The sequence below is a fragment of the Sabethes cyaneus genome, chromosome 3 (assembly GCF_943734655.1).
Source record: "Sabethes cyaneus chromosome 3, idSabCyanKW18_F2, whole genome shotgun sequence".
Lineage (NCBI taxonomy): Eukaryota > Metazoa > Arthropoda > Insecta > Diptera > Culicidae > Sabethes > Sabethes cyaneus.
Window position 1 is genome coordinate 10561370 of NC_071355.1, and position 288358 is coordinate 10849727.

At 40.6% G+C, this 288358-nt stretch overlaps 4 protein-coding genes across 7 annotated transcripts; 2 read left to right on the forward strand and 2 right to left on the reverse strand.

Annotated features, from left to right (window-relative positions):
* Positions 1–7172: 7172 nt before the first annotated feature.
* On the reverse strand, positions 7173–192949 carry LOC128744432 (uncharacterized). 3 transcript variants are annotated; one of them, XM_053841450.1, is made up of 15 exons: positions 192544–192949; positions 191322–191900; positions 142354–143720; positions 142197–142290; positions 103427–103646; positions 103184–103338; positions 102995–103116; positions 102508–102919; positions 102305–102432; positions 86359–86571; positions 86138–86288; positions 85976–86054; positions 11194–11780; positions 10971–11133; positions 7173–10903 (listed from the first exon to the last, which is right to left on the reverse strand). In XM_053841450.1, exons 3-15 carry the CDS (start codon positions 143712–143714, stop codon positions 8715–8717), a joined length of 5874 nt encoding a protein of 1957 aa, XP_053697425.1. In that variant the 5' UTR covers positions 143715–143720; positions 191322–191900; positions 192544–192949; the 3' UTR covers positions 7173–8714. The 3 variants fall into 3 exon arrangements, with proteins under 3 accessions (XP_053697425.1, XP_053697424.1, XP_053697426.1); XM_053841449.1 differs by having other exon boundaries at positions 102508–102922; XM_053841451.1 differs by lacking the exons at positions 142197–142290; positions 142354–143720; positions 191322–191900; positions 192544–192949 and adding an exon at positions 132071–132226 and having other exon boundaries at positions 102508–102922.
* A 7548-nt stretch (positions 192950–200497) lies between these two features.
* Positions 200498–230263, reverse strand: LOC128741853 (E3 ubiquitin-protein ligase MYLIP-A). The gene is made up of 4 exons (XM_053837953.1): positions 229543–230263; positions 201958–202745; positions 201332–201889; positions 200498–201260 (listed from the first exon to the last, which is right to left on the reverse strand). Exons 1-4 carry the CDS (start codon positions 229627–229629, stop codon positions 201158–201160), a joined length of 1536 nt encoding a protein of 511 aa, XP_053693928.1. The 5' UTR covers positions 229630–230263; the 3' UTR covers positions 200498–201157.
* A 28921-nt stretch (positions 230264–259184) lies between these two features.
* LOC128743716 (uncharacterized) lies at positions 259185–266036 on the forward strand. The gene is made up of 3 exons (XM_053840343.1): positions 259185–259421; positions 265009–265344; positions 265446–266036. Exons 1-3 carry the CDS (start codon positions 259404–259406, stop codon positions 265578–265580), a joined length of 489 nt encoding a protein of 162 aa, XP_053696318.1. The 5' UTR covers positions 259185–259403; the 3' UTR covers positions 265581–266036.
* Positions 266037–274274: 8238 nt separating this feature from the next.
* LOC128742797 (peroxisomal ATPase PEX6) lies at positions 274275–277292 on the forward strand. Of its 2 annotated transcripts, none has more exons than XM_053839255.1 (4): positions 274275–274379; positions 274434–276502; positions 276565–276866; positions 276937–277292. In XM_053839255.1, exons 2-4 carry the CDS (start codon positions 274440–274442, stop codon positions 277080–277082), a joined length of 2511 nt encoding a protein of 836 aa, XP_053695230.1. In that variant the 5' UTR covers positions 274275–274379; positions 274434–274439; the 3' UTR covers positions 277083–277292. The 2 variants fall into 2 exon arrangements, with proteins under 2 accessions (XP_053695230.1, XP_053695231.1); XM_053839256.1 differs by having other exon boundaries at positions 274347–274374.
* The last annotated feature ends 11066 nt before the right edge of the window (positions 277293–288358 follow it).

Sequence of the window (288358 nt, forward strand, 5' to 3'; positions counted from 1 at the left end):
AGGCATGGCACTATCAATTTTTTTTTGTATTGCCTCAGCCAAGAAAAATCTGTGAAATGGATAGGAAAACAGAGGTAGTTAACTGCAATATTGCTGAGCAAAGTTTTGCTGTGTCTTTTCCATTTATAGTAAAACATAAGGTTGCTATTCCACTGATAGCCAAACGAACGGACGTGCAGATTTCGTTCGAATCGGACTTCCGACCGCGCTTCGAAACGGACTTTCCATGGCTTACCCTGTCCAATGTCGATCACTAAATATAATAACCATAGTAACGTTATTGTAGAAATAAACAATCAAAATGTCCTCCAGTAGTGCAGGAACATCCGGGCAGAAATAAAACTTGCTATGGTAGGAGAAAGCTTTCCAAGCCGTCCGGATTTGTAATTTCGTTTCGATCTCACGACACTCTAGCTAGAGCGTAAAAATAACTGTAAATAGTCCGACCCATCTAAAAAACCTTTTTCGATTGAAAATTCACTGAATTAAAGTCGATTTTTACGCGAATTTCGAAATTTACGCGGTTTTTTTTATGCAAACTTCGGAATTTACTAGGAACGTCCCCTTCGCGTAAAAAGCGACTTGAGTGTACAACATTTTCCCATTCTAATTGAGCCGCCATTGAGAAACGGCTCTTGCGATAGGCAGTCTCGACTTTTCTTTAGGTTTTTTCAAACTGATGTTCGCCGACTCATTTAGAATGCATGCAATAGGTCGCGTTAATTTACCACTGCTCGTTAATTTACCATCGATAATTGGTTAAACGAGAAAGTTAGGAGATGATTACATTCAATATTCTACTATTTACTCTTTCATAGATTTTCATAGATACGCTAATTTCGGTTACTATCCGGTTGTTCTTCAGTGTCTGTTACCATAAAGCCAAATTAAAGCGTATCGATTGGTGACAAAAATATGTTGCCATAAAATTAATAATTAGAAGGATCATTCTCAACACAGCCGTGATAAAAATCCCACAATATAAGCGTAACGTTCTGTAACGTCAAGCTGACGTAAAGCTTACGCACACTGAAACGTAGTACACGTTTCCGGTCGAAATAAAGCATATATGCAAGGCGCTTCTATCTAAAGCTTCTTTTAGTTCATAGCAGTGTCTATAGAAGAACGCTCAGGCAGCAAGCTGACTACAGATTTTACGGTAAGCTCAAGTTTTAAGTGAAAATAGGCATCGTATGTATAACTTGGAATCTACGATAGGTTACAATCACTATAAATCGCGACGTGCGTAAGGGAAACCACTTCACTGCATAACCTACACCAAATTGTATGGGAGAGCTAACCTCGAAGCCGTCATCCATAAGGCTACAGAGCAAAGCACTTGCCAGCACGCAGAACTCGTGCATCGAAACTATAAGATCTAAGGCACAGAAGGGTCTTCCAAACGAAGTAGGTAATTTCTGATTGTTGTATTGGACAATTTCTGACGAATACGTTACGCAGGGCCCTTTTTATTTGCACGTGCTAAGTCTTCGTCAACGCCGCGGATCTGAGGCAGTGATCGCAATAGGATCGTCTTTCCGTACGTCTACGTGGGACTCGTAGATATTGCTGCAGGTTTCTGCAATTCGCAAGCTGAAGGTGAAGTAGTGTTTCCGTCGCGCGTGAACCGTGTATTCTAAGAGCATCGTGGTGGCGACGATGCGACGAATGATTGAATGATCCACGTGATAAATGTGTCCGTTGTTTTACGCTCTCAGTAGAGCACCAGTGTAAACGCCGTCGAAGAGGCGTACTCGAATTTTTAGCGCGCTCGAAGAAGCGCGATCGATCATACCGCGCTCGAAGAAGCGCGATCCATGTAAACGCACTCGAGGAAGCGCGATCCGTGAAACGCGCTCGAAAGAAGCGCGATCGAAAGCATAAAGCGACGTCATTGATGTGTGACGTCAACACATCGCTCCGGAAGGGGAATCAACCTTGGACGCTGGAAGATGCAAGGTAAGCCTTAAACCTCATTGATTCGTTGGTAGTAAAGATTCAAATAGTTTTGGTCGACTTTCGCCCTATTCTATTGACCAAAAGATAGCTAGCCGGTGGAACTGATATTGAAACGAGCAGGGGGAGACTCGACCAAGATTCGATTACCATTAGTTGGGTAATTTGATTCAGATTAAAGTTATATAGAGATAAGAAATAAAACCGTAACATGTCCACACTGGAACTATTGGCACAGAAGCTACAAATAGTGGAACCACAGTGGAACTATTGTCACTTAAAAAATATCTTTCGAATAATGGTTGTTGCTTGAGAAATGAGAAAAAATAATGTGCTCTAAACTAAATGAGATAAGCCCCATTCGATTCGGAGGACTTTTTTTATACAAAATTATTAGGTTTTTAACTTTTGTTTTTGCAAAGTTTTGCTTTAGTGTAAAAGTGTGAAACTGTGAAAAAGATAAGTGTGAAAAACATTAGAAATAGGGGAAAATGTGTAAAATGGGACACTTGATAAACCACCCGATGATAAACAGGAAAGGGGTCGGCACCATGCGATTCTCCGTAAAATTTTACTTAGGATCACGTATATTTTATCAGCCTGCAGGTCGTATCGTGATTGCATCCGTTTTTTCTCTCATTTTTGCCCATAGTTCACTGGTTTGGGAATATTTTAGTTATTGGTTTATATTTATTTGAGGAGGCCTTGCTCCTCCCCCCGAAATATTTTGGCTTACATTTAAAAAAAATTTCAATGCAGAATAACAACACACCAAGCTAAAACTGAAGCACAAGTATATTTTTGATGAGTGCGCCACATCGTTTTGTATCTCTCATAGTATTTGAAAATTTTCAAGCTATGTAGCTCTTCGTTACTCGGAGCATTCGGCATGGACAAAGGCGACCAAATAAGGGCATGGGATGGAGACTTGGTACCTGGAACTGCAAATCGCTAAATTTTGTTGGTGGCGACAGGGTGCTGCACGACCAGTTAGAACCCCGAAATTTCGGCATCGTGGCACTGCAGGAGATCTGTCGCAAAGGCCAGAAGGCGTGGAGGATCCGTGGCGGCAAAGCCCAATTTTTCCAGAGCGGCGGAGTGACTAACGAACTGGGAACGGGCTTCGTAGTGTTGGGCAAATTGTAGGATCGCGTAATGGACTGGAAAGCGATCAATGAGAGGATGTGCGCGTTGAGGATAAAAGGCCGTTTCTTTAATCATCATCATAAACGTATATTGGCCACATGAAGGTAGACCCGACGATGAGAAGGAAGCGTTTTATGCCCAGCTGGAGGCAACGTACGACAACTGCTTACGACAGGACATTAAGATCGCCATCGTCATGCATAGACCGGTGATCGGGCCCCCGACACGAACGACAATGGCCAGTGATGCATCAACTTTGCAGCTTCCCGAGATTTGGTGATCAGAAGCACTTTCTTTTCCCACAAAGATATCCACAAAGCCACCTGGAGATTACCTGACCAACGACCTTCGAACCAAATTGACCATATTCTCATCGAGAACCGGTTTTTCTCGAACATCACCAACGTACGCTCTCTACTGGGTGCGGATATTGACTCGGACATTACCTAGTAGCAGTACACTTGCGCTCAAAACTATCGACGGTTTATACCTCGCGACAAAGCCGCCCTCCTCGGTTAAACATTCGGCAGCTAAACAACCCGCCAGTTCCCGAAAACTACGCGCGCGTACTGGACGAAACTCTGCCTTCTTCTGTGGAGCTAGATGCTTTGACCCTCGAAAACGGATGGAGTATGATACGCTCGACCGTCAACGAGGCTAGGAGTGGAAACCTCGAGTGCACGAAATGATTGGTTTGATGAGGAATGCCAACACGCGATAGAGTGGAAAAAAGAGCTTGGAAAAACTGTCTAAGCATATCCACGAGAGAGAATTTGGCCAAGTACTGACGAGCGCGGAATGAGTTGACCACGATCCTGAGAAAGAAAAAGCGCCAGAGGGAGTACAGAGATCGTGAGGATCAGGAACAACAATTCCGGGCTAATGACACGCGCTAGATTTACGAGAAAGTGAACCAAACTCATAAGGGCTACACACCTAAACCTGACATGTGTAGGGACGATGGAGGGGATCTAATCACAAACGAGTGCGAGGTGGTCGACAGGTGGAAGCAGTATTTCGATAAGCACCTCAACGGCGATATAACAATAGGAGACGCAACGGAAGTTAACCTCGGAGTGCCTACAAACGACAACTGTGTGCCTGCTCCCGATCTCGAAGAGATCCGGCAAGAAATTCGTCAGCTGAAGAATAGGACTACCAGTCTGATTAGCGCTTTGTATATCGTCAGCTTTGTGCGGCGTATGCTGCTTGATCGAAGCGTCTTGCGGAGGGAAATGTAGGCTCGATGCGAGAGTGCTAGAAGCTATGCAGTCTTTAAAAATCCTGTAAAACATTCTTCTCAGCAAACTAATTAGCAGAAATCATACTGTACGCAAACTTTTGAAAACCATTAGAAAGTTACTTGTGTTACATGAATACTTCGTTAAATTAATTAATTAATTCGGAAGAAAATTCTGTAACATAAGCATTTATTGCAAATGAATGGTATTCTGCATAACAACTTGGCCTTTCTCCACAGTCGAGTAAACCTCTTAGGTTTGAAACTTCTCTAAGAAAAAATTGCTTGCCCTCCCCACGCAAGTCCTGGCTACGTCACTGATTTGCAGATGCACTGTTTTTTAGATGCAAAGATAGTGAAAATTCTGCTGTTGACAGCTGGGCGCGTGAACGTCTATAGAAAAAAGTGCCTTGCTGGCGGTACGCGCCGGGTTCTTCCGTCATGTCATTGAAAGACATACACCTATACTGTGTATTGCTAACGGATTGGGTTTTCTAACAAGAGCGGACGGTATTCTTCATTTCGCCAACAAAATCAAATTTGCAAAACAACTCGTTCGAAAGATGTCGAACGAAATAAAGATCTGTTCGAAATACAGAATAGGGGTGATATCCTCATCTGTCGACCAATGAAAACGGTCCCGAGGCTCACAATTTTCGTCGCAGCCACTGAAATGACCATCTGTAGCACCTGCTTTCAAAGTCTAAATTTCGGAAACACACCAAGAGACATTCAAATGGAGCCTTTAGTTCTCAGATCGATTATATCTTGATTGACCACCAACTATCTCGTCAAGACTCACGCAAGGAGGCTTGCACTTGATCAACGAATCGCAGACCATCAGGAAGAAAGAGTATAGGATATAAGCGGGTACTATTGAAACCATTGTAAGAGAGCTGATAGGCACAACGCGAAGACAGCGTAGGAGCTGGTTTCATGCAAAGTGCAAGAGATTGACAAATGAGAAGAACCAGGCCAGGAGTCACATGCTTACTGCGGTTACATTTCAGAACAGAGAAAGGTATAGAGAAACTAGAAATACGGGAAAAATAATTCACCGTCTTAAAATTAAAACACGCGAGTACGTGCTCGCCGGCGCAGCGGAGGGATTCGCCAGCAACAACACACGAAGTTTCTACAGAACGGGGAGAGGCAGGAATTTTGCAAGGAGGCAACGGGGAGCACTTCCATAGGCTGTTGAATGGAGGGTTAAACATGGACATCAGCAGAAACAGGATAAGAATTGTGAGCGCTGATCAAGCTGTGGAGCCACCAGCATAGAAACAGCTTTAGAAGGCAGTTGGTGAGCTGAAAAATGGTAAGGCTGCTGGGAAGAACGGCATCCCTAAAGCGGTGAGCGGGGGGCTATACGAAGCAATCCACCATTCATCCATCATTCAGGATCAGCCAGGATGTAGGAGGAACAATAATTGCCGGATGAGTGGTTGGATGGCTTTATTTACCCTATTCTGCCTATAAGGTGCTTTCCCGTACCTTGTTCTATAGACTGAGTCCGTCAGCGAAGGCCTTTGTCGACGAGTAACAACCTGGTTTTCGTGAGTCACTCTACAACCCGGCCTCAGATACTAGACAAGTTCCGGGAGCACAACTTGCACACTCATCATCTGTTTGTGGACTTTAGGACGGCGTACGATTCAGGTGAACGAAACAAGCTGTGGCAGATAATGCTAGAACATGGTTTGCCGAAGAAACTAATTACGCTAAATCATGCGTCAAAATAGCGGGTGAGACCTCAACCGCTTTCGTAACGTTAGATGAACTGAAGCAAGCGGATGCACTCGCTAACCTGCTATTGGACATTGCCTTGGAAGGTGCAATACGAGGAACAAACGTGAAATGGAATGGGACTATCATCACGAAATTTCACATGCTTCTTAGTTGGGTGGATGACGTCGATATCATGGGAATGGTGTTGGTACCGAGGTGAAGCTGGAGGGGAACGATATGAAGTGGAGAAGTTCAAATACTTTGTTACGCTCGTGACATAAGTCAACGATGTAAGCCGCGAAGCGAAACGACGGGGTGGAAGCTGCAAATCGGGCTTTTTACGGATAACGTATCCAGCTGAAGTCTCGTAGTTTGCAAATTTGCACAAAACTAGCGGTCTACTGAACACTAATCCTCCCGGTGGCCCTATACGAACATGAATCATGGACGCTAAAGGAAGGTGATCGACGAGTGTTTGAGGTTGTTGAGTGTAAGATTCTGCGATCAATACTTAAATAGTGGCAAAATGAAGTGTGACGCAGAAGCTGCGGTGAGCTGGACACACAGCCAGAATACCCGACGAAAGACTAGCCCAAATTTCCTTTTATCAGAGAACCAGGAAGAGGTCGTAGAAGCACGGTTAGCTGGCGTTTGAGGGTATTATGGAACGGCAGCCCAAGACCAACAGTACTGGAGGACCATAATTCGTATGAAGGCGTTCTTGATGCCGGTCCATTGCTCTTCGACGGTCTCACCAAGTGGAATCACCTTTTTACTTCGGGATTCTTTAATTGGCGGACATCGTAACGTAACGAAACCCAACTTTCTAATAATTTTTATTCCATTGCTACTAAAATCATTCAGAAATAGTTTTTGAAGGTTAAAAATAAAGCCTTGAAATGTGGTGAAATTATTGGTCCAGTGTAGTACAAAATGCGCTGTTGTTGAACAGCCAATAACTCGCTAATAGAATCAACTAATAAGTAACGAAGAAAGTATGAATCAAATAGGAAACTAAATCGAACAGGCAAAAAAGGAAAACTACGACAAACGTAAAATAAAGCAAAACAACAATACAGCCATATTTTATATAAATGTGCATTTTCTTTCATTTTTACAGATTTCTTACCATACCAACTGCTAGGGATAATATTTAGCATATTCAATGTATTCCTCTAATACTACCAACTATCAAATAGTTCTTCCATACAAACGCACGCACCCCCGTCTCATGCACTGTCCCTTCACACATTGCCGCCCGCATTAACCCCCAACCACAGCACAGCAGCAGTAGCAGAACCATCAGAATAATTACTCTCGCTAGCGAGCGCACTCTAGTATCAATAGCCTATAATAACTAAACTTTTTTTTTCTTCTTCTTGCGGTTCATCACGATTATCACTCTCAGGCGCGCGCGCGGTAAACTAACTATGTAGTAGTTATAATAGTTCTTGTTGTTCTAAAGTGTTTATCTAAACGTAAGTCCAAGCGAAACTAAAAACTAACAGAACCATTATTAAGCATAAATTAGTCCTCTTGAATTCTTCTGCAAGTGTATGTATGTGTGTGTGTGTGTGTGTGTGTGTGAGCTTGTGTCTATTCGAAGTATCTTTTCTTCATATTTTCTTTAATTTTTGTGTTTTTTTTTCAAATTTTTTTTATAGTTTTCTACATCTGTACGTTTGCACATAGGCTTAGGTTTGCTTTTAATTAACAAAAAGGATGATAGTTTACTTCCTTTCATGTTTAAAGCTGATCCAATTTAAAATTAATTGATTTTATTTTAGTTTGCGGGTTTCTAGCAATTATCCCGCCTTTTGATTGGTAGCCATCCATCCGTACGTACATGCTAGAGCTAAGCTAGGTGTAAAAAGTAAACGAGTAGTAAGTGTGTTTGGATATAAACAACTAAAAGAGACTAACAAATCTAGCGTATGTGTGTCGAGCTAAACTAAACTTCTAGCATAGCGATTTTTTCCTTTGAATAGAAGTTGTTTTGTTTTGTTTTGTTTGTTTGTTTGATAAACGATCGTAGGTAATAGGAATAATATTACTTAGAGCAATATAATAAATTTCTGCTTGACTGCCATTCTACTCAGCATCACCCAAAATGTTCCGATTTTGAAGCAGAGCAGCATTAATTGACGCTTATCAACTAATTAAGATGTTTTGTTATTTACCTTTTTTGCTAGCCATTACTATTATAGGGACAAACAAATTTTGAGCCTATTTTATACAACCGAAAGATAGAGCAATTATCTTCGGGGAATATACACACGTTTCACTTCACGGTGAAAACTACGTAAACGAAATTTCTTCCGCTCGAAAGTGTTTTCGGCAATTTTCGAACACTCGCGGATTAAATCAAATCGAAAAGCACATCCTACCCGTTCCGGCATTGTTTCCGAACTTTCTTTTCGATGGAAAAAAAACTTGGCGGCGGTGACGAAAAACAATGACATTACAAAACGATGTCAATGCTTACTTAGTTTAGTTCAACTCGGATGTTTTGAAATTTAAAAAGTACCCGAGCGTTCGCCAAACAAAGTAGTTTTCGTCAGGCGACTTCAAATGAAAACATTTTTAGCCGAACGTTTCAGCAAATTCCCGAACCGGGAAACGGCGTCAGCCGAACGACCGGCCATCATCGGCTGTCTTTGCCAAAACCAGCGGTAACCGTGGCAACGTTGGTTGTTGCGGCCGCTGCCGCTGCCGTCGCATTGCCGTTACTGTTTTGCTTTGCCTGTTTGCCACCACCGGCTGGAGCCGTCGGAATGCTTCCCTCGACAGGGCCAGCAGCAACGCCGGTACCTTTGTTGCTGACGGCAACAACAGCAGCAGCGGCACTCTTTTCGGACTCTACTCCTTTGTTGTCCTTTTGCTCACTATTCTTAGGCCCACTACTATTACTCACATTACTACTACTGTTATTGTTGTTGTTGTTGTTGCTACCGTTATTACCTGAAGAAGCAGTTTGCTGGACCGCCGGTGGCGTTCCCGTGCCAGGACCGGGGGGACTCGCGCCGGATCCGCCACCATTTAGCGGAGATGTTTTACTATCGCCGCCTCCTTCGGGTGTTTCCCCGGGGGTGGCAATGCCCGCCGACGAACCGGTTGAATCGCCGGTTCGTTTGTCTTCCTTGCTGCTCGCACCGTCCGTTTGTGGGGAGGAACCGGTCGTCTTCAGTTCTTCCGCCGTGGTTGCATTTGACGTGGCGATTGGACCTCCAGCAGGGTTTCCGTTACTTTCCGCATCCGGTTTGCCACCTTGGGCCGGGGAAGTTCGGTCATCTGCGGGGTTTAGTTTTAGTTCGGTTGTCTGCGCAGCGGTAGGAGCCTTGATTAGAATGGAACTATCTAACGATTGTTGCTGCGGTTGCTGTGGCTGGGTAGGAGATCCACCAGCTCTTTGCTGCTTGAGGGGAGTCATCGAAGCTGGCACCGGTGCCAAGGAGGTCGACTGTGGTGAATCCTGACGGTGAAGGTGCGGATGGGGATGATGGTTGCTGTTAATACTAGCGATGTTTGTACTATTTACAGATGGGATTGGCGGTCCGACAGGCGAGTGCACAACTGCCGGACGGGGAGGAACTGTAGCTGATGCGGCCCCAACAGCGGAACTGGAGCCCGAATTGGAGCTTGTCGGAGGAGTTGCCGCTGTCGTTCGATTGTTGTTGTTGTTGGCAACCGGTTTGTTGCTCAGCGAAAGCGGACTGCCGGAGTTTACGCCGGACATAGACGGCATCGACACCGAAGGTGACGAATAATACGGGTGCGAGTGAGAATGATGGGGAGGAAGACCAGCGCTGCTACTGATTGGTGGCAGCGAGTGAGCTGCAGAAGCGTTCTGCTGGTGAGATTTGGTCGAAAGGGACAGCGGGGCTGAGTTCATCTGCTGAGAGGCCGATGAGATGGAAGGGGAAGAAGGAACTGCCGATAGATTAAGGGAACCGTGAGCCGGTGGAGGAATGTGACCCAGGCTTAGGTTTTGCGCCGCTGCCAATCCCGAGTGTGACAGATTGAGACTGCTCATGTGGTAGCTGGAACTGATCGAGACTGGTGGTAGATTGTGACTGTGGCTGTAAACGGCCAAACTGGTCGGTATCGATGGATGCCCTCCTAGGCTTGTAGGAGGCGGATGCGTCAGATTCATCGAGGACGATGGCGGCGGTTGTGGCACTTGTGGTAGTCCTAATCCCATTCCCAAGCTCAGCGACGGGTGCAACGGATGGTGGGGCGATGGGAGGCCTTGCATCGACAGCGGCCCTTGAGGTCGCATTGGAAGTCCCAGCGGCGACGGTAATCCTGCTGCCAGACCAATCGGGAAGAACGGCCTCGGAAGGGAATGGTGCATCATGTGCTGCGATGCCGCTATTAATCGTTCCCGTTCCCGTTCTCTTTCCCGCTCCCGGTCTCTCCTTTCTCGTTCCTCCTTCTCGCGCATTTCCCGTTCTCTTTGTTCTTTTTCGCGTTGTTCCTTCTCTCTTCGCTCGCGCTCTTCCTTCTCCCGTTGTTCCTTCTCACGCTGTTCTCGCTCCCGTTGTTCCCTCAGTTCCTTTTCGCGCTCCATCGCCTCGCGTGCTTCGCGTGCCCTTTCTTCTTCCCGTATTCGGGCTCGCCGTTCCTCTTCGAGTTTCATGTGCTCATGAATACTTTGCGCTCCGATTCCCATTCCGGGAATCATACCGGCGTACAGGTTGGGCGGATACGGAAGCGAAGAATACAGCGGATGAGCTGCGGCTGCGGCAGCATGGTTCCGCAGCATCTGGAACCGGGGATCCAAATAGATTGACGGATCATGGTATGCCAGGGCGGCCGGGTTGAAAAGATTGCCTGCAGAGTAGAAAGAAAGCAATTGAAAAGATGTTACTTATTAACGTTGGATTTGCATTATACATACCCGGCGGCATTCCAGGAATGGAACCGAATCCACCGTACGCATCCATCGCAAAAGAACCCGCCGGGTGAGCAATCCGTTCGTCCGGTCTGTATGGTTGGAAACCACTTCGGGCCAGCAGCTCCGATGGGATCGCGCTGGAACCGGGAGGATTCAAACGTTGCATCTGCGAATTCGAGGCTTAAGTTAGATTTCAATTCCGGTTACACATCTGGGTTTCGTTTACCTTTTCCGGCGGTGGTTGCGGCGATGAGCGCTTCTTTGGATCGACCCCTCGTGAGCCATCGCCACTGCGGACACGTCCCTCCGCCGATAGTGAGCCGCCTCCTCGCGCGTCGCTCATATCTCGCACGTCCACCTGCCGACGGTCCATGGAATTTCCCACCGAATTTCCCCGACCATCCGAGTTCGAACGATCGGAGACTCCTCCGCCACCACCACGGTCTCCTCGGCCTCCGCCTCCTCCTCCACCGCCACCACCTGCACCGGTTTCGTCGTCTTTTACGTCTGCCTGTTTGGCTAGATTACAGAGCGCCGCCGCAAACGGACCTCGCCCGCTGCCACTGTTGGCCGCCGCCGACGATCCACTCTGAACGGCGGACGGATTCGGCGACGGTTGAACCACACCAACCGGTGCGCTGTGCGGTATTGATAAAGCTGGATTCGTCACGGAGTTCAGAGGAAGGCAGTTCGAACCGACAATGTGATTCGAGTGCGGCGATACGGAAGACGGATGATGCATCGATAGTTGGGACGAAGGAACTGGCGGCGCAGGACTGCTGACTGGACGCTTCTGCGCTAGTTTGGTTGGTACTGCAAAGGAAAAAATAGATGGAAAATATGGCCCGTTAGTGTGGTGCGGATATCGACCGAAATAGATTTTCTAGCGAACTAAATCCAGCAAATTGTTACGATCTAAATTATGTCATTATAGCAACTTCTAGCCCCGACCAGTCAGTCACCCGCAAAAGAGGAGGACGTCGCATGTAGCATAAATTAGTGCTCGCAAATCGATTTGTCACCCGCCGCTCGGTAACCGTAGGACGAAGTGGGGGCGGACGCAACACAAACAGGGCTTTGTGTTCTCGGGAAAATGGTATTACATGCTAAACACAGTGTAACTGACTCGAGCTAGCGGATGCGGCAGGACAGGGCAACCGGTTTGAGTAGTGCACGGCATACATCATCATTATCCCGATCCTCAGGTTTCAACGGTATTATTCTGATCACGCAAACGAATGTGCGGTTGCCGCCGGATAGGTACTATCGAAGGCCCGTGTTTATCCTGTTTTGTGTCGCATACAAAGGCACCGCCTGTTACTGAACTAAAATGGAAGTCAATTGGCTACGTTAAGACCGACTACAACAAGTGTCCGAGAGAAACAACCATGGACCGAGAGCGGGAAAAATTAATCCGCTGCAGTAATTCGATTTTAATAACATTGGCTTGTTTAGTCAACCGTTTCCGGTGTTACTGCTGTGCGGTCGAAGCGGTGGACTAGGAAGTGGAAAATTGTTAGCTGTTGGAGGCGAAAAAGACCGTTTTTATTTAAACAACTACTGTTCTTGCGATAAGTAAATTAATTGCGTAAAAATAGCTTCAGTTTCAAGTCCATCAGACTAAACAAGACATAACACTTATAAATTTTACAAGAACATGAAAGCCTAGTTTAAACCTAGTTTCAAGCCCAATTTAAAACCAATACATTTCCATTTTTAACTCCAATTTTAAGTTAAGTGATCAATCATTCAGCACTGCAGTTCATTACTGAATTGTTTTGAAGTGTAGAAAACTGTGAAAGACAAACACTGTCAGCAGTTCAGTAGTCATGCTGACAGCTAAAAGAATACTACCAGGGGTAAAAAAATTGTCTGCACTGAATGCGTTTTATATTTGCCTTCATGCAGGGCTGTCAATTTTCTCGATCTGTGTTCATGAGTTGCTTCATTTTGCTCATCTTGTGCATATAGAGGCAGAGCAATCTGCTTCTCACAACGATCAAGTTGCTTTCATTTTCTGTTCAACCGTTTCCTCTCCCTCCGAACGATGCCTGAATACTGTTTTCTCTTACGTCCACTCATCTTGCGCAGAAGAAGCACGACGACAAGCAGAGCTAATATTTTCCTCGCACACTGGAGACACGAGGCTATTCGCTCCGTGTCCCAAAGAGAATTTGCGATACAAAACTCGTCGCGTCGGAGAAGGTAACATCCTACTGAGAGAGGGCAAATCGATTCGCCTTCTGTGCTTTACCAGTAAAACGCCAAGAATTGAGATATTTTGCAGAGCACGACAGAAGTCTGATGAGTTATGATTGAAAAACTCCTGAATCTATTTATATAAGAGGCTTATGTCTGTACCGAAAACCAGGTCTCTGACAGGACGTCATAAGAGGCTTATCGGTAACTAAAAAATAGGTCCCTGGCAGGACGTCATGCATTCTTTAATAATGGGTTGCATTCTCAGTCACCTTACTGGTCGAGTGTTGGACTGCTCGATTGCTCAACTGGTTGACTAGACTACTTGACTTACTACTCGACCCAACTGCTCGACTTAACTGCACGATCGAACTACTCGACTGGACTGTTCAATTCGACTGCTTGACTGAACAGAATGATTCATCTGCTCGATTCAATTGTTCAATTCGACGCTCCATTAAACTTCTTGATTCAACTGCTCGACTGGACTACTCGACTCAAATGCTCAACTCAATTGCTCGACTCGACTAATCGACTTAACCGTTTGACCCGACTGCTCGACTCAAGTGCTCGACTAGACTACTCGATCCAACTGCTCGAGTGAACTACTCGACTTAACTGCTCGACTGGACTACTCGATTCAACTGCTCCACCGGACTGCTTGACTGAACAGCTTGATTTAACTGCTCGACTTGACTGTTCGACTCGATTGCTCGACCCAACTGCCCGACTCTCCTGCTCAATGATAGCAAACGATCAAGAATTTTCCAAGCAACATTTTACTCTAATCAGGCTACATAAATGTTGCAAACAGCCAGAGTTAGAAGATGATTTCGAAAGCAGCGTACTTCGAATGCGTTTTTCTCGAAGTCAGAATTTTGCCACTCGGTTCTGTCTGACCATATGAATCGGTTTGCGGCAGACAATAGACGGTTCAGAACCACTCACACAAAAGAGCCATGTTGCCCGCCTATAGAATCAGCACAGTGAAGAGAATGTTTTTACTCAGTTAAAGAAAATCCAATACGACCATAAGAACTATTTGTTTCAGTTTCCGACTATGACTCTTATGTGCAACATTTTAGTGCTATATTATGCAATATAAGAACTCAAAGAACTATTACAAAGATTAAACATCTTCGCAAACACTGACCAATGGAATGTATCCGCAGTTCTCTAAATGCTGACCAGACATTTATATTTTCCGAATCGTAAGATTTGGTCTCAACTAGTGAAAATTAAAATCCCATGTATTAAACAACGTAGAGCAAACTGTTTCTTACGAAAATGTAAGTAAATTTTCTTAGCAAATACACAGATGGATTAGCCGTAGTCCGTTTCCTGCTGCTTTCCAGTAAAGGAAGCCAAAAAGGCGAAAAAATAAAATGGAAGGAGAAAAAACGAAAAAAAAAACGCGAAAAATGTGACAAAAGCTAGACAAACGGGTCAGAAATGAGGATAAAAACGCAAGAGAGAACTATAAAACTGGTATGAAAAAAGAAGGAAAAAACGAAAGCAAAAACGTGACAGAACAGGTGGGTAAACGGGACATAAAGAGAGAAAAAAAGTGAAAAAAAAAGAAAAATGGAGACGAAAAAGAGGGAAAACAAGGCAAAAATCGAAAAGACAGGACAGAAAAGACAAAGAATGGAAAAGAAAAAAGTCAAATAAAAGAAAAGAAGAAAATCAATAAGAAAACAAAGAAAACGAGAGAAAATGAGGATAAGCTGGACAGAAAAGAAGAGAAAACGGGACAAAAAAGGAGAAAAAAATCGTACAGAAAAAGAGCGGAAACGGCAGAAATATTAACGGGGTAAAACGGAAAACAAAAATAGAACATGACAAAAAAGGAAGAAGAATGGAACAAAGGAAGACGAAAACCGGGACTGAAAAAAGTCAAAACGGGACAGACAAAGAGCGAAAATGGGCTTACAAAAGAGGGAGAATGGAGGAAAAAAAAAGAAAAATGGAACAGAGGAAAATTAGAACTCAGGAAAAACGCAAGAGAGAACAAGTAAATAAAAACTGGCATGAAAAAACGAAAGAAAAAACGTGACAGAACAGATGGGTAAACGGGAGAGGGAAAACAAGGTTAAAATCGAGAAGACGGGACAGAAAAAGATAAAGAATGGAAGAGAAAAGAAGACAAATGAGAGAAAGGAAGAAAACCAGTAAGAAAACTAAGAAAACGAGAAAAAATGAGTTTAAACTGAACAGAAAAGAAGAGAAAACGGGATAAAAAGGAGAGAAAAAACAGAATGAAAAAACAAACAAAAAAATAGCAGAAAAAGACCGAAAACGGAACAGAAAAATTAAAATTATACAGAAAAAAATGAAAACGGAAGACAAACAGGGCAAAACAGAAAACAAAAATAGAACATGACAAAAGAGGAAGAAGAACGGAACAAAGGATGATAAAAACCGGGACTGAAGAAAGTCAAAACGGGACAGACAAAGAGCAAAAACGGGCTTGAAAAAGGAGGAGATTGGAAGAAAAAAGAAGAAAAATATGAGTTTAAATTGGACAGAAAAGAAGAGAAAACGGGATAAAAAAGGAAACAGTATAGAAAAAGAGCAAAAAAATAGCAGAAAATATGGGAGCAGAAAAAGACCGAAAACGGAACAGAATAATTAAAATCATGGAGAAAAAAATGAAAACGGAAGACAAACGGGGTGAAACGGAAAACAAAAATAGACAATATGACAAATATGACAAAAAGAAAATGAACGGAACAAAGGAAGACGAAAACCGGGACTGAAAAAAGTCAAAACGGAACAGACAAAGAGCAAACGGGTTTGAAAAAGGGGAAGAATGGAAGAAAAAGGAAGAAAAATGGAATGGAGGAACTCAGAAAAAACGCAAAAGAAAATGTAAAAAAAACTGGCTTGAAAAAACGAAAGGAAAAACGTGACAGAACAGGTGGGTAAACGGGATATAAAATTAAAAAAGTTAAAAAGAAAAAAAAGAAAAAACAAGGTAAAAATCGAGAAAATAGGACTGAAAAAGATAAAGAATGGAAGAGAAAAGAAGACAAATGAGAAAAAAGAAGTAAACCAGTAAGAAAATTAAGACAACGAGAAAAAAAATCAGGATAAACTGGACTGAAAAGGAGTAAAAACGAGACAAAGAAAAAGAACAAAACGGTATAAAAAAAGAGCAAAAGAATGGCAGAAAATACGGGAATGGAAAGAGAGAAAAAATGGTACCGAAAGATAAAAATAAAGAGAGAAATAATATAGGAGTCAGTCCCGGCGTAGCGGTTAGCATTCACGCCTCTCACTCCGAGGACCCGGGTTCAAATCCCAACCCCGCAGAACTCACGAATGACATAAGCTGTTAAAGTGACTAGAATCTAACAAAAAAAAGATAAATAAGGTGAAACGGAAGACAAACGGGGTAAAATGGAAAAGAAAAAAAGAGAACGAGACAGAAAAGAAGGAAGAACGGAACAGACGAAAAGCGGGAGCAAAATAAAGTCAAACCGCAACAGGAAAAGAGCAAGAACGGGCTTGAAAAAGAAGGAGAAAGGAAGAAAAGAGAAGAAAAACGGAACAGAGGAAAATCAGCAGGGCTCAGGAAAATCGCGAAACACTGGTCAGGTAGCGAAGGGAAAAGGAACAGAGAAAGAGGAAACAGCGGGCTGAAAAAAAAGAAAAACAAAAGAGAAAAAGAGAAAAAGAGGGAAAACGAGTTAAGAAAGGGAATAAGAAATAGAAATCAAGAGAAAAGGAGAGAGAGAATAGACAGAGGAAACGAAGAAAACGTGAAAAAGAGGTCGAAAGGGTAAGGGAATGAAAAATTAGACAAAAAAGGGGAAAATGTGCCGGAAAAAGAAAACAAAAAAAGGAGAAATGAAATGGAGAAAAAAGTAAGAAAGAGGAAAAGGCAAATAACCAGAAGAGAAAAGCCAAAGTAAGCATGACATAAAAGATGAAAAATAAAATGCCATCAGAGAGGGAAAACGGAATAAAATAAAAGATGAATAAAATAGAGATTGGTGCTGCTCAGGGCTGGGCTGGTACCGAATGGTCGAAATGCAAACGGGCGAATAACAAATAGCCGAAATCTAGATGGCCGAATTTCAACAACTTTCACAGAAGGCCGAATCACGAAAGGCCCACCCCCCTTTTGGCTGAGTCTTGAAAGGCTTCACATGAAAAGATGAATTTTCTCGGAATACCTAAATAACTATTCGATAAAAAGATATGAATTCGAAAGCAGTTAACAAATAACTTTAATCGGACAAAAAAAAACATTTCTCGAGCAACATGTCAAAGGTTCAATGCAATGTGTCTCCTCTCTTACGCTTATCCCGCTGATACAAATGCATCCGCTGCATCTGTTTAGGATGAAACGGTTGCTGGGGTTCTTGGCTAGCTAATCTTCAAGAAAAATTGGGTTGAAATGCGTTTATGCCGCCGTGAGAAGCGTAAGAGAGGAGGAGACGCGAAGAAAATCTTACTTTTGCACATTTTAGGCCTTTTGACAGGCCGCTCGTGATTTACTTAATTTTGAGTTTGACAGATATCAAAATGACACCCAAAATAAGAAAAGCAGCGCATGGAACCGTTGCTCGCGCATCGTAAAAATCGGACTTCTTTTCAAAAATCTCTGTAATAAAGACAAATAAAGCTTTTTTTCCTTATTTTGACCCCCCCCCCTGCCACCTAGCAACATATACAATTGCTTTCAATACAAACATAAGCGCAGCCCATCTTACATATTTAGACCTGCTTCCTTGTTAAGGACTACCTCTCGTTTGTCAACTCCCCGGTGCTGATTTCCTCATATCAAAGATGGGGCTGTAACATTGTTCTGTAGTAGCCGGATTCTCGGTCGAAAGGCCAAAAGTTCATCCCCGAGGGTCCGAAGTATTATTTCACCATGACTGGCTAAATACTCCCACCGAAAATAAAAATAACAAACAGAAATTATATTTCACAGAATCGTCTTTTGCGGCAATACTTCACAGTTGGCCCGGCCGATTCCACATTTGTGGAATATCCCAGATATTCATTCCTGTTAATACTGACAAGAAGATAATTTGAAATATTTTTTTGATCGGAAATAATTGAAATTATTATCATGAGTCCATTATTGTAAGCAGGGCTTGAAAAGGGAGCGCAAGTTGAATGTGACTGCGTGAATGCGTGCGTTTTTCGCATTCAACTTGCACTTTTTGGACAATCATTTGACTGTTTTTTGAATCCAGTCGATCTGCCGCCTGCGCTGCTGCCGTTTTATAATTCATGTGGCTTCTCAAGCGAAACCAACAGTCGTTCTCCCGCTTGTTCGGTTGTATTGGACGGAGTCCGACCGACTTCTTCCATGCACATGTAGTGGTTGTTTTTTTTTTGCAGTATTGAATCATACGATTGCGCGGCTGCTTTTCGTTAGCGTGGTGACTGCCAGTCATTTGACTGTTTTGCAGTCATTCGCTGCTCTAAACGGTAAATGCAACTTGATCGAAATGAAAATGTTAAAAAAGTTTAGAATGCATTCGTTCTACTATTCAGTAGGAGGTATGACTGAGCAAGCTGCTAGTTGCGTTATGCATAGCGTTCGTATTCCACCTATAGTCTTACAGTCTATTATATCTGGTAAAAAATATGGGAATTATAAGTCGACCAACAATTGAGTATATTTTACGTTTTGTAAACTTATCCACGGTGCCTAATTCTGCGCACTTTCTTGTCCATGTTCCTAATTCTGCGCATGTTTGCTCCTAATTCTGCGCACCCAAAAAATGAAAATAAATACTCCTGCCATGCTGTTTATGTCTTTATACGCTAAAAGCACACCAAAAAATCCGGCATTAGCCATTACCATAATCAAATTCATGATCCGGCCTTTTTATGCTGTCCGGGTGGCAAAGGAATATTGTTATCATTTTGATTGCCTCATTTTAAATATTTTATTCTCGATAACGTGAAGGGCGAATTGATTCGGGTTTTCTGCATACTGAACATTACACTGTAAACTAATACTAAAAATTGTGTTTTCATGTAGAAACCACTTCCCCACTCTCTGGCAGCCCCATGAGGTTGGACATTAAAAAAATAGACAAGACATGGTTTCATGAATTGGCGCTCGTAGGTTCGGACCCCGAGACACAGCACAGGATGCCAATCAATGCAAGTTAAAGATTCTACTTGAACTTCCATGCCTCTATACTTCAGCCATTTGGGTGAAGTTGCGTATTCTTTCGCGATTTCTTCGTAGAATACATTACTGCGCAGAATTTGGAGCAAGAATAAAAAATCTGCGCATTATTGCATCGAATTTTTCTAAGCAAAGTAATGCATGCAATTACTCTTTTTGTCTAAAACATGACTAAAACTAATTATTCTTTCTAATTATGCTGGGTAATTTGATCATTGCAAAGAATTTAGATCATAAATTTGTTAATTTTCTAGAAGGACAATCTTAGCGTTGGTGCTAACGACGATGTTTTCTGTCATATAAAATACTTTCAGTTTTACGTTAAATTATTTCGCTCTCAAATATTAGGGCCCGTTTGTGAATAATGGCGTAATATTCAACAGACATTTATAAAAAAATAACGCAATGATCATAGTTATGCACAATGTTAAAAAATACTTATATAAAGAAAAATGCGCAGAATTAGGAGCGGTCACGGTACCTATTTGATTTTATCTGTTGAAGCGCCATTTTTTATTTATTTTTCTCCTAAATGTGAAATTAAATTTAGCCGGGTTAATTTTTCAATTGTATTTGAATGTTATCATAATTTTGCTCCACTTTCATCGCAGGTTTATCGTCGTCGTGTTATTTCAGGCAGTCGTCTCCATTCAACTCTATCTTGAGCTACTCTTCGCCAATTATCCAGTCGTTTCAAAAGTCGCAAATCACTTTCGATCTGGTCGAGCCATCTGGTACATTGAGCTCCTCCAGAGATCTCTGGTGCCGGTGGGGCTGTTGAAGTGAGCTATTTTCGTCGCATTGACGTCGGCATTCTCGACGACGTGTCCAACCCAGCTTTTACTAAATGAACGATGGGAATCTACCCAAGTAGTACCTGTAGCCTTCATACGCCTCTGCCACTCTCTGTTTTTAGTTTGTACTCCGCCAAATATTGTGCGTATGTGAGCTGCGTCGCAGCTTCAAGTTGCATAAAGAACCATAAAGGCTTTTGTACAAGTTTCGTACGGCGGCGAATGCGCCTTGATCGAAGCGTTTTGGGAGGGCAAAGTAGGTCCGATTTCCCGCTTGAATGCGTTATTGAGTTCCTTACTACTATTTCCTCTACAAAGGAAAATATCCAATTCCAGGATCTTGAAGGAAAAGGGGTTACTAGGTAACACGAAGTGCAGTTTGGAATAACATGACATATGGACATAAAACTATCTTTTATAATTAATTTTTCGCTATAAAGCGAACCCTCTTCAAACCGATTTAAAATCCGGCAACATTCCCTCAAATTACGCATCCTTTACCGTTTTCCTTCAACAAAAATAAAAAATACTCCCGTCGTACTCACTCACTCAATAAAACCGGCCCTGGAATGCATTTTTCATTCGCCATAACCTCCTACAAATGGCCCGTTACAAACAAAAACACGTTCCGTTCCGAATGGTGCTATATTTATCTCCCCTTATTTTCGCAGCCATCGTTGTTGTGTGTTGTGTCATCCGAGGAAGCTTCTGTCTCGTCGGAAGAAGGCGGTGATGATGCCGCTGTCTGCCCAGCCACCGGTATTCCTCCATGTGCGTAAAGAAACAAGTACTATACATTCTGGTCGAAAAGTTTGTCATTCATACAGAAGAAAGCTGCTACCCGCAGCTCCGTTCAAATTGGATCGTTACACAGTGTGTCGTGGTGGCCGTGGTGGTGCCGTAATCGTTTCGTGTGTCTCAATTCATTTAACCGTAGTCAAAACAATTAATTTCTCTCTAATACTTGTCACTTACTCCCAAGGATGGTGGTTTCGACGAAGGATTGGATGGGTGCGTGGATGGGGAAGAGAACCCGCTACCAGCTGGTATAGGAGCGAGCTAGCCAGCCGCTCTACAGTCTACATAGAAGGGGGAAGGAGGGGTGTGAATGACGACAAAAGAATGTGACTCTGGAATGACGAAAATTTCTAAGCTCAGTTAGTGAGAAAATGTTAGTCGAAGAATTTCAAACATTTTCGGGCAACGAAAAGGAACGCTTTGAGAAGCTTGGCTTTGCCTTGCCGGCCTGGCCCCCACCCGCCCTAGTTGGGAAAGTGTCTGCCAGTCACCCAGCCAGCCAGCCACCCAGCCAGCCAGACCTGAAACCGTAAGAAAGGAGTTTCAGGATGAACTATGCTAAGCTGGTGAAGAAATAGTAAGGTGTTTGGTTGGAATGTGTTTTTGTTAGCTACACTGTCTGGTAGTTGGAACATTCCAACATGCTATTTGCAACCGATCTAGATATTTCTATGAAACGTCAACGAATTATTAATAATAATAATACTTTGCTTCACTTTGCTGGTGGCAACTGTTTTCACATGGCAGCTAAAACGGTTATTAACAGCCCACTACAAATTACATTGTATACAGCTTCCAATTATCGCTGTGATCAAACAAATCTGTATAGAAACAGTAAATGAAACCACCAACGCTGTTGCGGCATTCGAGCTTGATCCGGTGAGCGGATTACTGCAAAATGTGGCCATTTCCGTCGGCTAGAAAATGAGATGAAAATCGGCTTTATTCAATTGCTCGTTCGTCGGGTGCGTGACTCAAACTCGGGGGGAAGAGAAGGCAAGTGGCCGGCAACAGGACCGGTGGGGCGGTGACGATACAGAAGCTGTGCTGTGCTGCGCTGCGAATACGCAATCGGGTAAATTTTCCTCTCAACCATTTAAAAACGTATCAATCAGCAGCAACCATTGATCCGTGCTAATGGGGCGGAAAATGATATACAGCTTGAATGCGAAATCAACGTCTGCTAATTAATTAATCAGTGCGATAATAACAGCAACAGGAGCGTAGAACCGTGCAAAATTGCCTACGCGACACGCTTGTTCACAGATAGGTGTGAAGTGTTATTTCTGTCTGACTATGTAAATAGAAAATACATTCAGCTAACTGGCTGGTGGCAATATCACGACACAACACAACACGACACGACACGAGTGATATTTTTAAAACCACAACGCGTTGCTAATTCGTCTTCAATCATTCATAAGCTTCAGTAGTACTCAAAAGAGCCCATTATACTTAGATTTTATTACTTTGTTTATTTTCTAATAGTGCGTTGTTTTTCCTGCTCCGTTCAAGTTGTTTTAATTATATTTAAAAAAACATAGGAAGAAGCGAAGACAACCCCACAAATTTTATTTCTCATTCCCAGAATATCCATTTCACACCAAAAAACTGCCTCAATCTAGTCCCCTTGTTTTTTTTTGCTCTCTGAGTTTATATTTTCCACTGCATTAATCCTCCGGATACGATGCCAATAATAGGTTCAGAGCACCACAGCTGAACCCAATTATCCCCGGTGGTGGCGTGCCACCCATATTATTACCCAAAACGCAACCGAAAGACGGCCGGCGCGTAGTAAAGCGATACGGGTTCAAATCCCGTCAGGCGTCAGCCCGCCAGCTAACGGGCCAGAAACAAGGCAAGAAGAACCGCCTTCGGATCGAACACGGTTGACTGGCGCGCGATCTCACCCCGAACGGGCGGAGCGCGCACTAAAAGTAAGTGAGGGCGCTAAAAGATGAATGTGCGAGGCCAAATGTGACAAATTACTGCATGAGCACGCACATGCTGCTGCTGCTGCTGCCGCCGCCTATGCCTGCCGGCGTCCATTCGTTCTTGGCGTTGCACACAGTGGTCCCAAATCGCGTAAAACGCGACCATTACACACTTAAATATAGAATGTAATCTCGGTAAAGCAAATCACCGAACTACGTAAAATCATGTGTATTTTACCGTGATATCGGTAAAGATTTCTAGTTTTACCGTAATTTTGAATATCTCTATATTGAGATTATGGAAACGAAACGTGTTTATCGACATCTGTTAAACTACAAAACTCCGACCTCAGTAGAAGGAAGTGCCGTTCTCGGTACTCCAGGAACATTTTACTAAGAAACAATTAAAAAGAGCAACCTGTTTTACCAAGGTCCTGGGAAACAAAATTTTCCAAATTATCGTCATGTTTTCCGAGATATTCATGGTAAATAATTGATTATTATACTGTAACATTAAGCACATTCTTGCAGATTTCCAGTTTTGATTGTTGTCCGATCTAAAATCCCTATGAGCGGATTAAGGTGTACACACGATGCAGTTTTAGGCAATTTTCAAACTAAGCTCAGATGTAGCTTGTAATGGGTAATTTTATTTAACATATTTCTGATGAACAAAATAAATTTTTCTGCAAAAAGTTGGCCAAAGTACGGCAAATTCTTTGAAAGTTTTTCCGAAATTTTCGTTAAAATTTGACAATTGACTTTTCGGAGATTCGGTAGTTTCAGAATTCTTTTTTTATCAAAGGTGGAGGAGCGTCCGGTGAGGAAGAATGGTAGACTGGACGATATGGCGAACTTCGATGTGGGGCCAAAAATATATTGCGTAGTTCAATTACTGAGTGGGACTCTAACGCACACTCTCTCGGTTTGCGCCCAAGTGTTTTGACAATTAAACTATCAATACACGAGACCCTATATTAGACAATCTCACATCTAGTTTCGATCATTCCAGTCAACAAAATCGAGATTTTCGGTAAAGTGTGACACTTATTAGATTTGCTAGATCTCGGTCATTTGATGTTTTACCGATATTACTGCTGAGAGCTCAGCTGTTGAAATCTCGGTAATTTGGTTTACCGTTTATTGACAAAATATGGCGCATCTTTCTGCACTATTGTGGTGATTGTGAATTCACCTATTAGGAAGACGCAAACATGTTTTCTTCTAAAGAATTGCAGAACACACTAAAATGAACAACTCTGCTGAATATAGTAACTGTCTATCTCTTACTAGATAGAGATCAGCATGATGTTTGCCCCGTAACTGTCCTGTACTCTAACAGCCGGCCGTGAAGTCTGTCGCTAAAGAAGGGTCAAGTTTTAGAAAGACGTTTAAGCACAAGGCTTTGGCTATCCCTTACTGGTTGCGATATTCCGCTCAATAACTTTGCACATAATTTTTTTTATTGCTTTTAAATGTTCAAATGTCACATAGTTTTGTGAATAAAATAGATAGAATCATCAGAAGATCAGTTGCTATGATTGAGTATATACCCTACTAGCACAGTTGTTGCAAACCAGTTGTGATAACCGATTTACGACTAATTTTAGTCATAAATAAGTTTCTGCAACGTTAAGTGCAAAAAATGTGCTGCTTGGGTATAAAAAACCAAACAGGATTGGTACGTGAGAAAGCCGGCAATGTTTTGGCTATCACTTTTATTGGTGGAGAACTTTGACTTTCTTATGTTTCGCCTTTTTTTTGACTACTTTCTTTGTTCTGTAGTTTAAACCCTTAGTATAATTTCTAATATATTGCTTGTTTTTGTACTCATTGACGAATAAATCTGGTGTACCGCAAGGCACTAACTCGCGACCTCTTTTGTTCATTTTGTTCTTTAGCGACGTTACTTCTGTGCTTGAAAGAGGCTGCAGACCAGTGTATAGTAACGATTCTAAAATCTAAATATACACCGTTTGTTGCATTGAGGATTGTCACCGTCTACAATTTCTTTTGGATACGTTTGTGGGTTGATGCAAAATGAATAACTTGACTGTCAGCGTAACTGATTTTAAAGACCCGCACTGCCGAAAAGAACTGTATTGTGGCTCAGTTTGTCCCTTCCTCGAAAATGCGCGCCTAATGTGAACTTTGCATAATCTTCATTGGAAGCTTCGAATTGCACGAGGAGGTGGATACGATTGGTGCAGGCTAGTTTGCATTGACACAACCTGGAAAGTTTCCCACCGTATCCCGATCGCTGCCATTTGCCTGGTCTAGATACCTAAAAACGCCGCAGCAAAATTAGCCAGGCTTTGTTTGTGGCGAATCTGTTATACGGCGAAGTTGATTCGCAGTAAATACTTTCGTTAGTGAATTTCCGCGCAGGACTTTGTGACCATCTTCACAGGTAATTCTGCTGATTCGGCCTAGTAAATTGTTGGGTATAAGTTGTCCTTACCCGCTACAGCTCGTCTGGATTCAACTAAAGGGATAACACCTATTAATCAGTAAGCCTAGGAAAAAGCATGTACCTGAATAGAAGTGGTTCCTGCGTACACACTAGAATCTCTTTTTACGTCCTTTCATTTTAAGTGATTTCGTTTTCGTTCACTTTTTTACGTCCGAAATTTGAACTAACGTCCTCTCGTTTGACGTCCAAAATTTAAATTGCCGGTGCTCATTTCTTTTTAAGGAGACAAGCGAGCAAAATTTTTGAAAAATCAAATTTTTTTACTTCAGGTTTTGATTCTGCAGTCTTTTTCGTTTATTTTGATACTAATTTTGTGATGATCCGACCACGGGAAGTGACTGAAAAACGATCGAACACTTAAGCATTCCACTGCGGCGTGGAACAACCTCGCTGGAATAAAACGCCGCTCCTGTAAAAACACGATTTTCAAGCTTTATGTACCTTTCTCTCAGAAACTACACACCGTATTGAATTTTTTTTTTGTTTTATTGGTAGAAGCTTGGCAAAGACTTTTATAACTTTTGAGCGTTGTAAACTAATCACAGCTTGAGAAAAAGGAAAAAGAATATTTTTCGAAACTGTAGTCCTTTTACAATTGACGAAGGGACGGTAGAAGAAAGTAATGAAATTTTTAGAGTGAGGAGAAAGAGCGGAATGGTGAGAGCTAGTATTGCTTTTCATTTCGCGGTTGTAAACTGACTGGTGCCAAATATAGGTGCCGGTCTTACCCCCTGTTGATTTCCATTTTCTCACACGCGCGTTTTAGTTCTAACGAACACGCCGGCATGAGTATCTCCTACGGACTCTCGCTCTTATTTTTTCATGCACTGCAACAAGTTTTTGCGAGTGTGTATTTAGCTCGATTTGCAACATTGCCGATTTCATCCGCCTAGTTTTAGGCGCCGTCTATTATACGCAATGCATGTAATATCCCTTAATTTAAAAAAAACACATTGGCAGAAAACTGAAATTTAAATTCGATCTATAGCAATCGGACGTTCATATGTACGGCATAAAATGAAAGATGGGGTGCATATCCCAATCTTCCCTGCCTTTTACCACAGGACAGAAGTGGAAGCAGAAATCAGACGAACGCATACCAATGCACACGAAAGCATGTGAAAGCTGCTATGCGATTGGCAGCGAGCGTTCTGCTTATATTGCTGTTATTCGCTTCTATGAGAAAACCTTCCCAAAGAAAAATAAAAACAAAAAAAACTCTGTTACTAGTTTTGATCGCCGAATCGTTCGGACTTACACTTCTGTTCTGTGCTTTTACGTACTAGTGTCTACCATATCGCGTATTCGCAAATATACAAATAAAAAATTATTCAAGGATTTAAGGGTCATTAAAAATCATTCACAAAATAAGCATTTTAAGATTTGTTTGACTTGTCAACTTAAAAAGATTTTGCTTAAACTTATACGAAATGCGGTAATTTAACGGTGTAAAATACTCGCACGCCGATGCACGCCACCGCCGCCGAATAAAAATGATTCCTGCGCCGCCGCCGCCGATAATCTGACCGGCGCGGCGCAACCTCTAGAATTAGCATCCTCTCTCTTTACGTTCAAAATTTGAATTAATGTCCTCATTTTATTACGATCGATTTTTTTACGTCCCCTCAATAGTGGACGTAGAACGAGATTTGAGTGTAAACAAGTTAACTAGGTCGAATTACGCCTGTCTAAGATATATTCTTAGAAAACATTAATTGCAAAGAGGGTTATTTTTCGATAGAATTGTTTGTAGCTCTCTAGGTGAAAGAGATAGAGGATTACAGTATTTGACAAAGTGACTTATTTTAGTGTGTACTACAACTTTTCTGAAGACACTATACCTCTTTGGACGCATTTAAATAAACAAAAAATTGTGTCAATCCTAAAAAAGCACCAAAATCATTTTATAATTTTTCAGGGGCAGTGTCTTTAGAGAAGTTACTAGGGTGGCCGTGAAACCACCTTTAGGTGAACACGTTTTTCCAAAGACAAATTTCTTCAGAAAAGTTGTAACATACTTTTCAAATAATTTTCTTTGGTGTTACTTCGGAGATCTCTTGACGGAAATTTGACACTTTGTGGATAAAATATAGTACTTTATTATGAAAGTTGTTTAATTTGCCCAAAGATGCTCGAAAATTAAAAAAAAATTGAATGAAGCAAATCTTTTTTTATATTTCATATCTCATTAAATATGCGTCCAAGCAACAAACAGTTTTTAGAAAAAATGCGTGTTTTAACACACTGTATAATTTTATAGAACAAGTAAAAGAAATGAAAAATTGTGGGCAAAGTTATTACTATTTGTTTATTGTATTCATCTAACAAATTATCTTAATGCATAAAAATATCACAGTAAAGTTATTGCAATCCTCGTATAGCAAATAATTCAAATCTAGTAATTCTACGTGAGAAAATGCCTGGACTTTCCCGAAACTTGAATATGTCTTCAACAGAAGCGCAAGTACGTATCATCGTATCGTATTATGTCGCCGTAATAATCGTAAGAGAGGGACGCCAAAGAGAGTCTCTCAATGTTTCTAAGGTTCTTTTGAAAAACTACGCGACATATATCTTTTTAAAGTTTTTCCATAAGCTTCAGATCATAGCGACTCGGACAATGTTCTGTTAGATGTACTTCGAAAGTTCCAGGATTTGGCAAGTCATTGAAATGTTTGGAGCGATAAACCGTTTCGACTGCCTAGCATCGAAGGTGTTATTCCAATTTGATTTCAGTTTCGCACATTCCCATGCTTTTAGCTCCATTTTTACCTTCTCTTAAATGGTATGATAGTTCGAAAACAGACACTGAGGAAGCCTGCAAGTCGTAGGCGAAATACGTATCTGTCGTGAATAAAATCTACATAGTAGAATTAAATTGGATAAGTTTTCTTCTTTTTTAATTTTAGGTATGATAGTAGTTTTATTGCCATTAATGTTGAGGCCATGCCTATCACACCATGATGAAATAAAATTTAGAGCAATTTGCATTCGGTCAGTGATGATAGAATCTAATGATGTTCGACGAACAATTACACTCAAGTCGCTTTTTACGCGAAGGATACGTCCCGCATAAATCAAAACCGCGTAAATTCCGAAAATCGCGTAAAAATCCGCGTAAATTCCGAAAACCGCGTATATTCCGAAAACCGCGTAAATTCCGAAAATCGCGTAAAAAACCGCGTAAATTCCGAAATTCGCGTAAAAATAGTCGCGTAAAAAGCGACTTCAGTGTATTACTATATCATCTGCGAAACCAATTATGTATTTTGAAGCCTAGGGCTGTGAACATTTGAAGGTCAGCAACTATTATAGACCACAGTAAAGGTGATACAGTAATGTTCCGATTTTGTCAGCCTATAAATTTTGTTTAACGTTTGTGCTTTTAAACGTGATTTATAAAACTTTTCAGCCTGCTTGAAACGATTCTAGTTCTCTGTGGAGAGTTTTTGAATAAAATGATGCCTTCTTGCAAGTAACTCGGGGTCAAAATTAGGGTATTTTTATAGTAAAAGTTCTATAGTTCCTTAACAAGCAATATTCAGCAATGTTGTGTATTTTTACTATTTGTACAACATTGTAAGGAAGGAAAAAGTCATACAACAACTACGAAAACTGTTAAAATAGAAAAACTGATTTTAACGATTTTTCATTTATGAGAAATAGGATTGTTCCTACTGTCTTCAGCAAAATTTCTCGTAATAATATGCTGTAAAACTTTGCAGAACACATAAATGTGTTATATTGAAACTGAAGAAAAATAAATTTTTTATTGCACTTTTAGGGGGATTAATCAAAATTTGAATTCCGCTGGACGATAGAACTTTTAATTTTAGCAAACTCTTCCGAAGGTTCGATAAACCTAAAACCAATTTTTCCCGCTCAAAGCTAATGCGCACCAAAAAAGGTTCTGGACCAGTGTCCTGTGCCCGGTTCATTGAGCTTTCGGTTGACCAATTGAGGGTTAAATTTTAATTTTTAGTAAAAGTTTTCGATATTGCAAGGTCCTAAGTCTTGAATTTTGAAAAAAGTTTCGATTTTGTCAGTTTCCCCATTTTGTCAGCCCAAAATTCAACATGGGGCTGACAAAATCGGAACATTACTTTATTACATCTTCTTGTGGGCTTCCAAGATTTGCTGATATCTCTTTTTGATAACATTTCACTAATTCAGTGCATAATGGATATATCGAAATCACGTTATGCGTCAATTACTTTTTTATTTTTATTTTTAGTGAGTTTCAAGTTAGTTTTAACCATTGGGTCGCAGCCGTAATCACTGAATTATGAGATGAATTACCAAATGCGCCTTCTATGTCAAGGAAGCCAACTAGTGAAATTTCTTTCGCTTCAAAACATTTTCCTAGTTTTCTTACAACAGTTTGTACTGCTGAAGATTTGCCTTCTTGATATGCGAATGGATATTTGCTCGAACGATATTTGGCTAAATCTGATGACTTTATATATGCTCATCAATTATTTGTTCCATTGTTTTCAACAAAACAGACGATAAGCTTATCGACCTGGAAGATTTTCGGGAAAAACCACGTGACCCGTACTTGTCGCCATGCTGCTGGTATGTGGCATAGTATTAGATATAACACTCGGCTCCAACAGAATCAGTCTTAAGTTGACACAATGACACGTTTCAAATGAGGCACCAACATCTGATCATTGCTTCATACATTTTGATCATTTGGGTGTCTCCTTGAATGTTGCAACTTTTCACAATTCAAGATTATCACAACAACTTTAATCGCAGAAGGTTTTGAGATAGCTTGATACTGTCAAAATCGAAGGAATATCAGATTAATAACACTCAAAATTTGAACGGCGCATACTGTAATAGTCCAGAAATCGTTTTAGGTAACTAGGCATTCGCTCGAAGACAACTGAGGCTATTTAGTGGACCGTGAAGAGCTTCTCTCCATACAAATCTCCTGGGGCAGATGGAATATACCATATTCTACTACATAATTATACGCGTTTTTGCGATTTGAGACCACTGTGCGCTGATCGGGATGAACAACGAAAAAAACGAACGCCGTTGATGGGATCATAAACGCTCTCCCGCATGAATGTGTGCGACTCATAACAGTTGTGACAAGCTGCTAAATGTTTGGTCGCGTTTCTATTAATATTTTTCCGTGTCGGACAAGCTGTTTTCAGTGTCGCATTACATACGGATACAGCCCCGGTTGAGAGTTGAGAAAATTGCTTCGTTCGAACTTCGAACCGAACTGAACCGAACCATCACAGACGGTCGCCGGCCGAAAACGAAAAGACTGTGTTTAGGTAAACAAAAACCCAAGAAGATGAACAACATTGAAAGATGAGAAAGCGTTGGAAAATGATCTCAGCTGTCATGTGTGCGTCGTCGACGGCGCAGACGGCGGGTAGGTAGGTTTTGGCTCCGCTCGTTTATGATCTGTTTTATTCCTCTACTTATCCTGGCTGGTGTCTGCGCTTGGGTCGGTGTTTTCTCTTATGTTATAATAAATTCTTTTGTTGGAGGTTTTTTCCTACATTGAGGATTAAAAATAGGTTCACTTTCGTGTCTAATTGAGACAAAACTGCGGTACGCTTGGGTGTTTTTTTTTTAAATGAAGCAGATGACAATCGGCGTTTCGTTTCGGGTGGTCCTACTTTTGTTGTCGAAAACTAATTGCGGAGCAAATCGGTGATTTGTTCTTTCTGAATTAAGGAACTATAATCATTTATGAACTCGTGTTAGATTAAAAAATAATTATGTACCGAATGCTAATCCTGTCGGAAAAAACTTGAAATAACATTTGAAATGGTTCTTACACCATTTTTGGCGATATTTTGTCTGAGTCACTCAATCGAATCTTGATGTTATATAAAGGCCGCAGTGTGGCATGTTGCACCATCTTGTTGAAACGAAGGTCATCAATTTAATCAAATTTTAGAAAGGAAAAGTTTGATTAATGTAAAGCGTTGTAAGCATTGGAAAGATAACCAACAGCTAAAATAAAGTAGAAATAAAGCACACAAGAAAATGCAAAGGAATAAAACATGTTGCCATTTATTCATTTTCTGAGAAAAATCCCAAGCGTCTGATCATCGGCAGAAAACCCTGAAGTGGCAAAAAGCCAAAGGCAGCGATTTGTTCTGTTCAAACGGATCCTGGTCGAATTATGCTTTCGCTTGCGTAACTTCTGCAACCATGAACCATAACATTTATTAAAAGGAGTGTTGTTGTCTTTTCTAGAGCACAGCGTGAGATTGATTGCTTTTTCCGGTCCGCCTTGGCAAACTGTCACCATTCAAAGTCGACTAAACGGTGGTACAATGACAATGACGTTGCATTACTCCGGAGTTAAGGCTGGTATAGGAATGTTATTCGATTCGATCGAAATCAATTCTAGAGGAGCCCGCGAAAAGCGGGCAATGGGCACTGTAGGGTTAATTAAGATTCTGTTGAAGCAACTGTTCTATCGACTGAAGCGATTTGCTTACATTCTGCAGTACTCCAAAGCAGGAAAATAGCGAGAAGAGACAAAAATCTAAGCTCAGGAGGTCAAAACAAGAATGAAAACTGTTTCTTAATTTTAATTTGGGCAAGGCCATTTATTAGACTTGTGTCTCATTCAGAAGAATCGCATCAAATGAAAGGTATTTCAAAAAGGTTTATTTTTACATTGGTAAGGATATTGGTTCGAAAAGAAATTTTGATTATTTGTGACTTCGGCGGAGTTGGGTTGAAGTTGAAGTAAAAAATCTGTAAAATAGCAAGTTTTACCCATATTCAAATCCGGAAAATCAATTTTGCATGAAAACATGACGTTATGGTCTATTATTTTTCCTGAATTCAGTACACGAAAATCTGTTAGAATCAGTAGAAAAATCCTATGCAGTTTTTTAATGTAGACTTGTGAATTAGTAGTATCCAAGATCGGTAATAATAGTGACAGATTTTTTAATTCCTTTCCTAAATTATTACTACTAGTTTGTGAAAGTTGCAGCTGTCGTACACTCAGTTTGATTTTCATTCAACTGAACTTTCTAACTGCTGTAAAAAGGGATCAAAGAAAACCCAAGAAACTTCTCAACAAAAAAGCTGCTACAGCAGTGCAGTGGAGCGGAGTCGTTTTACAAAAGCTTAAAACTTCATCCTTTGTGACCCAATTTGAAGGCCACAAAGTTAGCAGCAGCGGCAACAGCAGCAGCATTGGCTGGCAACGAATGTAAATGAAGTGGAAACTGCTACCGGTAATAGAGGATATTTCAGACGAAAAATGAAACAAGAAAATTGCACTCCGTTGTCATTTTTCCACCCCTACTAGAGATTTACCTTGACAGCTCGCTGAGTGTAGTTGAATCGCGCAGCAATAGACTATTTTCACGTGATTACACTAATCATGGATACTAACCTAACGAGAGTCGATAATTGTACGCTATTAAAGCCAGCATAATCAGCACGTCGACTTCATTTCGCCGTGGGGTACATATGAAAGGGGGATGAAGGACGTGAAAAATTGCATAAAAAGCAAGCCAAACAAACTTGGCCAATCTCGGGCTGGAAGGTGGCGAAGAAAAGTAAAAGAACGTGTCTAATATCTCGCAAGTATCGCAATAAATTGTATACACGCAACTAAAACAACCAACCAACAGCCAGGCTTAATTCACGCGCGATAAACAAATACATGCATGGCGGCACTTTGGCTGCACGGCGGTCGTTCAGTTGAGGGTTTTATGATGCGATGGAAGAATCACCATGTGGCAAATGTGATTCGCTATATATATTTCCCCGCCAGCACAGCTCGTGGCAGTAGTTAGACCGGTTCACGACCAATTGACGTTTGAATGGGGCGAACAGAATTACTCTGCGATGTGTTCTGAAGCTCGCTGAACCCAAAATTTAATCGTCAATTCTGAACACTCAATTATTACGCCCCGAAAGAAAAAAAAACAGAGGAAATAAATGCGCTGTACAGCGCCGCTTCAGTTGTACTAAATGGATTATGGAGAGAAAATAACCTGCACGGAAAAAACGGTGCGCTTCAGTCGTACAAATTTTGTCAGCATTTTGAACTTTTTTCTGTAGCGAAGCTAAAGTTTTGTGTGCACCAGCAGTTTGGTCGCAGGAAATAAATTCCGGATATTTACCAAAACATTAGCACAGCACAGTAATCGTCCGTTTGAATCAACAAACTGGTGGAGGCCTGAGCCCCCCCCCCTTTGGGGGGAGGGCTTTTATGCAGTGGGAACGAAGGGGAAGGGGGAGGGGGTGTTGGGGAGATCAGCTGACGAAAATAGCCGGCAATAAAGAAAAACCATTCCTTTTAGTGCACACCATTTATCTCGGTATGGCTCTCCGTCGGTTGGTTCATTGAATAAATCATTGCTCAGGTCACCGTTAATACTGGAGGAGGGTGGGGTGAGATCTGTTATGTTTGTAGGGGGGAGGAACAGAAAAGTGTTGTAAATTTTCAAAATTGGAGAAACCTCAGTAAGAATACTTATTAGATTTTTTTTTTACCAAAAACACCCTTTAAACGGCATTGGAAGCCAAAGGGTCAAACGGTTTCGTTTATGCACTCGTATACTTAACATCAGAGGTTGCCAACTTTTTATTGCCCCTGACACGCCATACTCGATGTTTATTTACACTCAATCAAGTTTCTTCCATCCGAACTAACAACATTGAAGGGAGCGGCAAGTGCTTCTATCGGGCACGGATTATTTTACGACTTCCATGGAAAACAAATATTCAGTGGACGACTGGCGTGGCAATAATACAAAGCAGAATATTGGAGCAGCAGACTAGCAGCAGCAGCAGCAACAGCACTGACATAAAACTGCTCACTGGCCGTAATCGGATAATTGGACTAAATCTAAGCACTCAAATTAACATATTTGGACTTGTTATTCCGGTCATGGTAAAAATTCATTAAAACGGTTAATTATCATCATTTGGGTTAGGTGTTTACCGATTTTGTAAAATATTGATTTTTACGACACCAAAATCAGGTCTTCGAAACGTTTGATTGGCTGATTCGTTCATTCTTCTTAATAATGCATGACATTTATGCTTGTTTCAATAGTGCATCCATAATTTTTTTTGTATTCCCGTATGTCAATATCCCCCCAACGACCAGTATTACTCCGCTTCGCGGTACACAAGGTTTGTATAAAATTGGAACACTTTTAAATGTCGGTAGTACTTTTTTGCCATGAAATTGGTCGTATAAGAAAAATAGCATGGGCCCAGCTTGCTTCCCTACGTTACTTTTACAGAAAATGCACAGAAAGTTGCCGATACACAATGCTTACTTTACAACAATATTGCAAACAACAAAAGAAAATTAGTTCATGGGAACTTATATATTATTCGGTCGGTGGAAATTCAGACCGAACCAAGTGACAAAATTATGATTTCAAAAAAAAAAACGAACTCAAAATTTGCTCCACAATGTTGCTTGTAACTTTTAGTCGTTCGAAATTGTCTCATATATCATAGTTTAGGAAATTCTTGATCGTTTGTTGTCATTAACTTATTTTTTAGATTTTGTGATTTGGTGCGGTTCGGCCTAATACCGCCCATTTGTGACGAAAACTTGTTCTTTTTCGCAAAATCTAAGAACAGTATTTCTTTATTTGGCGGTTGGCGCTTATGGTTTTCCCTGCTGAATTAAAGTGATCCCAAAAATTCCAAAAAACAAAAATGAGCCTCTGTTTGATACCAAACAATATGCAGAGTATTAGGAAGCTTGGTGCAAATATTTCAGAGGATAATCAAACCCAAAGCGTTACAGAGTTATTAAACATTTTAAGTTTTCGGTTCTGATTGTTTCAAGTCAGCTCTAGTACAAAAAGCATGCCAGCTAGCTCAATTCTCTTGCCTTCATTCGAAAGTTGGCAAAATTTTGTACTGATAACGGGTCTTAAGCTTCTTACTTCGTAAAATTTAGTAACTTTTTCGAAGTAAAAATCCTTGAAATAAGTGTTTCTTGAGGCGTTTTCATCTAATTTCTCCTAGAAGAGCGTGATAAAGTTGATTGCCTTTACCTACTAATTTAAAGCTGTGGTACCGTCCTATAATTCATTCTTTGGCCTGAAACGACTATTTTTCTTTCAGTTTCGTTCCAATTTAATTTTAAACGTATCATGTTGAATGTTGAATTAGTGTCTGAAAACTGCACGAATTCCTACATCACGCATAGCACACTAGATCACTGCGTGCGACAGACACATTTGACACGTATGAAAAACCACAACAGTAACAACAATATTTATCACAAATTAAGGGTTCGTCTCCACTTTTGCTTGCGTTGCAAAATCCTACAAACCTCAAATCGCTTTCGCTTATCCGCAGGCAGCAGTTCTTCAACCTGTAGTGTGGAAAACATGCAATTTTTCCAGGTTCAGCACGCTCCACACCTTCCTGTGTGACGTGGGGCATTTCCCACAATCCGCAAAATTTCATGGTCAATCACTGACGCCACTTGCAGCTGATGCTACTTTCCTCGAAGTCCCGTTGAAGCCATCGTTCCTTCTCGGAAGTGACGGTGCGTTGTCGTGAAAGTTACTGAATTAAAATCATGGTGCAACAAAGCCAACACTTCTGGATGTGTGTTTACACACTTGCATTGGGTAGTCGACGGGTCGAAAATCTACCACCTCCTGCTAGGCTGTCGTTGCTTAACAATTAGCGACGCCAACCATAGCAAAGGTGAATGTCCGCGAGTTCTTCCGGAGAATACATTTTGATGCTGTTATTTTCCATAAGCGTCGGATCGTGTCCGTCGCACACGGTGATCCAGTGTGCTATGCGTGATGTATGAATTCGTGCAGTTTTCAGATACTAATTTAACACCTAAAACGGTACGTTTAAAATTACATTGCAATGAAACTACAAGAGACAGGCCGGCTCACGCCAAAGGATGAGTTGTAGAACAAACGGTTCCAGACCTTTAAATTAGTAGATAAAGGCAGTCAACTTTATCACGCTCTTTTAGGAGAAATTTGATGAAAACGCCTTCAGAAACACCTATTTCAAAGCTCTTTGCTTCTGAAAAGTTACTAAATTTCTTGAAGTAACTTGTTTAAGGACAATTTTCAGCACAAAATTTTTTCAGTTTCCGATCGTTCTCCACCAAACTTGGCACGCATGTACCCTGTCATTAGGGAATTAGCACTGGTGGGTTGCCAAAAAGGGTTGGTGGTTCCTAACAAGAGGAAGGCTAAAAACTACAAGGTATACAACCCTAAGGGTTGTACGAAAGGGTGACGTAGGACTATATCAGATCATTAGATCAAAGACTAATGTGCAACTGCATTTCTGGCATTTGTATGATTATAAGAATCTGTGAGTTCCATTGTTTGAGTGAATGTTTAATAGAGAAGAGTGAAATATTCAGATTCAATTCTTCATTGAATGCAATGGTGGCTTCGAAAATACGTGGACGGGGATGCATAAGTACAACACCTGCAACCATTGCATTGAGATATAGATTTCTTTAAAAAATCGCTTGTGTGCATCATAAATGTTGAAATAGTAATAAATGACCAGCCCACAGATTATTATATTCAATATTAATATGCGTAGCCTGACATTCTTCAATAATCTTGCTTCAACTCGCTTGTGGCCTTTAAAAGGGCCATTGGTTACAAATAACATTAAAGCCAAAGCACGTTCATCGCAAATATGATGTGCCATTCGAATGTCCTTGTCTATAGACATGAATGGCAATAGACACGTAAATTACCGGTGTCGATTCACTGTCTTTTGCTCCGAGAAGGTTTTACTAGTTTATTTTCACAGCTTACCGCTTTTTACATAGCAGAAAATATAGCACATACGCAAAAATTTCTGTTTTATTTGTATGAGAGTCCTTATCTTCCTTCCACAGGGGTGGGGGGGTTTAAATCATCATAAATTCATACTTTCAAAAACCCCCACATGCAAAATTTGGTTCCATTTGCTTGATTAGTTCTCGAGTTATGAGAAAGTTTGTATTTCATGTGTATGGGATCCCCCCTTCTTGAAGAAGGCAAAGGTCAAAATTCACCATGAAGAAAATTCCTGTCCCCAAAAACACCCACATGCCAAATTTGGTTCCTTTTGCTTGATTAGTTCTCAAGTTATGCATAAATTTGTATATTATTTGTATGGGAGCCACCCCTCCTAAAGAGAGGAGGAATCTCAATTCATCATAGAAAAAATTCTTGCCTTCTGAAACCCCCACATACCAAATTTGGTTCCATTTACCTGATCAGTTCTAGAGTTATGATGAAATTTGTATTTCAGTTCTATGGAAGCCCCCCCTCTAAGGGGGGTAAGTAAGGGGTCTCAGTACACCATACAAAAAATCCTACCTTTTAAAACTCCCACATTCCAAGTTTGGTTCAATTTGCTTGATCAGTTCTCGAGTTTTGAGGAAATTTGTTTCATTTGTATAGAGCCCCCCCCTCTTAAGGCCTTCTTAAAATTGTTCTCTTACACCCTTCATAAAATTGCTGATCATTTTAGCTATCCAACGACATATAAATTGTTTAGTTTCGCTCTGTAGTTTAGTAGTTATTAGCATTTGAAATCTTTCATTCAAACGTTACACTTCTATTTTCGATTTCACAAAGTGCTACCCAGTCCCAGTATAGTAAACAAAGACGTAGTCCCACGTCAAAAAAAACTAAATGAGGGTCTCTTATACGGGGGGAGGAAGGTTCAAATAGATAAAGCGGCGCGTTTCCCTTGTATTTGGAACGATAACAGTGGTACAAGTGGCTAGACGACCAAAGGGGATTACTGAAAAAGGGATAGGATGGCCGTTGACAAGGGGGAGGGTTATAGATGTACAAAAAGGTTTGATTCGCTTTATAGGGATTGCCGAAAAGCAGCCAGATTTACAAGCGGCTGGGGGGGGGGGCAACGGGGGGAGGGCGAGCTGACAAAGGAAGTAGACACATTGAAATGAAGAAAAAGGGTTTTATTTCTTGCATTATGAGACTTTTCATTACAATTACAGATGTATAAGCGCTGAGAGATAAAGGAGCCCCGAGTAAGATCGGGTACTCAGCTAGTACGCAATAGAAACACGAAAAAGCGAATGTTTTCAATGTTTTGCCAGGTAAAACAAAATTTGAATTTTGAGCACAATATTTTTACTAAAAAACTCATTTCATTAAAGTCTGTTCATCAATTCAAAAGTTATGAATTTTTAAGGATAGGTCTCGGTGGCAAAAATGTCACCATTTTTAGATTAAATTCGGAAGTTTTATTGATGTTTCAAAAGATAATATTTTTATTGCCGTTGGACTACGTTTTACCGCAGGGTGTCACAAGCTTACAAAAACGAGTCTCGATTTTGGCACCATAGACGTCACGCACTCGTTGCCAATTTCGAAATCCTTCGGTATATTTTCCCTTGAAATTCTCTCCAGAAAGGGTCACCTTAGGAGTCAAATAAAAAATTACGCGTCTAATTATTTGCGCGTTTGAAAAAATTAGAGCATTTTTTTCTCTAATACATTTTTAGTGGAATTGCTGACATTATCACTGCGACCAGCATTTCAGTCTATTATGAATTTTCTCGAATTTTTATCTATTCTGTACTGTATTTCGTCCTTTGCAGTATCGCTATTTAGCAAGCGGTTTACTTATTATTCGCGCTTGAGCCTCAACGTTTTTACCCTTTTTCTTTTATGTTTTTACTACTTTTCAATATATGAATCTCGCGCTCCAAGGGTCGGGTCAGGAGGTGCAAAATCTAGTTAAAATTTGCCCTAGGATGAAACATTTTATTGTCCACCTCGAGCCAGCACCATCCCCTAGCATCAATGATAGTTTTACTGTGCTCTTATGGCGGTTTTCATGACCAATTTTGTTCCTAAATGCCATCATTAGAGTGTAATAAACCCCAAATTGTTACTTGGGTCGGTAAGAGTTCGGCCCAAAGGGAAGGTGTCGAGGGGTTTAAGCCCATACTAAAGTCACAACCGACTGGTCACCTGATTCTACAAAGATTCGAACCTACGATCACCTACGATTATGGAAGCAGACAAGGTAGCCTTGTAGCTACCGGACCCGCCATGCAACGACATAAGGCTGTTCGTATGAATAAAAGAGTTGCTTTATTTCTGCCCTAGGATTTACACGGGAAAGCAAAGTAAACTGTTTCATACGGGCTATAATATGTACTCCTATGTCAAAAAATATTCATCTAAGATTTTGAGTATGGTAATGCTCTGCGAACTGTAAGAAATTGATGTTAGGTTTTTTTAAACTCATCACCCGTGAGTTGCCCGCGATTCATCTAGTTCAGTTAAAATTGCACAAAGAACGATCAGAATTACGGAAATTATAAAGAGTCATTGGAGAATCTATGTTTCATCTTACAACTTTTCTTACAACAAATCGGTAAAGTTTTGCGTTTTGCAGACCAATCTCGAGAAAGTTGTTTTTTATGAAAAGAAAATACAGAAGTTAGTGTTAAAAAACACTATTTTAGAAACCCGCTGTTGAGTGCTTTTCGATAATTTTTTGGAATCCGCTAACGTTCTCGTATTCCTAGGGTGATTTGGTACAGTTTTCTTTGTTAGATTGAAACAAATCATCAAAGCTGATCAACCTTGGTTCAAAAAAAAAAACAACACTACAAGAAACCAGTTCCAACCGCTCGTTTTAAACCGCTTACTACAGGTTGTTAAACACACCCTTTTGAAAGGGTATTTATTTTACAACTGCTAACTAACGAGAGCGTCTCAATCGGGGCGGCAGCAATTATTTTAATGATCGGAAATCCGTTTTTTACGACAAATTAGTCGTTAGTCACTTACACTACATCATAAGCCGTTAAACCTTTCAACAGAAAAAAAATTTTTTTTTTTTCAATTTTATAATCCGCAATTCTTACCAGGAACCGGAATCGGTGTGTGTATGTTGGTCAATCCTCGGGGTAACCATTCCATCTTACTGACAACGCTGCGCTGCTGCTATCCACCAGTAAATAATCCCAAAAAAGTGTTCCGCAAAAACTTCCGACAAAAATTTAGCCTCAAATTGTTACTTTTTCTTCCACTCAAGTATTTCCCAACTGGCTATCATGTTTCATTCCTTAAGCCAGTCACAGATCAGCACCATTTTGATTTTTCGGCAGCTCACAAATCTTACACACGCTTTTGCTGACGTTGGGAAAAATGCACCTTTTTTCGACGGTTTTCTCTTCTCTCTTTCACTTCACGCCTATAGTATTGCTTGCTTTTTCCGTGCCGCGCGTACAGGGTATTAAAAATCATTCACTCTCTAATGAAACCGCGAGCACAGATTCACGGAAAAACCACGACACGACACATACGCATTTTCACTCCTATTAGGGGTTTTTCCACACTTCGACCCCGCGTCAACCCCCCAGCAGTTGGTGGTCGTGATGGAGTGTATGAGAGCGCGCGCGGGATGACAAATTCACTTCCACAAAGTCGCTCGTTTCACCGATGGTGTATTTAGGGGGTGAGAAAAGAGGGGCGGCTCAGTTCAGGCGTATCTTTCCAGGCTAAGTGGTTGTTGAAGCAGCACAAAAGCGATTTTCACCGGAGTGAATAATTCAGTTGACTTGCTCCCAGTTGATACTCTCACCGCAGCGGGCGGGTGGCAAGTGAGTATTCTTTTCCAACTCGACACTTGAGAATACATACACACACACGTACACATACATATGCACACGAAACTGATGCTTATGTTGTTCTTTGGCCAGAGTGTGAAGACTATTGAAAATCACTGGATCATAAACTCTGAACCTGCGAACTCGATAGCTTTTCACTCCCACTGTGGGGTGGCAATCTTGAGGCCGCCCGAACGTCGCTCGAACGGAATGCACACACGGTAGGGTTGGGTGGAAGTAAATTATTTTCCTGTCGATTTGTTACAAACTTGATTAAAATCTTTTTGTCACGATAGAATTGATTCTTTGGCAGTAGGTCAATGAGAATCCTTCAAGAACTGCATCGGCGAGTAAGTGTTGTTTGATTAACGGTCGATGGTACACACCTAGTAGTTCAGAAAGCGGAAAAATCGTGATCGAGCATTCGAAGCATATTTTTTCGCTATTATTTCTTTCAAGAGGCAACGTTGACTCTCGTTATCCTTGTTTGTACAATCCACTTGTACCGCGGAACCCCTTCTTCCACATAAGGAAGGATATACAAAACCTCAGAACGCACTCGAAACGCACTAACACAAACAGCAAGCACTACCACCTGGTGAGAGTGCAACAGAGTCCCTCTCCTTATCCTTGATGGTGCAAACTCTCGCACACATCCAAGTAGGGACACGCACACGCTTCACCGTCACTGGTGAGAGGAAGAGAACGGCCAAAGATCACTGGATGCGCTGAGTAGCGGCACTAGAACGACTGATTCGGATTCCTCGTCAGTGTGAGAGTGAGACGCACGTCGACGTCCCTGCACTAATGCAGGCCAGCACCACACAGCAACACAGCAGGCAGGCAGGCAGAGACTAGGACCGAGCGTATTTTCCGGGTTTATACTGGTGCACGTTCCTTTCACGACAGCTGCCACTGAGACACTGAACCGGAGCGACTTGAGAAGCCGCCGCGTGCTCTGTCGAAGTTCTTGCGGGCCCCGAAACGAGTGTGTTGCTACTCTGCTGCTGTAGTAGGTATATGCTGCCGCTGCTCTACAACTGTCCCATTAACTATAGCATGACAAGCGCGCACACACATCGCTGCTGCTTGCCTGCCTGCCTGCCTGCCATGACACCAACAGGCTAGGCTAGGAAACGTGGTCGAAGCCGAAACGTCGCACACGGCAGGAGGCGAACCCCACACCAGGCAGCGCCAGCGAGCGAGCAAGCGAGGCGGAGCGGAGCGATGGAAATTGTTGGACCTTCTGCGGATTGCGCCAGATGTGATCCGGGATGGCCTGGGGTGGTTCTTATAAATTTGGAAAATTACATTGTTTAAGAATATGTGTTTACCCTTTCTTTTTAATATTAAAAAAAAAACATTCTTTGAAATAGGACAGACACACTTGAAAAAGCAACAATTCGGTACTTTTTTGAGTGCTGAATTGCTAAGAAAAATTATTTACACTTGCCTTGAAAAACTTTTCGGTCTACTAAACTTGGTTTCTGACGAAACGAGGTAAAACAAAAGGAGACTGGATCGAAAAGAAGGGAGGACGGAAATAAAAACAAAAAAAAATTAAGAGAACATAAGGAAAAACGGTCAGGAAAACGAGAAACAAAATGAGAATAAACTGAAAAGAAGAAACAGAACAAAAAAAACGGGCTAGAGGAGAAAATATGGGAGCAGATAAACTGCAAAACGAGAACAGAAAAGAAGAAAATGGAGAAAAAAAAGAAAACGGAAGGCAAATGAGCTAAAGTAAAAAACAAAACGTGACATAAAAGAAGGAAAATCAGAACATAATAAAAGGAAGGACGGAACAGGTGAAAGCAAAATAAAAACAGAACTGGAAAAAAGCAAAAATGAACCTGAAAATGAAGGAAAACAAAAAAATAGACAGAAAAGTGAAAAACAAGATGAAAACCGAGACTGGAAAGGGCACCAGGAAAATGGGAAACGAGGGCAAACGGGATATTAAAGAAGTAAGATGGGGCGAACTGGGAATGGGAAATGTATTGGAAAATGGGACGGAAAAAGAAGAAAAGAAAAACAGGAAAAACGTACCAAAGGAAAAGGCGAAAAATGGCAGCAAAAACAGAATAAGCGTGGCAGAAAAGAAGAAAATGGGGTATCCAAAAAAGGAAAAGCGGCCCAGACGAAAACGAAAAATAAAAAAAGGAGAAGGGAAGAGAAAATACGGAAAACGGGAAAGAAAATTTCAAAAACTGAGTGAAAGTCAAGAGGAAAACCCATACTGAAAAATGGGACACGGTATAATGAAAAATCGAACAATGAAATTAAAAAACAAGATACAAAACAAGAAAAATAAAAAAAAGAAAAACGGAAGCTAAAAGAATGGCACGAGAGAATAAAAACGACACAAAAAGTGTAAAAAACGAAATTTGTCAATTCGAACTTCAAGTAAAGCCTCGTGTCTAATTTCGTGTCCATGGCCAAATTCAAGTCTCCAAATCAAGTCAAGTCCAATGTCCGATTTTAAGTGGGATTGGGATGTCAGATTTTAGCCTAATTTCAAGTCTAATTTAATTCTAATTTTAAGTCAAATTTGAACACTGATTCCAAGTTTAACTTCTAGCAATGTTTGAATTCCAATTTCAAGCCTAATTGAAAATGTTATTCCAAGTTTAATTTCAAATTCAATATGTGTCCAATTGAACCCAAATTTAAGTCCAAGGCGGGTACCCCACCTTTCCTGTCTGAGCACGGTAGTTTGAAATCTGCTTTCAAATTTTCGAATGAAGCCTGCAAGTAGCAGGCGAAATACGTATCTGTCGTGAGTAAAATTAATAGTGGAACTCAATCGTGAGAAAGTTTTTCTTTAATTTCGGCCTTCGTATTCCACTAAGTCGTTCAAAAAACAGTTCAATCCATCCTGAGACATGATTTTTGAACTTTCTAATCGTGAAACTTTTAGCTTTAAAAGACTATGAATTGAAAAACAAGAAAACCATATCTTGAAAGTTTTGAAAGGGCTGGAGCATAGTTTTTCTTAAAAATTTTCCACCGCAGAAGAAAATTCAGTGAAATTTTCTTCCACATATTTTTCCAGAATTGCTGAAAAAATTTGCTTACATTTTCATGCAAAAAAAAAAATTGTTCCAAAATACTTGGTTCAAGAGTTTTTTAAATAGCGTTTTCGTTTACAAATATTAATTATTTTTTTGCAAAGTGGAGGAGCGTTTGGTGAGAAGAATGGTAAACTGGATGAAACTGGGATATTTCGATATGAGGTTAAAACATATTGGGTCGTTCAATGGTAGATGGGAATCTAACACACACTCTCTCAGTTGGTACCCGAGTATTTTGGCAATTGAACTAGAGCCGCACCCTTCTAATGAATGACTATTCATTTGTAGAAGAACCGAAAGCGCAGTACCATTCGAGGGATTGTTGCAGGTCCATGTTTGCATTTTCAGTGAACAGTTAATAAATTGAATAAACCTCGCAGTAAAGTATTATTCTGCCGCAAAATACGATCACTAGGCCTGTCGCAGTGCCTCTTTCAACCCAATGCCAATGCATTACATAAAGTAATTGATATTTTTTATGTATTTCTATTTTAATTTTTTTTAAAGAATCATCATTTACGAACTGCGTAGAACTTGTACCTTTAGAGAAATTTTTCTTGTTTTATTAAACCTGCTATTTTTGTTCTGGTCACTTAATTTTAGATGACAGATTCGTCACATTTTTTTTGCCTTTTGGTGACCACTACTACAGTCACTTAGATGACGAAGCCACCTTAAAAATTTAGGTGAGGTGACTGTGAGAATAGGGCCCGAAATTAACTGGAGCCAAGCCAATTCTCAATTTCCAATTGCCAAAAACGAATCGACCCCAACGGATTAACTGGATAAAAACTAAAACTAGCAAATTAAGGCAAAAAATACCGAAACACAAGCAATACAGTCATTTTTTTGTATCGTATTTATAAACTGTTGCTTCATTTTTGAATCATTTTGTATTGCATGTCATTTTTGAATTGTTTTTGCATTATATTACATTAGTATCGTATTTATGTGCTTTCGAAATCATTGTTTGTATCATTTTGATTCTGTTCCTAAGGAATAGAACAATCTTTATAATTATAATTGACTACTATTTTAGCTTGGTTCGATCAGTAGATTTACCAGCTTGGGTAAAGAGGAATGGTACACACACTTTATAAGCGTTGTTTCAATGACCCTCCTAGCTCCTAATTATCCGATCTTTCCTTTTCACGTCTTGTCCCACTCTGTTTAGATACTGTAAACACTTTTGTTTCATTAGTGTCTTCTACCGTCCCCTCTGTCATTTGTAAAAATCACCGTTATAAAAAATCATTTTGGTATTATGCACCATTTTGTTCTCATTTTTGTTATAAAATTACACCGTTTTTCATCTGTGTTCAAGTGATTCAATGACATGCTTCAAAATGGCGCTCTTATAATATGAAACACTGAGTGACATACAGCCGTTAAAATCGACTGAACACATTTCTGTGCCATTAGGGTGTTATTTTTGTATCATTTCCGATAACGCTTTTCGCTTCCGAGTCAGCTGTTCTGCGTTCTTGTATCTTTTTGGGTTCCTTCTGCTGTCTTTTTGAGGTCCCAGTTAGCTTCAAAGTACGAGCCAGTCCGTCGTATGTTCGATTCACGATTATGTATTATATCATAATATGTACATAATACATCTTTTTGTATCATTTTCGATATTATGGTGCCATTTTAGAATGGTTGTTTATCATGTTATATTAGTAGCACATTTATGTAATTTTCTAGTCATTCAGTCATTATTCGTATCATCTTGTTGCCATTTCTAGATCATTTTTGTTATAAAATCGCGATGTTTTATACATGTTTTCAAGTGATACAATGGCATGCCCAAAAATAGCACCGTTATAGCTTTTTTTTTTGTTTATAGGAGGGAGACTAGACCACTGCGACCAGCATTTAGATCTATTGTGGTATGCTCCATCCTTAATCTATGTGCACTGTCTGACATACCACCAGTAATCCGAGCAGTTGTCAGTACTCAGTATGCACAGTTGTCCCAATTAAGCACAGCACTTCTTATGAAGTTGACTACCTTGCTGGAACTTTCAGTCCAAATATTCAAAGGCTCCAATGTTCCTTTACCGAGGACTCTTAATCTGCGTTGTATTAACGCACCACACTCGCACAGTTGATGTTTCAGTGTCGTATCCGAAAAAGCGGCATGAATCTTCACTGAGAATGCCCATCTTCGTAAGATGATATTTACTCGGGCAGTGTCCTGTAAGCAATCCTGTAATTATGCTTAGTTCTTTTTTATTTAAGCTAAACATCTCCAGGCTTTTCTTACCACTAGGTATAATAAACATCTTTGACTGCCGCAATCCAGTTGCGGCAAGCCAGTTTTCTTTTATAGTGATGTTTTCCCACTCTTTGAATTCCATTTTCAGGGCACTTGGTGAGACCCCGCAAAATGGTTCTGGACCAATAGTGTTAGTGGATGAACCTTGTCTTGCTAATGTATCAGCTTCTCGTTTCCTTCAACCCCGCAGTGTCCTGGAACCCAGTACAAATTTATTTGGTTCATTTCAGCCAGCTGTCGAAGAGAACGGGTACATTCCCATACTAATTTGGAACGACATGTGGGTGAACTTAGAGCGTTCAGTGCTGCCTGACTATCTGAGAATCTGTATGCAGATATTTGCATACCTATATTGCCTACGTAGACAGATGCATGAGCACTCTAAAATCGCATATATTTCCGCTTGGAACACTGTCGGCCAGTGACCCATAGCTATGAATCTGTTTATTCCTGGTCCAGTAATACCGGTTCCAGTACACCGGTCCATTTTTGAACCGTCGGTATAGAAAATTACTGAGTCTGGACGCACAGGAGGGCCGCCGTGTTTCCAGGTTGAGCGTTCGGGCAAGATGATTTTATAAGGAATTTCGAAGTTTGGCGTCGTGCTCATCCAGTCTTGTATTTCAAGGATATATTTCCTCTTACGGGTGAACGGAACTATAATTGTCTTTGAGGGATTTATGTTTAGCCCCTCTTTATTACACCATGCCAGTGTGTGATTTAATGGTGATTGCATTCTATTTGAAATGACATCGTAGTATTTTTCTCTCACGAGAATCGCAATGTCATCAGCGAATCCCACTACCCCAAAGCCTTTTTCGGTAAATGTTTTCAATAAATCGTACACAACTAGTGACCACAATAGAGGAGAAAGAACTCTACCTTGAGGACAGCGTTTTGTTGTTTTCATCGATTGAGTTGCATTCCCAAGCAAGGAAGTAATTTCACGATTTACTTGCATTGCCTTTATCCATTTTGTTCCCATGCCCAATCCCATGTTTCCTCATAGCTTCTTGCATTGATCTATGAGAAGCGTTGTCAAAGGCTCCCTCTATATCAAGGAAGGCTACCAGTGAGATTTCTTTTGTATCTATAGAATTCTCAAGCTTGCCAGTTAACATGTTTAATGCATCTACTGTAGATTTATTGCTCTGAAATGTGAATTGAAATTTACTCAATGGAGCTTTCTCTAAATATATTGGTTTAATGTAATAGTCGACAATTTAAGAAGAATTTATATTTATTTAAGAATATGGAAGTCAGACTGATTGGCCTAAACGCCTTCGGAAGTGTTTTATCACGCTTTCCACCTTTCGGTATGAATATTACCCTTGTTTGTCTCCAAGCGGTTGGTACATGATTTAATATAAAACTGGCCCTAAAAATTTCTTTCAATAATGGGATAGTTAACTGCTTGCTCTTCTGCAGCATTACTGGCAATATCCCATCAGTACGAGGTGCTTTGAACGGTTTGAAGGAGCCGATTGCCCATTCTATTTTGGACTCAGTAAAAATGGCCTTGGCTATTTCATGAGCTTCTGGTTCAGCTTTCTTCGTTCCTGGCCCTGACTCGTCTGGATTTAGCATCTGATTGTTGTTGATGGCAAAAGATCCTGGGAAGTGTTTTTCCATCATTAGGCTCAATGTTATAGCTTGAAATACCAGACTTTTCAACCATTAAAATAGATTGGACACTTTTTTGCCTCCATTTTGGCGTAATTTCTGTATCAGTTCCTTATCGTTTTTCGCATTTGACTTCTTTTTTTTTGGTATTTTTATATCGCTTTAGTGCTATTGTTGTACCGTTTAGATTTGTTCATAGTTTTGACAGATACGTATTTCGTCTCCAATTTGCTTCATCAAGTTCGCACACAACAGCAGTTATGCTCCTTATAAAAAGTGCATAACTGCTTGTTGTAAATATTTTTCTGGATAGTTGTGAATTGTGGAATCATTTCTACATTTTCATATTTATGTTTTAAAGTGTGTTCTGCTATGATAGGTTCAAGAGTTATAAATTTTTGAGATAAGTGATGTTCGGGAATATGGGAAAAATTCCAATGAAGTTTTCTGGAATTTGTTTGTTTGCCCTTCGAAGGATTAGAGGGAACATAGTTTGAAACTTTTAGTTGTCTATGAACCATTGAAATCAGAAAGAAAATTTCTTTAATGAGATGTGTTCAACCGAGTAGCGCTGAAAAGTGTTCGCAGAAATGGTTTGTCCAAGATTTAAAGCCACATAAATTCTGATACGTATCATTGTTGGATCTTACCATAACCCCTACAATTTTATAGCGGCTTATCTTCAACATAATAATCCTTGCATTGGAACCTTTTCCCAAGAAAAAAAAAAAACTCTTTCTCTCTCAGCTCAACCCTATCGGTTGTCATTCTGTTAGCTGGAAACCGAAACCGCTGCCTAACAAGAACATTATGACTATCATCATCGTCATCGGGATTGTCACACGAACAAGCACCGACTGACATGGCAGCAGCCGTTTTCCAATCTGCTGCTTGCTACGACGAGCCAGCCAGCGGTGATGGTGCGGTGGCCGGATTGCACATCTTCTTCCATATAGTAGTATCCCGATTGGGCCCAACATTCCAACATTTGGGCGGAAAGCATATCGCTCCCGCCAGCTATATCATGGACGGAGAGCTACGTCATGTGACGTTTGTGGCTTCATTCAGTTTGCGGTGGCACTTATGGGGGAAACATGCGACGACGACGACGACGACGACGTCAATAGATAAAGTAGCGTGCAGTACCATCATCATCGTTCGCTCCTGTCGTTGGCACAGTCTGCTTTTTGCGCGTTGTCAGCCAAAGTCTCGCAATATTTGTATGCTTGCAGTGCCACATACGACAGCGCAGAAAAACATTTTCCACTAAAAGTCGGATGTGGTCGGAAAAGTCGGCACGTTTTTAAAGGGGTCACCATACAATGTTTGCTTGGCCGTCTGAACTAATTTAATAATTTTTTAAGATCTTTCTCCCAGATTAAAGTTTTTATGAAATTAAAAAATTTAATGTTTTCAAAGAAAATTCGAAAAACATGTTTGGGGTAGCCCCTCGGCGGATCGCATGCTTAATACCATGGCATGGGAATAAACTGAACAACCACAATTTAGTAGCAACAAATCCATATGACACGTCTTAACGCGGTCGAAACATCCAACAATGTAAGTAAGTTAGTTGGGTGATCGACTTGAAACAGGGTGAACTGGACTGGAAGCAGCACAGAAGGAAGACCCCGGGGTGGTGTCGAACCGAAAAAGCACCTACACCAGCAGCGCGACATTGTAGCGCATTATTTCTATTTTCAACCGGTCATGGCTTGATCCACAGCATGAGGGAAATAGTCTAAAATGTACCCCCACAAGCAGCACTGTTGAAAAAATAAATTAAATTTACGAAATAACTTGTTGGATAAGTATCGTTGAACAAAAATGTATCGAATTTAGTTTTATTTCCCCTTTCCTAGTCATACCATTTAACCACATCGTAAGCATTGCACCCGGCAGAGGGAACCGTACAACCGTACACTGCAAAGTCAGCGGAAAGGAAACAATTTAATAAACTCGTGTTTTGGGTAGATTGGAATATTTCCATTCGTGCCGCATTTCGTATACTGGTTGTGCGTGTGGCATCCCAAATAACTTATCTTGCTAATTCACCTTAAATGAATATTTGCTTCCCTTCTCGTTTTGTCCCGCAGCAGCGCTCACTTCACCCACCCCCCTACTCTTTCGCTGAACTGGACGGAAGTCGATATATAACGTAGAAGTTCGTCAAAACGAGCTGCTTTCGGGTTTTCCAACCGAGTTTCCCAACTGCACTACAACATGCATGAATGTATAAATACAGAGCCGCCACACATAGAAGCGGATGGAAAGCCACTTGAAATGCGCGCACACAGACACTCACACACAGAAGTACACACACGAATTCTCTTTACCGGAAAACGACTACCATCATCATCGGGGCACAGCATCCTCCTCGTTCGAGGTCCATCGCCGTTGCCATCGTGTCCTCGTGCCAGAGAAACAGCATCTTGTGTACGCAGTTTCATGTAGAACAGAGGAACAGAGGAGCAGAGGACAGCGGGCCGAGGGGGACTTGCAAAACGAGACATTTATAGGGGTTAAGTGCATCCGTCTCGCTTACACCAGCAGCTGTAGCTCGCGTAGTCCGCTTCGGGCCTGTGTTCTGTTCCGCTCGGATCAACTTCATCATCATCCGGTATCAGTCGGCAATCGACTTACAAGTGTTTGATGTAGTTCCTCTTTTTCCGCTTCTTTTCACGCTCGTGCCGTGCGTCTCAACCCATTTCCGCCCGCATCATCCACTCACTCGCAACCGTGTAGTCCGGAAAGCCACAGTCCGCTGCCACCGCACTACACCGCAGAAGTGTAATCAGAGCGCACAAGGATGGAATGAAGTGAATAGAAGCGGAAAAAGGTTATGTGCTTTAGAGTTTTGCACTCAGGCGGAAGCGGGCGCGAGCATCGGGCCAAATGGGTTGCACATGAAAGAACGCTTGCGACTAGGTTCATGCTTGGTTGGCAGATTGAATCGATATATCGGGTTGGGTTGGTGGCGCAACTCTGCCAATTTCGTATGAAAATACTAGCGGTCGGTCGAGAATCCCGCTAGCTGCTGCTGTGTGCATTGTGCAATTGTGAAATTTTCGGTTTGCGTGTGATTAGCGATTTTCGATTCCAATTTAGGTTCGGAAATTCCGGTTAATTATTTGTCAAGTGTTGCAACCTGACTGACTGACTGCGTTTTGTTGCGAGCTACTACTGTTTGACTTGTAATATGAATTTTGCAATTCAATGAGCGAAACTGCTGATCGAGGGGTTTACCAAAACTGTGAGCTGAAAGGGTGCATTTGCATAGGAAACTGCAACGAGTGTGGAGGGTTTTTAATAACAATAACGGGGCAATGTTTTCGGATTAAACGTGGTCGCAATCAAGTATGTCTAAGTTATTTGAACAAACTGATTTACGTCGAATTCATTATGCATATTAGTATATGCTGCTTCGGATCACCACAAAAGGAGATGAAGCGAGCAGAGCATCCAAAAAACGGGAGCTTTGTAACAGTTTAATCCGTAAAATTGCAACAAACCATGCAAAAACGGAGACATCTGGCTTGGAAACGGATATATCGGGTTTATCTTTACCGAAACTATCTGTTTTCCTACAGGTAAATACAGAATACCAGGTGTCTCCATTGAATTAAAAATGTTAACATTTTAAAAATTTTATCTCAAAATATTATTTAATTTTTTGATATTTCACGTAAACAAAATCTCAGAGCTCTAGGAAAAATATGACACATGTGTGGTTTTTGGCGAAAGTTGGTAAACTACGGTGGGCCGGCCACGTCGCAAAGATGCCGAACAACTGTGCAGTGGAATTCGTTCTCTTCAAGAACCCCACCTGCCGGCACCACGAACAGAGGGGCCCCTACATGTTAGCTGGCTCGACTAGGTTGAAGCCGACACTCACCGAATTGGCTGCGAGTAGCCCAGGACCGCGTACAGCAGAGAGAAATTCTTGATACGGCAAGAGAAACCCCGGCTTTTTGCTGGTAGGAGAAAAAGAATAACTGGATTTTTGGCCCTCAAACCAGGAAAACCCGTAACAAAAAATATTTCCTTGAAAATTGTAACATCCTCAAATTAATAATGTGTGCATGTAGCACACATATTTTTCTAGATGTGTATTGCGATAAAAATATACAGGAACGTAGAAGTAGATATGGGTTGCGCAGAATTAGGTGCATCCGCGATACCAAAATAAAAATTAGACTTCGAACCAATATTATTCTTGGAAAGCTCATCATAACTTTTAATCAAAAAAAAACATTATCTAATAGGAACAATTGGAAGAAATTGATAAATTTTGGGACCATCCTGGCTCATGGCGTTAAATAGCAAATACGGGTCTAAAATATTCTAAAAAGGAATAAGCACATTTTTTTCCAAAACACTTTTTCCCAGAGATTACTGAAGACATAAATTGGGTCTTACTGCCAGATGAAAAAACAAAACCGAAAGAATCAAGATGTAGTTCTTCAATCATAAGTCCATAAACTAATTAAAAGTTATTTAAAAGTTAAAAATCCTGAATTCCTTCATCGGGATCTGTACGATAATTTTGGAAGATCCTCAATCTTGATTTCAATTTCTCAAGAAACGTGGAACAATAATGCCAATTCCGGCAAGTTTGTCAATTATTCACAAAATTCCACATGTCTTCATTTAGATTTCAGCAAGGCAATTGACCGTGCTGACGTTCTATTATTGAAAAATTCAAAATTCAGAGGCAAGTAACCCCTTAAATGTACTGAATCTTTTCTAAAAAAGTGTATAAAAAAGTCAATTCACGTAAAAGTACCCTCAGGAGTTCTCCAAGGCTGCCGTCTAGGCCCTCTTTTGTTTATTTAGTTTGAGAATGGCTATTTGTTTGATTAGTTCTCGAGTTATGAAGAAATTTGTAATTCATTTGTATGGGCCCCCTCTTAAAGGGCCGGGGTCTCATAATTCCCCTCCTAAAGAGGGGAATTGTCTCAATTCACCATAGAAAAAAAATTCCTGCAAAAACACCCACATGTCAAATGTGGTTCCATTTGCTTGATTAGTTCTCGAGTTTATTTATTTATTTACTATTTAATGGGGCTTTCAACTGTTGGTTGGTTCGCCCCAAAGTTCTCGAGTTAAGCAGAAATTTGTGTATCATTTGTATGGAAGCCCCCCCCCCTCTCAGTGGGGGGAGGGGTCTCTAACCATAATAAGAACCTTCAATAGCCCCAAAAATTCTACATGCAAATTTTCACGCCGATTGGTTCAGTAGTTTTCGATTCTATAAGGAACATCCCGACAGACAGACAGGCAGAAATCCATTTTTATAGGTATAGATTGAGTATTGATTGGTATTATGATATTACGCAATACAAAGAGGATACGAGTCAAAACACGCTATAAAATCACAATAAAACTGTTAATACATAAAATTCATCGTGGTTCTTTATATTACCACGATAAAACTAGTTGGCTGCACCAATTCTCTTATAAACTTACCATAAGTGCGGGGTAGCAATACATTATGGCGCACCAATTAAAATTGATCTGATTACGGTGTCAAACCGCAATATATCTGTCAGTTCTATAGAGCTTTTAAAACCGTATCACCCTGACCAAACAGATCTATTGCTGCTATTATGAAGAATTTTAGAGCTTAACACCAAAATCATTGTTTTATGCTAGGCCATATTGCCATATTCTAGTACTTTGTTTTAGTTCGTAAACAAAAATTCATCAAAGCAGAGTGTGTTTGCAGAAAGAAAATTACTATCAATTGGTTTTCCTGTCACAGAAAGCAACTAAAATGATTTTGCCAGAAATTTGGATTGACTAATTGAATATTTTTTGTTTTTACTGGCACTGACTTTTTCGCGGTCAAACGTAAACTCTTTTTTAATTAAAGCAGAGGAGCGTTTGGTGCGAAAAATGTTAGACTGAATACTGGGAAGTTTTCGATCTGCGGCTAAAAATATATTGGGTGTAGTTCGTGGCACTGGGACTCCAACCCAGAATTTCTCGATTAGTACTCGAGTGCTTTACGCATTTAAACTATACCACACCCGTGTATTAATTAGTCTCAGATCTAGTTTTTGTCCTACCAGTCCAAGCATTCCATCTTTCGCACACATACGCTCCCCCGGTGACGGATATTATTTGTAATATGACTGCCCTATGCTTCTACACGAGAAGATAGACTGTTATCGACTGCATTGTGTGGGAGCTAACAGTCTGGTGCCTACCGTCGTCGAGGCACAACGGTGTTAAACCACATCGGGTGTGTTTTTTTGTTTTTACTGGTACTGACTTTTTCGCGGTCAAACGCTCCTCTGCTTCAACTGAATATATTTATTTTATTAAAACCATCAGTTTGCAAAAATTGCAAAATTTCAATGACGTGTTGAATATATTCACCTATCATATCAATACGCACGATAAAATTTATTGCGCAAATGCTGCAAACCAACGGAGATTGCTCAAAATTTATTAATTATTCAATGGGATACTTTATTATGGTCGCTATCAACCAAATCGATCAGAATGATCTGACAGTGAAACTTGAACTTTTCTACTCACGGTTATAACGGGTGGCAACTAAAATTTTGGAAGGCCCTTATGCTCAACAACAAACGAGCTCAGAGAGAAATGAGAATATGTATATGCTAGCTCTCTCTCTCCTCTTTTTGTTAGTATTTTTGGTTTTGTTTATGCTTACCCAGTTTTGCTAAAAATGGCGTCGAAACAAGAAGTATTTCGGGAGCGCGTTGTACACTTCTACGAACTGCAACAGAAATCTCGGCAACAAGTATACGGTACAACATTTAAAAAGCGAATATGTTGCGGCTTCGACTGTTTACCATATCATAAGATGCCCAACAACTATTCTGAAGCAAGGTGGTGGAATATCGGTGATTTGGCTATCAATTGAGATGCACCAGACGAATGTTTGAAGAAAATTTTGATCCCGTTTCTACAATACGACAATACGTGTTTTGGCCGGATAGAGCATCATCGCATTACGCCAAAAAAAATTCGATCCCATTTTTACCCAAGAACCACGTCCTGAAAAATCTGTCTCAGTGCGCCCAATCGAAGATTTCTTGGGGATTTTGAGTTCCTTGGTGTACAAAAATAACTGGAGAGCCACGAATTGCAAACAGTTGATTGGTAGAATCAAGAGATGCATTCGCAAAGTTGACATGAAGGCCGTACAACGCTCCTGTTTCGACGCCAAACGAAAATTTTGCCGAACAGCCGATTACGGACCGTTTTCAAATGTACACTAATTTTTTTTCAACAATGGATAATGTATCTTGAATTTCGGTAAATCAGATCCTCGTCATGTATCGTTTTTTTTGACAGCTTGAGAAAAAAAATCCAAAATTTTAGTTGCCACCCGTTATTTTCAAGTTGACAAAGCTGATTTAGTTTTTTACAACAAAAAGCAAAAAGCTTTATAAATTATGGCGGTGGCTGTCAAGCAGTGAAAGCTTAATTGATTTTATTGCTGCTTTCAGCAGGTCGTGATACGACTACTTAAACTTGTAACCTGATTCTTAAAGAGGTTAGAAAAACCTTGCGAAGAGTGGGCCACTTGGCCGGAAGGCAGTTTTATAGCGGTCATCAGGAAGTTCTGGTGAAGCTCATAGTTTTATTAGCGGTTTTATGAAATTGGTCATGAAAACCACTAGAGGAACGTAAAAAATCTTAGAATTGTTACTTGGCTAATGACGTACAGCCATACCGCGTTCCACAGGGCTTGCAGAAAGGATTGGGTTCGAATTCGGCTATCGATTGGCATTACTTCCTTCTACCCTACTACAGTTGTGTCGTCTGATTTTGGGAAGTTGAGAAATCGTACAGAAAATCACTTAAAAGATTGCAGTTAATTTTTCAAAAGCGAAAAAATCGAAGCGCACGTTTGTCTGCCAATTGTCAATTGTATTGACAATTGATCGAAAAACAACCTGCTTTTTTTCTAATGTTGTTCTTTTCCGCTATGTTTGTTCCTGTTTCTTAAGCTGCAACAAATAATCGCTTTACAGTTTTTTTGTGTTTTACCCTTTCTACAAAGCTCTCTCTACTATACTCAGTCTTTCTTCAAAGCTAGTAGGTACTATTTCTAGTTATAGCTGTCCCTGGCGAGGGTTGCGATTCCTCCTCTGAGCAGTTTACACACCGAAGTCGTTGCGAATTCTAAAACTTGCGGCTACAGAGCCTCTCAAAATAGGACATGGCATGACATTTGTGAAAAGTTTATTAGCGCACAATTAAAAATAAATAGTTTTCCTAACAGGAGTCTATGCATAGAAGATTTTTCGGTCGATCGATTATTGAAAATCGTCGTCGTCGTCGTCAGAAGTCGTAGAGCTACTAACGCTCAAAACCTGAATAACTTTACATGACGCTCGCATTTTTAGATTTTTTTTTGATGACATTCTACCTTCCCGTAAGACGTAAAAAAAACCTTTGGACTTAAACGTCTTTGATATTTGACTTTACTTTAACAACAGACTTCGTAACCAGCTGTTTGATAGAGTCGAGATTCCAAAATACGACGACTGGCTTAATAGAGCAGCATCGTATCTCTAAGTTATCTGGGCGAAGTCTTACTTAAAAACCCGAATTAATCCACCTAGCGGCGTGACCTAGCCTTTCTACTGCCACAATAATCATTATTTAATTTCTCAGGAACTTAATTGTAGATGTATAGATGTTATATTAGACTATATTTTTAAATATCCGTTACGTATTCCTCAAAATCCTTATTTGCCAGTAAAATTCACAACGTATTGTGTAGAATAATTATATTTTCTTTCCTTGGGTGCGTAAATACATGTAAGCGTCATTTATGTTACTTGATGAACACCTTATTTAGTTTTATAATATTTATAGAAAAATAATGTAAACACAAGAGATAATTTTTACAGACTTGAATGAATATGTATAGAAAATTAGAAATTAACCCTCTAACGGGTCTACAGACGGCCTTAACTTTCGGGCTTCAGAGCCACATACGAAACTTGTTTTGAATTGACAATATGAAGTATTTGTTCATAGCAGATTTTTTGATATTTTGATATTAATACCATGCATTCAAAAGTTAGCATCTTTGAAAAACAAGAGTTCAGAAAAATTATTATTACATTTCGCTTTTGAAGAAAAAGGATATCTACAACAAAATGATTGATCTCAAAATTTTACTATTGGTTTGCTTGGCTTCAATTTTGCAATATATCTGAATTAGAAAAAAATTACTGAATAGAGCATTAGATATGAAAACGAGAAATGGAACTATTTCTTAGCTAGCGCTCCTTCAGATAATTATTTTTGCATGAAAATCAAAACTTAAGCTTCTTTTGAATGTACTTTCATGAAAAGATAGTCATTAGCCTGATCGCATCGTTTTTACAATGTTAGAGGGTTAGGAAAACAAGATGAGGTCGAAAAATAGTGCCAAAGCTGCGCCATAAACATGCTTGAGAATGGGAAATACGATCGATATGATTCCCAGTGCTTGTCTTTTTTTGATTTATTTATTAAAACATGATACATGACATAAGACATCTGTACTTTAAAATATCACTAACGAAAACAAATCTTACAAAATTTCTACCGTGCAACGTTTACTTCCTATTTTTCATATAACATTTCTAAGCTCTAGTATCTATTGATTGAAAAGAGCATCTATTGATGCTCAGAATTTGTTTGGAGTTTGTACAAATTTATTTGGAAAAATCAACTCACTAGTATTTTTGATTCTATACACCACTATACCTACATGCTTAAATAAACTGCTTTTCTTCGCTTTTTGCTTTTCTTGTACAATTGTGAGTAACAGCAAGTGAAGAAAATGACAATTGAAATCTGAAATCAAAGAAAAGAAAAAACTTTTCGATTGAATCCCACTATTTAATATTTATTTGCAACAGATACGTAGCTCACCTACGACGTGCAGGCTTCATCAGTGTCTTATTTCAAAGCGTATACGTATCTGTCGCGAATAAATATTAAATAGTGGAATTTAGTCGGTAAAAGTTTTTTCTTTTCTTTAATTTCATAGTTCGTATTCAACTAAGAGGCTTCAAAAACTTTAGACAATTGACATGTTTCTCACTTTTCTTGAATTTCATTGCAAATTTTAAAATTGCAAATTGTCATCACATACATACATACATACATACATACATACATACATACACACATACATACATACATACATACATACATACATACATACATACATACATACATACACACACACATACACACATACATCACACACATCTCATACATTGAATACAATCAACATTTGATTGATATGTTTTGATTTCACACGTTTTGCCTTTCTACTATATAAATATATAGTATAAAGGTATAGAAATCACTTGGAAAACCGGAAATGGAAAGAAGGTCCTGCGAGCCGAATGTCATATACCATTCGACTCAGTTTTGAAAACTGAGCATTTTCTGTGTGTGTGTGTATGTATGTGTGTGTGTGTGTGTGTGTGTGTGTGTGTGTGTGTGTGTGTGTGTGTGTGTGTGTGTGTGTGTATGTGTGTGTGTGTGTGTGTATGTGACGCTTTTAATCTCACTCACTTTTCTCGGAGATGGCTGGACCGATTTTAATGTTTTTAGTGTCAAATGAAAGGTCTAGGTGTCCCATTGGTCGCTATTGAATTTCATACTGATCGGACTTTTAGTTCAAAAGTTATGTATAAAAATACGAAAAATATGGGACTTCATTATCTCATAGGTCCCTTAACCGATTTGAACAAAGTTGATTGCATATGAAAGAGGAGCCTTGCAAACCCTTAACTTCAAAATTTCATGATGATTGGACTTGTAGTTTGAAAGTTACATAAAGAAATGTGAAAAAATAGTATTTAAAACATATTTTTGTAACATATAAGCATTAATTCAATGAAAAACATCACACATTTTATTATTATTTGAAAATTACTGCTGAGATCTATCAAACAAAACCGAGTTATTGAAAATCGGACGGTTCATTCAAAAGTTATTTAAACTTTAACATTTAAGCACCGTATATTAAACCGTTAAAACGTGTGAAATCAAAACAAATGTTGATAGTATTCAATGTGTGTGATATATGAGTGTATGTATGTATGTGTGTATGTATGTATGTACGTATGTATGTATGTATGTATGTGTGTATGTATGTATGTATGTATGTATGTCTGTATGTATGTATGTATGTATGTATGTATGTATGTATGTATGTATGTATGTGTGTGTATGTGGTGACAATTCGCAATTTTTAAATTTGCATTTAAATTCAAGAAAAGTAAGAAACATGTCAATTGTCTGAAGTTTTTGAAGCCTCTTAGTGGAATACGAACTTTGAAATTAAAGAAAAGAAAAAACTTTTACCGACTAAATTCCACTATTTAATATTTATTCGCGACAGATACGTATACGCTTTGAAATAAGACACTGATGAAGCCTGCACGTCGTAGGCGAACTACGTATCTGTTGCAAATAAATATTAAATAGTGGGATTCAATCGAAAAGTTTTTTCTTTTCTTTGATTTCAGATTTCAATTGTCATTTTGTTCACTTGCTGTTACACACAATAGTACAAGAAAAGCAAAAAGCGAAGAAAAGAAGTTAAATTAAGCATGTAGGTATAGTGGTATATAGGATTAAAAATACTAGTGAGTTGATTTGTCCAAATAAATTTATACAAATTTCAAACAAACTTTGCGCATTAATAGATGCTCTTTTCAATCCATAGATACTAGAGCTTAGAAATGTTATATGAAAAATAGGAAGTAAACGTTGCACGGTAGTAATTTTGTAAGATTTGTTTCCGTTAGTGACATTTTAAAGGACAGATGTCTTATGTCATGTATCATGTTTTATCATGTTTAAATAAATCAAAAATGACAAGCACTGGAGATCATATCGATCATATTTCCCATTCTCAAGCATGTTTGTGACGCAGCTTTTGCACTATTTTTCGACTTCATCTTGTTTTCCCAACCCTCTAACATTGTAAAAACGATGCGATCAAGCTAATGATTATCTTTGCATGAAAGTACATTCAAAAGAAGCTTAAGTTTTGATTTTCATGCAAAAATAATTATCTGAATGAGCGCCAGCTAAGAAAAAGTTCAATTTCTCTTTTTCATATCTAATGCATTTCTAATCTAATGCATATCTATTCAGTTATTTTTTCTAATTCAGATATATTGCAAAATTGAAGCGAAGCAAACTAATAGTAAAATTTTTAGATTAATCATTTTGTTGTCGATATCCTTTTTCTTCAAAAGCGAAGTATAATAATAATTTTTCTGAACTCTTGTTTTTCAAAGATGCTAGCTTTTGAACGCATGGTATTAATATCAAAATATCAAAAAATCTGCTGTGAACACATATTTTATATAGTCAATTCAAAACAAGTTTCATATGTGGCTCTGAAGCCCGAAAGTTAACGCCGACCGATTATAAAACTAAATAAGGTGTTACAAGTATTTACGCACCCAAGGAAAGAAAATTTAATTATTCTACGCAATACGTTGGGAATTTTACTGGCAAATAAGGATTTTGAGGAATACGGAACGGATATTTAAAAATATAGTCAAGTTAATTATAAATAGATGTTCCTGAGAAATTAAATAATGATTATTGTGGCAGTAGAAAGGCTAGGTCACGCCGCTAGGTGGATTAATTCGGGTTTTAACGGTTTAATATACGGTGCTTAAGTGTTAAAGTTTGAATAACTTTTGAATGAACCGACCGATTTTAAATAACTCGGTTTCGTTTGATAGATCTCAGCAGTAATTTTCAAATAATCATAAAATGTGTGATGTTTTTCATTAAATTAATGCTTATATGTTACATAAATATGTTTTAAATACTATTTTTTCACATTTCTTTATGTAACTTTCAAACCACAATTCCAATCGTCATGAAATTTGGAAGTTAAGGGTTTGCAAGGCTCCTCTTTCATATGCAATCAATTTTGTTCAAATCGGTTAAGAGACCTATGAGATAGTGAAGTCCCATATTTTTCGTATTTTTATACATAACTTTTGAACTAAAAGTCCGATCAGTATGAAATTCAATAGCGACCAATGGGACACCTAGACCTTTCATTTGACACTAAGAGCATTAAAATCGGTCCAGCCATCTCCGAGAAAAGTGAGTGAGATTAAAAGCGTCACATACACACACACACACATACACACACACACACACACACACACACACATACATACACACACACAGAAAATGCTCAGTTTTTGAAACTGAGTCGAATGGTATATAACATTCGGCCCGCAGGACCTTCTTTCCATTTCCGGTTTTCCAAGTGATTTCTATACCTTTATACTATATATTTATATAGTAGAAAGGCAAAAATGTTTATTTTACGGTTTTTGATACAAGTTTGTTTGTACATAAATGCCCTGGGATCTGTCGGCTCATTTTGTACGATAATTTTGAACATATTTGAAAAATGTAAAATCAAACTTCTCACCTTCGTGCTGAATTTTGTATTGACTCGAACGAGCACAATGAAGTTTTTTGTTTAGGGACAAATTATAGTAAGCTTTCTTAGTTTCTTACCTGTAGAAGCAAGACATTGAAAGGTAGTAAAAATGTTGGAAATATCCACACACAAGTACCGATAATAGGCATTGCACTTACTCGGTAGCGGTATTGTAAAAGAACAAACAAGTGCGGAATACAGAAAAACACCTGGATAATATCACATTAGCTTTTTGCTATAATCGCTATCGGGTGAGCGATATGCTTATTAAATTTTATGCGTGCTTGTGTGTAATGAGCTTTATCCTTCCTTCATAGCTTCAGTACTATCCCATATTATAACCGTCCCTGGTGAGGACTCATTGCGTTCCTCTGACCAGTACACTTAACTGTAAGAGGGACACTTTTGCACTGTCATGAAGTTCCATCGGGTAATGTAGAATTCGAGAAGAAAGAAAGGAGGGGTAAATGAGGGGTCTGAGAATAAACACATTGAAATTTTGGCGCATTAGAAAAAATCTATAACGCTAGGTTTGGCATTCCAATGGGATCAGCCATATCACCTTTAAGAACTGACATTGTTTTGAAATGTTTCCTTCGGTAAATTTAATGAATTTTAATGATTTCCACCAGAATGTATGACTGCTTCTGAAATCGTAAGGAGTAAAATACAAGTATTTGCATAAAAGAAACCATCTAAAACCAGTACAATTGTGATGAAAGTGGTGTACCCCAAAGTAGATTACATTCGTAAAAAAGAGTACGAACCAGAGTTAGAGAGGGTACTCCCTCACGATATATTATGTAAGTGTTCAGTTCAGGAATGTTTTTCTGCCACAGCAAATATCGGATGCAGAACAAAGCCGGAAAATCCCATTTTCTGCGACCACCTCCTCCCCAACAAATGACGGAATGCTGCCCGAAATTTACCTTGGCAGTCGCTACCGAATCGTGAAAGACGAAAAAATAGTAAAACATATCAACCGTATCGGATCGATGCCAAACGATGGAGGAACCTGTGGACTTTGATACGGTCTTTTACCGTGCCGCGCCATGCCAGCCCCACACCGACTTTCTTCCGCAGCGGCCGGCGGTGCAACACGACGAAACGAGAAGATTGCCGCTGGGTTCGGAATTAATATGAAGCGATCTAGCCTGCGGTTGACTTTCTCCAACGGTCTTCCTATCACACGTTGGCATCGCTCATCTGCTGGCGTGGCACACTTCGGCAACAGGACGACCACCGACCAGGCTCTCCATGCTGTAGGTGTCAAGTGGGTTCGTTACAGTCAAGTCGATTTCCTAAGTGAGCATGTCACCGAAGGCAGATACATCTACAGAATGAACATCATCGATAAACGAACCGTGTACCGTGCGCTGCTGGTAGGACCAAACCCTGGCGAAGAGAAGGATGCAGAAAAAAAAGAAAACCGACTTCGAAGGGATTTATCAAATAGCATTTTAAGTTGGTGCTATAAAAAGCTGAAAGGAGATTGCCAGCCCCAACCCCACAGTTTGACTTCGTGTACGTGTGCGTGTGTATGTATGAAAGTATGTTGTTAAAAGCTCTTTTTGCCCCCCGGGAAAGGCATGAAAAGAAATATGTTTTCTCTGTACATATTTGTACAGTTTTCCACTTTTTCACTCTTTTGGCTCGGCCAAGAGGGCACACAACCACCGCACATATCCGGATGCTGGAGCTCAAAGTTGTATCAACAAAAGTGTCGGATTTTTCGCTTGTTCGTTCCCATCAGGTACCTACTAAATGTTTCTTTGTTCGAGAATATTGGATACATTTTATATTGCCACAAACACCCCGGTTGCCCCACAATGCATGCCCTCATAGTGGTCGGTTCGGTTGAATTGTTTGAGTACATATGCATAACCCGAGAGAGAGAGAAAGCAAACGAGGACACATATTACGAGTGCACAGCACAGTTTGCCAGTTCCGGTTTTGTAGATGTAGTGCAGCGTAGGATGACGAGCACCCTGGGGCCAATGGCGCATCGGCTTGGCAGGGACAAAAAAAAGAAAAACACGAAACGAACCGAGACCGAAAAGGATATTAACAGCGACTAGCACCGGTGTATAGAGCCGTGTTGTTGTTACTCTTGATGACGTTAGTCCACCTCCCATTTACCGCTCAGCCCACAGCATTACGTCCTGTATCAGCAAAGCAAAGCAAGAGCAAGGAAGGAGTCTTGCTGGGTGATTGTGTACCAACTGCTGTGGAGTGCACACTTCCCAAACTGTAGCCAGAGCCTGTAGCGGAGAAAGTTGAGAAGTGCGCGAACAAGCAGCAATGGATACACAGCGATGTCAAAGTAATCAGGATGAAAATAGCAGCAGTTGGATTGGGTTCCACAGTCAAAACATTTATTTAATTTTAGCTGGCACAGATTCACGTTGTGGCCTATTTGTATTTCGTTCAACTTCTCGAACAACTTATCGAATTAAAAGGAAAAGTTTTTTCATCCACCTCCTGCTTACGGCCCTGCATCCCGTGTTGGGCTGATCCGAATTTGCACCCGCGGGACATGTAAGGCACGGTGACAAAAGTTTTTACCATTTGGTACGGTTTGTGGTCTTTTTTATTGTCTTGAAGCGTCGTTTCTTTTTTTTTTTTGGCTAATGCAAAAACTCGCTCTGATCCTCTCGAAGAATGGGAGCACTCGCTTGGGAAAACTACAATCGAACGCAACCGGCAGGCAGCAGCGTATGTGCGCTGATTGTGTGGTGTGACAAGGAAATCAGCGTGTGTTGCTGTGCGCTAAACTTTCCCGAACAGGGTTGTGTCCTTCATAATTTTTGTAGAGCGCTTTGTTAGAGGAAAGAAAACCGTAGAGTAGATCCTGTCAGCCTGTACCATCCTGATTGTCTGATGGATGAAACCGGCTATGGTGGTCCAAAAAGAAAGAAAACAGGACAGGGAAAAAAAATGGACGGGATTGGAAAATGTGGTAGGCGTTGAAGCTTTCCACCCACCCATCCCGTGGGCAGCGAAAGAAGGGGCAGTGAAAACATAAATCGACCCGAAACAACCCGACTCGGCGAGAGTTTGTCGTCGACTTGGTAAAGACAAATTGTGTGAGTGTGAGTTTGAGTAGAGAGAGAGCGAGATAGAGACAAAGAGAGAGAAGGAGTGAGAGGGCTAAACACAAACAGAAGGACGAAAAATGATTGTACAAAGCGCACTAAGAGCCGAGGAGTGTAAAATATTTGGAATTTATCCGATTGCATAACACGTTTAAGTGAGAATGAAGAGAAAATTAGCAGCAATCAGATAAAATGAGCTTGGGAATAGATTGAAAAAGGAGGGTGAACTTTGTCGAATTGTTTGCTGTCAGCTAATGCTTTATGGTTGTCGTTGGCAATGTAGCAGTTGCTATTTGTGTTATTGATGTTGCCACTTTATCGGGATTAGAACGGGAGAAATTTGTACACTTTGAAAACGTAGCGCACCCCCACCCCTCACCCCACCGACCGACCGATCGGACGGACGGACGGACTGTGGCGTGGCAGCAGGATGGGAAATATTTTCCACATGTAAATCTGTTGCTGCATTGGGGGATTTGGCGTGCTGATTGGCTTTATTGAATATGTAAATGAAACTGGCACACTGGGTGGCTGGTGGTTCGCAGTTTGTCGCATGACTTGGCGGCCAGCGAAGTGGAGAAATTTTCAGCACCGGTGAACTTGCCCTCTAAATGGATTGTTTTCTTTTTTGCCGAAGAACGATTTTGTAATTTGTTCTCGCCTGTCACGGTTAATTGCTGGCAACGATTAGCACAATCTAAGAGGGAATAGTTGTCACTGTGCGGAGGTTAGTAAAGGAACCTCTATGTTTCATATTCAGTATTGAGGAGTTTATTCGTACACTTCAATTCAAAATAGTTATTTTTGCACCCGAGTATTTTTAAAGGGCCTGCAAAAGATCTATGTTTGATACAAAATTTAACAAAATTAACCGTGCCGTCATGGTCGGTTGTTAGTTTTAAGGTATTTTGAAAATTTTCCATTTTTTTGGTTGAAGAGTTATGACCCTGTAAAATACCTAAGCGATCTGCTAGAAAATTGGAAAATTTCACTTGGGATTTACTGGGAAAAAGTCCATAACCCATGCCCGTATGCGAAATTTCATGAAAATCTAAGAACTGTCGGTTCAAATCTGCACGATAATTTTAAGGAATGCTCTCCTCTGTGAGCGATTTTAAGTAAGAGGTGGGAGTGCAACCTGTAAACACATCGTCCGTTTGTAAATTTTAAGGCGGCGTACAATACAGTCAAACGAAATGAGCTGTAGCAGTAGATAATACTTGAACATGGTTTTCCGACGGGTTCAAATCATGGCGGATGATTACGCGAATCAAAGGATAAAAATTGAGTGACACCTCAACCGCCTTCGTGCCGTAGAATGGACAAGCAGAGGGTTGTACAACGGTTGGTTTTGTGGATGCGGTCGATACGATCGGTGATGACCGCAAAGCAGCGCAAGATGCTGACAGAGGCAGGATCGGCGAATGCTTGGAATATCTGAGTGTGAAATTCTGCGATTCTTTTGTACGCCAGAAGCACATTGGATTGATTTTCCATTGCATCATGAATAGACTAACACTTGAACAACGCCTATAAATTGCGTAAATTTTTATAGAGGGAGATTTCTCAAAATTATTGTACAGGTGCACTAGTCCTAAATTAGGTCAACAAATTTTGATCCTATTGCCCAAGTAACAATTCTAAGTTTTATTACGTTCCTCTAGTGGTTTTCATGACCAATTTCATAAAACCGCTTATAAAACTGTGAGCTCCAGCAGAACTTTCTGATGACCGCTATAAAACTGCCTTCTAACAAAGTGGGCAACTCCTCAGAATGTTTTCATAACCTCTATAAGAATCAGGTTATAAGCTCAAGTAGTCGTATCGCGCTCTGCTGAAAGTAGCAATAAAACCGATTAAGCTTTCGCTGCTTGACAGCCACCACTCAGTGGTTCAATCAGCGAAATACGTGATCGTTTGATATAGCGCCGAAACGTGAAGTTTTTCGCATATGGTGCCTTTAGGAACATTTCTTGGTATAACAAGCCCCTTCTTGTGAGAGAAATCTTTGGGTGATTAATTCCCTTAAAAGTGAGATGCGAAATTTATTATCTCGTATATTCGAGATACAGGTTTAGTACTTTCAGCAAAGTTGTAGTAAATATCAAAACAAACAACTTTGTCAAAGACACCATACTTGTATCTCTTCATGGAAATTGTCTATGAAGCGTTATTCGTGGACAGACCCTTCAAACCAGTTTTTAAACCCTGACTTATTCTGGTCAACATTTATGTGTTCATAGTGTTCCAAAAAGTTGTCTATCTTGCTAAAATCAACGTTTTCGTGGAACATTATTTTATCTGCAGTTTCGAAGATTTTGAGCATTTTTGATAAAAAATAGTACTACTTTGAGCTTACATATTTCCCAAGGTGGCAAATGGTGGCAGATCAAACTTAAAAGTACAACAAAAAACCTTTAAAAGCAAGTGTCTGTATCCGTTTATATCCTCAAAAGTTATAGTTGTTTTAAAAATCCATTTCAGTCATGTCTATAGAACAATTAAAATGTACTTCGGATGAAATAAACGCTTTGTGTACAATTTGTTTACGTTGACAATCTCTTTCTAACAAGTTGAGTTACCAGCAATTTTTTCACCTATTTTCGAGTCGAAAATGAATGTAGACTTAAAATTATTTGACGCAATTAATAAGAGAAAAGCTTCCAAATAACTAACTTAAGTCTATTTTGTTCAATACCGTCGATGGTGTCTTTTCAAAAGATCACACTCATAATGGGCTGGTACCGAATGGCCGAAATACAAAATGTCGAATCACGAATGGCTGAAATCCAAATGGCAGAATTTCAACAACAGTCACAGAAGGCCGAATTTTCTCGGAATGACTAAATAACTATTTAATTAGAAAACATGAATTAACAAGTAGTTAACAATTAACCTTACTCAAACCAAAAATAAAATAGACAACCCATCTTTTTGTTGTACTTTTAAGCACGAGTTGTTTGAACTGCTACCATTTGCCACCTTAGGCAATATTTAAGCTCAAAGAAGTACTATTTTTCATCAAAAAAGCTCAAAATCTCCGAAACTGCAGAAAATCACGTATAATAATGTTCTACAAAAACGTTGATTTTAGCAAGATAAACAACTTTTTAGAACACTATGAACACGTAAAAGTTGACCAGAATAAGTCAGGGTTTAAAAACTGTTTTGAAGGGTTTGTCCACGAATAACGCTTCATAGGTAATTTCCATGAAGAGATACAAGTATGGTGTCTTTGACAAAGTAGTTTGCACAAATATTTACTACAACTTTGCCGAAAGTACTAAACCTGTATCTTGAATGTACGAGAAAATAAATTTCGTATCTTACTTTTAAGGGAAATAATCACCCAAAGATTTCTCTCACAGGAAGGGGCTTGTTATACCAAGAAATAGTTCCGAAATGCACTATATGCGAAAAACTTCACGTTTTGGCGCAATATCAAACGATCGCGTATTTCGCTGTTTGGACCACTGTGCTCCGCCGTAATTTAATAAAGCTTTTCGCTCTAGTAAAAGCTAAATCAGTCGCCAGCTTTGTCAACTTGAAAATACAACCGTGAGCAGAAAAGTTAACGTTTTACTGTCAGATCATTCTGATGAATTTGGTTTATAGCAACCATAATAAAATATCCCATAGAATAATTAGTAAAATTTTGAGCAATCATAGTTCGTTTGCAGCATACGCACATTACATTTTATCGTGCATATTAATATAGATATGGCCTAAATTCCGAAATTCGCGTAAAAAAACCGCGTAAATCCCGAAATTCGCGTAAAAAAACCCCGTAAATTCCGAAATTCGCGTAAAAAAACCGCGTAAATTCCAAAATTCGCGTAAAAAACCGCGTAAATTCCAAAATTCGCGTAAAAAAACAAAATTGCGCGTTAAAAAAAACTTTGTGGATTTCAACACTACGCGAAAAAATAGACGTTTTGAGCACATACGCGTAAATTCCGAAAATCGCGTGAAAAAAACCGCGAAAATTCTGAAATTCGCGTAAAAAAACCGCGTAAATTCTGAAATTTGCGTAAAAAACCGCGTAAATTCCGAAATTCGCGTAAAAAAAAATCGCGTAAATTCCAAAATTCGCGTAAAAAAAACCCGTAAATTCCGAAAATCGCGTAAATTCCAAAATTCGCGTAAATTCCAAAATTTGCGTAAAAAACAAAATTTCGCGTAAAAAAACTGTGGATTTCAACACTACGCGAAAAAATAGACGTTTTGAGCACATCCGCGTAAATTCCGAAAATTGCGTAAAAAAACCGCGTAAATTTCGAAATTCGCGTAAAAAAACCGCGTCAATTCCAAAATACGCGTAAAAAAAAAACAAAATTTCGCGTAAAAAAAACTGTGGATTTCAACACTACGCAAAAAAATAGAGGTTTTGAGCACATCCGCGTAAATTCCGAAAATCGCGTAAAAACCGCGTAAATTCCGAAGTTCGCGTAAAAAAAACCGCGTAAATTCCGAAAATCGCGTAAAAAAACGCGTAAATTTCAAAATTCGCGTAAAAAAAACCGCGTAAATTCCAAAATTCGCGTAAAAATAGTCGCATAAAAAACAAACCGCGTAAAAAGCGACTTCAGTGTATTGCTACACCACACTTATGGTAAGTTTATAAGAGACGTGGTGCATCCAACTTGTTTTATGATGGTAATAATTTGTAATAATAATAATTTGTAATTTGTCGGGATTTAGCACCAAACGGTTGTTATCGAACCATTCGTCGAATATCAACAGCTGCTATCAACTTTTGAAAACCGTTTTAAGTTGAGCACTATGTTGACGTCGTTAGAATAAATAAGAAACACCAGTGGACCGAGATAGCTGCCTTGTGGAACTGTGGAAAAAGTACTGAAAGCTGGCGAAAGGTACCCGTCGATAAATACATTAACGAGACGATTCGACAGATACCATTTAAAACACTGGAGAAGCCGCCCTCTAAGTTTGTCCAGTTTTGCGACGGCGGTTTGGTGATTCAACCTGTCAAAAGCAGTGGAGAGTTCTGTCTATAGATGACGTCTGTCTGGAGAACGGTCGTCAAAGTAATCCATTACGTAGGAAGTGAGTGTAAGTAGATTGATAGACGTTGAACTGTTGGACGTTACTGTTGGACGAACGAGGAGATTGGCCCAATCACAACGAGCTCAAAGAGTTCCGATAATGCACATAAAACGGGAATTCATGTGTAGTTGTCTACGTTTCTTTTGTTATTGTTACCCTTTTTATGTACTGGAATCATGTAAGCGAATTTCCAAGTAGATGGCAATACACCTGAGCTGATCGATAAGCTAAATAGACGTCGTATTGGAGTATCCAAGGTATCGATACAGTTCTTTAAAATAAACTAAAATTAAACTTTTGTAATAAACGATGACCGAGAAAATCGGAAAATTTTCGTGGTAGTTGTTAAGGTAAATAGGAGAGCATGAAATTTTAAAATATGCCTAAATGCCATTAATTCATCCTTGACGCTCTGGGTTGTCACTTAACTTCGAGATTCGTACATTTTACGGTATTGACTGCTAATTTCCCGAACGAACGTTTTACATTGAAGCTAATTTTTGGTAAAACGGATACGTCAAATGATCCGTACGTATTTCTCAAAAATTGTTCCGAGCAGATCGTAACAGTTAAAGATGACCGCTGCAGGGCAATGATCGCCTTTTTTTCTACTAGAGGAATCATATTTCAACAAGACGGTGCAACATGCCAAACCACCGCGCATGCCACAATTGATTTGATTTGAAGAAAACATTCTGTGAACACTTAGGGTAAGGAACGAGTTAAGCAGTGTTACCTATTTTAATCAGTTGAACATAAATGATCCGAAAATGCACTTTTTTATTCATATTTTCAAAATCTTTTGTTAGGATCTTCTTCACAGATCACGTAACCATACATTTGATTCACACAAACACAATTTACTGGGTTTCCGACAAGAAATATGATGAATTAAAAATTGTTGTCCAAAAACGTACATTTTTCAGCTGCTCTTCAGCAATCGCCACCTCGCTACTAACGAATTCATCAAATTTTCAGCACTGATTACAACCACTCTGAAAGTCAAGCACTCAATTGTCACATACCATGTTATTCAGTCTCTTTTTTTCTATTATCTAAGGCTTTGTCACTAGCCAAATGTTTTATTATTTTCTAACAAAACTGAAAACAAATTCTGAATTGACGGAACCTGTTCACCACTAGCAGCAGCTGCAGCACAACTGATGAACTATCGTGTTGCCAAGACACTGTTTCGGTTCTGGAAATAAGAATTTAACGTTTGAAATTACCTGAAACCTCCTATGGTGAAAACGTGGTTCAATACTTTCAAGAGAAATGTATGTTCATAATTAATTTTTCTTTATTAAAAACAACACAAAAGACAGCTTTTTCAATAATTTTCGAAGATTTTCTCAGTGATTTAATAAAGCAACGATGTGTTTCAATGTTATTTGCTTTGACAACACTGTTCTGATCGTTTGTACTCGGATCGTTTGTACTGCTATATGTTTACCTCTTTTGTTCTCCCAGCGAGAACAGCGAACAGCGAGTGAGACGTCAAACTCGCAGTTTCCCATAAGAACACCAGAGAATAAAAGAGACGACGAATACCGTTTGCCGAACGGTGCGGTGAGTGTATGCCCCGATAAACAATTTAGACAGATGGCATTTTACGCATCTATGCCGATACGCTATGCCGATTACGCATCAGATTCCGATTAGTAGGTCGCGGATAGGAACGCGAACTTACTGATTAGGGGGAAAAGCTCGAGGGATTTTTTAACGGGACGTAAAAAAATTCAGATGTCAGGATTGCTTAAAATAGCACCTTGCGGGTGAAAATGGGTTCGGTGTGTTCAAAATTAGTTCCGCCGCTCCAACTTTTAAAGCGAAAAATCAAAAGTTTAGCTCAACAATAGTGTCTTTCAATGGTAACAGCTTGAAGAACTAAAGATAGCAAGAAGATTGGTATGCTGATATCCCCCACTTAGTCAACCCATCGCTTGTAATAAGGTAAAACAATCAGTGACCCGCTTAGACTGCTTAAAACTAGTTCTTTACCCTAATTTAGACCCGTGAATTGACTTCCAAGGTGAGACCAATTAATACCGTAATGCTATGTGAAGTCTTGAGCCTATGCCGATAAGCGGTAGACGATTGACGTCTTGGAAGATAACATTCGCCGTTCGTTTTCACTGACATAGGCAGTCTCCATTGTTGCAAAGAGTGATCTGAACCAGCCGAAGTCGCTATTAGTTGGTTATCATATACAAACAAAAATGCTAGAGATGAATTATTAAAATCAAATTCATGGCAACTAACACCATTGATCTGTGTATTATTTCAAATTGAGAGCAAATTCTGCTTTTAAAACGTGCCTTTCTGTTTTTTATTAGACAGACTTGGCAGTCAGCCTTCAGAGCACAGAAAATTAAAACATTAACAGGAACATTTTCTCCCTCTAAGTGTACAGTTTCTGAAAATACGCTCATGGAAAGAAACATCATGCATTGTTTGCGTTGTTTGGTGTTATAAAATATACACAGAATTTTATTGGAATGGCAATAATTAAATCGTAGTTGTAAACTATATAGGAAGTGACACTATTGCCAGCACTAAAGCAACTTAATTTTATATTCAAATATGCAAGTACGTTTTCCGGCATCATTGCTGGCAATTGAATACAGAACTGAATCATTTGCGATGCAGTTGCTGAGAAAATACGTATCAGACTTTGCTAACTATTCATTTCTGGAGCAAAACAGCGATCTGTCGTTGCAAAAAGACCATCTAATGTAAGTGTTCAAATTAAATCAAAGAAAAGCTCATAAAAGCTAGCAAATTCCCATCAGCAAAAGAAAGCAAAACGACATCAGCACTAATTCCTCTACACACCGAATAGTTGAATGTTTCGCATCCGGTGATTCTTTTGCTAGACGTTGCAAATATCTTCGAGTAGCAGTTTTATTGCAACAAGAAATGAAAAAGCTCCTTCGCTGACTTCTACGCCCCGCAGAACAAAATGGTAACATTCCGGCAGTGTATTTCATTTGCGCTGAAGCCACCACGGCACGGGCAGGATGGATGCACCAGAGAAGCACCAAGTTCGACGCAGCCCGCGAAGAGAAAATCGATTTCTCGCGCGAAGCTCATCGTCCTCGCATCCGTGTCGCTATACATTCGCGTTCCACCAGAACCAACCATCATCGCCGGCGGCGGGGTGGACGGTTCCCGACCAAGGGATCTTATGTTCGCAGTACCATCGCACCCGAACGGTACAGATACATGTCTGGGTGTGTGTTTACCTCCGACTGCACCAGATGAGCGTACGATGCGTCCGTACGTTCCGACCGAGAACCATTCTGCCAGCGCCGACACACAAAAGCGCATCTCTTCGTCAGGTCCTGGGGGCAGCGGGAGATGAAGTTGACTGCTTGTTGCAAAAAGAGCAAAAAGCTTATGAAAAGAGCATCACGGGTTGCTATTTCCTGGATCCATGTTCCACCACGCGCCCACACCATACACCGTGCACAGTTTTAGCCGTACCGAGGCCCAATCGCCTTTATAGCGTTAGCACCACCAACAACCACGATTGTGTGAAGTGTATGGAAAAACTTTGGAGCTTATTCGCATCCACATCACATCACACGCGGCGAATTCTCGTTTGGCTGATGCAGCATCCTTCGCCTTTTGTGTCGTGTTGTGTCGGGTTGAACGCAGCTCATCCGTTCATCTATGAAACCGTTTTCCTCAGCACACCAAGCAGCCAGCCAGCCAACCAGCCAGCCACCAGCCCACTCGGTATCGCGCAAAGGATGCGGTAAAAACGTGAAGCGAACGGATGTTGGATAACTTTCCTGACACCGGATGAGATTTTGCCATTTCATTTCATTTGAATTTTCGTCCTTTCACCGTGCCACTCCGGGTCAATGCCGGTCCACCAAGACAGCGCCAAGTTTCGCTTGCGCACGGAGACCAACCAATTCGGTTTCGCCGGGCACGGATCCTGAATGCACAAACAGAATAAAGCTTTGCGCGAAACGACGACGATGATGATGACGACGACGACGACGACGATGGCGATGGTTAGTCGACCAAAATGGATAACGCCAGCGGCCATGTAAATCGGTGGCTCGTGCATTCGTGCGCTTCGGCTCCAATCTACTGGTTGGTTGCCATGTTGAAGTCAACAGCCGATGCACACAGCCCAGCCCGCTGCTCAGCGTGGCCCGTGTGTCCCGGAACTGCATCGCACCGATTCCCGGGCTGTGTTCATATAGCCTGACGATGGAAGGTTCATTAGGTATGCTTACTTGCTCTCTGATGGCTGTCGGCCATCGTCGTTTTTTTTTCATTCGCAAAGGACGAAATCATGACTTTTTGGCCAAAAACTCAACGGTTTCATGATTTATTTATTAGCTGCGTTTTTTCTGCAAAAAAGTAATTACATTTACCGTCGAGTCTAGTTCAAAAACTGGTACAAGAGAGCTTCCATTGAGCGGTTCTAATCGAGTCCTCGAAAATCTTCATCCAAGCGTTTAAGATTCAGACGTGTAAATAGTCTCCAAAGCGAAACTTTACTGGAAAAGAGCAAAACCGACACCACACACAAGCTGCGCTGTGAGTGAATATTTTTCGCCTTTGTTGCTTCTTTCACCACGGGGAAACTCGACAAACAAAAGCGGCATGTAGTGCGAAAAGAAATCTGCAAATCGGTCGGAACGCCTAGTGTCGCTGAGGTATAACTGTTCTCTCTTTCGGATTACCAGAAATTAGAAACGTAATCCTAAGCTAAATTAATTTCAATGGGCTTCACTCTGCTGTTCGAGCTTTGAACGTATTATAATAGATTTCGCCGGCTTAAAACTGTTAGCAAATTGACCGTCGCCGTCGTCGGCGGGGAATAAGAGACGAACCACGAGACGGGCGACGGCGACAGCAGGCAGGATGAAACGGCAAAACTCAATTTTCGCCTAAAGATTTAACAGCACTGATTCGAAAGGAAGCATATTCGGAGAAATAAAACAGAAACGAAAGACGCAAAATAAACTTCCATCGGTTGAAACTTTCCTCTGGTGAAACAAAATTGCACAGAAGAACAAGAAGAAGAAGAAGAAAAGGACAATCCAGTTTTTGTTATCGTGGCAAGTTTGAGGGTAGTAAATAGGCCAAATGGGGTTTCCGACTGTATAGATCAAAAGGACAATATTATTGCTTTCTTGCTGCTACCCATCCATCCATATTCTGTCGTGCCCGTGGGCCCCGGTTCAGAACAACGCTCGCCAGATTGATGTTTTATTTAGGGGCGTGCGTTTCGACTTGAATTGGGCCAAACCGATTGAAAGTTTCCTTTTTATCAGCGTTTGCAGAACTAGGGTTATAATTTTGGGATATTTGATTGTGTTTTACTGCGCGGAAACAGCGAAGATGGAAATCAAGACTAATATTCTGGTGAGTTGTACTCGATCACGGTAGCACCGTAAATACCAAACATACAATGAAGCCATTATTCAGTAAATTTGTAGATAATAATTAGCAGTATAAATGGCCCATAGGATACCAAAAGATCCTCCAAAAGATTTACTAGCCCTTATAGTTGCGCTAATACCCATAAATAACGCATATTTTCGTTACCGAAGTACATATTGGTAATTGGACCACGCTATTTAAAATTGTAGTTCTGTTTGCTAAATAACAATTTTTAACAATAATTAGTCTAATACCACTTTAGGCGCAGCGGAAATACACTTGTTTCTATAGTTGCGCTATCCTGCTTTTTCAATCTTTTTTTTGACATTCTAGTAAGACGCTAAAAAATAACGTCTCTGATTAAATTAACTAATGTTTATTTGAGCGTCGTAGTAGAATACTTAGTTGAAATTGGTTTAGTAATTACCATGCTTCAGAATATTACTTTGTGTACCGCAAGGCAGTCACGTGATATTATTCATATTTTTCTGCTATCTCAATTTTGTCTGCCTTTCACACTTTTCACTACAATCTTTTAAATTACGTAACGCAAACATTTACAAACTGCATGTATGTAACAATTGTACGCACTGGTGTACCTAGACTTGGCCACACTGAAGCACGTGCTCCACGTTCTATAACAAATTTAATGTATAACAAAATAATTTCTCAATATGTAACCGGGAAGTCCGGATTTGTAAATTCAACAGCTCGGTATTGAATAATAAGCGATGAATTAATTCAAATTCAAATAGATTCAAATAGATTCTGCTTCAAGTCTAATTTTAACTTTAGTTCCAAACCCAATTTAAGCTAATTTTCAAGTACGATAGGTATAAATTCATGTCAATTTTCGTACCCAATCACAAATATGTATTAAAAGTGGGTCAAGCCCAATTTGAAGCCAATTTCTAGTCTAATTCAAGTCCAATTTTAAGTCCAATGTCATTTCCCAGTTTAATTTCAAATCAAATTTCGGGTTCAATTTCAAAGTCCAATTCAAGCACGATTTCATGTCCAATAATCCGTTTTGAGTCCAATTCCGAGCCTAATTTAATTCCAATTTTACCTCAGATTTCAAGTGCAATTTAAGTGCAATGTAATGTCCGATTTTAAGTCCAATTTCACGTCAAATTAGATTCATTTTCAACTCCGATTTGAAGTCCAACACCAAGACTAATTTGAAGTGCAATTTCAAACCCAATTTTAAGTACAATTTGAAGTTCAATTGTGGCCCAACTTCAAGCCTAATTTAATGTTCCGTTTTAAAGCAAACACCAAGTCGAATTAAATTCCAATTTCAAGCACAGTTTCAAGTCATATTCAATTTTGGTTTCAGGTCCAATTTTGGATTCAATACCAGGTCTAATTTAATTCCAATTGATGTTCAACTCAAATTCCAATTACAACTTCCAATTTGGGTCCAGTTTGAGGACCAATTTTTAGTTCAATTTGATTCAATTAAAAAAAAGTCAAGTCCGAATTCAAATTCAAATCCAAATCTAATCTAATGTCTAAATTAAAGTTTAATTTTAAGGTTGATTTCAAATCCAATTTAAACTTTACTGGTAGGCCCAGACTGGAACACACATTCAGTCATCCAGTCCAGAATTAGGCACTATTTTGAACATGATGGCTGCACGACAGTTTGGTAGTTTTCTGTCCAAAAATTGCTTTTGAAAGGTCGATGCCCCACCTTCTGTTGTAGGCCTGGACACGCCACCCAGGTAACCAATGCCAATGCCTATAAACATTAACACAAGCAGTAAATCAGCCGCCTATTAGACAAATCTGACAATTTTTACTGCACGTTGCTATTTATTAGGTTTTTAGCTGCCTAACTGCATTAAATTGGCATCTAAAATTTTACTTAAATTCTTCTTGTCGGTAGTCAGCTCTAAATAAGCATTGGCGCGACGTGACTTTAATGCTTATTGGCTTGCATTTGAATAGGTTTCCCAAGAGTTTTCCGTCGCAGAACATTTTATTACTCAAATGGTTAATCCTCTAATGGGAACGGTTCGTCTTTCAATTAAGGATATGAAAAATGTTTCCAGAATCGTTTGCACCACACCACATTAGGTGTCAACTACTTAACAACATGTTGACCATGAAATCAAGAGATCATGCAAACACAAACAATGAGTTTTTTAGAATGAAATAATCGGCTAAAAACATTTTTTTTGTAAACAGTTTACATGCTTTTTTTTAAATATTGGATTCAATATATAAAATCGTTTGATATAAAGTTTGAATATAATTTGATAATAATTTGATTCCATCATTTTAGTCCCAAGTTACATTTCAATTAGCAAATTTACCTTATTTATTTTCTATTGGGTATAATGCTAATTGTTGCACAGCTAAGCGCATGTCTAAAGCTATTTGATGATTTTAAACAAATAAACACCACTCACTAGGTCGATAGCTTAATATAAAATTAGTTCCCATAGTCACATGTGTGGAATTCCTTACAAAAACCGTGTAAAATACGTTTTTTTGCATAACAACTCTGCACCCAACTATTGCACACCATAATAATCTTCAAATCTTATTATTGCACTCCTCACGCCCAATTGTTGCACAGCTTCTGTTTCGACTTTTCCTCATTATTACAATTGCCAAGTTGTTTTTTTTTTGTGTGGACAAAATCACGCACATATACTTCAGGATTACCTTAACATCCATTATTGACCTGGAAACCTCGCAACAAACGGTGATAAACGGTGATACGGAAAACTACGGCTCCCACTGCTTACGTTGATAGTCAAAAAGCTACACCGCAGAGAAGTGAACTGTCAAATGTGGGTTGCAGAAAACAGGGGGGGGGGGTTAGGACGCTGGAATTAAAGCTAAGTGTTGAAGTATTCTGATTATTGGTTGAGGTATATTTGAAAATGTAAGGTACGGGAGAGTATTTTCAGTCCATTAAGCGGTAGCCTGAATAATATTCAAGAATTACGTTGAAACTATATTTATTCGAGACAAGATTTTTATACCAATTGATAGAATAACATTTACTGAATATCGGAGTGAATTTGGTCTTAATGACTTGTTTAAATATCCGGCAGCTTGCTCGTGGCGCTAGTGTACATTAAATCGTTCATTTACACTAGCACCAGAAGCAAATGGTTGTCAGTCAAAAACTGGATGTGTCAACACGTTAGAAGAGTTTCAGGTGCATCTGCCTCGCATATTTGTACTAGTGTGTATAGAGCACCATAGACTGAAATTAAAAACAATATGCTACAAATTGCTAGTGAATGAAAATTGATTTATATTTTCATATCAGAAGGGAATATTTGTGTTCCTCCGTGATAAAAAGAAGTAAAATTGTTCTCTGATACCGTATTCACAGTTATTTAGTTCCTAGAATAAGTAAACGTAATCATAATTGTGTGTTTTCCAAACCATCATCAAGAGCGGATACGCGTTAGCGATTGCTTCTATTATTGCGGCCTAATTACGTGCTAGTGGAAAAACAGTGGTTTTGATGTTTATTGAATAAAATTAAGCAATTACTTACGTTTTTATGAAAATAGTTATAACACATTAAAGCCTATAAGTGCTACATTCGTTTCAGTATTGTTATATAGCGGCTAAGTTTTTATTTGGGAAAGCGCAAAAAAAGTAATGTATGTCGAATTTGGAAATACCCAGCTAGCATTTTGATACGTATATAAAAGCTAAAAATCAGCATTACGTACATATATACATGCTAATAAATCGTATTTGATACGCAAAATTGGCATATCCGTGCTATTTTGGAGGCGATACACGTGATGAGGAATAAACATATGCATTTAATCGATATAAGTAATTATATACGACAATATCCGATTAAGCTCGACCCGCTCCGTACTGCTATACGATGCTGTGCGGAATATCGTATGTATGTCAGATATTATCATTATATACGACTGAAAATCAACGCGGGAGGACTTTTTTAAGCTTTAGTTACGATTCAGAATTTGTTATTTACGATAATTTTCGGTTATGGATGTACGATTTGGAGCTAGCTGGGTACCCTCCGGAACCTAATTTTGTATTTGTTGTATTTTTTGGATAACAAAATAGTGCATAACATAATATGCTGGTGGCAGCTTGGCGCCTGGATGCTCTCTAGAAAACAGTTCCTTGCTGCCGGTACGTGCCGGGAACCTACGGAGTTTCAGAGAACGGATTTCAAGGATGATTTTGGAGCTTTGGGTTAATACCTAAAACGTTACGTAGCGGGTTTTGAAAATTCGAAAAATTACCAAAATGGCGGCAATTTTTCTAGAAGAAAGGTGTTTTTTCATCAAAAATTGCCCATTGAGAGCCATAAAAAATTTAAAAATTTGATGATCAAAGATATCAGAGATATAAAAAAACGGACAATTCAGATAATTTATTTTTACATTCTGGAAATTTTTTTTAACCAAATCGGAACATTAGATTCTGAGATATTGCCAGCTGAAAAAACTTGGTTTCGAGAAAAACGCGTTTAAAGTTTCGAATAACGTTGCACTTTGCTTGAGGTGACTCCACAGTTTTGCCGTAACTTTTCAACGAGATCAGATGGGTATTGAAATATCTTTTTGGCATGACATATCTGAAATTAAAATTCTATTTTTCTGACTTTCCGGAGTAGGGTCCCCCCTTAAGTCAATGTTCAAGTACGATTTGGAGTATAAATTCAAAAAAAATTTTCATTTCCAATCACAAATTCAGTTTTAAGCCCAATTTCAATATCCTATTTTAAAGCCAATTTCTAGTCTAATTTAAGTCCAATTTCAAGCCCAAGTTTATGTCCGATTCCCAGTCTAATTTCAAATCAAATTCGAAGTTAAATTTCAAAGTCCAATTTAGGTCGGATTTCATGTCCAATTTAATGTCCCGTTCTAAGTCAAATTCCGAGTCTAATTTCATGATATCGTCACGATTGGCCATAACTCCGGAAGAAACTTAGCGCTATCGTAAAATGTTTGTTATTAAATGATAATGAATTGGACTTGATATTCCAAGTAACAATTTGGGTTTTATTACACTCTTAAAATGGCATTTAAGACAAAATTGGCCATGGAAACTGCCATAAGAGTACAATAAAACTCACATTACTGCTTGGGATTGGACTCAGATTAGACTTGAAAAGGGAACTGAAATTGAACTTAGTATTGATTTCAAGGCCAAGTTTCCCATACATTTTCTTCGTTATTACTTTACTTCACAGACAGCGACGACAATTAAACACACCATCCGTTTAGTGTGGTTTGCTTTTTCTAAAGAAAGTAACAAAACGCCCCACCCCCGACCCAACAGGCCGAAAATTCTTTACGAGGTTTAAACCTATACCAATTTGAATCCGTGCTTGGAAAGTATGCCACTAGAGCGCAAAACCTCCCCATTCGTTCAACCGATTTTATCGCTTGAACATTAAGCCTAGTTCAATTTGATGTCTTGCAAGTAAACAATTTTGTTAAAGTGTAAAACCACCCCTTTTCGTTGCCCGATTTTGTCTTTGAATATTGAATCAAGTTCAATGTGATATCTTGAAAGTCAAACGCCACTGAAAGTGAGCGGCCGTCCCTTCCTTTTGCCAGATTGCATCCATATACTGCAAATATTTGCTCGGAACTGTTGACTTGTAAAGTAGCGTGTCGAAAGGAACTAGTAAGATGCAGAGAACGTTAGCTAATTGATATTTTAACTGGCTGTCCACATGTTAGTTGTAACACAATAATTATATGTACTTCAAATCAATCGTATCGACAATTTCATGGAAATTTGACGAATGTGAATCACTATTGTAAATGATAACCCAAAATAGTTATTTATTTTTTCGGTTTAACCGAAGGTGTAAGCAAGTTTCTTAAGTAAGCTAACTTTGTCAACTGTATACTAGTTTCAAGTCAGTTACCTAAATTTGACTAGTGCTACAAGTCATGCAAAAATTGTTAAAATGCGGGTCATCGCCAATCATTGGAAGATGTGTAATTTTGACCTGATAGTTTAATTCTTACTGGAACCACAAAATCTAAGAAACTGATAAAATTGATAGACAGAGAACAGATTTAACAAATGTATATAAATGTTTTAGGGCATTTATTACAATACAGTAAACATTTTCAGATTGTATCAATAGGCTGATAAAATCGAGAAAAAACTGATAAAAGCTGACTGATAAAAACTGAAAAAAACTGACATAAGCGACACATGCATATACGGAGTTGCTGGTGTCAACTTTCATTCAACTGGAGCTCAAAATTAAGGAAGCAGACAGGGCAGAACACGTTCGGACGGAACAGAACAGGATTGCATAGCATCAAAACGGCAAGCTAGCTTTTGTGTAATTGTTGATGCGAACAAAAAAAAAACACTGAAAATAATGCACCGTGAAGCTAAGAAAGACAGTAATGTTTGGAAAGTGAAAATGATTCATGTTGATAAGCCGGCCGGATGGTGGTGTAATTATAAACGCACTCGACTGGAAATTGTGAATTGTGGGCTCTTTCTATCCAGTGCCTACATACCTAAAAAATCACCGAATTCGGTAAAATTTTGCCGAAGTCTCAACAGCTTGTGCTTTTTTCAGTGTGTAAGGAAGTCATTTGATTCCTTTATTTTCTAACTCAATTTTGTCTATCTCACAAATCCAAGGGGGTTTTGCTGAAAATTATATCCATGTTCATGAAAACCTATTCATAGTGTCCCGTTTAGTCAAAGAAAATAATCATATTTTGAAACCATTTCATCCCTTTACGCTTCTTGCATTGCAAAACCCATAGCTTTATTTTCCAGAACCGATATGAATTTTCGAGTAATGTTTAAAACAAACTTAAATTTGGTTTTAATCCACTCAGCGGTTAAATTGGATTTTTTTCAGAGAAATTTATTATACTTTTCCACTCATGCTAAATATACATTCCCACAAGCCCCTCACAACGTAAGCTTCATTCACATTTTATTATCGTGTGTTTCGTTCGTTATCGTGTTCCAAGTAAGGCACCATTCTAACCTCCTCTACCTTGGTGTGGTACACCCATCTCAAGATGGTAGTACAACCGACGGATGGGATTTTCTCTGGATTCCAAAACGAAAAAAACTTCTGTGTAACAAAATTTACCATTTTATCGTATGGAATATTTCACCACTCTCGTCAGAGCGATGACGTGCGAAAAGTAGAAAGGATTCTCAATCCGCACACGTCCGCCTCGTCTGTCTCGTCTAGTCTCTAGTCTATTTCCATTCAGAGTACCGTCCGGAAAGGGATCGTTGAAAGTTTGTGTGAGTATGGCATTGCCTAAGGTACAAATTAGAATAGACGCTGACCCAACATACATACGACGCCGCTACACTCCGAGCTGATGCGGTTAAATTGAGTCAAACGGTTCTCTCCATAAGATATGATGTATTCCGTTGAAATGACAAACGTTTGGGAATTTAGAAGGCAAGTTCCTACATGTAGGGTAGACCTACGACGTCATAGCTTCTGATAATCCGATTGCGGTGGCAGTCACATCGTTTAACATCAATTAACTATTGTTTAAGCGGTAAAATTCGAAAACTTAGCCACAAAATAAGGTAAATGCGATACGAAGGAACGACAAATTATACAGTTAATCTTCCCCTAAATAATACCTGTTTAACACATTCTCGTTTGCGTTTACGCCCCGAGGAGCGCTCATTTAATATTCTCGCCTTCGTTTGAAATATTTATTCACCTACAACACTCTCCCCAGACAGCGCGCCCAAGCCCGCAGGGGTAGAGGTATAAAGCTACCTTCCTATAACCAAGTTTTCGAAACCAAAAGAGTGCTGGAAATTACCTTCTGCCACCTCTGAGCTGTGGAGAATCAGTACATATTTTCATTCCGTTAGCTCGCAGGAAAGAAATCTCCAGCGTACAAGTTACAAAAAAAACTTTTTAATACGCTCTTTTGTATAGCCAACAGAAAAGTGTTTCGTATAAACATACAAAGGGAAATTAAAATCATAATACGAGCAAAAACAGTGGAAGCAAAATGTGTTTTTCGTTCAAGCAAACAACCCTCGAGCCTCCCCTTCCGCAGGACAAGAACAAAAAAAAAAGATATACTCGCGTGAACCCCATAATTTTACCAACCACCCAACATCGTTCGTTCCTAGCTTTCCGGATGGGTGGAAAAAGGATCCTTTTTATCGCCTGCTCGCTCTTCCCTGTTTCTCTCTTCGACAAACTCAAACACAGACACTTGTAAATGATAGTCACGCTGGTGTGCAACAGCAGCAGAAGCGGCAACCACTTCGTGTTGTGGTTTTTCTTTCAATTTATGGTAATTTGTATGTTCTAGATAATTTGCGCAAACTCTTCACACGCTCTCGGCGGAGCTCGGTAACAGACACCGCGGGTTGACGTGACGGGCCGCCGCGCAGGAGGGTAGCAGGCAGGCAGTGCCAGTGCCAGCAGCGGTGTGAAGGACTATAACGTCACATAAAATATGTAGCCTGCCTTATGCCAGTGCCAGTGTGCCAGCACAGCACGGCACTGGAAGTGCCCCACTAATACATGCTCGGCGTAAAAGTGAAACGATTTTCTCTTTGTGTCTGTTCCAGGATAATGGTCGCGGTCGATGGGAACTGCAGAGGCAGAGGGACGGACCGACGAGCGGCGAGGTAACAACGCACTGACACAACTTTCTCTTTACATTTTATGAGCGTTTGGGGAAATTTATGGACCGGCACAATGGGGATGAATCTCGACAATTAAGTCATGACTAATGGATGCTGCGTTGTCATTAGGAGGTTTGCTACTACAATGCGTCTACATCGAACAATTCCAGGTGAAAGGAGTAAACGGTAGAATGACTACTTGAGTTCGATTTGAATGAAACTTTCAACATGTCTTCAGTGAAAGAAATCACTCTTTTACACAGGTTAATTGACCATTATGGCCCAAGACTAATTTTTAAAAAGAGACGTTTCTGTTTTCGAATTGAGATTGAAAAAAAGTCATAACTCAAAAGCTATCGATTGCAGCGAAATCGTTTTCAAAAAGAAAACAAAATATTAAATTTAAATTTCATTGTACGAGTTTTTAATTTTCTTTCTACAAATACTGAATAAGGAAATAAGGACAAAAATCCAGGATAGAGCAATCATCCTATAGTACTTCACTCTACTATAGGATCATGTGATGCAATTGGCGGTACAAAGCACCTCGTGCTTTTGTTTTGTTCTTTATAATGAGAACAAGCGATTAATTAATGACGGTTTTATGACGGTATTTTTTACAATCGACGGTGGGAGGGTAAAAAAGAGCAATGAAACAAAGGTGATCATAGTATCCAAACAGAGAGGAACAAGGCCTGAAGAGGAAAGAGCGGAAAATCAAGTAAGGAAGCAACGCTTATTAAATGTGTATCCCCTCCTCTTTACCCAACGTGGTAGTAGATCCTGGATTCCAGTCCACTGTGGTTCAAAGGTCCGCCAATATCTGCCATCCACAGGACCTGGGAGGATTATCCTCTCTTACCTAAATTTTTGCTTTGCCCTTCACGCCTTGTCCCGTTCTGTTTGGATACTATCAACACCTTTGTTTCATCACTTTCTTCTACCGTCCCCTCCCTTGATTGTAAAAAAACTACCTCTACAAAAAATTAATTGCAAATTTCATTCAAATCAGGAAGGGTCACGGAGGATTTTTCATTTTTTTTTTTAGCAAATGTACATGGACTCTTTTGTATTAGTTCTGGACCTTTACCAGCGGGCAATTGGCCCACTGTGCAGTGCCACAGCACTGGGTAAGACAGCCAGAGCTTAATTTTTCACTATATTAGGTGGTGTCACGGTGTGAACAACTCCCGGTCTATCGGACAAGTGTATCAGTAACAGTTCCCCGGATAAAGGAACACAAAAACACCGACCACCGAAAAAGAGTATGAGTTGAGAGAAAGAGAGCGAGCGAGCGAGCGCACGCTCCCTCCCACACGGTCAGTCACAAGGCGCAAGATTATTTCTGCACCTTGGAAGCATCCGTTTCATTTCACCTCCGGCAAAGTGTGGCCCAGTTGATGCTGCTGCTGCTGTTGCTGCTGATTGTGTTGTTCCGTTCCATGCAGCCCCCGCAAGTAAATTGATCCTTTTTCTCCTGGCCGTCGCACGTCCGTGTGCATGTGGCCGCCCGCACCAGATGCGCCAAATAGCAGCCTCCACTGCCTGCCATTATACACAGTCATAAAACGAAGCTGTTGCTGTCATCGACGTTTTTGAGCATGTGGCACCTTCACAACCGCCTCTGTCCTGTCAGGGTTGTCGTGTTTATATTAATTTCGTATGTAATTGCACGAAGCTCTCTCTTCGTTGGTTAATTTTTGGTTTGCGTCATGTGCTGCCGCAGCGATATCTGTCCCGCTTTTTACGAACCGACCGACCGACCGACCGAAGGATTTCTTTTCCCATAAAACGGAGAAAGGTAACTTTTTCAATCAGGATAATAACGATAATGGGTGAAAGATGTTTACACAGCGGAGAAAGCAAAATATCGTTGGTTGATCTTTCAATTTTGCATACGGCAGATTGGAAAATTTTTCAACGAAAGAAGAACACTCTGAATGATTTGTTAGCGAAAATTCAATTGCAGGCGACGGAGAAAAAAAAACTTCAATTGAGCAGGTAAAATAATGAAGCCATTGAATAATTACGATTTACTCGGCCACGACCGTGAACACGCTTTGTTAGCACATTAACCAATATTTGCATTTGCTCTTCGGAATAATATGACCTACTGGCAAATTTTATGGCTCAATTAAAAACAGCACCAATTTGCAACTTCTCACTTGTTCTTTTATACCTGACTTGAAACCTTCACAGGTAATTATCATTTGCCTTATTGTATCACAAAAACGACCTGGATAATAAATCTGCTTCGGTTGTGGTAGGTAATCAACGTCGATGGATTTACGACCCCATTAACAGGCGATCTTTAAGTCGAAATATTGTGTGCCAACCCAAATTAGGTAAATATGATATGGTGGGTACTTACTCGCATCGCGTTTGTCGTTGGTTGCTTGCTTTGGAGAACAGTTCTTTTTATTTGGTATAGGCCGTATTCCTAGCTGAGACTGTAATTAAAAAAGTCAAACAAACAAAAAAACGGTTGAAACAATCACCTGCGGGGACATGGACGGGCACATTGTTTACTTACATTTTTGTTGACTTTATCGGTCCGTTCCCCGCTCGGTAGGCGGGCGACAGATACTTCCGGACTGTCCTCCGGAGGAGGTGGCTGCGCTACCCAGTTGTACTCGCGCTTCTCGATTGCGACACCCCATCGGTCGTACTCCGCCGATTGTTGCCTGCGTTTCGAATTTTTTATCGATTATACTAAATTGGATTAAATAAGTTTTTTTTTTTCATTTAACCCACCTCAGACCTTCGTAGCAATCCAGACAGACCACCGCGTAGTCACCGTTTTCCAGCAGCAGTCCGTCACTTTTTCGATTCGCCACGAAGGGATACTCCCGTATGGGCAACGCGCGAACTCGCTTCCGGTACGTCGTGATCCAGCACAGGTGGCAGCAGTAATCGTGAAAGTTGTATTCGCGACTGTTGGGGGGTACGGTATTTTGAGCTTCATACCTGGTGGAGGAAAGATTTCGATTAATTTGCGATAATCACTTGAATGCGATACTGGAGTTTCGAGTGTTGTTAAATATGGAACGTTGAAAAATAGCTGGCAAAGAAATAGAAGTATCCTTTTCTTTGTCAGAAATAATTCGTTTCATCGCAGGTAAAAGCAAATCACCATGCGTCTCCATTGCACTCTAGCAGATTTGTTTCTATCTCAAAAACAAAAAAATTATAGGTCACTAATTTTTTGATCGGAATTATAGTACAAAATGGGCCCCAGGGTCTCGGAATTTTCATTAAATTTTGCGTACGGGTCTAGTTCATGGCCAATATTTTAATAATTCGAGCGCTCCAGTTTTCCCAGAAAACTCCAAGAGAAATTTTCCGAATTTTTATAGGAGCCTGAACCACTGCGACCAAAAATTTAAGGAACCATGTACATAAGTTGTTATTCCAAACTTCGATTCTACAGATTTTTGCGCTTATTTTGATACTAATTATGTAATGACCCGACCAATTTTTACCATCCAACAGATCTTACAGAAATGTCGGGGATATAGCGTGCGCATGCATGACATCTTTATTGATTTCAAAGCAGCATACGGTACAGTTGATCGAGACCAGCTTTGACAGATAATGCACGCACACAGTTTTCCGGAAAAACTGACGCAATTGATCAGAGCTATATTAGATCGTGTGATGTGTTTCGTGAGCATCTCGGGAACACTCTTGAGTACCTTCGAGACGCAACATAAGGTGACGGCTTATCCTGCAGGCCGTTTAACATCGCTCATGAGGGGCTGATCCGACGAGCGGATATCGAAGCGAGAGGCACGATTTTCAGCAAAGGTAGCCAACTTCTAGACTTCGTAGATTACTTTGATATCATAATCAGGAACTTTGCGACTGCAGCGGAGGCAATTTACACCACACTGAAAGCGGAGTTTATGAGGATTGGGCTAAAAATAAATGCTTCAAAGACCAAATACCGGAAAGGAAGAGGCCAAAGGCGACAAACGCGCCCCTTCCACGGACAATAACTGTCGATAATGACGGACTAGAAGTGACAGATGAGTTCGTGTATTTCGGATTACTGGTGACAGCGGACAACAACAATAGTAAAGAAGGTCCAGCGCCGCATTCAAGCGGGAAATTGGGTCTGACAAAAATTTTATTAAACCGGTAGTTCTTTATAGACTTGAAACCGTGAAGCTGCTCACGGAAGCGAAGAGTGGCGGAGGCGCTCTGCACTGCTTGGATCAATTCCCACCGCAAATCTGACAAAAGTCGGCAGGCTACGGTGGTGGGCGGGACACGTCGTTAAGATGCCGGACGACAATGCGACAATGACAGTTCTCTTCAACAACCGTGCCCCCCTCCCCCCCTACCAAGAACATTCCGTCATCAAAACTTGACCTTTTGTTTTTATACGACAGACTTCGCAGCCAGCCGTTCGCGTACAGAACAATTGCAGGGCCAGTTGCTACGATCCTATTGACTCTAACAGCCTCTCCCTGTCGAGATTCGAACATATGACGACTGACTTATTGGGTCAGCATCATACCTCCAAGGGAGGTTTCTTTAACTATGTAAATACTCAATTGAAAAATAGTAATTTTCTATCCCAAATGAAACTTGACGGGCTTATTGGAAATAATACTAATGAAATCTGCAATCTTTTTGCAAATTTATTTCAATAAGTATGCACAAAATGCACCGAAGAAGACCGCGACAGAAAATATTTCTCATTTATCCCTAAATTTTCTAACGGCATATCAGTCTATCAACTATCAGAACCTGGCCAATTCGAAGCACTCATAGGCCTGAATGCGTTGAAAGGTCCAAGACCTGACGGAATAGTAGCCATATTTTTCATAAACCTGGCCGAAGAACTTACTAAGCCATTACAATAATGCCTATTTAACTATAATGTCTCTGAAATATGGTAAATTCCCGGATATTTGAAAATCAAATCAGATCAGGAACAAAACCGAACATCCTCCGCTATTGTAGAGTTATCTCGTTATTTTTTTCATTCCTAAATTTTTTGAATCAATTGTAAATGAAAAAAGTTATCAGCAAGTAAAACACAAAATTACAAGTCAGCTACTGCCCCAAATATTCTGGAATTTAGATCTTTCACTCGGAATGAAATGGACGACCACGTAGAAGCTATCTACATGGACTTTAGCAAGACATTTGACAGAATATACGTTCCACTATTACTCTTCGAAATAGCAAAAAAGGTTAGTAGAATCCAACGGAACGCCAACAAATTGTTTACTTTCAAAATGTCCTCTGTGACCCTATTTTAAGTCACCTCTGCGCTGGGGTTCCTTAGGGTTCTCACATAGGGCCACTTCTTTTCACGTGAATGATTATTTCCTTCTATTTCCTATATTCTTGCACTCCAAAGTACTTGTATGTGCAGATGACATGAAACTATTTAGGCGACATCCATTTAGTACGTCACGCAATTTTTGACCAAAATCAGTTCCTCCCCCCTTCCCCTTGACACATTTTGTCATACATTCATGACACCCCCCTGAAAAAGTACGTCACGTCACGTTAACCCCCCTAATCTACTTATATATAAAAATGGATTTCTGTCTGTCTGTCTGTCGGGATGTTCCTTATAGAATCGAAAACTACTGAACCAATCGGCGTGAAAACTTGCATGTAGAGTAGAGTGTCCCAAAATAGCACTATGTCCGAAAACCCGGGGGCTCACCCCTCAAATGATAGCTTAGGGTGTCACAGTAAAACTTTTATATGACGTCAACATTGGTTGCCGCGATTTAGGGGTCGCACATTTGAGTTTTATGAAAAAATGGCTTTTTTCAGGAGTTAATTCGGAAAAATATTTTTAGAACCGTTAAAGTAGGTGAAAAAAGGTACTTAACTATTTTTTTCACAATCATTGGGTTCTGATACATTCATAAAAAAGTTATGGTGGCATGCCTGGAGTCATATTTGGTTACAAAAATTTATTGAATTTGGCAAAAATTTAAAATTTTCGAAATTTCATTTAAATAAACGTCAAAACAGGGTATCGAACAGTATCTCAGAGTAACGTACGTATACTGTATAGATGGGAAATTTTATGATGAACAACTTTGCCGAAGAAAGTATGGACGTATCTTCAAATCTCGCTGGGGTATTTACGTTTTTCTGAAGGCGGAACAAAACATATTTTCACAATTTTCAAATTTTAGTAGTTCCACGTGAAAAAGGTAAATGATAAAACTTGAAGTATGTCTTCTAAACGTTACCTACGTGTTGGATACGAAGAAATATGCACCTTCCACAGAGTTTGGCATCATTTAGGCTCAAGAATCACTTTAAAAAAGGGCGTATTTATTTTAATAGGTACTATGTTTGAAAAATCGTATCTCCCGAAACTAGGGTTACTCCAAAATGATGCCTAAGCGTGAGTTGTAGAAAATTGATTTTTCAACCTGAAAAAATAAACACTGAAATTTTTTTTGACGCTTATTGTACTATCAGTAGATGGTAGAATCAGCAAGGTGTATTCATACAAATATTAATTCTAGTAATATTTATTCTAGTTGCTAACATGGTAATATAACGCGGATAACATATGAAAAGGGCACGTTTATAATAAAAATATAAAATTTATTAAACTTTTTTTTTAAATATCTTAAATACGGCTGCATCTAGAAGCTAATTATTATTTTGAACACGTGTTGTCAAGCACATATGAAGTTGTTCTTCAAATTCAAATTACATATATGTATAACGAGAAATATAAGAATAATAATAAGAAATATAATAATAATCTTAGGTTACAAAATATTCATAAGAGTCGTTGTTCTACAAAATCCTTTGATAAATGTTGCACCATTTCAGAAAAAGTCTCAAAATGTATCAAATCACCACTATTTTTCCAAAAAAAAATCGAAGTTACCATTTCCTGTATATTTTAATTTTACATTTTTTCCTGACTTTGGAGCATAGTAATTTTTTTTCAGTGTTTATTTTTTCATGTTTAAAACTCAATTTTCTACAACTCACGCTTAGGCTTCATTTTGGAGCAAACCTAGTTTCAGGAGATACGTTTTTTCAAACATAGTACCTATTAAAATAAATACGCCCTTTTTAGAAGTGATTCTTGAGCCTAAATAGTGCCAAATTTTTTGGAAGGTGCATGTTTCCTCTTATCAAAAACGTAAGTGACGTTTAGAGTAAACAGTTCAAGTTTTTTCATTTACCCCTTTCACTTGAAACTGCTAAAATTTGGAAATTACAGAAATGTGTTTTGTTCCGCCTTCAGAAAACGGTGAATATCTCAGCGAGATTTAAAGATATATCCTTACTTTCTTCGGCAAAGTTGTTCGTCATAAAATTTCCCATCTATACAGTATAGCTACGTTGCTCTAAGACACTGTTCGATACCCTGTTTTGACGTTTATTTAAATGAAATTTCGAAAATTTTAAATTTTTGCCAAATTCAATAAATTTTTGTAACCAAATATGACTCCAGACATGCCACCATAACTTTTTTATGAATGTATTAGATCCCAATGATTGTGAAAAAAATAGTTAGGTACCTTGTTTCATCTATTATAACATTTCTAAAAATATTTTTTTGAATTTACTCCTGAAAAATGCCATTTTTCCATAAAACTCAAATGTGCGACCCCTAAATCGCGGCAACCAATGTTGACGTCATATAAAAGTTTTGTTGTGACACCCTAAGCTATCACTTGAGGGGTGAGCCCCCGGGTTTTCTGACATAGTGCTATTTTGGGACACTCTAATGTAGAGGTTTTTGGGTCAGGAAAGGTTTTAGTGATGGTTAGAGACCCCTCCCCCACTAAGAGGAGGGACTCCCATACAAATGAAATACAAATTTCTGCATAATTCGAGAACTAATCAAGCAAATGGAACAAAATTTGGCATGTGGGTGTTTTTGGTGAAAAGAATTTATTCTATGGTAAATTAAGACTCCTCCCCTCTTTAGAAGGGGAATTATGACTCCTGTCCCCTTTAAGAGAGGGGGCTTCCATAAAAATGAAAAATGGAAACAAATTTAGCATGTGGGTGTTTTTGGAGGCAAGAATATTTTCTATGGTAAATTAGGACCCCTCCCCACTTTAGGAGGGGGGCTCCTATACAAATGAAAAACAAATTTCCTTATAACTCGAGAATTAATCAATCAAATGGAACCAAATTTGACATGTAAGTGGTTTTGGAGGCAAGATTTTTTTCTATGGTGAATTGAGACCCCTCTCTTCTTTAGAAACCGAGTTATGACCCATCTCCCCTTTAAGAGGGTGGGCTTCCATCCAAATGAAATGCCATTTTCCTCTTATCTCGGGAACTAATCAAGCAAATGGAACAAAATTTGACATGTGGGAGTTTTTGGAGGCATGAATTTTGTCTATGATGAATTAGGACCCCTCTGCCTTTTTAGGAGGCGGGCTCCCATACAAATAAAATACAAATTTCCTCATAACTCGAAAAGTAATCAAGCAAATGGAACCAAATTCGGCATGTGGGGGGTTTTGGAGGCAGGAATTTTTTTATGATGGTTTGAGACCCCTCACTCCTGTGGTAGGGGGATAAGGACTCTCATACAAATAAAACAGAATTTTTGCGTAACTTAAAAACTAATCGAACTCGAGAAATTTTAGACTCTTCCATAAAACGTTAGTCATTAACAAGATCACCAAAAACTATCAATAGTAACATTAGATAATTCAGCGCGAGTCGGCCACAGGCCGCGAGTGTTACCGGCAACCTGCCGTCAAAAGCGCCGGCCACTGCGTGGGGCAGCCCCCCATAGAGATCACCTCTATCTAGGTTTAATTATTTTCCTAGATCTACTGACCTCTATTACTTTCCTTCAGTTGGGTCACCCATGCGAAATGGTACTTTCTTCGAAAAGATTTTCCGTGAAATGGTACATCCCGCGTAAGGTTTTTCGCGAAATGGTATTCTGCGAAACTCTATATTCCGCGTTATGGTCAACCGAGAATTGGTGTTGCGCAAAATGATATTCGGTGAAATGGTTTGTAATGATGGCGAATATTTAAATGCTATCCGCTTTATTTTATCAGGCTAAGCAATGGGGGGAGTTGTTTTCTGCTTTACTGTGAGGAAAATTTGCAGAAACTTGCAAAACTCAAGATTGTGACAAAGGTCATCCAAGATTCACGATTTATGTACAACACAGTTTAATTTCTGGCAATACGAAGTTTGTCGGGTCAGCTAGTACTATTATAAACAAGGCAAACAAAATGCTGGCTTTATCAAAACGCTTTAGTCATAATTTCAAAGATCCGTACACAATATAACGATAAACGAAGAGCGCACTGAATCTGTCCAGAAACAATTTCTACCATAAACGCTTCGAAAACTAAACTGAACAGTATTTCCATTACCATCTTATGAAGTGCACGTTGCATGCTCATCCAAATACGAACACTTAAACAACGCTGCGAACAACCAATGCTTTACTTTATCAATGATATTATTTCTCTACGTTTCCAGTCAGCAGATTTGCTTTCTCAATTAAACTTTTATGCGCCGTGTCGTGACCTTAGAACTCGAAAAATATTTATGGAACATTCTCATTGAACAAAAATACGCGGAAAATGGACCAGTCAATTGCGTCTGATGCGTCTTTGTAACCGATATTACAAAGGAATTGACCTCACTATATCCAGAATTCAAACACACCGTTTAGGGGTGGAAGTTAGAATTGATTCCAGAAGTCGAGCCTACGTAAAAGGACAAATCATGGATGGTCTGTGATTTGTTTTTGCTTGAATGATTGGAGGTGGCTTGTTTTGACAAAATTATAACCCCCTTACGGTCCACTTCACTATAATACTACATTTTACATTTTATGTAGTACAAACTGCCCTAGGCAAATCACATTTACGTAATCGATCGTTCTATTATTTTTCCTCCCTCATCGCCATCATCGTTAACAAAATAATCATGGTATTAGAGTGATCCGCACAGACTCTTATTATCGTCCATTTTTATTAACTCCGTGGACAGACTTGGCTCTAACTGCACCACCTTGTGCTGCAAACAGAAACAGAAACGAAAAATGTGTGGACTAAAAGAACGAACAAAAAAACGTTGAAAATTGTGCACAAATACAGTGTACAGAACGCCGATTGTCATTAAGAAAGTTAGCGAAAATGGACGGGGCAGCTGAGAGGTGGTCACCTCCGATAATATTACGAGTAAGGAGATCGACGAAATAAAGCTGACGATGTACAAAACGCTAATTAGACCGCGATGGTCCTCTACGGACTTGAGCCAGTAACTTTGCTTACGGAAGACATAGGGGAACTGGGGGGAAAATGAACACCCTTAGCAATGTCGCCATTTGCTTCCCCAGGAACCAACCAAATGCTGAGCGCACTACATGAATTGAAAGCTGGATTCATATTCCACGTAGTAAAATATAAAGATGTTTGAAAGGACGATTTGTCATGAAAAATTCCTTATTTTCGAAAGTGTCACATTCGAGCCTGATTTTTTTCGTGTGGGTAAAATGAACATGCAGTAAGGGCAAAATGAACATGTCATAGAAAACTAAAGTTAACATGCAGTTTGGATAAATTAAATATTATTTTACCTTATCATTGTTCTACATAAGCTGTAGATATTCAACAAGGCTGCTAAAATTAAAATTGGACTCCGCAAAGTTAACATAATGTATCTTCGCCACGTTCATATAATGCTTGACTTTCAACTCGCTTCATCGGTCATTTTCTGTCATTTTTCGAGAGACTCGATCATTTTTATTGATTGAATTGTAATTAGGTCCTGGCTGCTGATATATGGAAAATAAAACATCATTATACACATTGTTCATTTTGCCCCCATAGTGAAGTGTTCATTTTGCCCCCAAAACACGAATTGTTTTCTAGTGTTTATTATAAACAAACAGTTGATAAAAATACTTGGAATTTTCGACAGATCCGCAGGACAGTGATAAGCAAACAACACTAAATGATACCAACAGTCGAAATTTAATTTGTTTCGCCAAAAAAGCTTATATAATATTAGTGGAAATTACCATCGGCGTCAGATTTCAACAAATATTTTTTACTTTTTTAATTTTTTTCACATTAGAAAACCTATGATCACCACATATTGTCTCAAACAGCTTGAAATACTTCTAGGAGAAGATACCTATTGATCTGGTACAGATTTTAATCGGTTTACTGGGAATTTGGCTACCTGTTCATTTTACCTCCCCTGTTCATTTTACCCACAGTTCCCCTACGTGCACTAGCCGTATTTGAACGAAAGGTGTAGCGGACTATTTTTGGCGGAGTACAAACGGAAAGCGGATAGTGACGGAGGCGTATGAGTCACGAGCTACAGGCACTGCTTGGAGAGATTCCCATCGTACACCTGGCGAAAGTTGGGAGACTACGGTAGGCCGGCCACGTCGCAAGAATGCCAAGGAGCCGCGCAACGAATTGGCGATGAGTAACCCAACACCGAGGACAATGAAGAAGAATTCTTGATACGGCAAGAGCCACCCCGACTCTCGGCTGCTAAACTCAACTCAGGTGAAAGGTTTCAGTACGTGGTATGGCCAACGAGGTTGGCACGTTGAAATTAAACGTTCATCCTATACCGCTTGTATCTGCGAACCCATAAGAAGCAAAAGCAATCAAAACAAACTCTAAAACAGGAAGCACCGGTTCGACCTAGAGTGCGAAAACTGTACGATACGATGCTTGCTGGCTGGGAATTCGAAGTGTTCAATAATGGACTTCAAATCCTTGCCAGGCTTATAGTGTAAAAGAAAGTTTTAGAGTAGCCTGAAACATCCATTTAGGTCGAAAAATTTGGGAAAAAGTATATGGTCTGGAGCAACAGCAAACTATTAGTGGCTGCGGTAAAATAACTATTACAACTGTCGAAACGATGAACAGCGATTTCTACCCATGATTCGCAGTCACAAGGATCCTGTTGTCTACTTGCCCGATTTTGTCCTGTTAGCGTCTACAGGTTGGCAACATTTATTTTCTGCTGGCAATGAGCAATAAAGTACAACCAGAACAGCCCGTTACAATCGATTGAGAAAATTGTTTTTTTTTGTCTCGAATCTTAAAAAGCCAATTTTCCAACAGTCTTGAACAGGAATAGCAGGTTCTCGGTTGAATTTCTACATCTCCATGTTCCTCAATTTTCACTCCCGATGTTGTATATTTGGCGATATACTTCGAACATGATTTAAAAGCATTACTAAGAATTAGGTTAGGCAAGAACGGGTTAAAAAGCGCCAAATAATTACTAATATATTTCCATTTTAAGTACATTGAACAAAAAGTGACATTATGATCATGTGCAGCAGGCCTCCACGTTTGGCTTCGTTGTGCTACAATAACCAGTCGCACAAATTGGCCAATTAATGAATCCAAAAGCCAACACTGGTGAATCACAGTGAAGCATTTCCTTTCAGTCAAGGGCCCTTTATGGGGGTGCTGAAGAATATCAATGAGAGAGCACAAGCTCCTTATCGCCGAAGCAAGTCATATCTCACACGTCATGCACATATTGTGGAACAAATAACATGCTGTAGATTACGAGCGAGCAGCACATATAACAGCATACCACTAGTGCGAAAATAAGATAATATTCGACATAGAACTTGCCGAAGGCCGCAGCGCAGACAGACAGTGAGTAATGTGTTTGTAACCCAATTTCTTGTGTAGCGATAAGAATGATTACACACTTGTTGTGTAAACAACAATTTAACCATTGTCATTATTGGGGGTTTTGGAGCATGTGATTGCAAAGGTTTCCCCCAAAAGCGAAATAAAAAAAATAGCCTGAAAATGTCACTGACCTAAAAAAAAAGCAAAGCCTGGGTGCTAATTTCGTTATCGAAATTTTAACCTTCTGTTTTTATACAACAGAGTTCGCAACCAGCTGTTAGTATACACACGGAAAGAAATTTGATTCCGATGCCATGAATGAAATCATAAAATCATGAAATGTGGGTTCATGTTAAATCATGACTGAACTGCCATATCAGACAGCACAAAATCATGAATAATAGTTCATGATTTGGCGTTGTGTTGTACTGCAAGAAGCTCGTGATATCATGATATTTATTCATGGTGTATTTTCATAAATCATGAGCTAAAAACCGGGAATCATGAGTCATTTTGCTCGTTTTGGAGATCAAATTTCTACCCGTGCAGGACAGTACGGGGTCAGTACTACGATCCTATTGACTCTAACAGCCTCTCCCAGCCGAGATTCGACCATACGACGACTGGCTTATTAGACCAGCGTCTTACCTCGAGGCCAACTGGGAGGTCACTGGGGGTGTCACTGACCGGCTGCATGCTATTTTGCCAGAATACACTACTTGATCGTAAAGTAGAAAGTTCAACGTTGTGCTAAACAACAGACATGAGGCAGACTATACAAAATTAGATTGCGAAAAAAAATACTAGACTAAACAACTTAACGGGGGTCGCAAACAGTGAATGATTATTTTTCTAACCCAATTTTCTTGAGATAAGATTGATTACTCACTTAGTAGGGTGAACAATTAAAATTAGTGTTTTTTTGTGGTTTTGAACAGTTCACGTGATTGCAAAGAAAATCGCATGATGTTTTGACTAGAAGATGTCGTTCATTCGCCATTGTCAGACTTGAAAGCTAACTGTCTAGAGTAACCTCGAAAAAAAACATTGAAACTGTTAATGTGCATGATTCTGTTGCCAAATTTGTCCTAGTTATAATACAACTGCACAATCAAATCAAAATTATTTGTCTGCTTTTGCCACACGTGATTGTAGAGAAATCGCAAAAAAATATGTTTTGACTGGAAGGTGTCGTTCACTTGTTTTTTTTTGGAACCGTTACAGACTGAACGTCATCCTTAATGGTAGACTGTTACCATGCTTTTGGAAAAAAACGGACCTATTGCAGTGAATGATTGTGATGTAAAATTTGATCTTTAACAAAAAATGCATAAATTTTCGATTAAGAAACTTTCTGTGGGAATTTCTGGAGTATTGTTGACGATTTTAAATGAGGGTATGAAATGGGAAAGGCAAACGAGAAAGCCAATATAGCTCTTGCCAGCCCAAGCTCCCACCTAGCGCCTCCACGCGGTCATACCCGGTAATACTCTATTGAGAAGCTAAGCTAGGGGGTGCGATGCTGCGTGGTTCCCAGATGCCAGACCTCAAAACTAAGATTTTGCGCAGACAGCTGAGCCACCCGGCCTTGGTAGCAGGTAAGTCTAATATGTTATTTTAATTATTTGTTTCGTTTAAGCTCATCATGCACCTCCTATTGTACGATTAAAACTTTGGCCTTAACAAGTTCAAATAATACACATGGATATCATGGATATGGAAAAAATTAAATTAATTATTGGATATTAGATGCACTGATGGAAATTCAAATGACGCAATTGTATCTCACGCGACGGATTGCTGGTGAGATTGTTCCATTTTTGCATATATATACTCAATATATACTATATACAGTTTATTATTGAATAAATCTTCTTCATGATCCTTATTTTTTGCCTTACCCTACTAACATGATATACACTGTTTCCCTGTAACATCTATGAAGGTAGTATGGGTTCCCTGCACTTTCAAAAGTAGATGCTACACTAACATTCCTACCCACATCCCCTGCGGTTGTTCGGACGTAGCCAGGTATATAATGCGATTATATAGCCACCTACGATGTGTGCAGCCACATATGCTAATGCTAATGCTCTTCTTGACAATTTTAAATGAATATTAAATTAAACGAAGGCAGCGAAAGAACGACGAAAAGGCAGTAAAAAGACAACATTGTTATTCCATTGACAGCAAATAACCCGACGAATAAATAAAAAAAGCGACGAAGAGTCGAACGAAGAAAAGACAACAAAATGGCGTCGAAAAGACGCCAGCAACAAAGAAGGCTTGTCGCCGGCTTTTGTAAAAAAAATTAAAGGCGAAAAAACAACAAACAAATGAAAACACAATTATAAATACGACAAAGAGATGACAAAAAGACGTTGAATACGAAAAAAGTTAACAATGAGATGATGGAAAGGCAACGAAAGAAATATAATATTATAAGTAGGAAAAAGACAACGAAAACAAGACGAAAAAGTGATGTCAAATATGCGTAAAGCCAATTGAAAAAAGACAAAGATGACAAAAATACGATGAACCGCTAAAAAAACGCCAAAAAAAGAGATCTATCAAAAATATCATAGAAGACAATACAACAAAAATGACAACAAATCATTGAAAAGAGACAAAAGAACGACGTAAAAATAACTAAAAAACGATGAGAAGAGGCCAACAAGGCAACAACAAAAAACACGCTGGAAAACGCAACAAAATTTGCCAGAAATAAACATCGAAAAGGAATAACAGATAAAGAAATGACACCAAAACTGCAACAAAAAAAGACGACAAAGGTGCTAAAAGCCACCGAAGAAGCCGATAAAAATGCGAAAAAGACATTTGAAAAACAGAATCAAAAACGATTTTAACAGAGGGCGAAAATGCACTGAAATACGAACAACGAAAACAAAGAAATGATTAAAGAACAACGAAAACAGAGCAAATAGATGACAAAAGGATGACAAAAATGATGACGCAAAACTTACGAAAAGATGGCGAAAATACGAAAAATTGCTGACGAACCGACGACAGAGCATGATAAAAAGATGACAATAAGATATCGAATATACAACGGAAGAACAACACAGAGGCAATAACAAGACAACTGACAGCAAACAAGAACACAAAAAACCGCAAAGAGGTGACGAAAGAGCAAAGAATAAATGGCGAAACGACGACAAAATACGTTAAAAGATGATACAATGTAGACTGAAAGATGACAAAATGGCAACGGAAAGACTCCAACAAAAAAACGCGGCAAAAACCGCCGAAAAAAATAACAACAAAAAAACATAAATATAGGGGAAAACAGACGAACAGTTGATGAAAATATGATGGAAACACAAGAGATGACACAAAGACGACAAATACGAAAGACAGCAATAAGATGATGAGAAGGCAACGAAAAAACGACAAATACGCAGTAAAAAGCAGGCTTCATTTTCAGTTTTTTGCTCAGTAGATGCTCATTTAACTGAAGCGCCTCGACGAAACAGAATTCGAAAAAGTAGTGTAAAGGGCAATTGTAGAGTTAAGTATTATCTACAATAATGTTGAAGAAAGTATAGTTCTATCTTTTGTACGGCGCTATAGGGCTGCTAACCCGTTGGTAGCAAAAAGAGCGCTCAGTTGGCTACCAACGCAACTAGCAATCGCATAGCGCCGTAAATACAAAAAATAGAACTATATTTTCTTCAACAATAATGTAGATAATAAATAGCTCTACAATTGCCGTATACACTAGTTTTTCGAATTCTGTTTAGTTAAGGTACTGCAGTCAAATGAGCATCTACTGAGCAAAAAACCGAGAATGAAGCCTGGTAAAAAGACGACAAAACATAACGAAAAAGCGATGTCAAATCTGCCTAAAGCCAATAGACGCTTAAAACGACGAACAGATAAAGAAATGACGTCAAAACAGCAACAAAAAAGATAACAAAAATAGAAATAGCCGTCGAAGAATGCGACAAAAATGCCAAAAACAGACATTAAAAAACGATGAACAAAGGATAAAAATACAATGAAATACAATAGATTTTTAGCCATCTCTATGGCAACAAGAACACAAAATTACGACAAAGAGATGACGAAACGAAACGAACAGACTGCAAATAGAAAACAAAAGACAGCGAAGAGGCAACCAAAAGACAGCAAAAAGACGACGAAAAAGTGATGACAAGACGAAATACGACAAAAATTCGATGAAAAGATGCCGAAAATACGCCAAACAAGCGATAAAAGGCAGTAAAAAATTACGAAAAGGCTACGCAAACAAAAAATCTACAAATAACGACAAAAAGAATCATCGACAGCAAACAAAAAAGCCAAAAAATCGCTGAAAGTGAAAGGTAGAATGGAAAACGACTAACAGACGTTAAAAAGCCAATAAAAAACGAAAAACAGACGACAGTAACATACATACACATGGGAAAATAAGATGAAAAATTAAAGACAGAACAAAAAACTAAACGACAAAAAATGAGAGCTGAAAGATGAAAAACAGAGACGAAAGGCAAATCATAAACGATCAAAAACGAAAGTCGATCGCAAATCTATCATGAACCGATCTGATTCAAAAAAGTAACAATTCTTTTAAACTAAAATCGAGAACTATTCCAATTTTTTTCCTCTGTACAGCCATATCACAACTGTTTACAATTGATAAGGAATATTGTTGTATGACCCATATTTGATTTGGTGCTACTCATATATCATGTCACAATTAAGTTGTGATGGGCAATGGTTGACATAGCACACGATCCCCGTTAGGCTCGACTCGCTTTATAAAGCCAGGATCGCTTTGCCAAATTTCAAGGGGCTCTAATAATCCCTTTCCAAATATTGACATCCTTTGATTTATTAATGCTCCCCAGTTGCAGAGTATATGTTCAGCAGTTTCTTTTTCAATTTGGCAAAAACGACATTAACCAGTAGCATTTTTCCCACTTTTATTTAGATGATATCTGCTCGGGCAGTGACCAGTCAACAGACCAGTAATTTTCCGAAGATCTCGTTTACTCAGATCCGAGCTTTTGCTTGTCTGGATGTATCCATGGCGTTCCAATTTGATTCTACCATGGACGTTTCCCATGTTCTTAATTCGGTCCTCAGAGCACAAACCGGGAGTCCACAAAATGGTTCTGAACCAATAAAATATGATGCAGAACCTTTTCAAATCTTTGCAAATCTGTATATCCTGTTTGAACAGATATTCGCTTGAATCACACGATTCTGATCTTTTACCAATTTACAGCAGTCGATCTCAGTCTAACATTTAACCTAGCTGCATGAAAAAAGGCTATTCATGCTGTTTGTATTGAGATTCACGCACTCAACGCAATCAATCAATGCACATGATCTGATAAGAGGTTTGTCGTAATCTGTACAAATCGCGACAAAGTATTTGTCGCTTACAAGTAGTGATGTTAATGAATCTGCATTTGATTTTGCAATTCTGCGCTTGCATTTTTTTACATGGTTTGTTTTTTTTCGATTACTCAACAAGGGATTTAGGGACCATTTACCAAGTGACGAATGTCGGGCCTCTCCAAAATGTATTGAGAAATGAATGAATGGTCCCTAAGTTGCCCCGTTCTTAATAATCGAAAAAAGAAATCGTTTAAAAAAAAGTACTTGAGAGTAGTTTCACCAGCGAATTGGCAAGAGTCTTAGTTTAATTTAAAAATTTATCATAAAAAAGCTCACACAGACAGGGGGCTTCCCATGGGCTTTCCGTGGTTTGTTTGTAAAAGTTACTCCGAAAAGAAAATTAACGTGCATTTTCAATTATTTCCGTTACATAGGATAAGAAGCCAGTCTTCAATAAGGGACGATGCTTCATTCAGAAAGTGTAAATGCGAAAAAGAACAAGAGAATTGTTGAAGTTGGCCCCCAACTCAGCCGATTAAAGATTAAAGAGTCACATTGAGCTAATCTAGGAAATAGCCGTGCGTCTCGGCAGTGACCAGACAGGCATTAAAAACAGAACCGAGACACAACCTGTCCTTTGCCCGGGTCATGTGCAAATATATAAACAAACAAACTGCAAAACATGTCTTCAATGAGAATACGTGTGTACTTACTTCCGCCATTGATTCAACAGCGAGTGATAACAGAACGTGCAAACCAGGGCAGAGCTGTCACTGCGTAACTGTTCCGCATTGGGATGCGATTTGTGCTTCAACAGAAAAGGAAAATATGGTCTAGAACCCTAAAATGGTAAACAAAGTTCCGATTAGTGTCCGAAACAGCAAGACAGTGTTAATAATTGCGCAAAGCCACTGACCTCTCTTTTGGCGTATAATAATCTAGCAAAGCTTAACTCCGAATGTAGGCCACAAACAAAACAGTAGACGGAAGAGCTGCCGGCGTTCGAGCCGGCCGGCGTGGACGGGGGCGTGGTAAGTGCGATCGGTGCCCGGTGCTGTCCACTGGAACCGGTCGGCGATATCGAGTTGGGCGTTGGTGACGGAATGATGTACTTGCGGTGCTCCAGCGGTACCCGGTCGGCGTCCATCGTTTCCCACTGGATGGTTAGATTGTGTACGCAGGACTTGCACGCCAAAACCCGGCCCGGACCCTGGTCGCTGTTGCCTTTGAGGCAGGGAAAATGCATTGCATGCGAATTCATATGTTCGGCACTCGTCGACAGCCATTCCATCGATTGGGGCGGGTAATTTTTCTTACAAATGTAACACCTGCTGGAATGAAACGTAATTCTGTGGTGAAGAAGAATAGCTTCGGCGGAAATTGAAAGATTTTCGGCTACTTACGAAAAAACATGACCGTTTTCAACTGGTCCTTGAGGGTGTAGCGGTGAATTTGGTCTTGAATCTCTTCGGTAGTCTTTCTGGTCCCGCAACGGTCCAGACAGAGCTGAGGCAGATTCATAAGGCTGAAATAAACGTTTCTTTTTTTGATAAAAAAAACTTTGCTGCCGTACAATTGCTGTTTGCACTTACCTTAAATCGAACAACCTCGTTTATCACACTTGACGACATAACACTAGACGTCATTTTCATAGGAGACGGATACCTTTCTTCGACATTACTAACGGTGCCACCTTCGGCTAGATGAGCGTTCTTCTTATTGCACGTTGAACATATTTGCACCATTCCTACAAGCAAATGGTGCAAGAATTAGGTTAAATGCCCGTATCAACACAATGCAATTACCGTCGAGACTACCGGACGGTACATATTTACCTTGTGGACTTATCGGACTAGCATTGGCCGGTGCTTTCATCGTTTTAATGAACGGAAAATAAGGCTCCCGTTCGGCGTTGGGGCAGCAGTAGACGAGCCGTAACTGCGACGATGGCGTATCGAAACCGCAGGTGTAACAGACGAAGGTCGCCGCACGCTCTTGCGTGGTTTGACGCTTTCTTATCTGGTACTTACGCTGATTCTCGGGAACACAGCGAACCTGTGTAAAAGAAAGCAAACATAAAAAATACAACCAATTAGCAAATGTTCATTTTTTGTCGCTAAAAAAAAGTCCGTTGATAACAAATCGACAGCGGAAATCTGAAACTGGCTACAATGGTCGACGGAAGAATCGAGCCTAAACTGGATATCAGGCGCGACGACGACGGCTACCACTGATAAGATAACTTTTTTTGTACAAAGCAATAGATATTGAAACATGAAACAATTCCCGGTTTGCGAAAACGATTATTCCAGTTGCAACGTAGAAGATAATGAGATTATTTATTGTTCTGTTATTGAATTTCCCAAGATTGACAAGTTATGCAATTTACCCGTTGAAGAGCGATAAAGCTTATCTTCTAACTTATCATAACTGAGACCCACAACGACATTTCCAAACTGTAAACATACTCTGATATAATACATTGTTCTAAACTTAATCCACTTTTTTTTAAATGCTTCATAATCTAGCATTTTCAACCGTTCCCCGGGTGGCTTCGGACGGGAGGCACGCGGATCAACATTTTCATTAGCACAATTTAGCAATATAAAGGCAGCAACCAGTTCTCGTGTTTCAGCAATAAATTAGCCCACCCTCAGCTCTCTCGCTTTAGCGCTCTTGAGTCAACTTATTTAAAACATCTACAAACCACCATCATAAGGCGCATTGAAAGAAACGACGGAATTTAAAAATAAAACGTCCCAACCAGTACGAGCGAATGGATTGGACGAAAAAAACAAAACTACCCGGCATTTATGAGACCAGCCTCCACCAGGTCCCGCCGATCCTATTATGTACAGTATAACGGCTTGAATAGACCAGCTTAGCAGAACCGCGGCGGAAGGTAAGAAGTGGGTAGCTGACAGGCAAAAGTTGACATTCAAGTTCAAGTCGATTAACTCTCTAGCTGAACTGAACCGACCACGGATCGGATGATGGTGGTGGCGTTTAATGAAATGTTTTTCTTTTCTTCTTTTACTTTGTTGACGGACTTTGATATGATGTGATATCACGCGAATACTTTGTTGACTTTATTCTCTCTTCTTGGCTTCTGTTCGTCGCCGGTCCGTGTCCGCTAATGTGCCACTCACGGCCGTCAGCAGCGGCACATTTTACGACTTTTGCTGTCAGTGACAGTTGGATTCTCTCTATCTGGATACGGTACCATCTCGCGTATAATGGTGGCAGAGGCGCTACTATACTTTGAAAGGTGCTGGAAAGCGTGACTACATGTTACATACGTCGCTTCGCTTGTGCAAACCGTGTGTGCAAGAGGCGTGAGGGAGAAAGAAACAGAAAAAAAAACAAAACAACAATAATGGCGACAGCTATAACAATAATAAAAATCAGTCGCCGCCAGTTCGCGAAAAAAAATCCGCGTGATGTATCGTCAACGGAACGAGCATATTAAGTTGATTGTGTGTAGATTTTTATGATGCGGTCGGGGGGAGTACGTCAGCGAGCTGGTTGGTAGTAAACATTCCACAGTGAATATTACGACTTAATTTTTGTTGCGTCAGTTGGGTCGGAGGAGTGAACCTATGCTAACGAACTGTTGGGAGAAATGCCTGGTACTTGTGTTCTGCTTCTTTGATTCAGACTGCACAAATATACGAACATTTTTTTGATTGTCGCCTTCGTTATATCACATTATCTCTTTTAATTATCTCTGTATTTTGCTGTCTTTATCGATAATTTTATGTATCTCTCTGCTCAACATTCTCTAGCACTTCCAAAAACTAAAGTTTATCCTGTTTCGTAGGGAATTACCAGACGGGTTTCATGGGCGCTCGCGCAACTGCGGACCAAATTTTTACTATCCGACAGATCTTGCAGAAATGTCGGGAGTACAACGTGCCCACGCATCACATCTTTATTGATTTCAAAGCAGCATACGATACAGTCGATCGAGACTAGCTATGGCAGATAATGCACGAACACGATTTTCCGGACAAACTGACGCGACTGATCAGAGCTACATTGGATGGAGTGATGTGCTTCGTACGCACCTCTGGGACACTCTCGAGTCCCTTCGAGACGTGGCAAGGGTTGAGACAAGGTGACGGTTTATCCTGCATGCTGTTCAACATCGCTCTTGAGGGGGTGATCCCACGAGCGGGCATCGAAACGAGAGACGCGATTTTTACCAAGGGTAGCCAACTTCTAGGCTTTGCAGATGACTTCGATATCATAGCCAGGAACTTTGCGAGGGCGGAGGCAATCTACGCCAGACTGAAAGCGGTGTCTAGGAGAATTGGGCTAAAAATAAATGCGTCGAAGACCAAATACATGCTCAAAGGAACCAAACGCGCGCCTCTCACGGACGGTAACCGTTAACGGCGACGAACTAGAAGTGGTAGAGAAGTTCGTGTATTTAGGATCGCTGGTGACCGCGGACAACAACACTAGTAAGGAGATCCAGCCAGCGGTGTATCCACGCGGGAAATCGGGCCTACTTTGCCCTTCGTAAAACGCTACGATCAAGAAGCGCACGCCACCGCACGAAGCTAACAATGTACAAAACTCTTATTAGACCGGTAGTTCTTTATGGACTTGAAGCCGAGGGACATACGCGCCCTTGCCGTGTTCGAGCGGAAAGTGCTGCGGACGATATTTGGCGGAGTACAAACTGAAAGCGGAGAGTGGCGGAGGCGTATGAATCACGAGCTACAGGCACTGCTTGGGGAGACTCTCATCGAACATCTAGTGAAAGTTAGCAGGCTACGGTGGGCCGGACACGTCGTAAGGATGCCGGACGAGAGTGCGATGAAAATAGTCCTCTTCAACAACCCCACCGGCACCAGGAACAGGGGGGCCCAACGTGCACGATGGCTCGACCAGGTCGAAAGCGATTTGCGACTTCTGAGATGACTAGGAAATTGGCGACGAGTGGCCCAAGACCGAGTTGAATGAAGACGAGTGCTTGAAATAGCACGAGCCACCCCGGCTTTATGCTGCTGAAGAAGAAGAACTTTCCTCAACCATAAAAGCTATTTTATAGGTTGATAGTTATAGTTATAGGTTAATTATTTTGGAATCAAAACATTTTTTTATTCGAATTTCTAAATTTACATGGCGTTTTCGCACAAAAATTCGCGTACAATAGACTGTTTTATTCACACTTCTGATATAACTGTCAGTTTTCTCTCTATCTCACCTTTTCTCTATATCTTTCTTTTTTTCTCTTTCTCCTTGTCGTTTACTGTCTCTCTGGGTCTCATGGTCTTTTTTCTACCGCATTCTTATATTCATACTATGTCTTGGTCTGTCACTTTCTGTTGTCGATGACTTTTTCTGTCTGTTTCTCTCTATGTCTTCTTTTTTTGTCTCTTTTTATCTATGTCTTCCTTCCCCTATCCCCTTGCTGCCTTTTTATGTTTATTTCATGTCTTTGTGTTTGGCCGCCTCTCTTTATATTTTCTTAGCCTTCTCTCTCCACCTTTTCCTGTCTCCTTTTATAGTCTTTTGTTTTTCTGTTGTTATTTTCAATTTTTTTACATCTGTGTGTGTGTGTGTGTGTGTGTGTGTGTGTGGGTTTCTCTCTTTCTCTCTCGTTTGTTTCTGCCTGCCTCTCTCGTCGGTTTCTGTTACATTGCCTATGTCCCTCTCGTCTGTTTCTGTCACTCTCGGTCCTGCTTCTTACTCTCGTCTGTTTCGGTCCCTCTTGTCTATTTCTATCTCTCTCATCGGTTCCTGTTTGTATCTTTCTGTCTCTTTCTGCTTACGTGTGTATATCTCCTTATATATATATATTTTCCTCTTTCTCTACAAACAGTTAAGTCACTTTTTACGATTTTTTAGTGTGAAATGAAGAAGATTTTGGTGGGGTATGAAATGGGGAAGGCAAATGAGGAGCGTCCAATACAGCTCTAGCTGTCCCAAGCCCCTACCTAGCGCCTCCACGTGGCCATACCCGGTTATGCTCTATTGAGTAGCCAAGCTAGGAGGTGCGATACTGTGTGGTTCCCGGCTGCCTGATCTCATAATCGAGGTCTTGGGCAGACGGTGGAGCCACACGATGTGGTTAATAGGTAAGCATAATATAAGTTATTTGAATTATTTTTTTCGTTTTAGCTTATGAAGCATTTACTGCTTTATAGTGAAAACTTTGGCCAATACGAGTGTTAATACTGCACATGGATATTGGATACCAGAAGAAAAATTAAATTAATTATTAGAAACACTTATGGAAACTAAAAGGACGCAACTAGGGCCTTTAATTATCACCGAATTTCAAACAAAACAGAAAATCTTTTTTCTTAGCATACATTGTTTTTTATGCCTCTGAGTTTCGTATGTACAAGTGCACAGTGATTTTCATCATAGTATTCAATATATCGTGAAAATAGAACAGCAGAAAGTGATTTTCAAACCCAGAAGGTGATATTCACTTCAGGAAAAAAACAATTTTAAATGCAGTAAATGAAAAGAAAAATCTTATGTCCAACAGCTGAACGCAATAAATGCTAAATAACAACATAAATTTTTTTTATTGATTTTCACTGCTCAAACGTGAATATCAGTTTGTTACAATATCACAGGGCGCTGATATTCTATATTCTCGTGCATGAAGTTCATGCTTGCTGTATATAGTTATTATGTACGTTTGATCAAAGCAAGCAGATTTTCAATGCAAGGTAGGCTGATAATCCAGAAGTTTGAACGTTATGCTGATGAATATTAACAGCACTGGACGCAACTCTATTCCATTCGAAGGGCTGCTGGTGAGATTGTTCTATTTTTACCCATATATACCACATTTTATAAATAAACTAGAATCGGGAAGAGGGAGGGACCATCAGAGCACTTGTTTGAAGCGGTGGGCCTAGGGAGAGTGAAACATTCAACTTTCTAGGGTTAATCTTGGCCCGATTAACAACACATCGTGGATAATGAGCGGGCTCTTCTCCCCACCTGCTGGAGTCATTCTGCATTAAGACGGTTTATTCAACGATTGACTCAGGTGACTTAGCCCTTGGAAGGAGCTCTCTAAATCCCTGGTACGTGTAAGTGATGGTTGCTTATCGACCAATTCCCTTTTGGCCCTTCATACAAGAGTTGGGAAGCATGACCAATCGTTGAATTTTTTCAACTCTTTTTGACATGATAGGCTCATTGCTATGAACGGATGTTCTGCTAAGGCAGGTGGTAGTATCATATATTCATAAAATGAAGAAGATATTGGTGCGAAAAATGATAAACTGGATGAAACTGGGAAATTTTAATATGAGGCCAGAAATATATTGGGTCGTTCAATGGGACTCCAACCCATACTCTATCGGTTGGTACCCAAGTGTTTTTGCAGTTAAACTACCGCCGCACCCTTATTATGACAAGAGAGGCACAGCAAGCAAAGTGGCAAGACCAGGTGGAGCGAGATCTGGCGAGCACTGGGTACCCGCGGAGCTGGAGACCAGCAGCCATGGACAGAAATAACGGGTGGTAACTAAAATTTTGGAATTTCTTCCAGGCCACTATGCACAACAACAGATGAACTCAGAGAGGAATGAGAGTGTGTATGTGTTAGCTCTCGCTCTCCTCTTTCTGCCAGTATTTTTAGTTTTGTTTATATTTGCTTTAAGTTTAGCTCAAAATGGCGTCAACACAAAAAGCATTTCACGAGCTCGTTTTACACTTCTACGAATTGCACAAAGATCTCGGCAAAAAGGTATGTGGTACAATATTTTAAAAGCGGAAATATTGCGGCTTCCACTATTTACCATAAGATTCTCAACAACATCTCTGGCGATCGTCGTAATGGAGGAAGTACCGTGGAATCACCAGTCTTTCGGCAGCATCTACATTATTTGAAATATAATTGTGAGTGGAGTGATACTGTTCCGCACTAAGAACTATATTTCAACGGCTCAGCATGGTTTCATGCCTGTTCGGTCTGTCTGTACTAATCTCTTAGAATTTACATCAATGTGTATTTTGCAAATGGAAGGCAAGAAACAAGTCGATGTTATTTTTACAGATTTCAAAGCGGCATTTGATCGAATTGACCATACAATACTACTACGAAAACTATCTCGGCTTGGTGCTTCTCAACAAATGGTCAAATGGCTGTACTCATATCTTAGCGGCAGACTATTGCGTGTAAAACTCGGCTCCAGTGTCTCATCGGTGTTTACTAATAAGTCTGGAGTAGCAATATGGGACCTTTGCTTTTATTGTTGTTCTTTAACGACGTCAGTTTCAGCTACACTATTGATGGTATTGAGTTGCGCAAAGTGGACCAAGTTAGTGATCTTGGAGTCTTACTGGACCCAAAACTGACGTTTAACTTACATCGTGAACTAATTATCTTTGAAGCATCTCGGTAGCTTGGATTCATTTTTAAGATTGGACGAAAATTTTGAAGATCCGTATTGGCTAAAATCACTGTATTGCGCCCTAGTTCGCCCGTCGTTGGAGAATTGTAGTTTGGTATGGTTCCCTAAGCAGCTAACTTGGAACATACGGATTGAACGCGTGCAAAGAAGATTTATCCGACTTGATTTACGGCATCGTTCATGGAACCATCCAGATAACTAGCCCCTTATGCAGATAGATGCCGTTTACTGGAACTTGGCACACTAGAACGTAGACGCATTATTTGTAGCCAAAATTATCAACGGCGAAGTTGACTCTCCAACGCTATTAACCATACTCAATTTCCGGGCATCTCAACGGGATTTTTGCAAATGCAGTTTCACCGGACTGCATTCGGTTACAACGAGCCAATTACTGAATGCACTAGAACGTTTTCGAAGGTGGAGGAACAGTTCTATTTCGGTGAACTAACTGTTTGTGCACAAGCTACGTAGTTTTGATTTTATTTAACTTAAGTTTTATTCATGTAGACAAATTCAAGGTCAGATGAATTATCCCAAATAAATTAATAAATAAATAAGACGATAGGCCAATTAAGTTTATGTTTTCGATTGATTCCAAGCACATTTTTCGTTTTAGATCAAAAGAAATCATATCATCATAGTTTTTGGTGTTAATATAGAAAATTTTAACTTGACTCCATTTTGGTCATCGGATGCCATTATGAAGCGAGTTCCAGTTTTACATTTTTAAATGATTTTCCATAAGAAACCAAGAGTGCAAAGAAGTCAGTTTTTGAGTCTTATCTCTCGCATGGAAAGTGTCTCGAGTGTATGTTTTTTCTTCAGTCTCTTTTCGATACTTTTGCTTTTTTGTCCGCCTCTTTCTCTCTTCGTCTCTTATTTTGCTCTTTATTTTCCTTCCTCTCTCTTTTTCAACACTTTCAAATTCTTTTTCAAATATGTAACATATAGAGATTTGCAATATAAATTGACATTTTTTGGAGCTTAATCGAAAGTTACTAATATTGTAAGAACAAGTGAGTGAATGGCAGAATTCATACCCCAGCGGCAGAGTACTACGTGTGAAACTCGGATCCAGTATTTCCTTGATGTATAAATCTGGAGTGCCTCAAGGCAGCAGCATAGGGTCTTCGCTTTTTCTGTTTGTCTTCAAAGATGTTGCGTTACTGCTGGAATCTGGCAGCAAGGTAGTGTACGCTGATGATTTGAAACTATATGCTGCGATTAGTGATGAAGACGATTGTTGGGGGTTGGGATTTGAACCCGGGTTCTCAGCGTGACCGGAATTGACCAAAGATTAACATTTAATTTACACCGTGAGTTGATTATTTCTAAGGCATCTCGACAGCTTGGATTTAACTCTACGATTGGATGAGACTTTAAGGATGTCCATTGTTTAAAATCCTTGTATTGCGCGCTAGTTCGTCCACTGCTGGAGAACTGTTATCTGGTTTAGTTTCCCAAACAGATCACTTGGAATTTACGCGTCAAAGGTGTGCAACGACTGCGATAACTCCCTTGGCGTCCTTCCGAAAACTTGCCCTCTTATGCAAACCGGTGCCGTTTAATTGACCTTGACCTAGACACGCTCGACCACAGACGCAAACTGCATCAGCATAGGCGATATTTGTGGCTAAACTATTCAATGGTGAACGAACCAATCACGGAAGGCATCCGGACTTTTTCGAAAGTGGTAGAACCATTTGAGTTTGGCGGATTATCAATTCATGAATAAACTGTTTTCCTATGCTTATGCTTATGCTTATCAATTCATGAATAAACTGTTTTGAAGGGTAGAAAACTGAGAATCACAAGCACTGACAGCAGTTCAGTAGTCATGTCCATGGGCTGATAATAATCAGATAAAAGAATACTACTAGGGGTAAAACTATGCGCTGAATGCGTATTTCATGCAGGGCTGCCAAGTTTTTCGAGCATTGCGTGTCATTAATATTTTTAATATCAAAAACAGTTTTTATGTTCAAAAAAAAAAATTCTGTTCGCAAAACTGCTATAATTTCGGTCTATCGGAACATAGGGAATGCATTTTCTTGAACATAACTTTTATTTTGAGTATAAAAGCTACATTTGAATCAAGAAATATGGAAAAGTCTTAAATTCGTGGTTCTTTCTTTAAAAATGTCCAATGAAATAGATTGCATGGTGATATTATACCACATGAATTCTAATGTAATAGGTCTTCATTTTCTGTCAATGACATTTTCGAAGGAGCATACTCCACTTGTGATAAATTCCATAGCTCCTTTTTCAACCTTTTTCGTAATACCAGTTACAAAATTACTAACCTAGACAATATTCTGAATCTGCGTCCAACAAGCACGCTTTGTGGTCAAACATTGAGGAGTGCCCCAGGGTTCAATTTCGGGACCAAATTTATTCTTTGTATATAAACGATGTCCCTGAAGTGCTGCATTTTTGCAAAAATCTTATTTTTTCGGACGATATTTAACTGTACTTCGACTGTCTGCCTGGATATAAGGTACGAAATAAAAAATTCCAGAAGAAAAAAATGGATCATTGCTTCGAATAGGATTTGGCTTCAATTAAATAGTATCCCCGTCAGGTCTCGTAGCATGCAAACATGACAGAAAACTGGTACTCGACGGTGATCTTTTATGATCATGAAACTATGATGCTTAACTATGAGGAAGATCAACGAGCGCTTGGTGCCTTTTAGCATACCTTGTACTGGCAATGCTAGAAGTGGTGCATTGCGACAAGTGTATAAACTACGATCCGTATCTGCTACATAGTCATGCGAATATCGGACGGGAGTATTCGACTGAAAATTTGATTATTTGGTACATGGAAAACTTAGGGTGGAGGAACAGTAGATTTCGAAAACACTTTAATTGAAAAACAACGCAACGCAACGCGCTGAACATGTAGAGCGAATGCCTGAACATGTGGAACAAATGAAAAGTAAGTCAAAATTGCTTTCCCTAGATAGTTTGAGACTATGAATTTTTTGTGTAAGCGACATTTTACTTTTTTTCCCCGTTAGAGTTTTTGTCTAGACATGGCCATCCCAAGCCCCTACCCAGCGCCTCCACGTGGCCATACCTGGAACTACTTCGATTTGTATAATTGAGGAGCCAAGCTAGGAGGTGTGGGGTCGTGCGGTTTTCAGTTCCTAATCTTACAACTGTAGTTTTTGGCAACCATTAAACCACACGACTTTGTTTTCAAGTATTATATGATTTAAACTAATATTTTTGGCAAACTAATCTATTTTCAGAGAGCGAAATAAGGCGCTATATTCTTGGTCAATTGCAGCTTGGCTTCTGGCCTAAATGCCATTAGTTCATCCCTGAGGGTCCGGAGTGTCACTTAACCTTTATTAGCAAAGATACTCCCAACGACTGTAAATAAATCATTATCTATGTATATGGGAAGCGTTTGGTACGGGAGGTCCACGCTTTCTACCTTCCCCTTGATTTCAAGGAGTTTAATGGAATTAGGTATTTTTTCTGGTTCCACTTGATTCCTTGGAATTTTCTCTGCGGTACATGCTGCGCAGTTGGCCTGGCCATTGACAAGAAAAATGATTGATTCAAGTAATCGTCATTTTCAAGGATGCCTTCACGAATTGGGTGCGTTAGTGTGAGATTAGATAGATTTTAAATTACTCCTTTTGACGTTTCGATGATCGGTTCTCATCATTGACAGTGTGGCATTATTCTGTCATTAGCATCATTGTTAAATTGGAATCACTCAAATCAAACCCAGCTATCAAATGAGCTAATTGAATGAATAGCGTATTCGGTTTAGCGTCCATAATCAGCATACGCATATCGCGCTACTTGGGCAATAAAATCAACAATGTATTTATATCGCACACAAGAGAAGAAAGAAAAAAAAAACTACTTTGTCATCCTGCAACTCCCGTGGCTAACCAGACGAAGCTATTAAACGAAATGACCCATCAAGTGGCGATCGTGTCAGTTCAGCACCGACAGCGCCGCCGAGTTGCAACCCACAGTGAGAGGAGAGGTCGCGACGTTCTCGCGTGGCACTTGACTCTTGCTAGTGCTGCTGCTGCTGCTGCTGTTGTTGGTCGCTGCGCTGTTCCTGTATTTACACACGATCATCAAATGATGCAATATTATAGCTACCTACTCTCCACTCGCTTGGTTGGCACCCACCCAAGTGCATGGTCCGGTCCGTTTCCTTGAAGCAGCAGCAAGAAGCGGATCTCAATCATCAGCAAACTGATACAACTGAATAAGGCAGAGTTCAGTTAAATTGCTCATGGATGGAACAACAGTAGGATGAGCGTGTGAAGGAGGCCACCACCAGCAGCAGCAGCAGCAGCACTAAAACGACAACGAACGATGACGGCGACGACGACTTTAACTGCCATTCAATTGGTTGAAGCCGCCTTTTTCTCGGGCAGCTGCATTAGTATAACCGACTGCGCCAATCCGGTTATGGGTGGTATCAATTTAAGCGCTAGCCGGCTGTTTCCAGGTTTATTATTACTCCTTTTGCTGCCTCGTTTACCACTGAGCGTGGATTACAAATGGTACTATTAAACGCCACCAACAACAACAGCAACAACAACCGGCTGACTGATGCAGGTTTTTTTTTCTTCCTACCAAGTGACGTCGCAGTGTGCAAGAAGCTTCCCTGCCATTATATTATCACTCAATGGAAACGGAATGCAGCATTCCAATTAAGACCGCGGTGGCGGCGGTTTAGAAGCACGAAGTCAGCCAATTGCTGCCGTTCTCCTCTATGGACTTTTAATAGATAACTCAATGGGAAAGCCCCCGGCGCGACGCGACGCGATGCATCTGGTTTATCAAGAAGAAGGAAACGCGTTCGCTGATAGCGCACGGGACAATTGGACGAAATAAAAAATGATAAGCCAAGGTGGGTCCTTTATGTGTGTGTGTGTCTATGGTTACTTAATTAGTGAGGATTTGAAGCGGAAATAAGCGGAGATGCCGTCGCCTGATTGAAAGGCGTGCTTTCCAATTTCCTGCTAAACGTTGGTGAAGTGGTTGGTACATTGAAAAGCAAGTGGGAAACAGCGATAATGCTGTTAAGCCTCATTTAACAGTAAACTATGCTTTTTAAACGTTGTAATATAAATCATATTGGCTTAATATGGTTTGTAGATATTTTTAGTGATCACATATTATAGTAGAATAATCAAGTGTAGTCTAATGAAGTACAATGAAAGAAGTACACAAAAATTTCATTACAAACAACCTTGGGAAAATTGTCAAAAGAGGAAGTTGTCCCAGCAGAACCAGACCGCCAGATCGGCAGGATCGTACACACAAAAAGATTATGGATGTCTGGTATTATTGTCAACGACTGAAGAAAAGTACCCAACACGCCTATTAAAGTTTAAGCATGGAGGAAAGGTTCCGAGCTAATGACACGTGCAAGTTTTACGAGAAGGTGAATCAAGCTCATAAGAGTTTATTGATTTCAAAGCAGCATATGATACAGTCGATCAAGACTAGCTATGGCACATTATGCACGAACACGGTTTTCCGGATAAGCTGACGCGGCTGATCAGAGCTACATTGGACCGAGTGATGTGTTTTGTGCGCATCTCGGGAACACTCTCTAGTCCCTTTGAGACGCGGTGAGTGTTGAGATAAGATCCTGCATGCTGTTCAACATCGCTCTTGAGGGGGTGATCCGACGAGTATGATTTCCACCAAGGTCCAAGGCTGATGACTTTCGTATCATAGCCAGGAACTTTGCGACTGCAGCGAAGGTAATCTACGCCAGACTGAAAGCGGAATCTAGGAGGATTGGCCTAAAAATAAAAGCGTCGAAGACCTAATACATAAAAGGAAGAGGGTTGATGGCGATGAACTAGATGAGTTCCTGTATTTGGGATCGCTGGTGACCGCGGACAACACTAGTAAGGAGATCCAACGGCGTATTCAAGCGGGAAGCGGCCGAACACGTCGTAAAGAATGCCGGACAACAGTGCGATGAAAACAGTGCTCTTCAACAACCCCACCGGTACCAGACGGAGATCGTCTTGGAGAAAAGTTGACCTAAAAAACGCGCAGTTCTGAGGCGTTTACTGAGTGATTTTGCGTTGGGGTGCGATAATGCAAAAAAGTTCACTATCAAGGTAAAGTCAATGTCAAAGAGGGTTATGTCTTTAAAGACCTTTAAGCCCAAGTCATTGATTTTACCGGTATGTCACCGGAATCGAAATTATTTGAGATTGTTTTTTCTTGTATGGACATTATCACTGCGACCAGCATCTTGATTAATTATGATATCGTGCACCATGCAGGCAAACTTTAGCTGCTGCCTAGAGCCAGGCCGGGTGGAAACTATTTGGTCCGTGTTAAGTCAGATCGAATCAAGTGACAAAAACCTGATTTCGAGAAAAACGAATCCAAAGTTTGCTGCTTCTTTGTAGTTTAAAGCTATCAATCGTTCGAAATCATTTCGTATCTTTGGTTGTTTGCAATATTTATGTAATCTGATTAGAATCTATACCTATAAAGAAGGATTTCTGTCTGTCTGTCCTGTGTTCCTTATAGAATCAAAAACTACTGAACCAATCGGCGTGAAAATTTGCATGCAGAGGTTTTTGGGGCCAGGAAAGGTTTTAGTGATGGTTAGAGACCCCTCCCCCCACTAAGAGGGGGGGCTCCCATACAAATGAAACACAAATTTCTGCATAACTCGAGAACTAATCAAGCAAATAGAACCAAATTTGGCATGTGGGTGTTTTCGGTGACAAGAATTTATTCTAGGGTAATTTGAGACCCCTCCCCTCTTTATAAGGGGAATTATAACTCCTCTCCCCTTTAAGAGGGGGGGTTTCCATACAAATTTCCTCATAACTCGAGAACTAATTAAGCAAATGGAACCAAATTTGGCATGTGAAGGTTTTCGAGGGCAATAAAATTTTCTATGTTGAATTAGGACCCCTCCTCACTTTAAGAGGGGGGGCTCCTGTACAAATGAAATACCAATTTCCTCATAACTCGAGAACTAATCAAGCAAATGGAACCAAATTTGGCATGTGTGTGTTTTTGAAGACAAAATTTTTTCTATGATGAATTGGAACCCCTCCCCACTTTAAGAGGGGAGGGGGCTCCTATACAAACGAAATACAAATTTCCTTATAACTCGAGAGCTAATCCAGCAAATGGAACCAAATTTGGCATGTAGGTGTTTTTGGAGGCAAGAATTTTTTCTATGATGAATAAGAACCTCTCCCCACTTCAGGAGGGGGGGCTCCTATACAAATGAAATACAAATTTCCTCATAACTCGAGAACTAATCAAGCAAATGGAACCAACTTTGGCATGTGAAGGTTTTCGAGGGCAAGAAAATTTTCTACGGTGAATTAGGACCCCTCCCCACTCTAAGAGGGGGGGCTCCTGTACAAATGAAATACAAATTTCCTCATAACTCGAGAACTAATCAAGCGAATTGAACCAAATTTGGCATGTGTGTGTTTTTGGAGACAATTTTTTTTTTCAATGATGAATTGGGACCCCTCCCCACTTTAGGAGGGGGGTCCTATACAAACGAAATACAAATTTCCTCATAACTCGAGAACTAATCCAGCAAATGGAACCAAATTTGGTGTGTAGGTGTTTTTGGAGGCAAGAATTTTTTCTGTGATGAATTAGGACCTCTTCCCACATTAGGAGGGGGGGCTCCAATACAAATGAAATACAAATTTCCCCATAACTCGAGAACTAATCAAGCAAATAGAACAAAATTCGGCATGTGGAGGTTTTTGGAGGCAAAAATATTTTCTACGGTGAATTAGGATCCTTCCACACTTCAAGAGGGGGGGCTTCTACACAAATGAAATACAAATTTCCTCATAATTCGAGAACTAATCAAGCAAATGGAACCATATTTGGCATGTGGGTGTTTTTGGAGGCAACCATTTTTCCCATTATGAATCAGGACTTCTTACCTTTTTAGGAGGGGGGGGGGCTCCCATTCAAACGAAATACAAATTTGCTCATAACTTTAGAACTAATCAAGCAAATGGAACCAAATTTGGCATGTGAGTTTTAGATGGCAGAATTTTTTTTCTGTGGTGTATTACGACCCCTTTCCCTTTTAAGAGGGTGGGCTCCCATACAAATGAAATACAAATTTCCTTATAATTTGAGTACTAATCAAGCAAATGGAACCAAATTTAGCATGTAGGAGATTTTTGAGTCTTGAATTTATTTTATGATAGTTAGAGACCTCTCACCCCTGTGGTAGGGGGATATGGACTCTCATACAAATAAAACAGAAATTTTTGCGAAACTCAAAAACTAATCCAACTCGAGAAATTCGAGACTCTTCCATAAAACATTAATCAATAACAAGACCACAAAAACTATCTATAGTAACACTAGATCATTCAGGACGAGCCGGTCGCGAGTGTTGCCGGTGACCCGCCGTCGGAAGCGCCGCCCACTGGGGGGCTTGCAAAACTCGAGATAGTGACAAAGATCATCCGAGATTCATGATTTATGTACAACACAGGTTAATTTGTGGCAATACGAAGTTTGTCGGGTCAGCTAGTAAGATATAACTTACGAAGTTCTTAATCGTTTGCTGTCGTTAACTTATTTTTTTAAGTTTTTCGACTTGGTCCGGTCTGATTTAACACCGACCATTTATAATTTGCTTATGAACAAGAGGTTTCATTACGCTCCTTGAGCCAGTACATATCTTGCAACTTAACCTGGCAAAAGTCTTCATTATTGGAATTCAATACGAAGGAGGCCATAGAAATTCTTTTTATAAAATAAGACCTAAGAATTGAGAATATTCCAAACCGATTTATCCGTGTTGCTCTGCACCAGGTCCAAACTTGCTTCCCTGGGGTACTCTTATGTTACCAACCGATGACTAAACACACGCTGTTAATTTTAAACGTAGTGTTTTATTACTAAGCCACGAGTCAAACCATTCAATCAAGCTGTCTAAGACTTCAAGCGCATAGTAGCCTTCAAGAAAGTGTGTAATAGACAATTGTATTAAACGCTGCTTTAAGGTCATTAAGGTCATAGGTCAAATCACGGCAATCTGAACCGAGGTACGCTCATTAATTTGCCCAAGAAATCAGTTTTAAGGTGCACTAGAAGAAGGTTTCCCCATTTGTTCCTTAAAACTTGTAATTGTATAAAATTGCGATAAAACTAAAGAGACCCACCTCAAAGAAGATACTCAAGAATATTTCCAATGGTCCCAGTAAAACTTGTAATTCGTGTAATCGTGCCCGACTTTAGTCGTCGTCGCTTGAAACAGTCACCAACTTCAGCTGACGCTTGCTTAAAACGTTCTGTTCAGCAAATGAAAAAAGACGCTTCATGTATGATGCGAAAGTAAGTGAAAGTCAGCTTCATTTATTTGTTTCGACGATGCCGGGTTCTGGTTGCGAATCTCACTCTTATTTATTCATGCACTGCGACGAGTTTTTGCGAGTGTGTATTTAGCTAACAGCTACGGTGGTTGTTCTCGTTTGTCGTTGCAGCCCGAGCTGCTGAAACCGATTACTCACGAGGGCTTGCACTTCCGCCCGTGAGTAGAATCGAGGGCGAAGATGAACAAAAAAAAAGAAAAAGTAATGCAAATCTATATCCCAGCGAGCCCCTAACCCTCACGGGCAGCTGGTTGCTCACGAGTTGTTTGACTCGCGAGTGGGTTATACAGAAAGAAGCTACGAGGCTGTTCGTTCACGAGTGTGTAGGTAGCAGAATGTCTGCACACAGCAACGGCGGTAATGGTTGTCTTACGCTTACGTGAGTGGCGTAAGCATTGAATACTATGCTTCTCATACTCGATTGCGTGAGAGTAGGCATCGTTGGCTTTTTGCTCGACATTACTGCAACATTACTCACGGGCAGCTGGTTGCTCACGAGTTGTTTGATTCGCGAGTGGGCTATGCAGAAAGAAGCTACGAAGCTGTTCGTTCACGAGTGTGCAGGTAGCAGAATGCCTGCACACAGTAATGGCGGTTATGGTTGTCTTACGCTTGCGTAAGACCGGTTCAAATTAACCAAGAGCTCTAAAAGAAGAAGTATCCACAGATATTGCTTTTTTAAAATGAATACAAGAAAAATGAAAATAAAAATGGTTATAGAAGCAAGGAAATCAAGCATCCATTAAAACCGCTTTTATGCTTGTTGATTAACAGATTTGTGGGCGTTTTTTCAAGTTTTCTTCAATTATATTTTGGACTGTTAATCAAATAAGACAAAATTTATTTGAGTAAAATTATTATAAAACCTGATAGACTCCGCAATGCACTAGTAAAACTACTATAAGAAATGAATACAACTAATTTGATATTGGATTGTTACTTGGATGTATTGCTTCATAGAAGAAAAATCTCTAAAAATCATGCATGAAATATTTGTTGAACTGGAAGCAATCTGCAGTATTGCAAAAGTGAGTATCGCATTATTTTTTCATTTCGTTTGTTTCGCTTAATTCAATTCAATTTGTGGAATCTTGTGAAGCTTGTAATCTTAAACCTGCGTAAATCCCAAAATTCGAGTGAAAATCCTATATATAAAAATGGATTTCTGTCTGTCTGTCTGTCGGGATTGGAATTTTTTCTGATGAATTAGGACCCCTTCTCACTTTAAGAGGGGGGGCTTCTACACAAATGAAATACAAATTTCAATTAGCATGGTCAGCACCACTATAAGACGGTTATCAGTAAAGTAGCTGTATATTTTGCCAAAATAGCATTTAAGTAGCATTTAAGGCGACTTAAATGCTTATTGGCCTACATTTGAATAGCATTGGTGATGCTTATTGGTTCCCTGGGATGCTTTCATAGTTACGTAACTGCCAAAATGAATCATCTAAGGTTGAACTCTTCAGAAACTTGCAAAACTTGAGATTGTGACAAAGATCATCCGAGATTCAGGATTTATGTACAACACAAGTTAATTTGTGGCAATACGAAGTTTGTCGGGTCAATTAGTATCACATAAATTCCAAATAATTCGGATAAGTTCCGAAAATCGCGTAAAAAAGTCGGCCGATGGAATTTAAAATTCATTTTAGTTGAGATTGCTTATTCTTTAATCAATACAAAAAAAATAAGCTTAATAATGTATACATTATTCCCAAACTTTGGATGCTCGAATTAAATCGATGTTTGACGTAGTGCTTCCTACGGTAAGGTAGTGTGTCATTCCAAAAAAATCGAGCGTCACGAAAAGTGGTTAGATTTTGCGCGCTAATAGTTCAGCGATTTCCTAATCCATTTTGAAAATATTTCCAATCCAATTTTATCCAATCGATCGGGAAATCTTCTATACATCGACTCTAATAAACTGTTTTTTATTGTGAATTAATAAAAAGAAAAAAGCCAATTTATTATTTTTGACATTTTCAGTATACTGAAGTTGCCTTACTATATTGGACCATTTCTGTTAAATGTGGTTTAAATGGTTCTGTTATCACAACACACAACTTCAACAATGTATTTTAACTCATCTATTTTTCAATTACTTAATTCACTAAGAAAATCGTGCAATATAACATTAGCAGGGGATTTCCCATGGGTATTTCTTGGGTTTGTTTATAGAATTTTGCTTTTTCAATCATTGTCAATTTTTTTTCGGAGATTAGCCCTTCCTTTAAAAGGTTTCTACATTTGCCAGGTCCGCTAGGGATCAAAGCTATCAAGTCAAATTTTGGAAGTATATGAAAACAAATTTAACATTATTTACCTTACAAACAAAAACTGTAAAAATCCAGGAAACACAACCGATTCATGGTATAAAAATTGGTTTTTCACCAATTTTTAGCGAGTCATCCCACAAATCTAATGAGCTGACTCACCCAAACCGTCAGTATAGCAACTTTCTTTCGATTGTCAATCAAATAATTCATTAGTATTACCGGAAAAATCGCATTTTACAACTCGCTAATTAGTTCTCTTAGCATCCAAGGCTCGACGGGTGCTGTTTTAGCAAGCTGTCGTTACTTTTTTCACATTTTCCTCTCAACCACGCGAGGTGGCCTTCTTTCAAGATTACGTTGACTTTTTTAGCTGACTCATCAAATTATTCAACATTTTAAATAGTTTGACTAATAAGTTAAAGTTGGAAAATAAACACAACTTTGATAAATTTTCTATAAATCTTAACCACAAACACTACGTCCCAAGCAACATATAGTTGCAAAAATAACCACCGCCAACCCACTTTCTTTCCACTGTTCCGCATTAATCATTCTTGTTAATTATCGCACAAATCGTGTGAAACCTTATCGCATCACTTCACGTACTAATGATACCTCTCATTAACAGGTAGAACGAAAATATGCCGTCGCTGTTTTAGCGAGCTATCGTCAATTTTCTCACATTTCCCACCAGCCCACGAGTGACTAGCGCTCGTTCTCAACCGGATTGATCTGGTGGTAACGATCGTTATTTTTCCGTACCTACCGCGAATATACACACTACAAACCTTTGTTACTGCAATAATCTTCCGACAGCTCATGATCATTTCTCGACGAGTAAATATTTTGACGTCTTTACGTCACACTCTCTGTCACTGCCGCAGCCGCCTTCAAGGCCAAATTACTTTGCAAACCCTGCTCACTCGGGTTGAGCAAATGTTTCACATTTGGGTGCAATCCAAACTCGAGAAAATAAAACAAAAATTTCTCGTACGATCAAGAGGCGGCTCCGCCCACGCGGTAGAGCTCAGTTCGGTTGACCCATAGAAGCCAAAAAGCCGCGCCTAGTGGCTGTCACAAGTCACGTCCGGTGCGACCTATAAATCTGTCGGCATGTTTTCTGTTTAGAATTCATATTAACGAGCTAAGTCGTCTTTGAGGTGATTACCGTTTTCACTCTGTTTGTTGCCATGCAGTTGTTTGTTTACACTCGACGGAACGAACCGAACCTTTGCCGCTTCGAATCGAATCGAATGCATGTTTGTGCTGTAACTGGTTTTCCTGCAGTGATTTAACCGCTAAATGATTCACACTAGTCGTGTAAAATTTTGGTCAAATGTTTAGCGGAAGGCGCAATCAAGCGATGTGTTGAGACCGTTAATTATCGTCTCAGTGAGAATTTGGTAACTATTGTCGTCATTCGTTGTTGTTGAGATGGCAAATTCGTTTGTGATTGAAACCCACTAATTAACGATTCATACCTGACGGACGAGCGAGTCGAATGGGGAGGCTGCCTAAAAGTTTTTCTTTCTAATGTGCGGTAAATGAAAAAGCCGCTACTGCGCGTTGAGTAATCGATTGTGGGGAGCAATTTTATCGACTGAGGAAAATGATAGATTTTATCACCTGATAGCTTTCATGCGTAACACACGTTAACAACAACAATAAAAAAAGATGAGTTTACATATTTAAGCACGAGAAAGACAAATCATCATCCCACCAATAATGGCGAGTAAAAAGTGCAATAAAACTGGTTACCACCGCTTCTACGCTTAGCTACCAAACCAGAGCCGCTTATCGTTCGGCGTTGTCCGCCGTGAACCGGTTTCTGTGGCGTGTGGTAAAACAAAATCAGAGGAGACGCAGAACTAAAAAAAAAGCGGAACATAGTCTTATTAGGTACAATGTTCTTAACTTTTACGGTAATCCCCAGTCGAGATCCCAGTTCGGCTTGTCGCGTACGACGGCCGCTAATCCGGTTTTTTTTATCTAGCACCTAGTAAACCCCTCGAAAGCCCTTGTTGTCTCGGTACGGTAAGTCCAATGGTTTTTTTTCGGTTGTGCAAAAAAACACAAGCTAAAAGATAACAAACCTAGAGCCGGGCGGTTAGGATTATCGCTTTTACTGTTTATCGTTAGATGAAGTAACTCGACGAATGACGCATTATTTTTGCGATTTAGAAACGCAATTCTAACAGTGAGGTAACTAGCTGTGTTTGATAGACAACCCAAAGGGTTGAGCTTTTATTTTTGGCTAATTAAAAATTACAGGACAAAGGAAAATTTCCTACGCGACTCATTCTATGTTAAGAATGACGCATAAACTCCCTACAACAGCCAACTTATCGCTCATCATCTACTGGCCCGGAAAAAAAGTTTCTGTTTTTATTTGCTCTTCAATGCTTTTGAAGTGTAACACCACAGACAACGAAACTCAACTCAAACCAGTTGAAGGGGTTATGAGGTGATTAGTCATAATTTAAAACATTTTTTTTCTCTCAATAAAACTAGATTAAAATTAATAACTATTTCGAGTTGCATTCGTTGCTGGCCACTCCGTTACCACAACGTAAAATTCAAGTGGACGCAATACGCACTGACTTAAAAGTTGCCTCCAACCGCATCAATCATTGCTGCGTGCGATACTACTTGATAAAATCCTACAATTGGGTGGTTTGTACCAGTTTGTCATATGGTTACGCTCGCATTTGTCCGATAAAGCTTTGCAGACGAAGCTTTGCTCGAATGCAACATTTCCGTTTGCAAATACACCTAGCTGTACCGCAGGGCAGTCACTTGGGACCATTTTTATTTATGTAATTTCTCTACTCTTGAAACTTCCATGCAGATTTATAAAGTTTTGTTTGCTGAAAACATCTTTAGCAGCATTTTAATGCTAGATCTACTTTATCCAGCTTGCTCCTCAAAGCCAGTATTGTCTTCAACTACAGCCATCCCTGGTGAGGCTGACCAGTACATTTAACTATAAGAGCGACTTTTTGAACTTTTTGCTTCTATGGACGTCATATAGAATTCAGCATGAAGGAGGGGTAATGAGTATGAGGGACCTGAGAATAAACCCATGCTAAAGTCACTTGACATCGAATGTCCTGATTCTACTAAGATTCAAACCTACGACCACTTATCAAAGTAGACTCGACAACTTTACGGCTACGGAGCCCCCTTTTTCAGTGTTAAAACACCTTAATGCTTTTTTTGGACTTTAACACTGCGACCAGTTTTTTACTTTATTGTAATATCACCCTGGTGTTTGTAGGTGTTCTGTACCGCTATAGCGTGCAAATTGTGTATTATCCATGCTTTAGTAAATACCGGTGTTTACAACCCTTTGACCGTTCTAGCTTTTTACTAGTTTTCAACCAATCTCGCTCTCCTATAGCCAGGAAGTGCGGAAACTAGTTATAATTTGCCCTTGGATAACAGGCTTCATTCGCATCTCGAACCAGTACCATTCTTATAAATAGCCTCGACTAGCAAGTTAATTATTCGTAAATGTAGAATTTAGTACGGAAAATAGATGTAGAGAGGTCCGAGAATAAACCCATGCAAAATTTAGTACCAAGGAAGGCTGCACAGTGATGCCGAATCGTAAAAACACCATCATCAGCTGTTGCGCAAAAACCCGTAATTTTTCAAGGGTGATGTCAAGGGTATAATTATTGCAATATCTCTTGAATTTTCTATGAAACAAACAGGAAACTACACGGTTTTGTAAAGAGAAAGAATAAACGAAACGAAAAAAGTATGGCGGCTATCTTGGATTTGGTCGCCATATTGGACTCTATTTTATTGAATTTTAATCTCACAATTGGAAAGCTGAAAAAAATTCTTAAGAAACGGCCCCATTTAAACGAGAATTACTCTTCAGCTTTCTTTTAATTATTGTTCGCTATGAAACACGCGCACTAAAAAGCTGAAAGAGAATATCTCATTGGTATTCCTTTGGTTTGTTTATTTGCCAACCAATAATGGCTTGAAAATAAATTCCGGGAATTCAACTTGCAGACTCATTATTTGTTTATAGACTTCAAGGCGGCGTACGATTCAGTTAAACGAAACGAGCTGTGTCAGATTATGCTTGAACATGGTTTTCCAACAATACTGATTAAGATGATACGTGCTATCCTTGATGGTTCAAAATCAAGCGCCAGGATAGCGGGTGAGACATCGGACTCGTTTGTGACGTTAGTTGGTTTGAAGCACGATCAATTCTTGGTGGCATATTAGACGAACGAATATGGTGCAGGCGCATGAATCATGAAATATACCAAGTGTACAAAGATGCGGATATTGTGAAGCGACTAAAATACGGCAGGCTACAATGGACTGGCCATGTGGCAAGAATGCCGGATGAGAGACCAGCGAAAACAATATTTAGCAGAGAACCCGAGAGAGGCCGACGACTTCGAGGCAGACCCCGTACCCGTTGAATGAGCGCTGTTGACGAGGATGCTAGAACATCGGGTGTTAGGGGCGACTGGAGAGTGGCAGCCCAAGACCGAGTAATGTGGAGACGGCTCCTGAATTCGGCATGGATTCGATAAGCGGATTGTCGCCGGAAAAGTAAAGCAAAGTAAGTAATGGCTTGAAAATTGTAGCCGAGAAGAGTACCGATCGAAAAAAAAATCATTTGTCGACGTCATCGGAGAGGAGCTTATTAAGATGAGACCAGAAAAGCTGGCCGTTTGTATGCAACGGCTAATTGTTAGAATTTGGGATACGGACCAGTTACCGGAACCGTTAAATGCCCGATATATAAAAAAGGCGGCAAGTTGAACTGTGAGAACTATCAAGCGATCACCGTTCTCAATGCCGCCCGCCTACAAAGTGCTGTCCCAAATCATTTTCCGTCGACTATTACCAATTGCAAACGGACTTGTGGGAACTTACCAAGCCGACTTCGTCGGAGGTCGTTCTACAACGGATCAAATATTTACATCGCGGCAGATCCTCCAAAAGAGCCGTGAATACAGAATTCTCACGCATCATTTGTTCGTTAACTTCAAAGCCGCATATGATACCATCGACCGGAAAGAGCTATGGAAAATCATGTACGAGAACAGCTACCCCAGCTAAGAAGTACATCCAACACAGTGCTGTGTTCGCATTTCAGGTGGATTATCAAGTTCATTCGAATCACACAGAGGGCTTCGTCAAGGTGATGGTCTCTCATACGTGCTGTTCAACATAGAGCTGAAAGGTGTTATGAACCGAAAGGATATCAACACGCGGGGCACGATCTTCATCAAATCTAGTCAATTTGTCTGCTTTGCCGATGACATGGATATTATCGGCAGAACATTTGTCTACATTGGCTCACTAGTAACGGTGGACCATGATAATAGCCGTGAGATTTGAAGGCGTATTATCACCGGAAGTCGTGCTTACTATGGGCTTCACAAGCAATTGCGGTCGAGCAGACTAAGCCCCGTACAAAGTGTACCCTGTACAAGACACTCATTAGACCGGTTGTTCTCTACAGGCATGACACATGGACAATGCTCGAGGAGGACCTGCGCTCGGAGTTTACGAAAAACGAATGCTAACAACGATCTTCGGCGGCGTACAGGAGAACGGAGTATGGAGGCGGAGGTTGAATCATGAACTCGCACAGCTCAATGGCGAACCCAGTATCCAGAAGGTGGCTAAAGCTGGACGGATACGATGGGCAGGGCATGTTACAAGAATACCGAACAACTGGCCTGCAAAGATGGTGTTTGCCTAAAATCCGGTAGGAACAAGACGACCAAATAAACGCATCAAATAAATGGTCTTGTTACAGTGAACTTATATGCTTAGTTTCATTAGAAAGGAGAAAGTAGATGAAAAGTTTTACTTAAAAATGTTTGTTGACCAGATGTCAATTAATCGAACGTTTCTCAGAGATGACCAAATCGATTCATGCGCTATTAGTCTTGAAAGATTTGATTTTTGATAGAATATTTGGAGCAGCTATTTCTCCCGTCAACACACTTTTCCAACAGCAACGGCTTTAGAAATACCTTGTCTTTTTGCTAGTGTGTCAGTTTCTAGCAGTTGACAACGGTCAATATAAGCTGGCAATTGGTTTGGATTACACCAAGGCAGCAGAGGCCTGATGGCATAACGTATGAATCTAGCTGGTACTGCTTCAATCTGATTGGCCCAAATTTCAATACGGGTACTCCATACTACAGCTGAAGTCTCCAAAATGGAGCGGACAAGTGAAACGTATAACGTGCGCACGTAAAGCGAGTCAATGAATTCTCTAGAAATTCTTATAGGGTATGTTGCTACATCGTCGAAATTGCCTATTCCCGTCCTATCCAACACAAATTATTAAAAATGTCAGCATTTTTATGACACACAATGCAAAACTAGTTATTCCCTAATATTTTAGTTAGTTGTCAATCATACGCGATCAATCAAAGTGAGCTGAGATCTATTTAAATGCTTTTTATCATTAAAGAAGTCCTACCAGCCAAATTTCTAACGTTTTTTTGTGCGACGAAGAAGACAATGCCGACTAATCGTGTTAATTTCCGTCATTCATAAATGAAAATAATTCACGCTAGGCATTGTCGTTATTCTACAGCCAGGAAAACTTACCTGACCTGCAGAAATTTTGTAGAATAACATTTGTCATGCCGTCCTACACAAATACATGCGCGTTAGCTTCGTAAACATTGTTGTGATTTTTAGTTCGGACGATGAAAAATTTTGATGGACGGATTTTAAAACGGTACGACGAATTTTAGAAATAAAGTCAGTTGCGTAATTTCAATAGTATGCTTTAAGGGGGCATAATACTTTTTACGCCATATTTTTTGCCTCATTTCAAATATTTTTTTCTCGATAACGCGAAAAGCGAATCGATTCGGGTTTTTTGCATCCTAAACATTGTACTTTATACTAATATTTACAATTTTGTTTGCATATGTGAACTTCTTCCCCTCTCCCTTACGGCTCCTTGAACATGATCATTCGAAAAAAACATGATTTGCGGTACCATGGATTGGAGCTGGTGGGCTTATCCGAATTGAAAAATTCCAAAACGACATGAAAGTATATTAAATTATCTCGTGTTTGACCCATCCTTTTTTTTAAATTCGAACGCATAACAAAATGGCGGACATTCAAACATAAAAGTAAGGTTTTTAGTCGAAAAAATTGACTTTAAACATTTCTAAAAAATACAAAAATTGTAATATCAAAAAAAGGATGGGTCAAACACTAGATAATTTTGTTGGCTTTGAAACAAAAAAAGAATGATGAGAATTGCTTGAGTCGTTCTTGAGATATTTATGGTACCGACTTTCAAAACCTGGTTTCGAGAAAAACGACGCTGAAGTTTTTATTCACTGTGTAATCGCTCCAGACATGCGCGGTACAAATAGCTGTAACTTTGCCAATTTTTGGAATTCATCGAAATGACTTGAAACACATATGGTCAAAATGTTAATCTTTCGAAATAATCAATAAAAAAAATTTCGATTTTTTTAAATTGAAAAAGTACTATGCCCCCTTAATAGTCGCTTTTCTGTGATTTCCAAGTTCACGGATCGAAAGGTAAGTGTGGTTTAGTCAAATCAACACAAGAACTTTTGGAGTATTCATTAAATCCATCCAACAAATGATGAAAATTAGAATGGCTTTACTTATTACGACGGAAATTAGAAAAAACCCTAATAAAGCCGAGCTTATACACTAATAGTCAGTAAATTGTGCAAGCACCGGTTAGAAAAAGAGTCCAGCAACCGTTGCAGCTCAGTGCAGTTCGTCATAGTTTGTACGGCAAGAAATTGTTTCAGATCGTCAGCATAAACGAGCTTAAAGTCAAACGGGATAATGAAGTAGACGTCATTAAAAATAGTGAGAACAGCAGCGGTCCTAGGTTACTGCCTTGAGGAACACTAGACGGTAGCGGTCAATAAGGTAAGATTACAGCCACTCAGTAAAATGTATTGAAGCACCAAGAAGTTCAGAATTTCAACCAAAAGGATGAAGTGCTTACAGCATTCAAGTCAGTATAAATAGTGTCCACTTGCAAGCCATATTTTGAATGCAATGAGATGTAAACTGAAGCAAGTTTGTGGTTGTAGATCTACCAAGATAGCCATGCTGACCCACGGAGATGTATGATTTAAACTCACGTTGAAGAACATTCCCAATTAGAGTTTCGAATACTTTTGATCCAGTGGAGAGAGAAGTTATTCCTCGATAATTTATTATGTCGTGTTTGTTTCTTTTTTTGAACACAGAAAACATAACCGTTTTTTTTTTTCAATAATCAGGAAATGTTGCTTGAGTCGCACACCCTTTTAGCACAATAGCAGGAATACCGTCTAGATCAGTTGATGTAGACAGTTTCAACTTTTTCACAGCTTTAAGTACATCCTGGTCAGAAAAATTGAGACATTATATTACATGGGACGTTACGAAGGGCATTTTTCACTTGTTTTGGTCTAGCCGAAATCGAGCTGAATACGCTCGAAAAATGTTATTTTGGATTCATCACTAAATGTCGGATTCGAATTACGAAGAGTAGTGATCCCAGATTACCACTCTGTGGAACGCCTGATGGGTTTGCAGAATTTGAGTTTGCCCAACTGGCATAACGGAATAGTGTGTTTAACGGAATCAAAAGCGACTTTTGCGTCCATGTAGATTTCATCTACATGAACTTTGTTGCTCATGTGTAACTTTCCCAGTGCTACGATCCTATTGCCTATAGTGCCGTTTTTTCTCGAACATGCGACGACTGACTTGTTGATCCAGTGTCGTTTCTCGAAACCAACTGTGAGGCTAAAATAATTTCACATTAATCTCAAAAAGACCGTAAGAAAATGATCCCTACCTTTCGAGATTCTTTGCCGCTAGCCAGGGAAGCGAAAAACTGTTTTGTGTTGCTATTTACAACGCGGTTCCTAGCACTTCGAACATGGGTATGGATTTTGGAATATGTATCAATAAACCAACATAGTGCCTTCTGAACTCTCTCTCACACACTTTAACGCAGGCTAAGACATGCCTTGTAAATGAAGATTTATTATCTAATCTCGGTGATAGCATTCCATCTCGAACTCGCTGGAACAATGTATCCACTTTTTTGATAAGCAAATATCAGTGAACTGCCGCCACCGCCATATTCTGCTGGATAACAGTATGGCGCGAATGTGTGACCGCTAAACAGAAGCTAATCACTACTACAGCAGCTTTGTCATGCTTGCTTCAACAGTTATCAAGTATCACACGCCAATCGAATGAATAAACAAATCTTTTCGTTTCCCACTGGAAACTCGTTCGCACGACCGCTGTCATATGTGTACATTCCAAGTGATTAATCAAACATTTGTTTTGAGCTATTCTGTGGAAGCGAAGAAGACAGACAGACAGACAGGGAGAGAGTCAGAAGGCCGAGGACATAGATAACCTGCTACCACATGACCACCCTCTTTGTTTTCACCATTTTTTTCCAGTCAAAATCTGTTATCATTACAGCACACCGGGGAATGATTCAACTGAACTGAACGGAATTAGCGACCTTACCGGACTACAAAGAATTCCGGCATACCACGCCTGATTCCACCTGGCGAATCCTTGCATCATTCCTGACGAAAGTTTTCCGTCCACGTTGCACAACCAATGATCAAAACAGCTGTTTTCGTTGAAGCTACACGTTTCTTGCTCTTTTATAGAAATAAAAATAAACGGACGGATGGGGCGCGATAACCTCGTCGGTTAGGGCCAATAGGTCCTATCAGGGTATCGCATCAAGTCATCAGCATTGGACCGACAAGGCACGGAAACTCACGTTGATAAGGCGCGCATCACTTGTCATGCTGTTGAGAAACATTAAAGCCGAGTTCCACCGAAAGTGTGACTCGTAGCAACGGGTCCAACCCGTGGCAGTATTATCCGGATTGCTTGGAATTCATTATCAAGTTCACCTTCTTCATTTTTCAGCACTGAAACGATCCGAGCAAATATTCCATTATCTAACGCCGTCAGTCCAGGCGTGGGCAAACCGAGACGCAGACAGGTATAATAAAAAAAATCGTATCACTGCACGGCGCAACGAATGATTCGCATGACGGTTTTTTTTGTTGCACAATGATCTAATTTAAGCACAATCGTACGTGTCACACACTCGCGATTGCTGGGCGCGAACAGAACAGCAAAAAAATATTCTCCAGCGACTTCAATCATTCGAAACCAGAAAACGAAACGTGAGTTGCGTCTTTTTTCTTTACTTTTTTTCTGTAACTGACTTCTTCGCCAGATGGAACCAGTTATTTAAATTCGCTGCTAGAATCCGGTTATATGAACCGACCAAAGTACCCACTCATTTGCATCGCACGTCTATGGCGGGCAGAGATAAAAGCTAAAATATGGCTTATTTCATACCAAGGTCATTGTTAAGATCCACTGTTATTGCGATTGACAAACTGTTCTGCGTTGTCTAATTCAGAGATGTCTTTCACACAAACTTTCGGCGCCGTCTGATGATTACACGCGAAAAAACGGTGTCCGTGCGAAATCAACAGCAGTACGTTACTTGTTTTCAACTTTTAGACGTCGTGACTGCGAAATATAATTTGTGCACACACGCGCGACGAAGTTCAAAACAACACTGACGGACGCTGCCGCGAACGAAAGGAGCTTAACTGTTTCTGCGAGCAGTCGGACCCGATTCGACTCGACTCGACTGCCACACATCTGTGGCCTGCCTACCCTACGCAAACATCTACCGCGGATTGCCGGCTGCTTGCTGAACCAATCAGCGCCGTACGATTTCCAACCTTATCGCCCGCGTCAAGTTCACGCTAGCGCTGCCGTCTAAAGCCTGCGGCTGCCAGTGGATCACGCTGACGGCGGAATTCGGATGACTTTGAACGGAACGAATTTTCGCGATTGCTAATTTCGTCAAATTAGTAACCGGTCGATAGTGGGTTGCAAACAAAAACGTTCGAACAAAACTTTGTGTTGTCGTCAATCTATAATTTACGAGCCGAATTGATTAGAAGCGAAAGAACCAGATAATTCCACTGCGCTATTCTTTCCAATTATGAACAACACTGGCCTAGAGGAATGTTGGAAAATTTGAAATCGAACCCAAATTAGTAGCGAAGTTAAGGTCACATTTTACGAACGTGATTGAGTGCCCTTATCAAAAGCACAGACCCTTATCAAATGTTTGTGAATTGCCAGGTTCTTCCTTACGTCGCAGGCAATTCCAGTCTCTACGCATTAAAATCACATTGCGTTGACCATACTTCAGAAGGGGAAATGCCCAAAATACCTCTTACTAACACACTGAATTTCTTGCTTTTATTATTTCGAGAATTTCTATTTCTCAGTAAAGATGACTCCTTTACTGGGTAAGGCAATCGAATCTTCTACTTGAATTTGAAGGAGTGTCGTTTTATTGCGTCAAATTTGATCCGCAAGGTGCTGGAACGTCGTCAGTGCGCCTAATTCAACGCATGGTTCCTAATTGTGCGCACTCCACATTTAGGTTAAACGAACAGATTTAGCAAAATGTGTGCATGAATTTATTAATTTGAAAATGTAATTTTCTTTTCCATCCATTTTTTGCAAAATCAAAATTTAATGTAAAAAAACATCCTTTGACGGTTAATTACCATTATGACTCCGATCATAATACCCTTGTTGACCAGTGTAATAAGAATATTTTCGTTGGTTTCCTATACTGTGCAATAAATTTAACAGAATGGGACCGATAAAAATATCATTATAATGATGATTGCGATAATAACATCTTCAAAATTCTTCAAAATATTATTTTTTTTTTGTAAACTAGCTGTCCCGACAAACTTCGTAAGGCCACAAACTAAACTGTGTTGTACATAAATCCTGAATCTCGGATGACCATTATCACAATCTCGAGTTTTGCAAGTTTCTGAGGAGTTCCCCCCCCCCCCTCTAACCATCATAAGCCCCCCCCCCCTCTAACCATCATAAGAACCTTTCCTGGCCCCAAAAACCCCTACATGCAAATTTTCACGCCGATCGGTTCAGTAGTTTTCGATTCTATAAGGAACATGCGGGCAGACAGACAGAAATCTATTTTTATAGGTATAGATTTGTATGGGAGCCCCCCCTCTTAGTGGGGGGAGGGATCTCTAACCATCATAAGAACTTTCCCTGGCACCACAAACTTCTACATGCAAATTTTCACTCCGATCGGTTCAGTAGTTTTCGATTCTATAAGAAACATAGGGCAGGCAGAAATCCACTTTTATAGGCATAGATTTGTATGGGAGCCTCCCCCCCCCTCTTAGTGGGGGGGAGGGGTTTTTTGCCATCGAGAGAACCTTCCCTGGCCCCAAAAACCCCTAAATGCAAATTTTCACGCCGATCGGTTCAGTAGTTTTCGATTCTATAAGGAACATAGGGACAGACAGACAGAAATCCATTTTTATAGGTATAGATTTTGTCGTGTTGCTTATAGCCTCATAATCCCCGAATGAACGACATAAATCGTCACAAGTCAAGATGTCTCTTCATAATATTAAAAACTAGCTGATCTTACTCGGGGCCCCTCTCTCAGCCACATGTACATCTGTTATTGTAATGAAAATTCTCATCATGCAAGAAGCTAAACACCTTTTCTTCATTTGAATATGTCTGCCCTTTGTTAGCTCCCCTTCCTAGTATCCCCCAGCCACTAATGAATCTTTTCGATAACCCCTACAAATCGACACAAAACCTTTTTTACAGTTTTTGAACCTCCCCCTTGTCAATTGCCATCCTATTTCCCCCCTTCAGAAAACTCCTCTTGTCATCCAGCTGCTTGTACAACTGTTATCGTTCCTAACGCACCTCTTTATCCATCTTCTCCACTTGTAAGAGACCGCCTCCTTATTTTTTGCCCCAGGTTTGATGCAGAACCGTACAGGCGTTCTGGAGTTAGAGCGTAACACACATTCATTCTCACGTTTGTCTTTCCCCTGTAGGCTCCATCGCAGTCAGCCCCGCTTCTGTCATGTACGTAGCTAGTTATGCATCTAATTGCTTTATGAAAATCTCTATAACGAAACCGAAACCAAGCTTTTTTCCATCTCCTCGGTAGAACCTCCCCCCCCCCTCTTTTCTCTAAAACTGTGATCGATTTAAATGCAACCTAACCCTTTTACTTATTTGGACCTCCTCATACCACTTGTTAGGGACTGACAACCCCTGCGCTACCAACACCAAGTCAGCTTCCCCTTCTGTCACGTAGCCACTTATGCAACTTTTTGCTCTCTGAAAATCCTTATAACTGAAGAAAAATAAACCCTTTTTAATATTCCTCCTGGGGGGCCCTTACCACATCCACTCTAACCCTTCCTCCCCACCTTTTTGACTCCCAACCTCTTGCGCAACTGCAATTGGTCTAAATGAAAGAGATACGTAGCCCCTCTTACTTATTTGGCACTCTCCCCCTTGATAAGAACCCCTCCTCCACTTTTTTGTCAGCCCTCCGTACTGATACCCTTATGTCAAGATGATGTATGATGGTTTTGGGTGCTAAATTAGTATGTGAAAACTGCACGAACTCATACATCACTCATAGCACACTATCGCCGCGTGCGACGGACATAGTCTGACGCTTATGGAAAACAATAACGAAACAGACTTCTCGGGTGCCTCTGGGACGTTTCTGAAAACGATTGCATGATTTCAATTCAGGGATGGCTACGAGAATGCACCATCGCTTCCGAGAAGCAAAATTGTTTTTAATGAGGCTTCGTGGGATGCATCATCAGCAAGTGGCATCCATAGCGATTGACCATAAAATTCGTGGAAAATGATCTCAAGACAAGCTAATTGCGGTACAGCCCCATGTCACCCTAGAGGTGTGGAGCGTGTGTGCATCCTTACCACCCTACAAGTTCAAAAGCTGCTGCCTGCGAAGTGGCTTGAGTTTTGCAGAATTAAGCAAGCAAAAGTGGAGACGAACCATAAGTTTATGGAAAACATTGTTGTTTTACATACACTCCCTCCACAATTATGGATCACCCACAATTATGGATCACTTTTGTGTTTCAAGTTAAATAACTCAGCTAAACAAACTGTTTTAAGGTATGAAGCATTTTTGCAACAAAATATACCCTATTAACTAGCTTTTAACACATAAAACATCCTTTAAATCCCGACATTGATGCTTTTCCAATGAGCGTACAAAGTTGTTATCGAGAATCTATCAAAATGTATGCCGTTTTTTCAATCAGCATAAGCAGTACGTTCCTCATTCATAAGGTTGCTATGTGACATAATCATCAATTTTCGAGCAAAAAATGTCTCGTACATAAAGATTAAGCTAAGTTCTTTACGATTCAACGAAATATTGGTGGTTACCAATGATTTTCCTGTAAAAATAAGTAATTTTCAAAGTGATCCATAATAGGGACCAAAACAAGGTAATTTTTCACAATTATGGATCACTTTGATTTCAATGTAATTTTTACAAACTTAAACAGTTTAGCACCTATTACAAACATTTTTTAAGCAGAATCGAAAGCTGCACAGAGCTTAGTTTTTGGAAAATGCTGTTTTTGAATTACGCAGGACAGGAAAGCTACGTAAGGCAGTAAAACGCTATGATGGTACTTATGCAACGATTCATCGCAAAAGTTAAGGGGACATGAACGACTAAAATTATTGAAAAAATCATTATTTTTTATTTCAGATTTTGATTCTGCAGTCTTTTTCGCTTATTTTGATACTAATTTTGTAATGATCCGGCCACGGAAAGTGGCCGAAAAACGATCATACACATAAGCGTTGAACAACTTCAGCGGAATAAAATTCGTTTTGTTCTCTGGCTGCGTTACGTTTACAAACCTTGAAAGTTATAAAAGTCTTTACCAAGCTACTACCCATAAAACAAAAAAAAAGTTTGTTCCAATACGTTGTGTAATTTCTGAGAAAAAGGTACATAAAGTTTGAACATCGTAGTTTTCCAGGAGCGGTGTTTTATTTAGCCGGATCGTTACAAATTTAGTATCAAAATAAGCGGAAAAGACTGTAGAATCAAAATCTGACATTTTATAATGATTATATATAATGATTTTCTCAAAAATTTTAGTCGTTCATGTCCCCTTAAGCAAATGTTAGCTCTCATGCAACAATCTAAAATGTTAATTTTTTCCTTAACTTTTTAGAGAGTTTGAATTTACTGGTTTTTAGAGCTATCGATCGCATACGCGCGATTTTCTTGTTTATTTTTAATTTTTTTGGTTTATTGTCACCTTTCCACTGTTTCATACAGAGTCGCATCATAGCAGCGATTAAATTAATCTCTTGCATCGATTAACTTTTCCGAGATCCACTGTACCTACATCGTTAATAACAATTCGGAGAAAAGAAAACTTCATCCTATACTAGTCTTTTCGGAGCCAACGTAGCTGGTGAGCCTAAGATTCTTTTTCCAGGACAAAAATTCAGTCGTGAAATCGCGGAAAGCATTTCCAAAGGCTGATCGGTAGGTGTCTTCGAAGAAGGACGGCAGGCATCTAAAGACAGACCAAAAGCCACAGAAGGTCTTTCATACGATTTGAAACATATTATTTTTATGTTATTACATGATTTGAATAAAGTTCATTGAGTGAACTCGCTACAAAAAGTCCATTTTTATTTTGATCCATAATATGATGAAAATTGTTTCATAATTGTGACCGCTTCCAAAAGTGATCCATAATTGTGTATTTGATCAGTCATAATATAAGCTTAATTTCCGTGTATAACTTGCACTAAATGGGTTTAATAACTGAATCAACTGAAAGATTACATATTTCTGTAACTAAAAACATTTATAAACTGCTTTTAAACAATAGTATGCGCTACAATTGAATGTTTTAAAATGACACTTCTGCTTAAATGGTCCATAATTGTGGGGGAACTGTACGTGTCAGATTGTATTCATCGCACGCGGTAATCTAGTGTGCTATGCGTGATGTATGCATTCTTGCAGTTTGCAGATACTAATTTAACACACATACACGATACGTTTAAAATGAAATTGCAACGAAACTAACAGAGATAGGCATTTCACGTTAAAGAACGAATTGTAGAACGGTGCCAGAGCTTCAAATTGGTAAATAAAAGCAATCAGTTTTACTACACCTTTTTAGGAAAAACTTGAAAAAAACCTTGAGAAACACTCATTTCAAAACTTTTTGCTTCTAAAAAGTTACTGAATTACATTAAGTAGGAGGTTTAAGAGCACTTTTTTATAGGAAAAGTTCTCAGGTTTCGAATGAATGTAACAGAATTGAGCTAGCTATGATAGTTCTGGTATTAGAGCTAATTTAAAGCAAACAGAACCGAAAACTAAGAATGTTTAATAATTCTGTAACGATGGAAATTTGAGCATATACGTAGAAGGATTTTTTCGTCAAATATGGTCCTCTATCTGCACTAAGCTACGTAACACCCTGTATAAGAGATAGATAGATGTTATAGAAATAATAAAAATATGGATAATTTGGAGACTTAGATAATCTTAGATGAAACATTCCGAAATGACATGAAAATGTATAAGAAAATATCTCATCTTTTTTTTTAAATTCGAACGCATAACGAAGTGGCACACGTTAAAACTTCACGTATTTTTTACGGAAACACTTCAAACTAGTCAAATTTTTTTTTTTTTTGCGGTAAGGAGAAATGCCAAGATGGAGATAGATTTCAAATAACTCTTGTCTGAATCTCAGGCATCAACCTCCCTTGAAAGATCGTTATATGTCGCTTAATTACTAATTACAAAAATCGCGGTTAGTTCCCTTAGCTATAAATTACAATGTAACCTCGGACCTCGGACAGCCACAAGACTGATTGGGAGGTTCTCCTTCGGTGTCTATTTATGCATATGAGAGTAAAAATCTATTATGTTTATGTATATCTAATTTTATCACAGTTTTCTAAAATGTGAAACGAGATGATTTTTCTGTTCCTTCTTTTACATTTAAAATCAGCTTTATCAGCGTGTTATTAAAAATCGTGAAGTGACTATGTGCCCGTATCTAATTATCTAATTATAGTTGCAACTGTCCGATACAAGAGTTGATTTTAATCCCTGCTAGGATGCGACTCGGCGTGAAACTGTGTAAAGGCGACAATAAACCGGAAAAATAAAAAATAAGCATACAAGCAAAACACGCTTGGATAATCAATACATTCCTATGCCCAGAAAAATTAAGGTAAAAATAAACTTTTTAGAGCGTTGCATGAGGATCTTCGCTTAACTTTTCCGAACCATTAACTTTTCTGAGGGTTAACTTTTCCGAGACGCCACTGTAGTTAATGGTGATCTAGCAATCTCAGGTAAGTTTCGTACGATATCGTTGAATTCCGGTAAACATGAAATTTTGCGAAATCGCGCACAACCTAAATTGGAAAATCTTCAAGCTGCCAGTTCACCGTGAGATTTAGTGTGCCACAAGGCTCAATATTAGGCTCTCTGCTCTTTAATATTTTCATTAACGGGCCTTCTCATTCTTATTCTTATGTCATATTGAAGTTTTGATACCAATACACTTTGAATTTCATTTATAAGGTTGATGGCAGCACTCGTGCTATACGTGCCTGGCAAGATTGGAGAGATCATTGTTGAAAATGCACAATTCCATGCCAGGGAAGAATGTGGAGGGACTTGACAATAAGCCCGTACTAAAACCAATTGATATCGAATGGCCCGGTTCCACTAAGTTTTGAACCCATGACCAGTCACTTCTCAAAACAGACTTAGCAATTTTGCAGGTACAGAGTGCTTCTTAGTCTTTATTATTGAGGACGGCTAGGCCGATGATGACAATCTCAAAATGCTGCCAAGTTTGCAAAGCACATTTTTCACAGAGCACAGATTTTGATAATGAAATTGAATGATTTGTAAATGTTGTTCGGATGCAAGTTTTTTTCGCGATGCAAAGCCAATAAAAACTGAGCATTTCATACTTTGACATACTTTGAATCAAGCCTGTCAGAAGGAAATTTCTTCTCCATTTTTTAGAGATTATACAATACGAAGTTTTTATTCTGCAGAATGGTTAGAAACTTGCGATGAAGACGACAAACGTTACCAAATCATCGGCAGTACAATAACTGACTGTTACGGTAGTTGTTGTCGCTTCAACTAAACTCTTGAAAATGCTTAACGAGATAGTCTGGGATTAAAATTGCAATAAGCATACTATTTTATCGAACTCAGTCATCTTGTAACTTAACTTTTAACAGCTAAGTATTCACAGTAATCTAGTACTTTGGGCTAAGTATTCACAGTAATCTAGGTTTTAGGCAACCATTGAACCACACGACTTTATTTTCAAGTGTTCTATTATTTAAACTCATAATTTTGATAATATCCTTGACCAATTGGAGCTTGGATTCTGCTCTAAATGCCATTAGTTCATCCCAGAAGGTCCGGAGTATCACTTAACCTTTATTAGAAAAGATATTCCCAACGACTGTAAATAAATCATTATCTGTATGGAAAGCGTTTGGTACGGGAGGTTCACGCTTTCTTCCTTTCCCTTAACTTCAAGGAATTTAATGAAATTGGATAATATTTCAAGTTCCACTTGATTCCTTGGAATTCTCTCTGCGGTACATGCTCCGTAGTTGGCCTGGCCGTTGAGAAGAAAAATGATTTAAGAAATCGTTATTTTCCAGGATGTCTTCAAGAATTTTCTGCGTTAGTGTGAGATTAAATTGGACTTAGAGGGAATTAATCGAAATCACAGTAAACAGGAGGCGTGCCCAATTGTCGCCCGTATCTGAGGTGTAGAGAGCTCACACAGAAAATGTGTAGAGAAACTCGACCTAGACTTTTCGTTCATTTTCCCAATCTATAAATTGAAAAACTACGTTATGATGACCACGCAAATGGGACATCTTTTATGAAGCGATTAGTATGAAAACCAACAAACGTCATTCTGAATCGGTAAAAAATTTCGTTTTTGGCGCTGAGGCATTACCGGCTAGATTGGGTATGAAATGGGGAAGGCAAATAAGGAGCATCCAATATAGCTCTAGCTATCCCAAGCCCCTACCTAGCGGCCATACCTGGTAATCCTCTATTGAGTAGCCAAGCTAGGAGGTGCGATGCTGGGTGGTTCCCGGTTGCCTGATCTCAAAATCACGGTTTTGGGCGGACGGCGGAGCCCCACGGCCTTGCTAATAGGTAGGCCTAATATATGTTATTTTAATATTTTTTTTCGTTTTAGCTTATGAAGCATCTCCTGCTATATAGTAAAAACTTTGGCCAAAACGAGTTTTAGTACTGCACATGGATACCAGAATGAAAAAATTAAATTAATTATTAGAAGCGCTTATGGAACCTCAATGGACACAACTCTATCCCATATGAAGGACTGCTGGTGAGATTGTTCTATTTTTGCCCATATATACCACATTTCATCTTAATATCATATTATTGATATCATAAATGTGGAAGGCTGGATGATGGAGTGGATTGGCTCTCTTGCAAGCCAACAGCAGATAGTTGGTGCAAATCACGCATGACGTCCATCCTGCCTTTCGCATATTATGCCTAACGTCCGTATGTCTAGTGAGGGACACTTAAGTTTCGTTTTACGTCCACTATTGGGGAGACGTAAAACAAGCGGACGTTAATTCCAATTTTGGATGTAAACCAAGAGGACGTTAATCCCGATTTTGGACGTAAAACGAGAGGATGTTAATTCAAATTTCGAATGTAAAAAGGGGGAGATTCTAGGGTACACCCACCGAAAGGTCAATAGTTTGTAACCTGCGGCAGTCACGTTATACACGCTGCCTCCCAATTCTCAAAATTGATAAAATCAATGTTACCGACATCATGTTGCCCTAAGGCAGCGCAACATACCATTCAGAATAGTACTATTAAGAGTATAGTAAGCCGTAAGAGTAAGAGTAGTAAGAGGGCCGATCTATCCGAAAATTTTTCTGACAATTTTATTTTGGTCCAATTGTGCTGCTAGGCATAAAATGTTTTTCCATCTCCCTTTCTTTACAATCGCTCCCGACCAGAACAATTTATCAGTGCTTTTTGCATAGCCGGCATGGATGTATTAAAAAAAAACGTGTTGTAGGTACCATAAAAATACGAAACCATTTCGAAATCTAGCTGCCCATTATTACATCAAGTCTTTGTGATTGTACAAAGTTCGCACTGCTGTGATTCTATCATTAAACAGCTGCGTGAACGGCTACTGCTTTAAAAAACATCCGCCGCGGCAGACAAGCAAAGCTAGCGAACATCGTTTGATATTTTTGAGTGTATTATGAGTCGGCTTTTTACAACCCGCATTCCCGCCAGAGCCAATGAACTTGTAAGGAGAGGGTACTCGATTAGATTATAACCGAAATGTACAATTCTTGATATAAACAACAATATAAATACAATCAAGTCGTCGTAAAGAGAAATCTCACGGAATATAATATACGAAAATAATATAAACTAAAACGGATAAGGAGTATCAAATTACAGTCTACAGCCCCCCGAACGAATGAACATAGTCACACTTACGTTAAACGTTTGCCACTGGTTGATCAGATACTGGTAGCATGTTTTACAAGCTTGCACCATTCCTTTGGGATCCTTCGGTCGAGACCGGGCAGGCCTAAAATGTAATAAAATTTTATTAGCACAGCTAGCAGGAGATGCAGCGTGCGGTGCTATTTACCTGGCGTGCGTCTCGTCGAAGATAGGAAAGTACGGCTTCTCCTGATCCTTGGTGTCCTTCGCTTTTGCGGTGGAAATCTCCACCAAACTGCCCCTGCGCTGCTCGTCACCACACACGTAGCACACTTCCGTCATCGAATTTTTATCCGGCATCGACAAGTCCAGTATGTCCGTACCGGTACCCGGAACCGGTCCGAGGGCAGAATTTCGCAAATCTAGTGCGCCTTCTGCCTCGTCCAAGCGGTTCAAGGAGGACGATGTGGACGAAGACGATTTGTTATCGACGTTGGTTGTACCGGCAGTGGCAGCAGCAGTAGTGGAAACTGCCGCCGCTAGTGAGTTGGCATAGTTGCCAATTTTCAGCTTGTGGTGGGCGAATGAAGACAATTTCATACCATCAAACCTCCCTGCTAGCACCGGAGAAGCCGTCGCAGGCTGAGCGGCTGTTGGGGGTGCTGACGTAGTTGCTGCCACGGGCGAGGGATTCTCCCGGGACATAGGCCTCGGCGTGACACTCTTTTCGTTTCGACTGGAAGGCCGCGATCCTTGTTGACTGTAGCTTCCGCTACTGTTGATGTGATTTTCGATGTATCTCTTTGTTGGATGGTAAACTTCGGCTTTGCTCTGCGGTGATTCGTTCCGCGAACTGGACCGAATTGGACTATCATGCCTAACTACGACAAACTGCGCGGGTAGACCAGTACCGGCTGCAGCGGGATGGTCCTGTGACCTAGGCCGTGCTAAGCTATTAGGACTTTCGATTCTACCATAAGAGCTCATGTGTTGCGACTGGGGTGTCAGCGAACGGCCCGACCCAACCGTCTGTTCCGGGTTCAGTCCGAGCACTTGGGTGGCATACTCACCCTGGGTGGACATTTCCGCTCCAATGTAGTTCTTGCCATCGGTTCGTTTCAGCCAGTACAATCTCTGCGAAATGGGTTTTCCCTCTCGTTCGTGGTAGTCCCACTGTCGGGCAAACGTGGTGAAGCAGAGATTGCACGAGCGTACCCCTACCTGAGCGGGCGTCCACTGTGGAACACCGTTGGGTGGGATGTGCGTTTCAAGCAACGGAAAGTAAGGTTCATTTGGGCGTTCCGGGTTCGGCCGGACACGGAGATAGAACTGATCGAGGGCACCACGGGCGCCGCAAACGTAGCAAATATTAGAAGGATCATCCGCTGGTGATTGGCGCATGCACTGCTGCAGCTCATGAGGTTGCTGTTGATGGTGGTGGTGCTGCTGCTGCTGGTCGAGTTGAGGCTGAATTTGGTGTAGTTGCTGACTGGCTGGCGGGGGCTCCGGATGCGATGCCAAGGAGCCCCCACGCAATTCGTTCTTGATGTAGGCTTTCGCCTTTTCCATAATAATCTGTTCAGAATCGAGGAGAGAAAACAAAGACAACCATTATAATTATGTTCTTTTGTTGAGAAATGCAAAATCATATTCGCCAATGCAATCAAAGCCAGGGCGCATATGATTGCACATTTCACTCAAACTAGCAGAAATATTACACGTAGCAATAATCAAAACCAATATGGCACAAATTTGCAGCCTCTGGCCTAAGCGTCGAATCGTAAATCTTAGTGACTACGACATCGGTCGAACGACTAGGCAAATATTTGTTTCCCCGTGTGTAGATTTAATCTAAGTGTAAATATTGAGCTCTTTCCGAACGAAGAAACTGGCTGTTGAACATAACAGAAAAAATTATACAACAACGACAAAGCTTAGAAACAGTAACCGGTCGGCGGCGGCGGCGGTGGTGGCGGAGACGGATGAGATGACGCTAGAGCGAGTGCGGCGGCAGTGACAGCTCAGCTATGGATGGCAGACTCTAGACAGCAGCGAAAAGAAAGGAAGGAATAATGCGAACCTTGGCGAGGAAATTGAAATCAAGTCTGTATATACGGGAGCTACGTGCCCCGCGCGACACCCGACAACAGCGAAAGAAGAAGCTAAAAAGCTCTCAGCTTTAATCATGTTTTGTATATATTTTACCGACTCTCTGACTCTGGTGCACTGTGGGTTGGGTAGGTCATGACCAGAAAGGCGGTTTGCGCGATCACGGACAGTACAATTTGCGCGAAAGTTTTTTTCTTCTTTTTTCGCTATCAGTCTATATGATCGAAGGTACACTACGGTAATCGGGCCAGCATCGGTGGACTGAAAAACGGGTAGAGCAAAAAAAATCGAACATAATGTGAAGGATGCTCATTACCGCACAATCATTACGTGACGAGGAAGGACGCTAGGACAAGGGAGGAAAATTTAATGCATAATTTTTCAGCTGCCTGAATCGAGTATGATTGCTTGCTGAAACTTCATCAGCTGACACTTTTTGGGAGCAAAGATTTTTAACTACAATTAAAGCAACATTTTCAAACATGACACACTACACGAATATATTTTCTTATCTAGTCAAGAATTCTGTTAGGAGACAACATTGTCATTTGGCTGTTGATTTCACTCACGCAGTTCTGAATGTTTAAATTTAATATGTAGCAAATAAATTGGACCCGGAATTGATCCTTGAAGTACTTATATAGCCAGCTTTCTTTGTAAATTATGCTACATCATCTTGAGTCGCGTGCCTTTGTAAGTGTTTTATAACAACTTCAATTATGTATATTCAATCATTCATAGATGCAAGATGAGTTGCATCACTTACAAAGTGAACTTATTTGTTATTACAGTCCTAAAATGGAATAAGCAAAGAACCGATTTTCTATGATTTTCCTTGTTAGAAATATCCGTTTTATCGCAGTTAAAAACAAAACACCATGCGCCCTCGTTGCATTAGTAAAAACAATTCTTTTTTCTTTTTCTAGGTCAAACAGCTCGTTGATTAATAGCGTATTATACTCTATGACGAACCCTTTTGTATTGTCATTATCAGAGTATCAGAGAGATCCCAAACGCCCATTCTACCTGACGACATAGGCAGTGTCGCCAACTAAAATACAGGTAGAACGCCAAACATAGCCGGCACGGTTATGCCCGCAGGCGGAGTCGTTCCGGCCCAGCGCGGACTTCACGAACTGACTCTGAGATCTCTCTGCCAAAGGGCGGGATGTCATATTTTAAATATGATGATGATGATGAAAGGAAAAGTGATCTAATTTGTAAAATATTGTATGGTGTAGAATAGAAGTGGACATCTCGATGGTCCTGCTTAACACCGATTGTCTTCAACCGCGCACCCGTCGTCATCAATTTTCCAACACACACAAACACAAATGAACCAGGAGGAACACAAATCTCGGGCCATCAGTGGTTATCAACTTAACAAGGCTCGACTCATGGAAAAAATATCATCTGCAATCCCCCTGGCGTTTATGCACGGCCCCAACGTAGGTCTATAAAGTAAATTGAGCCCGCAGCCCGACCTGAGCGTTCGCGGTACTCGACAGAAGCTTTAAACCATAGAGTCGCACCCGCCTTCCAACCCTCGAGACCCTAAACAGCTTGTGCGAAGTATTTATAACAGGAATCTGTCGTCAAACCCCAGAAGCCGACCGCTGCCAAGTGCCCCGCTGTCCCCGCCGCTTGCATAGATATATATTGCCTGCATAGATAGATATATATTTAATACTGGGTAATAATACGGATCCATCATGTCGACGTTAAAACGTCGAAACGTTTTTTGCCCTTCTGAATTGATAAAATTAACTAAAATTTTGAATATTTTGCTCCTACCAGTCTTCAGCGGTTCACTTTACCTTTATTCGCCCCTTCCCTTATCGAGATGATTTTATACATTCTAGAACACTTCAATCAACATTAGCAGAAATCTTACTTGACCTAAATGGGAACCAAAAGTTCAATCTTTCAATGTTTTATAAATATCTAGGTATCTGGCTAAACATTACTCAGTCGCGTCCGAAATTCCTAAGGCACGGCCAATCAAACTGCGTGTTTCGGTCTCGAGTTTGTGGCAAGTAAACTGCTTATGAGCTCTATACGCGACAGTATACCGTATACATTTCACCCGAGAAGGTGTAGTCAGCTGCCTTAGTCTGGCCATCAAGGGCCTACAGGACACTGAAATTGGTCAATAAAAGATTTTAACTTAAAGAAAACTTTTTTCGATTGAATTCCACTATTAATTTTATTTACGACAGATACGTATTTCACCTACGCTTACAGCTTCATCAGTTTCTGTTTTCGAAAATAAAATTGAATCGAATGGTTTATTATCAAATCTATTTTAATTAAAGCAGAGGAGCGTTTGGTGCAAAAAATGTTAGACTGAATACTGGGAAAGTTTCGATTTGCGACTAAAAATATTGGGTTAGTTTGTGGCAGTGGGACTCCAACCCACAATTTCTCGATTAGTACTTGAGTCTCAAATACCTTATCAATTATTATCAAATACCTAAATTACTTTTCTATGATTTGATTTTAGTCACCGTGCACTTATGTGAATGTATTTAAATTGATTACGATCGGTGAAATATCAAAACTTGGTTGATTACGTTTCGGCCTACTGTCTTTTATTCAGCCATCATCAGGATCAGATACGATTGTTAACAGAAATATGTTTTGTCATTTTGTTTGTTAAAATACACTCAAGTCGCTTTTTACGTGATACGTTCCGCGTAAATTAAAATCGCGTAAAAAAACCAAAAATTTGAGTAAAAAAACTTTGTGGATTTCAACTTTTCATGAAAAAATAGACTAATTGAGCACATTCGCTTAAATTCTGAAATTCGCGTGAAAAAAACCGGGTGAATTCCGAAATTCGCGCAAAAAAAACCGTGTAAATTCCGAAATTCGCGTGAAAATTGTTTTATTTCTGTTAACAATAGTATCTGATGATGGCTGAATAAAAGACAGTAGGCCGAAACGTAATCAACCGAGTATTGATATTTCACCGATCGTGACCAATTTGGATACATTCACAAATTAGTTTTCTAGATTGTCCAGTCTAGAAATGCAGTTGCTATGCGTATGCTCACAAAGAGCCAATAACTTCTGTCTTGTTGGAAAATTAGGGGAGCTTTTGATTCAGTTTCTATTGGCATTTTCGGGAAAACTTCACCGACAAAGATTTTTTTCAATTTTAAACAATCTCCTGTTTAGTTTATTGTCCGAAATCAACATGTATTTCACGCATGGTTTTTCGCCAACGTTTCGAGCCCACTGCAGCCCACTTCCCCAGGGCACATGCTTAATCCTCTTGTTTTTGTAAATTTTACGTTGGCGATTTGACACGTCTTGTAAACTCATTCACGATTAGACAACTTACAGATAACAGCGTGGTTTCCATTACAGGCCTCAAGACAGTCACTTTGCAAAATACCTTAGACACATTATCTACTGGGTATCGGATGCTCTGTAGAGAAAACTGGGATGGTAGGTTTTTCGAGGAAGCGGAAGCCAGCTCAGCTACAGCTTCAGTTAATTCATCTAAGCTCTACTTCACAGCAAAAGTCACCAAAATGATCGTAGCTTTTTTGTTCATGAATATTTTTGCCAAATTATGAAACAGTTTTGTCAGAGTCTGGAATATCACTGGCGTGCCCAGGCTGGGGAACGTGCCCTACCTTCTTTGTAAAATTTTGAGGAAAACAAAATGATTTTTGTAACCTAGAGGTCCACAGTTTTTGATTAATTCGGCAACTATTTTTGCGATTAGTGAATTAATCAATTCCAGTTTCAAGTCCAGTTTGAAACTAAAGTTTCAACTAAAGTTAAGTTAAGTTTAAGTAATTTGCTCTATCTCTAGTTTAAATTCAATTCTAATTTCATGCCAAATTTGAACACCGATTTAAAGTCAAATTTTACCTCAAGTCCAATTCCAAATACAATTTCAAGTGCAATTTAAATCCACTTTAAATTACAATTTCGTTTCCTATTTTTAGTTCAATTTCAAGACTTGAAGTCAAATTTTAACATTGATTTTGAGTCGTACTTTAAGTCTAGGTTCAAATCCAACTTAGAACCAATTGATGTCAAGTTCCATTTGCCTTTTTTATTCTGCTTTCCTCTTTTTTCTGTCCACTGCTTTCTTTTTGTGCCTATTCTTTTCTCTTTTCTGCCCCGTTTTCGCCGTTTCCTGCTGAGTCCTGCTTTACCTTTGTTCCGTTTTCCGTCTTTTGTCATTCGTTTTCCTCATTCTCAGGCCCACTTTTTTCTTATTCTGTTTCGTTTCTGTCACTTTCTGTCCGACTTTTATCTTTACGTCTGTTCTGTTCTTTCTCTTATTTTTTCCTGCTTTTTCTCCTTTCCTATCACGTGTTGTTTTACTTTTTCGTTTAACTCTTTCTGTTTTCCGGTTTAGATTTTTTCTGTCCCATTTTTTCGTTTTCGGTCCCGTTTTTCCACTTTTTCTTCTTTTTATTTTTCCATTTTCCATTTCTTTTCCGGCTTTTTCATCCCTTTATCCTCATCCTCATTTTCTTTCTCGTTTTCTCCATTTTCTCTATGGGTTTCCGTTCTTTACTGTAATTTTTCTTCTTTTCTCTTTCGTTTTTTGATCTTTTCCTCTCCAGTCTCCCGTTTTTTGCTTCGGAAAAACGAAACAAAGGAAAATCAGAACTCTGCGAAAGAACAAAAACGGGACAGTAAAGAGAAGGAAAAGGAACAGATAAAATAGATGAAACAGCGTGCAGAAAAAACATGTCTGAAAACAAGAAAAATCGAATACGATACGGAAAAATGGAACAATGAAACAGGAAACATGGGACAGAAAAAAAAATGGAAAACGAGAGAAGAGCAAAAAACGGAAAGAAAATGAGAGCTAAACAAAAAGAAAATGAGAAAATACATGAGTGTGAAAATGAACAAACGAGAACAGAAAAAGAGGAAACAGGAAAAAACCAGAAATTAAGGCAAGAAATTAAAACGACAGAAAAGAAGAACAGAACATGACAGCAAGAGAGGAAAAGCAGGACATAATAAGGCCATAATAAGGCAAATAATTTTCGAAGTTTTTGTCACCCCCCCCCCCTCCCCCCTTGGAAATTGGCTTGAAAAATGGGGGGGGGGCAAAACAATAATTTGTAGGATGTGAGTAATTTTTTTATATAAACTCAATTGTCTGTGGGCTCTATAGCCTGAAAAACTCGAAAAATGAGTGTACGAGTTGAATTAACGCTTCTAGCACGAAATAAAAATAGAAGTTCAAACAGTGGAATTTCCGAAACTCGACCAAAAAAAATCTCTTTCGTTTTTGTCTTTTTGTTCGTAGATTTTTGCATGAAAAATAACAACGTATTTATTAAAAGCAACGTTTAAACTTTAAGTAAAAATGCCTAAAATTCATTTTTTTTGCTCGATTAAAAAATTCTTTTTGCTTTTTTGCCCATCCTCCTTCAGTGGCCCAACACCGGAGGGACAAAAACTTTTTTAAATATTTGTAATGGCCTAATAAGAAGAACGGAACAGACTAAAAACGAAAAACGAGATACAGAAGGAGGTAAAAAGTGAGAAAAGGCGATAACCGGGACCGAATAAAAAAGTCGGAAAAAAAAGAATAATGGGCCTGAAAAAGAGAAAAAATAGCAGCAAATGGACGAAAAACGGAACAGAGCAAAATCAGGACTGAGGAAAAGGACGAAAAATCATCATCAAGGTGGGTTCGAATCTTAGTCGAATCAAGCCTTTCGATCTCAAGTGACTTTAGCATGGGTTTATTCTCAGGCCTCTCCATTTACCCTTTCTTTATGCTGAATTCTATATTTACCCTCTAAAGCGTCTTGACAGTGCAAATATCCCTCCTATAGTTAGGTGTACTGGTTAGAGGTACGAATGAGTCCTCGCCAAGGACGGCTATAATATGGGATACTATTGGCAGCGAGGAATAAGTGGGTAAAGTAGATCAAACTTTGAAGGAAGGGTAAAGGGTAAATACACACAAGCACGCATAAAATTTAATAAGCATATCGCTCATTCAATAGCGGTCATACAGCAAACACCCGGGCGATATCACAATAGATCAACTATACTGGTCGCAGTGATGAGTCCACACATGGAAAAAACAGAGAAAGAGGAACCAGCAGGCAGAAAAAAGAACAAGGAAATGAAAAAGGGTGAAAAGAGAACTACGAAAGGGACTACGGAGCAGAAAACAAGAGAAACCAAATGAAAAATAGAAAGAGAAAATTTAATCCGATAGAGGAAACAAGAAAAACGGCAAAAAGGGTTCAAACGGGATATAAAAAAAAGAAAGTTGAGACATAAAATGGAAAGAAAAAAAAGAAAAGAAAAAAACAGGAAATATAGACTAAAGAAAAGGTAACACGGAAGAAAAAAAGACGAAAAATGGGATATTGAAAAAGGGAAAACTGAAGACGACAGAGAAAAAGGACCGAAAACGGACAGAACATGACAGAAAAGACGACAAAACGGAGCCTCAAAAAGGGAGGAAGCGAGTAATAGACTAAGGGAAACTAGTTAGAAAAGGACAAAAACTGGAAACGACAAAAAGAGAACATGAAAAAAGAAAAACAAAAAAAAACAAGAGAAAATAGGACTGAATAGAAGAAAAATGGGATAGGAAGCAGATGAACAATGAAACAGGAAACAAGACAGAACAAATGGAAAACGAGACAAAAAGAGGAAAAACGGAAGGAAAGTGATTGCACAATCAAGAAAAAGGTACAGAAAATGTGAAAACAACGAAACAAAGAGGACAAACGGGACTGGAAAAAGGAAAAAAATGCTTCTGCTTACGTTGCCGCTATTCGGAGCGTACTAGGGAAGTACTAGGGTACATAATTATTGACAGCCTATGTGGTATTTAGGCTTTTAAATCGATGAACAATGTATTGATTACTTCGGAAAAATATGGGAACATTTGGTTCGAAAGCCTTAGCAGAAAAACCTCTTCAGATTACCTCGTTTACGAGGTCCGGAAGGCTACCAATCACAATACAAAGTTTGCTAAAATGTTTGCCATGTTACAAACCACCCCATAATCCCCATAATCCAACGCAAAATTATTGTCCTCACTCCAAACCGAATGATTCTAAAATATTTGCCGGCGCAGCCGAATAATTATCACCCACACGTTCAACATATTGATTTCAGCCAAAGTTTACTAACATTCGCCCACTGTACTACCGTAAACCGTAGGTAAGCTCATTAAAAAACATCGCGCTCGCAGTGAGCACACTGTGGATGCCCCGGACGAAACGAAACGAAAGGAAATGAGAACCGTAACAAGCGTAGGTACGCAGTTTTTTTTGCGTACGATCGCTCGACAGACACATAGTCAGACACATTTAATACCGGTGCGGCATTAAATAAAAAAATAAATGTGGGAAGCATTACTACCGGTTGTCATCATTGTTGCACTCTTCAGACTTAATTGTTTCACATTACTATTCAAACGTAGCCACAATGAAAATGATGGGCTAAAAATTTGCTACGATAAATGCATAATTAATCAGCTTATCATAATTATACAGTCCACTCAAATGAGAAAGTGGTTCTTGAGTAGTAGCAGAGTGCATACGGTTTTTAGTAGCTTACATAGCTTGCAAGCAAGTACAAAAACCAGTGGCATTACGTCACACACATATACGTAACGTAACGAACAAGGTGTTGAGCTCATCTGCCAAAACAAGGCAAAAGCAAAACCGGAAGGGCGAATGTCAATTACGGATCCCCGCTGGGTCACAACCCGGAGCACGGTCCTAAAGAAATCCCACCCGTTCCCACGTACCGAACCGACCGCGTGCAAGTTGAAAGCGAACCGACCACACAATTCAAAACCGGGCAAAGTTAAAGAAACACCTCATTCAGTAGTTCTGCAGACCCGCTGTCTCCTTGACCCGCTATGCCCCGACGCGTCGGTCGGTTCCTCTTTACCTACGATTCCTGCAGTGCAGATTGTGGCATAGTTAAGCTTTTTCTGCTATTTGAAGCTCTCCTCTTTTGCAATTATTTTTTATTGCTTTTATTGTACTACTTTTATTATTACAACGGTAGACACGATGAGGCACTGTGCTGTCATTTAGGAAAGTGCGAATTTTATAGCAGGCAAAAAGGAAAATGTATAAGCAACTGTGTTACAGCTGGACAGAGCAAAGAGCAGAGTTGGAGGTAAAAATAATAAACGCAACAAACAAACAAAAAATAAACAAAATCCAATCGTGTCTGCGTGTCTACAATGTTAAACGAGAAGCGACAAGGTAAACTGAAAAATAAAGCGCACTCACGGGTGTCGCTCGTTTTGATTGGGTAGCAAAAATTGTGACTGCGTACAGTTTATATTACTGTTAGCACATTTCTCGCAATTCATCAGAATTTGTTCATTTCGGCGACGGTCGTGAAACAAAACTCGCCAATCAGCCCGTGTAAAGTGCTGCCGCAATCAGAAGCGATTGTCAATCAGCTTCAGCTAGATTATGTCGATGTGAGCGAGCCTGCCCATTGTGGCACTGTGTTGCTAATTAATTCCCAGCTAGAGCAGATTAAGAACAGACACCCTACCATCGATCCGTCCATCGGCGCCAGCTTGGCAAAAGGTGCAACATTCATAACTTCAGCAAACAAAAAAAACAAAACCGAAACGAATGCATGGAGTTGTTACAACAAAGTCACATTGCAGAAAGCGTAAGCGAAATTAGTCGAACATGTGGCATCATAAACCGGTTGGCGAAGACGACGCCGCGTCGGCAGTTTAGTTAGTTGCTACGATTAATGAAGCAATAAATCTGCCTGGGCGTGCGAATTTTCCACCAACCAGTTGGCGGAAAGCGGGCGAAGTCGAACAGTACAACATGCAAGCAAGGGGGTAATCGATTTATGAATTATTTTTTCAGAACGTTTTTTTTGTGCTCGTACGCGTTTGCATTGAAAAACACAAACAGCAGCTTTCAACGTGCGTATGTCAATACATCTCTATTTAGCATAATCATCATAGTCATAGCAGCGTTCGCTGTTTGAAAACATTTTTTACAAAGGAGTAATATTTTTTTAGTAGAGTAATACACAACTCACAACATTAAAAATATTTAAATTAAAACAGCCACTGCTCGATTAAAAGGAAGGGCAAATTTTTACGTTAGTTCGCTGTTCGAAAGTAGTTTTATAATTATTTGTTTCCTGCATTTCGTCATAACCAACCAACAAATCGTGTGTTCCGCAAGGTAGATTATGGGTCCCATATTGTTCGCACTGTCTGCTATCTGCTACGTACATCACCTGAAAATAGTCGGCCTATTGGCATTCAGGTACTATACAGGTCTAATAAACCAGTGTGTCACATGTTCGATTAATGATTGGGACGATATATTTATCGTCAATAGAATTAACCAACTACCGGTTAGCAGGAGGAACCGACCACGATCAATCTCGACGGCGGACGGTAGACGAATTCGAGTACCTCTGGTCATGGATGACGTCGGATAAACATTACAGCAGGGAAATGTATAGCAGGTATTCTTACCAGAAGTCGTGCTTACTAAGGTCTCCACTTCCATATCAAATGTGCCATGTATAAAACGCTGGCGCAACTCTTCGGCGAACCCGGTATCCAGACAGAAAAGTAAAGTACAGCTGGAAGGGTACAATGGGCGGAACCTGTGGTGGGAATGCCGGACAACAACCCCGTAAAAATGGTGCTCAGCTCGAATCTGGCTGGTAACAAACGACAATGGTTTCGCAGCAACGATTTTTGTTTCGTATGATTATAACTGCGACCACCTAGTAATTTTATTTTGTATTCCGCACTTCATTTTTTTGCAGTATCACTATAGAGTGAGCCAATAGCTTATTATCCGTGCTTAAGTGTCGGTGTGTTTATCTTTTTTCATGTTATGCTTTTTACTATTTCTCAATCAACTCGTTTTCTAAAGCCAGGAAGTGCCGAAACTAGTTACAATTTGTCCATGGACAAGAGGCTTAACTACATATTTCGAGCCCATAAAAGCAAAGCAGTTTCTAGTAGAGATGAAATGAACTCAGCCTGAAACCGACGATTTGAGCGAATCACTTGTGTTCATGTTCGTGTTGTTCTCTACATTCTCGGCAATAGTGAATGAAATGAAATGTGAATCATTGATTCATGACAACGACAAACGAAATTACAGTGAACGTAAGCATTGCCTCGAAGTTTTAATCAGTTTCCTTCCGCCAGGTTTCGGTTGATTTTAAAAAGCAGGTAGTTTAAAAAACTAAACTTTGAGATCCAAAATATCAGTCAAGATCAAGAGAATTGACTGGCAAGTTAGTCGAGCAATCATTCAGCACTGCACAAAAGGGTACAAAACTGAGAAAGACAAACACTGTCAGCAGTTCAGTAGTCATGTCCATGGGCTGACAGATAAAAAATACTACCAAGGGTAAAACTGTATGCGCTGAAAGCAGGGCTGTCAATTGTTTCGAGCACTGGTTAGAGTACAGCACAATTATTGTGGGCCTAGTGCTATGTTCCTATTGACTCCAGCAGTCTCTCCCATCAGAGATTCAAACTGGCTGGCTTGCTGGACTAGCCTCTGGAGGTCAACTGGGAGGTACCAGTACCAAGGAGCCAGTACCACTCTTATAACTTATTGTAGTTATCAAGCAAATGAGTAAAACTTCAGATTCGATAAAAGCGTTGCAGTGGCAAAGCACTGGAATCGCCCTGTCAGCCTTGGGCGTCCGTTCACATACCACAACTAAGATGGCAACCCCATCAAAAGGGGTACGTTTGAAATAAGGACATGGATGCTTGATATCTGGAACTGCAGATCGGTGAATTTCGTTGGCGGCGAAAGGGCGCTTTTGGAACAGCTAGAACCCCGAAAGTTCGGTATTATATTACTACAGGAGATCTGCCGGAAGGGCAGGAAGATGTGGAGGATCCGTGGCGGCAAGGGTTCATTTTACCAGAGCAGTGGAGCAATCAACAGGCTGGAAACGGGCTTTGTAGTAATGGATAGAATGCAGGATCTCGTGATGAACTGAAAGATGACCAACGAGAGGATGTGCATGTTTAGAATAAAAGGGCTTTTTACACCTACTACACCACCTTATGATGTGCACTGTCCACACGAAGGTACATCCGACGACGAAAAACATTCTATGCGCAGTTGGAGACAACGTACGACAGTTGTTCACCATGGGGCATCAAGATCGTTATCGGGGATATAAACGCCTAGATCGGAATGCGAGCACGAGGAGGTGGTCAGCTGAAGAATAATATAGCTGCCGGAAAGGATCGATTTCGTCAGAACTCGACAAACATAGCAAGGAACCACTAGCCAGTCATGGCAGATCTACGGGTTTATTCGTAGTTCTACGGATTTAGGAATTTGTTACAAACTTACGAATCAAGTGCTCGTATCGTACAGATTTTCATAAACTTTACAAAAATTGTTGAAAATTTTTTTCAGTTGAAAAATTCTTACGAAGAAAACACAACGAAGAGACGCCATAAAGACGAAGAAATTGCGATTATAAATAAAAAAGTGATGAAAAGATGGCGAAAACACGATAAAAAGTTGACAAAAAGACAACGAAACAGAACAAAAAATTCCAAGACGGCAAAACAGCGATAAAAAGAAAAAAAAATAACAAAAAGAGGTTTTGAAAGCGTCAAAAGGGCGACGAGACATACTTCAAACGAAAATGAAAGAACGATGAAAAGACAGTAAAATGGCAACAATTGTGTTGTCTTGATAAGCAATAGAATAACGAAAAATGGACAAAACAAGGTGATGAATTTACAACAAAAATACGGTGAAACGACGATAAAAGAAGATGAAAAGATGACAAAAACGAAGAAAAGATAGCTAAAACACGACGAAAATACACCAAAACAGCAACAAAAAAGTCGACAAAAACGACCAAAACGACCAAAAGCAATAACAAAAATACGACGAAAAATAAGACGAAAAAAAGACAACTAAAAGATGACAACAAGACGACGAAGAGGCGTCAAAAAACTATACGATGACAAAACGAAACCAAAACAGTGACGACAAGGCAAACAAAAAACACGTCACAAAGACGTTTGAAAGTGTTAAAATAAAAAAAACGTGAAAACGGTAAAATGCTATGAAAAAGCGACAAGAATGCCAGAAGCAGGCTTGAAAAAACGACGAACAGACCAGGAAAATACATTGAAATGATGGCAAAAAGATCATAAACAGAAATAAAGCAGAGAGACTGCAAAGATATGACGTTTAAAACGAGAAAAATACAAAGAAATGGCAAAAAGAAGGCAAAAGATATCGAAAAGACAACAATAAGATGACGATAAATATAATGTAGGAAAGTCGACGAAGAGACAATGAAAGAAAGATAAAACAGGAACAAACAAACAACTTGACAAGAAACAATTAAAAAGCAAAAAGAAAGGCGACAAAACACGCAGCAAAGACGATGAAAAGATAACTTTTTGTAGTCTTCCCAACTAACAGGACGACGATAAAATTGCAAAAGTAAACAAAAAGACAACAAAAAACGGTTAAACTATAACAAAAGACGACGAAAAGATGACAATAAAAAACAAAGAAAAGACGAAAAAGATACCAAAACAGCAACAAAACTAACGACAAAAACGCCATAAAGTCGCCGAAAAAAATAACAAAAACGACGGATGAATAAATAACATGAAAATATGATAAAGCGGACAAAAAGACGCCAAAATAGCGACAAAAAACAAAAAAAAAACGTTTAAAGAGCATCAAAACCACGACAAAACTTGCAAAAAATGATAAAAAAAATAACGAATATGCGACAGAAAGCCGACAATATGACGACGAGAAGAAGCCAAAAGATCAATATAAATAGCAAAAAGCCGTAAAAAACCAACAAAAACAGAAAACCAAACGAAAAACGAAAAAAAAATCAATTGGGAAGGGTCAAAAAGATGACTAATTGCATACTTAGGACCCCGATTTACAGGATTATCACAGTCGAATCTCGCACACGATTTCGCTCAAAGAAAATGAAGTGAAAAAGAAGGGGAAGAAGGAAAAAGAAGTCAAACTCATTAGTAGATCAAACTAAAAGCCACTCTAGTGTCAGATTAACAGTGTAAAGGACAATGAATATAGACAACAAAAAAACGACAAATATAGATAACAAAAGAACGACGAAACGTAAAGAAGTAAAGAAAACAACATATACGTAGCAAAATTAAATGAAATTTTTTTCTTAGCTCATATTTGAGATTCTGCTAAAACGCTCAACAATAACTGTTTAATTTAGTTAATTTTGGTTGCCTTCAAAAGAAACAGGACAGCGAGAAAAGGAGCCAAAAAGATGATGAAACAAGAAATGATGGGAAAAAACGACAAAATGACGATGCCAAAACAGCAAAAAAAAACAACAGTAAAAAACCGTTGAAAAATGTAACGGTAGAAGCAAAAACGGAGTTAGAAAATGATGAACAAACGACGGAAATGTGTCTTAGATGCAGAAAAGGCGATGAGGAGACCATATTAAACGACAGTCAAACAGCGACAAGAATTACGAATGAGTTACAAATGAGCTACAAAAGTTACAAATGAGGACAAAAAGAGGCAACTAAGAGCAACCAAGAACGCAATAAAAGACAATAGAAACTAAGAACACGTTGCTGCAAGTAGACAAAAAGACAATGCAAAGTTGCCAGAAAGGCAGATGTTAAAAGGAGCGAACCACCGAACCGAAAAACCACATGAAAGAAAATAATAGATGAAAGACGGAAAAACGTAGATGAAACGAGAATGATGAAAGATCAATAGCGAAAGTTATTGACTATAAGTGTCCTTAATTAATTTAAGTCAAATGTCAAATGTAGGTATACATGGAATGGTTTAATTGAAAAAAAAATTGTTTTCTTCAAATACAACCAAGGACAATACCGGTAAAACAAATCTTTAAAGAATGATCAAACACTTGGGCGGATTTCACTTCTCTATTAATTTTGAACCGAAAGTATAACGTTGCCACTAGCACCGGCACCTCATTGGATGATAATCTCAAGGATTTGGAAGGAGGAGAAACTACCGGACAAACCGGTATGGTTTGTTCCATCTATAAAATAACAAAAATAAAAAATAACAAATTTCCAGGCAGCGTACGATACAGTCGAGCGCAAACACCTATGGTAGATGGTAATGCACGAGAGCGGTTTTCCGAACAAACTGACGCAACTGATCAAAGCTTTCCAGGAGCGAGTGATGTGCTACGTGCGTGTTTCGGGGGCACTCTCGAGTCCTTTCGAATTATGCAGAGAGTTGCGGCAAGGGGATGGACTGTCCTCTAAGTTATCCAATATCGCTATTGAAGATGTGAATCCGGCTCGCGGGCGTCTTCAGCCAGAGTAGCCAATACCTAGCCTTCGCAGATGACCTTGACATCGTTAATAGAATCCTTGTCACGGCAGAGGCAATCTATATGGCAGACTAAAAACAGAGGCTAGGAGGATTGGCTTGCAAAACAATGCGTCGGAAACCAAATAAGAGACAGGAAGAGGCTCAACAGGAAGAGAAAGCAACGTTTGCCTCCCACGGACAGTGACTAATTATTAACGGTGATAAACTGGAAGTGGTTGATGAGATCATATATTTGGGATCTCTGGTTACAATAATACGAGTAAGGAAATTCAACGACACATTTAAGCTGGAAGTCGAGCCTACTTTTCCCTCCGTAAGACGCTTCGATCAAGGAGCATACGCTGCGGCACAAAGCTGACGATTAAAAAGCGCTAAACAGACCAATTGTACTGTCAAACAATAGTACCCTGCAATGCTGGTTCATTTCTGCGGAGAGTTATAGTCCAGATCTCTGGTAGAAACGAGCATAAAAAAGCACAGTAAAGCAAGTCATTTTGACTATGTCATCTTGACGTACATGTTTTGCCAGGTACTGCATTCATCTTGTATGCTATACTTTTTAACAGCAGGAAGAACGATTAAAAGAATATATCCATTGCTAAGAAAATAGAGAGAAATACTAGCTACCATATAAATGGAAACTTTTTTTTATATTTAACGTTTAATGTAACATCTAATCACAATAAAATTCTATTGTGATCTTTAACTATAATGCCTTTGAAGTGCCATAAAAAGAACTCAAACGGGTTGTGAATTGTAACAGGAAAAATGATTGACTTTAAAGTGGGACAAGCACTCACACACACACACACACACACAGACACCGTACTTTTTACGCAATTTATCATGCTCCCGTGCAATTCTATCTGCCTGTTTGGTCTGTTTATTACTAGCGAGAAGCGACAAACAAAGCTGCTTAGAAAAGAGTTTGTACTTTTAACAAGGGCTAATGCCGTTATTAAGAGCTAGCCAAGTTTCTTCGTCGAACACTTTTGCGGACACTGTGTGTGCCACAGGGTGGAAGGGATGTAAAGGCTACACGGTACGGGGTGGTTTCATACCGTTTTATCTTACGTTGTGAAACGTTCTAACGAGTTGCTTGCAACTTTCGATTAAAAGTTGAATCAACTCTGTTGTTGTTGTTGTTGTTGTTCGAATGTTGATGTTTTCAGGTGCCATAGCTTGTTTTGCAGAAATATAGGTTTATGGAGCTAACAACAACCGCAAGAAATGATGATTGGACTTGTCTGCTAAAGGTTTAGAGTTCATGGCAGAATTTAACCTTTCATTTTGATGATGCAACATTTATATAAAAAAAATCGGTTTTTTTTTTCTTGTTTCGGTCAATCTCTTGTTCTTTCGACCGGGTTCAAACCAGATTTCGATCTTTATGGATCATCGTGTGGCACCAAAATAAACATTCGTGGTCAGCGAATTTGAAACAACGTGTTAATTTAGCAAATTGATTTCGATTCATACGATTTATAATAATAGTGCATCACGACTGCCGGTTTAATGAGTCCATGACCATTGAAAACACACGCTCAAATACACACATACACACACATAGGTACCGCCGGTTAAACAAGTACAAACTGCAGCAAACAACGTTTTACTTCCTGCGTAATGTTTCTATTTACACTATGAAAATGTGTGTCTGTTTCCTTGCCTAGGTCTTTAGCTTAGAGCTTAGACAATCACTGCCGATAGACGTGGACCGGACCGCAGGAGGCAAAAGTCGAGCTCAAATAAAACAATAAAAAAAAATCCGAAAGCCAAACAGCAAATCACTGTCGATTGTACAGCGATAGAGGTTAGAGAGCATGTTTATAACGCGTCGTCGCCTCGCAGTGCAGAGTACGCCCAGTGCGAATATTGTTCCTGATTGTTATTGTTTTTATTGCTTATTTCGAAGGAATTCGAGAGAGGGAGATGCAAAGCGTCTGATGATAACCCTGCGGCTGACCTGCCCGGGAATGGTCCAATCCGTACAGAGGAAAGCACAAGTCAGAGGCCATCAGATCGAAATGGATGATTGCCGCCGTGTGTTCGTTCAAATTTCACTGCATCACACACTGATAGTGGAATATGGACGCCGACACTGGACCGTATACTACTGAAGTGATTCGTTATCGTCTGGCAGAATCTTCCATTCGACGAACTGTTCTGCAGACACTCTGCTTGCTTCTGCACTGATTTAAATTGCTGGTTATCAATTTTATATGACACTCAAAAAGAGCACTTTGTATTCCCCGTAAAAATGTTGTATAACCAGCTCTGCTGCATGCAGTTTGTGCCAATTTCAATTTCGAGTTCATTGTTTTTTTCTCCTATCAAAACCACAAAACCTTGTTCGACGTGTTCTGTGTTGTGACTAGATCATCATGTGAACGCGAAAGTAAACAATGATCGACCGTTGAGTCGATCCGCACCGAGTGCACACGAAGGGAGGAAAACAACGTGTCGAGTCGAGGTTGTGGGCAAACTATTGCCACCGCCGTCGACTGGCCATTTCCAGTTGCCGCAGCCGCAGCCGCAGCGGTAATTTCTGGTCGGATTATGGGCTTCTCTGCAAGGCAGCCGAATGGTAAACACACAACAGAAACGCTAAAAGTAATTGAGGCTTGGAAATGCCAAAAGCGCGTGCAAATGAGATAAGTGGTTAGTTCTAAAGTATAGCATGAAAAAGGAAGCTATCTCTTCCCCTGCCTGTCGTACCTGCCTGCCTTCGTATCTCCACGAAAGTACAAAGGTGTTGAGTTCGTATGTAAAAAAAAACATACACAAACCAACCAGTAAACAGGCAAGAAAAGGTTAATGATCAACGAGAAAGATTTAAAAAACGCACCAGAAGAAAGAAAAGGCCGAGTAGGAAATAATCTTCCTGCTGGCTGGCTGGCGCAAAAGAAGCCATTCTGACAAGAGGTGAGCAAACATAACACAATTATTGCGAAACATGCTGAACCGTCGTCGTCGTCGTTTTGAAGCGCTGAGCGATGATGGCGCTATTTGCCCTGCATGGAATGGGGAAGAAACAGATCTGTGAGTACCTCACCTCTGAGGGCAACGTGTCCAAAAGGGGTAAGCATCAGCTGCACAGCACCACACATCACATGCCTGCTGCAGACTAACCGGTTGTAGGTTGTAGCTGCTGGCTGAAGATGAGAGGAATTCGCGGAACAGCGGAACGGGGATGAAGGCTTTCAAGACGCTTGTGTATCAACGGGGAAGTTAGTTCTCCATCCCAAGAGGGCCAGATTGATGTGTAGGTAACTAAGCTGACGGAATGTCTGCTGTGTTTTATTGTACGAACACATTGTTTCAACTGGCAGCGACAATGTTGGGATTGGGATACTAGTTTTTCGAAACCAATGTGAATTAAATTTTTTTTAAACTCGTTATTTAATGGAGATAGATATTGTTTAGAAATATAACATAGACGTCATTCTGATCAAAAAGTGTTTAACCTTTACGTACCCGATATCAAATTTCAGGATACATGCAGTTACAATTGTTGCTTGAATGACCTCCCCTTTCACGTCTTGTCCCACCCTGGAGGTACTATCAACACCTTTGTTTCATTACTTTCTTTTACAATTTCTTTCGTCTCTTGGAAAGATTATCGTTATAAAAACAACCCGATTTAATCCAACTGGTTGTGAAAGGAACCTTTGTTATACCATGTACGACGATCCATCAAAATCTAGATTTTCCAATCCAAGCTCCGCTGCTCTCGTTGATGGAATGTCTGCTTCGAATATGAAACAAACCAACGATGTTAAAAACAGTAGAGACCGTATTACTGAGCGTTATTTTCGTCACCAATGAATTGGTTTCGAGATGCTCCGTATCTGAGGCAGTCGAACCTCCACTCCAGACTGACTTGTTTCATCCAGAACTTGTTACTAGCTTGCAATGCAACACATATTTTGGAAAACTACTTTAACATCACTGACGATACAAATCTTGTTGAATTGTCGTCGCTCTGCATCAATGCTATTGAAGATGAATATAATTTACACCGATTTTAAGGCAGCTTTCGATCAATTATTGTTGGCTAAAATCAATCGCTTGGGTACTTCGACAAATTTTGTAGGATAGTTAAAATCCTACCAAGTTAATCGCAAAACTAAATGTACAACTTGGTTCATGTCAATCGTACAGCTTTACTAACAGTTCTGGAGTACCGCAGGGAAGTAACCGGGGGCCGTTACTATTATCAATCTTTTTTAATGATATCTGCTTGCTGATACCAAATACTTGTAAACTTGCGTATGTTCTGATGATCTCAAACACTTTACCGTCGTGAAATCAAGTGAAGAATGCAGGGGATTACAATGGCTAGTGTACTAGTAGAATCAACTGGAAATTATACAGAAATGTTGTGTTATATCCAATGTTGCAAATCGAATACACGCAGGCGTAAAGAAACAGCCGTCGGTGCCGTGTGAGGCATTTTGCTACGCACACACTCGCGCACACTCATCCTCACATCGTCTTCCTACATAGCTTATTTCCGAGGCAAAAAACTCGTGGGCATTCAAATACCCGCGAGGCTGGTGGCACACTTGGATACAAATTTTGCATTACTTTTCCTTCTTCTTCTTCATCTTCGCCCTCGATTCTGTTCAAGGGCGGGAACGCGAGCCCTCGCGTGTAATCGGCATCAGCAGATCGGGCTGCAACGACTAACGACGAGCGAAAACCGTAGCTGTTAGATTGACACATACGCGCAAAAACTCATTGCAGTGCATGAAGAAATAAGCGCGGGGGGTTTAAAAGGATGCTTATGCCGGGTTGTTCGTTAGAATAAGTACGCATGTGTGAGAAAATTAGACCACACGAGTGCGGGCTTCGCAACACCGATTACATCCTTCCTTCAGGCGCAAAAAAATCGACTTATGAAATCGGTGGATTTCGCCCCCCTTTGAATTAAAGTGGTGAAAGACCTTGGAGTGTTACTAGACTCGCCGTTCTCTCGTTCAAAATGATCTTCCACTTGAGCACGGGTGGCGTAGTGATTCACACATAGGTAATTTTGAATGCTGTAGTGATTCTCACAGGGTTCATTATAATTTCCATATTGTCCAATATGAGTTTTGCAATGTACGGCCTTCTTGCTGCAAGGCACCACACGGTTCGCAGGTTGCGGATAGCGAACGGCCTCCAGGTATGGAGGGTGCGAATATACTGAATAAGCACCCCCGGGCAAGCAGCTGGAGCTCGTTAGGGCCGGGAGATGCGAAGTGGACTCTACAAGTCTCCCCTAATGGCTTTTTGAAGGCGACTAGCAGCCACCAAAAGCGCCTCTGCCCACCGGTGCGTTTGTTCTCCCGGAGGAACGACCCAAACAGCTTCCATACTTCAGAGGAACGGCTGAGTTTCGAAATGCTCGATGGAAGCCGGTGAGTGACCGTATCTGCCTGTTGAGGATCAAGGGCAAGTTCTTGAACTATAGCTTTATCAGTACATACGCTCCAATGAACGACAACCCCGATGATGTACAGAAATCGTTTTATGAATCCCTTGATAAAACATATGGAGAGTACCCAAAACATGACGTCAAAATCATCATCGGGGATACGAATGCACAGGTCGAAAGGGAAGAGTTTTTCCGCTTCTAAATGTATGTAATGGAGAAAGCGTCAGACACAGAATTCAAATTGAGGAAGATGATCAAGCTGTGGAGTCACCCACGCTAGTTGAAGTTAAAAAGGTGATAAAAGAGCTTAACAACGGAAAGGCTGCTTGGAAGGACGGAATTCCGGCCGAACTTCTGAAAGTGGAGAGTTAGCAGTGATCGAAAAAATCAGGATGGATGGAAGAAGAAATGTCTTCAGACTGGTTTGATGGCCTCATTTGCCCGATATACAAGAAGGGACACCGACTCGATTGTAGTAATTATCGGGACATAAAACTCCTAAATTCCGCCTATAAGGTACTCGCTCCAGTATTCTGTTCAATAGATCCTTTGTCGACGATTATCAGTGTGGTTTTCGAGAAGGAAGATCGACTACGGATCAAATGTTCACCTTGCGCCAAATCCTTGTCAAATTTCGGGAATACAACTTGCGGACTCACCATCTGTTGGTGGATTTTAAGGCAGCGTACGATTAAGTGAAAAGCAATGAATTATGGCAGATAATACCCGAACACGGCTTTCCGACCAAGCTAATAAAACTGTGTTGTACCAAATCAAAATCAAGCGTCAGAATGGCTGGTGATGCATTCGTGACGTTTGACAGATTGAAACAAGGCGGTGACTTCTCTAACCTACTGTTAGGGGAACTGTGGGTAAGACGAACAGGGTGGGTAAGACGGACAGGTGGTTGATTCTACCAGTTAAGCATTAAAATTCGCAAATGTTTTAATGGGTGTCGAATCATTTTGCTATCTCATGATGTCTGAACGTTCCCATCATCATTTGGAACTTTCAAATTTTGGTAAAGTACAGAAAAACTGAAAATAAAAAGTGATTCTGCGTTTGGATGTAACTTTTTTGTCATCGAAATTAAGCTTTCTGAGTGGTTAAATTCTAAAATGTTACCCATAACATGAAGTATTTCGATTTAATACCTTTTCAAGTAACGTCTGCATTGGAAAAATTGGTAATTTTATTTGCATATGAAAAATTGTGAACGCTTTAGAAAAATGTATAATGATGGGGTGAAATGGACAACTGCTAGTGTGGGTAAGATGGTCAGTGAACATATTATAATAAAATTGTTGATTTTACTTCTTAATAATGTTTCACGTATGTAAATGAAAATTTAACCGGCAAACGTGAACTTTAAACAAATTAGCAGCGGCCAGGCATGAAATAGCTTTCGGAATGCTTGTTCATATTGCCGCTGCCAAACAATTTTCGATCGGCTGGCCCTGGTGGGAGGGGGTAGACTGCCCCCTTCACTTTTTGCACCCTACACCACCATATTTTACGTATTTAATTTGTTAAGGGTCAAAAATAACAATATGCTCTCAGTTGGGGCGATTTACAATACCTGTCCATCTTACCCTCACACATTGTCCGTTTCATCCGCAGCACTAAAAAAGTTCACTTTTTCGGACCATTTTTAATATTCAAAATACACATTGAAAAACATTTTTTGTTAAATATTTCACTAGCTGCTTTTGAAAACAATATATTGAACTGAAGTAAACTGTATTTAGGTTTTATAAATTATAAGTCCTCTGTATTATATTAGATATTCTTCTTAACCTGTTCGTTTTACCCACAGTTCCCCTATATATAGCACTGGATGGAGCGATACGAAGAGCAGGCGTGCAAAGGAATGGAACCATCATCACTAAATCGCACATGCTCTAGGCTTTGCGGATAACATCGACATTTGTTGGTGTTGATCGTGGAGCTGATGAAGAGGCATTTGCGCTTTTCAAAAGAGGATCTGCGAACTGCGAGAATCGGACTGATCATAAACACTGCCAAAACGAAGTACTTGGTTGCTTGCAAAGAGCGTGGAAGTCTGAATGATGTTGGATCTGAGGAGAAAATAGATGGGGAACGGAACGAGGTTGTCGACGAATTCACATATCTGGGAGCTCTGGTAACATGCGACAATGATGTCACTCGAGATGTGAAGAGACGTATTGCTGCTGCAAATAGGGCTTTCTACGCACTCCGTAGCCAGCTAAAGTCACGAAGTTTACGGACGCGTTCAAAATTAGCTATGTACAAAACATTAATATTGCCGGTGGCCCTCTACAATCATGAGTCACGGACGTTGAGAGAAGCAGATCGGCGAATACTTGGTGTAGTTCATTGAAAAATTTTGCGGTCAATACTTGGTGGAGAGATGGAAAATGGCGAATGGTGTAGACGCATAAACCACGAGTTGTACGAGGTGTATAAACATAATGACATTGTGAAGCCGATTAAGCGCCGGCGGTTACAGCAGGCTGGACATGTGGTCCGACTGCCAGAAGAAAGGTCAGCGAAAATAGTGTTCAGCAGAGAACCTGGGCGAGGTCGTTAGGTGTGTGCGATCGAGGAAGATGCAGATGCAGGAGGAGTGCTGGGTGACTGGAGACTGGCAGCCCAAAACTGAGAATCCTGGAAATCACTAATACAGTCGGCTAGGACCCGCTAATATGGATTGTCGGCGTTTAAAGTAAAGTAACTAAATAAAGAAGTAAGTAAGCATCAAGTACCGAAAGAGGAATGTAGCTCCAAGTTATTGCTTTGCTTTGTAGTGCAATGTAGCTTTCAGGTATTGAAATCATATATTAATGCTTAGCAGCGCCACCGACGTTCCAGTATCTCAGACACTTGCCGTATGGCGCCGCGCAAAAGCTCTGTGTGACAGGGTAGCAGCAATAAGATGCCAGCGTGGTGATCACGCTAGCAGGTCTTGTAGATTTCTAGGCCACATGATCGACAACCACCTATAGTAGACAATGTCAGCTCGGTTTGGTTACGACCTTAGAGGCGTTCAGGCATAATGCAACGAATGTAGCGTTAACCAAAGTCCGGTCGAACTAGTATTGGACCATAGGTTCGCAGCTGTGGTTCCTCTTACTGCGGATTTCGTAGGAAATTATTAGGCGGGCTTCATGGGGGCTCACGCCACGGCGGACCACATTGTCACCATCCGACATAACTTTCAGAAATTTCATGAGCGCAACGTGCCCACGCATCACATTTTTAGTGATTTCAAAGCAGCATATGATACAGTCGATCGAGACCAGCTATGGCAGATAATGCACGAACACGGTTTTCCGGATAAACTGAAGCGATTGATCAGAGCTCGCAGACACTCTCGAGTCCCTTCGCGACACGCGGCGAGCGTTGAAACAAGGTGACGGCTTATCCTGCAGGCTTTTCGACATCGCACTTGAGAGAGTGATCCGACGAGGGGCACGATTTTCACCAAGGGTAGCCAATTCCTAGGCTTCGCAAATAACTTTGACATTATAGTCAGGAACAGGCAATTTACGCCAGACTGCAAGCGGAGTCTTGCTGGATTATGCTAAAAATAAATGCGTCGATGACCAAATACATGAAAGAAAGTGGCTCAAAGGAAACAAACGCGTGTTTCCCACGGACGGAAATGTATTTGGGATCGCTGGTGACCGCGGATAACAACACTAGTAAGGAGATCCAGGAGATCGGGTCTACTTTGTCCTTCGCTGACAATCTACAAAACCCTTATTAGACCGGTAGTTCCTTATGAACTTAAAGCCGTGACGCTGCTCACGGAGGACATTCGCGCCCTTGCCGTGTCCGAGCGAAACGTACCGCGGACAATATTTGACGGAGTACAAACTGAAAGTGGAGAATGACGGATCCATATGAATCACGAGGCACTGCGGGATGAGATTCCTATCGTACATCTGGCGGAAGTCAATTTATCCCGCATAAAGCTACCATCTACACATTCCTGCCGTATTCCAAAACTGTTTCGGGTTATCAGCATAAAACAACTTCCTTTCGGCGACTAGTGAATAATTTACTTCGCCGAATAATAGCAATAGGAGACCTATGTTTCTACCTTGCGGTACTCGCGAGACATCCACTGCATCCAATTACTTTGAAAGAAATAGGTGGACTGAAAAGCGTGGCAATTTTGCTCCCTGCAAGTTGGCGTAACTGACAGTAAATAACGTAACGTATCCAGTCTTTATTGCTTCTTCAAGAATCAATTTTTACACCAACACGAACCGATGGATCACCACTAAACAAAGCCAGAGGCTAACACTAAGGTTCACCAGTTTAGACCAATTTCAACAACCGGTGGATGAACCCTTGACCCACAAATCAGTTTATACTATATCCACGAGATTACTTCACTGTGTGTTCCGTAATAAATATCTTATATAAATAAACCGTCCAGTTCAAACAGCTGAAGCGGTGCGTGTAAGGGCGCTATCGCCATCATTATTTATATCCATAACATAATGATTCATTAGGAATGTAATGAGTTCTGCCAGGTACAGTAAAGTGTAATCTATTGTAAAAGAAAAAAAAACTGGGCTGACAAAATTGATCGGCGTTAGCTGATTTAGGCTTCAGCTGGAAACATTGCTAATCGAATTAAGGAGCGAACGTCGCCGTGACGCAGAAAGCTGCTAAATCCCGGGCAAAACGCCACCGCCCATCGCGCTCCCGTGATATGCTCACATTCTCCAATAATTCCTTATGGTCTGCCTGATAAGGATCGGCTTGCTTATTTATCAGTCAAATTAAAGCTGCCCGAGGTCGGTCGGCAGTGCGGAGATTATCATGTGTTTGCGTAACGCTTCTTGAGGTTAGTTCAAACTAGCTGCAAATGATACCGGTCGCAAAGATAAAACTGTTGGCGGTCCGTGTTCGGTGGCCTATTTTGCATTGCTGATAATAGCGCACCAGATTTGTTGAAGAAGCAGCAGAGATTACCATTGTTGGCGTCTATCTTTCGGTTTCGGTGTGATGGGGGAGTAGCGGATGGTGGGTGGTTAAGGAAGAGAAGACATAGGAGCAGACACGACACCATTGTCAATCACTTCTAAATTCAAAATGACCCCCCGATTGTCCACTGCCATAACTGTCCTCGAGACTGACCGCTGCCTGCTGGTTGACTGGTCGATTTGAAGTCTCTTCATCAAATTGCGATTAACTCTGTTTGGTTTGGACGCTGCAGGCTGGCTGGTTGGGGGTTGGTCGGTCGGCCGGCCGGCCGGTACAGAGTGTTGTGCCGAGAGGTTGGAATGAATAATTCATGTCGGATTATTACTGATGCGTGTGCCTGTGCTCTGGTGACGACTGTTGCCGGTTCTCGATTGTACTTATACGGTCGGTTGGCCGGCTCGGATGTTAAATAATTCTGCACGTCGCCTCCTCGCATTCCCAGCCGGAGGAACGATGTTTTCCGTCGTCGTTCCCGAGCTTTGCTTTATGACTTTCCGGGTGGTGTTTTTCGTGCTGCTGCCTGGTGTCCTAATCTTTGGATTAGTTCGCCTAAATGCACCGCCAGAGCCTATTGCGTAAACGTTTGTCACAAAAGAGCAAGTTTCTGGCGACTTTTGTGCTTGTTGTAGAATAATTCTTACAAGTATCAGCAACGATAAACTGCAATGTAAAGCATTGTTTACCGCAAGTGATGCAACCTCGCTGTAACCAGTCGATGTACTTTTTCGACTTATGTAAAACAAACAGAAATCTAATCTATATAGGTTGCAAAATCGATAAAATAACGATGCGTTTGTTGGAACGTGTTTCACTTTTCGTTATTCTTCCACTACGGACCTCACTCCATCGTAAAGTAAATATTGTTATGTAGGGTAATTGAGCCAATTTGAATCCGTTGAAACCAAGTTTGGCAAAATTGCATAATATTTTGCTTTGAACTATCAGTTTTGGGAAAAGTTAAAAATAATAAGAACTGATTAAAGAGCAAGTTCAGATGAGACCAACAAAGCATTATACCCATCCTAGTACTGTAGAACTTCCAACACACGCCCACTCCATTGTCTATCAATCAATGGACTATAGTTTATGCGTGTTCGACATTGACATACCGCTTAGTTGACTTCTCAATACACGTGTGTGTTGTTGCACTGACAAGCACGGCTTGATGTGTCTTTCCGAGCACCAATTTGTCTCCTTTGCTGTTGTTATCACCGATATGGTTGCCCCGGTCAGCACAAAAACTGCTGCGTTGCTAGTCATTCGCATAGACGATATAACAAAACCTTGTTTTGTATCATGTTGATGGAATATCCAACTATATCCGACCCTCTATGTGAAAATAATAATCACTCAAACCATGATCCAAATCGTACTGCTGATAGTAGAGTAGAGGGAGGCAAAATTGTTCGCACAATCTGCACCAATTTTTCGCTACGCAGATAAAGCGAACGCTGCTTTTGGAATTGTGATCGTTAATAGAAGGGTTTGTAACTTTGTTGCAGTCTTATTTGACTTCTTCGTTCGAATAAATTAAGTCCGCTATTCATTTCACATTTTTCACTCTCATTCTTTTTTAATTATTACTTTTCCCTCGTTTCTTACCATGTCTATCTTGTGAATTCCTTTAAATCAGTACAAAAGTGGTACAAAAAGTAAATAACCCGTTAACTTCACCGTCCCATACATAATATGATAGTAAATAAAATTTAATTGTCGATATTTCGTTTTCTCCCATTCTCAAAAAAAAACTCTACAGTTCAATGAGTAAACAATCGAATTCCGCAACGAAAAATAAACGTGCGAACTTTCCCGTTACGTTAGAAGTGCTGCATGAACTATTCACTGTCGGAGATCGGTGCCAATTTGTCGATTCCTAAGCGGGGGGCGGCCAACGGCCGGCCAAACTTTGACGACGTTCATGTATTATGAATCTTGTTTTTTTCCTTACTTAAGCGCAATAAAAGATGGTTTATTGACACACCTGTCAGCTGTGACCGTTGGCGTAGCCGCCGCCGCCGCCGCCGCCACCGTCAATTGTGCGAACGATGAAACACACAGAAGTGAAATCGATTAGCGATTTTCAGCTTTTGCTCGACTTTTTTTTTATTAGATCACTCAATTCTGTGTGTGAGCCAGCAAGCAAAACCGGTTATTTTGTAACCAGTTATCTACTAGAAAATTACTATTCACGTCGATTAACATGCAGCGATTATTCGATTATTTATTGTTTATTGTATTGTTTTAATTTTAATTCGGTCGTAGTCGGTAGGCGGTAGAATCATAGGAATGAAACTCTAGATCCAGTTTATCGCTTATAATAGAGCAAGGTTGGGAGGAGCTGAAATTAGAATTCGCGAGGTCATTTCATTGCACACCTGTTTTTTAAGGAGTAGCGAGCTTAGAAACAATGACTACGAGTTCACCGAAGCGAGATTCCATAGCTGCACCGGTTTATGACAAGTTCCATGACCGTTTAAACCGAACAATTGACGGATTTACGGTGTACTAGCTGAACAAAGCTTGGGATGAAGGTTTGCGAAACAACTGGTATTCCACGTGACTTAACCCTACCGACGTCAATGGCATCAGCATGTACTACCAGAATGTCAGAGGACTCCGGGTTCGTTTTTTATTTCTGGGCACGTTACACGCGAAAACAGGGCGCGAAAAAAGCTTTTGACCGAAATCTGACTGAATAACTAGTTCTGTTCATTGTGGAAACTTCAGGTGGGGTCAGGCCGTTTGAGTTCCTCAGCATCTTCAGTTAGAGATGACGGCAGTGTTCAGCGACATTGATTCAACATTACCGGTGACCAACGAACTGTTTGCATTGTTTATCTTCCTTCTGATACTCGAACCTCATGAATTTTACCTCTGATGATTTTAACCAACTTAGTTTGAAGCGAACTTCGAACCAAATCGACCATATTCTCATCGAGGGCCGGTTTTTCTCGAACATCACGTGGTAATCGACTCGGACCCTTGCAGTACATGTGCGCTCAAAACTATCAACGGTTTATACCACGCGGCAAAGCCGCCCTCCTCGGATAAACATTCGGCAGTTAAACAACCCGTCAATTGCCGCGCGTACTGGATGAACCTCTGCCTTCCTCTGCTGAGCTAGATGCTTCGACCCTCGAAAACGGATGAAGTATGATACGCTCGGCCGTCAACGAGGTCGAAACCGCGGTGCTAGGTGTGGAAACCTTGAGTGCACCAAATGATTGGTTTGACGGGAAATCCCAACAATCGATAGAGAGGTAAAATAAGAGCTTGGAAAAACTATCTAAGCATATCCACGAGAAAGAATTTGGCCGGGGACGGGACACGAGGCATACAGACGTTAGGCATATTTACGCAAGGCATAGTACGCTAGGCATACAGACGTCAGGCTTAATGGATATGAGGCATACTGGATGGAAGGCATACTGACAAAAGGCATAATGGACGTGAGGCCGAATGGACGAGAGGCCGAATCGACGAGAGGCCGAATAGACATGAGGCCGAATAGACATTAGACCAACTACAACAATGAGAACCGAAGTGGCTAGTCAGCTTACTAGCCAGATGCTGTAAACGCTTTTAAGATGATTCAGAGCGAACCGGTTCGCTTTCCTAGGACTACTGACCCTAGTTAGTTTTTCCCAGTCCTCGCATCGACGACAAAGCCGATTTCTGTTTTTTATCAAGCTAAAGACACATTAGTGTTCTGCTGGCACAGGATGCGTCACCTGGCTTTGCATTTCATTTCGAAGTTTTATACAGCGTGATAGATCCAATTCAAATTCAACCACTGTACATTTAATGGGTTACCGGTGTTGCATCCCACATCCATAGATTTTGTTTTTGCCAGATTTAACTTTGCTCCCGAAACACGAGAAAATCGCGAGAACAGATCGTTGATTCGGTTTATATTTTCAACACTCATGGTCAGTACGCTTATATCATCGGCATATGCGACAACCAAATCCGACTCACTCACACGCTCCAGCAGGTTCAGTAGAGGCAGCAAAAACAGTGCACTATTTACATCACACGGACAAGTTAAAATTCTTCAAGGTTTTTTTGAAACTTAACGCACATTGAGAAAAATCAAACAAGTGGTACACATTATTAAATTCACAAAAAATAGCATAAACAGGATCATTTCTACCGTAGTCCGTCCGTCTGAAGTTCAGTCTCAAGAACTCTCTGGATCTTAGGAATACAACTGGCACGTTCAGATTGATCTGCTCTAGAAGTGGTGGTGAATCGATGTTTCCGAGCAATAGTTTGGCCACACATAAAGCTCTGACTGAGTTGCGACGACGCTCTAAGGTCTCCATTCCGAATAAACGACAGCGATCCTCATACGGTGGCAGGCGTGTTGGCGATTCATTCCACGCGTGTTGGCGATTCATTCCACGGAAGCAATCTTAAAGCAAATCTCACGAACCGAGATTGGATAGCCTCAATTCTATTTATCCAGCAGCTTGCATAAGGGCTCCATACTACTGATCCTGTTTCCAAAATTGAACGAACGAGTGCGTAATATAGCGATCGCAGACAGTAGGGGTCTCGGAAACTACTGGCGGCTCTTTTAATGAAACCTAAGTTCCTGTTAGCTTTGGCAATGATGCTCGAGTAATGGTCTTTGAATGAAAACTGCGAATCTAGCAAGACTCCAAGATCTTTAACCACTTTGACTGCTTCAAGAAAGTAGCCGCCGATTTTGTAATCCCATCCAATAACCGTTTTCTTGCGTGTGAAGGAATAACACAACATTTCTGTACACTAATTACCAGTTGATTCCAACAACACCAGTCCTCGAACAGCTTCACTAACCGCTGCAACTTCTGACAGTCTTCTGTTGATTTAACTCTGATAAACATCTTCAGATCATCAGTATACAAAAGTTTGCAGGCATGAGGTATAAGCAGGCAAACGTCATTAAAAAATATTGAGAACAGTAGTGGTCCCAGGTTGCTCCCCTGAGGTACTCCGGAATTGTTACAAAAACTGTAGGAGCGAAGCGAACCCAGCTTAATATTTAGTTTGCGATTCACCAGATAGGATTTCAGCCATCCAACGAAATGTGAACAAGCACCCAAGCGATTGATTTTAGCCAACAGTAGTCGGTGATCAACACGATCGAAGGCTGCTTTAAGATCAGTGTATATGGTATCCATTTGGTATCCGTCTTCAATAGCCTTGATACATAGCGATGAGAATTCGACAAGAATTGTATTAATTGACCTGCCTTTGAAGAAACCATGTTGAGCAGGCGAGATGTATATTTTGACTGCAACGAAAAGTACGTCTCCTACTAAAATTTCCAAAAGTTTGGATTTTTCCAATAGATCGCTAAAAACATTTGAGGCGTATTTGCTAATTCAATTGAATTGAAGTGACAAAAGTAAGCTCGGTAAACCGTGTTATGAGTTATGCTTGTCATAAGATATGAAATTTTTTTACCATGTTAGTTTCGCACGTTTCCTAGATGATTTAGGGCGACCCGACCGCAGGCAACGGGGGAGTGTTCGCCGTCGGAAGCGCCGGCCACTGCGGGGGAGCTGCCCCCCCCCCCCGCAGAAATCATATCTATCTAGGTCTATTCGTTTTCCTAGGTCTTCCGACCTCTAGTTAGTTTTCCCTAGTCCTCGCATCGATTTGACTTTTTGGAAATTTTGCCACTAAATAAGCGGTGATCTTTTGACTGAGCATTTATAAATTAGGTTGAAGCGGGGCTAGTTTTCAAATAAATTTGACATAACAATTAATAACATTAGTTAAATCACTATTGTTGTGCGTCTTATTCTTGAGTATTCTTGGGATTCAATAAAACCGAAAGCAAGCCTGGGTGCTACACTCCGTTTCAAAACTTAACCTTAACCGTTTTTATACAACTTCACAGCCATCAGCTAAAAGTTAATAATTGCGTTTCTAATAGTAACATTCACGAAATCAGATGTTTTTATAAAAATAAATGTCGTATGCTATATGGTTTGCTCTTGCTCTGCACATCTTTAGGCCATCGTATCGGTTCTGCCTAGCAGTCATTCGGCCTCGTGTCCATTCGGCCTCGCGTCCATTTGGCCCCGGGTCCATTCGGCCTCGTGTCCATTCGGCCTTGCGCCTATTCGGCCTTGCGTCTATTCGGTCTCGCGTCTATTCGGTCTCGTGTCCATTCGGCCTCGCCTCTATATGCCTTGTATCCGTATGCCTTATATCCATTATGCCTAGCGTACTATGCCTCGCGTCCGTATGCCTAACGTCCGTATGCCTAACGGGGTGTCATTACTTGGCCAAGTAACGAGGAACGCGGAATGAGTTGACCACGACCACTATTCCGGGCTAATGAGACGCGCAAGTTTTACGAGAAAGTGAACCAAACTCGTAAGGGCTACACACCTAAACCTGACATGTGTAGGGACAAGGGAGGGGATCTAATCACAAATGAGCGCGAGGTGGTCGAAAGGTGGAAGCATTTCTTCTATGAGCACCTCAACGGCGACATAGCAGAAGGAGACGCAACGGAAGTTAACTTCAGAGTGCCTACAACCGACAACGACAACAGCGTGCCGGCTCCCGATCCGGCGAGAAATTCGTCAGCTGAAGAATAATAGAGCCACCGGAAAGGACCAACTTCCGGCAGAGTTCTACAAAAATGACCAAGGAACGCTAGTAACGACACTTCATTGGATAATTTGAAGGATTTGGGAGGAGGAGAAACTACCGGATGAGTGCATGGAAGGTGAGGTCTGTCCCATCTACAAAGAAGGCGACCGGCTAGATTGCTGTAATTACCGCGTCATTACGTTGTTGGTCAACGTCGCCTATCAAGGTGCTCTCCCAGATTTTGCTGCGTCGTCTATCCCCAATAGCAAGAGAATTCAAAGGGCAGTATCAAATAGGCTATATGGGGGGCAGTGCCATTGGTCCGACAAATCCTCCAGAAATGTTGAGAGTACAACGTGCCCACGCATCATATTTTCGTGAATTTCAGGGCAGCGTGGGATTCAGTTGAACGCGAACAGCTATGGCAGATAATGCACGAGTACGGGATTTCCGGACAAACTGACGCGGCTGATCAAAGCTACTCTGGTGCGAGTGATGTGCTACGTGCGCGTTTCGGAGACATTCTCGAGTCCATTCGAATCGCGCAGAGGGTTGCGGCAAGGGGATAGACTGTCCTTTATATTATTTAATAGGCCGTATCAATAAAACAGTTTGTTTTGCTTTTCCTGTTTAAATCGTATGGGAGCATTTGCTCTAACTCTTTTATTCATACGGCCTAATATCGCTATTGAAGGTGTGATCCGGCGAGCGGGCATCGAAATGAGAGGAACGATCTTCAGCAAGAGTAGCCAACTCCTAGCCTTCGCAGAGGACCTCGACATCAATACTAGAAACCTTGGGACGTTGGAAGCAATCTACGCCAGACTACGCCAGCGGAGAGTGGCGCTGCTTGAAGAGATTCCCATCGTACACCTGGCGAAAGTTGGGAGACTACGATGGGCCGGCCACGTCGCAAGGATACCGGATGACTGCGCAGTGAAACCCCACCGGCACCAGGAAAAGGAGGCCCCCAACGTGCTAGATGGCTCGAACAGGTTGAAGCCGTCTTGCGTGTCGCAATGAATTGGCGACGAGTAGTCCAGGATCGAGTAAAATGGAAAGGAATTCTTGATACGGCCAGAGCCACCCCGGCTCTCGGCTAGTCAAGTAAGCAAATAGTTTGAAACGTAGTTACTCTGAACAACCACAATCTGGCTCACTCTCCTGCTCCGAACGGAATGGCAATACTGAATGTACTTCGGACACGGTTCCTATTAACAATAACGGTAGTTACTGTCAATTTGAAGTTAACTAAGTACCTAGTGGTGCCAGCCGTCTCAGAAGTCGATAAAGAACTACCGGTCTGAGGGTTTAATACACTATTGTATCTTGATCGTAGCGTTTTACAAAGGGCAAAGCAGACCCGAAAATCCGCTTAAATGCGAAATGCAACAAGGAGCACCTTGCCAATGTAGCTGTTCACGATCTCCACCGATTTCAAAAGCACAAACTCAGTTACCACTTCTAGTTAATTGCCGTCAACGGTTACCCCGTCCGTGGTTTCGTGTTATTGGTTTTGATCATCTGCGCATTTATTTTTTGCCCATTGCTCCTAGACTTCACTTTCAGCCTAGCGTAGATTGCGCCCGGCGTCGCATCGTCATCTGCGAAGCCTAGAAATTGGCTACCTTTGCTAAAGATCGTTCCTCTCGTTTGGATGAACATTCTTCTGTCATCCCAACAAGAACGATGTTAAAAAGCATGCAGCAAAAACCGTCAGCTTGTCTCAACCCTCGCCGCGTCTTAAAGGGACTCGGCAGTGTCCCGGAGAGACGCACGTAACACATCACTCGATCCAATGTAACTCTGGTCAGTCGCGTCAGTTTGTCCGGCAAACCGTGTTCGTGCATTATCTGCCATGATAAAGTCTCGATCGACTCTATCGTATGCTGCCTGAAAGTCAATAAATATGTATGGCTCATGACTCATTAGGCGGCGCACACTTTATTCGTCCTTCGTTTTGGCTATCTTATTCCACCAGGTCTTCATCTGGTTGATGTCGTTGACAACTTTTCCCTTTGCTTTGAGTCTCCTCTTCATGATTGCCCAGTATTTCTCAATAGGGCGGAACCGGGTGCAATTGGGTGAGTTAAGGTCTTTCGGAACAAACTGGACCCTTTTCCCTGCAAACCATTCTTGAACGACTTTGCTGAAATAATGGCTTGCCAAACCTCCATCACGGGATGGTGGTGGGATCGAATAGACGGCAAAATTCGTTTTTGGAGACATTCCTTTTGGTACAGTTTCGACGTCATTGTATTATTTGTCATGAAAACTTTCGTTTTTCTGCCAAAACTGCAAATGCCCTGCCCGATCATAAATTTTCGTGCAAATTTGTCGGCAAAACAAATTTAAATTTGCTTGGAACATAGGTTTCATCGTCCATCAGAAGACACGCATCAAACTTTGTTAGCACCCAGTATAGCTTTCGAGCACGGATTTTGGCCACACTATTCTGTCTTATGGTTCGGCTTAGCTGTTTGCTAGCTCGATACGACTTGATTTCTCCCCGGAGTCAAATTCTCCTCACGGCACTATGGGCAGCACCGAATTTACTTGCCAAATCACGGTCCGACCGATTGGGATTCCTCTTGATGGTCTTCAAAATCCTACCACGCAGTTTCCGGTCGATAGTTCCTCTCCGATGATTAGCTTGAGGCTTCTGAATCGTCGTCAATGTTTCCTTATACCGTTTAAAAACGCACCATACGATATTTCTGGGCAATTTAAGCTGTTTAGTTAGCCTAGATGCAGACCACAATGGATATTCCAAATATCTGTGCACAACTTTTTCCCTTCTTTCGGCTTCGATGTTGTTTGTTTACAAGATACAGTCGTTTTGTGGAATGTCAAAAATACATAGGTGAAGCTAACATAATATCCGACTCGTGGGGTGGGGGGTCTCTGATATAAATGAAACAGATATTTCTGCACAACTCGAGACTTCGAGAGCTAAACAAGAAAATGGATCCAAATTTGGCCGAATGTGTAGAGGCAAGCAATTATAAATGAATTGTTCAATGAATGGTCAAGTTTTCCGTCGGGGTGAAAGAATATTTTAAATTACTTTAAATATAAACTAATTTAAGTATTTAAAAGGTGCATCACAAGAATTTGCACAATTTAAATCCCCTCGCAATCAAACAAACCCACACACACACATGCAAAGCGGAAACAAGTGTCATTGATCTTACACTCCATTTTTCGGAACCATAATTGAAGCACTGAAAATACAATCTATTCGCTATGCAAAAGTTACGCTCGAAAGCGAAATACTACTTAGTTTTGTCCGCATTACACAGCCAGCTCCGCAGAAGGCGGAAGCAGGGAAACTTTTTTTTTCTTCTTTTTATTACTGCTTCGCAATAACCGTCAGAAACTAACTTTTAACAGCTTTTGTCCCGTCTGTGTGCAAAAAGTGACCTATAATCTTCCCAGCGATGACGCCACATAGCGTTGCTAACACGCAGAAAAAAAACGACAATGCTGAACATTAGCGAATCAATTTCCCTACAGTGGAATGCTGCCACCAGAATGGGGTTAAAGTACCGAACCTGAGACTTTTTCTCTTCGTGCCTTCGGCAGCCAAAACCGGCATGATTCATCGGAACTCTTCACGATGGGAACAGGATGATGGGATTAAACTGCGAGCTGCTGCGAAGGCGAGCAAAATCAAAATCGGTCTCACTCTCGAATCTATCTTGCTCGAAAACTACCGGCAATAGTTTCCAGTTTTACGGTTTGTGCAGCTGCTGCCACACCTTTAACTGGATCGATGACGTGGTAGAGCCCTTTCTCCTGGCCCTGTTTCCGCTCGTTTGCCCCGGAAGCCCTGTCGAAGAGCAGTCGGTCTCATATCGTATGGGCAAAATTATTCTGCATCAACCACCAGTCAGTCGACGCCATCGTCTCGCAAATTATGTGGTTAGATTGCACGCGCACGGCAAATTCCATGGCGATAAATATCTGTACACTAACTGTATACACATCTACACAACAACCTTCGCCCTTGCCGCCTTTCATCTACCTTCTTTTTGTGCTGCTACCGACCGCCGGCCGACGCCGATTAGTTCGGTCCGTCACACACATCGCCAACGAGAACTTCCCTTCTGGACCTCCCGAGTGCAGTGCATATTTACGCAGATCGCCAGCTGATAAAGAGTGTGAATCAATTGTGGACCGGTTCCCAGCCGTCCGCTGCCGGTCGGGTCGGATGCTTCCTTCTGTGTCGGGGGTTCGGGGGGCAGAGCAATCGAATCAATTGCATCCCCGCGGGAGGAGACGCTCCACCCGCATGTGTTGTGGCGGGTGTGTTGTTTCGGTGCGTCTTATTATTGTTGTTTTCGGTTAACGATTATCTAAGACAAGATATGTGTAATTGCGGCGTTCGACTATTGAATTCCGGCGGTCGGTGGTGTCGCGGCCGGCCACGATATGTGTGAACAGTCATCGACTGGCCCACTGTACTGGGGATCTATGTGTGAGATGTTTGGACATGCGCGAAATTGCCCTGGAATTTGTAAATTTCTCTTGGGACTTGAGTAAAAAAGTTCTGGCTTGAGTTTTGAATAGGTCCTATCTGCACAGTGGCAGTTAATTTCCCTAGTTAGTCTGCGAGAAAATGACTTTCACGCGGTTTGTATACGTTAGCAGGTAGGAAGGATCTGTTCAAAAATCATGTCAGAATTGCTCAATTTGTCTCAAAAGGCATGGCGGTTCCCAGCTTTGCATACATTCAATATAGGATTCAAGATAGTCAACATTTTATGGTCAGAAATCGTGGTTTCAACAAGATGGCGTGACATGCCATATAGTTGACCTCCAAATTCCTGCAGTAGTAGTCTCTTGTATCACAAGAAACAGCACTAGGTGCGTTTCTCGATATTGAAGAGGCCTTTGATAATGCTTCTCACTTATCAATGGCAAATGCAATGGAAAAAAGATAATTTGATAACTGTACAGTCGAATGGTGCCACAGCGTGCTCAAACATCGGCAAATCACCTCGGATTTGGGAGGGCTGTCAACAACGGTGGCTGCAACCAAAGGTTGCCCACAAGGAAGGGTTCTCTCACCCTTGCTTTGGTCATTGGTAGTTGATGATCTTCTGAAAAGCTTAGAGGATAATGGTTTCGAAGTTGTGAGTTTTGATATCGGATGGGATCGGATAGTTGTGGGATATGCTATCGGATAGGATGCAGATGGCCTTAAATCTTACACTATCTTAGTGTAGTAAAGAAGGTCTGGGCATCATCTCCTCAAAAACAACAATCCCCTTCACTAAGAAGAAGAAACTGAAGTGTCTATACCTTGGTGAAGGGAAATCACTTGAAGCGTCTCAGTTAAATATCTGGGAGCAATTCTAGACTCTAAACTATATTGGAACGCACACTTAGATTCAATAGTTAGCAAGGCAAACACTAACCTATGGTATGTTCTAAAATGGTGGGTTCTAAAACATGGGACCTCAAACCAAAAATAATTTTGTGGATTTACACCGCCATTGTGCGACCTAGGATGGTCTATGCCTCGCTGGTATGGTGGCCACAAACTAAAGAAGTCACTGCTATTAAAATGTTGAACAATCTTCAACAATTAGCATGCAAGGCTATGAGACTGGAGCAATGAAAAGTACACCTTCTAAGGCACTAGAGGCTATCCTCCACTTACTAGTTCTGAATTAACATGTTCAGTTACAGGCTAAGAAGAGCGCTGCAACATTTAAACGATGGAAAAAATGCGCAAAGGAAATAAAACCGGCCACTTGAGTATCCTGAATCTTCTACCTGCTGGTCCAGTTGCGGAAATGAACAGTAATTGGGGGGAACCTAGAACCCGACGGGGGACCTAGCGTTCGCACTGGCTCAATCAAGTTCTATACCGACGGATCAAAAATGGGGATTTATTTATTTATCAGTCGTCAAACACAGTAGACCACATACATACATAATACATTACAATAATAAAATTACAATTATAAACTAGCAATTTGGCAACAGAAATTAAACAAACTAAATCTAGAAAATAAATATTTTAAGCGCTCTTTTGTTCATGTGATTCACACTATAAGTTGTAGCATGACATCATTCTATTTAAAGGACTATTTTTTTGCATAATTTGGTCTTTGATTATTAATATAAAATAAATTCCTTTTTCCAAGCAAACGGGTAGGAGCATAAAAGTTCAAATTGCATAGTATATCTGCGTCATTTACTCTTTGGGCAATGACGTCGTTTACAAAAGCTATCATTGCAAACTCCCTTCGTTTTTTAAGCACATCTAACCTAATTAATCAACATCGTGCTTCGTAAGAGGGTAATGGTAAAGACGTCCATCCAAGTTTCCGTAGTGCAAACAATAAAAACTGCTTTTGAACCGATTGGATACGATTTACATGTATATCCTGATAAGGAGCCCAAATTATGCTACAATATTGTAGATGAGGCCTAACATATGCTTCGCATAATGTTTAGATTGTATAAGGATCATTGAATTGTAAACTAAACCTTTTGATAAATGCTAGCATGTAACTTGCTTTATATATAATGTTGTTATAATGATCAGCAAGAGTTAATTTAGAGTCAAGTATAACACCTTAGTCTCTAACTTGATTGGGTCTTGCCACTACTTTATGATCTATAGTTATTTCCTCTTGATTAGTAACGCGCTTTCTTGTGAATGAGATAGAGTTGCATTTCTTCACATTCAGTTCCAACAAGATTTTTTTACACCAGATGTGAAAGCAGTCGATTTCGCATTGAAATAGTTCAAGATCCGATACTTTACATATTTCTAAAAACAGTTTCATATCGTCTGCGTAAATTAAAACAATAAAACGATTTAAAATACATTCTATATCGTTAACAAACAAAATAAACAGAAGTGGGCCAAGGTGGGAACCTTGTGGTACACCGGATGTAACATTCACTACTGATGATAAGCATCCTTATCATCAAATTTCAAATCAAATTAAGCAAATTTTACTTTTTGTGTTCTTTCAGACAAGTATGATTGAACCCATTTTAATAGTTTATGGTTGAAGCCCATCTTAGATAATTTAAAAAGTAAAAGAGGGATATCAACTCTATCAAATGTCTTACTAAAGTCGGTATATAGTGCTTCAACATAATTTCCAAACGTTTACTTTTAACGCAATGGATACGTTAAAAGTAAACGTTACAAAGTTCAATAAGTTGGAAGTAGTAGATCGCCCTTCAACAAATCCATGTTGCTTGCTAGAAATTAACTTTTTAATTTGTAAGAAAATATTTCGATTAACAATCGATTTAAATAATTTTGGAATGCAAGATAGTATAGCAACTCCTCGATAGTTTTTGATGTCTGATTTTTTATCACTTTTGAAAATTGGAATCAAAAACGATTCTTTCCAAACTAGTGGAAAAGAACAAGATTCTAAAGAAGCATTGAAGAGCCAAAACAATGGTTTGACTATTTCATTTGACGTTGATTTCAAAAATAAAGGAGGAAGTCCAGCCGGGTCAGCTCCTTTTGATGCATCCGCATTATTTAGGGCCAGTAAAATTTCGTTAGGTGATATATTATCAACTCTAACATCGCGTTTAATGCTTCTGGGAGGAATGAGAAGCATTGAAAGTCATGGTCACTGTCGTTATAAGCTGTGTAAATATCTTGGAAGAAATCAGCGAACAAGTTACTGATTTCGTTGGCATTTTTGCCGACTCGATTGTTGAATTGCATTTTTGATGGAAAACTATTTGACTTTTGGTTGTCTTTAACAAAGCTCAAAAATGACCTAGAGTCCGATTTAATGCTATTTTCTACCTGATCGTAATAGTTCGCATGTGCACTCTTAATTTCTAATCTCAACTCCTCACAGATCGACAAGTATATTGAACGATTTCGGTATATTTTATCACTCTTGTAGTATTTATGGGATTACCTATGAATGGCCGAACGTCATATTTGGCCGAAAATAATCACGGCCTTCAGCCTGCGCAAATATTGGGTATACGCTGTCCTTACTCGCTGCCGCTCGTTCGGACTTAACTAAAGGATAAAACAATAGAGGGGGAAATTTTAAAGGTTTTTCAGGGAGATGTTTCAAATTTGCGGAGAGAAATAGATGAAAAAATTTATTCAAAATGTGTAAAGTCTTACAACATGAGGTATAAAAATGTTGATTTGGGCATTCCGGGAAAATTAGACCTTTCGCGATTCGGCCTGCTGTGACTGTTGTTGGAATTCGGCCATTTGGATTTCGGCCATTCGTGATTCGGCCATTTGTGTTTCGGCCATTCGGTACCTGCCCTATTTATAAGCTTTCTGTTTACTATTTTTCAAATTAATTATGTTTCTCTTGTACCACACCGGGGTTTTAGATATATTCGATTTTTTTCTTTGCTTTTTGGGTACAGTAGGGATTGGAACAGGCGCTAGAATGTACGACCCCGAAACAAAAATATCTATAGATATGTGAGACTGGCTATCAGTTTTCCAGGCAGAGATAGTTGTTATAATAGAATGCGCAAACGTCTGTCTTCAAAAGGAAATACCGACATGCAAATTTCTGCATTTTCTCTGACAATCAAGCGGCACTTAAAGCCCTTAAAGTGTTCCTCAAAAATAGTCTCGGACTGCATTTGCTTCTTATGGCAATTAAGCCAGATAAACTCGATAAATTTGTACTACCTTCCTGGTCATTGCGGTACAGAGGGGAATGAATCTAACTCTCTATTCATTGGTCCACATCCATTTTGCGGAATCTCCGACTGTGCACTGAAGAGTGAGCTGGGAAAGCCTCGAATTGCTTAATCGAAGCTATCGAAGTACGATGCTGGTCTAACAAGCCAGTCCGTCGTATGTTCGAATCTCGGCTAGGCGGTGCTGCTGCTGATAGTCAGTAGGATTGTTGCACTAGCCCCGTAACAGTCCTGTACTCAGCCGGCTGTGAAGTCTGTCGATAAGGAAGGGTGAAGTCTTAAAAAGACGTGCCTAACCGATTAAAAAAATTCTAACACCGAGTATTGAAGTTACTCAAAAGTTGCTGGTGTCTCAATAAGAGAGATCTCAGCACGTTTATCGGCCTTATATTACGACATTGTCCGAACAAATATTATCTTGAAGTCCGTCGCATCTACAATGAAACCTCGGACCACCTGCTCTGCAATTGCACTAATAAGACGCAGACTTCAGTATTTTGAAAAGGGCTTACTGGAGCCTAGGGAGGGTTTCTGTCGCCAACCAGAGTAACTAGCTTTATAAAACGAGCCACTTCAACAATAACTGATAGGTAAGCTTGAAGCACATATAAAAAGAAATAAACGAGCTTTCAGAACTATTCTCATCTGTCAATTGCACGAACCTGGGCGACTAAGTCAGCAACCTACCAACGATATGCCATGCTGGAGAGGGCTGTTAAGACGTCTTGTTAACGGGACAAAACAGTCAGGGTCAACTATCTAGTTAAGGAGGAAGAAAGGGCCACCGCCAATAGACATATCCATTTAATAAAAGTTTCCATGTAGAAAGTTTTTACCGCCACCTGTGTACACCAATGCGAGAATGTCGCTCACGGGAAGAGCTGGCCAATAACTTATCGACCGTACAGACAAGCTTAACCGTTGAACTGTACTATTCTGAATCTCAAATATCGCAGGTCAACAAAATCAGCAGCGCATGACGCCCACACTACGTAGCATCGACCGTGTCAGCTCCTAGGCGCTGTTGTTAGTTCAAATTGAAGCAGCAAATATATATAAAATATATAAAGTCTTGCAGAGCACGAACAAACAAGACACATCACTTATGGTTCTTACAAGACATTAAAATTACCTTGCAGAGCACCAGGAAAATTCTGCATGTCAACCGAGATGCTGAAAGCTTACCCAGTATTGTCACCGCCAATGTTGCATCAGCTCTTCAGCAATATCTGGATTTTTCTGTGGAGTGGATGCAAGGCATCTTGGCAAATCACCAAGAAGGGAACCGGCGTTACAACGCGCGAGGCTCTGTGCAGATTAAACAGCGAGGCTTTTTTTTGGATTAAAAGGCCACTGTAGCAGTCTTCATGATCATCTTTTGAAGTAGACTCCGATTGCTCTATCACAGTTTACAGACTGCTTATGCCCATTGATGGAGTTGAGCTAGATAGTTGAAATCTTGTGCCTTAAATCGGTACTACATGGTAAATAAACTCAACGTACTTTAAGGATGTAGGCTCTAGGAAAGAAATTGTGTCTAGATAAAGCAAGAGCCTCGTAATTGCAGGGCAGATTCGCTGAACTTTCAAGTTCAGAGTTACAAGAGCGGCAGGTTCCGGAATCATCCGATATTCTTTAAACGATCAAAAGCGGGATAGTGTCCAGTTAGGAGTCCCGTGATTGTACGTAGTTCACTACGAGTTAAGTTGAGTAGTTTTTAAGCTACTGTAGGATTTGGGTAGATAAACTGTTTAACTGTTTAGTCTACAACCCTATATTTGATTTCAACGGAATGCTTTCTTAACAGCATAGTCCAGGCGGTTACTGAAGCTCAGCCTGACACCAATCCAGTATAGGGGAAGAAGTAGCATGTTTTCTTCACCCAGTGAATGATATAGTGACTGTTTTTGTGGGGTTTATATAAGACCCGTCTTGTTAGCATTATAACATGGTGGTGTTTAGAGCTCCTAACAAACAACTTGACAGTACTGCGTTAAACTTTTCTTTGACGATAAGTTCTACGTTGATGACTTAAGCAATACTCTCATAACAGCTTGATTATCAGGGAGAAAACTCCTTATGGACGTCCTTTGATCACCGAAATCGTGACCGACGTATGTTGTGAATTCTCTGCTCGAAAGCATTGCTTGAATCTAGCTCATTGAGTGTGGTGAATTGCGTTTTGAAAAAGAGCCGTAATAATTGAAATGAACGACGTGTAATCGAAAGCTCCTTCAATACCAAGGAAAGCACAAAGTGCCGTCTCCTGATAGTTTGGTGATTCTCTGTGATGGGTAGAATGCCATCCGAACCTGGAGATTTCATTGGTTCAAAAGATCTAACTGCCCATTTGATCGAAACCTCCGTAAACAATCGGCGTAGAAGCTGAGCCGAGTCGTTTGACATTTTCATGGATTTTTTCTTAGCACTACACTCTGCAGTTAAATAAAAAAGAAAAGGAAACAATGGAAATCATGCAAATATATTCTGAATAGCCAATTCTGTTGTATACAGCCAGGGATTACTACCAATTTTGTGGTCGAAGAACTACTCAAAATCTGTACACTTTGAGGGCATTTTGAGTAGGTTTAACCAAGTTTTAGCTACCAACCAATTTACGGGTAAACTCATCTATCCAGGCTAGATTTTGTGCCGGTCGATCATGTGTGGATCGGATCACGACGCTCAATATAATATTCGAGTAAATCATCGAAATCCAAGGCTGTCTTCTTCTAGTGCTAGTTGATTTCAAAAAAGCATTCGACCGACTAAATCACGAAAATATCTGGGGCGCACTAAAGTATAGAAGAGTTCCTGGTAAGCTAGTCTATCTTATCGACGCTCACTATGAGGCCTCCTGCCGGGTTGCTGCTGGTTACATACGTTCACCGCAACTGATCCTCGTCATTATTGACGAAATTTTAATTGGAGCTATTGACAGTAAACTTAACCGAGGATTGCCCGAAACCCTTTGACAAATGAGCAATTAATTGACCTCGACCTGGCCGACGACATTATCTTGCTCTCCCAAATGCAATATGATGTGCAGGGAAAGCTTGATCGTCTCTGCGATAACTCTAAGGCAGCAGGTCTCTCATAGTCAATGTCGCAAACATCAACAATCCCTCCATTTTCACAGTAGAGGTTGAGGAGGTGGCAGATTTTTTATATCCTGGTAGCAGATAACCCTAGATGGTGGAACCAAAACTGATATAGAAACATGAATCAGAAAGGCCAGCGGTAATTTTTGGATCCCGGGAATGTTTGGCGCTCAAATCAGGTCAGTTTACCGACCCCAACACGAATTTTCAATTTGAACGTGAAATCCGTTCTATTGCCTGCGAGATGTGATGTATTTCGGCGGACACAACCGCAGGTCTTCGTCAATCGTTGCCTGGATCTGACAAGAGAACGAAATCTACAGAAAGACAGTCAACTGGAACCCGCAGGGACAACACAGAAGAGGCAGATCTAGAGGCTGTTATCGGTGTAGCCTAGCCGACTGTATTCAGACTATTGATTCGAAACGCTCCTGGCGACAGATCAAGGCCATGGCGGATTACTGTCATTATTTGGGAAATGAAACATTTTGTTCTGCGATAAGGTTCGAGAAATTTAGACACTTATCCAGCAACTCTTATCCCTACCTCATCGCGGTAACAGCCGGAATACGAGCAATATTAGCGGAGATCGAAACTAACCTCGAGCGTCTTTTCCCATGACAGGGACGGCTTGACTGATACGGAGGAGCGGATGGCTGAACTACGAAAATTTGTTGTCTCGGCACTACACCTAAGATGGCAGCTTCCCGGGTAGGAGCAATTCTTCGATGGGCATCTCGATGGCGATGTATCAAAAAGAGACTGAACGGAAGTTGACCTACAAACCAGATCCAGATTTCTTCTCGTCTGGTCAATGTAAAAGTTTTCGCAATGTGGGCAACTAATTTCATATATTCCTAATTTTCTACGTTCCTCAATCGGGTCTTTAGTTGATCCTAATTTACTTTTGAGCTGGTCATTTCGGGTGGTGTAGACTCGTCGTACTCTGCTGCCACTCTCCTAAGTTCTGATGCTGTTGCGGTTAGTGTTGTGAATAAGTTTTTGCACGTTTCCCTTCTTTTATTTGACATCCGTTCAGTTGTGCAGTTTCTTTTTGTTTTCCTAGCTCATTCAACGGTAATGTCTCAATGCTATGTATCAAACGATGAAAAGCCGTCAGCTTTTCGGGAGTAACTGGTTTTGTTCCAGCTAACTTTCAAGATTAGCGACAAACAGTTCGTACAGTGACGGTGATAGTGGATTGCCCATTGGTGCACCTCGCAACTGTTTGTAGTACATAGTTTCCCTTGGATGTAATGTCGTCTTCTATTAGTTATCCCGATGTTTTTAGGTGCTCGGCGAATTCCGCAGATGAACCGACTCGAGAATCGTATGGAACTCGGTTACCAACCACTTAGCAATCGGTTCCGTGGGTGATCCGTTTGCCATGATTCTGGTTTGTGTGTTTTGGGTTGTCTTTTTGTCCTGGATAATGTAAGGTTTGATGTCCGTAGTTTTCCGGTGCAGTCTCCTAGCGCAGGTTGACATTCTTTTATTGTGCGATTAACTCGTTTTACTATTTCGGATGAGTGGTCGGTTTTTTAACGACTATATGGGTCATTGTTGATTATCTCCAGCATCTGTTTATCGTAGTCCTTGTTTATTTTAATAATCACTTTGTTTTCTTTGTCTGCCTTCACGTAGTATACAAGTTTTCCTTTCAGCTCCTTGACGATGCGGACTTCAGGATTCCTCTTCTTTGGGTGGCATTCATGTATTGCAAGAAAGATGGGAAAAATGTGTAGCTATCAATTGGCAATCATTTTGAATCGCACAGTTTTTCCTTTTTAATGTAATGAACAGGTATTTGCTTCAAACAAATTCCGATGGAAAGCCAAATAACGAACCAAAGTAAATAGGATTTACATGGATACGTTGCATTCGCGGCAATTTAGGAGGATGAGCAGGCAGCAGGTGCTGCTCGCAGAGAAGTTTGTTAAACCTATTTAAAAATAGAACTCATGTACAAAAAACAGAAACGTTAGAGCTACATAAGTTTAGTTTGAATAGCTAAATCAATTGACAGGTTTTTAAACTCATGTGCTAAACACAATCTAAACTATTTTGCACCTATTTTTGTACCGACGGTTTGGAATTTTGCATAAATATTTGTTTCTGAAACAGTGTCAATTGGTGAATCATTTTCATAAACTTTTCCCAGTATACTAATTAACCACGCGAGCGGCTTTCAGCCCCGAAACTACAGCACATCCCTCTATCAAACCACATTTAAAGCGCTTGTCGCTACCCCATTCAATTAAAGCGAGAGCAAGAATAGAAGAATGGCATACAATCCTTTTGATGTTGTGCTTTTCATAGCTCCAGGTATCAATACGCAATCTAACCTTTGTAGTTTGCCTAGACTACAGGCTGTGTTGGTATGGCTCTTACTATGAGGAGCATCCGACCAGTGGGGCATAGAAAATTTGCTGGTCTAGATTTTCCTATAGAAGTATAAAGCCTTTTTCTTATGTTTGTTTTTTTTCTGTATAATATTGACTGCAAACTGCATTATGTTTAAAATAATGCAGTACAGTTTACCTGAAGAGAATTACATCACCGTATGGGAAATCAAAATCTATTTAACCTTTGTCAGTATAGCTTTTTACAACTTTACATTTTTTTTTATTAATCACACGAGAAAATCTTCTGCAGTCTAACCAAGGCAAAGTTAAACTCGTTAACACAATTTTCTGCAGTTGCTTTCAAGTGGCCCTTAGCTTTAGAATTCAGCGAATACAAAGGGATTGCCCTCCAAGGTACGGAATAAAAAACATGTTTCAATTTCCTCCCCATTTTTATGCAAAGATGCTTCGGAATGTATTGGTTTATCTTGTCTAGAACTGATCCTCAACCGGTTGGACAGAAAAATATTCTCACATTCAGCAAAACAAACATTTTTTATTGCAGGAGCTTACTTTGTAAGCACGAAAACTTATCAGGAGGAAAACAACGATTTTCAAACTCTTACTTTGGCAACATATAAACACCAACATTGTTGACGTCATTGTGCCATGGTCCCAACGAAGAGCACGGCACGAAGATAACAGTCCCTCGGATAATCTGAATAGGTCAAAATTACACTCAGCGAATCGGTTAGTGCGCTTGAAACAAGGTGCCATGATTGTTTTTCCGCTTTTTTTCTCTGTTTTTGCATGCAGCTTCAGATTAAGGCTCTCACAACTACACCGCGTGCTGGCCTGGCCCGGTTGTTGTGTTGTGCTGTTATTATGTAGACTAGTTCAGTAACAACATGCCGTCATCAATCATACACCGCGAAGAAAAAAAAGTAGGGACTGGCTGGTAAAAACGACCAGCTCAGCGATATGAGTTGAGTGCGGCGGGCTGACAGAGTGTGCTTATTAGCTCAAAGTCTTTACCACGAAACAGCACTGGCCAGCAAAAACAATTGCACGACTCGGGAAGGTGACGTCTACAGGATTATCGTATTTGGACTTTAGGGTTTGGACACCGCGGGGGGGGGTGGACATTGTACAGCTCGTTCAAATTATTTTTTATATGACCTTATTTAATATGATCCCAGTAGGTGTCTTTGAAATCATGCTTTGATAAATACGGCCTGTGGCAACGTCAGAGTATTCGTGTTGTCCCCCCGTCCCGCAAACAATAATGCTGCAGTTCTTCATCATTGGACATTATTTGACGTTTTTCACGTGGACTGTTGCTTCCGGAAACCGTAGAGTTAGCTACAATGTATTGAAGAAGCATAAAGTTTCCTGTCATCTGACAGACGAGCCACCGTTCATCAAAACAATCGCGGCCATGTTTGACCGCTAAACGATTCCGTCGGTCGGTCGGTCGGTGAGCTGTCGGCTCTCGTCTGGTCGTCCTTATGTGTATTCGATTAGTAACCTTTTCCATGACGTTTGTCAACTACTACCCCACTCGTGAAACGAAAACTCACCTCGTTTTCACTTTCTTGAACCCAATCCTGGCCGATTTGCCTGCTTGTATCCGCTGCTTTCCGTTCTGGCCGATTTTTGCTCACTCTTTTCTCGTGTCGTGTCGCTAATTCCTGCACGGCATTCACTCCACTTATTCCTGCCCGTTTAGCACAGTGGTGCAATGATTAAAGTAGGCCTCGAAGCCGAAAACGAAAACTCACGTTGTTTGAGAATTAAACAAAATAGAAAGATTCCTTATCTAATAAATTTATAGCCATTGCCTTTCCCGTTTTCCCACTTGTACACTTTTTATTCACTTTTTTTTCTTCCACTGACTTCTCGCCTTATTTTCCTTTCTTCGTACTTTTTCACTTCTAACCTTTTTCCTATTCTTCTTTTTGTTTCCCTTCTTTTCTTGCTACCGCACCGACACGATCACGATAGGCAGATGTTGCTTTCCCATTCACGCTCGTTCACTTCTAATGTGCCGACAAACTGGCAGGCACACGCACACATTGATAACCGCTCGTTCGGTTTCGAGTTTGACACCTCTTGCGTTTCCACAGCCGGCTAGTGATGCCAGATTCAGGCTCGAAATGCTGAAAAGGATAGCATGAAAGAGAATTGAAGTCCATGTTAGTAAAGAGTGGCACAAAAATGTTGCAGTTACAATAGATCGCATATTTAAAAAGCACTTTCTTCGGGACCCGAAGTTCGGGTTTCACTCCAGATATGTTTGTATCATTTTGTTACCCAATTAATATCCGAAAAATTTGAAAAGTAAATCAACGCGATTTATTTCAAATTTTACTGCCTACGGCAGATATTTCTGATTTGAGCAGCTGGCTGTATAAATAGTCCACTTAAACATTTTTCAACCAAAAATACAATGCTTAAAGCTTCGAATCACTTTAATCCTGCGACTTTAATCACATAAAGAACGAGCAGAACGAGTCATCAGCCAGGTCACTCACCAAACGGCAGCACTGCTATTTTCTGCTTCCCTTTGTCACTCTTCCTCAACAATGCCCATTCCACTGCACAACTAAAAACCAAACCCTATTGGCCTTGCCAGCGTTGCTGATATTGTTCAGGGTTTTGCGTGAGAAAAAAAGAAAGGGAAGTATTTTTGCTTTTGTCAACACTCACGCGTTGACAGTTCGGCACGAGATTTCCTGTAAGTGCGAGCAGCCTTCGAAATCTCTTTCAACGCTGGCAAGGCCAATCCATCCGTATACCTACCTTCTCACTCACGCCACCGCCGTTCGGCCACTGCTGGCCTGCCTGGTTTGGCCGTTTCACTTGCACCTACGGGAATACGAGCAAAAAAAAACCTCTCCTCGCTCTACTACGACGTTGCGTCCATTTTAGACATTCAATTTTCCCCGGGATTCGCTGCGATTTCCATGCCACGAATCGGGTCCCTTCCGTCGCACCGGAAGCGCCTAGCAACGCCGGATACGTCCGTCGAAAGCCAGAAGCACCGTATTGTCGAGCGTCCTCTTCCGTTACGGCGATACAGCGAGGCTCTTTCGGGACACACACGGTCCAAAAAAAAAGGTTGGTTGGTTGGTTATTACAAAAGCGCACACACGACGACGAAGTATAGGCGAACTATAGCGATTACGAATTACGACGATGTTCCACCACTAACTTCTTCGCTATTTGGTTTCCTCTGCACTGGCGTTTGACTTTTAGCCGTGTCGTGACGGAATCATGCAAGTTGAAAGTGTGCGTTGGAGTGCAAATTAGACCAGTCTGAAGTTAACGTCGGTTGGTTGTACTGTCAGATTGGCGTTTCTAAATGTCAAAAACACACTAAATGAAAAACATATATTTATTGGTGTTTATTGCAGTTTGCAAGAAAAATCCTCAAACTGCAGTTCCAGTTATCTTGACAGTTGAATCGCCCCACCAAAGGTGAAAGCGGGAGGGATGACTAATTGCAATAATTTTATATTTTGAAAACTTACCAAATTAATTGTTTTCTAACCAAAATAAGTAAAAAAGTAAGCTACAAAACAGTTATTTTTTTCGAGCCGCAAAACAGAAAAAAAAATAAAATTTTAATTTTGCGTTTATATCACGGTCATTTCCTGAGCGTAAGAGAGGGGGCATGAAGAGAATCTCTCATCTGCACATTTAGGCCTTTTCACGTGTCGCACGAGATTTCACTCATCTGCCAACAGTCTGATTTGGGCCCGCTGATAAATTTTAGACCGGCGATGACCATCGCTGGCATTAACTGCAGCTCTATATAAAGAAATAACAGACCTCATAGTCCATAGACAAGTATTGGCGCTGGCATCGCTGGTTATTTTCAGGTTATGTTCTGTTTTGCTATGTACTGTACTACAAATGTCAAACTTGTTTACAATTAACTTGTGCAGGTCAATAACAATCATACAGCGTTGGTAGGTTAAACACACTTGAAGATTCTTCTTGCAAAAAATGGTGCGGAAATACTACGTAATCAGCTGCAGACGTGGCTGCTGATTATCTAAACGGTAAGCGGGTCCGGCGGCATCGTTTTATAAGTCTGTTCGAAACGGATTTAGTCCCGAATGGATGCGGACAAACTGCAAGTGCTTTCAGTTGTCGAGTCGATAACGTCCTGCACCACAATTTGCAGCAGATTTTTACCGGTTAGCTTATACATAATTTCAAATATACGACAAAATAATGTGGACTACCGCTAACTTCATGCGCTGTTTTTTCCATCATTAAAAAATTGGTGAAACTTTCCACAATTGAGCGCTGGATCGTACTTTCATTTAACCGCAACCCAATAAACTGACTGATATTCGGCAACTTCTCGGTGGTAAACATAATCACGAAGTAGTAAATACTAGCACGAAAATATCCTAAATGAAAATAACTGCTGCTTTAGCGACCTATTTGGCGTGATAGACGGTAACTCTGCGGGCGGCACAGACTGTACTTATTCCAACACCAGTAGCTGCTCGCGGCACCCTCAGCGATTTCGAAATAAATAGAAATTAAATTTAAGCACAGTCGAGTGTTTGATAAAAGGAATCCGGTTATACTATTTACACTATTCCGCAAACACCGGCACCGAACAGCTGTTTTTGGTAAACGTAAACACTTGTAGCTCAGAAAGTGCTGGCTGCTTGCTGAAGATGATTTCCCAGGGGCACAATGGGCACACTAGCGCCTCTACTTGTCTAGAGGTATGAGGTCTGTTAAAGAAATATCAAAAAAAAAAAAATTTCACCCGGATAATCGAGTCCAACCGGTACATGACTACTGAGAAGGTTAAGTAATTTTTCCGGTGGAAAATACGTGGGGATTTTGTGTGTCTATGTTTTTCATTTCAGTGTAGCTTCATTTTAGACCAGTTTTGGGTAATTTCTTCAAAAGCTCGTATGCACTAATGCTGAAAAAGGAGAAAAAAAACATGACAAAAAATAAAAACAAAAAATAAGAACATGACAGTTTCATCGTCCCGTCAGTAAAACGAGTTAGAGTAGACTTCTTGGGTGGTTTAGCTATACAACCAGACAGATAAAGAGCCACAATTTGTGTCTAAATTTGTGGGTTCGAGTACGGTTGTAATCCCAACAAACATTTTTGTTGAATAGTAGCATATTCAACCGTTGAATAACTGATTAAAGCCCCAAACACAATGCATACGAATTTTACTACGTTGCGGCAATTTGACAGTTTTTACATGGGTTTTCTGTCAAATTTCCGCAACGTAGTAAAATCCGTATGCATTGTGTCTGGGCCTTAAGTGATTACCGCGTAACGTGCGCCTAATTAGATGTTATACAACAAACATGTTTGTATGTCCCATTATAGTTTGGTACGACCAGCGGATCTCCCAGCTTGAGTCAAGAAGAACGCTACACATATTTAATTGAATGTTGCTTTAATGAGCCTCCCTTACCTAATTTTGACGTAGGACTACGTCTTTGTTTACTATCTGGGACTGGGTAGCACTTTGTGAAAACGAAAATAGAAGTGTAGCGTTGGAATGAAAGATTTCAAATGCTAATAACTACTAAACTACTGAACGAAACAGAACAATTTATATTGCTGATTGCAAGGAAAATTGTACCATCCAAAGTGCGATATCTCTCATAAAAGTGCTATTTTGCATTAAATCGTTTCGGTATTTTTGGCGCACTTTTTCATTATATTCCAAGTAATAAGTGCGCCGAAGATACCGAAACGATTTAATGCAAAATAGCACTTTTATGAGCGATGTCGCATTTTGGATGGTACAATTTTCCTTGCAATTGACAATATATCGTTGGAAAGATAAAATGATCAGCAATTTTACGGAGGGGCGACAGAGCACTTTTATGGACGGTGTAAGAGGGGGGGGGGGGCTCCTATACAAATGAAACACAAATTTCCTCAAAACTCGAGAACTAATCAAGCAAATGCAACCAAAATTAGCATGTGGGGTTTCAGAAGGCAAGAATTTTTTCTATGGTGAATTGAGACCCCTCTGTCTAGGAAGGGAGGGGGCTCTCATTCGAATAATACACAAATTTCCTCATAATCTAGAACTAATCAATCAAATGGAACAAAATTTGGCATGTGGGGGTTTTAAAAGGTAGAATTTTTTTCTATGGTGTACTGAGATCCGTTCCCCTTCTAAGAGGGGGGGCTCCCATACATATGAAATACAAATTTCCTCATAACTCGAGAACTAATCAAACAAATGGATCCAAATTTGGCATGTGGAGGTTTATGGAGGCATGAATTTATTTTATGATGGTCTAAGACCCCTCCTCACCCCTGTGGTAGGAGGATAAGGACTCTCATACAAATAAAACAGAAATCTCGCGTCACTTTTCATTTCGTCCAATGTAACAAATGTAAACAAATCCGGTTTATCACAACAAATTATTGCTCTTTTTAAACTCTATGTTATACAAAAACACCTGCCCAAATAGAATTATTTTGAGGTGAAAAAATTAGCATTATCAAAATGTCCAATGTGCACATTCGAATTACGAATGACTGACTGTTACTTCGGTCGTTCTCATCTGATGTCCAAAGTGCAAAAAAAATCAAAACAAACCCAATCTGTACATTGGACGTTTAGCAAGTGAAAGTTTTTTTTCGCATTATTTATGCATTTTAAGTGAAACAAGCGGTCTAATATTGAAAAATAACCTCGAAAATAGCGTAGCACGGCAACGCACGTATTTTACGGTGATTTCGCTTAATTTATGTGCAATAGCCTGGAAAAATCAAACCGTCCAAAGTACAGCATGAGATGGTAAACAGTCCAATGTAACTTTTTCCATAATAAACCAAAACTGCTTAGTTTTAATTAGATTTTTAAAATCTCCGTTAAATATTGAATGTTATTATTCATCAACCACGTTGAGTGAATGACTGAAAATTATTTCATTTTGAAACAATTTAAAATTCAATTCGAAGAACTTCGATCTCGTTTTTCTCAATATGGTGGAATTGTTACATTGGACGAAATCAAAAGTGACGCGAGAAATCTTTGCGTATGTGCCATATTTTCTGCTATGTAACAGTAAGCGGTAAGCTAAGTAAACTAGTAAAACACTCAGATTCTTTAAACATACATGTGCCAGAAATGCAGTTTACATTAGTCTTTGATCTTATGATCTGATATAGTCCTATACGTCACCCATTCGTACAACCCTTAGGGCTGTATACCTTGTAGTTTTTTATACTCTCCCCTTCACAACTTGTCCGATTCTGTTTGGATATTATAAACACTTTTGTTTCATTACGCTCTTCTACGGTTATAAAAAATTAAATTTATTTCCTGATTGTTTATTAAGTAAATAGAAGGATTTTATATGACAACATAAACAGATGCCAGTATTTTGAAATGTTTCATCGTAAGGCAATTCTTCTGGTGCTAATCACTACAGTTCCATTGGAATAACACCTGAATCATATTTAATGGTAATAAAACCATGGGTAAAACACTGTGAGATGATCTGATATTTCAAAACAATTGAAGCATGATCTGATATTCACATCAACTCATCGTGAAAGCCACGTGAATTTCAAATAGAATGACATTTCATAAAAGTTACCCTTTGATTAAACGTGTAAAACCAAAAAAGTTACACCTTAATTTCATGTGAACGGTATATGATCCAATGAAAAGGATGAAAAATCCCACAGATGACTCCAGCTTAGACATGTTCTGTCCAACATACTCGACGAACGTCTACTGTGAACGACTATCAAACAGCATTTCAACCTGATTACTCCACCCAAAAAGGCCGATTCAGATTAACCCTCTAACGGGCAACACCGTAAAAACGATGCGATCAAGCTAATGACTATTTTATCATGAAAGTACACACAAAAAAACCTTACGTTCTGATTTTCATGCAAAAATAATTATCTGGAGGAGCGCCAGGTAAGAAAAAGTCCAATTTCTCCTTTTCTTTTTTCATGTCTAACACTCCCAGATATTTTTTCAATTCAGATATATTACAAAATTAAAATAATGCATGAGATTTCCTCATAGAAAAATTGTTTAGGTCAATCATTTTATTCTAGATGTCCTTTTCGTTCAAAAGTAAAAAAGGGAATATTCGCGCATTAATTATTTTCAGAATTTTTCGGAATTTTAGTTTTTGAAAAATGATAACTTTTGAATGCATGGTCAGAATGTTATGATATTAGTATCAAACTGTCCAGAAATCTGTTTTGGACACATTTTGCATATTGCCAATTAAAAACAAATTTTGTATGCGGCTCTGGAGCTCCAAAAGCGAAGGCCGTCTCTAGACGGTCTTACCCGTTAGAGGGTTAATCGCCAACAACAACGGAATGGAAAGAAATTGTGACGTGTAATCTGTATCAGGCTTAAAGTTTACTCCAAATATGGCACGTGGCGCTTAGTGTCCATCTAAAATGATCCATTGCTGAGCAAATTTCCTATCTTCTACAATCCTACTAACTTACTTAATCAGCTCCAGGCCGTGGTTTCCTCTGCTGTACGAAGAAGTCGTCTCCATTCCTCTCGGTCCATGGCCGCAATTCGCCAGCCACGTAGTCTGCGTAGGGTCCGCAGGTCGCCTTCCACTTGATCGATCCATCTTGCTCGCTGCGCGCCCCGTCGTCTCGTTCCAGTCGGATCGTTATTGAGAACTTTTTTAACCGGGCAGTCGTCCGACATCCTCACGACATGCCCAGCCCATCGCAGGCGACCGATTTTTGCAGTGTGAGCGATGGGTGGTTCCCTAAGCAGCTGATGCAATTCATGGCTCATTCGCCTCCTCCACGTTCCGTCTTCCATCTGCACTCCGCCGTAGATGGTGCGCAACACCTTCCGTTCGAAAACACTAAGGGCGCGTTGGTCCTCCACGAGCATAGTCCATGTCTCATGGCCGTAAAGGACTACCGGTCTAATCAGCGTCTTGTAGATTGTTAACTTTGTGCGGTGGCGAATTTTGTTCGATGGCAGCGTCCTACGGAGTCCAAAGTAGGCACGATTTCCTGCCATAATGCGTCTTTGCATTTCTCTGCTGGTGTCGTTGTCTGCGGTAACCAGTGAGCCAAGATACAGGAACTCTTCTACCACCTCGATTTCATCATCGTCTAAATGAATCCGGTGAGGGAGGTCAGCATTCACTTCTCTAGAACCTCTTCCTTTCATGTATTTTGTTTTCGATACATTAATGACAAGTCCAATCCGTTTGGCTTCAGCCTTCAGTCCGATGTACGTTTCCGCCATCTTCTCAAAGGTACGTGTAATGATGTCAACGTCGTCAGCGAAACCAAGAAGCTGGACGGACTTCGTGAATATCGTGCCACTCGTGTCTATCCCCGCTCTTCTTATCACACCCTCCAAAGCGACGTTGAACAGCAAACATGAAAGATTATCACCTTGCCGTAACCCTCTTCGAGATTCGAGATTCAGTCCACTCCTCCGGTAGTAGCTCCTCCTCCCAAATCTTGACAATGACCCAGTATAGCGCTCTAGCCAGTGCGTCACCACCGGATTTCCGCAGCTCGCCGGGTAGCTGATCAGCCCCAGCCGTTTTATAGTTCTTCAGCCGATCTTCTCTGCTACCTCCTGTTAGTCGGGGGCTGGTATTCTGTCGCCTTCTGCACGTGCTCCAAGATCTATTGCCATATCGCCACCTTCACGTTCAGCTACATCGCTGTTAAGGTGCTCGCCATAATCCTGCTTCCACCTCTCAATCACCTCACCTTCGTTCGTGAGAAGATTACCGTCTGAGTCCCGACACATATCGGCCTGCGGCACAAAGCCTTTGCGCGAACGGTTTACCTTCTCGTGGAACTTCCGTTTATCGTTAGCACGGTACAGTTCTTTTATCGCCTCGCGATCTCGTTCTTCCTGTTGGCGCTTTTTCCTCCGGAAGACTGAGTTTTGCCTGTTCCGTGCTTGTTTATATCGCTCCTAATTCGACCTAGTCGTACGGTGTTGCAGCATTCTCGCACGTGCTGCATTCTTCTCCTGCACTAATTGCTCGCATTCGCCGTCGAACCAATCGTTTTTTCGGTTCGGATTCATTGTACCTAGTGCCGCTAGAGCAGTACTACCGATGGCGGTCTTAATGCCTTTCCAACCATCTTCAAGAGGTGCTATACCAAGTTGCTCTTCCGTTGGTAGCGCTGCTTCCAGCTGCCGCGCGTATTCCTGGGCAACTCCGGTGTCTCGTAGCTGCTCCAGCTGCATAGAACGCCTCCTTCTCGTCATCGGGTCTCCCTTCGTGAGGGCAGTGCACATTGATGATACTGTAATTAAAGAAACGTCCCTTAATCCTCAACTTGCACATCCTTGCGTTGATCGGTTGCCAACCAATCACACGCTGGCGCATCATTTCGCGCGAGCGATAGTTGATGATGTGACCAGAATACTGATCTGTGCACTTTCCTAGCGGGACGTTAGTTCAGTCGATCGGATTGCTCTACCAGCACTCGGTGTGATACGATTTGCAAGTGAAATGAAGGCGCTTTACGTATTTTATTATTCATTAAGACTTCATTATTACTATCCGTCAATTCAGTTTCAGTTCCATATCCATGGGTGAGTATGAAAAGCATACATTTCTGCAAAGGAAGAAACTTTTTGGCTTCAATTTTAAGCCGTACTATCGCATAGTAAATTTCAAATTTCGGATCAAAAATTAAATCAACTTGTTAAAGCGAATAGTTATTGTTTAATAACAACAAATTAAAATTGTTTTACACTGCGTGTTTGGTTTGACTATCGCATTATCTTACACAGATAGACATCACTCGACAAGGTCTTATGATAGAACGTGGCAAATTAAAATAAAAAAAAACAATACTAAACGAAAAATACTCCTGTCGTGTCGTTAACATTACCCTATTCGGATTCTGCTTCCAAGCCTGTGGTCGCTTCAGTTCTAATCTAACTTACTACATCGATTATAATAATTTGCATTGATACTTGACTATTGTAGGTATTACTGATATTTCAGTTTTTTTTCTCTTAATATTATTGGTTTATGCTTGCCTTGCCTTGAAAGGCGTAACGCAAAATACATTAACATAAGGTAAATATCACTTTTAGCACTTTTAGCTGTTTGTATTTTTTTTTTGACTGTAACTAACAATGAAAAACATTGGATTCATTACAGTGCAACAACACCTGCAGTTGCACCTTGGACATTCAACTTGCAGTAACAGTGTTCGTCTCCGATTATTCAATTTTCAGTGGTACAGCAAATGATACTAAGCAAAAATAATCTGCTTATTAAGAAGTTGCTTCTGTCTCTCGCCATGATCTGGTGTCTATAGAGAGACCTAGAAAGTTCAGATACGTAAATGGGCCTTAAAAGCTACTGGTAATGTGATTTTATCGTGGGACCGCCACTTGCTTTTACGGTGCTGGAACGGTTTGACGTTTGGTTCGGAGCACCGGCGGAAGAAATGCTTTGTTGACACTCTCGATGTCCGCTCGGCACAAAGGACAGCGGTCGCACCTGTGAACAAAAAATAATAGAAAAACCGTTTATATTTTAATCTTTTGCGTATAAAAACGGATAAAACTTACTGTTCGGCACACTGTCGACATGCGGTGATGTGTCCACAGGGTAAAAACATGGTGTCCATGACGTTATCGGCACAGATAACACAGGTCACTGCCTCGACGATTCGTTCCTCGACCAGCCGGTCTAGCTTCGAGTTCTCTTCGGCTTCCGCGGCAAGCCTCTGTTCGAGCTGTTCCGCCTGCACCTGGGGACTATGCTTCTGGACGTTATTGATTTCGATACCACGGGCGTGCAGAATGCGTCTCGAGTTGTCGTACACCTCGCGGCACGTTCGTCGGATATCGAACACGTACCGTTTGCCGAGCTCGGTGTCCTCGTTGAACATCGACGCAATGGTTCCCTTGAGATCACGAATAAACTGAGTGGTAACGACCGGTCGAACCGTTTCGCACGAGTAGAATTCGTGCTTCTCTATGATGGACCGGTACAGCGAGGCTGCCGTCCATTTGTTTGGCAGCTTCAGCTCGACGCTTATTTCCTCGTGCTCCTCGTTTACGTAGGTGAGCCGAAGCGATTTCCGGACCGATTTGGCGGCTTTTATTGCCGTGAATGGAACATTGCTATGGAGAAGAAAGAAAAAAAGTGGATTTAGTATTTCGATATCGTTAACTTTACAGACAGAACTTACCTATAGGTTTGTTCCTTTTTTGAGATTGATAAACCGTGTGGACTGACACCGATCTTGCACCGGACGGGCGGCTCACTGATGGTAATCCCTTCGAACACTTCCTCGCCGTATCCGTTGAGCGAGGATATTTCCTCCAGTAGCCAGTACTGTGCCGAACTGGGGGTCATCTTAATTTTGGTTAGAGTTTCGTGCTCCTTAGCGATCGTTTCGATGAAGTTTTCCGGCATCGGTTCCGGTGCAGTATCCGCAAACGTTGGCATTACAATATAGCTCTGGTAAAGGTTCTTTGGTTTCGTTTCCTCGGTTCGCTCCTCTTCGGATGTTGTTCCCACTGGAGAAATGCTTCCTCGTTTCACGTCCGCTTCCGAACACTTTCGCTTGGAGGGACGCCGTGACTGACGGCGTTCGATTGCACCCACGGATAGATTCACGACCACTTTGGCCGGATCATACTTGTATCCGTCGGCTTGCAGCAGCAGTGCGGAAATATACGCTGCATTCGACCAGCTGGACGGGCTGATGTGCTGGTCGAGCAGCTCCTGCCGTGCCTGCATGTAAAACAACAACCGAACGCTGTCCTGCAGGATCAGATGGGCAGGTACCCAAAACTTGACCCGCAACGAAAGCTGAATCGGATGGTTCCGATCGTTCGCATGTATACTGAGCGGATTGCGCAGATTGACCCACTGCCGCGCACTGCATTCGTCCACATCGACGCTGTCCCCATCACGAACCGGGATCAGTCCGAAATAATCCGTTTCGCACACGATACCAAGGTCGCTGCAAACCTGTAAGAGAACAAGAGACACAGAGAAAAATAGGGTATCAGTGACCTATACTGCTGTTGCCGGGTTAAGACTCGTCTAATGCTAGTGTATGTACGGTACGAGAGATAAGCTAGCACAGTTAATCCGGCCGTATACGGGCCGGGCTATCTTAAGCCCATGCTATGCTTCATCCAAACAAAAATGTTTTGGGTATTTCTGTCGTGGACGGAATTTCCCATCCTAGAGTAGTACCACAGCAGCGGTCTAAGTCATGGTCAGCCAGCTAGCCAGCCAGCCAGCTAGCATTACTTAATCGCTCTAAATAGGCACAAATGCTCGGGGATGTTTTTCGGCTTCTGGTGGCTTTGACCCCCAGATGATGAGATAATATGAGGCTCGACTGGAAAAGGGGTTTGTTTGAATCGTTTGAATTTGAGTCTTCATTTCACATAGATTTTGCTCGCTGGTGTCATTTTTCTGATGTAAATCAAACATGTAAATTTATTGCTCAGATTAGAAGCTGCTCGATCGGGTTGTTTATAGCTCGGGGACGCGTAACAGCGCTTTCGCACCTGCGCTGCGAGTCTTCGCTAATTTTATCGCAGGTTTCTTTGTTAGCCGTATCAATTCAAGTAGGCGAGTTAATAGTTTTGACGTAAATGTTTGTTTATTGTATCGGTTTGTTTTTTATTTTATCTAAACAATTGTGAAAATGGGGAAAGTAGTATACGCAGCGATGACTATGGTTTTAGTCAAAAACAGTTTTTATAAATCAGTTATTCGGTTGATTTTTTTTATTATTATAGGCAACTAGCTGACCCGACAAACTTCGTATTGCCACAAACTAACCTGCGTTGTACATAAATCATGAATCTCGGATGATCTTTGCCACAATCTCGAGTTTTGCAAGTTTCTGAGGAGTTCAACCTTAGATGATTCATTTTGGCAGTTACGTAACTATGAAAGCATCCCAGGTAACCAATAAGCATTAAGCGGAATGTATCATTTCACGGAAATTTTTTTTGTGGAAAGTACCATTTCGCTATCCTCTCCTTACTCGCTGTCGCTCGTTCCAGGAAACCCAGGTGGACCTAGGAAAACAAATAAACGTAGACAGTAGTGATTTCTTCGACGGCGGGTCGCCGGCAACACTCGCGGCCGTCTCGTCCTGAATGATCTAGTGTTACTATAGACAGTTTTTGTGGTCTTGTTAATGCCTAATGTTTTATGGAAGATTCTCGAATTTCTCGAGTTCGATTAGCTTTTGAGTTTCGCAATTTCTGTTTTATTTGTTTGAGAGTTCATATCCCCCTACCACAGGGGTGAGAGGTCTCTAACTACCATAAAATAAATTCAAGACTCCAAAATCTCCCACATGTCAAATTTGGTTCCATTTGATTGATTAATTCTCGAGTTATAAGGAAATTTGTATTTCATTTCTATAGGAGCCCCCCTCCTAAAGTGGGGAGGAGTCCCAATTCGTCATAGAAAAAAATTTTGTCTCCAAAAACACCCACATGACAAATTTGGATCTATTTGCTTGATTAGTTCTCGAGTTATGAGGAAATTTGTTTTTCATTTGTACAGGAGCCCCCCCTCTTAAAGTGGGGAGGGGTCCTAACTCACCATAGAAAATATTCTTGCCTCCGAAAACCTCCACATGCCAAATTTGGTTCTATTTGCTTGATTAGCTCTCGAGTTAAGAGGAAATTTGTACTTCATTTGTATAGGAACCCCTCCTCCTAAAGTGGGGATAGGTAATAATTCATCATAGAAAATATTCTTGCCTCCAAAAACACCTATATGCCAGATTTGGTTCCATTTGCTTGATTAGTTCTCGAGTTATGAGGAAATTTGGATTTCGTTTGTACAGGAGTCCCCCCTCTTAAAGTGGGGAGGGGTCCCAATTCACCATAGAAAATATTCTTGGCCTCGAAAACCTTCACATGCCAAATTTGGTTCCATTTGATTGATTGAATTCTCGAGTTATGAGGAAATTTGTATTTCATTTCTATAGGAGCCCCCCTCCTAAAGTGGGGAGGGGTCCCTATTCGTCATAGAAAAAAATTTTGTCTCCAAAAACACCCACATGACAAATTTGGATCTATTTGCTTGATTAGTTCTCGAGTTATGAGGAAATTTGTTTTTCATTTGTACAGGACCCCCCCTCTTAAAGTGGGGAGGGGTCCTAATTCACCATAGAAAATATTCTTGCCTCCGAAAACCTCCACATGCCAAATTTGGTTCTATTTGCTTGATTAGCTCTCGAGTTAAGAGGAAATTTGGACTTCATTTGTATAGGAACCCCTCCTCCTAAAGTGGGGATAGGTAATAATTCATCATAGAAAATATTCTTGCCTCCAAAAACACCTATATGCCAGATTTGGTTCCATTTGCTTGATTAGTTCTCGAGTTATGAGGAAATTTGGATTTCGTTTGTACAGAAGTCCCCCCTCTTAAAGTGAGAAGGGGTCCTAATTCACCATAGAAAATATTCTTGCCCTCGAAAACTTTTACATGCCAAATTTGGTTCCATTTGCTTGATTAATTCTCGAGTTATGAGGAAATTTGTATTTTATTTGTATAGGAGCCCCCCCTCCTAAAGTGGGGAGGGGTCCCAATTCATCATAGAAAAAATTTTTGTCTCCAAAAACACCCACATGCCAAATTTGGTTCCATTAGCTTGGTTAGTTCTCGAGTTATGAGGAAATTTGTTTTTCATCTGTGCAAGAGCCCCCCCCTCTTAAAGTGGGGAGGGGTCCTAATTCACCATAGAAAATATTTTTGTCTCCAAAAACCTCCACATGCCAAATTTGGTTCCATTTGCTTGATTAGTTCTCGAGTTATTAGGAAATTTGTATTTCGTTTGTATTGGAGCCCCCCCTCTTAAAGTGGGGATGGGTCCTAATTCACCATAGAAAATATTTTTGCCTCCAAAAACCTCCACATGCCAAATTTGGTTCTATTTGCTTAATTAGTTCTCGAGTTATGAGGAAATTTGTATTTCATTTGTATAGGAGCCCCCCTCTTAAAGTGGGGAGGGGTCCTAATTCGTCATAGAAAAAATTCTTGCCTCCAAAAACACCTACATGCCAAATTTGGTTCCATTTGTTTGATTAGTTCTCGAGTCATGCGGAAATTTGTATTTCGTTTGTATAGGAGCCCCCCTCTTAAAGTTACATGCCAAATTTTGTTCCATTTGCTTGATTAGTTCTCGAGTTATGAGGAAATTTGTATTTCATTTGTATAGGAGCCCCCCTCCTAAAGTGAGGAGGGGTCCCAATTCATCATAGAAAATAATTTTTTCTCCAAAAACACCCACATGCCCAATTTGGTTCCATTTGCTCGATTAGTTCTCGAGTTATGAGGAAATTTGTTTTTCATTTGTACAGGAGCCCCCCCTTTTAAAGTGGGGAGGGGTCCTAATTCACCATAAAAAATATTCTTGCCCTCGAAAACTTTCACATGCCAAATTTGGTTCCATTTGCTTGATTTGTTCTCGACTTATGAGGAAATTTGTATTTCATTTGTATGGAGTCCCCCCTCTTAAAGTGGAGAGGAGTCATAAATCCCCTTTTAAAGAGGGGAGGGGTCCCAATTTACCATAGAATAAATTCTTGTCACCATTGTTGTCTTTTTCTCTATTTGCTTGATTAGTTCTCGAGTTATGCAGAAATATGTGTGTCATTTGGATGGGAGCCCCCCCTCTTAGTTGGGGGAGGGGTCTCTAACCATCACTAAAACCTTTCCTGGCCCCAAAAATTTCTACTTGCAAATTTTCACGGCGATCGGTTCAGTAGTTTTCGATTCTATAAGGAACATACGGACAGACAGACAGACAGACCGACAGACAGAAATTATTTTTTATAGGTATAGATTTTCGCAAACCATAATTTTATGAAATTTTGAACTCGGTAAATAAGCCCGGTTTGTGAATGAAAACCATGTTTGAACCATTGGAACTGGAAGTCATCTATTTTTCCGGAAAATTTTAAGAGAACAACTCGTTTAAAAGAAGTTGATGGAAATTGAGATCCGTCTGAATACAGAATAAGGCTGTGAAACCATGATGTAAGTAATGGAATATAAAGCTACTTCAAGTCCATAACTGACATCCATTTTCGAGAGGAAATTGGTCCTTCTTCTGCGTTTTGTTGCAGTGAAATACTGACACTGACAACTAAGGATGCCCGACGACTGTGCAGTTAAATGCGTCCTTTTATAGTACCCCGCCCACCGGCATCAGGAATAGAGGGGCCCAACGTACTAGCTGAATCGACCAGGTTGAAGCCGACTTGCGTGTATTGAGACCCTCAACGAATTGGCGACGTGTAGACCAGGAGCGAGTACAGAGGAAGAGGAGAGAAATTCTTGATACGGCAAGAGCCATTCCGGCTTTCGGCTGGTAGAAGTAAGAAGTACTTTCCAATAGACATTTGCTCCAAAGAAAGTAAAGAAATAAAACTGTTTTGTAGTATCTCTAGGATGGAAGAAGACGTGAAGACAAACGAATCTTATAATGTCGTGTCCGGTAAACTATAGTTTGACATTATCGATCATACATTTCAGCGCTAGAAAGTCACATATTTGTACCGGTTGTGGTACAATTCCAGAGCCCCGGCGCGGAAATCCAGCAGGTCACGGTATCACAATGCATACAATTTGTTTACGCTGATGGATATAATCAGCGTAGAATTTATTTTCCTCACTACCGACGGCTTATCTGTCACTGCCTTTGCCATTGTCATGCTGCAGCAGGCAGGGCCAGTTATCTTGTGGTCCAATAAAAGTGTTTACATGCTAATAAAGGAAAGCTGCCATAAAATCGGTTAACGTCAATCATTGCTTGCGTGGGCAGACATATTTCTGTACCGTGTGATTGTAGTAGGTACTAAATTTCATTTCTTTTAAGCTCTGAACCCCTTCGGGGTTCAGGTTCGTCCAAACCCGTGGGGTATTCTTAGATAACATGCAACCAACGATTGCTGGTAACAATGCAATGGAAAATGTTGGTTAAGCCAGTTAATACCCGTTGCTACGTTGATTACATTCGAAATTGTTTGAGTCAGTAGCGAATCGTCCAGCGAAATTATCCTATATGCCGAAATGTAGCACAATGCCGAATGCAGAGTATAATTTGAGTGGCTTCTACTATGCTAAGTTGTACTGAGCAAGAACTAAACACTCATTGCCAAAAAAATCAAATGTTACCAAATCAAATCAAATGTTCAGAAGACCTAAAAAACATTTGTCTGAGTATTTTCGCCGAACAAAAATGAGCTAGTGCTCATGGTTACCTCATGGCAACAAAATAATCGCAGTTCAAACTCCATCTACTGATAGTAAACCTCAATAATAATTTACCTGAGTCAGAACGAGGAACTTCAATTGTCAACATGCAGTAAACAGCTCTTTTTTTAGATTGCCCTTCGATAACCATCCAATCAACAACCTTATCACAACCGATAAGGACAACCGAAAACGTAAACAATCGGTTGTAGACGGTTGAACCTTCTACCAGAACGACACAAAGCTCTGAACCGAATCTAGGTACATATAGGTAAGAAGCAAGGCTGAACGTCACTCTAGCATTGAATGAGATTGAGAGGTGAGTGCTGATGAGCAGCAGCTGTTCCGCCGCAGACTTCACGGTCTATGTTGTTTTTTTTCGAAAAACAAGCATAAAATTACCATAACCACACAAACAAGGGGGGTTGACGGTTTTCGAAAAGATGCGTGGTCCAGCACGACTAATATTGATGCTTGACCCGAACAAGGGGCGGAAGATTACATCTCGGACCTGTCGGTTGATGCTCCTACCAGTCAAACAGTAATCGATAACAGGCCGGCTGCTACTCGCTTGTAGACAGAGGCTTGAACGCCACATTCATTGGCGTTCCGTTTCAAGGTTTGGCACAATTTTCCCAACTGTGTTTGCGGACGAGATGATAAATTGAAACCTGTTTTAAGGTTTTATTTTCCTGCAATTCAGTAGAGAGGAAAAAAAAATCGCTGACCGTCTTTCGGCCAATAAAATTAAAATACAAAGCACACATACACATGTTGTTGAACGCCCAAGGAACCGGCTTTGGCTTGCTTGGATGATGATGGATGGATCAGTTTACAGCTCGATGTTTATTTGTCTGTTTGTTTATTTGTTTGTATCGCTTTCCCACTCGCCATCAACTTTGTCTGTCGGACTGTTGGAGTGAGACCTGAACTGAGACGCATGCATATATGCGTGGTAGTATCACCGCCGGATACGTATAAGGTATTTTATTTGCACGGCAAAAGCTAGGGTGGTTGATAACAGATTTCATTTTTTTGCCAACAAACCAGCTTCCTGTCTAGAGAAAAAAGTTGCAGAAATGAAATGTTCGCTTTCAGGATATCAGAAGATTCTTCTAACGGGATACTAGCAGTCATTAACTTTTCATCGTAGAGCCCAATTTCGGAAGCAGTTTTTGGGACCAAAAGCGTGGTTCTGCTTGTAGAAATCCCAACAAACACCGAAGCTGAATTAAAATGCTACTGATTTGGTCACAGCTGATTTAACTGTGAATACAGGTGGTAGACGCTGAATAAATTTAAGCAAAGGGCTCAGTATTCTATAAGTGATTAAGCAGCCAACGAACAAGCTGTAAATCAGCTGCTTCACATAATAGTGTCACAAGCAGATTAAGCGCATCTTCAACCTCTCCGCAACCCGTCAATACTCTCAATACTTGTGCTATACTAGCTGAATAGACGATTTTTCAACTTGATAAACAAACCTCCCAAGAAACATTTATGCGCTGATTAAATATTTTAGCAGTCATTATTATTCAGCCATAGCTGAATATGCATCGAATAAAATTTATGTAAACAATTCTACAATACTTATTCAGCCGAAATTGGAGAACTTATATAACCTATTTTGTTTGAGACAGAAAGAACACTTGTTAAGCAATTATATCGCCCTTTATATAAGCTCTGTGCGCCTTGTTTCCAGCTTGGCGCAAATTGGTTATTTAAAAACGCGCAAAATCCTCTATTAAGCTCCATTGCAGTTTCGAAAGCAGCTATAAGTAAGCCCGAAGCTTGATAAAGTCACCAAATTTACATGCTTAAGAGCTGGAAAAAGGTTTTTATATTTAAAACTAAACCATAGTTCAGCCAAAGGTAGAATAAATTCAGCTATAAAAGCGTTTGATCAGCCTGAAATTGTTACTTGGGTAGCTGCTTTCAAAGCTGCAATGGAGCTTAATAGAGGCTTTTGCGTATTTTTAAATAACCAATTTGCGCAATGCTGTCAATTGTATTTTTAGAACGAGAAATAGTTTCGCAATGCTTTTTCAGTCGCTTAATCAACGTCTCATCAACCTTTATGCAGCCAAAAAATAATCTATTTCGCCTATGACATGCAGGCTTCATCAGTGTCTGTTTTCGAAAAATCTTGTACACTGGATCGCCTTAAACCAACTCGTCAACAGCAAGAGCAATTGCTGTTTACGAGTTGGTTTAACGCGATCCAAGCTGCATGGAGTAAGCACTCAAATGGTGTTTGACCAAGCGATGTTTAAGCTACTTTAAGTTTTTCCAAACCAGCTTTCCTCCAAAGCTGATAACCAACAACCAAGCTTAATTGCGGATTTTTCTGCTAAACAATCCGCTTCTAAACAGCCATAAACATAGAACCGTTTTACGGTTGCTTAAAGGTGTTAAAGTGGCTTTATAAACCAGTAGACGCTTTCATTAGGCTCATAGCTTTCAAACTACTTTAAAGCTGCTTAAGGGTGTTAAAGTGGCTTTACAAACTAATACCAAGCTTTCATTTGGTTCACAGCACACATACTGTTTGATCATAGAGTTTCGCAATTCGACTGGCAGCAAACATATGTCAGTTATCGACATTATCGACTGCTTCAAGTGTAAAGATATTTTTATTGTCTGTCCTGCAGATGCAGATGGGGCGGATCATGCGATGAGTGCTTATGGAGCAGAAGATGGCGGTTCAATTCCCGAAAGATGACGACATGCAATTTTAATTTGCAATTTTAACTATTTCTCGTTCTAAAAATAGAATTGACAGCATTGCGCAAATTGGTTATTTTAAAACACGCAAAAGCCTGTATTAAGCTGCATTGCAGCTTTGAAAGCAGCTACCCAAGTAACAATTCTAGGCTGATCAAACGTTTTTTAACTGAATTTATTCCACCTGTGGCTGAACTATGGTTTAGTATTAGAAATAAAAATCATTTTTCAGTTCTTAAGCATCTAAGTCAAGCTTCGAGCTTGTTAATAGCTGCTTTGAAGCTGCAATGTAGCTTAATAGGCTTTTGCGCGTTTTTAAATAACCAATTTGCGCAAAGCTGGAAATAAGGCGCACAGAGGCGATATAACAGCTTAACAAGTGTTTTTCCGCCTCGAATAAAATATGTTGTACAAGTTCTCCAATTTCGGCTGAATAAGTATTGTACAGTTGTTTACATAAATTTTATTCGATGCATATTCAGCTATGTCTGAATAATTATGGCTGCTAAAATGTTTATTCAGCGCATAAATGTTTCTTGGGATGTATTCACTGCATTATTCTTGCCAATCTCAATACAGCGAATATATTTTCATAGACAAAATTTTTGTTTTAAACAAAAAAAACTGCTTTTAAAATTTACAGAATCGATGGAGACTAATTTCATCTTAAAGTGTAACTTATTATTATTATTATTAGGCCATTGCAAATAATTTCAAGTTTTTGTCACCCCCCCTCCTTGAAAATTGGCTTGAAAAATCGGTGGGCAAAAAAATAATTTGTAGGATATAAGTTAATTTATTTTTCATAAAATCAATTGTCTGTGGGTTCTACAGCCTGAAAAACTCGAAAAATGAGTACGAGTTGAGTTAATGCTTCTAGCACGAAACACAAATGGAAATTCGAATAACGGAATTTCCGAAAATCGGCCGAAAATTTTTTCTTTCGGTTTTGTCTTTTTTCGTAGATTTTTGCATGAAAAATAATAACGTAAATATTAAAAGCAAGAATAGATTTGGTTTTCACGTTTAAACTTTAAGTAAAAATGCCTAAAATCCATTTTTTTTTGCTCGATTAAAAAAATCTTTTTTTTTCGCCCCCCCCCTTCACTGGCCCAACACCGGAAGGACAAAAACTTTATAAAATATTTGTAATGGCCTTATAAATATTTTATTATTTATTAAACATAATTCATCGAACGCTTTGGTCTACATGAATGACTTAAAACTACATAAACTGTCACAAATCACTTAAATTCAGTCGATTTCTTAATACATTTATACTGACATTAAAGCCTAGTATCCAGCTGAAAAGAAAACAGCTCAAGAAAAAATTCTGTTATTTACCGAAGAAATATTGACAACTGCAAGGCAAGCAATTATCTGTCATTTTTTCTTGTGGTAATAATTGCGGCGGATATTATTCCGTAAGGAAAAGTGACGTTTCAATTCACTTGCATGTAAAACTGCGCCATCTGAAAGTGAAACAATATTTCTTGTGAGGTGCATACTTGTAAAGATGTAAGCCATGAATTCATCCCTGTGAAGATTGCACGTAACCGCACAATAATTGCACACTAGTAGTAAAAAGCTCACCGCAACTTACGAACATAGCCACCTGTCGGTTACTAGAAGAGTTACTGTCGCTCGCGCCGATACATACTCACTATTGGCGTCACTCAAATTGGTCATCTCGCTTTGCCCAATGGCTGAGTGATTTAAATCACTGGTGTGCGCTCGAGATTGTTCTTCAAACAATCGCGAATGATGTACAAGAAATAAATCGTACAGGTTGATAGAATTAATCTTTGTCGCGAAATATAATAGCATTTCGATTGCTATTATGCCGAAAATGCTATAAATAAGGGATCCGACCAACTCCATTGCTAATTGAGTGGAGATCTTCAAACTTAACTTTTCTTCCGTATCAAAGTTCGCGATTTTCAAAGGTGCATTTCAAGGTGGTTGACAAAGTCAAGAACTTTGCAAGCAAAATCCACCCGTGCTCAAGGTGAGAAGAAGCTAGAGTAGCGAGATTAGGCCTTATAACTAACTTTTAAAGTTTTAGACCGACTGCTAGGATAGGAGTTACCAAAAAAAGTGACTCGTGCCCGTAAAACTTACAACTAGCAGGTAAGCTGCGTGCTACGGTGAAAATAACTTATCAGGCATACGCATAACAAATGTACACGTTGAACAGGGTTCCCCATTCAACGTGGGGTGTTTATTCCGGCTTGGGCAGAAGACCAATCTGCTAAGCGGACCCATCGAACGCGCTGTCATAAGTCATAGGATTGACTGATCCACTCAGCGCACTCAGAACGTGCTACGGACCGGCGCCTGCCACTCACCCTAAGGTGGCAAACGCTATACGCTCTTCATTTACATCTGGATCAGCTTGACTGCCTGGATCAGCTGATTGATCGCTGCTGCCTGTGTTATCAGGACCGTTCGGCCTGTGCTGTCGAACTGTGTGGAAGAACCAAAACAAAAAACCGCAAGTGCTAGCAAATAAGACTGTTTGCCATTGTTAGCCTTAAGTTGAGTAGCTTTACCCTGTCCCGGGACCAGTAGGCTGATGCGTTCAATAAACAGCCTGTTAGTTTGAAAACCACCTGAAAGATATCGAACTTTTGTTTGTTTTTTTCGAATTAATGAATGGTGAGATCTTTTCTCATTTAGATTCGCGTATAGTCTCGATTCTTTTAGTTCGTTTGTTTTGGAGATTTTGTAGATATTAATTGATCAGTCTGTACGAAGAATTATTGGTTTAACCCCTGTTAGGAAAAGTCAGATGAACGGTGTGATTTAGCCACTTTTAACCCGCCCGTTTTACAGAGTCTCATAGCCGGACTTTCAAAAGCGTCAGCAGCCTCCTAAACCGGAGTGGCGCTTAAGCTGCTGTGCGTTGTGTGCAACACGAACGTTACAAAGAAATCGCAAACGGAAAATCTTTTCTTTAGTATTTCTTAGCCTATCTTTTTGCCCATTTCTTTTCAGGTCGATACTAGGCTTAAAGTCGAATTCGTCAAACACTCGATTAAATACTGAACACATTCTTCTTACAGGTTCGTTCTGCGCGTTTTGGGTTCTATAAAAATATAGTCTAAGAAACGGCCGAAGTCGAAGATTCCTTTCGCCGAAAAAGCTAACGTTAATCTGAGTCAAGATTTGAGCAGCGTCTATTTCAGCTAGCAATAGTTTTCCAACGAGAACAGACAGACTGGCAATGTCACGTCTTTTCGACAGAGTCTTCATGCCAAGCAGCGCTCGTTCAATTCTTATAATCCAAACATCATGGGTTGGACTCCACACTACGGCAGTCGTTTCAAGTGTTGACCGCACAAGTGAGAAGTACAGTGCTCGCAGACAGTACGGATCGTTGAACTTCTTGGAAATTCGAAAGATAAAGCCAAGATTGCGATTAGTCTTCGCTATGATGTTAGAGTAGTGCTCCCTAAATAACAGTTGTGTATTAAGCAAAATTCCAAGGTCCTTGAATGATGAAACTCGTTCAATTACTTCAAATCTTCAATCTTGTACTGCCAATGCAGTGGATGTTTTTTTCGAGTAAAGGAAATTACGGCACATTTTTTCACGCTGATCACCATGCGGTTTGCACTACACCAGTTTGCAAACAAGTCCATTGTCATCCATTGTAACCGCTTGCAGTCTTAGACGGATCTCACCCGCAAGAAAATTTTCAGGTCATCTGCATAGAACAGTCTGCATCCTTCGGGTATTATGCATGCAAACATCGTTGATGAATGAATATGGAGAAGAGCAACGGTCCGAGATTGCTCCCTTGTGGTACACCAGAAAGGTTTCCAAAGCCATTCGATTTATGGTACCCAAGTTTCACACACAGTCGGCGGTTCGCGAGATATGACGCTATCCACTTCACAAAGCTAGTTCTAGTTGGCGTTCCTAGACGATCGATTTTTGCGATTAAAATTTTATGATTGACTCTATCAAATGCTGCTTTCAGATCCGTGTAGATGGCATCAATTTGTGCACCTTCGCTCATGCTTACTAGGCAGTGTGACGTGAACTGTAGTAGGTTTGTAGAAATAGATCTTCCAGGAAAGAAGCCGTGCTGATCGGCTGAGATGTAGGATTTGACTGCTTGCATCAGTTGCTTACTAACTAGCGTTTCTAGCAGTTTTGATCCAGTACTTAGCGAAGTTATGCCACGGTAATTAGCGACGTTTCTCTTTTCCCCCTTTTTGAACACTGGAAACACGATCGAGTTCTTCCAGCGGTCCGGGAGTGTAGATTGGCTCAAAGAACTGTTGTATATGAAACGCAATGGTTCGCATAAAGCACTCGCACACCTTTTCAAGACAAGCGTAGGAATTCCATCAGGCCCTGCAACAGCTGACGATTTAATTCCTTTGATAGCAACATCAACATCTATAGTAGTGAACTGCCCCACACGGAAGTTCAGCACATCAGTAGGCACAGTTCGCAACGCGTTTCTCACTTGGTGATAGCTAACAGTTTCTCCATCAAACACACTCGAAAAATACTTCGCGAATAGATTGCATATACCGTCCACAGAGTCTGCACATTTATCACCAAGAAACATACTCGATGGAAGACCACTTTCATTGCGTTTTTCATTATCGAAACATCATGCTCTGCGTCACAAGCAGCAACATAGAAATCTTCTACTTTGGTTCGCAAACCTCCGGCTTGAGTTCCGGCTTTGTCCGCATGACTCGCAGAACCACTTCGTACGAGTCACCGTAAGCTTTAATTAATAGCGCTTCGGCCTTATTTCCACCTTTAAAAAACTTGCCGGGCCTATTCCTCCTGCTCTTTTCGTTACCATTGTTACCGACCGACGACGACCGCCCCACCCCTGAGTCAGTCATTCGCTATAAATAAGCGTGCGCGCCGCAAGAGAACTGACTCGAATATAAGATGCTGAGAAGTACACATCGGGAACAGCAACCAGTTCAACCAGGAAGAACGTCAGCAGCGACAGCAGCATCTCTTGAGGGTCTTCAAGTAGTCCAATCGAGCCGGAGAACATCATCCGATCGTCGAGTAAGCGAGCCATTCTTGGTGAGGCCCCTGTCCTATATCGGCAACGATTAGCAGGCAGTTAGTAAGACGCGCAGAGATGTGAACCGATCCAGAGATGGCGACCAACATAACATCCGTGATCCGTCCTTTCACAGGCACCCTCGTAGGGTTTCTGTCCCAGCCTGATGCTGTTTTGTTGTACTCCTCGCTCCGCTTCCGATGCGCTGTCGAGACGTGCTAACCAGTGTTGGTAGTTCGCAGGTCATCTCTTCATTTTTACTCCAGCTGCAACATAATTTGTGCAACAACGCTACTGACGGCATTCCAGGTGCTCTCCTCTCGACACATTTCATCCACTATGTTGTTCACGCTCAGGGGTAGCATCTCGCTCCGCACCACGGCAAATCTTAGACAATCGAAGACCACGTGCTGTGGTGTTTCTACCGTCCCTCCTGCATTTCGGACAGACTGGTGTCGCGGAGTACCCGAACCGGTGCACGTATTGCCTGCAGCAACCGTGGCCTGACAGAAACTAGGTTTCTGTTTGGCATTCAGCTTGCCCACTAACACCCTCTGTTATGCATGTTGTGGAGTAACTTAAATTTGTCGGGTTTTATACTGTGGGGATTTCGCATTTGTACGGTTTTATGTATGTATGTATGTATGTATGGGGGTAGCCACCATCACCTCAAGGGTTTTCCATTGTATGCAAGTAGAATTACTGCAGAATCGAATTTATCTAACTAGCAACTTTTATGTCAATGCTGTTCGTGAAGGACCAAAACTTCCAGTCTTCAGCATAGGCTTCCGGTTTCTAGATACATAACTTCGCCGTGCAAACTTATCTTGCATGATGATTTGTGTGCTAGAAGGGCGCGTCCAAATCCTCTCCGACCTTATATGACTTGGGCTGGTTACCACATCCCTCATACAGTCTTCGATTCATTCGATACCCTGATTCTCCTTCCCCTTTACGATAATGATGGCATATGGCAATGTAATAAAATATGTTTGGTGTATACACACATATGAAAGTATATGGACAAAAATAGAACAACCGCATCAGCAGTCCTTTGAATGGAATAGAGTTGCATTATTCGATTTTAAATGAGTGCTTGCATTATTAATTCAATCTTTTCTTCCGGTATCCATGAGCATTATTTAAACTATTTTCGACCCGAGCTTTCACTGTACAATAGGAGGTGCTTGCTTCATGAGCTAAAACGAAACAAATAATTAAAATAACTCATGTTAAGCTTACCTACTAACAAGGTCGTGTGGATCAGCCGTCATCCAAACCCGCAGTTTTGAGATCAGACAGCCTCCTAGCTTGGCTACTCGAAAGAGCATTACCGGGTAAGGCCACGTGGAGGCGTTAGGTAGGGGCTTGGGATGGCTGGAGCTATGTTAGACGCTTCCGCTTCATTTGCCTTCCCCATTTCATACCCATTTCGCATTTGTACGGTTTTATATTCAAAAACTCAAGTGCTCAAATAAGTGACCCTTACGTGGACGATGGAATTACGAACTTTTCCGCAGTTTTGACGTTCCCCTTGTGTTACTGCAATCAAAAATTTAGCAGTTTTTGTAAATTTTGTAATGCGAGTATAAATTTATCTGGGAGTGCAAGCTGTTTCATAGTGGCAAACTTCGTACTAACCAAAACATTCTCATATTTCAGTCGGTTATGAGGCATAAAGAAGCAAAGTCATTGGGCTAAGTATTCCATATTTGAAATTTTTTTTATCACAAATGGAACTTGAGGTGGCTGCACCGCATATTTTGGCAAAGCAACTATTTTGTCAACCTGCTCCGTAGAAGACCACCCCAGCTGAGCTGACTGTATAGAGTAATTTTCTTACTCACCAATTCACAGCTGACAGATGTGTGTTTGCGCGCGCACGCGTGTGTGATGGTTGTTGGTGGCAAAACTATGCGGAGTCGTTCGCTCAGCGAAAAATGGCAGAAAACCACACAACGACGCGAAACTAGCTTTTTCCAATACTATAATGCACATGCAGAAACAGAAAGAAAAAAAAAACACACGCCGAATGGACTTTGGACCGACCGCCGAATAGTGTAGAGAAGATGGACTTTGGACTGGCCGACTGCACATACACTCTCGGTCGCTCGTTCGCTATAGCTAGTTTTTTCAGGCGCTGAAACAAAAGTGCCGCAAAATTTCCGCTCGTGCTGTTTGTTGGTTGCCGGGTTGTTGTTGCGGCGGAATACCTTTGGAGTGTATTCCACCGCTACGCCGCCGGCACAATGACTTACGACAAGGGCTAGTAGTTGCCTGGTGCGAGACCGATCATGGCTAAGTAATTTTTTCGTACGTGATCGAAGTCAGGTTGATGATATCATCAATGGAACAACGCGTTCTGCATAGAGTGTACTCCCCCTCGGCATTCCCTTTCAGTGGTCGGACCGACAATAATTACGGTCCAACTAGATCGACACTTGGAGCACGTGCCAGATGACATGAATCGAGTGATCACGGGGACAAAGTCCGACGCTGCAGCGGCCGGACAGTAATCGATATTATCACGCTTAACTGGTACACAGTTCAGCGCAAAGGTTTAAGTGCAAATGCTTCAATCAGCAGCCGCCCGTTTGATATCGCAATTGCATGACCGCCGTGAATGGAAAAGCGGAAGCTCGCAGTTCAACCGCCGAGTCAACTCAACAATCCGTCAGCCGCCGCCCGTCAGGATCAAAGGTTTCTACGACTACTGCCGGCGTTTCGATGAGTGTATTAACTCCGGTGCATGCAGTCGTAGGCTATTTTTAACAACAACGACGGCTCTGCTGCCCTGCTGCAGCTGATATCAACCAGCAGCAATTAAGTGGTTCAATTAATTGATAACCTCGGAACAGGATCACCTACTCACACCGCTTCTGCGCCTAATGGGCCAATTAGCCGAGATAGGGCAGGCGGGTTTTGACGTACGGAATGGAAATAATGCGCGCAAATTGAAATTTGCTTCCTAGCAGGGTTTTGCACTATGTAATTTCGATTTTCTCATTAGACCGTTTTTCCAGTAACCTACGGTTTATAAGATCCAAAAAGTAAACTATTATGTAAGCAGGGTACAGTACAGAACAGGTTGCCAAGTGGATTTGAACAGACCAAAAAAGGAACGATCATCGCCGGCTAATGAGGGTGCTAATGGTCGTCGGGCGTCGTGACGGTGGACCGGTTTTTTCTTCTTTTGATGGATGCCTCAACAACCAGCGGTTACCATGGTTTCGGTGTTCTGCTGAACTAACCGTTCACCCAATTTAATTCGCACTCACATTTTATTTTGGCGAATCAAACAAACTGACTGCGTAGTATGTAGGTATATTTGGTTCAAATCAACATTTTGTGTTCTTTATCATTGCAACTTCTTTTATAACCTCGTTGGTGGCAACCGTCGAGTGTCGAGGTGGCGAAACGTGATAAATTGCCTGCCGCCGTATTATTTCGTTATTATTGTTGCCATTCTGTGGCGTTTGTGGCTGTATGCGTCTGCGTATGGGATGGGTGGCAATAAATGTCGCGCTTGCGATGCGCGAACGCGTGTGCCGGCGACAGAGGAACGGCGCGAACGGACCAGACAGGCAGATTTTTTCTTTGTTTACCTACTTTTGAGGCTAGGTTCGGTTCGGATTCGCAAATTTGAGTAAGTATATTATTCTGCGACTATCGAACCTTATTGCGTCGTAGAATTAACGTGATGCCACGTGTGGTGTGAGGCGAATTCCGTTTCAGTCAGTCGCATAACATAGTTACGAACGACGCAGTTCGTCCTGAGGGGAAGATTAATGGCTACAGTTTGGTTCCATTCTCAGCTCAAAAGTGTGTCTTCGCCTCGCCCGCAAATGGCTGCCGTTGCTCGCGGCGAAGGCAAATGCGAAACTCAAATTAATACTTTGCGAGCGATAACTACTCAAACAAGTTAGTGGTCACCACTCTGTCAGCAGCAGAAAAAAACGGGACAACCGTTTGGGGTTCGAGGTCGGTTCGTTTCGCTTATTTTACGATTCACACTTTTTTCGCGACCATCCATCGCAGTGTTCCTGATATCATTTGCTATGTATTAGAATGTGTTTACATTTGATGAAAATTGAATCGAGGGGAAATCGGCAGCCCCCTGTTGTTGCACCAGCCGCGCTCGCGCATCAGGGTTTGAAAGGTTAAATTTGGTTTCATTTGTTTGCTAGCATAAATTAAGTTGTGCTGTGCTGGTTAGCTTTCACCGCTGCACGAATGACTCAACAACTGGTTTGTTTTGTTTTATGAAATAAGAATATTTGCTAAATGATGATGATGACACGTTTTTTTCTGGTTTATTTTTGGTTATAAAATTTTCCTTCCCTAGACTTTTCCAAATAGATTGGTGTGATGATCACCAAAATTCACGGCAAAAGAAAGAAATAATCTAGGCAACACAATACGATCAAAGTAACCTCCTACCGTGAACAGAAGTGTAATTGTCGACGTCAAAATATCTCAAAACAGGAAAGCATTTGTACTCTCAGATTTATGTGTGTGAATTTAACCGCTTAGCCAAAGGATTTCAAGAGATCGTGACATCCCGTCGTGTGTTGTAAGTACATACGCTGGTAACTAGTACAAATCTTAACTTTATACTTTTCGTTCTTATCACAAATTGTAAGAACGAAAATATAGTGTCCACTACTCTGCGGTCAAAAAAGCGCTGATGTTCAAGGGAAACGACCGACGAGCTCGGTATGAACAAAACTTTATCAATCGACTCAGTTGTGGGTTACCGCCGGTCTCCAATTCCTCAGACACCGTGTACTTTCCGCCAGATATCGCTCCACCTGGTCTAACCATCTTGCTAGCTGCGCCCCTAGTCGTGTTGTTCCTATTGGATTTGAAGCAAACACCAGGGAATTTTGCAGGGAAATTGTCCGGCATTTTTGCAACATGCCCTGCCCATCGTATGCGTCCAGCTTTAGCCACCTAAGTTTGCAAAAGAGCTGTTCATCCTCCGCCTCCATATTCCGTTCGCCTGTATGCCGCCGAAGATCGTTCTTAGCACACGTCTTTCGAGAATTGTAAGCACTCGTAGGTCCTCCTCCAGTTTTGTCCACGTATGTACTTTGTTTGAGACGTTTTTACCTTTTACCCAATCTTTTTCGTCTCACGCTTTAGTCTGGTGTACGGTTTTGCCCCTGCCATAGCTGTTCCAGCGATAACATCCATGTCATTGGGAAAGTAAACGAATTGACCAGATTTGTTGATCGTTCCCTACGTGTTGATATCTGTTCGGTTCATAACACCTTGAAGCGCTACGTTCAACAGTAGGCATGAGAGACCATTACCTTGAGCCATGTGTGCGATTTGAATGAACTCGACAATCCACCTGAAACCTGAATATAGCACCTTGTAGCATCCATCATAGATTCAGTCCGTCTGATCAGCTTCCTGGGGAAGCCTTTCTCGTCCATGATTTTCCATAGCTCTTATCGGTCGATGGTATCATATGCAGCGTGGAAGTCAACAAACAAATGGTGCGTGGCAATTCTGTATTCACGGCGTTTTGGGAGGATCTGCCACACTATAAATATTTGTTCCGCTGTTGACCGTTCGATAAACCGGCTTGATAAATTTCCACAAATCTGTTCGCAATTGGTGATAGTCGGCGAAAAATGGTTTGGGACAGCATAGTTCTCACAGTCCAACTTATCGCCCTTTTTGTAGCTCGGGCAGATAACCCCATCTTTTCACTCCTCCGGTAGCTGTTCTTCTTCTTCAGCATAGAGCCGGGGTGGCTCGTGCTGTTTCAAGCATTCGTCTCCATTCAACTCGGTCTTGGGTCACTCGTCGCCAATTTCCTAGTCGTCTCAGAAGTCGCAAATCACTTTCGACCTGGTCGAGCCATCGTGCACTTTGGGTCCTCCTGTTCCTGGTGCCGGTGGAGTTGTTGAAGAGGACTATTTTCGTCGCACTATCGTCCGGCATCCTTACGACGTGTCCGGGCCACCGTAGCCTGCTAGCTTTCGCTAGATGTACGATGGGTGTCTCCCCAAGCAGTGCCTGTAGCTCGTGATTCATGCGCCTCCGCCACTCACCGCTTTCAGTTTGTACTCCGCCAAATATCGTCCGCAGCACTTTTCGCTCGAACACGGCAAGGGCGCCTATGTTCTCCGTGAGCAGCGTCACGGCTTTATTTTTTCTTTATTTTCATTATTTTACAATTCATCTGACTGGTCAGTCTTAATGAACTACGCTATAATAAGCTAGAGCTTGTAATCATTCGCTTAAATTTATGCAAAGGTTCACCAAATTCGAAATATTGTTCAACACGACCAAATTCAGTACGGTGAAAGCGGTTGGTCAGCAGTGATAATGGTCGCAGAGTCCTTTGTACTGCGCGAAAATTCACCAGCGATAGTAATTGCGGCGAGTCAATCTCGCCGTGTAACAGTTTTGCCACAAATAAAGCTTGTTGGATGTTCCAACGACGTTCTAAGGTAGACGGAGGAAGATTTTCCGGGTCACGCCAAGGCAAACTACGCAGGGTCAATCTTGTGCACCTCCCCTGCACTCGTTCAATTCGAAGGTTCCAATAGAGTCGATGCGGAGTCCAAATTAGGCACGCATTTTCGAGAGGGGGACGAAATAAGGCGCAATACAGGGCTTTAAGGCAATGCGGGTCTTTAAAATCTCGTCTAATTTTTGCAATAAATCCCAACTGGCGAGTTGCTTTTGAGATCATCGTTGTACCGTGGTGAAACTTAGTTTCGGATCGAGAATCACACCAATCATTCACATCACATCATTCACATGCTCAACCCTTTTTAGTATCTGGTCGTCAATTTTGTAGTCGAAAACTATAGGCGATTTTATTTGGTGAGACGTCAAAATCTCGTATTTAGAAACGCTGACAGTCATGTTATTCACTTTGCACCAATTTACAAATGTGTCCAAGAGAAGTTGAAGGCAATAACAATCCGCGATGTAACAAATCGTCAAGTAGATTTTAAAATCATCAGCATAAACCAGTCTACATCCTATTTCAAGGGCAGAAGCAGCGCCATTAAAGAATAGAATGAATAAAAAATAGTCCTAAGTTATTACCTTGTGGGACACCACTTTGATTCGTAAATGGGGACGATACCTTCGAGCCAAGTTTCACTTGTAAAACTGTCGCACAAATACGTGCGTAACCATGTAACAAACTGTTGCGAAATACTTAGTCGTAATATTTTATCAGCAATATGTGATGATTGATGCGATCAAGTCCATAAAGAACTACCGGTCTAATAAGGGTTTTGTACATTGTTAGCTTCGTGCGGTGGCGTATGCTTCCTGATCGTAACGTTTTACGAAGGGCAAAGTAGGCCCGATTTCCCGATTGGATGCGCCGCTGGATCTCCTTACTACACTCCAAATATTCTGAATGAATTCTGAATTCTGAAATATGAAATTCCATTTGATTATCATGAGCCGCATATAAACACAATCCTCCCAGAAATACATATAAAAATTAAACGCGTATGAATAGTATGTGCAAATTTTTCACGTGCACATAAATGATAACTGTTTGGCACATAAAGATAATTTACTGGGAACCTTGCAAAAATCTATATGTGGGACACACAGAAACTATACGAAAAGTTTTCTCAGTGTAGTGTTGTGGTCCGCGGTCGCCAGCGATCCCAAATACACGAACTCCTCTACCACTTCAAGTTCGTCGCCGTCAACAGTTACCGTCCATGGGGAAACGCGCGTTTGTTTCCCTTGAGCCTCTTCCTTTCATGTATTTGGTCTTCAACGCATTTATTTTTAGCCCAATTCTCCTAGACTACGCTTTCAGTCTGGCGTAGATTGCCTCCGCCGTCGCAAAGTTCCTGGCTAAGATATCGAAGTCATCTGCAAAGATTAAGATGACGTGCTGATTTCATATATCCGCTTGCCCCATTTTACCCCATGGGCTTGTGAAGCCATGGAAATTTAAAGCTTTGAGTATGCGATAACTCAGCAAGTAAAGGTACAAGAGGTTTGCGGTCTTCTGCAAAAACGTGTATTTTGAGAGCTTCGATAATTGCCTAGAACATTGTATTCTTGTAAAATGCAACTAACAAAAGCTAAGCATGAAAAACCAATTTTTAAAGAAGTTTTATAGAATATGCCCTATAGTTCAGCGCTCGATAAAGATAGAAATTTTATTTCTTCAGCATAGTTGCTTGTTTTTACAATATTTGCAATTTTGCCGAAGAAACCATGTCTATATTTTCGGACACAAAAAAGTTATTTTTTTATTTTCATTATAGTAAGCGATGACTAAGTTTAGATTCGATGCTGGTCATTTCCCACGACCCACGACGATTTCCCACGACGATTTTGCATAAAAATCAATACCGGCTGTGATTTACGTTCATTTTGGAAGTGTTATTGAAGATTTTTGTTATGTTTTTGTTATATGAGCAATCTGCTCTTTCAAACTTCAAAATTCGTCGAACCATTTTTTCAAAAATTGGCTTAGAGGTTTAGGATGGCTAGGAGGATTTGCTGTTGGAATGACCTATTATATTTTTCAATAACGGTACTTTGAACACCGTGATTTATCTTTAAGCCAATCTTCTCTGCTTCACGCTTTAGTCTGATATCTGTTCAGCCACGGCCACAGATGTTCTGTGGCTGATAAGATTCATGTCATCGGCAAAGCAAACGAATTGGGAAACGAGAGGCCATCACCTTGACGAAGCCCTCTGTGCGATTCGAATGAACTCGACAATCCACCTGAACATAGCAAAGCACTTTGTAGCATCCATCATAGATTCAGTCAGTTTGATCAGCTTCCTGGGAAAGCCGTTCTCGCCCATGATTTTCCATAGCTCTTTCCGGTCGATGGTATCATATGCAGCTTCAAAGTCAGCGAACTAATGGTGTACGGAAATTCTGTATTCACGGCCTTTTTGAAGCATCAGCCGCAATGTAAATATTTGACCAATTTGATTGTTGATCGTACTTCAATAAAACCGGCTTGACAAATTTCCACAAATCGGTTCGCAATTGATGATAGTCGGCGAAAAATGATTTGGGACAGCACTTTGCAGGCGGTATTGAGAACGGTGATCGCTGGATAGCTCTCACAGTTCAACTTGTCGCCCTTTTTGTGGCTCGGGCAGATAACCCCATGTTTTCACTCCTCCGGTAGCTGTTCCGTATCCCAAATTCTCGCCATTAGCCGGTGTATTCAAACAGCTAGCTTTTCTAGTCTCATTTTAGTAAGCTCCGCTCCGACACCATCTTTCCCAGCTGATTTATTGTTCTTTAGCTGCATGATGACCTCTTTAACTTCGTCTATCGTTGGGGCTGGCACCTCTTCCCTGTTTGTTGCAACGTTGAAATCGCTTTCCCCGTCCCAGTTATGGTTCTCCGCCTGGGAGGAGGACCATTCAGGTGGTCATCGAAGTGCTGCTTTCACCTATCAGGCACCTCGTTGATCGTCCGTCAAAATACTGCCATTCTTATCCCGACACATTTTGGATTGCGGCACGAAGTCTTTACGAGATACGTTCAGTTTCTGGTAGAACCTTTGTGTTTCATGAAAAACATGCAGCCGCTGCATATTGCTGCCTTTCCAGGTAGCTTCCTCCCAAAAGATTTGGTTTCGCTGCATCTTCTACTGTCTGTGTTTTTCCACGTCCTGGCGTGTGGCACTGCGCATCTTTCTTCCTACAGTCATCGTCAAGCCAGTGGTTCCGCTGATTCCTTGTCACGTACCCTATGGAGCTCTTCGTTACACTGCCGATGGCAGTTTTGATGGTGCTCCCAACAGTCCTCGAGAGGGGCTTCGTCTAGCTTGTCCTCTTCCGGCAGCGCAGCTTCGAGTGAAGTCTAAGAAATGCCGACAGTCGATGCAAACGTGGTCGATCTGTGATTCTGTCTGATTTGATGACCTCCAGGTGTACTTGTGCAGCAGTCTATGCTGGAAGATGGTACTATGTATGGCCATGTTCTTGAAGGCGGCAAAGTTGATAAGTCGTCGGCTCATTTCGTTGGTCAGCGAGTGTGTGTTGAACCTTTCAATCACCGGTTTGTATTTCTCTTCCTGGGCGCTACAACTTCAATTACAATTTCTCCAGGTGGTCATCGGTATTTCTACGGTAAGGGCTGTACACGTTCCCGATGCTTATGTTCAAGAACCGGCCCTTAATTCTTAACCTGCACATTCGAGTATTGATTGGCCACCACCTATTCACCTATTTCCACATCTCGCCCATCATCTCTGAACGTACGTACCGTTGAACTCTTCCAACACACCTCCTGAGCAGTGCTACGACTTCGAACTTGTGGTTCTTTAATACGTCGGAGAGCATTCGAGTGTTCCCTTGCAAGCTGAGAGATCGGGAGTTCCACGTCGTCGTCGCGGGGATCTATACCGATTGTTCCAGTTCGAACTTCTTTGCTTATTAGTTTTTCGTGATGGCGGTTTGAGAAACAAAGAACTGCGGATAGGCCAAATGCCCCATTCTGTAATTGATTTAATCTATTTTATAAGGGGGGCTTAGGGGTACAGTATCGTCTTCAACATTTTCGCTGATTGAACGTGATTTAATTTATTCAACTGCATGATCAGTTTATGTTGAAACAGACAACGTGTCGTCTACTCCCGTAGATGTACCTACAAGAGTAATGATTTCAATTGGAAAATTGTGTTGCACAAACCAACCGAGCGACCAGTCGACCGACCGACCAACCGGATGTAAAATAACGACATCAGCACGCCGATCTGGTTTCGCGTCATTCCGACACTCAAACGGCAAATGTGCCAGAGAACCTAGATCGCTGCCACTGGAGGTGATATACTGTCACGTTCCGTAGGTACGGGGAAGTTTCCTAGAAAAGGGTTAATGACATGATTTGTAGTACATTTACAGAGACATTCATAGCACCTCCGTTTTAGGCCGTCGTTTTATGGTCTTTCCAACGGCAGCGCCGTAGAGAGCTCTAGAGTGGAAATTATAATGACACTGTGACAGGTGCCTATTTAAATGCGGAAGCGTCACACGACTCCAAAGAAACTAATTAAAATTACTATTTTTAACCCTCACTCAACATGACATTCTACCAATTACAGCTTTGATCTTTCCCAAATGAAATCAGCTTGGCCAACAAACAAACGCGAACGCGCTCTGTGGCACAAATTACTACCGGCTTAGCGATATTAAAAAATCCTCGCCTTCGTTGCCGCTGCCGACCGAGCAGAAAACAAGCAGCAAAACTCGCGCGGTCCGTACAACAGTATAGTGAAACCCGCGTATACAGTTTCAGATACAAGCGAACGGCTCGCTTCGGTTCGGTCCGGTGTGGAAGAAGAGTTGGACTTTGATCGCTAGGTATGCGATCACTCGCTTGCCATGTGCTCTCGCAGTGCCGCGACTGCACATTTGCCATAGCTCCCAACTCAGCTGTGAGTGAGACAGGCAAAAAGTAGCAAAACAAATAAAACTACTATTTTTCTCGGCTTCCGTGCCGCCGCTGCCACCGACGCCGCCATCAACCGGTTTACGAGTCCTATAGGCCCTAGCTAGGCCGTGTGCGAATGCTGGCTGACCGCTTAAGCGGCGCTTGTTTTCGATTTTACCATATTTTTATCGAACTGCATCCGCGCTAACTTTGCGGGCTTTGCTTGTAGATCCCCGCGCTCGTCGATTTGTGGATTATGATAATGTAGTTTTTATGATCATCTCGAATTGTTGGTTAACTGGTTTGACTTGTTTTTGTTTGCTAGCGGGAATCTTTCCCTAGCATGATTGAGCCGGGTTTGTACAATTTCGGGAACATTCATTGAACTGTCTAGAGGGATGAACTTTGTTTGAATTCATTTCGCAATAGCTGACATTTAGATTGCTGTTCTCAGTAGGCGATTCAACGTTTACATTATCACGTGTGAAGTTGTTGGACAACCGATCATAAATTTCAGTTTAATTGCAAACCAGTGTTTCGAACAACTTATTAAACCCAATCGGAACAACTGCCACACATCTGCAGGCTGTCGGGGTCAGCGTAAATTGTAGCCCGCTTCGGCGGTTGCATTTGCGTACGTGCCCGAGATCAAGTAGCTAGGGGTCTACCTATGTTTGTACGAATCGAGTGCAACATCGCAGCACGTTATTAATTATACGGTGCAAAAGCACCGCCGCAGCACCGCTGCGCTGCGGTGCATTGCTGCGGAGAGGGATATCTAGTGCAGCTGGAATTTCCTGATGGGGAAGCAGAAAAAAAATTGTCATCAAGGCTGTGCTTAACCAGCAACCGCTTCTTCGATGTTGAAATACGGACAGATTATAGGCTTTAGTTTCTACCGATTCGCTGGGAAAACCAGGAACCGATAACGACCACGATAAAAAAAAAGGTTCGAATTCCAATTCAATATCTCATGGTTATAGCTTCCGAATTTGGCCTTCCGGCGAACGTGTCACCCGGATTAGGGCTTACACGCGACTCATGCTCGGGCAGCTATATGTGAGAAACCGGGGTTTTACCAACCGAATGTGTGCCCCAATTAAGCCACTTAATCCCAGCCGATTCCAGAATGTAGGTACATACTGAAATAAGCAATTTTTTCCATCTGTCACGCTGACTAAAGCGCTACAAACTTCGGGTCGATAAGCGCTGGATGACAAGTGTGGCAAGTACACACGAATCCGCCTACTATGTGGTTTGCACTAGCGATCTCGTTTAAGTTGGACTTTGAACGAGGGTATTGTTATACCTTACTGAGCACGCTTAGTACTCGTGCAAGGCAGTGTATAGTTTGAGGCGATGCGATAGCCTAGCTAAGTGGAAATCGTTTACCGCTGCAGTAGCAGTCCAAGTTTGTGAATGGGCGGTTTTTTGTTTGTTTATTTTCAACATAAACTGTCCCACTAATTTATGTGGGTACTTTCCATCGGACTGCATGAAAATCATTTCTCGTTAAAAGGCTTATTTGAAGGCTCAAAATTGTAGTAAAGTCAACCCTGAACTTTCACGGTAAAGACGTTCGAAATTTTCCCTTATTAGGAAGGGTCGCAAACAAGGTGGCTGTCCCATTTTCGGTATGTAATTGCATAACACAAATCGTACAGGAAAAAAAGAACTCTTGATGAGCAAAATGATGCAAGCTTACTTACTTGAGACTTGTGCGGTCAATCTGCCGTACAGTAGGGTACACAGCTGTGGCGAGATAAAAATAACGTAATGTTGTAAACGCGCTTGGAAACAGATTGTCACGCCGCAGCCTCATGGCAGGGCATGCCGCTGTTTTCGGGACGAGTCAGTGTACGCTAATGGGATTGACTTGTTGACTTTCGGACTGCGTCCGACGAACGAAAACACTCAAAAGCTTTTGTAGGTTAGATAGAAACCAATCCGTCGATTTGTCACCGGTTGGGTGCCGCACCGCACACGCACCGGTCGTCGGCTCGGTACTAATAATAGTGATCTATCAGAGCGATCGATATTTGCTGCGCTTAAAGAAAAAGACAGAAAGAAACAACCCCAACCGTATGCAACGTTGGCTGCAGAACAAGGAAAGAATAATAACAATTTGTTTACATCGACAGGCGCTTGTACTGCTAGTGAGTGAGACTAAAGTCACTACCTTCCTTGGCTTGGCTAGTTAGCAAGTTGCAATTTTTCATTGGCAGCACAGACTAGCTGGCGTCGAACGGCCAGACAGCACTTGTTAGATTGCGCCACCGGGTATTTTGCTACAACATTTGTTTGTCTAAACTCTACTAGAGGTTCAAAGGTCACCAGCTAACTCACCTTTTCCAGACAGTCCTGACTGTTTCGCTTAGGATCGCACTGAACGGCCGACGTCGTGCCGTTGGGCAAGTTAATCAAGCACCACATCGTGTAAATTTCTCCCCTGGAAGCTGGAACCAACGCACAATCGTATCCGAATAACCTCAGCTACCCTCTGCTTATCAGACACCAATCGTCCAGGTAAGACTGGAGCTTGTTTGTCACTCGCTGACTGAACCTTTATCGTGCAGTTATGTTTATTATTACCACACAAAAGCCTTATCACTCTCCTCGACCGGGTTTTCCTTTATTCACTCGAGATCAACCGCAAAATGAAAGCTGGTTAGCAATATTTTTCTCAGATTTCGCTGCAATGTCTGGGGCCTCCTGGGTTGGACTACAGTCGTCGACAGCCTACTTAGGTGACACTTTGCACTGACACCCATTTATTTAGCAGAGCACCCCCACTTTACGTGTTACGCAAATAAAATTGCTCTTCTCTTATCTTCACTTCTTTGTGTCCTATAAAACCGATAGCACTCTTGTTTGTTCAGATTAAATTCGGAGTAAAAAAAAACGTAGAAAATATCACTTATTACCATCAACAATAATAGTTAGTTGGGCACCGATTGAACAAAAAGCCGACTAACTCACAAAACCGTACTTCCATACTCGACGGCGTCGAGGTAAAGATTGGCGTTCAGCTGTTTGGCGACGCACGAATTTCAATGCTTTGTTGTTGCTACTGCTAGTGGAAAACCAGAATGCCTTCGCTCTCCGCTTTGTGTTGTCTGCTTGAATGGATGGGTGGTACGTCGGTCAATGAAGATTGTGGCGCCGTCGTGTGTGTGAATGAAAAACGTTCGCGTTTGCGGCTGCATGCCGTATATATACTGCTGTTCGCGGTGAATGGATCTTTCGCAAACGGTTGCGGCCGGCTGTAGGCTGTGCGCGACATCTAGCGATCAGTAGATTGTTAGGGTGCTGCATAATGCCATGGTTATTTAAAAAATTTACAAAATAAATATTTTATTATTTTAACTCTAACTAACCTCATTAAGGTCTACATAATTTTTAGCACCGAAAAATTCACTAAAATGGGCGTATCTTTTTTGACGTAGGTCTTTGTCTTACTTTGTCTACATCTTTGTTTATTATACTGGGACTGGGTAGCACTTTGTAACCACGAAAAATAGAAGTGTAACGTTTGAATGAAATATTTCAAACGCTAACAGCTACTATAAATACTACACGGAGCGAAAAAGCTCCGGTTTGTTTCAAACAAAATGATTGTTGTTTTAAGCCTGAATAAAATATTTTTATAACAACCTGAAAATATTGTTGTTTCCAAACGAGATTCTGTTTGAATCAAGTAAATAACAGTTTTGAATTAAAAGTAAAGTATTTTTAAATTTGAAGTTGACATTGATGTAACAATAAATATTTTCATTTCAATCATACATTTCAGTTTGAAACAAAACGAAATTTTTGTTTGTGCGTAAAACAACCATAAATATGGTTGAAACTACATTTTTATTCTCCGTGTACTGAACGAAACATAACAGTTAATATGTCGTTGGATAGATAAAATGTCCAGCAATTTTATAGTAATATATTAATAATAATTTTTTATACGCTAAATAGTGAAAATGTGTGTAAAGTTTTAAGGTCGAATTTTCCCATACATTTCCCTTGTGATCGCCTAGCTTCACAGGCACGGACGACAATTAGATACACCAAAGGATTTGGATCCAAATGATAACCTTTGAGACCACTTTGTAAGCCACGCCCCTTTTCCAATCCAATTGGCAACATCGATGGCTATTGACGGCAACACCGACCCCGAAGACCAGCGGAATCAGCGGGCAATGGCCAACGTGAATCCCACACGATGCACTTTACGTTACATTTTGCATTATCCCCATCGCAGACATGCGAAATTGTTCGATAGCTTGCTCAATCAGTGTCGGACAATCATTTAAGCAGCAGCAGCCGATATGGTTTCCTCCACCACCTCAACTAGCTTACAAGTAGCAGCGGCAGTGCCAGTGACTATAAAATGGTACACTTGGTTCGCCGCCTGCTCATTTATCGCACGATCGCACTGACGGACGGTCAGTATTTATAGTATAATCAATATATATAGAATGCCAGTGTCGCTGGTGTTTCACGGATATTTTGGTGGCAAACATGTTGCTGGTTCGTGTCTTGGATACGGGAACTACATTGTCAAATTGCCCAATAGAAAATTTTCCTGCCGACGAAATACCCCAAAACTACCAAATCGGGTGATTTATCCTACGTGATTTACGGAAAAGCAGAAGGATTTTTTATTGGGTTGCCTTTTTAGTTTGACAATCAGATTCCCGTTTCGAATCGATCACTCACACATATGCGCATACAGTGTAAATACGTAATTTTCAAATGTGTGATGTTTACCACGAGCACTGCAGCGACACTGGCATTCTATATATATTGATTCAACTGTATTTATCATCGACGGCTATTGGTCAGCTAACTGGCACCTTTATCTTATTTGCCTTGCGTTGACGAGAGCTAACATCAGGCGGGCTCAGGAGTCGTAGGCACGGTTGCCAGTATGCCAGATAAATCTGGATTTTGCCAGATTTTTAATTGCGCGCCAGACAAACAGACAAAGCTCAAAATCTTCCAGATATTTGGCAATGTGCCAGATTTTTGCCAGATTTCCGATCCTCCGTCTTGCAAAAAGGTCATCACTTCTAATTTTGGACGAAATTTTGCATCTACGGTGAGCAAAACGAGCAAGATTTTTTCAGGAAAACGCCTCCCCATCGGACTAATTGACCACCAGATTTTTGCCAGACACTTTTATTCGTATTCGCCAGATTTTCGGGAAAACCTGTTGGCAACCTTGGTCGTAGGCCCCACTGAAAGCTGAAGAGCTAACTTGCGTGAAGAGTGGCGAATATTGTAGTAGATACGGCATGAACTGGTAAAAAGTCAGTATGATAAAATTAAAATATGATTGACCACAATTTAGAGTGTACAATTAGACTACTCGAAATTTTAGATTAGGTTGAGAGCGTTCGCGCAGTATCAGTGACCGAAGCTGAGTCAGACTGAGATAGCGCGACATCGAAAATTGTTGAGTAAGGGAGTAAGAGACATTCTATAAGGGAAACAAATACTCATTCTCAATTAGCGAGTCAGTCTGTTGGATATATTAGCCGATGTAGGTCGCGTGTGTGACTTGCTCCTGAAGTGGGAGAATGGAAGTCACGACAAATGGCGTAGCCGGTAGGATAAACGCTCTACCTTGGTAAGTTGAAAACATACGATTTCGGGTCTGAGTGTGAGTTAAACCTACGTCAATCGGACACGTTAATAAGAGCTTTATGTGGAGAAATGGATAACCAAGCAAAACGCTGGCATATAGTAAAAAAAAGTCTGAATTAATAGTCAAAAAAAAAAAAAAATATGATTGGGAAATAAGAATGTACACGCAAAAAAAGGGAATGAGCGAAAACAAAAAAAAAAAAGGTGACGTGAGAAAAAAAACGGATTTAACTGGCAAAACAAAATATTTATACGTACAAAAAAAGCGAAACAAAGATACATGCAAAAAAAATAGAGAATGAGAAAAAAAATATACAGGCAAAATATTGATGAGCAAAATAAAACGAAATTAATGTATAGTAAAAAAAATAGCCAAAAAAAATGCAGTTGGAATATAGAATGAGCAAAAAAACAAGTAAGAGATGAGCAAAACTAAACAAAATTTTGACAGTGAAAACATAACAGAATTAATAGGCAAAAAATGTGATTGGAATAAAAAAAAAAGCGAATGAGCAAAACAAAAAAAACTATAGTGAAAACAAATGATAGGATATGGAGAAGAAAAAAATGCACAAGCAAAAAAAAAAGCAAAAATGTATAGTATACAACAAAAAAAAAAAACGAGTTGAGCCCGCAATCAAGAAAGAACACGTGAAAAAAGTAAAGCTCAAGAAACGACAAATAATGAAAATGATGACAATTAAAATGAAGATGAAGATCGAGATATAGAGGAGATAAAAAAGGCGAATATGATGTTAAAAATGCTTATTATGAAGACTAAGATTATGAAGTGAATGATGATATAAATGATGATGAAATTAATAATGATGGAAGTGTTGATGAAAAGGATGAATATAAACATGGAAAATGCTTGCTCATTTAGCGTCGGATAATCATTTGAGCAGCAGCAGCAGTCGATCTGGTTTCCCCCAACACCTACACTAGCTTACAAGTAGCAGCGGCAGTGCCAGTGACTACAAAATAGCACACTAGTTTCGCCGTCTGCTCATTTATCGCACTGACGGACGGTCAGTATTTACCGTCGACGGCTATTGGTGGGGCAACACCAGTAATTGGCGGCAACGCCGATAGCAAATGGAGGCAAAAACGATGGAATTTCGGCGGAAACACCGGCAATTGGAGGCAAACCAAGGGCTTGGGATGGCAATTGGTGGCAAGACCAAGGACATTTCGCGGCAACACCGGTTGTTAGTGGTAACATTAATGGCAATTGGAGGCAAAGCCGATGGCATTTTGGCGGCAACTTCGATCGCAATTATCGTAAACCAACACTGATGGCAAACGGAAACGGAACGACTGACTGGCAGTAAATTCAGCAGCAGGCTGTTGTGGTCTTAGACAGTTCTTATAAGAGCTATAGTAATTGAAGAATGGAAAGATTTTTCTACACTTTCTAAATGGTTTGCTTCTTGTGATCGGCGGTTTTCGGCGAAAATAAATTCAAATTCAAGTGCCAGACTTTCTAAATGGTTAACGTTCCATTCGGATAATTATTCGAGCAGCAGTAGCAGCCGATCTGGTTTCTCCCACACCTACACTAGCTTACAAGTAGCAACGGCAGTGCCAGTGACTATAAAATAGCACACTAGGTTCACCGTCTGCTCATTTATCGCACGATCGCACTGACGGACGGTCAGTATTTTGATAAAACTAATCCATTTCTACTTTATAGTGATTTGGTATTTCCTATCACTCCTATATTAGCGGGCAACTATCATCCTGGAGTCTAAAGGACCGAATAGCGACATCCATCTATATATTGGCAACAGTAATTATAGTACTGATTTTTAAGAAGTGCTATCAGCTCAAACATAGTTCTTTTCAGGGCCACCAAACAATTTCAAACGGTTTTTTTCAAAACCACCATTGATTCAATGAAGAATTAAATCAGAATATTTCGCTCTTCTTTTATAAATAAACACTCAAACAATGATACTCACAGATACTCAAATAGGCATATGTCATAAATGCAGTTTGCATTTGTCTTTGATCTAATGATCAGACATAAAGTTATACTTCATCGATTAAAACATGTTATCAATGTAATGAGTATTATATGACACAGTCCTACGTCACCCTTTCATACAACCCTTAGGGCTGTATACCTTGTAGTTTTATCTTTCAATATTTTTTCACCAAATATAGCAATTTACCGGGTAATTGGTGATTGGATGGTCATATGTCACATGGTCCAGGAGTTATCCCGGTGATCCTAGGGGACCGCGACATGGCTTTTTCAGATAATTTTGTTAAATTTTTTAAATCTGTTTGGATTTATCCAAATTCTCCTAAAAAATCGTAGTAAAGTTGATTGCCTTTATCTACCGATTCGAAGCTCTAGTATCGTTCCACAATTCGTTCTTCGGCGTAAAACAGCTATCTCTTTTAGTTTCGTTGCAATTTAATTTTAAACGTATTCTGTCGAGTGTTGAATTAGTACCTGAAAACTACACACACACATCACGCATAGCACACTACAGATCACTGCGTGCGACGAACATGGTCTGACGCGTACGGAAAACAACAACGAAACCGGCTTCTCTGGTTTCTCAGGACATTTCTGATAACGATTGCAGCATCAAAATGTATTCGGCGGAAAAACTCGCGGACATTCATTTTTGATAAGGCGTCGCTGATTGTTGAGCAACGACAGCCCAGCAGGAGTATGGTTGTGAGTTTCCGGAAATCCGGAATAATTCGTTTTGTTACACAATAATTTTAATCCAGGAACTCCAGGAAATCCAGGAATCCGCTGTTTTCAACGATGCTTCGATGATTGTGGGAAATGATGCTAAGACAAGCATAAGCCAAGTTGCGCCACAGCCCCGTGTCGGTCCTCTATCACACCCTGAAATATATGCATCAAGCTAGCTAACACCCTGTAGATGAAACGCCTACAATTATTCCTCATCACGTATATACAGGAAATGCCAGTTTTGTGCATCAGATACGATTTATTAGCATGCGTATCTGTACGTAATGCTGATTTCTAACTTTTGTATACATTCAAAACTGCTAGTGCAGATACGCAGATGCAGGGTAGTGCAGCTAGGTTAACAAAAAGGGGGCTATCTCTTACAAGGGTAGGAGGAAGGTTCGAATGGGTTAAAGGGTGCGTTTCTCTTGCATTTGGACTGGTAGCAATTGTACAAGCGGGGATTTCTGAAACGAGGGTTTAGGTGCCTATTGTCAAGGTCAAGTAACGGGTCATTAGTTCGGAATAATTGTTCTAGTTCATCACGATTCAGCCTCCTTCTGGCGCTTTTCCTCCTCAGATTCGTGGTCAACTTATTCCGTGCTCGTCAATATTTCACCAAACTCTACCTTGTGGCAATGGTTAAACAGTTTTTCCCAGCTCTGTTATCCTCTCCATCTACACGTCGATGTTATCCATCTAACCAGTCATTTCGTGCACCTGGAGGTTCTTCACCTGGCACTGAGGGTGCGGCCACTGTGAGGGCCCGCCCTGTATTAAGGCCCAAACACAATGCATACGGATTTTACTACGTTGCGGATATTTGACAGAAAACCCATGGAAAAACTATCAAATTGCCGCAACGTAGTAAAATCCGTATGCATTGTGTCTGGGCCTTTAGTACAATATGGTTGCGTTTGCGTTAATCGGATAGTTCTCCCATGCAATTTGACAGATTATTTGTCAGTATTTGACGGATTTCACGCCAACTCGTCTATGGAGTTGGCAGCACCTTCTCAGAATTCAATAAAACTTTGTGTGTAAAGAGTTCATGTAAATAAGCAATTTTGCATAGTTAGTTTTTCCAAAATTGCTGTAAACTAACTTTTGGAAAGAGCGCAATCTTTTCTTCTCTTTTTTTAATAAAAAATATAACTCGAAAACTATAGGAAAAATGATCTATGGGCGACGTTTAGAAAATGTTCTGAATTTTCATAAAAAAATACTGAAAAATTTAAAAATTAATTTCTACACTGAAAAAATAAGCATTTTAAAAATTAAAAATCGATTTCCCAATAAACGCCATCTTAGAAATTGATGAATTTTTTTTGAAGATAGATAATTATGTGGCCTACACAGAGACTCTCGGAAAAGTTAATCGATAGGGGAATGGGTCGATTAACTTTTCCGAACTCTTAACTTTTCTGAGTAGTCCTAGAAGTCAAAATAAATAGAAATAAATAGAAAAGCGAAAAATAGATTAGCGGATATAGGAAATACATTTTTATGCATCTGGAAATTGTAATGGAAAGAAATATGTAGCAAGATCTTTATGAAATAATACTTAGTTCAATATATATACTTAGTTCGTTTCAGTAAGTTTAAAATAGTCGGTTATACTAGCTAACTTTTGTTTTTTCGTAGTCAATGACTACGTTTTGATAATATTCGTGCTTATTTTTTGTTCTCTGCTGTTCCTTCTTGTGCATTAAAAAATCAATCTGAGTTTGCGCTTTTCCAGTATGTTATCGAAAATCATGAGGTAACAATGTGTCCGTAATGAATTATTGTTGCAACTTGAAACTGTCAGGTACATGAGTTTAATTTAATTCAAGTTATGATGCAACTCTGTATGAAACTGTGGAAAGGCGATAATCAACCGAAAAATGAGAAATAAAGATAGAAGGTAAACAGACGCGTGTGAACGAACGTTTTAATAAATTAATAAATTCAAGCTCTCAGAAAAGTTAAGACAAAAATTAACTTTTTAGAGTGTTGCCTAATAGCAGTGATAGAGTGAGCTAATATTCGCTTAACTTTTCTGAACAATTAACTTTTCAGAGAGTTAACTTTTCCGAGAGTCCACTGTATTGCAATATGCTCAAGCTGAAGCGAAACAAGTTTTCCTAGCAAAAACATTTTTAAGTGCTTACAGGAAAAACAAGGTATTTCAGTATTTCCAAAATTATAGCGCCTACAAAAAAATGACGCATGAGTAACTTTTAGAAACGATTTTGAATTTTCATAGAAAAATATTGAAAAAAATAAAAATTATTTTCTACACTGGAAAAAAAAGCATTTCAGAAATTAAAACTCGATTTCCCAAAAAACCCTAACTCAGAAACTCATGAATTTTTTTTCTAAAGATAGATAAAGAATAGATAAAGAAAGAAGTGGCCTACAATTCTTCCATACATTGCAAAATGGTCATTTTTAAGAGAAAAAAATTTTTCTAACCAAAACTTTTAACTGTTTATATCTTTTTTTCAGTGTGTGTATGAAAAAGTTTTTGTTAGGAAAATTTTTTTGAATTGCTTTTTTCCAGTGTAGGAAATAATTTTTCCAGTGTAGACTTGTAGGCCATATAATTATCTTATATTATTAGAACTTGTTGATTCTTTTCGGTGAAACTCAAAAACTATTGATTTGGTGTGAAGTTTCTGCCTACTGTTTTCCTTCGGCCATCATCAGACGTCTACAAAACAATTATAATTATCTAAATTTTTGTGATGTATGGAAGACTTGTAGGCCATATAATTATCTACCTTCGAAAAAAAATTTCATCAATTTCTGAGATGGCGTTTTTTTGGGAAATCGGTTTTTATTTTTTGAAATGCTTTTTTTCCAGTGTAGGAAATAATTTTTATTTTTTTCAGTATTTTTTTATGGAAATTCAGAAAATTTCCTAAAGGTCAGTCAAACATCATTTTTTTGTAGGTGCTATAACTTTGGAAATACTGATATAATTTTTCAGTATTTTTTTTATGAAAATACAGAATATTTTCTAAAAGTCATCCATAGATCATTTTTTGTACTTCCTATAGTTTTCGAGTGAAATATTTTAATAAAAAAAGAAAAAAAGGGGCCTTTTCCAAAAGTTAGTCTAGACCAGTTTTAGAAAAACTAAGTATGCAAAGTTGCTTATTTACACGAACTCTTTACACACACAAAGTTTCATTGCATTCTGAGAGGGTTGTGCCAATCTTTGGTCGAGTTGGCGTGAAATCCGACATTTGTAAATAGGGTATGTTGCTGCTTCGTCGTAATTGCCAATGTCCGTCCTATCCAACACAAATTATTAAAAATATCAGCATTTTTATGACATACAATGCAAAACTAGTTATTCCCTAATGTTTTAGTTTGTTGTCTATCATATGATTAATCAAAATGAGCTGAGATCTATTTAAATGCTTTTTATCATTAAAGAAGTCCTACCAGCCAAATTTCCTACGTTTTTTCGTGCGACGAAGAAGAAAATGTCGACTAATCGTTTCAATTTCCGTCATTCATGAATGAAAATAACTCACGCAAGGCATTGTCGTTATTCTACAGCCAGGAAAACTTGTCTGACCTGCAGAAATTTTGCAGAATAACATTTGTCATGCCGTCCTACACAAATACATGCGCGTTAGCTTCGTAAGCATTGTTGTGATTTTTAGTTCGGACGATGAAAAATTTTGATGGACGGATTTTAAAATGGTACGACGAATTTAAGAAATAAAGTCAGTTTAATGACGTCGATTTCATGCCAAAAGAGATGAACCCTCTAAATTGTCCGGAGTTTCGACCCATTGAAAAATTTTGAGCAATTATCAAACTACGACTTCGGCGAAGCGGGGAGACAGTCATCAGTTTTAAAGAAATGCGTTCAAAGTGGAAGAAACATGCTGATTCAGTCGCATCTTCAACTGTGGCAGAATATGACGAGCTCTTTTAAGAAAAAGTTCACGATTTTATCAGAACCAGAGAAATGCAATAATGTACTATGACCCTTAAAGCTAAATAAAAATACTGCAATCCAGCAATTTATGGGTTTTTCTGCGACACTCCAGTCCCTAATTATAGGTTGTTCTATGCGTCCAAATTTACTCTTAGCTAGGCTTTAGTTATTTGCTATTTTCTATATAACTATGGTGTACATTGATTGAACCGAATTTGCATGAAATTGTTCGAGGCACAACTTACAGAAACACAATCCGAAATTACTTATCATGTATGTACAAAAAGGAAGATACATGAGCGACGCACTCTTTTACGGTCGTCATTTCCTTCAGTTTTTGGCCAACGATGATGAAATTTCGTACAACCCATGTCGAAATTTTAACCATGTAAACCACCAGCTGGTTAATGGTTGGTGATCACGTATGCAGCAAGCAATCACTCTTCTGCCATCTGCCATCTGTATGGCAAAATTTCCTGGGTCTAATCAAAATTGCTCCACATACCAAGAGCGCGATCATTCCGAAAAGAAGCGTACCGAGTGCACTCGCCCGACTTGCGATAGAGAGGTCTAACTGAAGGGAACGATCGCCATCGCAAGTATGGGCAACCGCGAACCGACAAAGGCAATTTGGCATTCGGAGGACATTCACTTTTTGTTTTCAATTTTTGCAAATCACGCTTATGATAATTTTTGCGCTCGTACTGAGGCAATGATATAAGTACAGGATATCTTTGAGGTGATTTTTTTGCTTCATGCTTATGCATTCGCAGCTAGTATAGTTGAAACTCTCAAATGACATATTTGCCAAAACGATATTCAATAGTTATCAGCCAGGCTGTAGCCTAGCTTCGAAATAAGACTGTTTGCTGCATATGTAAATTAGTTGAGCAATCTTCGATAAAGAGCCGATAATTGTTTCGTTATTCCCATGAGCTTCGAAAGATACATTCGGTGAATAATATTTTCAATACTTGTCAATCAAATACGATTATCTGCATGCGTAAATCATTTGTGCCATCTACAGTAAACTGACGATAATTACTTCGATTTACGTTTTCTATCTTTGTTGTCAAATAGCAAAAGTATAAAAATCGACAAAAAAATTAGTGTTAGGACCTCTCTATAGAGTGTACATTAACCAGCAATCAGCCGTAGTCCGTAGTGTTTTTTGAGGCGATAACACGAAATTTCCCATTGATAGCACTTACATTATCAGTAATAAATGGCTTAAACAAATAAATTATCGAATTGAAGCGTTGAAAACCTCAATGTTTATTGTATTTTCATGTATTTCCCCTCAGCTTTCGGTTTCCTTAAAAATTCTTTGCCACCTTTGGCACCCTTTTTGCTGAATTTGCTGCGCTCACAGTTCGCCTGCCACACCAAGTACTTTTTGGCGAATTTGTCGATCATCATCCTCCAGAGCTTTTCCGGAACATCCAGGCGGGACATGCCGACGAAAAACTCTAGGCAGGGGATCTGCTTGGCGCTTTTTATGTCTCGTTGGACATTGAGATGCATTTCGGTTGCACCAACCACTCGTGGTACGGCTTCCTGGCGCGGGAATTGGCCACCGTATTTTTTTTATCGGTTGCGTTAGGCACCTTCCTTACCTTGAAGACATCAAGTTCTTCCTGCTTCATTGTCTGCTGGATCAACCAGACGGAAAAATCCATCACATTCCTTGCCTTCACGGGGTTGGCCGTCTGCGTCTTTTCTTCCGCTACCAGCTTGCCGCAGGATCGTTTGGCTGTCGTTGAACGATTTTACCACACGGGACACGGCGTCGAATGGACGATTCCCAACTGTTTCACGATCCACCTGGGGGCCCTGGCCTGCCTGGATTTTCCACGATCGCGCCCATAATTTTTTGCCGAAGCAATTCTTGCTTGGAAGACAGCTTGATAACCACTAGAGAGATTGTGACGAAATTTTGCACATATAAACATTACACTGTAAACTAGTTTTTCTCAAAATTTCATAAATTTTCACCCGTGCAATAAAGTTAGGTTAAAAAACCACGAAGTCAATTAAATGAAAGGAAAACTTTTTCACTGCTAAATTCCATTTATTAATTTTATTCACGACAAACGCGCATTTCGCTTACGACTTGCAGACTTCAATAGTGTCTGTTTTTGAATTACAATGAAGCTCAACAACATTAACATGGTTCCAACAACGTTAAGATAGATCCAGTTTTTGCGTCCAGATATTAAACGACACAAGCTTTAGTTTCGTGCACGTAAAGTGACGCCCACTGCGCTGAAATTGATTGACACGTTGAATCCTTTTCTCTTAAGCTGGACAATTGATATAACGGCTCAACTTTGATAGACAACCGGCACAACGTTGCAAAAGCTGGAAACAATTGTAACAGTCCATACGAGCATGATGGCGATATCGGTTGGAAAGCCAACAGGTGCCGGAAAATACGTCTGAACATGAACACCTGGTATGGTCTTAATACGTTAACGATAAGTTATTCATTTAAATTTTTATGCATCAAATCAAATTGTCATTTGAAAAAAGTTATGTTAAAAAGGAATAATATTTAATATGCGTTGTGAGTTTAATTTGTACTCAACATTAGATTAACAGCTTTAAAGTTACAATTTTTGATCAAAACAATGCGACCATTATCGAAGGAACCAGCGGAAAAAGTAAATGTTATGAAGAGAAACGTAGTAGCCACAGCGTTATCAATGACGAACAAAGTAAGACAAAAATAAAACTGACATTCAAAATAGAATAATACTCACTCTGAACAGGATTCTGAACTATCTCGACAATAATCAATGTCGCAGGCGTATCGATCGCGTTGACGGGTTTGTTTGAGATTGCGGTTTTCCGGCCAGCGTAGGTAGAGACGGACAGTTTTTCACGAGATTCTGCGGAAGAGAGAAGTGATCACAAATTATGTTCGTTTCGGAGTAGATTACTAGTCGATTCACTTGCTGATGATCAATTTTGTCTTGACATATTGCCATTTACCGGTGAAAATATATTTTGAAGCGTAATAATTTTGTGGGTTTCAGTCGTATAACTAGGAAAACCACACATCCGGTTTGTTGTGTTGATTTTTTTTTCCTATTTTTACAAGTGCTGGTACTGGTGTCAATTGGTGGCCAATGGTTAAAATAAATGCGCATTTACACGGATATTTTTGGATGAAAAAGGTACATACTGAAAGCAATTACTGGATGTCCTAAAGCTTATAATTACTATAAATAGTAGAGTAAACATAGATAAGCGAATGAACCTTTTCACAGAACTGGTAACGAAAAAAACTACAATGACATTTCAGTAACACTGTAAAATTCTCAAGAGTCGCATGATACAAATGATTCACCTTCGTTCATTCATGTTTATTCTACTATTTATAATAATAATTACGTATGAGTGCAAAGAGATGCGCATTTTTTCAAAGCGACACAGCTGCATCGGATGTGTCATTCACCTAATGTTATCTAGCAATTTAAATAAAACCATGCTAGGCATTGTTATCAATTAACAAAACAGTGTGACGCAAACTCAAAATTCAAAATAAAGTGTCAATTTGCTTCGAACAGGATTCTGTGGCATCTCAACAACGTCACCTATATTGACGAAACTGAAGCTCTCAGTCGTCGATTAATAGTATGTACATATTTTTAAAGGGAATTCTAATTGGCAGCACTTAAACGTGAAACAGTTTTCTAATTCATTAATAAACTGCTGCAGGTGAAATGGCTTTCATCCTAATGCATTATCAATTTGTTCCGGACGTATGGCTGACTGTCACATGTTTTACCTTATCTAACAAGCATGATCTGTACGGGAACTTCCTTCCGATAAGCTAATATAAATTTCACACATGGTTGCTATCTACGTCACATGTCAAAACAGCAATGAGCTCACGGTGATGTTACTAAAGCGCATCATTCTATTATCTAAAGCGCCTACGTAAATGAATGTGTTTTGCTAATAGGTATTACCGCGGTATTTTTCAAAATGATTGTACAAAACGCGTCGGAAGGCCTTGAAATTTTGTGTTCAAAATTTCTTACAGAAATCTGGTACTCTTCGACGCGGATCTGTACGATAAGTTTTGAAAAATACCCACCACTCAGTTTGTCAACAGCTGATTTGATTTACCAGGCGCCTCCTCGTTTGTCGGTCGGCGCATTAATCACACACATTGCCTACTTAGTTGTGTGCTCCAATTTGAGCAACGCACTGATCAATCTATTTGTCGGCAAATATGGAGGAGCAGCGTTCACAGCTGACTTGCGTCACGTCACTGGCGTGGGAAGAATAGCAATAAAAGTAGGCAACGAATTTGCCTGCGTTTAAGCTGGTTCATTCCTATAGGTTCATTCAGGTTCGCGGTTCGATTTTCAGGTGAATCACGTTTATATAGACATGAGTTTTCGTTTTAGAAGATAGTTTTGCATTGTTGCAATATTCTAGGTTGTGAGGTAACACTGACCCAGCTTAAAAAAAACCTAATTCGCTATTGTTATTGACAAATTTAATTAACACGAGTTTCAACAAATCTGCTGCAAACCTGCATCCTCCAATGTTATTAGCGCAGGATGATTCACGCCGTTCTGAGAAACCCGAAAACAAATTCACATTAAAGCTTGTTAACGCTTGTTGGATAAAAAGTAGTAGCGCTTGACAACAGACAACAGACCGCAGTAGGCCACCAATTTCGCTGAACGTTTGTGTAGGTAAATTGACGTAATAAATATGTAATCTACCCGCGCACAGCATGCAAGGTAGGTACGGTACATTTTGTCTTTCCTCGAAATCGTCATCGTTCTGCCTGCACAGCTGTTGAAATTCACCTTTGGACCGTGTGAAAACCCGAACTCAGTGAAGCCAATCAATACATATTTGCATTGCCCGCAACGCAAACCGCAATCGTTTTCGCGGAAGAGAGCACGTGCTTTTTGACACGCGGAATTGCCGCTAGTTGTTTGACAGGTTCTGCGGTGAATTTCGCCATGTATTTTTCTGCATGAACGTGTGCGTTCAGGTTCGTCTCATGGTGGCACAAAATTGAACGGTGCGGATGCGGAGCTTCGATAAGATTTGGGAAGATGCGATGAAGACGATCATCGGCAAAGTACGATTGTGAGCACCAAGTGGCCAAGCTCGGTATTCCGATGGTTTGCCCTTCGGCTTCGACTGGCTTGTCGTAAGTCGAGCGAAAGAGATACACTTATTTACTTTGTATGCTTACAGCCGTTTAGCATATTAAACGTGAATTTTTTGGATGGCAAGAAAAAGTGCAAACTGCAAACTAAAGCAACCAGGTTAGAGGAAGTCAAGGAGATGCTTTGGCGTCATGGACGTGTGACTCATGGCTGGGCAGAAACTTAGACCATGACTGGCAGATTTGGTGGTTTCTTCCATACTTTCATTCAGCAGCTAAAATGATCACCATCTGACTTACTTTTGTTTTTTTAATCATGCTTTGACAATACAGTTAGATTCATATTATTACATATTATTTTGTTATTAAAATGTGCCAAAAATGCGGGGCATTTTCGGGACGCTTGGTAATCCCGGACAAGCCATCCAGATCCGGGAGAGTCCCGCCAAATCCGGAACGTCTGGTCAGATTAAAATAGGTACAATGTTATTGAGCTTGTAAGCAGTTTAGATTCTAGATAGTTCGATTTTAGATAGTTTAGATTCCTCGTTTCAGTAGTTCCGAGGACATAAAGTCTGTTTAATCATCGCACGCGAACACTAATCTGTCCTCCAGTTCCGTGATACTGATAACGTACTAGGACCGCGGGCCATTGACTTGGCCATCGCAAATCGTGGAATTTCAACTATGCATGCAGTTTAGATTAACCATCGATGTTATCCAAGGATACGCGCCAGCCTGACCACAATTGCGTTTGGTGATAACGAACGAATGAAGTGGTATGATATGATACTTTTTTTTCATTTGAATGTGTCTGCTGCCTTTGTCAGTTCTTCTCACGTTGTCCCCCAATCAGTTGTAAATCTGTCTTCTTCTCGGCAATCCCTATAAATCGACGAAAAGCTTTTTTTGCGTTTTTGAACCTTCCCTTCGTAAATGGCCACCCTATTCCCACTTTCAGAAATGCAGAAACTCGCACAATTGCTATCGTTCCAAATGCAAGAGGAACGCACCCCTTTACCCATTTGAACCTTTTTCTCCCCTTGTAAGAGACCATCTCACTCTTTTGTCAACCACCCTGCGCTGATTCTTTTATGCCAAAATACATGTGTTTGACAAACGACGTTTAATGAAGAACAGTCGAGAAGTTTAGGAATTATGGCGAAATACACATTCATACTCACGTTACTCGTCCCCCTAATTGTCGGTTCTTTTCCAGTCAGAATGTCGCAAGCGTGAACAAGCCGAGTGAGAGTTACTTTTCCTATGCTGCTGCAGCAAAAAACAACTCTCACTCGTTTTGAGTGGAAAATTTAATTAATATTGGTTATTTGCTACCAATAATTGCTACAAATAATACGCAGTTTTGTGTTTCTACTACCAATTTTGAAGTAGGACTACTTCTTTGATTTCTATATTGGGGTGCACTTTAGAAAAACGAAAAGGGAACATGTAACGAAAAGTGGTTATGATTTGCACGCTTATAACTCAGTCATCCGTCAACAGATTCTAGAGATATTGGTATCAATCGATTGGAAATTTTTCAAAAAATCCATAACAATACAATAGATTCCATGTTTTCCAAACAAACGTTTAATAATTGAGAAAATTTTAGACGGATATTCATTATTTCATTATTTTCATGTTTTTGCCTTCCCACGCCAATGCTTCCCTAGCACAGATGACAGAAATATATACGAAATGAGCTATGGGTTAAGCTGACCTTTGATTGTATTTAATTTACGCTCTATAGAATCCACTCGAAAATTGTTGAGCTTCAGCGGTTGCTGCTTGCTCGGAATAAGGCATCGAAGACATTCAAATTCACCAAGCAAGACGCCAACAAACCGAAGAAGCCACCGACTCGTCCGCCAGCGAACGATATGGTTTTTGCTGCTATCAATACCCAGTAAAATCAATGGATCCTCGCTGCAAGCCATTAGAAGTAAATCGCCGCTAGCCACAATTGTGACGTTTCAAGGTTGGACACATTCGTGAAAAAGGTTTTGAAATTAGCTGTCGAAAAGCTGGTCCAAACAAAAAGAACAGGCGATTCCGATTCGTTCAAGGTTGATAAAACGGACGAAAACAATTTATCTTTGCCAACTGCTGCAAAGGCGGCTCCGATTAAAGCTGTACTAGTAAATATGCGATGGTACCCCCGAACAAAAATCTACTAAGCCAGCGAAAACCGTAGCAAAGGCACCGAAAGCCCCAGAGTCAAAGGAAGTCATTCCAGCGGAGGTGCCCGAAAAAAACTGCTGCCTAGATGTAAATTTCGATGATTTGCATTACTAATATCTGGTAGAAAACAATCAGTTCTTTTAAGAACTACTGAAAAAAGTATACGAAGCAGTAAAATTGATTTTTCTCACATTTTAAAGTGATGTTGGCAGTTTAGTATGAGCGTTCGAAGTACGAGCCCGTCAGAAATTACATGTTTAAACTGTATTAAGACAAACCTTCCGAAGAATATTTCTGTCTTCTTTTTCCTATCACGCTTTGCGGCCTTTCCACTGATTTTCGGTGGCATGAAGACGATGTCGATGCTTCATATTAGGTTGCTGTGCAGAAACTGGTAGCTCTTCATTAAGGAAGCACCGGACACCGGTTTTGTTCAAGCAATGTACGGTTTCGTTGTACGTTGTACCGCCTTTCTTTCGTGTCTATGATTCTCTGCCCTACGTTGATCCGCCTTTGTTACAACTTGGTGCCGTTTGCTCTGGTATATAATCAGAAGTAAGCCGGCGAACGGCATCATTTTCGCATTGACATCGGTACGGTACAGAGCAGACAGCAGAGAGTTGCGATTATATCTCCCTCACTGGACTTGGCAAACTGGTAAAACGCAGCGCAGCGGCAGCAGCAGCAGCAGCCGATCATTGTTTGGTGTAGAGTGCGCTGAACGTGTTGGTACCGGAGCATCGATCTATTATCTGCTATATTAGAATATTTGGTTGCGGGAGCGGAAGAGCTTGAATTAATGGAAAATGCTCTGTCCGGTAAGCATTGTCACCATTGCCCTGAGAGGTGTTGTTTCAAACATTCAAGCCATTCTGCTGGCCGGATTTTCAACCTCATAAATTACCACAACCCGTCCTTTTTAGGACGAACGAATTTGTTAATGAAGAGATGAAAATTTTCTGTATACTAAATTTCTTTAATTAAATTTCCAAATGTCGCTGATTCTTTAAATCATGAAGAAAATCTTCTGAATTGATCTATAAAACGTTAAATATGGGGTGACTCACCATGCGGTCTTCTAACTCATGACGTTGCTTTAATTTTATTTTTGCTAAAAAATTTTGCCTTCCCACGCCAATACTTCCCTAACACGGATGACAGAAATATATAGGAGAAGAGCTATGGATTAAATTCCCTTTGAATCAAAGGGTACAAAGTTTGATTGTATTTAATTTACGCTCTATAGAATCCGCTCGAAAATCGTTGAGCTTCAGCTCTTCTTCCCCGGAATAAGGCAACGAAGACATCCAAATTCACTAAGCGAGACGCCAATAAACCGAAGAGTCAACGGATCCTCGTTGCAAGCCGTCTAGAAGTATATCGCCGCCAGCTACAATTGTGACGTTTCAAGGTTGGACACATTCGTGAAAAAGGCTTTGAAGTTAGTTTTCAACAAGAGAAAGCTGGTCCAAACAAAGAACTGGCGCTTCCGGTTCGTTCGCCTACCAAACTTGCTAGCGAGAAGCAAGATTACTAAGTCAATGAAGACCATAGCAAAGGCATCGAAAACTCCAAAGCCAAAAGAAGTTCTAACGGAGAATGCGGTCCGAAAAAAGCTGCTGCCAAGCAGTAAATTTCTTCGATTTGTATTATTAACAGCTGCTAGAAAACAATCAGTTCTTTTAAGAACTACTGAATAAGTATATGAAGCAGTTGAATTGATTTTGCGAACGGCATCATTTTCGCGTTGTTTGGGTTACAAATAATAATGAGAGTTACGACTTTATCTCCCTGTCCGGATCCGGACGCGGCAAAGGTGGTAAAACTCGGCAGCAGCCGATTATTGTTTGGTGTGGAGTGGAAATTACGCCGACCGTGTTGGATTCGAAACATCAATCTATTATTGTCAATTGCAAGGAAAATTGTCCAATCAATAAGTGCGCAATCGCTCATAAAAGTACTATTTTATCTTAAATCGTTTCGGTCTCTTCGGCGCACTTATTGCTTGGAAGATAACGAAAAAGTGCGCCGAAGATCGAAACGATTTAATGCAAAATAGCACTTTATGAGCGATATCGCACTTTGGATGGTACAATTTTACTTGCAATTGACAATAAGCTGCTATAATAGAATATTAAATATGCTAGAAAACCCAAAGTTTGGTCGCGGAAGCAAAGGGTTTAAATTGGTGGGAGCCCATCTGAAGGACGAAAGTTGACAATGGACACTACGAGTCAGAAATTTGAGAATTAGAGATTAATGAACGGACCTTTTCAGGTCCACCATATAAATTAGCTGAAGAGTTGAAATTATGAATTTCTCACATGTAAGAACACAATTCTTTAATGCGCAACTTGAGCATCTATATATGAAATTCATACAAAAATCACCGGCTTTAGCATTGGGAGACGAATTGCGCTACATTCGTAGTCCTACTTCAAGCCTGCGCCCGTGCCACTAGGCATGGACCCTTATACTTTTTTGGTTAAAAAACTAGTTAGAATCTGAGTTTGTACACTTTAAGGGCATTTTGAGTAGTTTTAACCACGTTTCAGAGTGTTTGGAAATGCCCATAATGGAAACGAAACAAAGGTCTTTTTTTACCATATATTCCTCTTCGGTGGAACCCCCGTCGTTTCTCAAAGTCAGTTGCACAACTGCAATCGGTTTAAATGCAAGAGCAACGCAGCCCCTTTTACTTAGCCCCTTGTTAGGGCTCCCCCCTTTTGGCAAACCTCCCAGTACTGATTCCCTTATGTCAAGGAACATGTGTGCTGAGTTTGATGAAGAACCGTCCGTGCGTTTCGGGGTTAGGGCCTTCTTCCCATGTTATGAACCCTTTTGTGTCAAGGAACATGTGTGCCAAGTTTGGTGAAGATCGATCAAGGCGTTCTGGAGTTATGGTGGAACATACAAACATACTCACGCTCACTTTCATAAATATAGAAGATTACTAATCAAAACGGGCAAAAAGCCGCCTTAGATAATATCAGGCTTCGTTTGCTGTTTTTGTCCTTTTGAGCAGGCTTCATTTTCAGTTTTTTGCTCAGTAGATGCTCATTTGAGATTTGACCACAGCGCCTCAGCGAAACAGAATTCGAAAAAATGGTGTATAGGGTAATTGCAGAGTTAATTATTATCTACAATGTTGTTGAAAAAAGTATAGTTTTATCGAAGTCGAGTGACAGAAGAACCCATCGAGAAGCCGTGATGCTAGGCTTCTCACCGGAAAATGAGAAAGTTTGAAGCCTCGTCTACAAGAATGAAAATAACCAACTAAAAGGTTAGGGTCTTTTCACACGTGACTCGAATAATTTCAGACGTAACGATGAATATCGTTGTATCTAATATTTGATAAAAAAAATTATGTATTGCACAGAAATAATAGTTTCCTTACCAGTAAATCCTAACTTACGATTTTTTCGTTTAGGGATTATTACATAGTGCACGCACGTAATTCCGACCAGCTTCTAATTTTGATCACTTCATCAAAGTAATCGAGCACTTTTGTAGCCGAGTATTCTTTGATTAAGAGCGTTTGATCAATCGACTATTTTGGATGTGTGATCGGGGTTAAGAGGCGATCGGAATTACGTGCGTTAACGTGCGGTATATCGGAATTTGTTCCGGCTATTGGTGGTTTCCAATAGTATCTAAGGGCGATCACTTGGAACGGAAGTGATTCATTCAGTTGTGAGTGACATAGATTTGTAGTACACGTGATAAAAAAGAGCAGACACAAAATATACAAACGTTACTATCACCTTTTCCTGTAGATGACATACTACTAACCTGGTCTAATGCAATTGACACGGTCTAGCGCTACGGGACACCATGAGAAGTCATTTTTACTATGTGAGTCAGTGCGTAGTTCACCAGTTAACTGGAAAATTAGTTTACTAAAGATGACCTATTTGCAATGATATACCGTGAAATGGATATATTGTGAAATGGACAATTTTCAAAATTATTGTACAAAATAGTTCGAAGAGCTTTTGGTGAAGGTTGTGTGTGGGATTGGTTAATAGGGTTTGTTACCTAGCTTATTTTGTAACATCGATATAACATGTCCCGGCAAGCTGGAGGAAGGTCAGGGTGGTGTTAATACCTAAGGCAGGCAAAAAAGATAAAACTATGCCAAAAACTTTCAGACCCATTAGTCTGACATCAACGCTTCTCAAGTTGATGGAAAAAATCACGGATAATCACATCCGTAGCGAGTTTCTAAAGAACTCTCCTTTACATGGCACCCACGACAAACACGAGACACATCCGATCGCGACGACAGCTCAAAGCAGACTCATGTCTAAAACGAAAGTATAGGTATGCTAAAATCGGAATCTTCACGGACAGCCAGGCTGCACTACTCTCAAGTCTACCAAATGTGCATCCAAATTAGTTTGGGAGTGCAGCACAACCTTGAGGGAGCTCTCCCGCCAGAACAAAGTTTCATTATTCTGGGTGCCTGGACACTGCGGAATCGAGGGCAATGAGCTTGCCGACAGCCTAGGGAGACAAGGATCTGCTCATCAGTTCATTGGCCCCGAACTGTTTCTGGGCACCTCCATATCCGCTGTCAAAAGCGAATTACTGACCTGGGAAAAGCTAGAAATAGCATCCAGTTGGTATAAAGCGCAGGGCAGTAGACAAGCTAAACAGTTTATCTACCCAGACCCTGCAGTAGTTAACAAACTACTTACCATACAAAAAAAACGAAAAAGTGCGCCGAAGATATCGAAACGATTTAATGTAAAATAGCACTTTTATGAGCGATATCGCACTTTGGATGGTACAATTTTCCTTGCAATATTTTATTTATTTTTGTAATGCGCTATTACCACATCTTGTATTGCTATCCTTAAAGAAAGAAACTTAGAAACTTAAGTACATATCAATTATCTACATATCTATTAAATATTCGTGTTTCAGTTCCATATTGCATGCTTTGTCAGTGTCTGTTTCTTATGTTCTTATTACCGCAAATCGAATTTGGATTCAATTAGAATTCGTTTGAATTCGACTTGTCCGCCGTCCGGAAAAGATGAGTGGAACTCTCGGTATATCACCAGATAGTAATACTATTATTTTGGTGTTTCAAACTTGTTAATTTGTGACATTATTTCTGGCCAATGCAATATAAAAACGAGGAGGAAAAGTTTGAATCAGGGATGATTCAGATTCAGATTCATCGACATCACTACTTGTAAGCGACAAATACTTTGTCGCGATCTGTACAGATTATGACAAACATCATGTCAGAACTTGTTCAACTTGTGAAGCTCTATACAAACAACACGAGTCACCCTTTTTCTCGCAGCTAGGTGAGTTCTAACACTGTGATCGACTGCTGAGAATTAATAAGAACGAAATCTTGTGATAAAAGCGAAAGATTCACTGTCGATCATGAACTGTACATATCATGGAAATCAGTGATTTTCCATTCCTGGTTTGAATGATGTCCCAATTTTCATATAGCTTTAGCGATTTAGCGGTTAGTGATTTCAAGGGTTTATTTTTACTACGTACTCCAAATTTAGCGAAAACGTTAACTCGATAACCAGAATTTAGCGTCGCTAACTAGCTATTTAGCGAATTAGCGAAATCGTGCCCAGCACTGCTTGTAACGATGGTGATTCAGTCATCTATGACACAAGTACACGTGATAAAAAAATGGTTACGAAATATACGAATATATCACCTTCTTCCACATAACATCTTAAGTTAACAAGTATGGAAGCAATAAAAGATTAAAGGGTGTCCACGGTAAAACTGCAACACATTCAAATTGCTTCAACTTTTCAACCGTTGTGTAAAATAATTGAAATTTTGCATGAAGATAGTTCAAAGTGCATCTAGCATTAGAATCTAACACGTCGTGCCATCGATAAAAAGTTGAGAATCCCGATTTCTACGTTTCTCTTGTCATAGAACGGTTTGAAGAATGTCTGACCGTCGATCGTAAGTCAAGATACGGAGAAAAAAGTTGTCAATATGGTGTTAAGAATCACAAACGCGTACCAGACCGTACCAGACGCGTACCGTAACCGGCGTCTACCAGAAACCAAATTCCTCCGTTCGAGTTGTGGCAAAAAAACTGAATCTGAGCAAAAGTTTCGTGCAGAAGGCAAAAACTCGAAGTGGATTCAGCACATTTCAAAAAACAAACGAAAAACAGAATACGGTCGCGAAAAGCCATGCCTAAAAGTTATACAGTTAAAAGCTGACAAAACTGCTGCGTTATGGACGACGAGATCTACGTGAAAGCGGACTTTAACCAAATTCCGGGGCACCAACATTTCACGGCAAAGGATAAGTTTGATGTTCCAAAGAACCTCCGAAAGCAGAAGATGTCGAAGTTCGTCAAGAAATTCTTGATTTGGCAAGTAATTTGTTCATGTGGAAAACGGAGCACACGTGTCGTGACCACAGATAACATGAATGGACCGGTGTATTTGAAAGAGTGTCTCCAAAAACGACTTCTTCCTCTTCTGAGGTTTCACAACTGTCTTATGATCTTCTGGCCGGATTCGGCGCTTTATGCCATTACACAAAGGACGTCCTAGAGTGGAATAAGTCAAATAATGCCGATTTCGTGCCGAGAGATCCTAACCTCCTAAATACAGCGGAGCTGCGGTCAATCGAGAAATACCGTGCTATTATGAAGCAAAATCATCTGAAACGTCCTAAAGTAATCAAAACAGCTGGAGAAATGAAGAAAGCTTGAGTAAATATGCAAAAATATGTCGATTTTGAGGTTGTGCAAAACCTTACGGGTGGGGTTGTCAGCATCTTTGGCTCGAGCAGCACGTTCCTCACAATCATGTGGAAGATTTGTGCCTTCACGGGTGGGGTTAAGGCCAAAGCACAGGCATTCGCATACGGGGGTGAATTAGTTTTGTGTGTTGCAATTTGTTCAGTATGTTTAAATATACATGTTCTTTGTGGACTGTTTATCGCTCATATGCATATTTAATGAAATGTATGGAATATATTCAAAAAAAAATAATACACTTTTTTCCAAGGTTCTTTCGGAGTGCTGTTGAGGGAAGTTTTTATTGTTTTGAAAACAAAATACTATACGTTTCTTTTCAACTAGTTGTTTGATTCGCTCGAAGTTTCCCGAAGTAAAAAAAAGTTTAAAATGTGTATTTAAGGGGGTATAAACGACTAAAATTTTTGAAAAAGTCATAATTTTTTTATTGCAGTCATTTCCGCTTATTTTGATACTAATTTTGTAATGATCCGACCACTTCCCGTGGTGGATAAGTGGAAAAAACTGCAAAATCAAAATCTGAAATAAAAAATTTATGAATTTAAAAATTTTAGTCGTTTACCATGCGGTATTGAAATCCGTACAGCTTCGAAATCCGTACACCTAATACAATTTGCTTGATTATATGTATTAAACAGTCTAAATGCAAAATATTAATAATAGGCGTAGACCCGAGGTTTATTAGCATTACGTCAATGTTAAAATATAGGTAGTAGGCCATGAAATACAACTAATAAAAATTAAAACGTTAATGCCTATCAGATTTCCTTCTAAATTGGCTGTGTTGTTAGCAATTTGCTAAGAAAATAACTTCCAATAAAATGAAGTATAAAGCGTACTTGAAGTGATTTTCCTATTTAAAATCTCGAAAATCAATTTGAACTATAGGTGTTTATCGTTCTACAGCTTAATTTCATTCATTATGGAATTGAAATAATTCATTTCATCATAATTAGTACTGTACGAATTTTGATTCAGTTTTACTAGTTGAATCTAAATCCGTACGCCTGCGCAGTATCCTTAGCGATTCAACTCTATTCTATGTTTTACCAAACAAAATGGAAATAACTAAAGCTAAATATATGTCGATAAACTGGAAGATGGCAGTCACGATAATAAATGGTGGATAAACCTTTAATAAAGCATCGAGATAGTTTAAGTTCCGGTCACCGGTAAGAGCTAGTATATTGAATTGGTACTCTCGAAATACCGGAGTCTCTTCTGCAATTTTTCAGCTTTCCGTATAATTTGCAACAAAAATCAAGAAAAAATTTTATATATTGTTTATAAGTCAAGTTAATTTACTCTAAAATGTTAAAAAAGTTTGTTTCTAAGCCTAATATTTCCTGAGGCATAAGGAAAAGAATGTAAGAACATTTAACACAAACGAGGTTTTGTTACAAGTGGGTGGTCCCATGGATAGAGGCAATATTTAGTCAGTACCAAACATGATATTTTAAGTTTCCGACCGAAAATGAACAATTACGAATAATTTGGCTTAAAAACAAAAAGATTGATTCCTTGTAGTGTTCCTATTTTGCGTATAAACGACTCTTAGATGAGCAGGACAAAGCATATTTTATAAGGCAATTAGTCAAATAAATAAAAACAACTTAGTCATAAACTTTAAACTAATTTCGATCAAGCTTTCACGGATTTAGATTCAAAATTATGCGGACTTTAATTGATTTGCAACATGGTGTACGGATTTTGAATCAGGCATAAAAAAGTGTACGGATTTTGAATCAAGAGTTGCACATTTTGATCTCGATTTTTTATAACTAGCATTAATTTTAGCTTCCTATTATTCCAAATAATGTTAAAATAAGCATTATACTGTCAAAAGAAAATATGACGAATTGCTTATTACAATAACATAATTTTATATTGACCATTTAAAATTGTCTAGTTCTTATGTGTTCGGATTTCGATACGGCACGGTATGTCCCCTTAAAACAACACTCTTGGCACACATATTTCTTAACAAGGGAATCAGCACTGGAGGGCTGACAAAAGGGGCCTGGTTCCTCTCAAGGGGGAGAGGTTCAAATAAGTAAAATGGGGCGCGTTTCTTTTTTATTTAGACCAATTGCACATTGGTAAATAAGGGGGGGGGGTGGAGTTGGGGAAGTAGGCCCAGGATAGTGAGGAAGCTGACTGGGAGGTTTTGCAGTTTTATTACATTCTTAATGCTTGCCAAGTATCGACGAGTGCGGAATGAGTTGACCACGAATCTGAGGAGGAAAAAGCGCCAGAAGGAGGACAGAGATAATGAGGAGCTGGAACAACTATTCCGGGCTAATGACATGCGTAAGTTTTACGAGAAGGTGAACCAAACATGTAAGGGCTACACACTTAAACCTGACATGTGTAGGGACGAGGGAGGGGATCTAATCACAAACGAGCGCGAGGTGGTCGACAGGTGCAAGCAGTTTTTCGTTGAGCATCTCAACGGCGATGTAGCAGAAGGAGACGCAACGGAAGACAACCTAGGAGTGCCTATAAACGATAGTAGTGTTTTGGCTCCGGATCTCGAAGAGATCCGGCGGAAAACCGGTCTGCTGAAGAATAATAGAGCCGATGGAAAGGACCGACTCCTGGTAGAACTTTATAAAAATGGCCAAGAACCGCTAGCAACGGCACTTCATTGGATAATTTCGAAGATTTGGGTGGACAAGAAATTACCGGAGAAGTGGATGGAAGGTTTAGTCTGTCCCATCTACAAAAAGAACGATCGGCTATAGTGCTGTAATTACCGCGGCATTACACTGGTCAACGCCGCCCCAGTTCTGACGATATACAAAACGCTAATCAAACCGGTAGTTCTTTACAGACTTGAGGCAGTAACTCTTATTACGGAAGATACTTTATTTATTTGAACGAAATGTGCTGCGGACTATTTTTGGTGGAGTACAAACGGATAGCGGAGAGTGGAGAATGCGTTTGAACCACGCGTTGCAGGCACTGCTTGTAGGGATTCCCATCGTACATCTGGCGAAAGTTAGAAGACTACGGTGGGCTAGTCACGTCGCAAGGATGTCGGACGACTGTGCAGTGAAATCCGTTCTCTTCAAGAACTCCGCCGGCACCAGGAACAGAGGGGCCCAACGTGCTAGATGGCTAGATCAGGTTGAAACCGACTTGCGTGTGTCGAGACGCGCAACGAATTGGCGACGAGTAGCCCAGGAGAGGAACTCTTGATACAGTAAGAGCCACCCCGGCTCTCGGCTGTAGAAGTAAGAAGTTAGTAGTAATGCGGCCTTCGTGACTAATTTTGAACATAAAAGCCATCAGAAGAATGTAGTAAAAACCAAATTGCTGTTTGGAAGGGGGACGAGGAATGCGTGTATGATGAATGTATGTCCCGCCATAACTCCGAGACGCCTGGACGGTTCTCCATCAAATTTGGCACACATGTTTTTTGACAAAAAAATATCAGCGCAGGGGTTTGACAAAAGGGAGAGGCGGTCGGGAAGGCTCGAATGGGTAAAGGGGTGCATTTTTCTTGCATTTATAGCGATAGCAGCTGTGTACAAGTGGCTGAACGATAAGAGGAAATATCTGAAAGGGCGGAATAGGGTGGCCATTGATAAGGAGCGTCAACCAGGGAGGGTAAAAAACGTTTAAAAGGTTTGGTCTCGCTTGCCGCTGCCAAAGGGTAGACAAATTCAAATGAAGAAAAGGGTGTTGGTTCTTGCATTAGTTTTAGCGGAAGATTTCTCTGTGCTGCAAAGCTTACTCCGTGGGTATAAATCAAACATCTTGACTTGACCCTTCTTTATCGACAGACTTCACAGCCGGTTATTACAGTACAGAACTATTACGGGGCTAGTGCAATGATCCTACTGACTCTAGCAGCACCGCCCAAGCCAAGATTTCAGCATCGTACCTCGAAGCTAAACTGGGCTTGTGCTGCTCACGCATTGAATTAGCTTTTTCGAAATAAATTCTCCAACAGCTGTTCAACTTGTGTCGTGGAATAACATCTGATTGTCGTTCGTTTTTTTCGTTCTTGTGGTGTCAAATTTGTTATCAGGATCAACTCAACTTGTTTTGACTGAATGGCATGTTTTGTCGGGCTAACAGAACTCAAGATTGGTTCCCAAGAGCCGATTGGCTTTAACTGATGCATTTGCAATCATCGGTCACACTTTGCGTCACAGTTTTCAAATCAAAAACCATTCTCTATTGTTCTTAATCTGGTCTGGTTCTGGTTGAAAGATATGAAAAATGATTAAATTGAAAGTGCAGTATACTATTTACAGATGGTTTCAAACCACATAACATAACATTTTTTATAATAACAATTAAGCGTGATGGATGGGACAGACAGATATAAAGTAAATTTACCTTAAGAAACTACCAAACAGATTTAATTCAATAGCAAATGGCATCTACCTGTTGTTCCCCGTCGACTAGCTCGTCAAACGTATAAAACCACCAAATTGCTTTCCAATTTACTTTTGAGTCACATGATTGATTTGGTAGAGTTGACATTCGTTTGTATGTTTTGTGTACGATAGTTTGGCACAGGCCAAGTGGTCCTTAAGCAATTGATCCCACAGCAGCACAACTTGATAAGTGGACACGGATCGCGTGAAGTGATGCAGCACCGCAGAGCACAGCTCGTTGAACTGGTGAAAACCAGTTCCGGGAGATTTGACATCCTTCCATCGCATGGCAGCAGCGGAAGTGGTTTTCCAGTTCCTGTAGTAAGATTGTTTTTCTATGATTTCTATGAATGAATGAATGAATGAATGGTTCACCTTTTTTTTCTTAGGGTTGAGCTTGGGTCGGCAAACGATCGAGCCCCACTTGGCCGGGAAGCGTCGAGGATTCGGACGATCAAAACAACGGTTGCTCAACAAATTGAAAGTGATTGCCACGTAATTCGAGTATCACCCCGTTGCCTAACCTGCTGAATTGAAATTTACGTAATCAATTTTGGGGGACACCCGGTGACGGAACTGCAGTGATAAGATTGATATACAGGAATGTTTTCTGATAAGCGTGTGGAACAAGTTTAATCGACAATTGCGTGTGGTTGGGCGGCCATTATCTGATGCAATTAATCATCGGAGGAAAATCCACAAGCAGTTGCCTGCGTGGTTGGGAAAAATGTTTGGATTTCCCGAATCAATTCGTTCGTTCGTTCGTTCGTGCTAATCCTAAATTTCCTGTTAATCGATAATGGTTCGAAAGAACTGCATCTGCAGGGCCCTTTAGAGGCCCTGTGGGTGGGTGAGAAATCACGACACGATCCAACACGATTGAGTGCAAGGCGTCTCTCTCCCGAACTGCTGCGCCAACCAATCAGCGCGCTCGACACTATCGGTGCCGCCACGCGACGACAGAATGAATGCTGGCGGCCGCTGGTGAGTGAGCATCGACGCCGCAGTGCCGAGCGCCGTGCGCTCGTCGTATGACGACGGCGAAGGAATTGAATTCGCGGCGCAACTCACGGTTCTGCCTGCTGCTGGTGCTGCTGATTTGTGCCGTTTATTATAAAAGATGACAACCGGTTCGGAATGGGTCAGTTTTGCCAGTTATCGCGAACCGAACGGAAGAGTTTCGGACAGTTGTAATAGAAGGTTGCTTAGATTGATTCGGTGATCGAACAGAAAGAGAGAGACAGAGAGAGGGTGGTGATTTGGTTGGTGCAATTTTCACACGTCGTTTCGGGAAAGAGAAAGTGATTCGGCAAAGAAGGATAAAACAACAGAGGAATTGATTTTGTCTGTGGTGTTGTGAGTCAGTGAAAGTGTTGTTTAAAATACTTGAAAAAAAGGAATTGAACACAGCATCATCAATGGAAATTATCTACAAGGTAAATTTTGAAACAAGAAAAATTGAATGTGAATTTCGGTAATTGGTTGATGTCATAAATCAGGCGTCTCCATCCAGTTAAATTACGATGGAGGCGCAAGGTTTCAAGTTTATCTCCTGCTTGAAAAATATTTTAGGAGCTTGCAAACAGTTTGCAATCAATCACCGTGACCAAACAATGGTAAACAATTTATTCAAAACAATTAATTAGCAGTCAGTAATCAACAGGAAAAATTGCTACTTGCTATTGATTATAGCTCCGTATCGTCCAATGGGTTTTGACACTTTTGAACGGAATCAACTTTTTCAGTTCTGAGCAATGTCAAAGTCACTGTCACTTTTCTGTTATGATGTATTGGACAGTGTTAAAAAAATTGCATTCCCGGATGTACTGTATACAGTCCAATTTGACGTACCTTTTGTAGTCCAACAAAACGCGTCGATCGCACTTTTCCAGGACAAGTTGATACAAGACTCGTGATTTTTTCTTTAAAAAAACTTGTCGTGTAAAAGTCCTTGCTTGTTGTTTCTTATAGGTTCTACTATTTTGCACAATTCCGACGCTTGTGCTCAATTTTTTGGCAACATCACGAACAAAATGCGTAAAATTTGCCGTTAAGTCCCTTATTCCGGTCCACTGGTCCCGTCCTGCGTCAGGTTTTCGGTAAATCCACTGAGAATAAGTAGTTTTTCCAAATTACCGCAGACTTTGGCTTCACGGAGCATTATTTGTGCAGAAATAATCAACGTGTTGACGTGCTAATCCGACTCATGCTCTTAAAATTTTCACTTATTTAGACCTTTATCAGTGAGCAATTCTCGCTGAAACGGGGCCACTACTGACACGAGGTCTTGAAATATTGGAACTTTTGCGCTTAATTGGTTGAAAATGGTCCAAAAATAAGAATTACACTTTTAATACCTCAAAATAGTGGACCCCTCGTTCGCCAAGCGGCCTAACAGTTTTAAAAAAAGCTGAATTTTGAGCAAACCTTGAGATCTATATCATGCGATATTTCATAAATTTGCCATGAAACTAACAAATGGCCCGGTTCTGTAAAGAAGTAGAGCAGGGCTTTCAAATGAAGCAAAACTTTATTTGGCGGCCATCTTGGATTTGGTCGCCATATTGGATTTTATCGAAAAATCGCCGTTTTCACCATGAGCCCCCAAACCGATTTTCAATATTGGAACTTTTGCGCTTAATTGGTTGAAAATGGTTAAAAAATAATACTTACACTTTTGATACCTCGAAATAGTGAACCCCTCACTCGCCAAGGGGTCTAACAGGTTCAAAAAAAGCTGAATTTTGAGCAAACCTTGAGATCTATATGATGGAATATTTCAAAAATTTGCCATGAAACAACTAACAAATGGCTTGGTTCTGTAAAGAAGAAGAACAGGGCTTTTAAATGGAATAAAACTTTTTTTGGCGGCCATCTTGGATTTGGTCGCCATATTTCACCATGAACCCCCCAACCGATTTTCATTTTAAGAATACCACTGGAAAGCTGAGGAAAAATGCTACAAGAAACATTCATAAAATTAGGTGTGCAATGGCACTAACTGAATAAAACAACCAGTTATTTGTAGCAAGTTTCACAATTTTCATATAATTATTGTGATAATTCCAAAATTTGCTATGAAACAAATTGCAAACGCCATTGTTATGTAAAGAGGAGAGATAGGGCTTATAAATAAAGTGAAAAAAATTGGCGGCCATCTTGGATTTGACCACCATGTTGGATTTTATCAAAAAATCGCCGTTTACAATGAGGGGTCCACTATTTTGAGGCAATTAAGCGCAAAAGTTCCAATATTTGAAGACCTCGTGTCAGTAGTGGCCCCGTTTCAGCGAGAATCACTCAGTTATGTTGCAAAAATCGGCATTTTATATACACACTAAAATAGTTTTCATAATTTTTCGTTAGAAATTAACCTTGAACCGTTGAAAAACAACTGTCCACTTTATGAAATTAACATTCCTCATTCCTCATGATTCGTGGCATAGGGCTATGTTAGCTGGCTCGGAGGAACTGCAATCGGAAGGTGCAATTTTCGATCACTTTCTACAGTAATGAAGGCCGTATGTCAGCGATAAGGGTGGTGAACGTTGTCGTGGCGGTCACCATCAATTCTTTAATTAGACACCAATCGATACATGTAACTATAAAATTAAATTATTATTTTATAGTGACGTGAACTCTACTACTGATTTACCAAAATTTGAAAATTGTAGTTGAAATATATACCTTCATTTATATTCAAGTGCAAGGAATTATCAATTTTCCTTTGTTTTTAATTTTCTTGGTCGACGAAATTCTATACGCGAACGTTGAGAAAAGCTATTTTATTACGTCAAAATTTCACGAATTCGGCATGTCAGAACAGCTGACAAAACTAAGAGAGATTTTTAAGGCTGTTCGCAAAGTTCCAAACTTCCAAGCTGTCAAAACTTGCGTGAAAACAAAAGCAAAAATACTTACCGTTCTGATTCAAACTTAGAACAGTCTGAAATTTCGAGCACGTCAGAATAAAATGCTCGTTAGTATCGCTAATATGATAAAATATTATGCTTAATGTACACCACCGTGTTAGTTAGAATGTCCTCTATCCGGTGAGGTATGACATTGAACTGTAGGACTCCTTGTAAGAAATCAGCAGGCGCTGGAATAAAGTGAGAACTCAGATTTTAACTTCGTTCGCATACTCTTAGCGTTTCGTGCAAAAGTAGCTGTTTTTTCGTTTGCATTATTTTACTAATTTTAGAACATTTACCTTCCCACTTCGCAATTATTAGGTAAGTGCAAGATATATACGTACTAAAGCATAGTTAAAATAAAATATTTCAGGCATTATTTCAAAGATATTAGATAAATAAAAAGTGTTCGAAGTTTGAATCACGTTTTGAGGTGTGATTCAAACTTCGAACACCCACGATTAATATCCGGTTTTCCGGATTTTCCTTCGGGAATATGAATTACCTGCATTGTAAAGCTGTGCAAAGTTAATTTGCTTTAGCCGTAGTACATAGAGTTTGATAATATTAGCAAATGACTGCAGAGGGACGGATTGAAACTAATTATTGTTTGAAAAATTTAAATCATACTGTTAGGTGGATTTAAAAACACGGTGTTTAGAAAAAGGATGAAATTTCACTTATTTAAGTTGAATGACACTAAAAACATTAATACTTTTTAAAGTAATACAAGTGTTCGATGTCTGAGACTGAAATATTCGAGCTTTGAATGTCGACCATGAAAGTGTTCGAAGTTTGAATCAAAACCTACCAGCAGTTTTTTAGTGTTTTTCAATGTAAACTAACATTTTATCCTCATTTTTAAAATTTTAACACGAAAATAATTAAATTGTCATGCTATTAAACCATTTATGGGAGTAGAATAAAGATGTTTTCGGACTCTTTTCTTTGAAGAAAGTTTCAGCATAGCTTAAGTGTTCGAAGTTTGAATCAGAACGGTAACTGAATTGAGTTGCTAACGTAAACAATTCATTCAGTTACTAAGCAAATTCAAATAGCATAGCATAGCGTGTCATCGCAGCACAGTTTACTATGTTAAATATTAAACACTATAATATGTTCGCAAATCTTCAGTACGTGCTGAATGTATTCGACTTTTAGATATTAACAGAAATACAGTATTTAAATTCTATATTTCTTATGATCGTATTAGGTTTTCGACATACAATTCTAATTATGATAATACGTATATTCCTATGACTCTAATCTCAATCGCTCCGATGCCCTACACATCGGACATTCATCAAATCGCGCAGCGAACGCGTTATTTACATTGAGATTGTCAAAGCAAATCATGCTCCTCCTTCTGCTGGCGCTGAATGCGGGTGAAATTGCGTGCTTTCCGGCAAAAAGTCCCCAATCCAGGATGTGCAAAGTTGAAGTTGTGCAATTATGATGATGTTCGGAATTCCAACAAGCGCAAAATCATTGTAATCTGATCGCAAACGGTACCGCGCTCGCTCGTTTACATACTGCTCGCTCAGCAAACATGTCACAATCACGTGACTAGTCGGTCAAGCGCATGCATGATGATGAAATACTGCGCGAACGTTAACGCGTCTCGTACCGACGTCACGACCGGCTAGACGAAACGCATCACGATGCCCACACCAACAACATGCAGACCATATCAGACCGAGCCGTGCTCGCAGACGAGTATCTAGTTTTAAAAAAGGCCGGTCTGTCGGCTTATCAAATTCTGTTTTAATTGGTTTCATTCTACGTCGCAAACTTCAAGAAATGGGGCACGAACCGTGTGACATCACAAGGTACACTCGTGATTAGCTTTCTCTCTAGCTCATTCTACCGCAGCAGGCGTAGTAGCCAAGTCACGATGAGATCGGCATTTGAATCGCGATTGAACCCATTCATCGTGGATTATTTTGTCAATAGTCAGCGGAAATCAGTCACTTCAATCGATGATAGTGTTCCTACGAATGCAATTTGTATTTGTTTTGATTTGCAGTCTGCTTTCAATTTCACAAAGCAAAACCGCTATCAAACACTACGCCTAGCCAAGCTTTACACAAATTTTCTGAAAACACAACAGAACTCTAATCCTTAAAAAAAGCCTTACCATGCGGTACCATAGCAACAAAACAGCTGACAGCTCGCGACAGGAACGCGCGTGGTGGGAATTTTCCAGCAGCAGCGCCCACGGCGAGAAAACAAAACACACAACAAGAGCAAAGTGGTCGGTAAACCAGATTGTGATGCGATGATGCAATTGATGGTGATAGCACAAATAAAGGGCAATAAAATTCGCGGGTCAAATTCACCGTAAAGACCGGGCGGCGACTGTCAACATCAGTATAAAAAAGAAAAAGACTGTGAATCCTCGCTTGGATACAGCAGAGATTGAACAAATTGCTTGCTGCGTTGCGGTCGAATAAGCCGGCTCACTAGCAAACCGCACAAAGTGTGTCAAGTTTGTCCGTTTCTTATCGGCACTCTCCGGTGTTCTTTCGCCGGGTGTGGTCAGGCAACTGTATAGCTTTCGTTACGAGCTGGTGTCACGTACCCTTCTTCTAGAACCCGAAAAGGGTTCAAAACAATGAATCACAGCTCATGTGATCAGTTCGTGTATTTTCATCCACCTCCTCCTCCTCCTCAGTTCTGGCGATGGTCAAAGTACATGCAATCAAACGGGGTACAATCGCATGATCCCTGACGAATCATCTGTTCGGGGTAAAAACAAACTGTTATCGCCGGCGATATTTTCACCGGTCCTATCTACCTTAATTGCCCCACAATAAGACATTAAAAACTTCATAAAATAGAACGAGCGCGCCTTCTGCCAGGTGGCAGCAAACTCGATCGGCCAAAAACTGGATCCTCGCAGCTCCGACCGCAATCTACCGTATAGGCACGCGCATCCATTGCCACCCGAGGCGAGCCGAAGCTTTCAAGATTCGCCGCAAACGAGCCGTTTCGCTTCCCTTTATGTACATATAAACAAGCAGTTCACAATTTATTACCTTGGAGTTGTTTTTATTATTTCATTAATCTCATTTTCGCTCGTTTTGGCGTTTCCTTTTCCATCACACAGATAAGCGCCAAGCGCGGGAGCAAAAAACCATCACAACAAAGCGGAGATGACCTACCCGCAGTACCCGGTGCTGTTTCCGTACGACCGATGTCACTGTCACTGCTGGTGGTGACGATGACGATGCTGATCTGCATACTAGCCTCCGTGACGCAGGTTTCGGCCAGACCATCAGACGCCGTGAGCGCAGCAGCGGCAGTGCCCAGCTTGCCAGCCGCCGATCATAGTAGTCCAGCCAAGCTTCAGCGCCGCGATCGACGCTCGGCCGAAGATGAACACTATAACGGCGACGATTACTACGATGAAGACTATCTACGCGTCAAGCGTTGCTATGAAGATGTAAGTACCTACAAACAGCTCTCTGTCGCTTTGTAGAGCAAACTTAATCTTGATTAAGTTGACGAATTCTCATCCTCTGTCTCTCTCTTGCTCCCCCACAGGAGGATGTCAACGAACTATGCCAACGCTGCTCCAAGGTGACAAAGTCGGCACTCGTATTTCCGATGTGCTGCAGTAACGAGGACGAAACGATGGACTGGTGCAAGGCGTACGTTTATTACGGTATACAGAATTAAGCCCCGCGTTATCAACTCCGGGCGGCTACATCGCGACGCACGTTACTCGGAAGTGCAAGCTCCACTTAATCCGCATTAGTGTGGAACCATATAGGCGTTAGGAAGCGCGTGACCGCGACCCTTATTTATTATGTGCAAGTGTCCTTTTTCATTGTCATCCTGTTTTCGTGTCTCATCGTCGTAATTTATTGAGCCATAATTACTTAATCGTTGTGTTGTACAGAGCGTCACCGCAGGTATAGATTTTTGCAGAGCAAACTAGTTGGGATCTCCCTTATAATCAATCTACTATGATAGCATTTATATATTCACACTTATAGACCCTAAAAGTTATCAGATCCCACCTTTTCCGAGCACAGAAATCTACGCTTGTGGTGGCGCTGATCATACAGTTTGAGATAAAAAGACTGCTTGTAATTCCATTCAAATTATATAGATAATACAAGTTATAATGTAATCGATAGGTTAAGTAGATCAACCGGCACAGGTGCCGCAGAGACTTACTCGGTCAGTGACAAAAACTGCCGCCAAGAATATCTATTCAATATGCTAGTATAATAAACAAACAAATCTCAGGACATAAGCCACAAACCTGTTTGGGACATTATCACAGTGCCTTGTGCTTGCAGTCTCGTTTGATAGTTTATAATTTTGCACTCAAACCTTGAACCGAGTCATCCCATCGTATCGCCGGCAACCTGCAGCGCTCCCGGTTGCCGATATAATCTTATCAAATGCATAGTGATATTTCGGAATCGTAGATACACTTAATCACTCGGCCGTTACCAGCACTTTTATAATCAGTGTTTACTTGCCAAATTAGATCTATTTAGATAGCAGGAGGGTAGAAATTCTCTAAATTGAACGACTACGACTTGGCATTCGCCCGACATCTTCCTTGTAGTCTTGAAGAAACTTTTCGGTCTTTTCGTGGACACTAGAGAATCGGCCTGTGCAGCGGTCGCATACTTCCACATAATCGACTGTGGAACTCCTATAGGCAAAAACCAAAGTGGCACTTCTCAAGACGATTTCAGCTTCAGGCGGCACTTCTCGGAACTCGTTTTGCTAAACGATACAATCTCTTCCGCCTGGTTGCCTGTGGCTCCGTTCTGATAGTCGACGATACCGTCAATTTGTAGCATTTAGAGACGGCGAGATTATGAGTTCAACTACTGTCAACGAGTGGCCCTGAACACTGCACGCGCCATCAAAAATGAACTTCGTCGATGAAGCGACCAAATGGGGCTCAGGTTTACTGAGCCAAATTTTCTTCGAGAATGGAGGATTACGGATAAAGCACTTCGGGTTTCAGTTCTGTATCACAAGGTTCTACCACAACTAATCCGTTTTGCGTACTACGTACTGCGGACTTTGAAGCTATCTTTAATAGCTATCACAGTCATTATCTGTACCGTAACAGCGAATTGGTCCTCAACACTGGCGTGCCCAGAGGATGCTCCATAAAGGCGACACTTGCAGCCTAATTTCGTTGGTACGTGAATGCCAATCAGTGAAAGAAACACTAGAATGTAAGTTAAACACATTCCCAATTGACGCAATCTTTCAAAAATGTTTAATTTCAGCTTTGAAGCGCAATAAAAAACGCAAGTTATCTCAACATTTTCATGTCCACCATTAAAACACTTGAGGTGATTAAAGGGCCAGAAGGTTAAGCGTGCAGCGCAGTCATACAAACGGCGGAAGGCTTGATTGCCAGATTTGCTGTCAAGATAGTGCTGATGAATGTTCTAGAATCTTCAGAAAACAGTTTTGAACAATAAGACGTCGGGATCCCCGGAACTCCACGGGTAGGGGGATGATGGCGAAACCAGTGACAACCAGTACGTTACTAGCTAGCGTCTGCTAAGATCGAGAACCGTCACGTGGAATATACAGGGAATAGCAATGTGGACGATTCAATATGGAAAACGATGCCGTAAACAACTAGTCTGCCCATAAATGGAAGTCAGCAGTAACACGTGCAAAAACGTGCAACTGCGATGTTCAGATTCGCAAGAAGAATGCAGTATTTACAATTTTACGAACAAAACTCAGCTTTTGGGCCCAAAAACTGCTTCCAAAATTGGGCTCTACGACGAAAAGTTGATGACTGGTAATTTCCCGTTAAGTAAAACCTGAAAAAAGACTAGTAGAATTATGTGAATAATGTAAATCCGGGTTCTGAGAAAGAAGAGAGAGAGAACGATGTTTTTTTTTAACTGGAAATTGTTTCGTCTGAGTGTGCCTTTGTGTGTCTGTGTTTTGGCAGATATTTGAAAAGCCAAGAGTAACCGTTTCCAGGGTCTTTGTCGTCTTTCTTGCTTAAATCACTTGAATGGATTGTTGACCACCACATCCGCGAAACAAACTTAGTGGAAGTTCCTCTTCATTCAGCACAACATGCTTATCAAAGTGGCAAGTCTACAACCACTTTATTACATGTTGTGGTGAATAAAATTGAAATTGTTTTTTTCCGAAAAGAATCTTGCTTAAGAACTTTTTTGAAGGCGCGTTTGATAACGTATCTTTCGCTTCCATTTTGGAGGCTGCTCGTTATCATAATGTGCCTTCAATAATCATAAAGTGGACAGAACAAATGCTTAGTAACCGATTGCTTTTTTCGTCCTTACGGCAAGCAAGCATTTGGAAGCAAAGTGTTTGTGGATGTCCACAAGGTGGCGTTCTCTCGCCTCCTTTATGGAACCTTGCGACGGATGGCCTACTGAGGAAACTCAATGGTCTAGGCTATCCGTCACATGGTTTTGCGGATGACTATCTCATCCTAGTCGTTGGAAAGTGCATAAGCACATTATTTGACTTAGTGCAGCAGGCACTACGCGTCGTGGAAAGGTGGTGCCGAGAAACTGTACTTTCGGTAAATCCGAGCAAAACATCCATCATCTTATTTTCAAGACTTAGAAATACCAATGGGGCTCGCGCTCTGCGCTTTAATGATTCGGATGTTGATATTGTGAACGAGGTGAAGAACGTGGAGTTGATCCTCCAAGCTCCAAGTCGGTCCACAAACATTGATTTCCGAATTAAAAAAGCGTGCGTGGCCTTTGTACAATGTAGACGAGCAATTGGCAACTCTTGGGGGCTTAAACCCAAATACATACACTGGTTGTACACAGTCGTTGTCAGACCAATACTGGCGTATGGTTGTTTTGTATGGTGGCAGAGAGGGGAAGTTGTGATTGTCCAGACAAAGCTAAACCATCTTCAAAGGATGTGTTTAATGGCAATGTCTGGTGCATTTACTACTTTACAACTCCTACTGCCGCCCTAGAAGCTATTTTCAATATTAAACCTCTACACTTCCACCTGAAGCAAGAGGCACTAATATGTGCTTATCGACTACACGCGATTGGCCTATGGCAGTCTGTGGACGGTTCCACTGGTCATACTCGATTGTGGTCGCAAATTGTTGCTGAGGACAAGTTTGCCCTTGCTCCTAGCGATGTAACGCTCATGCGTACTTTCCCGTATAGGACTTTCTCAAGTGACTAGAGAGGAGTGGATGTTAGGCTACATGGAAAGGAAAATTTCCGACTATGTGGTCTGTTATACCGATGGTACCTTGTACGAAGGTCGCGCGGGTGCTGGTGTTTACTGCCGTGAGCTGGAATTGGAGGAGTCCTATTCGTTGGGTAGTTAGTGCACCGTTTTTCAAGCTGAAATCTTTGCAATTATGTGCGGAGCTCAGTTTGCACTTCAGAAAGAACTGATAGGCAAGATTATCTACTTCTGTTCTGACAGTCAAGCCGCTATAACAGCCCTTTGTGCGGCTAATTCTAAATCTAAAACAGTCATCGCCTGCCGCACCCAATTAGAAGAACTAAGCATTCTAAATGCCGTTCAGCTGGTTTGGGTCCCTGGCCATTCTGGAATAACCGGAAATGAATGGGCTGATGAACTAGCAAGATCTGGAGCAGAAAAGCCAGTTTTCGGACCGGAACCTGCTTTCTATCAATCAAGAGAAGGACAAGTTTTGGTTGTATCTATCAAACATTTATCCGGGTGTTAACGACGAGACGGTAACAAATATAATGCATTCGAATTTAGGAACAAACGAGGCCACTGTCGTCATACTCGTTCCTCGCGGAAAATACTTGCGCTCTCTTACATTTGTGCCTTACAAAGTCGGGATGCTAGAGGATCTGAAATCGAAAACAATGTCTTTGGATACATGGCCATCTGGTACAAGATCTGGTACAAGGTTTGAGGATTTGGGTAAAAGCGTGATTTTTACGGCCAGTACTGTTGAACCCGCTACAATCGTCAACATTAGTGACTCTGGCAATGGACATGTTCGGCGTTAATTGTAGTCCCATAGAACCAAATAAAGTCTCGCCTTGCCCAAACCCTCACCATGCCCGTCCACTGACAATTTTGCATCAAAACGTTCGTGGATTAAGAACCTAAACTAAAGAACTCCGCTTGGCACTTTCAACGAGTGACTACGACGTCATTCCGAGAAAATTCGGCCTTCTATGACTATTGCTGAAATTCGGCCTTTTTGGATTTCGGCCATTCGTGATTCGACCATTTGTGTTTCGGCCATTCGGTACCAGCCCATTAAGAGAGTAATCTTTTGAAAAGACACCAGTCCAAGGTATAGAACAAAATAGACTTAAGTTAGTCATTTGGAAGCTTCTCTCTTATTAATTTCGTCAAATAATTTGAGTCTACATTCATTTTCGACTCGAAACTAGGCAAAAAATTTGCTGATAACTCAACTTGTTAGAAAGAGATTGTCAACGTAAACAAAATGGCATTTATTGCATCCGAAGTACATTTTAATTGTTCTAAAAACATGACTGAGATGGATTTTTAAAACAACTATAACTTTTAAGGATACAAACAGATACAGACAATTGTTATTTGCTTTTAAAGGTTTTTTGTTGTACTTTTAGGTAGGAATTGTTTGATCTGCCACCATTTGCCACCTTGGGAAATATTTAAGCTCAAAGTAGTACTATTTTTCATCAAAAATGCTCAAAATCTCCGAAACTGTAGAAAATCGCGTATAATAATGTTCTACAAAAACGTTGATTTTTGCAAGATAAGCAACTTTCTGGAACACTATGAACACGTAAAGGTTGACCAGAATAAGTCAGGGTTTAAAAACTGTTTTGAAGGGTTTGTCCACGAATAACGCTTCATAGACAATTTCCATGAAGAGATACAAGTATAGTGTATTTGACAAAGTTGTTTGTATTGATATTTACTACAACTTTGCCGAAAGTACCAGACCTGTATCTCCAATATACGAGAAAATAAATTTCGTATCTCACTTTTAAGGGAATTAAACACCCAAAGATGTTTGTCACAAGAAGGGGCTTATTATGCCAAGAAATGTTCCTAAAGGTAATATATGCGAAAAACTTCACGTTTCGGCGCTATATCAAACGATCACGTATTTCGCTTTTTAGACTACTGTGGGTTGGTGTCTTCGGAGAAGTTTAATCTATTTATATAAGAGGCTTGTCTGTAGCCAAAACCAAGTCTGTGAGAGGACGTCACAAGGGGCTCATCGTAAATTAAAAATAGGCCCCTGACAGGTCGTCATGTTTTCGAAGCAATGAGTTCTATTCTCAGTTACCTCACTGGTCGATTGCTGGACTGCTTGATTGCTCAACTGGTTGACTAGACTGCTCGACTGGACTGGTCAATTAGAAAAATCGACTAAACTATTCGATTCGACTGCTCGAATCCACTGCTTGATTGGACAGATCGACTTGACTGCTTGACTGAACAGCTCGATTCAACTGCCCGAGATATTCGAACTACTCGACTTAACTGCTCGATTCGACTGCTTGACTGGACTACTCGATTCAACTGCTCGACTCGACTCAACTGCTGAACTAGAGTAGTTTACTCGACTCAACCGCTTGACTCAACTACTCAATTGGACAATTCGAATCGGCTGCTCGACTCAACTGCTCAACTCATTACTCGATTCAACTGCTCCACTAGACAACTCGATTTAACTGCTCGATCTGACAGCACGATTTAACTAACGACTGGACAGCTTGATTTATCTGCTCGACTTAGCCACTCGATCTCAACTGATTGACCTAATTGCTCGACTCAACTGCTTGATTCTACTGTTCGAGTGGACTACTCGACTGAACTGCTCGATTTCACTGCGATACTTAACTGCTTGATTGAACCACTAGACCCGACTGCTCGACTAGACTGCTTGACTAAACTGTATGATTAGACTGCTCGGCTCAACCGCTCGATTAAACTGGTCGAATGGACTGCTGGATTCAACTTCTCGACTTGACTGCACGATTCAACTGCTCGACTGAGTTGCTCAACTCAACTGTTCGACTTAAACACTCGACGTAACTGCTCAACTGTACTGCTTGACTTAACTGTTCGATTCGACTACTCGACCTAACTGCTCGACTCGACTCAATTGCTCGACTCAACTGCTTGACTTAAATACTGGATTGGACTATACGAATCGGCTGCTCGACATAGCTGCTGTACTCGATTGCTCGATTCAACTACTCGACTAGACTACTCGGTTGAAATACTCGAATCTACTGAAATCTCAACTCAACTGCTTGACTTAGCTGCTCAACTCGACTGTTCGACTGAACTGCTTGACTGGACTACTTGACTGAACAGCTTGATTCAACTGCTCAATAACTGCTTTACTCGACTGCTTGATTCGCATGCTCGACTCGTCTGCTCAACTCGATAGCCTGCTTGTCACGATATCATATGATCGGTGTTAAATCAAATCGGACCAAGTCGCAAAATTTAAAAAAATGAGTTAATGACAGCAAACGATCAAGAATTCTCTAAGCAACATTTTACTAATACACAGACTACATAAATGTTACAAACAGCCAGAGTTATAAGATGATTTCGAACGGTTGATAGCTATAAACCATAAAGAGCACCAAACTTTGAATACGTTTTTCTCGAAATCAAAATTTTGTCATTTGTTTTGTCTGACTTAACACCGACCATATGAATCGGTTTGCGGCAGAAAATGGACGGTTCAAAGCCACTCACACTGTTCGAGCTGACAGCTCGAATGAAAATATAAAATGTGAATAGCCCCGATTGCTTTGATCGAAAACGGATCCATCGATAAGTGGTGTTATCGCGCAGCGCAAAAGGAGTATAGGACACGAATAATATCGACAGACAACGGGATTGGTGCGAAAGATCGATGGCGTGATCCGAGTGGAATTTTCCGTACGCAAGCAAGGATAACGCTCAAGTATAAAAGGAGAGGCGGCTGCGTAAGCGTTCTCTCAGTTTTCCTTTGTCTACCCATGGTTTATCAGTAAGTAAAAAATAAAAAGGATAAGGTCAGTGAAGTTAAAGTTTAAATAGTTAAAACAAGATAAGACATGTACTTAGTGTAAGGTGTAGAAAGAATGTATATAAAGGTTTAGTCGAATTAGTGAGTGTTTTTTAATCTTCCGAAACCAAATCCCACAGTCCACTGCGAAACACACACAAAAGAGTCATTTTGCCCCCCTATAGAATCAGCACAGTGGAGATAATATTTTTATTCAGTTAAATAAAATCCAATGCGGGCATAAAAACTATTTGTTTCAGTTTCCGGCTAAGACTCTCTTATGTACAACATCTAGAGCTATATTAGGCAATATAAGAACTCAAAGCACTAATACAAAGATTAAACATCTTCGCAAACACTGACCAATGGAATGTATCCGCAGTTTTCCGAAGAGACATTTATGTTTTCCGGATCGTAAGATTCGGGCTCAACTAGTAATAAAATATAGCGCATCATCATCTTGTTCCGAAAACCCGCGCTGAGAATCGCGGCTAACACGCTGACAGACGAACAGCGTCACGCGCAGTACCTTGTAAGTCGCAAGGGCCTGCACAGTGTCGTCGTCCTAACAGTAAAAACAAGTTAGATTAAAACTTCTCGGTCGGTGGTTTCTACAGTAGACGGAGGATGAGGCACAATTTTGTGTCTAAAAATAACCCAACCAGATACGTCGCTACCTTAGTAAGGGGCTTATGCAGTCTCGTTTTGTCTAGCGCCTCTGCGGTTCAAAGCCCTACACTAGCACAGTTGTTATAAACTAGTTGAGGTAACCGATTAATCAGTCATAAATAGCTTGCAGCAACCCGAAATGACAAAAATGCGTTAAGGGCCAAACAGAATGCTGCGTCAACGCATCCGTCAGCGTCAATTTGACAGTAAACCCATGGGAAAAGTGTCAGAATAACGCTGACGGACGCGTTGACGCAGCATTCTGTTTGGCCCTTTACTTGGGTGGTACAGGACCACCAGCGAATCATATGCCCTGGCGGGTGTCGTGGGTTCGAATTAGGTTATAATCTCTGATTATAGCTCCATTCCAAAAAATTTTTCATTACTTTTCCCTACAGTCCCTCCATCAATTGTAGAACGACCGTTTCAAAAAATATTTTATTTTTGAAATCAGCAGCCTGAAAAACATAAAATCTTGAGGTTTTGGTCAAGAATTTTAAATTTCCGACCACTGTTGCGGCGCAACACGCTAAACTTATTTTGCTGCTGACGTCATAGTGGATTACTTTATTCATTCCAAAAAAAAAGTAAAGTTACCTGCTGCAGTTGACTGATGACCTTGGTTGATGACAAGCAAAGTGACTGACATTTCTCGCTGTCATTTTTTTTAGTAAACAAAAGCGTGTGCAGTTTGTTTTTATTCCGCTTTAGGAAGTCCAAAGTTTTGCCGTGATGATAAGGCGGTTTGTTCGTTAATAGTATATCAAAATAAAAAGGATAATTTAAAGATTTGTAATGTAATGGTTGAGTATTCAAAATGTGATAGTAAAATAAACTATTATTTCTTACAGACAAGAATGACCATCAACGCAGACAGCAAAGCGGTTCGGCTTTTACTATACTGTTGTCGGTTACGATTCCGCCGGTATCCAGCATTCTACTTTCCGGTGTTCGTATTTCTGCAGGCATTACAGAAGCTTAGTTACGATTTGAAACTACGCTGCATACATTTTCGTATTCTTCCAATGCCGAATCTGCTATTCGAACGGCACCAACAGGGTCGACTGGTTCGATCGGAACATACCCTGTTCGTTAGTCGCTCCGTTTTCAACCAGTACGTTGTCGAGCGTGAAATTAACTGGATCAATCTGCTGGTACGGGCTGTTGGAGCAACCGGGAATGTTCAAAGAAAACCCGAAGGCGATAATGGACTGACGTCGATGATTCTAAATAAACAACCCATTTCTGTCCTGTTCCAAGTGATGCCTTTGACATCGATTGCACCCAATGTAATTTACGTGAAAGAGAATCTGTACTATGAACTGGCCGAGCGGTACAAGCTTGGCACTAACGGTTACGGTGGAATGCTTCAACGATTGCCGGAACAGCAGCATCTCCCTCAGGTGGCCAGTAAAGCAAATGTGTTCATATATAACACGCCGTACGACATGTCGACCGATATGGTGGACTTTATAATGGGTAAATACTTTGAAACTCCTCGGCTGTTGTACCGAAATCACACCTATCAAATTGCACTGAACGAGCAATTTCTGGGAAATACTTTCTACACTAAGAACTTTGCTATTTTTGCTCACTTAAAATCACTCTATTTCAAGTGCTTAAACCTAGAATCTACGGGTAATAGTTTCGAATTGTACGGAATTGTTTGCAAAAGTTTGACCAGTTTGCATCAGACAACGACGTTGAATAATTTCGTACCACGACAGCGACTAGACGATGTGAATTTTCTACCAATATGTCCGTTTGGGTTGAAAAAATATCACGACGAGTTGACTGCCTCGTTGAAGGCCTATCTGAGGCAGGACAATAACTCCCTGGTAGAGCATCAGATTTATCCCGTGTTCATGTTGAAAGGAGAACGGGGCATCGGAAAGTCCAGCGTGCTCCGATCGGTGGCGCAATCGTTGGGGATTCAAATTTTCTACGCAGATTGCAGCGACATTATGACGTCGATTTCATCGCAAACCGAGAGTAAACTGATCACCGCCTTGAACCGGTCCAAACTGTGCAAACCGTTGATAATTGCGTTGCAAAATTTCGAAATATTCGGTATAGACAATGAGGGTCATGAAGATTTGCGAATTTTGGTTGCCTTTCAGGCGGAACTGCATGCACTGTTCGGTCGAAAATACTTTCCTCCGGTTGTGATCGTTGCGTTGGCTAACGAGAAAACCTCCGAGAAGCATAGGTTGAATAGTTTGTTTCTGGATGTGGTCAGTTTTCAGTCTCCCACCGTTGAGGAACGATTTCAACTGCTAAGATGGATAGCAGCTCGGGAGTCGGGGATAACGGTTTTACCTGCAGCTCAGTTGAAAAAAATCGCCGAACAAACGCAGGGTTTTATTTTCGGCGATTTGAAGTTACTGCACACAAAGGCACTTCAACAGACTACGTCTGGGGCGTTGAATTATGGTCACTTCGAAAAGGCATTGGAGGAAATGCAGGCTTCCTTTTCCGATAGTTTGGGAGCTCCAAAGGTGCCGACGGTTTTGTGGTCCGAAATAGGAGGTTTGGCAAAGTTGAAGACTGAAATTCAGAACAGTATCGGGCTACCGTTGCGACATAAGAAGCTGATGGGAAAGCATTTGCGTCGCTCCGGAATACTGCTGTACGGTCCGCCCGGTACGGGGAAGACACTGATTGCCAAAGCCGTTGCTACCGAGTGCAATTTGAGTTTCCTGTCGGTGCAAGGCCCCGAACTGCTGAACATGTACGTTGGTCAGAGCGAGCAGAACGTGAGGGAAGTGTTTTCCAGGGCACGGTCGGCAGCGCCTTGTGTGCTGTTCCTGGATGAGCTAGATTCTCTAGCTCCCAATCGGGGAGTATCGGGCGATTCGGGTGGCGTTATGGACCGTGTCGTTTCGCAGATGTTAAGCGAAATGGACGGAATTTGCAAGGGGTAAGTGCCCCTTGTTGGATGGTTTTGCGAAGTAACATAAAAGTGCTAATTTTTCCTTCTAGAGCCGACCCTAGCCAGCAAGTTTTCATTCTAGCAGCGACAAACCGGCCGGATTTGATTGATCCGGCACTTTTACGACCGGGTCGTTTCGACAAATTGCTGTACGTTGGACCAAGTTCCTCAATCGAGGACAAGGAAAGTGTTCTGCAGGCCATAACCAACCGGTTTCATCTGGCCAAAGAACTTACGCTGAGAAAAATTGCCGAAGGTCTCAAACAGGATATGACCGGAGCGGATTTGTATTCAATCTGTTCGAATGCGTGGCTGAGTGCGGTTCGACGGGCAATACGCGGTACCAGCAAAGGTAGATTTTGTTCGTCCATGCTTTTGACAGGTGTTTAAATTTAATTTTTCTTAAATTTTCTATTTTTCAGAAGAAAATATCGATGATAAACTCGGACCAGAGGATGTGGTGGTTAATGAGAGCGATTTCAAAGCAGCCATGAAAAAGTTTATCCCTTCGATAAATCCAGCCGATATGGAATATTTTAATAAGTTAAGGACAAACTATAGTGCGTGATTGGTGTGTGGTGCTAGGTAGAGCCAAATGCAAACTGGCAGTTTTAGTGATGGCCGATTGAAAAAGTAGTCGATTGGTTCGCACGATAATTCGGTGTAGAAAATCGAACATATAGAGACAAAGTCAGAGAAAATTAATTTGAAAAATCGGTTACCACTAACTGAGATTTTTTCGGGTACAAATACGTGTTTTTATTGTATAGAAGATTGTTGATGGTTGATTACTGGTTTTTAGAAAATGTTGATTTTAAGAAAATGTTTCTTTTTCATTTATTTACACTGTCCATGGACATTACGACTGTGACTACAGTTACAAAGGCAGACAAGGCACTCAAAAACCGCTAGTTACCACTCTTTATAATAGCACTCTATGCTTTGATTCGAAATTTAGGGAATCTCTCCAAGTAGTGCCTGCAGCTCGTGATTCATACGCCTCCGCCACTCTCCGCTTTCCGTTTGTACTCCGCCAAAAATAGTCCGCAACACCTTTCGTTCAAATACGGCACGTATGTCCTCCGTAAGCAAAGTTACTGTCTGAAGTCCGTAGAGGACAACCGGTCTGATTAGCGTTTTGAACATCGTCAGCTTTGTGCGGCGGCGTATGCGCCTTGATGGAAGCGTCTTGCGAAGGAAAAAGTAGGCTCGATTTCCAGCTTGAATGCGTCGTTGGATCTCTTTACTCGTATTATTGTTGGCGGTGACCAGAGAGCCCAAATATACGAACTCATCAACCACTTACATCCAGTTCATCGCCGTCAATAGTCACTGTCAGCCGCGTCAGTTTGTTCGTATAACCGTACTCGTGCATTACATGCCATAGCTGTTCGCACTCGACTGTGTCATATGCTGCCCTGAAATCCACGAGAATGTGATGCGTGGACACGTTGTACTCCCGATATTTCTGGAGGATTTGTCGGAGAGTGAAAATTTGATCCGTAGCAGCACGGACCCCCAATAAGCCCGTCTGGAACTGGCCTACGAATTATCTTGCTTTTCGGCATAGACGCCGTAACGAAGTCTGGAAAAGCACCTTGTAGGCGGCGTTATACCGTTTGTTTTGTAGATGGTAAAAACCATACCTTCGCCCACTCCTCCGGTGGTTTCTTATCTACCTAAATTCTTGAAATTGAAGTGCCGTTGCAAGTTCAGCTGCTCGATTTCTCGCCGGCTATCACCACATCGCGCTCGCGAATTTTATTACCATCTGGTAATATAAAACTCGATTACCGGTCTACGTGTCTTGATTGACGGTCGACACTTTTCTGATGTCATCGATGTACGGTCTTTTCGCGGACCAAATATGCCAAATATCGACCCTGACCAGCTGACAACTATCTCGTCGTGTGTAAGAATCGCGCAAGATTGTCGAACGCGGCGAATGCTCGCACTGAGAGGATGTTACGTTTCAACATCCAGCAGATGGCGTGACAGCGGAATACACCACAAATCTTGCTCAACAAATCGCAGAACAGCAAGAAGAAAGGGAAGATATAAGTGAGCTGTGGAGTTAGTAATTAGTGCGACGAACTGGTAGTCTCAGCATGGCACTATTACGCAGTGCTCGTGGTTGCACATTTATGTTAATCTGCTCCATAAGCGCAGGGCTATCTATTCTTCCCTGCAGGCAATCCGCAATAAACAAAGCTCTAGAGGCAGCTCTACGAACACAGAGAGGTTCTAAGTCAATCAGTTGACAGCGACTTACATAACTGGGTAGACGGAACGGGTCTCTCCATGGCAACCTTCGCAAAGCGAATCGAAGAAATTGGCGCTGAACTGATTCAATTCTCTCTGTACTGTTGTTGTAGTTAGGATTCCAAACGGGCGAACAGTATTCCAGGATGGACCGCACCAGCGAACAATATAGTGACTTAAGGCAATGTATATCAGAGAATTTTTTCGCGATCCTGAAAATGAAGCCCAATGACCTCGAGGCTTTAGCGACAACCCAAGTAACAATTTCAGGCTGATCAAACGCTTTTATAGCTGATTTTATTCAACCTGCGGCTGAACTTTGGTTTAGGTTTAGAAATAAATACCTTTTATCAGCTCTTAAACATCTAAATCTGGTGATTTTATCAAGCTTCAGACTTGTTAAAAGCTGCTTTCGAAGCTGCGATGAGGCTTAATAGACGTTTTTGCGCGCTTTTAAATAGCCAAGTTGCGCTATGCTGTCAATTCTATTTTTAGAACGAGAAATAGTTTTGCAATATGCTCTTCCAGCTGCTTAATCAACGTCTCATCAACCTTTATGCAGACAAAAGAAAATCTATTTTTAAATTTAAAAAAAACGGAACGCGTCATTTTTAATTTTGCCGTGAACATTGTCGAACGCAATATTTTCCATTTCGAATAACTTTAATTCGTAAAGTAAAGCTAGCTAATTAAAAATGCAAGTTTTTTCCGGGAATTAAACCCGCCATCTTTTGATCCATAAGCACTCGCCGTATGATCCGCCCCATTTACATCTGCAGGTTTGAAAAACTTAAAGTAGCTTAAACATCGCTTATTTAAACACCAGCCTACTGCTTAAGGCGATCAAAGCTGCATAAAGTGCTTACTTTATGCAGCTTTGATCGCCTTAAACCAACTCATAAACAGCAATTGCTCTTGCAATTCAGCTACGGTTGTTACTTGGGAATGTACGAGATATGCTTCTTGTACGTTAACTGCGGATCCAAGATAACTCCCAGGTCTTTAATATACGAAACACGTTCGATGGGTATGTCATTGAGTTCATAACAATACAGGATCGGATCTTTTTTTCTGGAGAAAGTGATTACACAGGTCTGCATCAAAAAAACTGCAGAGGATTTTTCAACTGATTCTTATAGATTTTTGTCCGCTGATTTCAGAAATAATAATAAAAATTGTCCATCACGTCACGTTTTCATGCAATACTTGTTGAATAATTTTGAAAGTTGGTTTTAGACATAAAGCAGTAGAAATATCCCGGATGTAATTTATATTAAACAACTAATTTTTACATCAGAATTGTATTTATTAATGGAAACCCTTCCATGTTTAGGAAGAAAACCGTATATGATGGAGAAACTACGGAGAATATTATTTTAAAGCAGATTTGGTGCGCTCAAATACACCCACTTGCGCTCAGTCGACTGTATTGCCTTATGGAAGCAAATTCGGTAAAAGTCATATATAGAGCAAACAAACGTTCTATTTATATAACAAGATTTAAAGGCCGTTTTTATTATAAATATAACAGATAATGCACAACTCTATTCAGCAAAATTGTAGATTACATTCAGTTCTACGAATGCTTCATACATGTTTTTTTTTTACAGATTTTGCTTCTGTGAGGCACTGCAGTTGAATGTGCGTAAGTGAGCGTACGTGAGTGCAGTAACCCTGTGTTGAAGACAAAAATAAATAGAAAAGATAAAATATTTCAGCCCAGTAGTATTTTTTCTGGTATTTATTAGGTAAAAATTTACAAAAATAATCAAAAAAGATCTTATTCAGGTTTTTTTTATGACGAATCTGTGATAATAATTTTCCACCTAATTTGTGACTTTTCCATATAAGAAGCATAATTTGCAAAAAATCTGTACGTGATGGAGAAAAACGGAAATCAGTTTTGGATTCAGTACCCCAAAAAACATATAATTCACCTAAAATATCTCATGCATCTGAAAAAAAAAATTTTTTTTGCAGACCTGTGTTATTGAACACTTCTCCGGGTTCACTAACATGCGGTTTACATCGCACCAAGTGGCAAAGGCCTTCAACTGATTTTGGAGAAAGTGACAATCGTCTGTCGAACGGATCTGGGAAAACATTTTCAGGTCATCCGCATACGAGAGTCGAGTCCATTTGATAGCCAAATTAACATCGTTGAAGTAGAGCAGAAAGATCAAAGGTCCTAGATGGCTTCCCTGAGGAATACCTGAAGAGGCTAGATAGCTAGCGGACCTACAATCTCCAATGGCAACCACCAACTGTCGATTGGTCAGATTTGAGCGAAACCAGCGCAAAAGGTTGTCGCTAACGCCCAGTCTATGCAATTTTGCAATTGCGATGTCATGGTTTATCTTATCAAAAGCGGCCGACAAGTCTGTGTATAAGACGTCCGTTTGAGCACGTAGGTACATACTTCCCGTTATGTATGATGTCAGACACAGCAGGTTAGTGGTGGTAAAGCGCAGGGAAATGAAGCCATGTTGATCGGCACTTAGATATTGTTTGCAGTGTGACAATAGAGGTTCCATAATTACCAACTCAAATAGTTTTGAAACTGCACTGAGCGATGTGATTTCTCTATCTACCTCTACCTTTTTTATGCACAGGAAACAACACGATGGGAATACGCCGCTAAAGATGGACATTCGGAATAGATAGAGCAATGGCGTCAACAAACAGGATATGTGTCTCTTCAGGAATGCAGAAGGTACTCCATCGGGTCCAGGGTTGAAGGACGACTTAAGCATGGAAGCGGCTTTTGAAATATTCTCGACGTTGGCATCAATGGCACCTAGTGTTTGACCATAAATTGGAACATTGCTTGCTGCTAGGACAGCATGGTCAACGCTTAATACTTCGTTAGTGAAAACACTTGCAAATTTGCTGGAAAAGGAACGGCATATATCCTGAGGTGCGGCAGTGATTTCCCCGTTATATTCCATAGATGACGGGAGGCCGGACTCCCTGCGCTGATCGTTTACATAGTTTCAGAAGCACTTTGGGTGACGCTTTAGTTTCCGTTGAATGCTCTGTTGATGCCGTGAAAAGCATTGCCTACTGGCTCGCTTAAATAGGTGGCTCACTCTCGCATAATGACGTTTTAGCGAAAGCGTGCGATGCTTCGTGAATCTCCGCAATGCTGCTCTTTTGTATGACTTCAGCTTGCGCAACTCATTCGTGTACCAAGAGGGGTGAGAAGTGTAGCGGTGACTTCTTTTCGGGACGTGTCGATCTATAACATATAATAAAACATGTGAGAAGGTTTGCGCCGCAGCTTCGACGTCCTCTGGGTCAAGTGCCTCTGCCCAGTCAATACTGGACAATACGTCATTAATACTATGGCTGTGATATGGAAACAAGTGTAAGCCAAGAAACTTGAGTAAGGAATGATTTATTTCGTTCTCTCTTAGGTGTGTGTCTGCTCAGTGTCAAACCAAGGTTTATGCAAGGTACGATATAAAGGTGGTGAAATTACACACTAACTAAATGTAAGTCACTTACGTCACAATGGCTTTACGGATGTAGGATATAGCCGCGGGAAATTCATATCAATGAAGTCGCGAAGGGGCTCATCCTCAATACAGACTATCAGGGGTGGGTGGCTTAATTAGCGGACACGGAGCTGCGGTGATGAAGGGGGGCTTTTCTAATGAGCTCACGAAACATAGATCCAAGCAACGGTTGTTTTCGTTAACTACATGGTTAACTTGATGAAGCATAGCAGCACTATAATTGTCGAGAAGGTTTACTGCACCAGCATGAATCGTCGAGTTTTCAGGATCCGGGAAGAGAAATGCGCTATGGGCAGGTTTCCATGATATACCTGGCAGGTTAAAGTCGCCCAGAATGATGATCTCATCAAGAGGAGTCGCCTCTCTCATAATAGAGTACACCGATTGACAGTGGACATAAATAAGATAGTTGTCGCGGACACGATCAGGTGCGATGTATAAAGCGCAAAGAAAAAGTGTGCGATCACTTAGCATGATGGCCGTCCAAATTTGCTCTACACAATTCCATGCATTGTTCTCGATAGCCCTGGCTTCTAACCCGCGACGGACAGCTATCAAAACACCACCGCCGATAGATTTGCGGCTATTATTCGGGTTCCGATGTGTTGTTGAGTGAATTACGATTGTTAATCCTACGTGTAGCAGTGAGGTACGCTGGCCGCGTGGGAGTTTGGCACCAATCATTTCAGGAATCCGAAGTCTTGACGCGTATGCTTTTTCAACTGTCTTACAGTGAGACTTAAAGCTTAAGGTTCGGTCAATCGAGATTCCAAGGACTTTCAGCAAATTTGTTATGGGAACGACCGCACTGTCGATAATACTTCTTGTGGGGTCTCGACATGTATTGGGACTGCAGTAGAATGATTCATTAGACTGCAGTCCATGATTCTGTAGCAGAGAAGGTAAAGCTTGCTGCAGTTTTTGATACGTCGATTGGTTTTAGTTTTGTCTTACCACAAGAACGACGTGGCCATGTGGGTTGCGTTGCGATAAGAAATAGGTTTACCGACAGGACAGACCCTTGAGGCACTTCATTCCCCAGCAGGTGTGAACGAGATAAGTGTTCCGCTACGCTCACCTGGAACATACAGTTAGGAAACTGCGCAGTAATACACGCCCACGTATCCGCCTCGTTTTAAATGTTCGCAGAATACCGTATGCTTTCGAAAGGTCCAGTGATGCCATCAGGCAGTGTTCGGCCTTCACCGGGAGTAATCTTTCCAGTTCTGCAAAGTATGTATCCGTGTCACGACCAGGTCGGAAGGTATGCTCTGCCTTTTATCGAGCAGCACTCTCGACTCCAATTCCGTAATTATTGGCCAGTTCACGATACGCTCAAAGCTCTTTGCCATGCAGCTAGTGAGAGATGAGTCAAAAACTTGTAGGCCCGGGATTGTTGCAGTTTGGTTTTGGGATCGGCACAATAACAGCGGTTCGCCAGTTGGTGGGAAATTCGCCATTGCGCCACACTCTGGTAAACAGTTTACCCATTGAGGTTTTCACAGTTAATAGTAGACGCCGAAGCATTGGGTATCCAACGTCATCTGCCCCTATTGATACACTTGAACTACGAGCTGTATCAAGTACACAAATATTCTGATAGTGAAGGTAGTACAATGTGGCAGGCTGCGGTGGGATGAGCACGTGGCCAGAATGCCCGACGAAAGAGTGGCGAAAACCATTTTCAGCAGAGAACCAGGAAGAGGCCGTTGACTTCGGGGCACACCCCGCATCCGACGGATGTCGAAAACGATGCACGTTCAGCTGGTGTTCGTGGGGGTTGGGGAACTGCACCAATAAAGTAAAGTATGTAACTCGATAACCTTCGGCAATACAAGCAATCGTCCCGGGAATCTCGTCCCGGCAGAGGAAGCAGATTTCAACCACGTGTCACCGGTGGCAGCAAAGGTGCTGGTGGCCGACAAGATACGCCATCGATGAGTCACACGTGTTCGTCGGAAGGGACGAACTTTACGGAGGGGAAGGCCCGAGGAGGCGTGGTTGAGCCTGGCCGCCGCTCTTTGACGCAAGAACCGATGAACCCCTACTTCGTTCTCGAGCGCCGTGGATAAAGCGACCGTCAGGACGTGTTCCTGTCGTCAGGGTCCCAACAGTTCCAGTCGGCCGCACCGCTCAATTCACGCATGATCGCATATAAATATAAGTACCGTGCAAGTACCATATTCTAAACGGTTAAGCAATTTCAAAATTCAACTAATAATAAAAAAATAATTCAACATTTTATTACAGCTTTTTCTTTACCATCAAGAAGCAGTAACATTATTCTGTATTTAAAAAATGACAATCGTCATAGATAATGAAATTGAATAACTAAAACCCATTTTTTTGTAATTATTGTTTGTGTTCCTAATTCTGGACACCAAAGCGGACAACGTTCCTTACTCTGAACATTAGTGTTCCAAATTCTGAATAGTTCGAATTTGCAGTAAAAAGTCTTTTTTAATTGTGAATCCAATTTAGCAAGTTGTTTTCTTTATTTTAGTGTATTTTTTCAAATTTCGTGCCGCTTTTTTGGCCTCTCTTTCAGCCTTTTTGACTGCGCGGAGTTCGTTTTCCTTGTTCTTTTCATTTTCACGCTGCTCATAGTACTTCTTAAATTGGTCGCTCGTGGCAACGACTGGAACATGGGCTCTTTGAGATCGATTCTTGCGTTTGTTGGAGGAAAGAGGGATGCGGAAGGAGTTTTCAAAGAAATCTATTTGATTATCACCGGTGGTAGTTTTGGAGCTACCTAAAATAGCTGAAACTTGACTCTGTGTGTTTGCAACACTACACCGATCACCTAAAATACAGTACCTAGTTGTATTTTATACAAGCCAATCATCATTATTTTAATACTTACGATCAATTTCAGATTCGTCAAACCCATAGAAATTATCATTTTCAGTCGATTCAGCCTGTTTTAATAGCGGAGACGCAATAGTTTTTAGTTTTTGCCACAAATAGAACAAATTCGTGTCACCAACAATTCCTTTCCAGATACAATTTGTTTCATTTGCCTTAAATGCTTCAATCTGGCTGATTGTCAAAAAACTTTCAATGGCAGTCAACGTGTTTTTAGCTTGGATTGTTTCAAAACTGAACGATGGCGAAGAATCTACCGAATCAGGCTGCTGTGCATCGTCATTTAGCAAGAGCATTGAATAGTTTACGGCATTAGCATCAAATGGGACCAGGCCACATTTTCGGAATCCATTCTTTAGACACACTGATAAATTGTCCATATCGTTCAGGGCATCGTTCAATAAAGGTGCCACATCCGGTCTTGAAATAGCTTCCCCTGCTTGCTGTGTTCTCCACTCAACCAGCCTTTTGTTCCAGTGCACTTTAAGTCCCCTAAAAAACGCCACGTCGAGTGGTTGTAGCAGATGAGTTGAGTTCGGGAACAAACATATTAGCACGATCGCATTCTCGCGACAAAATTCAGTAGTTTGGTATGACACGTGAGATCTATGTCCGTCCATAAAAACTAGTACCGGCAAAGGAATGGCATTTTTAATTAGCCACGGATGGAAAACATTCTTTAGGTAATAAAAGAAGGTCTCCCGTGTCATCCACCCGCTTTCATTTTTCCCGACTGCCCACCCATCTGGCATCTTTCGCACTATTTCTACCGGCAATCGTTGTTTATATGGGAAAAGGACAAGAGGCGGTGCTAGAGTACCAGCTGCGTTCGCAGCAAACAAAACTGTATAGCATTCTCGATCAGAGTTTGCATTTGCTACATGAACGTATTTGTCCTTTGAATTTGCTAGTACCCTCTCTCTTGTCGGTACCAAGCGGATAATGTTTCATCCATATTAAACACGGCAGAGTGGTTATTCAGAATATCATACATATTTGCTGCCCTGAGGTAGGTTTCAACTTCTTGGAACCATCTGCGAATCTGTATCTCGGAAACTTGAGTCCGTTGCTTGGAGAGGCTGCTTGGTACTCGTGATGAAAGTTCCTTGTGCCGGTTAATGAACAGATTCGCCCACTTTCGACCAGGAATCCCGTTCGTGAATGGATTTTGCCTGCCAGTCTGCTTAATGAAATAACCAACAGTAGTCCTCAAACGTTTCATATCAACAGGAAAGCCGGCTCTAGCAGTTTGTACGACCCATTCTACAATACGCGCTTCCTCTCCGGATGTGAGAACGGTTGGTTTCCCAGGTTTTTTGGGAGCCACCAAACTTTTGCCCCAAGCGTACAGTGTACTTACAGGAATTCCATACATCGCAGCCGATTGTCGTAAAGAAAAGCCTTTATTTTTCATCACGAGCGCCTTTTCCAGCTTCCATGAAGCATAAGACATATTCCTCTTGCGACTCGGCATTTTTTCACCTTTAGGAACTGACGAAAACAAAGGTGCGTTATTCTGAACACTTGTTTTTATACTTATTTCATGATATTAATCACTTGAGCGAATAAAAAATATGCTCCAGACGACAAGAATACGTACCTTTTAATGTTTATAATACCGATATAGCGAAAAAGTTCTCTTTTATCACTCTCTAAACGAAAAATTTGTTTCGATGCTGTTAGGCAATCCGCTAAGCAGCCATGTTTGTTTACGTTTCAATCGATCGTCGTCTCGGTTTAATCTTTTATTTTATTTACGTTCTGCATTTACAGGGTGTGCTATGTAATATATAATTATAGAAATGGATAATTTATGAGATGTTGAAAATTAACTTGTTTCAATATTTAGCATTTTATCAATAATAAAGAAAAATGTGTGACTGTTTAGAGTTAGGCACTGTTTTGAATATGGTGCTTGCACGGTATTAAAATGATTTGCTTTGTATAACTTTTTCCTCTACTGAGTCCTATGTCTGTCTTGCATGTGTATTTGGTGTTTTGTTCGCTTGATAGTCCGAGGTATGTTTCTGGGAAGTGAGTCTCTTCCAGTACCCACATTGGTGGGTAGCCAACTCTGAAGCCAAGAGTCCTACTGAGATAGTCGTGAGTTACAAATTGCATTGAACGGTTTATTTCCCCTTTCCTGATAACGAACCTACTGGCTGGCTGATGTATCTTTCCGCTAGCTTATTCTCGCTTTTGTGCGTGCTCTTCTTGTAGCTAGATTATACGGGATATTGGTACCTTCTCGCAGCAATAGAACGTGAACGTGGCCGATAGCTACCTCACACACCGCAGTGTTGGTGCTGATATAGTCGGCTTAGTCTAGGCCACGGCCGTTGGATGATACTTACTTACCTATGTGTGGACATGTATGTCTGTCCGGCAAAGTCGCGATTAATCCGGCGATTAATTCGACGAACTGTAGGCGTCATACGCTGCTGGTTTTGTTGGTCTCTGACATTTGACACTCGGCAGAGGTGTTTAAAATGTTCAGTCCATCACTTAAGCTGTTTTGTACTGTCAGTCGGTAACTGACCAGCTCTGTCTTTTAGCGGCATCTTTGTATTCATCCTGGAACCACTAAGGCGCACAGTGGCGCCAGTTAGAATAAAACTGAGACAAAACTAATAAAATTGGTAAAGTAGCATGGAACATGCATATTTTGTATATAACTGTGAACTAAATTGACTACTAAAACTTAAAGTTGTCAAATATTTAAAAAAATCAATAATTAGGGTGTCTCTAAAATAATTTTCTAAGAAAATTTTTATAACTACTTGAACTATTATTTTCATTTTGTGTTTTTTTGCATTGAGATAATTAGGAGAAGTAGTAATGACCTTGTAACACTCAGCAATCCATAACGTTGAGCCAAATTTAAAAATAAATTTTGAATTTTAAAAATTGCTCTTTCTCCAGCCAATAACCATGTTTATTTACTAAAATTTGAATATCAAAGTGTCATTTCTGCTCTGCTGACCTGGTACTAACCTTTAGCTGCTAAATGCTCACAGATTTACTTTAAAAATATCTGCAATAGTATTGTTAGAAGTAATTACAAAGCAGGATTGCCTAAAAGCACATGGTTCTATAAATTTCAATATTTTTAGTCTTTGCGCAAATCTGCGCAAAATGCGGTTATGATTTTTGGAAAGTAGACTAAATTCTACATAAAATATGAAAAAATCACGGTTAC

Excerpts from the sequence above, each read along its gene's own strand:
- LOC128744432 (XM_053841449.1), bottom strand. The coding sequence starts at position 143,714 with ATGGAAAAGGCGAAAGCCTACATCAAGAACGAATTGCGTGGGGGCTCC. Across the intron at positions 103,117-103,183 it reads ACGAGGTTGTTCGATTTAAG|CCTTATGAATCTGCCTCAGC; the intron begins GTAAGTGCAAAC and ends CGTTTATTTCAG. Across the intron at positions 86,572-102,304 it reads CTGTTGAATCAATGGCGGAA|GTATGAAGCTCAAAATACCG; the intron begins GTAAGTACACAC and ends TTCCTCCACCAG.
- LOC128741853 (XM_053837953.1), bottom strand. The coding sequence starts at position 229,629 with ATGTGGTGCTTGATTAACTTGCCCAACGGCACGACGTCGGCCGTTCAG. Across the intron at positions 202,746-229,542 it reads GTCAGGACTGTCTGGAAAAG|GTTTGCAGCGACCTTGGTAT; the intron begins GTGAGTTAGCTG and ends GTTCTCTTACAG. Across the intron at positions 201,261-201,331 it reads TGTCGACAGTGTGCCGAACA|GTGCGACCGCTGTCCTTTGT; the intron begins GTAAGTTTTATC and ends TTTTGTTCACAG.
- LOC128743716 (XM_053840343.1), top strand. Across the intron at positions 265,345-265,445 it reads TCAAGCGTTGCTATGAAGAT|GAGGATGTCAACGAACTATG; the intron begins GTAAGTACCTAC and ends GCTCCCCCACAG.
- LOC128742797 (XM_053839255.1), top strand. The coding sequence starts at position 274,440 with ATGACCATCAACGCAGACAGCAAAGCGGTTCGGCTTTTACTATACTGT. Across the intron at positions 276,503-276,564 it reads ATGGACGGAATTTGCAAGGG|AGCCGACCCTAGCCAGCAAG; the intron begins GTAAGTGCCCCT and ends TTTTCCTTCTAG. Across the intron at positions 276,867-276,936 it reads AATACGCGGTACCAGCAAAG|AAGAAAATATCGATGATAAA; the intron begins GTAGATTTTGTT and ends TCTATTTTTCAG.